General features: G+C 45.1%; 1 protein-coding gene across 1 annotated transcript; it reads left to right on the top strand.

Annotated features, from left to right (window-relative positions):
* Nucleotides 1-119,855: 119,855 nt before the first annotated feature.
* LOC138299367 (glyoxylate reductase/hydroxypyruvate reductase-like) lies at nt 119,856-286,205 on the top strand. The gene is made up of 9 exons (XM_069237591.1): nt 119,856-120,052; nt 166,276-166,406; nt 193,010-193,082; nt 205,108-205,224; nt 225,177-225,265; nt 231,009-231,113; nt 243,813-243,948; nt 262,244-262,374; nt 285,487-286,205. Exons 1-9 carry the CDS (start codon nt 119,871-119,873, stop codon nt 285,606-285,608), a joined length of 1,086 nt encoding a protein of 361 aa, XP_069093692.1. The 5' UTR covers nt 119,856-119,870; the 3' UTR covers nt 285,609-286,205.
* Nucleotides 286,206-288,358: the final 2,153 nt, after the last annotated feature.

The following is a 288,358-nucleotide window of genomic DNA, read 5'->3' as shown; positions in this document are numbered from 1 at the left end:
TGAAGAGTCATTAAGTGGATTTGCATACAGTGTAATAGTGTAGGGTGGAGTGGCGTAAAGTAGAGTTGTGAATGGTGTAATAGCATGGAGTGGCATTGAGCAGAGTGTTGTACAATGGAATGGCGTAGAGTGCAATAGTATATAGTTGAGCGCTCATACAATGAAGTGGCATGTAACGGAGTGGTGAAGCCTTGAGTGGTGTGCAGTGGCATGGGGTAGTGTGTAACAGCATACAGTGGAGAGGAATACATTGGAACAGAGTCCAATCAAATAGCTGAGAATGAAGTAGCATAGTGTGAAGTGCCATACATTGGAGTGGCATAGATTCGAATTGCGCAGAGTGGAGTGGCTTACAGTGGAATGGCGTAGAGTGAAATAGCATACACTGGAGTAGCACATGGAGGAGTGGTATACAGTGGAGTGGTGTACACTAAAGGAGCATACAGTGTAATAGCATACAGTGGAGTGGCATAGAGTGGAGTTGTGTACAATGTAATAGCATAGAGTTAACTGGCATAGAGCAGACTGTTGTACAGTGGAGTGGCTTAAAGTGCAATAGTGTGCAGTGGAGTAGCATATAGTGAAGTGGTGTATACTTGAGTGGTGTAGACTGGGGTGGCATACAGCCGCATAAGGTAGAGTGTAATAGCATACAGTGGAGTGGAGAACATTGGAATGGGGTCCAGTCAAACAGTTTAGAATGGCATGGAGTAGAGTGGAATGCCATACACTGGAGTGGCACAGTATGGAGTAGCATACAGTGAAGTGGCATACAGTAGAACTGCGCATAATGGAGTGTTGTAGAGTGGAGTGGAATAGAGTAGAGTGGCATAAAGTCAAATAGCACTTAGTGGAGTAGCATCAAATGGATTGGCATACAGGTGGAGTGACATTTCATACAGTATAATAGTGTAGAGTGAAGTGGCATATAGTGGAGTGTCATAGAGTACAGAGACGTAGAGTGGCATAGAGTGCAACAGCATGTAGGGGAGTGGTTACAGTGGTGAGGCATACGGATGTATGTAAAAGTTAGCAGCAATGCAGATTATGGTGTGCAGAGTAACGCAAACCAGCAAATTATGCTGCCTTGTGTTTCTCCAGATTTACTAGTCAATGCAGGGTCAGGCACAGTGGCCTTGCGTTCCTTTGTAGATCTGACTTCAGTATTGCATTACCCATGAGACATCGTGAGTGACACAAAGGTACCACAACCCAATAATACAGCTAGGCCTTACTTATATTTTGGGCCATGGTTTACAGTGATAACTTTGCAGTATACCATGGTACATGGCTATGGCAAGCCAGTATACAATTGGAAAATGGCTGTTTTTCGAAATGGAAAAGGCAGCCATATTGTTTTACTACACTTTGGCTGTGTTCAGTGTTAGGGCCTTGGTTATAGGTAAATAGTAGGTCCCTACCTATCACAACTTTATTTAAGTCGTAAGAGGTAAGGAAGTCTTTAATATATTTTTTAATATGTTTACGGCAATGCACTGCTGTAGTTTCAAAAAAGTTTGTGAAATTCTGGGAACGCACCGTGGTCACAGCTATCACTAAGTTTAAATGTCTTATAACTTAAAAATGTCTTTCCCTACTTAACTGCGGTACCCAAAAAGCACTCTCTCCACACCATAATGTATAATCCTGCCAATTTTCATCCAGAACCATTGAGCCATTTTGGCGCTGTGTCAAATACAATAGTCTATGGAAGATACATTGGTGAGAAAAACGCATTTTGGGATCCCCTTTTATCTTTGCAGTCTCTTAAGGATTCACCACAAAAAATTACATCATCTCAAAATGTAGAAAATGCAATGGGTCTGGAAAGCTTTGTGATATGTCAAACGGATGGAAAGTTATTAGGGAGCTAATATCTGAAGAATTCCTATCTTTGGGAATGCCAACAATAACTACGGAGTGGCAGTCAGATTTAATGTGACATCTTTCTTTTTATCTATTGTATTTGTTATGTATTTGTTTATTGTTTTTCATAATCATATGACCATAAATGCGTCTTTTAGTTGTTCATGTAGTAATTCTGAAACTTTACATATGAAGTCTAGTTTATTTTGGGTGTCCTTGCTACTGTAAGATGTTCCCCTTTAATTATGGTAACTCCCTACCTTTTGCTCCCAATGCTGATGTCGATGAGTCAGTGCACTGGAAGCCTACCTTGCTCCCTAAACTATGTTAAAACAACAGATGATGGACAGACTGCAGAGCAAATCAAACATTCACCCCCAGTCACGGATCTGGGTTTAATCCATCAGTTTGTTTGCTTAACATGTCATTCCAGTTTGGCCCTAGTCAGCCGTATGCAAATCAGCCTTGACCCTGTTCCCCATGTGAACAGTCCACCCTGAACTGCCAGATCAGGTCCTTACTGGGCTAGAAACAAGCATCCTGGGACTGGTTTCAGAGTATCACCCTTCATCAGCCAGACTAGCTTTAATTTGGTGGCATAGCAAGCACGGGACCCACATCTGGGCACACCCTTCCCACTTGGGATGACAAATGCAAAACAGATGATGGACAGAATGCCATTCCATTCCAGTTTGGAACCAGACATCTGCAAATCAGCCTTGACCCTGTTCCCTATGGGAACAGTCCAGCCTGAACTACCAAGCCAGGTCCTCACTAGACCTGAAACAAGCATCTTGGGACCAGTTTCATGGTATCAGCCTTCATCAGCCAGGCTAGCTTGAATCTGGTGGCATAGCAAGCATGGGGCCCACGTCTGTGCATACCCTTCCCACTTGGGGTGTCAAATGCAAAAACAACAGATGATGAACAGAATGCAGAGTCAATCAAACATTCACTCCCAGTCACATATCTGGGTTTAACCCAACAGTTTTTTTTCCTTGCCGTGCCATTCCAGTTTGGACCCGGACATATACAAATCAGCCTTGCCTCTGTTCCCCGTGCAAATAGTCCAGCCTGAACTGCCAAGCCAGGTCCTCACTGGACCTGAAACAAGCATCCTGGGACCATTTTCACAGTATAACCCTTCATCAGACAGACCAGCTTGAATCTGGTGGTATAACAAGCACAGGACCCCCATCTAGGCATACCCTTCCAACATGGGACAACAAATGCAAAAACAACAAATGATGGATGGAATGCAGAGCAAATCAAACACTCACCCCCAGTCCCAGATCTGGGTTTAATCTATCAGTTTTTTTGCATGCCATTCCATTCCAGTTCAGACCCAGCCATATGCAGATCAGCCTTGACCCTGTTCACCATGGAACAGTCTAGCTTGCACTGCCAGGCCAGGTTCTCTCTGGACCTGAAACAAGCATTCTAGGACTGGTTTCAGAATATCATCCTTTATCAGCCAGGCTAGCTTGAATCTGGTGGCAAAGAAAGCATGGGACCCATGTCTGGGCATACCCTTCCTACTTGGGGTGACAAATGCAAAAACAACAGATGATGGACGGAATGCAGAGCAAATCAAACATTCACCCCAGTCACAGATTCAGGTTTAATCCATCAGTTTTTTTGCATGCCATTCCAGTTCAGACCCAGCCATGTGCAAATCAGTCGTGACCCTGTTCCCCAGGGGAACAGTCCAGCCCAAACTGCCAGGCCAGGTCCTCCGTGGACCAGAAACAAGCATCCTGGGACCGATTTCAGGGTATCACCCTTCATGAGCTAGGCTAGCTTGAATCCGGAAGCATAGCAAGCACGGGTCCCAAATCTGGACATACGCTTCCCACTTGACTGGGGGTGAATTTTTGATTGGTTCCACATTCCGTCCATCATTTGTCTTTGTTTGCTTTTGTTGCCATAAGTGTGCTGGGTATGCCCAGATGTGGGTCCTGTCCCTTCAGGAACAGGGTCAAGATTGGTTTGTATACGGCTGGGTCCAGATCGGGGTGGCATGGTGAGCAAAAGAACAATGCATTAAACTCAGATCTGTGATTGGGGGAGAGTGTTTGCATTGTTCAGCATTCCGTCCATTATCCTTTTGTATTGCTAAAGTTGCCCTAAGTGGGAAGGGTATGCCCAGATGTGGATCACGTGCTCACTGTGCCACTGGATTCAAGCTAGCCTGGCTGATGAACGGTGATATTGTGAAACTAGTCCCAGGATGCTTGTTTCCAGTCCATGGCGGACTTGGCTTGGCAGTTCGGCATGGACTGTTCCCATGAGGAACAGGGTAAAGACTGATTTGCATATGGCTGGGTTCAAACTGGGGTGGCATGGTGAGCAAATTAATGATGGATTAAACCCAAATCTGTGAGTGGGGGTGAGTTTTTGCATTGTTCAGCACTCCGTCCATCATCCCTTTATGTTGCTAAAGGCTTGTTGGTTGCCAGTCTGGTAACTAACTCCTTCACTCGATGTGGCAGGTGCAGGGCACAGTGTGAAACCTGCATCTGACATCTGTAACCTAGCCCCAGCTGAGATTTTGCATCCCTTTGTCAGCAATGTCGTGCAAGCGGTGAAATCAGCACCTGCAGGCATCCTGTTCAGCACCACGGACAGTCAGGACAACTCTGCACCCAGACTCCATGGACCAGGTAGGAGTGAACTGACTGCTGTGGCCTAACTTCGGGACACGCACAACCATAAACCTGGAACGGTTCCCCGCTGCAGTTGTCATTTGTCACCAGTGGCTTCCTGCCATTGACTTCAACAAGAGTCCTGTTCAGCACCACAAATAGCCAGGTGAACAGTGCACCCAGACCCCAAAGGCCAGGTAAAACATCACTGTTGTGAACTGGTCCTAACCCTGAAAATGTTCCACACAACTTGCTTTCTAAGTGCATTTTTGCAACCAGTGATATTTCTCCCACAGACTTCAAAGCAACGTTTAAATGCCAGTTCTGCTGTGATTTAATATTTCTTCTAAAATACATAACTCTGGTTATACTTATCCATTCGGTTAATTTTGGTGTATAAATATATATAAAAGTAAGCTCTATTTTTATAAAGTGGTACTGGATGGCTTAAAAGTCATGTCAATTACTTATCGTTCATGTTTGTGCTGTAAAATTCTTAACACGTTCCTCTAAGTAAAGCCTGACTGCTCTTTGCCACACTACGAGGACTGAGCTAAGGATTTACTAGTGGAAAGCCAAGTAACATATCTGGGGTATTGTAAGAGTATTCCATGGTGAGGACTAATCCCCACACTACATAATACTCCACTTTCCTACAGCTACTATTAGAAGGATTGTGCTACATATGAAGCCCAACGAGAATGAAAGGTAATCATTGTTATAAAATTTAGATTATTACCTTTTTCCCAATGGCCAATTATCATACCCTCCTTATAGCAGTCTGTATAGCTCTCTGCTAGGTCACTTTTCCATTTTGTTGACCAGGAGTACCTAAGGAAGATGTTTTTTGTTACACTTGTTGGGCACAGTTTTGTTTTGTGAGCCAGAGAGCATGCAAAGAAAACGTATGTAGAGTAAGATGTATTCTATTTGTTATGTATTTGTTTATAGATTTCCATTAGCAATTTTCTTAGGCAAAAACGACCAGTCAGATTTTGCTGAAATTTGGCAGCATTAACATTAGGGTGCACAGATGAATATTTTGGGTACTGCAGTTAAGTAGAGTAAGTATTTCATAAGTTTTAAGGTTTTTCAACTTAGTGATATCTTGTAGCATAATACTACTAAAAGTAGCAAGGAAGTTCAATAAAACAACTAGACTGCATATGTAAAGGAAAAAACACTAATATAAATTTTCATAACATTAGCAATAATTGCTTTTCATTCATTTTGGCCTTCATATGTTGCACAATCCTTCTAAAAGTAGCAAGGAAGCCCCAAAAATAAACTAGACTGCATTAGTAGCCTCACACTTGGCAATAATACAGACAGGTTTCATTAACCTTCATAGATTGTGTTGGCTTTTATTCTAAACAAATTATTACTACATTTAAGCCCATATTTATAATCTGTTTGCAACTGTTTTGTGTCATTGTTTTTTACGCAAATCTGGCGGAAACTTAACTCCATATTTATATTTTGGCGCTAGACATGTCTAGTGCCAAAATATTGGAGTTGTCATTTTTTGCCTGCGGAAAACTACCTTGCATCAATGAGATGCAAGGTAGGCGTTGCTGGGCAAAAAATGCCTCACAGGTCCTAGCGCCTTATTTATCCTCCCATGCAAAAATCAGGCACGGGAGGAAGAGGGCCTTAAATAATGGCGCTAAGCCTGCTTAGCGCCATTATTTAACACATGGGTCAGGACAGGAGTAAGGGGACCTGGAGGCAGATTTCCATGGTCGGAGACCATGGAAATTGCCCACAGGTGCCCTTCTCTATCCCCAGGGACACCCCCACCCACCCCTACCCACATCAGAAGGTCACCCACGAATGGGAGACCCATCCAAAGGTAAGTCCAGGTAGGTTTTTTTTTAATGTCCAACACCACTCGGGGGCCCTGACTTGGGGCCCCCTGCACGGCGCTGGCCCCAGTGGCCATGTCCAGGGAACATTTATCCCCTGGGCATGGCCATTGGGGCGGTGGGCATGTCTCCTGTATTTACTAAGAAAGGAGTCATGGCCATGGGACTTGTGCACCAGAAAATGGCGCTACACTGCTTACAGGCAATTTTTGTTTGCCTCTAAACAGTGTAGCGCCATAATTTGGTGCACAAGCCCCGGTTCCCTCTATGCATCCCAGGCCCTGTTAGCGCCCTTTCAAAGGACGCTAACCGGACCTTAGCGCCGGCTAGTGCTATTCCTTAAATATGGCGCCCAGCCGGCGTCTAGGAATGGCGCTAGTCTGCGCTATACTTTTTGCCACAAACCTACGCTAACGCAGGTTTGTGGCAAAAAGTATAAATCTGCCCCTTAGAGAGTACGGGATAGTGTACTGAATAGACATTCAAGAAACATTGATAAGTGTACACTAGTGGATGACAAATAAAATCCTGGTAACATAAGGTCATCCGTAAAAAAGTATTGATAAAATCTTATTGTAATTATGTTTAACTTTACAACATTTCTAAATGCTACTATATTAAAATTAGGTAACAGTTATGCAACTGAGAAGATGGGTACTTATGCAGACATCGCTATCTCTTGAACTATTTTTAGCCCCCTTACAATAAATTATGCCTCAAAATACTAAAACCATCACATTTTTAACCACTGGTTTCATACTTGCATTAACATCACAGTACTCGTTTATTTCAGCCTGCTTCTAAGGAAAGGTAAAAGCATCTGTTTCAACAAAATGGAGCTCAGAAGTGCCTCACTTTATTCTTGAATACAAGACAAAACAATGACATTACTAGTGCTCTAGTTGTTCAGTACAACTCTGTGGTGATACTTCAGTTGATTGCTGCTGATGTTGGAAGTACATCTCATTCTCCATGTCAGAATGTTTTTCTTAAATGGGTGATGAAGATATTAAGATTAATCTGAGCATTGTTAATATAGGGAAATAAACATTCTAAACTTTTACTAAAGCTGTGGTTATTCATGACTGAAAGGTCATGGTGTGTGATGATTACTGACTCCTTTGATTATTGCTTTTATTGATTACTAATGATTGTTGATTATTGTGTATTGATTATTGGTTATGTACTGGAGCTATGGTAAGAACTTCTTATTGCGAGTCAAAAGATTCATCGACCTATTTGCGTCCCTTTGTAAGTATACTTATTAAGGTCTGATGCACTAACAGCTGCAAACTACGGAGTGGCATGCTTTGAAACGTGACAAAGACTCTTCTACCACTAGATTATATGCCCCTTTCTTTGATTGACAAACATTATGTTGAAGACAATTACTGCAATTTATTTAGTTGTATTAATCTAAATATTAATTACATTCAGAATCTAGAATATGTGTTTATACCTGTAACTATTACAGTTGCTTCTAACCTCTGGTGGTATCATCCCACTCTCTGCCATAGATAATGCACATATATACCAATCATAGACCTCCAGCTTCAAAGTAGATGAATGGCCTGATTACGAGTATGGCGGTCCATAGGACCACTATATCCGGTGTGGTGGTCCGACTGCTGCATCATTCGGCCCAACCATCAGATTACAATCCTGGCGGTCGGATCGCCAGGAGATTGCAGCCACTGACTGGATCAGAGATCCTAATGGGTTGGCAGCTGTAAAAGTCGTGGTCAGCAATGTGTGCTGATCACGACTTTCCTTTCTGCTAGCCTTTTCATGGTGGGGTCTCCTCCATGAAAAGGATGACAGAAAGGCAGATTTGGGGCCAGAGGTGGGCCCCTGCACTGCCCACAACCACGTACAACAGGGCGCATTCCGTGTGTGCTGTGTGCAGCGGCAATGGCCTTGGCTCTCTCTGAGAGCCAAGGCCAATGCTCTCACACTGTTTCCACTGGTCAGCCCGGCAGAAACATTGTAATACAGCGGTGGTGAGGCTGCCGGCTTGACAGCTGCCTCCACACTGCCATATTGGAGTTCGGGTGGTTTCGACCGTCCAACTCAGAATGAGGCCCTAAGTCTGCTAAGTGAGAGAGCTGGGCTTAGTGGGGAGCCCTTAACAGATGTACCTTCACATAAATGCATTTAATGTGAGAGTGGTTGTATAGCCATTCCGCCTAGGAAGGCAGACCAATTTCTTCAATGTTTCTTGGATGGTGGATATAACATGTTTCCAAAACGTTCAATTTTTTCATTTGCAGTCACTGGATAAGTATAGTTCTTCTTAAAGAACATAATTTGTTGTGAAACTCACTAAATGTGTCTAATTTTAATGCCTGTAAATATTTCAGTTATTTCTTGTCCTTAGGGCACTTTCCGTTTACAAAATTAATTCAAAATGATTATGCTACATTCTTCATAGAAGATAATTTGTGTACAGATGAGAGAAAATCCCAGTGGAACAAGAACAGTCCTTTGCATTTAACTAAATGGGCTGTTCTCTTAACAAACAATACAATGAATACAGCACTTTCCAAGAATGGAGCAAAAATGTGTTTTCTTACTTTGTACACCACCCTATTTCTTTTTCCAGGAAGTCATCTTCAAAACACAATACAGCTATTGGTATTTTAATAAAGCCATGCATCAACCATCTAAAACTCTTTTTTTCCGTAAGGAGTGAATGATGAAATGTCATACTCTTTTACACACTTGTGGCTACGGCCAGACTGCCTTGGTTGTGGCGGTCTGACTGCCTCATTATGAGGATGGCAGGCAGACCCACCAACCTACTGCCATCCCCGCCAGGATCCTAAATCCTGATGGGCTGATGGCAGGGCTAGTTGTGATCAACCAGGGCGACGCTGTGCTGATTATAACATTGTTCTCTGCCAGCCTTTCATGGCTAATCCACTGCCATGGAAAGGCTGGTGGGGAACAAGTGCAGGGGGCTTCAGGGGGCCCCTCCATTGCCCATGGCATGTGTAGCGCAGGGTTCCCCCTGCGAGCACCCTCAAAATGCGCACTGTTTTCTGTGCAGACCATGCTCATTTCAAGGGTGCTGGTGCCTCCTGCAGGCAGCAGCATTGCCACCGGCTCTATTATGAGCCGGTGGCAATGCTGCCACACCTTTCCCACTGATCAGTCCAATGTGAAAGTCGTAATGGGGCCGGTGGAGAGGTCACCAGCAGCGTAGCGACCTCCGCCCGTAAGTTTGGCAGATGGATATTTCCTCAAAATCAGTCCCTAAATTTCAGTTTGAATCATGATTACTTCATATTTTTTATGCTCATTAAATTTCCAAGGTTCAAAAAGTATTGCGCTGTTTATGAGGTTCCAAGGCACTATTTGTGATTTAAACTCCTGTAAAGAAGAATGCAAGCACTGCTTTATTATATTCTTGTTCTTGTTCATAGCTTTGTAAAGTGTCCTTTACAGATTTAGAAATTCTATAACTGAATAAATGTTTTTTTCAGATTTCTTACATCACAAATTATCACCCTTAATATACCTTGAATATTCCCATTTTCTATTTATCTATTTTTGTCTTTTTGCTTCCCTTGCAGAATTTGCTTATCTCTGCACAAGGCCCATAAATCTCCAGGATGTCACATCTCGTTTAGATCTACTTTTTTGTTTTGAACCCTCAACAAAAGAATTCAAGTTAATTTCTCTGTGAAACGAGTGTGTTGAGTCATGATGTCAAATGAATGATCATTAGCCCAGCACTGGCATAATTTTCCAATGAAGAAGTGTTAAAATTGACCTTTATATATCCTCAGATACCTGCTGTTAGAAAGTGACCAGTGACCTCATGTGTAAATTCCATATACACATTCCCTTTTATTCAGAGGTTAATTTCCTATATGTAACATTAGCAATCAATGTATGCATTTAATCACTGGTCAATGCTTTTTTCTACCCCTAATTCAAAAAGTGTGATTCATTGTACCTAGGCACTAACAGAATTAAGAGCTCTCTAACACTAGCAAAACCGAAGCATGTGGCTTGTGGTGCAGTGTCATTGTCATTCAGAAAGTAACAAGCAGGAAACAAAGTGTCCAGTTCTTGAATATGCCATCCTTGATTACCCCACGCTGATTGCAATGGTATTGTTTTATTCCAAAGCACAAACGTCTACTCAGTATGTTCATCTAAAATGTAAAAGAATAAATCATTTTGTCTCAAGAAAGAAACACACATCAAGTTTGTGTAATATTGTGTACTGGTGTTTGAGAGGCTAGGACATTAAAGAATTTTCTTCCCAAGAAGGACAATTATAATTTGTGAAGGGCAGTCTTCTTCCACAGAAATTATCATAAGAATCCTTCAGTTGAGTCATTGAGACTGACTGGCTGCTCAAATTCTCCTCAATTTGAGTCTGAAATTTATAATCTAAATCTGTCCCATTATGTTTTTCTGCCTGAATTATGTAATTTGGCTCCTCCGTGGTCAGAAGGGTCTTGAGCTTCAGGTGGGCTATTGTTACTTCCACCACACCATCTAGTTTAGCTGTTGCCCCCTACTTTATATAATTTTTGTAAATGTAGCTGTATATAATATGGTTTTTCATTGCTTTTTTTGTTTTTTTCGTTTCTGAGTTATCAATTCTTATTATGTTATGTTAATCATGTGCAGGTATCGTTTTGGCTAGTTTATGTTTTGATTTGGTAATATATTTGAAGTTTTTTTTTATTTCTTTTGAATGTATTCATTTATTGGCAGAATGTTTCATTTGAACAGAAATAGGATGGGAAAAGTTTTAACAGTATTTTCCAAATTGTTTATAAATAGTTTATTTTTTTATAGCTTGTAATTTGGTATTTTGATGGATAATTATTATTAGTAATAATTATGTAAATTATTTATCTAAAATGATTTAATAGATTGTTTTACAAAATGTAATTCATTGTTTAATTAATAGGTGAAATAGATATTTGGTTTTTCAATGATTTATTTGTTTTTACTAATTTGTATATTAATTAACTGCATTATGTCTTAGGTTTTTATGTGATAATTAAATTTATGATATTAATATCCTTTTCTACTAATGTGCATTGTAGTATTATTTTAATTTGTTTCTGTGTGTGTTTGAATTTTAGAGTAATAGGGTGTGTTGTGTTTTAATCTATTTTTTAATGTTTATAACTGGTACATTTCTCAAATATTTGTATCATTTTAATTGTTAATTTAATAATTTTAGTTTATTAGCTATTTATATAGATGATATAATGTGAAACATGTATAGAAATGTACATATATACTTGTAGAAATATATTTTATGTTTATTTTATCTATAGTTCTTTTTTTTATTTAGTAGTGGGAATAGTAATGTTAAACTCTCCAAAGTCCAACACTTTAACTACTGTTCCTTAGGGTGGAGTGCAAATAGTAAATCTGGGCTCTTCAAAATCCAATACTTCCTCTACTGTTGTTCAGGTTGGAATGACAATAGTAAATCTGACCCCTCCAAAATCCAACACTTTCCGTACAGTTGCTTACATTGGAGAGGAAATAGTAAGTCTGACCTCTACAAAGTCTACCACTTTCCAAATGAATGCTTAGATTGGAGTGCAAGTAGTAAATATGACTCCTCCAAGTTTCAATTGTTATGTGAATTAAAACAAAAATTTGTAACGTATATTCTTTTAGTTTAATTTGAAATGTTTTTTTTACTCAAATTATTTTTATAATATTTTTAGGAGTGATATTTTTATTGAATTACTTTTTAATTTGATCAATGCTGTAAATTATGCTTCTAGTTTTCATGTCTAGTGTTTTCAAATATAATAAAGTATTAATATTTTCATTGTATTATTTATACTATTGAATAATTGTATTTAACAATTACATTGTTTTCATTTATTTTAAAGTAGATAATCTTATTTTATGTTTGTAAATTTTTTTTTTTTAAATGATATTTTTATATGATATGATTACAAAATGTTAATAACATGTTTAATATTTAAAATTCAATATATTTACCAATTTTATGATGATATTTTGGTCTTCTATATTTTTAGAGTGGATATATTATGCCTTACTTACAAAGTATGTAAAGTCAGTATTTTTTGTTGCTATTTTGCATCACATTATTTTTGTCAGCAGTATTCTGTCATACAAATGGTCACAGTACCACAAGCAGTGGCATGCTATTACTGTGCACTCATGGAGGGCATTCAGCACTCAAAGAAGCCGTAGTCTGCTCTCCGTGATGTCTTCATCACTGACTGTACACCATATTGACTTGTCTTGGTCATGATTTAAGTGTGTGAACTAATGCAGAGTGGGACAGTGCACCTTATCCATATAACACCCACAGGTCTTGTTCTAATGCGAGTAATAATCTGATCCTCTTATAAAGGAGGTAGTGTTGTAGATAAACCTTTTTCCCAAGATCGGAGATGGCAGCTTGTAGTTCAGGTACAGGCTCAAAACGGACCACCACCTTCCAGAACACAGTGATGCATGCAGCTTACTGGTTACACCAGAGCTTGAAATTCCAGACCAAGCAGCATACATTACTATTACCGCATGTAAAATAACTCAATTTATTAACCTCAGGATTGAAGGCTGAGTCAGACTTGCTGCAATTCAAACATGTGTTCTTCAGATCGCAACAGAAGATTATTGAGTAATTTTTCTGGAATAAGGTAGGTAGCTAAAGAGAACTCCTAAATGTGGATAGAGATTAAAGGGCACCACTTCCCTTAGGAAAGAGGTAACTTGATCCCAGCTAATTGACCTGCAAAGGAAGGGACAGCAGCTGTGGGCTTATTACAAATGAAGGTTAAACCACAGGCTGCAGTGATGAGTGCTTGCTTTATGAGTAGGCTGAATGCTATAAATGAGATCTAGATCATTGCGTGCCTTCCTTAAATTAGTATTCTGGACTGTGCCAGATGTATCAATTACAGTCCAGTGAAAATGTTTCTGCATGTAATTCAAGATACATCCGTGCATGTGTGTCACTATCTCACCCAGCCTTAGATTCAAGTGAGATATCTCAGAGGACTGGTGGAAACAAAATAAACTGGACAGAATCTTTAGGTCTTTGGTACCTGGCGACATGGCATGGATATGCTGTGGTTGGTGTAGGGGGACGTTGAAAGGCCAGGGAGATCAGTCTCAGCAAGACTAATGCTAGTTACAACACAACGTTTAGGAAGCCACTGGTTCTGGTAGGTGCTTAACATCCAACATGGGCTTCCAAAGCCTACTAAAGTTTTCGGGACTCACATCTCTGTAACAGCTTGACTCAATTAACATTTCTTGGTGGTGCAAACACACAAGGGATTAAAGGCACCTAGTAGACCTCACACCTGGTACTGGTCAAGTTTGGGGGTGTCTTTTCTTGTGTTCCTTTGTGTTGCCTTTTGTGTGAGGGAAAAGTGATACCAGGTCCACAGAGTTGGACATGTCAAGTGATACTGCAGGGTCACATAAAAATAGAATCCTTTGATAACATTGGTTATCCTTGACCACCAGGTACTGGAAGGGCTGTTCTGTGCTGGCATAGCCAGAAAGATTGCAGATCCTTACTGGGGAGTTTGGTAAGCCTTTCTTCCTTGAGCTGTCTTCCATGCAGGTCTCAGTAAGTCAAGCTGTGTCCCTCTCAGGCAGGTCAGGGCATCCCTCTATTTCTCGGCCACTCCACCAACTCATCTTGCAGTCAGAGCCCAGCAGCATGGCTTGACTAGGCATGGTCCCAGTCTCAAGAGGGACAATAGTACGTGATTTAGCACCACCTTCTTTTTCTGCTGAGCTTGTTTTAAAGTCCAGACACATCCAACCTATTCATTACCAAAAGCCACCATTTATCTCAATGGCTAACAAGATATATACTGTATAGAGACGGAGTAAAAATCCTCAGCAGGGAATCTCTTTTTTATTCAAATCTAAGTACAATGCAATAGAGGGAGAGTACAGAGAGCCGTGGGAATGTGAGTTTCCGTGTACATAGATCAGACACTCTGATGATGGATAAGCTGCTACTGGGCAGATATGGCAACCAGGCAAGCCAAACAGCCAAATTAGTTCTAATAAATCACCTGTTTCCATGTCGGAATAGACTCATAGGCTGCAACATTTCATAGCACTAATATATTTTAAAAGCAGGGGGACTCCATTGTGTACTGCAACCTTGCTACCATTCAGACTGAACACAGTCAAAGCATAAACACACACACTACAGACATACTACGCACCGTCTGGAGGACCAGAATAAAAACATGGATCACCATTAGTGCACTCAAAGATGATGCATTCACTGGGTGGAAAGATACAGTGCAGGCAGCAGCGGCTGCTGCAAATCTCAACGGGAGGTGTGGGGGGGTGGGGCAGGTAGGAAATAAACAATAATTTTCTAAAAGTGTTTACTGCCCTTGTCACCTCCTGCCACCTCAGTCCTTTTTTGGTGTCCCAGCATTCCCTGGGACACCAGCACAGGCTCCCCAGCAATCCTGGTGCTGCTTTCATGCTAAACCTAGCATAAAAGCAGCATCAGGATTGGTCTGAGCAGCTTGGATTGCTTCTCAGACACAACCCTGGGGTCTGTGCAGTTTCTCCAGCCTGGCTGTTAAATACAGCCAGGCTGGAGAAACCTAAGTGCGCACGTGTGTTTTGACGTCCTAAGACGGCCGGCCAAACACACATGCACACTTAGGTGCACTCTGTCCTCATCCCTCCTCCCACCTCCCGTGGCCCAGCCCGCCCCTCCCTGAACATGCTGCTGGCTAAACCAACAGCTGAAAGATAAAACGATAATCAAATATAGTTTTATCTTTCAGTTCCCGGCTTAGCCAGGAGGGGCAACGCTCTTTCGTCATTGCAAAGGAGACCCCCTGAGTACAGGCCAGAGAAAATCAAACACAAGCTGGAGGTCCTACGAAGCTATTTGATATTTTTGGGTATTCTAATTCCAATATATCAACATACTTTCGAGGAGACAACAAAATAAATTGATCAGATTCTGGCCTCCGAATTAAATTGGAGAAACCGAAATAAGTCATCCGTGACTGAATAGAGATGCACAAATTGCATTCTTATATTTTTAATATTTCTTTATTCAGATTTTCAAAGGTTTACAGGCATCATTCGCCAACTTCACAGGACATTAGAAATAATGCGACGGAAATTGTGTGCGAGAAAAGCATCAGTACAAACAGGCAAGAAAGAATACCAAATAAAATAGTAAATGATACAGCAGATACAGCAGCAAAAAGAGAGAAAAATCCCCAACCCATGCAGGGCTCCGTGTGCCATGGTTCTGCTAAGAATGAACCCCAACCAGCCAGCACTGACACACCTGCATGCCAGCCCATCAGTGCCCTACCCGTGTGACCGAACCCCCAACACAGCCCTCATGAATTGCTTTCGAGAACTGAAATGCAATCATTTATAGAGATATAGACATAAGTATAACATCATTGGAGAAGCAGATCCTCAATCCTTTAGTGAAAGCCCAGCGGAAAGAAAAGGCTCCAGTCAAACTCTACCCCTAACATTGTCATAGAAAATGGATCTTATTGAAATGATTTTCAGTTTTATGGTTTTTCAGAACTATTCTAATTATCTGAATTATGCAGATTCTGCTAAAATGGAAGGTCTGTTACTTAGAGGTACTCAAAAGTTTCCTTTACACATTTTGTAACTGTCAACACCTGTTTCGTGGAGAACCTTGGTTCAATGTGAAAAGCGCGTTGACAATTATTAAATGCGCCTTTTTAAAAGAAAACTGTTTAGTACATCCTATTACCTTATCGACGTTGTAAACTAAACAACATCAGGAGGGTAACTGCTGTGGGGAAGCTGTAGCGCCAGGCTGAAGTCTGTCATACCCAAACATTTTGGTTTTTGAAACTGTTGCACGGTTTTGATTTTAAAAGAATCACACGTTACCACCCTTCAAATCCCACCCTTTAGATACCACCCTTTAAACGGTATTAAAGATCATACAATTACTGGAAGAGAAAGACTGATTAGCTCTAGGTGCGACTGGATCAGTAGCTGACTTACATTTATTCCATTTTAAATGTCTTCACCGGGTAGAGAGGAGAAAGCAACTCCAAGGTAGAAAATGCAAAAGGTGTTCCATTGAAAGGCAGGATCGTAACTGATAGGTACTTAACTCTTACCTTTATGGGAAATGGGGAGGCTTGATGAGCTAAGGGCAGTAAGTAGTGAATGCTCATTGGGGGTAAAGGAATATAGGAATATTGGCCCTCATTACAACATTGGCGGTAAATCCCGCTTACCGCCGTGCAGAAGACTGCCAACACACCGGCGCGGCCGCAGAATTCCGCCACAGCTATTAAGACCCACAGCTCGGAATCTGCCAAAATCTAGACAGCCACACAAGTCCGCCACACCAAATGTCAGTAATAAACTGGCGATAACAAAACCTCCACCATCACGCCAACAGAAATACACCCACACTATCACGACACACGAATCCACGTGGCGGTCTTTCAACCGTGGTATTCCATTGGCGGTACACACCGCCGCGCTCAAAATACTCATACATTTACAAAACACAACCACATTGGACAAATTGAAATACACACACCTGATACACATACACACACCACTCCCACACACCCAATACAATATAAAACACACACCCACATTACCCACAAACCCTTACAATGAAAAATTTGGAAGACGCAGAGAGACAGAAAAGCAAAGACCACACCAGCATACAGAGGCACACAACACCATCACTCATACACATCCACGCATAAAACAACACACACCCCTAAACATCACCCCACACATCACAACACACACCATCTCACACATCACCCACACCACCCCATGGCACCGCAAAGACACCCCAGGTTTTCTGAGGAGGAGCTCAGGGTCAAGGTGGAGGAAATCATCCGGGTAGAGCCACAGCTATTCGTATCACAGGTGCAGCACACCTCCATAGCTAGGAAGATGGGGCTATGGCGCAGAATCGTGGACAGGGTCAACGCAGTGGGACAACACCAAAGAACACAGGATGACATCAGGAAGAGGTGGAACGACCTACGGGGGAAGGTGCGTTCCGTGGTCTCAAGACACCACATTGCGGTTCAGAGGACTGACAGCGGACCCCCACCTCCTCCCCAACAACTAACAACATGGGAGGAGCAGGTCTTGGCTATACTGCATCCTGAGGGCCTCGCAGGAGTAGCTGAAGGAATGGACACTGGTAAGTCAAATCTTTAACTACCATACACCCCACCCTACCTGCATGCTATCACATACCCCCACCCTCACCCTCACCCCATCACTCCAACTCCTCACATATGTCCCACTATCCCAAACCACACATCCCAACACCAAGCCCTGCATGTAACAACAGATCATGGACACCCATCACCAATGCATGTCCACTACAGATACCCACACAGACCCCAAAACAATTATCACACAAGGTCCGACACAAGAATGTAAGCACTGGGGTACAGGGTCACCCACCCATTGCACACCATGGCACACACAGTTGCAATAATCATGCCTTTACACCCCTGAAGGACCCCTACCCAACGTCACTAGACAGGAGGTTCCAGACATGTCCACTCCCCCCACAGAAGAGGCCCACAGTGATGACAGCAGCTCTATCCAACTGGATCTAGATGACCAGCCGGGCCCATGTGGGCCCTCAGGACAGTCGGTTCCCCTGACACAGTCACAGGCCACCACAGAGCCTCCCCCCTCAGGAAACACCACCACAGCACCCACCCAGTGGGCCCATACTTCTGTCCCCAGGACACGTCAGGCAGCAGTGTGTACACCACTACAGGGACCCCAGGCAAACCCACCACCCCAAGAACAGCAGGGACCTGGGGGCAGTGGCAGTGGGCCCATGTTTCAGGGGACAGAGGCTCAGGAAAACCGGGAAACTGGGAGGTCTGCTGTGCGACAGGGGGCAGACAGGCCCAGGGAACCTACTCTCCACGATGCCCTCTCCAACATCATGGGAGCGTACCATCATTCCCAGGAGACAATGGCAAAGTTACTGGCCAAGTTTTAGGAGACCCAGCAGCTGCAGGAGGAACAGTATTTGGGGTTCAGGGAGGAACTCAAGTCCATCAACACCACCCTGGACACCATTGTAGGTGTGCTGAAGGACCTTGTGAACACCAGGAGGGACACTGTGGCACAACAAGGAGCCCCTAACACTAGCCTGGACGATGAACTGCCCACCACCTCCGCCGGCACTAGTTGACAGGAGGCACCGCCACAGGACCACAACACCAGCACCCCACCTCCTGCAGATGGAGAACCACCCCGCAAGTGGTCCCTGAGATCCAGGACAAAGACAGGGAACAATGCCAAGACCACCGCCAAGAAATGAGACCACCCTTAATGTCATCCTCTGTCCCACTTTGTCACCCTGTCCATCCTTAAACTGCCCTAGCTCCACTTCCTATGCCCCTTTGGACAATGTACCTGTGAGACAAATAGACTGGACTCTGCCATGGACATTCCTCCACCATCACCCCTGCCCATTTTACAACCCCCTCCACTATTTCGCACTTAAATAAACACCCTTGAATCACAAAACAATCTGGAGTCAGTCTGTGCTTTCACAATTGTGTATTTGCAATAACTGAGGAAAAACCCAATGTCCATTCTAATGTCTACATAGTTATGTCACACAGCTCTAGTCCATGAGGTAACAAAGCAGAGGTCACACAGTGGGACCCACATCTGTGAAATTGAAAGGCAAAGTAACAAATCAGGGTCCATACACTGGGTGAAAGTGACAGACAGATGATAGGTCTAACAATTTTATCAGATGTAGGAGGCAGTGATGTCTTCTTACCTGTGTCTCACTAGAAGTATTGCTGGATCACGGTGTTTCTGTTGTATATGTCCTCTTCTTCTGCCTCCTCTTCTTCACTGTCCACAGGCTCCACAGCTGCCACAAGACCTCCTTCTGGACCATCCTCCTGCAGAAAAGGCACCTGTTGTCGCAAAGCCAAGTTGTGCAGCATACAGCAGGCCACGATGATCTGGCACACCTTCTTTGGTGAGTAGTATAGGGAACCACCTGTCATATGGAGGCACCTGAACCTGGCCTTCAGGAGGCCGAAGGTTCTTTCAATAATCCTCCTAGTTCGCCCATGTGCCTCATTGTAGCGTTCCTCTGCCCTTGTCCTGGGATTTCTCACTGGGGTCAGTAGCCAGGACAGGTTGGGGTACCCAGAGTCACCTGCAAGTGCCGAGGGACAACTGTTAGACACACACTAACCCTTAGGGACAACCCCAGACCCAGACAACTATTCACACGGTATAGGGTCCTTGTCCTCACCTAATAGCCACACACAGTGCCTCTCGAGTTGCCCCATCACATAAGGGATGCTGCTATTCCACAGAATGTAAGCGTCATGCACTGAGCCTGGAAACTTGGCGTTCACATGGGAGATGGAGTGGTCAGCCAAACACACCATCTGCACATTCATAGAATGGTAGCTCTTCTGGTTTCTGTACACCTGTTCACTCCTGCGGGGGGTACCAAGGCCACATGTGTACCATCAATGGCACCTATGATGTTGGGGATATGTCCAAGGGCATAGAAGTCACCTTTCACTGTAGGCAAATCCTCCACCTGAGGGAACACGAGGTAGCTGCGCATGTGTTTCAGCAGGGCAGACAACACTCTGGACAACACATTGAAGAACATAGGCTGGGGCATCCCTGATGCAATGGCCACTGTTGTTTGAAAAGACCCACTTGTCAGGAAATGGAGTACTGACAGGACCTGCACTAGAGGGGGGATTCCTGTGGTGGGATGGTGGATAGCTGACATCAGGTCTGGCTCCAACTGGGCACACAGTTCCTGGATTGTGGCACGATCTAGTCTGTAGGTGACTATTACATGTCACTCTTTCATTGTCGACAGGTCCACCAGCGGTCTGTACACCGGAGGATGCCACCATCTCCTCACCTGCCCCAGCGGACGTGCCCTATGGATGGGAACAGCGAGCACAGAGTCAGCCAACACTGAGGTAGGAAAAAAACAATGGTATTGCACACATTTGTCAATACGCTATGTGCCTGTCTCTGTGTATATGCAAGGCCTATATATGTGTGACACATAAAAAAATAATGCCATGTTGCCACCTGAAATGTCAGCTGTCTGACCTGTAATGTGGGACAAGGGGATATGAGGTAACTGCGCTGGCATTCTACACCGTCGCGGTAGGCGGTCGAAGACCGCGGTGCAATCCTGCATTGGTTAACATTGGGCCCTATGGGTCGCAGGAGCCAATGACGATGTACGCCGGCGGTGACAGTACGCACCTCCGCGGACGTGACCGCCATTTTCTCTCTGTTCACTCACTTGATACCTGATCTTCGACAGGAGAGGACCTACACTGCAAGTGCTGCTGTGACCTCAGTCTGTAAGCAACAATGGCTCAGGTGTCTGGGTAAAGGGCCCCTGCCTTCACATCGGAGGAGTTGGATAAACTAGTGGATGGGGTCCTCCCCCAGTACACACTACTCTATGGTCCTCCAGACAAACAGGTCAGTACACTGTGAGCATGCTGTATGGGCAATGCCTATTTGGAGTGGTGTGGATGGCAGATACGGGGGGAGATGAGGCCTGCATGATCGGACGGTGAGTGTATGTGCGTCAGGGCAAGGGTGGGAAAGTGGGACAATGACTGTGACGGTCCGGACGGTAAAAGTGTTACATTTTCCCCTGTACTATTCCTCAAGGTCAGCGCCCACCAGAAGAAGGATATTTGGCGTGCCATCACCAAGGACATCCGGACCCTGGGGGTCCACCACAGACGGAGCACCCACTGCCGTAAAAGATGGGAGGACCTTCGCCGCTGGAGCAAGAAGACAGTGGAGGCCCAGCTGGGGATGGCCTCCCAACGTGGGAGGGGTGCCCGTCGCACCATGACCCCCCTGATGTTCCGGATCCTGGCGGTGGCGTATATGGAGTTGGATGGGCGCTTGAGGGCATCACAGCTGCCACAAGGGGGTGAGTACACTCACATTCAGCTGACTCAGCGCGCTTTGGAAGTGTCTGGGTGGGGGAGGAGGGCAGTGGGTTCCACTAGGCTAGTACTTAGGAGATACACATAGTCATATAAGGTCCTGATGAAGCATCACTGGATCCGTTTGGACCACCAGGATGCGAAACATGTTGACCCATGAGAGGGTAGATTTTGGAAAATTCCCAGACCCCTCCTTTTGATACATTTTTTCACTATAAGAGTGATTGATCTTAATTTCTCTATTCACTCTTCTGACTATATATTTTTAACCTTGGCCCTGACCGTCCATCTGGTCTAATAAAATCCATTGTCTCAGTGGCGGTTTTGGTAGTCAATTTTAAATCACATTCTTTTTTGATCTCCGTTGACACTTCAATTACCTTTGGGGTCACGGCACCACCACATAAAAAGATCTCCGGCAAAGAGCCCCCCCTCACGGGGTGGTGCCCGTCAGACATTGCAGCGCCGGTCTGACGAGGAGCAGTGCCTATGATGAAGCATGACACCCTATGGGTGTGTGAGGCCTCTTGCTCCTAGAATTTAGGACCCCGGTCACTACTTTCTGTTTTACATGGTTGGAACAGTGTATTACTTATTTTTGATGTTTCCACTAGGCTAGGGCCAGCTTTGTAGGCAAGGACCTTTTGTGAGGCAGGCTAAGTGGCACAAGATCCCCACCAGTGGTAAGAGCCATCTACACTTAGTCAGGCACCTGTGACTTCCATGTGTGCAGCAATCGGGCATAGGCCATGTACCCCATGTCCCTGTGATTAATTAGGGAACTCCAAGTGCATGGCGTAGTGCAGAGGGCTGCTGTTTGTGTAGTGTCCGCCAACGGTAACGGTATTGTATGCACTGTACATGTCTTTCTTCTTTCTTCTCCCCACCTTTTTGTGGTCTCCCTGTTCTTGTGTTCATTAGCATCATCAGGCGGGGGAGCTGTGCCACCGGAGCAGGAGGATGCTGCATCACACATGGCCCTGGAGGGCCAGACAACGGAGTCTGAATTCACCAGTGGGACGGAGGGCAACTGGAGCGGGGGGAGCGGGGACAGGAGCTGAGACCAGCGACACCGACTCTTCCTCTGGTGGGAGCTCCCTTGCGGTGGCAGGACCCTCTGTGCCCACCGCATCTTCAGGTACAGCCGCCACCCTCCTACCAGCACCGCCCTCCCAGCAGCCCCTCAGCGTGTGTTCCGTGGCCGCTCACCCACGAGGGTGGGCATCTCCTTCGTCCCAGGCACCTCAGGCCCTGCCCCAGTCAGCCCTGCTGCCCTCAGGGAGGAGGCTATTGACCTTCTGACATCCCTCACTGTTGGGCAGTCTACCATTCTGAATGCCATCCAGGGTGTAGAGAGGCAGTTGCAACAGACAAATGCATACCTGGAGGGCATTCATTCTGGCCAGGCAGCCCAACAGTGAGCATGTCAGGCTCTGGCCTCTGCACTGATGGCAGCCAATGTCCCTGTGTCCAGCACACCATCAAACCAGCATGCACTTACCTCAACACATAAGGGTGGCTCTGGCAAACATAAGCACCACACATCCCACAAGTACTCACACAAGCATCATACCCATGCACACATACCAACATCCACTGCCTCCATTGTGTCCCCCCTCCTCCACGTCTCCCTCCTCCCACCCTGTCACGTCTCGCACTACATCTTCATCCACTACCTCTATCACCAGCATGCCCATCACCACACACCACTCACGTGCACTCACCACCCCCACTACCATTCACACATCCCCAGTGTCCTCTGCCAGTGTGTCTGTGAGCCCTCCTCCCAACCTACACAAACGCAGTCAATCACCCAACAGCCATCCACCTCACGACAGCCTCCAGCCCATGCACCTTCACCCAAAGTCAGCAAACGAACACCTCCTACAACCACTACCTCTTCCTCCACTCCCAAACCCCCTCCATCTACCCGTCCTAGTGTGTCAAAAAAACGTTTCCTCTTAAATGTTGACCTCTTCCCTACACCTCCCCCCGTCCGTCCCCAAGGGCCAGCCTGTCCAGGTCCCAACCCAGCACCTCAGCCACCACATCACCGGGCACAGTGGTGCCAGCAATACCCGGTTTTTGGAGTGCGCCAAGCAACAGGGCTGCCAGTGTCCCAAGGAGCGAGGCCAAGGACATGCCCCCACATCCAAAACAGAAAAAGTTGCCCACATTCAATAGGGAGAAGGCCAAAACACCTGTCACCAAGGGCTCAGCCAAGACAAGTGTGGGGAGTGGGAAGACAGCTGCGCCAGCATCCAAGGTGGGGAAGGGCCTAATGGAGAAAGGCAAGTCAACATCGCCGCCAACCTGCAGGGTGGACAAGACCGCCACCGGCACTGCCACATGCACCGCCGCCAAGGACACCGCCACCAGCAGCCCAGATACAGAGCCCTTCATCAGCACCGCAGTCAGTGAGCCCGCCACCAGAACCGCCGCTACTGACACCACCGCCAGCACCGCGGTCAATGAGCCAGCCACCAGCACCGCCATTACTGACACCGCCACCAGCACCGAGGTCAGTAAGCCCGCCACCAGCACAGCCGTTACTGACTCCGCTGCCAGCACCGCAGTCAGTGAGGCAGCCACCAGCACGGCAGTCAGTGAGCCAGCCACCAGCACCGCAGTCAGTGAGGCCGCCACCAGCACCTCCGCCACAATGACCGCCACAAGCACCGCCGCCAGAATGACCGCCGCAAGCACTGCCGTTAATGACACCGCTGCCAGCCCCCCCAGCGGGCCCGCGACAACCTGCGCCAGTGGCACCACCGCAGACATGGCAGCCATCACAAGTGGTCATCCGTACGTGGCTGGTGGTCAGTTCCAGGGGCCTGGGCAGCTTCCATGTTGCCCCACCGTCAGTGGAGTATCACATCCACTACCTCAGTGCTTGGCAGGATGAAGCACTCTGGGCACAAAGCCCCCTCCAGAACCAGTGGAGAAAGGCATCCACTACCTCAGTCCTTGTCAGGATGAAGAACTCTGGGCACAAAGCCCCCTCCAGAACCAGTGGAGACTGTTATCCACTTGAGAGACTGTGGCTTTGCACTCCCCAGGATAAAGCAGTGGGCAAACCACCCACTGGAGAGACTTGAGAGACTGTGGCTTTGCACTCCCCAGGATAAAGCAGTGGGCAAACCACCCACTGGAGAGACTTGAGAGACTGTGGCTTTGCACTCCCCAGGATAAAGCAGTGGGCAAACCACCCACTGGAGAGACTTGAGAGACTGTGGCTTTGCACTCCCCAGGATACATCAATGGGCATGGAGCGCCCTTGTGGAGCTGGCGTCGTGCACTCATCCAGCTGAGGTGCTCCCCCTTCCCTTCCCCCTGAGGTGCCTGTTTTATTTAGATCTGATGCCCCTGCAGTGTTCTCTCTGTTTCGATCGGGTATCTTGTGTGGGCCTCGCCCATGTATTTTGGGCCCTCTGGTCCACAGACTATATATGTGCAGCACCTGGACTTGAATTTTTGGTGTACATATTTGTTTATAGTGGCCCGTCATAATAGTGTGGGAGGTACATTGTGTTCTGCCTGACTGTTGGCGGTGACAGCCATGCTGTTTGTTTGTACCACTGTGGCGGTCGGAGTGTTAAAGTGGCTGTCTATGTTGGCGGTTTCCGCCATGGTCATAATTTTTTTAAAAATTACCGCCGCTTTACCACCGACTGCCAGGGTTGTAATGAGGGCCATTGTCTGTTCCAGACTGGAAACATCAAGGGCCAGATGTAAGAAACAGTTTGCACGTCGCAAACAGCGAATTTTGCTGTTTGCGACGTGCAAACTGCACTTTGCAATGCAGAAAACCTGTTTTGGAATTCGGCAACCTGGTTACCGAATCGCAAAACGGGTTTATGAGTCACAATTAGGAAGGGGAGTCCCCTTCCTAATTGTGAGTCGCAGTGCAATGCCAGAATGCTTTGTGACCGCGAACACGGTCGCAAAGCAATCGCAGTTGGCACCCATTTGAAATGGGACCCCTTCCCCTTTGTGAATGGAACTACAGACATTTTTTCAGAGCAGGCAGTGGTCCTAGGGACCACTGCCTGCTCTGAAAAAATGAAACGAAAAGTTTCATTTTTCGTTTTTGAAATGCATCTCGTTTTCCTTTAAGGAAAACGGGCTGCATTACACAAAAAAACTGCTTTATTAAAAAGCAGTCACAGAGATGGTGGTCTGCTGTCTGCAGCAGACCACCATCCCTGTGAATGCTGCCACTCACAAGGGGGTCGCAAATTGCGACCAACCTCATTAATATTAATGAGGTGGGCCTTTGCGACCCCCTTGCGAGGCGCAGATGGTGTCAGGGACACAATCCTACATTCCAATTTGTGACTCGCAAATTGCGAGCCGCTCTGACTCGCAATTTGCAAGTCGCAAATTAGAATCTACCTACATCTGGCCCCAAATGTTTTGAGGCATATCTGGAGAAATATTCTGTTTATCAACACATTTATACATATAGTTAATTGAATCTTTATGCATAAAGGTTCATATTTATGAAATGTTGCCACAGTTTAGCGCAGCAAGTCACCTTGCTGCGCGGCCTTGCATCAGAGGGACCACTGCTTGCCCTTAAAGAATGAAACTTCAAGGCTTCATTTTTTTCTTTTAAACACTTTCCGCTTTCCTTTAACCCCTTCGCTGCCAGGCCTTTTCCCCCTCCTGTGCCGAGCCTTTTTTTGGCTATTTGGAGCAGTTCGCGCTTAGGCCCTCATAACTTTTTGTTCACATAAGCTACCCATGCCAAATTTGCGTCCTTTTTTTCCAACATCCTAGGGATTCTAGAGGTACCCAGACTTTGTGGGTTCCCCAGAAGGAGGCCAAGAAATTAGCCAAAAAACAGTGAAAATTTCATTTTTTTAAAAAAATTTGGAAAAATGGGCTGCAGAAGAAGGCTTGTGGTTTTTTCCCTGAAAAGGGCATCAACAAAGGGTTTGCGGTGATAAAATCACCAGCTTTCCAGCTTTCAGGAACAGGCAGACTTGAATCAGAAAACCCAATTTTTCAACCCAATTTTGGCATTTTACTGGGACATACCCCATTTTTACGATTTTTTGTGCTTTCAGCCTCCTTCCAGTCAGTGACAGAAATGGGCATGAAACCAATGCTGGATCCCATAAACCGCAACATTTCTGAAAAGTAGACAAAATTCTGAATTCAGCAAGGGGTAATTTGTGTAGATCCTACAAGGGTTTCCTACAGAAAATAGCAACTGAAAAAGAAAAATATTGAAATTGAGGTGAAAAAAACATCAATTTTTCTCTAAGTTTTACTCTGTAACTTTTTCCTGCAATGTCAGATTTTCGAAAGCAATATACCGTTACGTCTGCTGGACTCTTCTGGTTGCGGGGATATATAGGGCTTGTAGGTTCATCAAGAACTCTAGGTACCCAGAGCCAATAAATGACCTGCACCCTGCAGTGGGTTTTCATTCTATGCCGGGTATACAGCAATTCATTTGCTGAAATATAAAGAGTAAAAAATAGCTATCAAGAAAACCTTTGTATTTCCAAAATGGGCACAAGATAAGGTGTTGAGAAGCAGTGGTTATTTGCACATCTCTGAATTCCGGGCTGCCCATACTAGCATGTGAATTACCGGGCATTTCTCAAATAGACGTCTTTTTTACACACTGTCTTACATTTGGAGGGGAAAAATGTAGAGAAAGACAAGGGGCAATAACACTTGTTTTGCTATTCTATGTTCCCCCAAGTCTCCCGATAAAAATGATACCTCACTTGTGTGGGTAGGCCTAGCGCCCGCGACAGGAAACGCACCAAAGCGCAACGTGGACACATCACAGAAAACAGACCTGTTTTTAGCAAAGTGCCTACCTGTAGATTTTGGCCTCTAGCTCAGCCGCCACCTAGGGAAACCTACCAAACCTGTGCATTTCTGAAAACTAGAGACCTAGGGGAATCCAAGATGGGGTGATTTGTGTGGCTCGGACCAGGTTCTGTTACCCAGAATCCTTTGCAAACCTCAAAATTTGGCTAAAAAAACACATGTTCCTCACATTTCTGTGGCAGAAAGTTCTGGAATCTGAGAGGAGCCACAAATTTCCTTCCACCCAGCGTTCCCCCACGTCTCCCGATAAAAATGATACCTCACTTATGTGGGTAGGCCTAGCGCCCGCGACAGGAAACACCCCAAAGCGCAATGTGGACACATCACAGAAAACAGACCTGTTTTTAGCAAAGTGCCTACCTGTAGATTTTGGCCTCTAGCTCAGCCGCCACCTAGGGAAACCTACCAAACCTGTGCATTTCTGAAAACTAGAGACCTAGGGGAATCCAAGATGGGGTGATTTGTGTGGCTCGGACCAGGTTCTGTTACCCAGAATCCTTTGCAAAGCTCAAAAATTGGCTAAAAAAACACATGTTCCTCACATTTCTGTGGCAGAAAGTGCTGGAATCTGAGAGGAGCCACAAATGTCCTTCCACCCAGCGTTCCCCCACGTCTCCCGATAAAAATGATACCTCACATGTGTGGGTAGGCCTAGCGCCCGCGACAGGAAACGCCCCAAAGCGCAACGTGGACACATCACAGAAAACAGACCTGTTTTTAGCAAAGTGCCTACCAGTAGATTTTGGCCTCTAGCTCAGCCGCCACCTAGGGAAACCTACCAAACCTGTGCATTTCTGAAAACTAGAGACCTAGGGGAATCCAAGATGGGGTGATTTGTGTGGCTCGGACCAGGTTCTGTTACCCAGAATCCTTTGCAAAGCTCAAAAATTGGCTAAAAAAACACATGTTCCTCACATTTCTGTGGCAGAAAGTTCTGGAATCTGAGAGGAGCCACAAATTTCCTTCCACCCAGCGTTCCCCCACGTCTCCCGATAAAAATGATACCTCACTTGTGTGGGTAGGCCTAGCGCCCGCGACAGGAAACGCCCCAAAGCGCAACGTGGACACATCACAGAAAACAGACCTGTTTTTAGCAAAGTGCCTACCTGTAGATTTTGGCCTCTAGCTCAGCCGCCACCTAGGGAAACCTACCAAACCTGTGCATTTCTGAAAACTAGAGACCTAGGGGAATCCAAGGAGGGGTGACTGGCGGGGCTCGGACCAGGTTCTGTTACCCAGAATCCTTTGCAAACCTCATATTTTGGCTAAAAAAACGCATTTTCCTCACATTTGAGTGTCAGAAAGTTCTGGAATCTGAGAGGAGCCACAAATTTCCTTCCACCCAGCGTTCCCCCAAGTCTCCCGATAAAAATGATACCTCACTTGCGTGGGTAGGCCTAGCGCCCGCGACAGGAAACGCCCCAAAGCGCAACGTGGACACCACCAAAATTTTGGAAGAAAACAGAGGTGTTTTTTGCGAAGTGACTACCTGCAGATTTTGGCCTCTAGCTCAGCCGGCACCTAGGGAAACCTACCAAACCTGTACATTTCTGAAAACTAGAGACCTAGGGGAATCCAAGGAGGGGTGACTGGCGGGGCTCGGACCAGGTTCTGTTACCCAGAATCCTTAGCAAAGCTCAAAAATTGGCTAAAAAAACACATGTTCCTCACATTTCTGTGGCAGAAAGTTCTGGAATCTGAGAGGAGCCACAAATTTCCTTCCACCCAGCGTTCCCCCACGTCTCCCGATAAAAATGATACCTCACTTGTGTGGGTAGGCCTAGCGCCCGCGACAGGAAACGCCCCAAAGCGCAACGTGGACACATCACAGAAAACAGACCTGTTTTTAGCAAAGTGCCTACCTGTAGATTTTGGCCTCTAGCTCAGCCGCCACCTAGGGAAACCTACCAAACCTGTGCATTTCTGAAAACTAGAGACCTAGGGGAATCCAAGGAGGGGTGACTGGCGGGGCTCGGACCAGGTTCTGTTACCCAGAATCCTTTGCAAAGCTCAAAAATTGGCTAAAAAAACACATGTTCCTCACATTTCTGTGGCAGAAAGTTCTGGAATCTGGGAGGAGCTACAAATTTCCTTCCACCCAGCGTTCCTCCAAGTCTCCCGATAAAAATGATACCTCACTTGCGTGGGTAGGCCTAGCGCCCGCGACAGGAAACGCCCCAAAGCGCAACGTGGACACCACCAAAACTTTGGAAGAAAACAGACCTGTTTTTAGCGAAGTGCCTACCTGTAGATTTTGGCCTGTAGCTCAGCCGCCACCTAGGGAAACCTACCAAACCTGTGCATTTCTGAAAACTAGAGACCTAGGGGAATCCAAGGAGGGGTGACTGGCGGGGCTCGGACCAGGTTCTGTTACCCAGAATCCTTTGCAAAGCTCAAAAATTGGCTAAAAAAACACATGTTCCTCACATTTCTGTGGCAGAAAGTTCTGGAATCTGAGAGGAGCCACAAATTTCCTTCCACCCAGCGTTCCCCCACGTCTCCCGATAAAAATGATACCTCACTTGTGTGGGTAGGCCTAGCGCCCGCGACAGGAAACGCCCCAAAGCGCAACGTGGACACATCACAGAAAACAGACCTGTTTTTAGCAAAGTGCCTACCTGTAGATTTTGGCCTGTAGCTCAGCCGCCACCTAGGGAAACCTACCAAACCTGTGCATTTCTGAAAACTAGAGACCTAGGGGAATCCAAGGAGGGGTGACTGGCGGGGCTCGGACCAGGTTCTGTTACCCAGAATCCTTTGCAAACCTCATATTTTGGCTAAAAAAACGCATTTTCCTCACATTTGAGTGTCAGAAAGTTCTGGAATCTGAGAGGAGCCACAAATTTCCTTCCACCCAGCGTTCCCCCAAGTCTCCCGATAAAAATGATACCTCACTTGCGTGGGTAGGCCTAGCGCCCGCGACAGGAAACGCCCCAAAGCGCAACGTGGACACCACCAAAATTTTGGAAGAAAACAGAGGTGTTTTTTGCGAAGTGACTACCTGCAGATTTTGGCCTCTAGCTCAGCCGGCACCTAGGGAAACCTACCAAACCTGTACATTTCTGAAAACTAGAGACCTAGGGGAATCCAAGGAGGGGTGACTGGCGGGGCTCGGACCAGGTTCTGTTACCCAGAATCCTTAGCAAAGCTCAAAAATTGGCTAAAAAAACACATGTTCCTCACATTTCTGTGGCAGAAAGTTCTGGAATCTGAGAGGAGCCACAAATTTCCTTCCACCCAGCGTTCCCCCACGTCTCCCGATAAAAATGATACCTCACTTGTGTGGGTAGGCCTAGCGCCCGCGACAGGAAACGCCCCAAAGCGCAACGTGGACACATCACAGAAAACAGACCTGTTTTTAGCAAAGTGCCTACCTGTAGATTTTGGCCTCTAGCTCAGCCGCCACCTAGGGAAACCTACCAAACCTGTGCATTTCTGAAAACTAGAGACCTAGGGGAATCCAAGGAGGGGTGACTGGCGGGGCTCGGACCAGGTTCTGTTACCCAGAATCCTTTGCAAAGCTCAAAAATTGGCTAAAAAAACACATGTTCCTCACATTTCTGTGGCAGAAAGTTCTGGAATCTGGGAGGAGCCACAAATTTCCTTCCACCCAGCGTTCCCCCAAGTCTCCCGATAAAAATGATACCTCACTTGCGTGGGTAGGCCTAGCGCCCGCGACAGGAAACGCCCCAAAGCGCAACGTGGACACCACCAAAACTTTGGAAGAAAACAGACCTGTTTTTAGCGAAGTGCCTACCTGTAGATTTTGGCCTGTAGCTCAGCCGCCACCTAGGGAAACCTACCAAACCTGTGCATTTCTGAAAACTAGAGACCTAGGGGAATCCAAGGAGGGGTGACTGGCGGGGCTCGGACCAGGTTCTGTTACCCAGAATCCTTTGCAAAGCTCAAAAATTGGCTAAAAAAACACATGTTCCTCACATTTCTGTGGCAGAAAGTTCTGGAATCTGAGAGGAGCCACAAATTTCCTTCCACCCAGCGTTCCCCCACGTCTCCCGATTAAAATGATACCTCACTTGTGTGGGTAGGCCTAGCGCCCGCGACAGGAAACGCCCCAAAGCGCAACGTGGACACATCACAGAAAACAGACCTGTTTTTAGCAAAGTGCCTACCTGTAGATTTTGGCCTGTAGCTCAGCCGCCACCTAGGGAAACCTACCAAACCTGTGCATTTCTGAAAACTAGAGACCTAGGGGAATCCAAGGAGGGGTGACTGGCGGGGCTCGGACCAGGTTCTGTTACCCAGAATCCTTTGCAAAGCTAAAAAATTAGCTAAAAAAACACATGTTCCTCACATTTCTGTGGCAGAAAGTTCTGGAATCTGGGAGGAGCCACAAATTTCCTTCCACCCAGCGTTCCCCCAAGTCTCCCGATAAAAATGATACCTCACTTGCGTGGGTAGGCCTAGCGCCCGCGACAGGAAACGCCCCAAAGCGCAACGTGGACACCACCAAAATTTTGGAAGAAAACAGACCTGTTTTTAGCGAAGTGCCTACCTGTAGATTTTGGCCTGTAGCTCAGCCGCCACCTAGGGAAACCTACCAAACCTGTGCATTTCTGAAAACTAGAGACCTAGGGGAATCCAAGGAGGGGTGACTGGCGGGGCTCGGACCAGGTTCTGTTACCCAGAATCCTTTGCAAAGCTCAAAAATTGGCTAAAAAAACACATGTTCCTCACATTTCTGTGGCAGAAAGTTCTGGAATCTGAGAGGAGCCACAAATTTCCTTCCACCCAGCGTTCCCCCACGTCTCCCGATAAAAATGATACCTCACTTGTGTGGGTAGGCCTAGCGCCCGCGACAGGAAACGCCCCAAAGCGCAACGTGGACACATCACAGAAAACAGACCTGTTTTTAGCAAAGTGCCTACCTGTAGATTTTGGCCTGTAGCTCAGCCGCCACCTAGGGAAACCTACCAAACCTGTGCATTTCTGAAAACTAGAGACCTAGGGGAATCCAAGGAGGGGTGACTGGCGGGGCTCGGACCAGGTTCTGTTACCCAGAATCCTTTGCAAAGCTCAAAAATTGGCTAAAAAAACATATGTTCCTCACATTTCTGTGGCAGAAAGTTCTGGAATCTGGGAGGAGCCACAAATTTCCTTCCACCCAGCGTTCCCCCAAGTCTCCCGATAAAAATGATACCTCACTTGCGTGGGTAGGCCTAGCGCCCGCGACAGGAAACGCCCCAAAGCGCAACGTGGACACCACCAAAATTTTGGAAGAAAACAGACCTGTTTTTAGCGAAGTGCCTACCTGTAGATTTTGGCCTGTAGCTCAGCCGCCACCTAGGGAAACCTACCAAACCTGTGCATTTCTGAAAACTAGAGACCTAGGGGAATCCAAGGAGGGGTGACTGGCGGGGCTCGGACCAGGTTCTGTTACCCAGAATCCTTTGCAAAGCTAAAAAATTAGCTAAAAAAACACATGTTCCTCACATTTCTGTGGCAGAAAGTTCTGGAATCTGGGAGGAGCCACAAATTTCCTTCCACCCAGCGTTCCCCCAAGTCTCCCGATAAAAATGATACCTCACTTGCGTGGGTAGGCCTAGCGCCCGCGACAGGAAACGCCCCAAAGCGCAACGTGGACACCACCAAAATTTTGGAAGAAAACAGACCTGTTTTTAGCGAAGTGCCTACCTGTAGATTTTGGCCTGTAGCTCAGCCGCCACCTAGGGAAACCTACCAAACCTGTGCATTTCTGAAAACTAGAGACCTAGGGGAATCCAAGGAGGGGTGACTGGCGGGGCTCGGACCAGGTTCTGTTACCCAGAATCCTTTGCAAAGCTCAAAAATTGGCTAAAAAAACACATGTTCCTCACATTTCTGTGGCAGAAAGTTCTGGAATCTGAGAGGAGCCACAAATTTCCTTCCACCCAGCGTTCCCCCACGTCTCCCGATAAAAATGATACCTCACTTGTGTGGGTAGGCCTAGCGCCCGCGACAGGAAACGCCCCAAAGCGCAACGTGGACACATCACAGAAAACAGACCTGTTTTTAGCAAAGTGCCTACCTGTAGATTTTGGCCTGTAGCTCAGCCGCCACCTAGGGAAACCTACCAAACCTGTGCATTTCTGAAAACTAGAGACCTAGGGGAATCCAAGGAGGGGTGACTGGCGGGGCTCGGACTAGGTTCTGTTACCCAGAATCCTTTGCAAAGCTCAAAAATTGGCTAAAAAAACATATGTTCCTCACATTTCTGTGGCAGAAAGTTCTGGAATCTGGGAGGAGCCACAAATTTCCTTCCACCCAGCGTTCCCCCAAGTCTCCCGATAAAAATGATACCTCACTTGCGTGGGTAGGCCTAGCGCCCGCGACAGGAAACGCCCCAAAGCGCAACGTGGACACCACCAAAATTTTGGAAGAAAACAGACCTGTTTTTAGCGAAGTGCCTACCTGTAGATTTTGGCCTGTAGCTCAGCCGCCACCTAGGGAAACCTACCAAACCTGTGCATTTCTGAAAACTAGAGACCTAGGGGAATCCAAGGAGGGGTGACTGGCGGGGCTCGGACCAGGTTCTGTTACCCAGAATCCTTTGCAAAGCTCAAAAATTGGCTAAAAAAACACATGTTCCTCACATTTCTGTGGCAGAAAGTTCTGGAATCTGAGAGGAGCCACAAATTTCCTTCCACCCAGCGTTCCCCCACGTCTCCCGATAAAAATGATACCTCACTTGTGTGGGTAGGCCTAGCGCCCGCGACAGGAAACGCCCCAAAGCGCAACGTGGACACATCACAGAAAACAGACCTGTTTTTAGCAAAGTGCCTACCTGTAGATTTTGGCCTGTAGCTCAGCCGCCACCTAGGGAAACCTACCAAACCTGTGCATTTCGGAAAACTAGAGACCTAGGGGAATCCAAGGAGGGGTGACTGGCGGGGCTCGGACCAGGTTCTGTTACCCAGAATCCTTTGCAAAGCTCAAAAATTGGCTAAAAAAACACATGTTCCTCACATTTCTGTGGCAGAAAGTTCTGGAATCTGGGAGGAGCCACAAATTTCCTTCCACCCAGCGTTCCCCCAAGTCTCCCGATAAAAATGATACCTCACTTGCGTGGGTAGGCCTAGCGCCCGCGACAGGAAACGCCCCAAAGCGCAACGTGGACACCACCAAAATTTTGGAAGAAAACAGACCTGTTTTTAGCGAAGTGCCTACCTGTAGATTTTGGCCTGTAGCTCAGCCGCCACCTAAGGAAACCTACCAAACCTGTGCATTTCTGAAAACTAGAGACCTAGGGGAATCCAAGGAGGGGTGACTGGCGGGGCTCGGACCAGGTTCTGTTACCCAGAATCCTTTGCAAAGCTCAAAAATTGGCTAAAAAAACACATGTTCCTCACATTTCTGTGGCAGAAAGTTCTGGAATCTGAGAGGAGCCACAAATTTCCTTCCACCCAGCGTTCCCCCACGTCTCCCGATAAAAATGATACCTCACTTGTGTGGGTAGGCCTAGCGCCCGCGACAGGAAACGCCCCAAAGCGCAACGTGGACACATCACAGAAAACAGACCTGTTTTTAGCAAAGTGCCTACCTGTAGATTTTGGCCTGTAGCTCAGCCGCCACCTAGGGAAACCTACCAAACCTGTGCATTTCTGAAAACTAGAGACCTAGGGGAATCCAAGGAGGGGTGACTGGCGGGGCTCGGACCAGGTTCTGTTACCCAGAATCCTTTGCAAAGCTCAAAAATTGGCTAAAAAAACACATGTTCCTCACATTTCTGTGGCAGAAAGTTCTGGAATCTGAGAGGAGCCACAAATTTGATTCCACCCAGCGTTCCCCCACGTCTCCCGATAAAAATGATACCTCACTTGTGTGGGTAGGCCTAGCGCCCGCGACAGGAAACGCCCCAAAGCGCAACGTGGACACATCACAGAAAACAGACCTGTTTTTAGCAAAGTGCCTACCTGTAGATTTTGGCCTGTAGCTCAGCCGCCACCTAGGGAAACCTACCAAACCTGTGCATTTCTGAAAACTAGAGACCTAGGGGAATCCAAGGAGGGGTGACTGGCAGGGCTCGGACCAGGTTCTGTTACCCAGAATCCTTTGCAAAGCTCAAAAATTGGCTAAAAAAACACATGTTCCTCACATTTCTGTGGCAGAAAGTTCTGGAATCTGGGAGGAGCCACAAATTTCCTTCCACCCAGCGTTCCCCCAAGTCTCCCGATAAAAATGATACCTCACTTGCGTGGGTAGGCCTAGCGCCCGCGACAGGAAACGCCCCAAAGCGCAACGTGGACACCACCAAAATTTTGGAAGAAAACAGACCTGTTTTTAGCGAAGTGCCTACCTGTAGATTTTGGCCTGTAGCTCAGCCGCCACCTAGGGAAACCTACCAAACCTGTGCATTTCTGAAAACTAGAGACCTAGGGGAATCCAAGGAGGGGTGACTGGCGGGGCTCGGACCAGGTTCTGTTACCCAGAATCCTTTGCAAAGCTCAAAAATTGGCTAAAAAAACACATGTTCCTCACATTTCTGTGGCAGAAAGTTCTGGAATCTGAGAGGAGCCACAAATTTCCTTCCACCCAGCGTTCCCCCACGTCTCCCGATAAAAATGATACCTCACTTGTGTGGGTAGGCCTAGCGCCCGCGACAGGAAACGCCCCAAAGCGCAACGTGGACACATCACATTTTTTCATTGAAAACAGTGCCTACCTGTAGTTTTTGGCCTGTAGCTCAGCCAGCACCTAGGGAAACCTACCAAACCTGTGCATTTCTGAAAACTAGAGACCTAGGGGAATCCAAGATGGGGTGACTTGAGGGGCTCTGACCAGGTTCTGTTACCCAGAATCCTTTCCAAACCTCAAATATTGGCTAAAAAAACGCATTTTTCACACATTTCGGTGACAGAAAGTTCTGGAATCTGAGTGGAGCCACAAATTTCCTTCCACCCAGCGTTCCCCCAAGTCTCCCGATAAAAATGATACCTCAGTTGTGTGGGTGGGCCAGGTGCCTCCAACAGAATAAGGCCCAAAACTTGTAGAGATACAGGGGATAGTACTGCGAGTTTATAAGGACATATTCTTTTATACATCTTTAGACTGACTCTGCTTTGGGGACCCACATACGTGAGGTGTCATTTTATTTGGGAGACTGAGGGGAACACTGGGGAGTAGGAATTTTGTGCTGGAGTGGTGATCGTACGAAGAAAAGTCAGGAAAATATGCTTTTTTTAAGCACATTTTGAGGTTTACAGAGGAGTCTGGGTAAGAAAATGTTGGGGGATCCACGCAAGCCACTCCTCCCTAGACTCCTTGGGGTGTCTAGTTTTAAAAAATGTCTGGGTTTGGTAGGTTTCCCTAGATGAAGGCCGCACACAGGACCAAAAACATAGGTGCCCTCTCCCCCCCCAAACACAGGTAGTTTTGTAATATATCGTTTTGATGTGCCCACATACGTCCGTGATGTGCCAAACACTAAAATTTTGAAAAGAAACACACTTAGGTTATGTGAAAAAGACCCCTCACCCACCAACCAAGTTGGTGGCATGCTTCATCATCGGGGTCCCACCTGAGGCACCTAGCGTGTCATAGGTGTGCTGCCACGCCTGATTACAGCGGAGCAGGTTTGGTCATTTTTACCACACATACTGGTTGGATTTGGCACGAGGGTGAGTGAAGGTTCAGTGGATCAAATTTTACTAACAAGAGCTTTCACAAAAATGAAAAGCACTGTTAGTAACTGAAAGGCAAAAAACTGAACCAATGACTCACAGCTCGTGAGCTGTAAAGCCGCGACAAGGCACCAACCGCTTTACAGTCCATTCACACAACTTTCATACATGACACACACAAGGCCATTCACACCGCCAGCCACGGGCCCAGCACATTACAACACTCACATCGACAGACAGCGCCACTCAAGGGCCCATCACTTACATACGCCCACATGCCTGATACAACAATCACACCAGCTGATGTTGGCTTGCAGTGTGTTGCAGTAGCCAACATCAAGTCAATATGTACACTCAGCCAAGCCCCACTCCACACACAATGGCATCATATTTTTTTTTTTTTTAACAGAGGAACCCCTAACTAAGTAGAAAGAATTACAAAACAACAAACACAAAAGCTCTAACTAACAACATGACAGAAATGCTAACCATGAAACTAAACACATGAAAATACAAAACAGACATGAGTTTACACTCATGGTTGTTCCCAGAAATTCTTCTGGGTGTGGTAATTCTTAAAACAAGCACCGACACACAGCCCAGGCTTTGAAGGACAATCTGGGCAGTACATTCGAGACTCCCTCCGGATACCTCTTCGAAAACACACTCTACATTTCTTAGCTGGAAAGTCTTTTTTGGGTGTGGGAGGAATGTGCTCAGCAAAGTGGCGATCTTTCAATCTAGCCACATCCTCCACCACTGCTTCTCTAGGAACTCTGGCCTGTTCCACCACAATAAGGCTCTCTATCACTGACTCCTGAAATTTCACAAATGTCATCTTTGAGTCTGGAGACCTATCCCTAAACACAATAAAAGCATTGAAGGTTGCTAAGTGGAAGAGGTGAAGTGCTAACTTCTTATACCAAACATAAGACTTACGAATAGCAGTATAAGGTTCCAACCTCTGGTCAACTCTATCTACACCTCCCATGTGCTTATTATAATCTAAAATGCACACAGGTTTGCGCACTTCAGCAACCTGGCCCCAAACAGTCACAGGGGAAGTACTCTCATCATGGATGGTACTTAGCATGTAGACATCCCTCTTGTCTGAAAATTTCAAAGCTAGCAGCTCCTCGTTCCGCAAGGCACAGCACTGTCCCCTCTCAAGTTTTTTACAGACAAGCTCCCTTGGATAGCCTTTCCGGTTAGAACGGATTGTGCCACAAGCAACTGTGTCCACTCTAAACAATTCCTTGAACAACTGCACACCAGTGTAGAAGTTATCTACATACAAATGGTGACCTTTGTTGAACAGTCGTCTACCAAGATCCCACACTATTTTCTCAGTAACTCCAAAAGTGGGAGGACAACCAGGGGGGTCAATATTGGAATCCCTACCAGTGTACACACGGAAACTATACACATATCCTGTCCTACTTTCAGACAGCATATACAATTTAATTCCATATCGTGCCCTTTTGCTAGGAATGTACTGCCTAAAAACCAAACGACCCTTGAAGAGGACCAAAGACTCGTCCACACTTATCTCTTTGCCTGGAACATAGACCTCCGAAAACCGATCTACAAAATGATCAAGGACAGGCCTAATCTTAAAAAGACGGTCAGAATCTGGGTGATCTCGTGGCAAGGCTAATGCATTGTCAACAAAATGCAGCATCCTAAGAAGAAGCAAATACCGATTACGACTCATGGTAGCTGGAAATATAGCTGTTGCCATCAAGGGACTAGTAGACCAATAAGAAGCCAGTGACGGCTTCCTTATCAACCCCATCAAAAAAGTCAAACCCAAAAACTTTTTTAGCTCCTCCAAATTTGTGGGAATCCACTGGGCAGCTCTAGAGTGTGGCCTAAGTCTAGCAGCGTTGTCCCTCAAATGCTGCTCCGCATACAAATTAGTCTGCTCAACAATCTCTTCCAAAAACACATCATCCATGAATAACTCAAAGAAATTGATAGGCATAAAGTTCTCTGTATTGGCGTTACACCCCGGGAGACCAGTAAAGGCAGGCAACTCTGGCTGCTCCATGTTTGGGGCAACCCAGACATCAGGTCTTCTAACGGGAAACCTTTCAGCCCCAGGTTGCTGCACTATTGGCACATCAATGTCCTCCTCTAAAACAGAACCTTCATCTGCACTGAGTGTGGCTTCATCATCAGAAGATTCCCCTCCAACAGAAACATCACTGCCAGAATCTCTGACTTCCTCCTCTGCCTCAGATGCAGAGTCCGTCTCATAGTCATGATCAGACTGTGACTCAAAAAGCATACCAACCACCTGCTGAGCGGTCATCCTGCGGCTAGCCATGATCTCTCCTGCTAAAATTAACTGGACAAATTCACCACCAACAACCAGCACTGTGTAAGACAAGTAACAAAGTGTAGCTTTGTTAGTAAGAGTTACAAACTCAAAAACTATACCGCTCACTTGCCTGAAAAAGCTTGATTCACCAGCAACTACACAGCAATCACCAATGATATCCCACTAAAAAGAAAGAAAGAAAGGCAAATTAGAAATAAGACACAACAAATATCATTGTGCACAAACCTAAGGACAATTTCACACACAATCCTGCATTTAGTACACCCCCTACAAACATGTCATTCATGCATGGCAACAATACTCCTTTGGAGTAAATTGTTTTTACTTACCTAAAACATGCAACTGTGCAAACTGCAGGTCAACCACCGCCAAAACCGCAAGGAGCCACAGCAAATAAAGCAAAAGCTTTGAACTAGAACAAAAAGGAGGAATTTTTTTTTTATCACAAATGCAAAGACTTCTTCAGTTGACAAACACCCCACCATCAAACATTTTAGAAATTGGTGCCTAAGTGGATTCTGTCATAGGGGCAGATGGGCCTACTAAAAAAATAGGCCTGTCTGCCCCAAGGAAGCCAGAAAATACCTTTAGTACTGTGTCCCCATGGAGAGCGACCCTTGCCAAAGGGGACAGCCCTCAAACAAAAAAAAACAAAAAAAACACACACAACACTATCCCTGGTGCCTAAGTGGCTTCTGCCCCCTTGGGGGCAGGTGGGCCTAAGAAAATAGGCCCATCTGCCCCCAGGGGGTGTAGAAATGGCCAACAGGTCAATGCCCCCCTTGGGGGGGCGCCCCGTGACCAAGGGGACGCCCCCCCACAAAAATAAACACATAAAAAAAAATCCCTGGCGTTCTAGTGGTTTCTGCCCCCCTTGGGGGCAGATCAGCCTAAAAATAATAGGCTGATCTGTCTCCAAGGGGTGCAGAAATGGCCTGGGTACATGTGCCCCCAAAGTGGGGGGCGACCCTTGCCCAAGCCCCCCCCCCATCCACTAACACACACACACACACACACTATCCCTGGTGTCTACGTGGCTTCTGCCCCCCTTGGGGGCAGGTGGGTCTAGAAAAATAGGCCCATCTGCCCCCAGGGGGGGCAGAAATGGCCAACAGGTCAATGCCCCCCTTGGGGGGGCGCCCCGTGCCCGAGGGGACGCCCCCCCACAAAAATAAACACATAAAAAAAAATCCCTGGCGTTCTAGTGGTTTCTGCCCCCCTTGGGGGCAGATCAGCCTAAAAATAATAGGCTGATCTGTCTCCAAGGGGTGCAGAAATGGCCTGGGTACATGTGCCCCCAAAGTGGGGGGCGACCCTTGCCCAAACCCCCCCCCATCCACTAACACACACACACACACACACTATCCCTGGTGTCTACGTGGCTTCTGCCCCCCTTGGGGGCAGGTGGGTCTAGAAAAATAGGCCCATCTGCCCCCAGGGGGGGCAGAAATGGCCAACAGGTCAATGCCCCCCTTGGGGGGGCGCCCCGTGCCCGAGGGGACGCCCCCCCACAAAAATAAACACATAAAAAAAAATCCCTGGCGTTCTAGTGGTTTCTGCCCCCCTTGGGGGCAGATCAGCCTAAAAATAATAGGCTGATCTGTCTCCAAGGGGTGCAGAAATGGCCTGGGTACATGTGCCCCCAAAGTGGGGGGCGACCCTTGCCCAAGCCCCCCCCCATCCACTAACACACACACACACACACACTATCCCTGGTGTCTACGTGGCTTCTGCCCCCCTTGGGGGCAGGTGGGTCTAGAAAAATAGGCCCATCTGCCCCCAGGGGGGGCAGAAATGGCCAACAGGTCAATGCCCCCCTTGGGGGGGCGCCCCGTGCCCAAGGGGACGCCCCCCCACAAAAATAAACACATTAAAAAAAAAACCTGGCGTTCTAGTGGTTTCTGCCCCCCTTGGGGGCAGATCAGCCTAAAAATAATAGGCTGATCTGTCTCCAAGGGGTGCAGAAATGGCCTGGGTACATGTGCCCCCAAAGTGGGGGGCGACCCTTGCCCAAGCCCCCCCCCCATCCACTAACACACACACACACACACACTATCCCTGGTGTCTACGTGGCTTCTGCCCCCCTTGGGGGCAGGTGGGTCTAGAAAAATAGGCCCATCTGCCCCCAGGGGGGGCAGAAATGGCCAACAGGTCAATGCCCCCCTTGGGGGGGCGCCCCGTGCCCAAGGGGACACCCCCCCACAAAAATAAACACATTAAAAAAAATCCCTGGCGTTCTAGTGGTTTCTGCCCCCCTTGGGGGCAGATCAGCCTAAAAATAATAGGCTGATCTGTCTCCAAGGGGTGCAGAAATGGCCTGGGTACATGTGCCCCCAAAGTGGGGGGCGACCCTTGCCCAAGCCCCCCCCCATCCACTAACACACACACACACACACACTATCCCTGGTGTCTACGTGGCTTCTGCCCCCCTTGGGGGCAGGTGGGTCTAGAAAAATAGGCCCATCTGCCCCCAGGGGGGGCAGAAATGGCCAACAGGTCAATGCCCCCCTTGGGGGGGCGCCCCGTGCCCATGGGGACGCCCCCCCACAAAAATAAACACATAAAAAAACATCCCTGGCGTTCTAGTGGTTTCTGCCCCCCTTGGGGCAGATCAACCTAAAAATAATAGGCTGATCTGCCCTCAAGGGGGGCAGAAATGGCCCTAAAAGACATGCCCCCCAAAGGGGAGCGACCCTTGCCCAAGGGGGCGCCCCCCCATCCACTACACACACAATCCCTGGTGCCTAAGTGGCTTCTGCCCCCCTTGGGGGCAGATGGACCTAAAAAAAATAGGCCGATCTGCCCCCAAGGGGGGCAGAAATGGCCAACAGTTCTCTGCCCCCTTGGGGGGGGCGCCCCTTGCCCAAGGGGGCACCCCCTCCCAACATACCTGCACAGAAAATATAATTCCCTGGTGATCCAGTGGTTTCTGCCCCCCTTGGGGGCAGATCCGCCTAAAAAGTAGGCCAATCTGCCCCCAAGGGGGGCAGAAATGGCCGTAACTAATTGCCCCCACAAGGGGAGCGACCCTTGCCCAAGGGGCCGCTCCCCGCCAGCAAGAAACACGAGCAAACAACAAAAAAAAAAATCCCTGGTGTCTAGTGGGCATTCCTGCTGCCCGATCGCAATGCGATCGGGCAGCAGGAATGCTCAAAGAGACACCGGGGGAAAGGAAAAGCCTTTCCTTTCCCCCGGTGCCTCTTTAGCCCAAACCCCCCACCCACCGGGAAGAGGAACTCACCTCTTCTCTCAACGCCGCACAGGAAGCAAATGGCTTCCTGTGCGGCGAAATCCCCATAATGAAGTCAGCGCGCGATCGCGCGCTGACGTCATTATGGGGGGGTGGGGGGGTCGGGGGTGGAAGGGGAAGGGCTTCCCCTTCCATCCCTGACTTTGGGGGGGTGGGGGGAAGCCCACAGAGGGAGCGAGAGCGCTCCCTCTGGGCTGTGTGCCGAGGACGTAGTGGTTACGTCCTCGGCACAGCAGCACTGTGCCGCGGGACGTAACCACTACGTCCGCGGCACAGAAGGGGTTAAGGAATACAGGCAGCATAAAAAAATATATATTGCTTTATCAGAAAGCAAGTTGACATGGTGGTCAGCTGACCTCAGCAGGCCGCCATCCCTGTGATAGCATGCGATTCCTAATGGGTCGCAAATTGCGACCTACCTCATTAATATGCATGAGGTAGGTTTATTTGTGACCCAGTAGGAATCGCTAATGAAACTCAAAAGAGTTTCGTACATTGGGAATACCTATTTCCTAATTGCGATTTGGAACGTTTGTACATCTGGCCCTTAGTGATTGGGAAACACCTTTTGGGAAAAAGGGTTGAAAAAATGGAAAGCGGGTCTTAGCATTCACAATGTCTCTGCTTTACCGATTCTGGGGCTTTGTGAATGCTAAACCCTTTATATTTGCGGCCCTTAGTGCAGTAATTTGCATTTCAGGTTTTTAGTAAGTACAACCATTTTAACGATGTAGCTTGGTTCAGAGGTGTTTTCTGTGTTTGGTGACAAGCTTTCGAAATTAGGAAATTCTACCAAGAATGGAATGCTGTAATTAAAACTGTCAAAATATGCTTGCTCTAAAATCTACAAAAGGAGGATGAGGATGGGATTTTGGCACTAACTGCTGTGAATGAGAAAGCAGCTCTCAAGAGTCGTATATACTGTTATATATGAGCGCCACTATTGTAGATGCGTGACTCGTATATGGATTGGTTCGTGGCCAGTATACAAGACTACAAATAGTGTGAATTAGGTCGACAGTAACATAAACATGGTCTGGTTTGTAGTTAGACGCACATGTTCAACATACTGTTCCACCGTCTGTGGCATGGGAGCTTTTTAAATGAAACATAAATGGCCTTTAAGAAAATCAGCTCCTGGATAAATAATGTAGTGTGGAACCAAAAAAAAAACACGCAAAGACAAAAGAACCTTGTTCTTCTTAAGAAGGAAAGTGAAGTTAAATCATTTGGAGGCTTTGAGCTACCTTGAGGGTTTCGTTGTAAAATACAGGAGAAGATTATAGAGGATTTACAAAACTGTTTTATACCCAATTTAGGCGCTTTCCATAAATTAATTATGGAAGCAACTCTAAGCAACCAAAGAATGCATAAGGAAATGCTCGAAGTGAGGTTGATTTCAGTGTTGTAATATGAATGCCATCTGCCTCATTTGCTTGCTATCTTCAACATTGATTTTGACAGAATATGTGTTCATGTCCGTTTTTGCTTGTGTGTTTGTGGTCTGGAGCTGTCTCTAATTGGTGCTTGTGGTTGCAGCAGAAATGGAGGCAGAGAGTCACAAGGGGCAGATCGTTGATAAGGCTTTCGTCACCCTTATTGCAGTCGTTTTTTATAACTGTGACAAACATGTCAGGCAAGTTGCATTATAAACATTTTGTCCCAATTCACGGAAATACACGCAAACGTGGGTGAAGATTCACTCCTCCCCCTGAACATACTTTTACGTGTATTCCTTATTCACAATATTTGAAGTTGCAGGTTTCCAGGGGTACGTCTGAGAAAGTTAGGGAAAATGCCCTACAGGGTCCTATTCCCACTGCTTATGGCCCTCCATTGTGGAGAAGCCCATACCGAGAAAATAAAACCCCTGTGAATTTTTTTTTCTCTTAATGGGGAACATTTGGCACCGTGAGAAAGCCCTTTCCCTAAACCTACACCAAATATGGGGGGGGGGGGTATCCATTTACATTCCAATACTGGAAGAACAGCTACTACAGTCCTTAGGTGGTGTAAACTTCCAACTATTTCCAGGGTGGAAAGGTTCAGATCAAAGTTTGTGAATGCTCACTAATGTCCATGCTTGTGGGAGTTCCCAAACTTCCAGTGCACATAATGCCTTTGAACGCCCATTCCCCAACCCGTGAATGTAATATGCTACTTTGTATTTTTCCATACTTGTGGCAAAGAAATCCGCTGTAGTAAATGTGTTTATGTGTCCCATGAATGATTTTCTGAATATCTGGCAGCATAGAAAAGGCAACCTTAGCTGTAAACTTAGGAGTATTACCAAGTTCACCTTTGTGAGATGGGCCTTTGATGGTTGTTGCTGTTTGGAGCATGGAAAGTGGTAAATAACCTCTTTATTGAGGGCCTGCAGGGAGAGATGGCAGCTTTGCCCACCCTGGGAATTTGGGCATGTAGTGCAGTGTACAGACTTATAGGTGTGGGCTAACAGTTGGAGCAGTCGAAGAGATATCAATGGAGACTCAGGGGGATACTTATCAATGTTTTGCATCGCTCGTGCGCCACGCAAGGGGAATGCAAATCTTAAATGAGATTTACCAACCCCCGCAAGGTCACCTTGCGTGGCCCCGAGTGGCTTGATAAATCGGGAGTAATGCAAGGCAGTGGAAATCGCTGCCTTGCGTTACTGTGCATCAGGGAGGTGTTCCATGGGTGGAGCATGGATTCTGACATATGCTCAGATTTACCATGCATTCTGCAGCACAATTAGAAAGAGGAAAAACATCTGAGAATTGTTTTTGCGCAGGAAGTTGTCCCTTCCTGCACAAAAACAATCCTGATTACAATGCAGGCACCCATACAACATGACGCAAAGGTGTCTGCATTGGCACAAGGCAGCCCAAATTGCACCAACTGAATCATTCATCCCACTCCCTTCTATATTGTTTCATTATTTTGGAATGTCTATGCCTATTGCCAGTGAGAGAGTGTAGTTTAAATATTATATACTTTAGATGTGAAATGCTTATACTTAACAATGCTGCATTAATAATCATAAAATATTATTCATTTGAAATATATTCTAAACGTACTTATAATAGAAGAGAATTATTGTACACATATACTAATGTTGACTATAAGATGTTAACACCTACAAAGATTGCATTTGTTAGAATCCATAAGTCTTAACTTAGCATGAGCCGAAAACTTAGCTGTGTAGCTCGCATATTAAAGCTTATTTTTCTGTTTCTCCAGTGTGCTGACTCGCAAAAGGCCATGACCCAGCATGTGTTCTTTTCTTTGTTTTATGTTGCAAGTGAGAATTTTTCTCACTCGCATGCTAGCTGTTTTAGTATACGTTTTATACGTTTTTGCAACATCTTCTGAAACATCCAAGGACATTTGACCATGCAAAAGAGAACTTTTGACCTGAAGAACGTGCCAAAGAATGAAGTAACCCCGGATGTGCCACCTACGAAAAACGTCAATTATGAAGACCAATCAAAGTGTTATAAATTATCATAGGGTGACAAGTGCATTACTTAATGTATAATTTGATAGGTTAAAGATAGTGGGGTGAAGCGACTATCCAATAGAATTTTGGGGGAAGGTATTGCAAAAAAGGGATAAAAACCCATGACACAGAAGACTCGGTAGAACTAGGTAGGGAATGATATCGATTGCATCCAGAAACTCTGTCACTCTGGTGATTTGAGACTTGAAATAAATTATCCATAGACTGCCCCTATACACTTCTCCTCCTTATGAGGGAAGTGTCCCCTGTTCCTTAGATGAGATAGACTGACGGCGATCTAACTGATGTCCTGAAGACGAAGACTGATCCTGAATGCTGACTCATTCCGAGGAGGGTAATTATGACAATTGCTATTGTGATTTGTCTGAATGCTTTTCCTTTCTAGGTACCAACTGCTGTATTTTTGGATAGAGACCCTAGTCAGATGTTTTCTAAATTAGTGTGCTAAATTGTTTTTGCATGAAGTCCAACATGCTGATGCTAATTTGTGGCTAGATTAGGTATCCACCTTGACTGACGCAACGGACATGACTGATATTGTGCTATGCTGAACTGAGACGTATATGATGTTCTATGCATTCTGATTTGTGTATCTCTTACATAAGTGTTTCCATGTTTGTGATTTTTGCATTGTCAAAATCTTATCACAGTTGCCATATCGTGACTATGCTCTTTTGCTTCATGTTTCTGAGATTAATACTCTTGCTATTAGATTGTAATTAATAGGGAATAAAATTCACAAAACTCCAATAAAGGTGTGGTTATTCGTGACTGAAAGGTTATGGTTGCGCCGACCGTTTTACCAATGTCTAAAGTGAAGTATATTGTGGTGATATATGTTGATAATATCATTGATATATTGCTTGACATATTGATCAGTTATCTCGTTCTACGGTGTCTCACCACTGGGTCAAAAGATTCATCGGCCTAAAACGAGTCCTAATGTGTATTAATTGACATAGAAGGATGCATTTTTGGTAGCAGAGCGACGGTTTGGCCCTTGGGGGCCCTAGGACGGAGATTCATTGTTTAATTTGTTTTTCTGTGATAATGCAATTCGGAAGTATGATGGGTTTCTAAGTTCACCATGGCTTTCCCTGCCTGCCTAAATGAGTTGGGAATGTTCTCGGCGCCATAGAGTGTGTGATTAGGGTCTTTGCGCTTGCCTAAGCTTATGCAATTTGCAGGTGGTTGTGAAAAATTTGTGTGAATTAGGCCAAATTAAGTGTTGTTTGGCAGGAGTAGGCGTACTCCACAGTATGAGAGTAGGGAAGTCGGCGTACTTCATGTGAATGTAGCGCTTGTTGCTCAAAATTATCCACGTGGTTGGTTATTGTGTACAGACCTGTCGAGGTCTAAGACTCCGGAGTATGAAGACAAATGTGGTTTATGTTGTAATCTGTACGGTTTAATAGGTCAATCGGGCGTGGTTGACAAGTCAAGTTTGAGCTATAATGTGCGTATGAAACCTTTGATGGAGATTTGACAAATTCTAAAGTGCACTAGAAGGAGTCATTGACAAGTCGAGAGTAGAATTTGCGGGTCGAATTCTGCTTGCGTATGTGGGAACTGATAAGGAGAGAGTAGCGGCTGAGGCTTCAAGTGAAATCTCTGTAAAGTTCTGAAGCGAATGTGTTACCCTTTCCCGTAGTAAACCGACAGATTTGTATTGTCATTTTAAGGTGCTCGCAATAATTTGCATTAGTTTGTGTAAGTTTTAAGGGTTCAGTGAGGAGCGGACAAGCCGCAAGACTTTGTCAGCTGCAGTGTGTGTGTGAGTGTGACGTCAGTGGTACCGCGCTGAGATATGTCAGATGTCGAGAGGGGTCACGCACGGATTGGCTCCCGTCCGTGAGAGGCAATAGGTTGAGAACGGCAGGTGAAGAGTGTCCTGGGAACTAAGCCATTTTGATTAAACACAAAATAAGAGAATCGCAAAAATGAATTTTGTCAAAGCATTTAAGAGCGCTCTCAAGGGAGATGTATATATTGTTGCAACCGATGGGGAACCCACACCACCTGAGGGTACTCCAGTTTATGCGGTTATGGAAGAGAAAGGTGTCGCACCTTGTTTATGGATGAAACAGTGGCGCAAATTAACAGAAAAAGAAGGGTGTTTAGCGTTTCCAGAGCATGGGACGTTTAATCCAAAGGTACTAGAAAATTTGAGGTGGATGTTAAGTACACAGAAACCACCTCCGAGACCGGCGCAAAATGAGGCTTTGGCGATTTGGGACTTGATGGCCCTTAAACATAGACAAGAAAGGTTTCAGAGAAGGCTGAGAAGGGCAGAAAAATCATATGCAGAAGCTAGGTGGGACAACGAGAGCAAAATGTGGAGAAGGGGAATTGTAGACGGATTGAAGTTATTCCCAGCAATAACTCAGGGAGAAGAAACACAGGGAAAGAAAGCCTCCTGTAAAACCGATAAAGACTCAGGCAAATCTAAAGAAAATAAAAGATCTTGGGAAGAGGACGATGATTCAGACAATGAGGAATTTATGGATAGATTGTTACATGATCGTCCGCCACCATATGCGGTGAGCGACAGTGCTCCAAGTACTAGCTTAGATCCTGGGAACCAGACGCAGGAAAAGGGAGTTACTGATACGGTACAGACTAGCGATACAGCTTTGATACAAAATGGTGTCAGTGTACCCACTGCACCCGACATACCAATACAGTTGCAACCTCCACCACAGATAAAGAGAATCTATCCTGATGTCCCAGTGCTTGAAACTACTACGAATTTGATAGTGCCACTGGATCCGATATACACAAAGCCAAAGCTAATACAGATTGAATCGACTCCGAAATTAATGTCCCAACCACCACAGTTGATACCAGGGTATAATCCTGTAGCGGGACCGCCATTAGTACCTGTTCCAGGTACATTGGAACAGACCTATGGTGCTGAGGCCCCAAGAGGTCTGGGTCCAGGTCAGACACCTGCCGCTATATTGTTACCCATTACTGTTGGTCCCCCAGTACCATTGTACGCACAAGGTAAAACAGGGGTGTGTGATCAGGGAGTGATGACTCAGGAAGCGATAAGAGGAGGGCCTATGGGAACTCCGCAGATAATGGCCCCTGAAGAGCAAGTAAATGAGCCACCAAGACCCTTAATGGATCTTAGTCCAGTAGGGGCACCTCTCGAAGCAATGCGTCAAGCAGGATTAGGAGTTTTAACTCCCCAAACCATGAGTACAAATACCTCACATTCTCCAATGGTACATGCAGGGAACATTTCATTACAGGGTTTTACAGTACAACAGTTAAATGAATGGTTAGCGAAAACTTATACTTCACAAAAGACTACAGTGACCACAGTTGAACCTGAGAAAGAAAAACAAGATGAATACCTGTAACTTTGTACGACTAGGGGCTGAAGCTGCCGAGTTAGTGGAAGGGACAATGGGAGTAAACAGATTGGAATCATACACAGAAGCAGAACTAAGATATTTGTGTCCCAAGATTACCAAGGAAGTGGGCAAGGTACACCAAAGATTAGCGAACTTAGCAGATAAATACAATATTGATATCGGAAACACTAAACATTTAAAAAGGAGCTATAGATTAGACTTTCATTCAAAGGATTTTGAACACATGAGATCTGCAGGCATGAAGGCACATTTGAGAGAACTGCTGCAAAGTGCACAGATTTGGGGTGCATTGGAGAAATGGGAAGGCCGATGGGCAAAGAAAAGGGATAAGGGAAAGAGTGATAGCCCAGGGTCTAATCAAGTTAGGACGTCACCTGATCTGGAATCGGTAAAAATATTGCCTATGAGAGAGACAGCTGGCGGTGTTTTGGTACATGTGCCATGGACTAGAGGAGACATTTTATCTTTTACCAATGATTATCCCAGACTGAGAGAGAAGCCGATCGAGTGGTATCAACAAACGGACAGGTTTGTGAAACTTGCAAAGTGTCTCTGGGAAGACTTGAATACCTTGTTTGAAATCATTGTTCCGCCTGATTTATGGCTCGAGTGCAAGAGAGGGGTAGATTGGCCGACAAAGGAGCCGGCGAGAGATAAGGTGACCGGAGCACCTTCAGAAGAGGTGATGAAATATTATCATAAAGTAATTGAGTTTTTGAAACAAAAGGTGTCGCCGAAGGTGACTGATTGGCAGAAAATCGACCGGACCTCTCAAGAGGTTAAAGAGTCAATACATGCTTATTACAAGAGATTGTTGAAAGCATTCAAGCATTACAGTGGTACTGAGACAATTGAACCAAAAGACATGAATCACCTTGTGTTTAGATTTGTTGAAGGATTGAGACCGGAGGTCAGTCAAATGATTAAGAATCATTTGATTTGTTGGCAAGCTAAACCTATTGATGAGGTATTGCAGTATGAAAAGTACTGTAGTGATGAGATCGAGTTGAAGCAGAAAAAGTTAAAGGAAAAGGTGATGGTGATGCAGATATGGGCTGCACAGGCTGGAATACAGGGAAATGGTGTTCAGCAGATGATACAACAACAGCTGCAAATGAATGGCGTGTTTCAGGCACAGCCAAGAGGCCGAGGTCGAGGGTTTGTGAACCGCGGTTTGGACATGAATAATGTTGTTATTCAAAATGATGTTTAAAGAGCGAAAAAGATGTCACCATGTCATGCGTGCAGGAGCGTGGGGCACTGGAAACAGGAGTGTCCGAATATGGTGCAGAATGGTACAGTTCAGCAGAGCACTAATGTTGGTACATTACAAAATTCACGAGGTCCAAAAGTGAGACATCAAAACCCGAACTTTCAGAATAATTTGGTACAAATGCAAGGGGTACAGCCCATGCAACAGATGCAAATGCCGCGTTTACAGTCAATAGAAATGCAACCAGTGCAGCAGCAGATTCCTATGGTGCCTAGACAGCAAATGCAATTACCAATGGCTCCGATGGGACAGCAACAGGTGATGCTTCCTCAGCAGGTCACAGGCCAGGTAACAAATCAAAACAATACTGTGCAACAATTCCCATTACGAGGTGAAAATGGCATGAATGAGGATTGGTCAGATCATAGTTCAGACAGTGAGGAGTGCAGGCTTGCAGCATCCTTAGAGGTGGATCAGAGAGGCCCATATGTAGAAGGGAAGGTGATGGGCTATAAGGTTTCATTCTTGGTTGACACAGGAGCTACACGCTCTACAGTTCGAAGTGTAGAAGTCCCAAGATTACCTCTCTCAGGGCGTACCATACGAGTGGTTGGAGTAGCAAATCAGTACCTGACTAACCCGATTACAGATCCAGTACAAGTTGAAATTGGCAACTTCCAAGGACTACATAGATTTGTAGTATGTGATTCAAGTCCAGTATCCCTATTGGGAAGGGACTTACTCTGTAAGACAAAATGTTCAATTACCTGTTCCAACGATGGAATCGAAGTACAGACAAATAGTGACGATGAGGGAGATGAAAGTCAATTTATAGAGGAAGAAGTAGGGACAAATGAAGATTACCCGTTGATTACTCTATACCCGTTGCATACTTTGATTGACCTACCTGTCGAATTGCAAGGAACAGTGACAGAGAAAGTGTGGGATTTGACCGGGAAAGAAGTAGGATTGATAAAAGGAGTAGAGCCAGTCAAAGTTCAGATAAAGCCAAATGCAGTGTTCCCACAGGTGCCACAATATCACATGACCCAAGACGTCCTAATTGAAGTGTCACAAATAATTGCAGACTTCCTCAGACAGGGAGTTCTGAAAGAGGTCTTGAGCAGTCCATGTAACTCTCCCATAATGGGTTTAAAGAAGCCCTGTGGAAAAGTTCGAATTGTGCAGGATTTGCGAAAAATAAATGAAATTGTGATAAAATGCTGCCCTGTGGTACCTAACCCAGCAGTAATAATGTTTCAGGTTCCCTGTGATGCTGAATGGTTTACCGTAGTAGACCTATCACAAGCCTTCTTTTCGATACCTCTTAATGAGTACAGCCAATTTTTGTTCAGTTTCAAATTCCTGGATAAGGTGTACAGTTGGTGCAGAATTCCTCAAGGGTTCTCAGAGTCACCATCCATCTTCAATCAGATATTGAAAAAGGATTTGGAACCTCTTGTGCTGCCTTTTAATTCAACTCTTGTGCAGTACATCGATGATTTGCTAATTGCGTCCAAAACCAGAGACAGTTGTAAATACGATACCATTGCATTACTAAATCATCGGGGAAAGAATGGACACAAGGTGTCACCCAGAAAGTTACAATATTGTCAAAAAGAAGTAAAATACTTGGGACATCTGATTGAGAAAGGGTCCAGAAGAATATCAAAAGAAAGGATAACAGCAGTTTTGCAAATGAGTCCCCCGACAACGAAAAGAGAGGTCAGGATGTTTTTGGGAATGGTGGGCTACTGTCGTCAGTGGATACCCAACTTCTCAATCATCTCAAAGCCATTAATAAAACTAACAGGAAAAGAAGTCAAGGATGAGCCATATACTTTAACTTTGTCAAAAGAGGAGCTTGAATCATTCGTAGAATTAAAAGAATGCATGTGCAGGGCACCAGCATTGGGAATGCCATACTACGAGAAACCTTTTCTGTTGTTTTGTCATGAACGTGATGCTTGTTCTTTGTCTGTCTTAACACAGGTACACGGAGATGCAAATCGCCCTGTAGCATATTTTTCAGCTACTTTGGACCCTGTCGCAGCAGCCTTACCGGGTTGTTTGCGGGCAGTTACAGCAGTTGGTCAGAGCCTTTTACAATGTGAAGGCATAGTCATGGGATACCCTCTGACAGTAATGGTTCCACATTCAGTTGAAATTCTGTTGACACGAACTAAGACTCAACACATGACAAATGCATGACTCACTAGGTATGAGACGATCATTCTGGGGTCGCCGAATGTCACTCTTAAAAGATGCACTGTGCTGAACCCGGCAACTTTACTTCCTAATGAAAGTACTGAAATCAAAGATGGGGAAGAATTTGAACATGACTGTCTTGAAGTGACTGAACTGTGTACCAAACCTCGCCCAGACATACAGGATACCCAGTTAAAAGAAAATGATTGCATTATGTTTGTCGATGGGTCCTGTCTAAGAGATTCTGCAGGAACATTGAGAGCCGGTTACGCGGTATGTACCATAACTGCCATCGTCGAAGCCTCCTGGCTTGAGAGAGTGTTTTCTGCACAAGTGGCAGAATTAATTGCCCTTACTAAAGCATGCCACGCAGCTGTAAATTTGAAAGTCACTATCTATACTGACAGCAGATATGGATTCGGAATTGTGCATGATTTTGGCCAACTCTGGTCACAGAGGGGTTTTATGGCCTCCTCTGGTTCCCCTGTGAAAAACGGTGAACAAATAAGAGATTTGTTACACGCGATTCAGTTACCTCTCGAAATTGCCGTGGTGAAGTGCAGTGCTCACATCAGATCACAAGATTTTGTGTCTATGGGAAACGGCTATGCAGATCAAGACGCAAGATTTTGTGCATTGAACTGTATATCGTTTAAGGAGCAGTGGGAATTGTTACCACAATCTGAAAACGACATGTGTTTAAATCTAGCATTACGGGTGGTTGATACCTTAGACGAACTGAAGACATTACAAGGTTGTGCTAGTAAAGAAGAAAAACGCTCCTGGCAAAGAATGCAATGTGTACAAAGAGCTGATGATCTATGGGTTTTAGAGGAGGGAAAGTTGGTCTTGCCAAATAGCCTTTTGTCTCAGTTTGCCCGGCCATATCATGGGCAGGCACATCTGGGAAGAGATGCCATGATCAGGTCCTTTAAGATTGATTGGTTCAATCCAAAATTCAGACATGCTGCAGAAATCACTTGTCACAGGTGCGTCATCTGTCAACAGATGAATGCCGGAAAAGGAACTGTGGTAACTTTGAGCCCCATTGGGAGAGCTGGAGGTCCATTCAACAAAATGCAAATGGATTTTATCGAAATGCCTGTTTGTGGAGGATTGAAGTACGTGTTGGTGATTGTTTGTGTTTTCAGTCATTGGATTGAGGCATATCCCACACGTAGGAATGACAGTCTTACAGTTGCAAAACTACTACTTAGGGAACTGATACCAAGATTCGGGTTTCCGGTTTCTATAGAATCAGATAGGGGTAGACACTTCGACAATGAGGTGATTAAACTTTTGTGTGCCGCACTCAACATTGAACAAAAGCTGCATTGTAGCTATCGCCCTGAAGCATCAGGATTAGTTGAACAGATGAATGATACTTTGAAATCAAGGATGGCAAAAATGTGTGCAGCAACAAATATGAAGTGGCCAGATGCCTTACCTCTAGTGCTGATGTCTATGAGAAATACCCCAGACAAGAAAACGGGACTGTCCCCCCATGAAATCCTCATTGGCAGAGCTTTGAGATTACCAGCAGTCCCTGCAAATACACTAGTGAATATTACAGATGATATGGTGTTGGATTACTGCAAAGGTTTGGCTGACGTAATTCGCTCTTTTTCTCACCAGGTGGAAGCTAACACGTTGCCACCGATTGGCGATCCAGGTCACTCTCTGCAAGCCGGTAATTGGGTGGTAGTCAAGAAGCACGTGAGAAAATCGTGTCTACAGCCGCGTTGGAAAGGGCTGTATCAAGTAATATTGACAACTACTACTGCTGTGAAGTGTGCTGGAGTTCCCAACTGGATACATGCCAGTCATACGAAAAAGGTAACGTGTCCTGTTGAAGAGGAACTTGAAGTTTCTGGCACAGTGACTTCAGGAAGAGAAGTCTCAGGGTCAGAGAACAGTCAAGAAGAAACTGAGACTATCGGAGAGCCCACTGGGAACAGCCTCGTCCCTCAAACTATCAATGAGTTCGAGAGAGGTGACAGAGTGCCTATCTCAGTAGAGGCAGCAGGAGAACTAAGCCAAGGAGAGGTTCTTCCAGAAGTAGACGAATACGGGTTAGAATCTGAACCCAACATAGAACCAGAGGAAGAAAGAGAAGGAGAAACCATAGATACAAATAAAAACGTGTCAGAGTTTCCCGAACCAGTTGCAGGTCCGTCAAGAGAAAACACCATATCACAAGAAGAGGGTGCTGTCCAACGTTCTGAAGGAAAACATTGAGTAAAGACGCATAGAGGCGACAATTGGCCAGACAAGTCGCATCCTAAAATAAAGGGGGTATCAAATGACACCATAATAGAAGAGAATGATACCTCACAAGCAGACGATTTGAGTGAAGGAGAACAACAAGGTGAACGAAGATTAAAAAGAAAAAGAATCGCGAACAGAAGATATACAGGTCCTGAATGGGCGTATGCTACAACATCTGAATGGCAACAAGAATTCCTGGCATTCTGTTTTGATCGAGAAGTACCAGGCCAATACTACGGTACCTGAAAAGGAATTCAAAGAAAACCTGACTAAGATTGAAATTCTGAAAAACTGAAAAGAAAGAGACTCTAGAAAACTACCGGAAGTGACACTAAAAACCGGACTTGACTTTTAAAGAAACCTGATTACGACAAGCTGCTAACCTGAATTGACGAAAAGGGTCCTGGAGTGAGTGAAGACGCTGTGATATTCGCAGAGAAAAAAAAAAAAGAAAAAAAAAAAGAGTTTATCCTCAAGTTGATTGTTGATCTGCTATACTGATTCTATACAAACATGGCTTACAATAGAAATAGTAGCAAAGGGAGTAAGGTGTGTGGTTGGTTAGGTCTTATAATAGGTGTTGTGTGTGCAGTAATGGTTGTAGGAGTGATTGTGGGAATGCCATGGAGAGAGAAAGAAACTATTAACGCAACTTCAAAACCTGAAACTACTACATTAACACCGTGGGAGAGATTTGAGCAGGATACAAGACATATGCATGAAGGGACTAATGCAAAGGGAGAACTATCTCCTAATGTCTTCTATTGTTTACTAAATGAGTATGTGGAAACAATGGATGCGAAAGATTGTTATGTATGTACTAAAATTCCTTCGTCTGTGCAGGAGGGAGTTACCTATCATAGTCTCCCTCTTACTTATGGAATTAGTTGCAGCTTGCTATTAACAAGATTCTATAATCAAGAGCATGTGCAATACTTTTATTCGAACTTGGATGTTGTGTTTTCCTTTGTGCCTGTGATTGAATTCTTAAATAAATTAGCTAAAGAGCACGATATAAAAATAGTTAGAGGATTCTTTGAGCCAACACTTACATTTGGAATTGCTTATGCATATCGCAACAATTTGACTTGCTTACTGTCGCCTGTAGAAAAGAGCTTTTTAGATCACACAGATGATAGACGCAAAGTGCTGAAAGAAAGGTTAGAAAAAGGATTAGAGAAAGGTACCTATGCAAATGATTATGCTTATACTGCAATCAAGACGCAAGGCAAATTAGCTATAGATGCATTACACGTAGGTAGGCTCTGTTTTTTGTATGCCAAAATCTGATCAAGACAATTTGTTTGTGGGAATGAGTGAGTGTAGACATGTGTTTTTGTTTCAGAGTAAATGGACCTTTATGTTAAATGGACAAGATCCGGCGATTCCTGGAATCTATTATATCTGTGGGCTAAATGCTTATTACCGTCTCCCTAAGGGATGGTATGGGACATGTTATTTGGGGATAGTATTCCCAAAGATATACCAGATTGATGACTTAAAGCAAATACCTAAAACGTCTGAATTACAACATCCTAGACAAAAACGAGAATCAGTGGCGGCTGTCATTGGTGATATATTTGGAGCCATAATCCCATCAGTAGGGGTTATCTTGAATTCCATGAAAATTCAAAAGTTGTCTACTATAGTGGATAACATGTTGACAAATTTTACAGGAGCCATACTCCTGATGGATACTGAACTTACTGCAGAAAGAGCTATGACTCTTCAAACTCGGCTTGCTTTAGACATTCTTTTACTGTAGCAAAGAGTGGAGGGGTCTGCAAAATGCTTAATGAGCGTCATTGTTGCTCATTTATACCTGATAACAGTAAGAAAATTAGAAGCATGCTTACTAACATTACTAGAGATAGTACAGATTTGAAGGATCTGAAAGAACTTGGGGTTTGGGAGAAATTTGGAAAGGGAATTGCCCGAGTTGGAAGCTGGTTTACCAACATTTGGAATGGGATACTTGCAAAAATTCTGATGGGTCTATTAATTGTTTTGGTTTGTCTATTAGGATTATGGGGGGCATGTAAAATCAATGACAAAGTAAAAAGAAATTGGACCAAAAGAGCCAGAAGAAATGAAGAAAGTGAAAGAGAGAAAATGTTCAATGAGATATGGGAAAGCTCTCATAAAGGACAAGATGTTGAAATGCGAATCATGCGCAAGGTGAAACATTTAAATAAAAAGATCAAAAGAAAGATTTGTGTGATGACGAGTGTCATCAGAGGAGGGACTGAGAGAGTGTAGTTTAAATATTATATACTTTAGATGTGAAATGCTTATACTTAACAATGCTGCATTAAAAATCATAAAATATTATTCGTTTGAAATATATTCTAAACGTACTTATAATAGAAGAGAATTATTGTACACATATACTAATGTTGACTATAAGATGTTAACACCTACGAAGATTGCATTTGTTAGAATCCATAAGTCTTAACTTAGCATGAGCCGAAAACTTAGCTGTGTAGCTCGCATATTAAAGCTTATTTTTCTGTTTCTCCAGTGTGCTGACTCGCAAAAGGCCATGACCCAGCATGTGTTCTTTTCTTTGTTTTATGTTGCAAGTGAGAATTTTTCTCACTCGCATGCTAGCTGTTTTAGTATACGTTTTATACGTTTTTGCAACATCTTCTGAAACATCCAAGGACATTCGACCATGCAAAAGAGAACTTTTGACCTGAAGAACGTGCCAAAGAATGAAGTAACCCCGGATGTGCCACCTACGAAAAACGTCAATTATGAAGACCAATCAAAGTGTTCTAAATTATCATAGGGTGACAAGTGCATTACTTAATGTATAATTTGATAGGTTAAAGATAGTGGGGTGAAGCGACTATTCAATAGAATTTTGGGGGAAGGTATTGCAAAAAAGGGATAAAAACCCATGACACAGAAGACTCGGTAGAACTAGGTAGGGAATGATATCGATTGCATCCAGAAACTCTGTCACTCTGTTTGGTGATTTGAGACTTGAAATAAATTATCCATAGACTGCCCCTAAACACTTCTCCTCCTTATGAGGGAAGTGTCCCCTGTTCCTTAGATGAGATAGACTGACGGCGATCTAACTGATGTCCTGAAGACGAAGACTGATCCTGAATGCTGACTCATTCCGAGGAGGGTAATTATGACAATTGCTATTGTGATTTGTCTGAATGCTTTTCCTTTCTAGGTACAACTGCTGTATTTTTGGATAGAGACCCTAGTCAGATGTTTTCTAAATTAGTGTGCTAAATTGTTTTTGCATGAAGTCCAACATGCTGATGCTAATTTGTGGCTAGATTAGGTATCCACCTTGTCTGACGCAACGGACATGACTGATATTGTGCTATGCTGAACTGAGACGTATATGATGTTCTATGCATTCTGATTTGTGTATCTCTTACATAAGTATTTCCATATTTGTGATTTTTGCATTGTCAAAATCTTATCACAGTTGCCATATTGTGACTATGCTCTTTTGCTTCATGGTTCTGAGATTAATACTCTTGCTATTAGATTGTAATTAATAGGGAATAAAATTCACAAAACTCCAATAAAGGTGTGGTTATTCGTGACTGAAAGGTCATGGTTGCGCCGACCGTTTAACCAATGTCTAAAGTGAAGTATATTGTGGTGATATATGTTGATAATATCATTGATATATTGCTTGACATATTGATCAGTTATCTCGTTCTACGGTGTCTCACTGTAGGAGGCTGGACTGGCTTGTAGTGAGTACCAAGGGGTACTTGCACCTTGCACCAGGCCCAGTTATCCCTTATTAGTGTATAGGGTGTCTAGCAGCTTAGGCTGATAGATAATGGTAGCTTAGCAAAGCAGCTCAGGCTGAACTAGGAGACGTGTGAAGCTACTACAGTACCACTTAGTGTCATATGCACAATATCATAAGAAAACACAATACACAGTTATACTAAAAATAAAGGTACTTTATTTTTATGACAATATGCCAAAGTATCTTAGAGTGTACCCTCAGTGAGAGGATAGGAAATATACACAAGATATATATACACAATAGCAAAAATATGCAGTATAGTCTTAGAAAACAGTGCAAACAATGTATAGTTACAATAGGATGCAATGGGGAAACATAGGGATAGGGGCAACACAAACCATATACTCCAAAAGTGGAATGCGAACCACGAATGGACCCCAAACCTATGTGACCTTGTAGAGGGTCGCTGGGACTATTAGAAAATAGTGAGAGTTAGAAAAATAACCCTCCCCAAGACCCTGAAAAGTGAGTGCAAAGTGCACCAAAGTTCCCCTAAGGACAAAATAGTCGTGTTAGAGGGAGAATGCAAGGAAAACACAAATCAGCAATGCAACAACGATGGATTCCTGTCTGAAGGTACCTGTGGAACAAGGGGACCAAGTCCAAAAGTCACAAGCAGCTCGGAGATGGGCAGATGCCCAAGAAATGCCAGCGGTTGGTGCAAAGAAGCTCTTACTAGGCTGAAGAACTGTGAATACTGCAGGAACGACAAGGGCTAGAGACTTCCCCTTTGGAGGATGAATCCCCCACGCCTTGGAGAGTCGTGCAGAAGTGTTTTCCCGCCGGATGGACGCCAACAAGCCTTGCTACACGCAAATCGTGCGTTTGGCGTTTTTGGACGCTGCTGGGGCCCAGGAGGGACCAGAAGGTCGCAAATTGGACCTGCAGAGAGAGGGGACGTCGAGCAAGGCAAAGAGCCCTCACTGAAGCAGGTAGCACCCGGAGAAGTGCCAGAAACAGGCACTACGAGGATGCGTGAAACGGTGCTCGCCGAAGTTGCACAAAGGAGTCCCACGTCGCCGGAGACCAACTTAGAAAGTCGTGCAATGCAGGTTAGAGTGCCGTGGACCCAGGCTTGGCTGTGCACGAAGGATTTCCGCCGGAAGTGCACAGGGGCCGGAGTAGCTTGCAAAGTCGCGGTTCCCAGCAATGCAGCCCAGCGAGGTGAGGCAAGGACTTACCTCCACCAAACTTGGGCTGAAGAGTCACTGGACTGTGGGGGTCACTTGGACGGTGTCGCTGGATTCGAGGGACCTCGCTCGTCGTGCTGAGAGGAGACCCAAGGGACCGGAGATGCAGCTTTTTGGTGCCTGCGGTTGCAGGGGGAAGATTCCGTCGACCCACGGGAGATTTCTTCGGAGCTTCTGGTGCAGAGAGGAGGCAGACTACCCCCACAGCATGCACAAGCAGGAAAACAGTCGAGAAGGCGGCAGGATCAGCGTTACAGAGTTGCAGTAGTCGTCTTTGCTACTATGTTGCAGGTTTGCAGGCTTCCAGCGCGGTCAGCGGTCGATTCCTTATCAGAAGGTGAAGAGGGAGATGCAGAGGAACTCGGCTGAGCTCATGCATTCGTTATCTAAAGTTTCCCCAGAGACAGAGACCCTAAATAGCCAGAAAAGAGGGTTTGGCTACCTAGGAGAGAGGAAAGGCTACTAACACCTGAAGGAGCCTATCACAAGGAGTCTCTGACGTCACCTGGTGGCACTGGCCACTCAGAGCAGTCCAGTGTGCCAGCAGCACCTCTGTTTCCAAGATGGCAGAGGTCTGGAGCACACTGGAGGAGCTCTGGACACCTCCCAGGGGAGGTGCAGGTCAGGGGAGTGGTCACTCCCCTTTCCTTTGTCCAGTTTCGCGCCAGAGCAGGGGCTAAGGGGTCCCTGAACCGGTGTAGACTGGCTTATGCAGAATTGGGCACCTCTGTGCCCAACAAAGCATTTCCAGAGGCTGGGGGAGGCTACTCCTCCCCTGCCTTCACACCATTTTCCAAAGGGAGAGGGTGTCACACCCTCTCTCAGAGGAAGTTCTTTGTTCTGCCATCCTGGGCCAGGCCTGGCTGGACCCCAGGAGGGCAGATGCCTGTCTGAGGGGTTGGCAGCAGCAGCAGCTGCAGAGAAACCCCAGGAAAGGCAGTCTGGCAGTACTAGGGTCTGTGCTACAGACCACTGGGATCATGGAATTGTACCAACAATGCCAGGATGGCATAGAGGGGGCAATTCCATGATCATAGACATGTTACATGGCCATATTCGGAGTTACCATGGTGAAGCTACATATAGGTAGTGACCTATATGTAGTGCACGCGTGTAATGGTGTCCCCGCACTCACAAAGTTCAGTGAATTGGCTCTGAACAATGTGGGGGCACCTTGGCTAGTGCCAGGGTGCCCTCACACTAAGTAACTTTGCACCTAACCTTTACCAGGTAAAGGTTAGACATATAGGTGACTTATAAGTTACTTAAGTGCAGTGTAAAATGGCTGTGAAATAACGTGGACGTTATTTCACTCAGGCTGCAGTGGCAGGCCTGTGTAAGAATTGTCAGAGCTCCCTATGGGTGGCAAAAGAAATGCTGCAGCCCATAGGGATCTCCTGGAACCCCAATACCCTGGGTACCTCAGTACCATATACTAGGGGATTATAAGGGTGTTCCAGTAAGCCAATGTAAATTGGTAAAAATGGTCACTAGCCTGTCAGTGACAATTTGGAAAGAAATGAGAGAGCATAACCACTGAGGTTCTGATTAGCAGAGCCTCAGTGAGACAGTTAGTCACTACACGGGTAACACATACAGGCACACTTATGAGCACTGGGGCCCTGGGTTACCAGGGTCCCAGTGACACATACAACTAAAACAACATATATACAGTGAAAAAATGGGGGTAACATGCCAGGCAAGATGGTACTTTCCTACACAACCCCCCCCCAAACGAAGGACAATAAGACTAGCCATTACCTGATGAGTCTTCATTGTCTAAGTGGAAATATCTGGAGAGTCCATCTGCATTGGAGTGGCTACTCCCAGGTCTATGTTCCACTGTATAGTCCATTCCCTGTAGGGATATGGACCACCTCAACAATTTAGGATTTTCACCTTTCATTTGTTTTAGCCAAAGTAGAGGTTTGTGGTCTGTCTGAACAATGAAGTGAGTGCCAAACAGGTATGGCCTCAACTTCTTCAGAGCCCAGACCACAGCAAAGGCCTCCCTCTCAATGGCAGACCAACGCTTTTCTCTAGGGGTCAACCTTCTACTAATAAAAGCAACAGGTTGATCCTGGCCCTCAGAATTAAGTTGTGATAGGACTGCCCCTACTCCTAATTCAGATGCATCAGTTTGGACATAGAATTTTTTAGAGTAACAAGGGCTTTTCAGGACAGGTGCAGAGCACATGGCCTGCTTCAGCTCCTCAAAAGCTTTCTGACAGTTTGCTGTCCATAATACCTTTTTAGGCATTTTCTTGGATGTGAGGTCATTAAGAGGGGCTGCAATGGAGCCATAGTTCTTAATGAACCTCCTGTAATACCCAGTGAGGCCTAGGAAGGCTCTCACCTGAGTCTGAGTGGTAGGGGGAATCCAATCAATAATAGTTTGGATTTTCCCCTGAAGTGGTGCAATCTGTTCCCCACCAACAAGGTGTCCCAGATAAACCACCTTACCCTGCCCTATCTGGCACTTTGAAGCCTTGATAGTGAGGCCTGCCTTTTGCAGGGCCTCCAAAACTTTCCAAAGGTGGACCAGGTGATCATCCCAGCTGGAGCTAAAGACAGCTATATCATCCAAATATGCTGCACTGAAAGCTTCCAGCCCTTGCAGGACTGTGTTCACCAACCTCTGAAAAGTGGCAGGTGCATTTTTCAAACCAAAAGGCATTACCGTAAACTGGTAATGTCCTCCAATGGTAGAAAATGCAGTCTTAGGTTTAGCATCTTCTGACATTTTGATCTGCCAATACCCTGCAGTCAAATCAAAAGTGCTTAGATACTTGGCAGATGCCAGTGTATCTATTAGCTCATCTGCCCTGGGTATAGGGTGAGCATCTGTTTTGGTTACCAAGTTGAGACCTCTATAGTCTACACAAAACCTCATTTCCTTCTTTCCATCTTTAGAATTGGGTTTTGGTACCAGTACCACAGGAGAAGCCCATGGACTGTCAGAGTGCTCAACCACTCCTAGTTCCAACATCTTCTGAACTTCTTGCTTTATGCAGTCCCTGACATGGTCAGGCTGCCTATAGATCTTACTTTTGACAGGTAAACTGTCTCCAGTATCTATAGTGTGCTCACACCAAGAAGTGGTGCCTGGCACAATGGAGAAGAGTTCTGTAAATTGTCCTAGGAGATTTATGCAATTATCTTTCTGCTCAGCAGTAAGACAATCAGCCAAAACTACCCCTTCCACAAGAGCATCTTGTTCTGTGGAAGAGAAGAGATCAGGTAGAGGATCACTGTCTTCTTCCTGTCCCTCATCTGTTGCCATGAGCAGGGTGAGATCAGCCCTGTCATAGTAGGGTTTCAGGCGGTTGACATGGAGCACCCTAAGGGGACTCCTGGCAGTGCCTAAGTCAACCAAGTAGGTGACTTCACCCTTCTTTTCAACAATTGTGTGTGGACCACTCCATTTATCTTGGAGTGCTCTTGGGGCCACAGGCTCCAAGACCCACACTTTCTGCCCTGGTTGGTACTGAACCAAAACAGCCTTCTGATCATGCCATTGCTTCTGGAGCTCTTGGCTGGCCTGAAGGTTTTTACTGGCCTTTTTCATGTACTCAGCCATCCTTGATCTGAGGCCAAGTACATAATCCACAATATCCTGCTTAGGAGCTTTTAAAGGTTGTTCCCAACCCTCCTTCACAAGTGTGAGTGGACCCCTAACAGGGTGTCCAAAAAGAAGTTCAAAGGGGCTGAAGCCCACTCCTTTCTGGGGTACCTCCCTGTAGGCAAAAAGGAGGCATGGTAGAAGGATATCCCATCTCCTGCGGAGTTTTTCAGGGAGTCCCATAATCATGCCTTTGAGAGTTTTATTAAATCTCTCCACCAGTCCATTTGTTTGTGGATGATAGGGTGTTGTGAACTTGTAAGTTACACCACACTCCTTCCACATGGCCTTTAAGTATGCAGACATGAAATTGCTTCCTCTGTCTGATACTACTTCCTTTGGGAAGCCCACCCTGGAAAATATTCCCAGGAGGGCCTTTGCCACTGCAGGAGCTGTAGTGGTCCTTAAAGGAATAGCTTCAGGATATCTTGTGGCATGGTCCACTACCACCAAGATAAACCTATTGCCTGAAGCAGTAGGAGGGTCAAGGGGGCCAACTATGTCAACCCCTACCCTTTCAAAGGGAACCCCAACCACAGGCAGTGGGATAAGGGGTGCCTTTGGAGTGCCACCTGTCTTGCCACTGGCTTGACAGGTTTCACAGGACTTACAAAAATCTTTTGTGTCCTCAGACATCCTAGGCCAATGAAACAGTGGTACCAATCTGTCCCAAGTTTTCATTTGACCCAGGTGCCCAGCTAAGGGAATGTCATGTGCCAGTGTTAGGAGGAACTTTCTGTACTCCTGAGGAATCACTAATCTCCTGGCAGCTCCAGGTTTAGGATCCCTTTGCTCAGTGTACAAGAGGTTGTCCTCCCAATAAACTCTGTGTGAGTCACTGACATCCCCATTAGCCTGTTTGACAGCTTGCTGTCTGAGACCCTCTAATGTGGGACAGGTTTGCTGTGCCACACTCAGCTCCTCTCTGGCAGGCCCCCCTTCACCCAAAAGCTCAGCAGTGTCTGCTTCCAGCTCCTCTGGTGTAGGTTCTGCACAGGGAGGGAATTCTTCTTCCTCAGAAGTAGAATCCACTGTAGAGGGAGGGATAGTAGGAAGTGGTTTGCTTCTACTAGCCCTAGCTTTAGGGAGCACTTGGTCCATTGTTCCAGGATCCAAGCTTCCCTGTCCTTTTTGCTTTTTGGCCTGAGCCCTTGTCAAAGCAAAAATATGCCCTGGGATGCCCAGCATTGCTGCATGGGCCTCCAACTCCACATCTGACCAAGCTGATGTCTCCAAATCGTTCCCTAATAGACAGTCTACAGGTAAATCTGAAGCTACCACAACTTTCTTTGGACCAGATACCCCCCCCCAGTTGAGATTTACAACAGCCATGGGGTGGCTTTGTGTTATGTTGTGAGCATCGGTCACTTGGTACTGGTGTCCAAGTATGTGTTGTTCAGGGTGCACCAGCTTCTCAATCACCATTGTGACACTGGCACCTGTGTCCCTGTAGGCCTGGACCTCAACACCATTTATTAGGGTTAGTTGCTTGTACTTCTCCAAGTTATGGGGGCAAGCAACCAAAGTGGCTAAGTCAATAGCCCCTTCAGAGACTAAAGTAGCCTCTGTGGTCTCCCTAATCAGACCAACCCCAACTAAATTACCAAAAGTGAGCCCAGCTACTCCCTTGGATTGGCTATTAGTAGGTTTGCTCCCACCACCACTGCTATTAGTAGGGACACTAGGTGTAGCAGTAGGGGTTGTAGTGGTGGGAGCTGTGGTGCCTTTCTTTGGACAACTGGGATCTGTTGTCCAATGGCCTTTTATCTTACATAAATAGCACCATGGTTTCTTTTCCTTGTTCTGATTAGAGGAGGGTTTGGGCCCACCACCCCCACCAGAGTGTTTTTGTGGGCCTGATGAAGACTCATTTTTAGATTTGTCCCCACCCTTGTCAGAAGACTTACCATCCTTCTTTTTGTTGCCATCTTTGTCACCCCCTGTATGAACTTTTCTGTTCACTCTTGTTCTGACCCATTTGTCTGCCTTCTTTCCCAATTCTTGGGGAGAGGTCAGATCAGAGTCCACCAAGTACTGGTGCAACAAATCAGACACACAATTATTAAGAATATGCTCTCTCAGGATTAAGTTATACAGGCTGTCATAATCAGTAACTTTACTGCCATGTAACCACCCCTCCAAGGCCTTCACTGCCTGGTCAATGAAATCAACCCAGTCTTGTGAAGACTCCTTTTTGGTATCTCTGAACTTGATCCTGTACTGTTCAGTGGTTAAGCCATAACCATCCAGGAGTGCATTCTTAAGAACTTGGAAATTGTTAGCATCATTTTCTTTTACAGTAAGGAGCCTATCCCTACCTTTTCCAGTAAATGATAGCCATAGGATAGCAGCCCACTGCCTTTGAGGGACATCCTGTACAGCACAGGCCCTCTCAAGTGCAGCAAACCACTTGTTAATGTCATCCCCCTCCTTGTAAGGGGGAACTATCTTATGCAGATTCCTGGAATCATGCTCTTTTGCAGGATGACTATGGGGAATACTGCTGCTGCCACCATGGGTATCTAAACCCATTTTCTGTCTTTCCCTCTCTATTTCTAAAGACTGTCTATCCAAATCCAGCTGTTGCTTCTTGAGCTTCAGTCTGGTTTGCTCCACTCTCAATCTATTGAGCTCCCTTTCCAACAATCTGTCATCAGGGTGGGTGGGAGGGACATTTCTAGATACAGAGGTATGATGGGAATGAACAGAAGGAGACCTGTCCCTTACAGAGGGCACCCTAACAGCTTGGCTACCAGTATAATGTGAGAGCACATCATCAGTATGATGTGATTCAACCTCTGTACCAACTATGCTAGACTGTCTAGTAATGGGCAGGCTGAGAAGTTTCTTTCCAGAACCTTTTCCTGGGGGAGTCCCTGGATCAGATTGAGAACCATTAGCTACTTTTTCTACAGATTGGGCACTTATGGCCTTATCCTGTACTCTAAGCATATTAATTAACAGTTCTAAAGAAGGATTCTTCCCTACACTCAAACCTCTCTCTATGCAGAGACTCCTTGCTCCTTTCCAGCTAAGGTGATCATATGCAAGTTTGGACAGTTCAACTTTTTGGCCTGTGCCAGACATTTTTTAGAGAGAGTTAAAGTGATAGCAAAAGAGAAAAAAGTTTTCAGAACTTTTTGGAAAGACAGAAAAAACTTTTTAAACTTTTAAGAACTTTTTGAAAGTTTAGAAGTACTTTTCAGCACTTAGAAAAGAGTGAAAAGAGGAAATGCAAAACTTTTTGGCTATGTGTATATGCACTGACCTTGTTTTGTATATTTTTCTCTTATGAAAAGTACAATGACAAGAGTGGTAAGTAGTCTCAAAGCACTTATCCCACCGCTGCCACCAATGTAAGAGGCTGGACTGGCTTGTAGTGAGTACCAAGGGGTACTTGCACCTTGCACCAGGCCCAGTTATCCCTTATTAGTGTATAGGGTGTCTAGCAGCTTAGGCTGATAGATAATGGTAGCTTAGCAAAGCAGCTCAGGCTGAACTAGGAGACGTGTGAAGCTACTACAGTACCACTTAGTGTCATATGCACAATATCATAAGAAAACACAATACACAGTTATACTAAAAATAAAGGTACTTTATTTTTATGACAATATGCCAAAGTATCTTAGAGTGTACCCTCAGTGAGAGGATAGGAAATATACACAAGATATATATACACAATAGCAAAAATATGCAGTATAGTCTTAGAAAACAGTGCAAACAATGTATAGTTACAATAGGATGCAATGGGGAAACATAGGGATAGGGGCAACACAAACCATATACTCCAAAAGTGGAATGCGAACCACGAATGGACCCCAAACCTATGTGACCTTGTAGAGGGTCGCTGGGACTATTAGAAAATAGTGAGAGTTAGAAAAATAACCCTCCCCAAGACCCTGAAAAGTGAGTGCAAAGTGCACCAAAGTTCCCCTAAGGACAAAATAGTCGTGTTAGAGGGAGAATGCAAGGAAAACACAAATCAGCAATGCAACAACGATGGATTCCTGTCTGAAGGTACCTGTGGAACAAGGGGACCAAGTCCAAAAGTCACAAGCAGCTCGGAGATGGGCAGATGCCCAAGAAATGCCAGCGGTTGGTGCAAAGAAGCTCTTACTAGGCTGAAGAACTGTGAATACTGCAGGAACGACAAGGGCTAGAGACTTCCCCTTTGGAGGATGAATCCCCCACGCCTTGGAGAGTCGTGCAGAAGTGTTTTCCCGCCGGATGGACGCCAACAAGCCTTGCTACACGCAAATCGTGCGTTTGGCGTTTTTGGACGCTGCTGGGGCCCAGGAGGGACCAGAAGGTCGCAAATTGGACCTGCAGAGAGAGGGGACGTCGAGCAAGGCAAAGAGCCCTCACTGAAGCAGGTAGCACCCGGAGAAGTGCCAGAAACAGGCACTACGAGGATGCGTGAAACGGTGCTCGCCGAAGTTGCACAAAGGAGTCCCACGTCGCCGGAGACCAACTTAGAAAGTCGTGCAATGCAGGTTAGAGTGCCGTGGACCCAGGCTTGGCTGTGCACGAAGGATTTCCGCCGGAAGTGCACAGGGGCCGGAGTAGCTTGCAAAGTCGCGGTTCCCAGCAATGCAGCCCAGCGAGGTGAGGCAAGGACTTACCTCCACCAAACTTGGGCTGAAGAGTCACTGGACTGTGGGGGTCACTTGGACGGTGTCGCTGGATTCGAGGGACCTCGCTCGTCGTGCTGAGAGGAGACCCAAGGGACCGGAGATGCAGCTTTTTGGTGCCTGCGGTTGCAGGGGGAAGATTCCGTCGACCCACGGGAGATTTCTTCGGAGCTTCTGGTGCAGAGAGGAGGCAGACTACCCCCACAGCATGCACAAGCAGGAAAACAGTCGAGAAGGCGGCAGGATCAGCGTTACAGAGTTGCAGTAGTCGTCTTTGCTACTATGTTGCAGGTTTGCAGGCTTCCAGCGCGGTCAGCGGTCGATTCCTTATCAGAAGGTGAAGAGGGAGATGCAGAGGAACTCGGCTGAGCTCATGCATTCGTTATCTAAAGTTTCCCCAGAGACAGAGACCCTAAATAGCCAGAAAAGAGGGTTTGGCTACCTAGGAGAGAGGAAAGGCTACTAACACCTGAAGGAGCCTATCACAAGGAGTCTCTGACGTCACCTGGTGGCACTGGCCACTCAGAGCAGTCCAGTGTGCCAGCAGCACCTCTGTTTCCAAGATGGCAGAGGTCTGGAGCACACTGGAGGAGCTCTGGACACCTCCCAGGGGAGGTGCAGGTCAGGGGAGTGGTCACTCCCCTTTCCTTTGTCCAGTTTCGCGCCAGAGCAGGGGCTAAGGGGTCCCTGAACCGGTGTAGACTGGCTTATGCAGAATTGGGCACCTCTGTGCCCAACAAAGCATTTCCAGAGGCTGGGGGAGGCTACTCCTCCCCTGCCTTCACACCATTTTCCAAAGGGAGAGGGTGTCACACCCTCTCTCAGAGGAAGTTCTTTGTTCTGCCATCCTGGGCCAGGCCTGGCTGGACCCCAGGAGGGCAGATGCCTGTCTGAGGGGTTGGCAGCAGCAGCAGCTGCAGAGAAACCCCAGGAAAGGCAGTCTGGCAGTACTAGGGTCTGTGCTACAGACCACTGGGATCATGGAATTGTACCAACAATGCCAGGATGGCATAGAGGGGGCAATTCCATGATCATAGACATGTTACATGGCCATATTCGGAGTTACCATGGTGAAGCTACATATAGGTAGTGACCTATATGTAGTGCACGCGTGTAATGGTGTCCCCGCACTCACAAAGTTCAGTGAATTGGCTCTGAACAATGTGGGGGCACCTTGGCTAGTGCCAGGGTGCCCTCACACTAAGTAACTTTGCACCTAACCTTTACCAGGTAAAGGTTAGACATATAGGTGACTTATAAGTTACTTAAGTGCAGTGTAAAATGGCTGTGAAATAACGTGGACGTTATTTCACTCAGGCTGCAGTGGCAGGCCTGTGTAAGAATTGTCAGAGCTCCCTATGGGTGGCAAAAGAAATGCTGCAGCCCATAGGGATCTCCTGGAACCCCAATACCCTGGGTACCTCAGTACCATATACTAGGGGATTATAAGGGTGTTCCAGTAAGCCAATGTAAATTGGTAAAAATGGTCACTAGCCTGTCAGTGACAATTTGGAAAGAAATGAGAGAGCATAACCACTGAGGTTCTGATTAGCAGAGCCTCAGTGAGACAGTTAGTCACTACACGGGTAACACATACAGGCACACTTATGAGCACTGGGGCCCTGGGTTACCAGGGTCCCAGTGACACATACAACTAAAACAACATATATACAGTGAAAAAATGGGGGTAACATGCCAGGCAAGATGGTACTTTCCTACACTCACCACTGGGTCAAAAGATTCATCGGCCTAAAACGAGTCCTAATGTGTATAAATTGACATAGAAGGACGCGTTATCACCAGTATATTTAAAGGTTTTTCGTATGTTAGTTTAATACTTGGATAGCAATATTGTGAACAGCTTAGGCTGATGAAGTGTTTGGTTTCATCTTCATTTTTTCATCACTTCACTTTGCTTTAGAATTAGTGATCACGGGCGTAAGCAGGTCGAGATGCACCGATTTGTTATTGAGGCAATTTCCTTGTGATTGGCCTGATGTTGGTGTTAGGGTGGTCTAGCCATTTGTTGAATATTTTTAGAAAATGCCAAGGTCCTTTGAAGGTCTTTTGACCCGTAGGAATGCAGCGCAAGCCATTCCAGTGTTAATGTTTGTATATCCGGTCTTCCATACTCATTATAATGTCATTTATAAGCTCCCTGCTGCTAGTGGTGTGGCATTGATGCGCTATTGCCTCACCCCAGGAGGCATGTATGTACGCATGAATGAAAAGGCATGGCCTTTATGTAGAACTGTGGGTGTTATTTAGAGGAATCAGAAGAGATCCAGTCATGTCACACCAGGCTTGAATGAGCTCAACAGACTGGAAGGTTCAAATGGAAGTCCAGATGGTATAGAGAGGAGTGCTTAGGTCGGAGTTATGGACAAGGAGGCATCAGGAAACGTATGTGCTCATCAGACTGACACTGTGGAGGAAAAGAAGATTCTAGAATGTAGATTGTGGCTAGAAGAATGGATGGTAAAAGCACCCCTGTGCAAGACCGGCAAAGCACCCGGACCTACATGCTATTTGAGGGTCCATCTGCTTGGGTTTATTTTTCTGGGCCCCATTATTGATTTGGAGATAAAGTGAGGTTCTTGTTTGTATGTTCAACACTGAACCATCAATGGTATTCCTAGATAAGCTAGAGAGATAGAGTAAGGAAGTTTGGACAGGAAGGAAAAAATAGGTGATCTGTTGTTAGCTTAGTGGAAGGAGGAGTCATATGGTCTAAGTGTATGCAGAACTTATAATTATTTAGAGATGGAAAAAGTGATGGGTGGAAGGCTTGAACTAATTTCCTAAACTAACAATGCCACTCCAAACAACCATTTACAAATCATGCTTAGTCTTGGTTAATTAGTAATAAGCCACTTCTCTGAAAGGGAAAACCAGCAACGAGTAGGCCAAACCCAGCCTGGGTTTGCTTGCGTTATCATCTAGAATGGAACTGGCCCGGCAGTTCAGGCTAGATTATTCCTCCTGGGGAAGGACCAAGTTTGATTTGAATATGGCTGTCCCCTTCTGCAGTGCCAGACTGAGCAAAAAAAAATAAAGGCCTGGTGAGAGATCAATCGGAGCATTACACCAATCATGGTTTCATTTTTATCATTAGTAGGGGCTGGAGCTCAAGTAGGGTTGGTAAAAGGTTAACTTGTGTTTGTGTAAACGCAAGCCTTCCCATTAATTGAAGGCCTCTTTGAGGTTTTTGAGTCAGATGTATGAAAAAAACCCTTTGCGAATCGCAAATAGCGATATTTAAGAAATCACTATTTCTGAGTCGCAAAATGCAATGTAACAAAATTGCGATTTGGAAATAGCGATTTCTTAAAAATCGCTAATGTAATTTGCGAAGCCCAAATACCGAATCGCAAAAGAATTTGCGATTTGGTATTTGAAAATCACAAATTGTGAAAACGCACACCTGGCACAGCCTGATGACATCACAAGCAGGAAGTGAGTCAGTCCAGGCTGTTTCCAGGTGCCACACCCAAAGGAGCAGTGAGAGAGACACAGCCCAGCCCCAGGGAGCAAGTCTGTGTGCAAGCCAGGACTTTACATCACCATGGCCAATGCCACTAATGGGAAGGAGAAGGGAGAGAGGAAGAGAAAACTGAAGTTCAGTGAGCAGGAACTGGAGGTGCTCCCTGAGGTGGTGGTGAGGAGCTGTGACCGGCTTTTTGGGAAGAGCTCACTCCAGGTCCCAGAGAGTGAGAAGCGCAAACTCTGGGCGGACATACAGACCAAAATCTGCGCAGTGGGGGTTGCGCAGCGCTCAGTGGAGGAGATTAGAAAGAGGTGGTGCGACCTGCGTTCCCGTGCCAAGGAGAGGGTGGCCAGCAGACTACAGGAGGCAAGGAGCACAGGAGGTGGACTATCCACCCAGACACCCTCCACCCCCATGGAAGACCTGGTGGAGTCGACACTGCTCCCAGAAGCTGTCAGTGGGGTCACTGACATAGACACGTCCGGCACACCAAGCAAAGGTAAGTGCAATAATGAAATATAACCCCATATGTGTATGTGTATGTACAAATGCCCCTTAGGAATTCGCAATTAGTGCAAAGCATTGTGATAAGTAGTCCATTCCACATCTTAGAAGTGGCACAACAATGCCTCATGGGAGTGGTAGTCCACAACCCAGAGCGGAAAGTAGCACATAGAATGTAATTAAGTAGAGCGACACCCAGAAGATGTAACGCCACGCTCAGACGCAGCGTCTCTTTCTGTCCTCGCGGATGGAACGCGCTACCGATACTCGGAGCACCGTTCCCCGCGTTTTTTGACTACACATTCTGGGAAGCATATATTTCGCTCCCGGTCGCGCTACACTTACCTGTAGCCTTTTTTTCTTCTTTTTGTTGTTGGTGGGTTTGTCTGGTCTTTTTACCTGTCTCTGTCCATGTTGTGTCCATCCTGTCTTCTTCGTATTTTTATCCCAGCATGCTCTGTTTTTCTTTTATACTACTTTCTTTTTCCTATACTGAGATTTTTGCCTGTTCTTTGTTCCTGCTTTTTGCCTTGGGAGATTTTTGCCTGTTCTTTGTTCCTGCTTTTTACCTTGGGCGATTTTTGCCTATTTTTGTTTCCTGTTGTTTAGTCCTGTTTTTTCTTGTTTTTCTTCAGGAGTTCCTGTTTGAGGTTTTTTCCCCAGTGTTGTTTTTTTTTCCCTCTTGGGCTCCTTCTGGAGGGTACGGTCTGCTTTGGCGTAGCCTGTCAAGCGGCACCGTGGCTACTAGAAGGGGTCGCCCATATCTGGGAGTATCCAGAACCTGTAGAAGACTTGGTATATTCGCCAACCCGGTATCCAGAAGTGAGAAGTCCAGCGCAGTACGTAACAGATTGCAACGCCAAAAGACTCCGCGTTGCGAGATCACCATGGAAGATCCACAGGGAGAGGCGTCAGAAAATGCTCAAGCCATGTTGCAGACTGTCCAACAACAAGCCCAAGAGTTACAACAGTTACGGGCAGAGAACACTGCGCTACGACAGGTCTTGTCTTCCCGATCAATGGACATACCACCCGTATCTGCCACTACTCCTCGATATTCTGGAGATCCTCTAAAGATGAAGGAATTTTTGGACGCCCTGACGGTTTTCTTCCCCTTTCGTTCAGCATGCCCATTCTGTGCTCAGACTAAGACACCCCGAACTAAGGTGGCAGGTTTATTAAGACATTTACCAGTTCCTTCCGCTCCTTGGTGTACTCTATCCACAGATTTCATATGCTCTCTACCTACCTCCTCTGGTAACCAAGTAATCATGGTGACCGTAGATTAATTCACCAAGATGGCCCATTTCTCAGCCTTGAAGAAACTACCGACGGCCCCAGAAATGAGTCGCACTTTTCTGCGGGATATTTTTCGCCTCCATGGTCTTCCGCAAGAGGTCATTTCAGACAGAGAGCCTCAATATGTATCACGTTTCTGGAGGGCCTTTTGTGCCTTATTTAACATTGAGATTTCTTTATCCTCTGGTTTCCATCCACAAACTAATGGGCAAACTGAAAGAGTGAATCAAGAACTTCAGCAGTATCTGAGATGTCACTGCAATGCCACACAAAGCAATTGGTCGGAGTATCTTGCTCTTGCCGAATTCTCCTATAACAACACAATACATAGTGCGACCAAGACCACACCCTTTTATTGTACCTATGGATTTCATCAGAGGACTTTCACTACTGTTTCCCGAACATCCCCTTCTGTGCCTGCTGTCACTTCTTTTTCACGACAGATCCGTCGAATCCAGGGCCTGCTTCATACAACTCTCCTAGCTTCAAAACAAGCAATGAAACGAAAGGCGGATCGTTATCGACAAGCCGCACCTTTGTATCAAGTGGGCCACAAGGTGTGGCTTTCTTCCAGATTCCTACCATCCCGGTTTTCCACCAATAAGTTCAAGCCACATTTTTATGGACCTTTTCGGATTTCGCAAGTCCTGAATCCTGTAGTTGTGCGTCTCCGCTTACCTCATACCTGGAGGGTTCATCCTGTTTTCCATGTGTCCCAGTTAAAACTCTTTGTTCCTGATCCATACCTTCGCCACTTCCAGCGTCCGCCTCCTCTTTCTATTAACGGACAGCCTGAGTATGAAGTCCAGGAAATCTGTGACTCCAGAATTTTTTGACGCAAACTACAGTTTTTGGTCCATTGAAAAGGACACCCTCTCAGTGACTGTTCTTGGGAGGATGCTTCCACCGTCCATGGTCCGCCTGTTTTTTGACAGTCATCCTGACAAACCTGGTGCCTCGGAGAGGGGACCTACTGTAACGCCGCGCTCAGACGCGGCGTCTCTTTCTGTCCTCGCGGATGGAACGCGCTACCGATACTCGGAGCGCCGCTCCCTGCGTTTTTTGACTACACATTCTGGGAAGCATATATTTCGCTCCCGGTCGCGCTACACTTACCTGTAGCCTTTTTTTCTTCTTTTTGTTGTTGGTGGGTTTGTCTGGTCTTTTTACCTGTCTCTGTCCATGTTGTGCCCATCCTGTTTTCTTCGTGTTTTTGTCCCAGCATGCTTTGTTTTTCTTTTATACTACTTTCTTTTTCCTATACTGGTCTATGGGCTTTTCCCAATTCAAAATGGTGTTCTTTCCTTTTTCTATGATGTCACTTCCCTTTTCTCAGTATATAAGTCAGTCAGTCTTGTTCCACCTTGCATTGCAAACACTTCCTTCTGGTTGTGCTGTTTGCTCCTGTTCTTTGTTCCTGCTTTTTGCCTTGGGAGATTTTTGCCTGTTCTTTGTTCCTGCTTTTTGCCTTGGGAGATTTTTGCCTGTTCTTTGTTCCTGCTTTTTACCTTGGGAGATTTTTGCCTATTTTTGTTTCCTGTTGTTTAGTCCTGTTTTTTCTTGTTTTTCTTCAGGAGTTCCTGTTTGAGGTTTTTTCCCCAGTGTTGGGGTTTTTTCCCTCTGGGACTCCTTCTGGAGGGCACGGTCTGCTTTGGCGTAGCCTGTCAAGCGGCACCGTGGCTACTAGAAGGGGTCGCTCTTATCTGGGAGTATCCAGAACCTGTAGAAGACTTGGTATATTCGCCAACCCGGTATTCAGAGGTGAGAATACCAGCGCAGTACGTAACAGAAGAACACAACACCCAGTTCATAGTGATACGATGTAACTGTACATTCATTACCATTGTGCAACATTTGGTGATACACACATAAATGACATGCTGCACATTGTCGTTGCAGATGGCCCAGTAGCATCAGCATGTGCCATTGTGGTGGATGCTGAAACACAGCCTCCATCAGACTCAAACACCAGCGAGTGAGTGAGTATTGCACCAATCAGACGGAGGGCAAGGGTTGTACCTCTCCCAGATTTGAGCCAGGACTCAGATGACATGCGGGATGAAGGCCACACTCCATCCCCAGAAGCCAGATCCACCGTAAGGCAGCAGTCCCTGCCCCAGCATCACTCAACACCCCGCAGGAGGCCTCACGATGCAGGCACACAGCACGTGGAAGTAGGTGAGGGCCCATCATTCTTCAGTGGCCTGGAATCATCTATGCTTAAAGTGCAGCGCCTGCAAAACAAGAATATGAGGGCAATGCACAGGCAGATGCAGGCACACAATGCAAACATGGGGGAGCTGCATAAGCAGCTGGAGTTCCTTAATACAAACATTTGTAAGCTGCATGAGGGACAGATTACAGCTGCGGAGAACACCAGGGAACTGACCAATGCAGTGAAGGAACTCTGTACAGAGATCATGCATGAGAGAGTCAGCCACCGCAGGCATGAAAGGCGATTCATGAGGATGTTTAGTGGATTTTGTAGATCTGTCAACCGCCTTGCGACATCTACTGCCCTCAAATCACGGTGTGCTGTGGCTGCATAGGTGGAGGCAGCACACAGCAGTCGGGATGTAGCCCAGGGACTGGTCCAGCTTGCAAACGTTCTGGATATTATGCTGGCTAATCGCAGTGCTACACCCAGTGAACTTGGACTAGGGGATACTGAGGAGTCATCTAGCTTCAGCAGCCTTGCAGTGCCCGCGACAGACCCTAGGCGTTGCAGTGCCAGGCACAGCACTGCCACTAGGGCAGATACAAGAGGTGCCGGAGAGGCCACTGCGCACTCGAGTGAAATGTGTGGCCGTAAAAAGTTACTTTGATGGACACAGGGGACTGACTGCAAATGTTGATTTACAGTGAACTATGAAGACAATAGTGAGACACTGTAAATGGTTCTTTTATGACACATGTGTTTATTTTTTTCCTAGTGACACTTATGTTACCTGAAGTTAAGGTAATAAAGGTGCTAACTACCAGAACACATGTCAGTGAGGTTGTGTTGTTATTACTTACACCTGAAATGGTTGTGCGTGATGTCAGCACGCCTTTGCCTGCCCTCTGCTGCACTGGTCCTGTCTTCTGGCTGAAGGGGTGGTATGGGATCCTCATCCTCATCTGGATCTGATATTTCCACAGGTATGCCCCTGGTGGTAGCTATATTGTGCAAGATCGCACATGTGGCCACTATTCTACAGGTCGTGTCCGGGCTGTACTGTAGTGCCCATCCACTTTTGTGGATGCACCGGAACCGATTCTTCAGCAGGCCAAAGGTGCGCTCCACCACATTGCTTGTTTCCCTGTGTGCTGAATTGTATCTCCGTTCTGCTGGTGTTGTAGGATTTAGGTAGGGGGTAGGTGCGCACTGCGTAGGCACTGTCTCCTGGAAGGAACAGAGGGTATAATGAGTAGCTGAGCCACCTGACGTCACACTGCCATCAATGCACCTGTGTACAGAGGGCAAATACCTAGTAAATATCCTTCACCAAACTCCCCAGCTAGCAGTCTTGTGTGAGTCCCACTGTGGCAAAAGATATACGAATCATGTGCGCTCCCTGGGTACCTGGCCACGATATCAGTTATGATGTAGGAGGCATTGCATATCACCTGTATATTCATGGAATGTTGGTATTTACGGTTGTGGTACACATACTCTGTGGCCGATGGTGCTACATGTGTCCCATCAATGGCACCTAGGACATGGGGGAACTGTGCTATCTGGTAGAAATCTATTTTTGTCTGCTGTATTTCCTGTGGGGTGTGGGGGAAGCTGATGTACTGGTGTATCCTACTCAGCATGGCGTTAAGAAATGCATTGAAAAATCTAGAGGGCACTCTGTGATACTCCTCCAGCTGCTGCTATGACCCCTTGATAGCTCCCTGAGGCAAGTAGGTGCAGGGAGCATATTACCTGCATAAGGGTGGGTATGCTATTGGTCCTATGTGTTGTGCGCTGCAGTATGGGTTGTAGCTCAGCTATCAGGTTAAGTATCATGGCTGAGTTCAACCTGTACTTCTCATATATTTCCTCCTCAGTCTGGTCAAAAAGGGTAATGCTCACTCTGAAAATACGCTCCTGTCTCCTCCTCCCTCTCCTCAAACCTGCCAGGATTCTCATTGTCCTCGCCATGACGTAGAGTGCAGCCATTGTGGACAAGAGTCTGAGGCATTCTGGGCCTCTTTATATAGGTTGCACCTGGTTACCACCTGGTTTCACTCCATGGTAATTTGCATGTGCAAAAGCCCATTCTGCATCAAATTGTGACATGGTTTTGCGTGTCGCATTTTGCGTCTCGCAATTCCTGACGTGAAATACCGAACCTGTATTTGTGAAATGCTATTCGACTCGCAATTTGGGAAATTCTAATAGCGATTCGGTATTTCATGTCGCAAATTGCGAGACGCAAAATGCACCATGCAAAACCATGTTGCTTCACAAAAAATCTCAAATTTAGCGATTCCTTATTTTTGGCCTGTGAATGCCTTTCATGCATCGCAGGCCACGTTTTTGCATTTGCAAACGGCCAAATTCTGCAATTCGCACCGTTTGTGAATAAAAAATCCTTTGATACATCTGGCCCTTTGTTTCCGTCAATAAATGCCACCTTTCAACCGCAGGTCATGCAAGTGATTCAACTCGGGGGAATAAAAAAGGGTCAATCCCGCCCTACAATTCAATGAAGGGGAAAGGAAAAGGACATTTCATGCAACTGTCCTTGTTGCCTAAGGTGCATTTCAAGGAGGACCTGTTTTGGCAATTCGGGCTGGAATGTTCCCATTAGAGCAGGGTTAAGACAGATTGCATATAGCTGGGTCAAAACTGAGTGGCACGATGTGCAAAATAACAGTGGACTGGGATATGGCCCGAGTGATTATCAGTGGCTAAGATTAATTCAAGCATTCCATCCATAACTTCTTGTATACTTCCAGGTGCATTTCTGGCACAGGTAGCATGCCATATCTAAAGCAAAGAAAGATGTTTGACAATAAGTCCTGCATGATGAACCCAGTAAAATTCTAATTTATGGACAGCCAATTGAAATGCAATAGGAGTTGCTAAAAGAAACGAGGATGAACTGCACTGCTCATGAGTTCTGTCTGCTACAGCTGTTTCTCATGAGCTATTTGTATGTGTTCCAAGGGCACCAGGCCATAGACAGACATGGAGGATGGCATCCTGGGATACTAGACTCCTCCAAGTGCAAATCGGGTCTGCGTGTATTAACATGGAACGTAAATCTCACTGTTCCAAAGGATAATGAAAGATCCAACTGGGGACCCACATTGGCACTGATTAGCTGCAGCTTGGCACCTCTGCACAGAAATGATGCAGATGAAAAGAGAAAAAGGCAAAAGGGAAGGCTTTATTTTACAGAGCATTCAAGCAAGGGAGCCGGGAAATGTATTTTAGGAGTACAATTTCGTGCTAAACCAAATGTCAGTTTCTTCTTTAATTGATTCTAGGGAATTTTATAGTCTAAGCACTTTTCGCACAAAGTGTGTGCATGGAGATGATGTACGAACTTGCATATTACATAGCTGGCTTTTATTTGAACTGATTCGTAATACAAATATGAACACATTCTTAGGTTTGTATTAGCAGCCAGGTAATATATGGCTGATTCAAATGAAGAGGTATGAAAGTGGTATTTGAATAGCTTAACCATAGGCATAAAGGCAGAAGAACGCTAAACAGGGTCAGAGGTAAAGATACAATCAGTGAGAGTTTGGAAGGGTAGCTGGGTTCCTAGAGTGGAGGTAGGCCATTATTTTGTTGTGGTTAAGTGTTTTTAAAAAGATCTGTGTTCAGTTCTTTCCGAAATTGGAGCAAGGTTGGCTGAGTCCTGATTATATATACAGAGATCTCGTTCCAGATCCTTTGGCGCCCAAATGAACAAGGCTTCTTGCATTGTTTTTTTTCTTTCTTTTTTGCACTTCTTTGTCTCCTGCCTTATGTCATCCTGACTGGGTGTACAGACAGCCAGCAGAAGGGGTGAACTTGTGTGCCAGATAGGCAGGGGCACCGGTTGTGATGGTTTTGTAAATGATGCAACTGATTTTGAAGATGATGGGGAACCACAGGAGTTCCATCGAGAAGAAGATGTTCTGGCCCCTGATCAGGAGCACTGCGTGGAGTGTGAGAGGACATGGAGCATGGTGTAGCCACCATCCAGGTGCACGAGGTGCACGAGTCCGAGAAGAGGAACGACAGTTCCTTTCTGGGAGGAATGCTTTTACTTTCTCCATTAGAGAGCCTTCCCGCCATCTAACTGTTGTTCGTAATATGTTCCTTAAGGGTGAGATTGGTGTCCAGTGAGGTAGATTTTTAAAATGTTTTTGCAAGTAATACATTTGTCAGTGCAAATGTACCGATACCTGATGGTTTAATTTATATACTTATAATGTGGAAAATGCTTCTTTTAAGCTTTCCCAGATTGCTCTGGTGAAACAGAGAAAAAAAACAAGAAGGGACAGGCATACATTTGGGCATGGGACCGAGAAGGGTCGGCAATGCTTATCATGGTTCAGAATATTCCAGCCTTCTAAAGTCCCTTGTACAGAATGTATAAAAGATTATAATGGGAATGAGAATTAGAAGGGTGAGAGTGGTTCATTTGGTCCATTTGGTCCATGCATTTGTCAGGCATTTTGGGCGTGCGATAGTATAAGTTTTATATGGCTCATCAGCCACTGGAGAGTTTGTCAAGTGCAGTTGACGCAGGATTAGTTTAATACATGCGGACTTTGGGCCCCTTCTATCCTGCTTGTGGTTTGGAGGAGCCAGGCCTCTTTAACATGCGGATCATCAGGAAATCTGTTTGGGTCTTAGGAGCTGTGCCAGGAACCTCCAGAGGGCTGGGCCTTGCACATATAGTGATCTCCCTCTGAGCTCTGGTATCTGATCTTTCAGATGGAGAGGAGACCAGCTTGCAGCCGGATGTCAGTTTGTAAGCTTAAGATAGCACCGAGGGATAAGCTGTTATATAGACATCCTTGAACTTGTGCACAACATATAGGGGGTCATTCTGACCCCAGTGGTCATGGACCGCCGGGGCCAGGGTTGGCGGGAGCACCGCCAACAGGCTGGCGGTGCCCCGCTGGGCATTCTGACCGCGGCGGTTTGGCTGCGGTCAGATGTGGAAAACCGCCGGTTTTCCGCTGCCCAAATGAATCCTCCATGGCGGCGCAGCTCGCTGCGCCGCCATGGAGGATTCTGACACCCCATACCGCCATCCTGTTCCTGGCGGTTCGCCCGCCAGGAACAGGATGGCGGTATGGGGTGTTGTGGGGCCCCTGGGGGCCCCTGCAGTGCCCATGCCAATGGCATGGGCACTGCAGGGGCCCCCTTAAGAGGGCCCCACTTTGTATTTCAGTGTCTGCTTTGCAGACACTGAAATACGCGACGGGTGCCACTGCACCCGTCGCACCTTCCCACTCCGCCGGCTCCATTCAGAGCCGGCGTCCTCGTGGGAAGGTTGTTTTCCACTGGGCTGGCGGGCGGCCTTTTGGCGGTCGCCCGCCAGCCCAGTGGAAAACCCAGAATCACCGCAGCGGTCTGACGACCGCGGTGCGGTGTTCTGGCGGGGGTACTTTGGCGGGCGGCCTCCGTGCCTTGTGCTGTGGTTTTCCTTTGATCAACAGACAGTGTAAGGATTTCTACACCAGTGGGATGTGATCCTTTTATCGTGGGCTGAATATCAGCCTGACTCTTATAGATGGCATTACAGTTATTAAGACAACCAGAGAAATTTTATGAGTGAGGTGAAGTAAATAAAAGGCATGGGTGTCAATAAACACTGCCCTTTGCATGGTCCTTGTTACCCCAAGTGTCAGGTATCATGAAGTTATCAGTAGGAAGGACAGAACGTAAACTGGGCTCAGAGAGCCCTATTTGTTTTCTGTTGTTTGCACTGTGTCCTCTCCACTTACCCAGCCACTCCCAGCAGTGTCCAGTCAGTTGTTGAAGGGCTAAGCGATGAACAAGATGTTAACCCTGTGATGCAGTTGAAGTTGCAAAAGAATGTGGGATGTCACTCCTGCTATCCCTGCCATTTTGGTGAGCTGAATTCCATTTCAGAAGGGTCTCCCCTAACAGACATAGATGATGGGGTGTATTTTTCTTCACTGTGTTTATTGTAGGTACAAAAGATATGTTGTTGTTAAATATGAGAGCTATTTGTAAAGGAAGGCCTCCCACAAATCTCAGTGAAAGGGGAACACGTAGTTTCAAAAGAAATGAAGGAATTTCTGCTCGAAAGAGAGTTTAAACGCATTAGGACCTCTCCCTGCTAACCCCACATTAAGGGATTTGTCAAAAAGTGGAATTGAGTCGTGAAAGAGAGTGAACAGTTGGCTCATTGTGAAGAGGGTGGTTGGAAATTTCCAACAAAAGACTAGTGAGGGCTTACTGAAACACCACAGTGAAGGTTGTAGGTAGAAGTTCTTTGAACATGATGAGAGGGAGAAAGCGAAGACCATTATTGTGGGCGAGATGGATGAATAACAATAGTGAACCTGCACACGAGTTTCCAAGTAGAAGATTGAGTAGGAGCGAGGAAATGAAGGTGTGTTGGAAAAGGGTGGTCACGTTTTTTTCAGAACCATTCAGTCAAGAGATTGGACAGGTACACCTTACTACTGAGTGATGGGAATGTGTGGTGTATAAAAAAGAATAAACTACCTGAAGGTCTGGTTCACATCAAGGATTCCGAGAAGCTCCCAGAACTATGAGTAAGAGTAGGAAAGAAGTTGGAGTGAGAGTACCCAGCTCAATGGTGCCTAAGAGACCAGTGTGGGTGAAGGGTCATGTTCTGCAGTAACTTAACAGCAGTTGCTGTGTGTTTTATGTATTGAGACGGAGTTTTGAATAATAGGTGCATGGTCATATATATTATTTATAATCTTGTACTGTATCTCCTTGTTTTTAGTTCTTGGGGTTTTGCTCATACTATCATATGTTTTCCTTTTGTTTTTGTTCATTGAAGGAGGAGAAGTGCTGCATCCTGCTCTCTTGTACCGCATGCTCCTTTCAAGGCAGTTGGCTGGCTGTTCCCTCCATTTTAGGATTCATCTAATAAAGCTCTTTTCAGAGAAAAGATTGATTATGTAGATTATGAAGCTCCTAAATTGGTATGAGAGGATGCCCTCACCTATCCGGCAAGATCAGTTTACATGCGCGAATGACTTTGTGAGTTAGGCCCAGAGTACCATAAAGCAATAACCCAGGCAAAAACAAAGATCCTGTCTTGGAATCTGATTGTCATGTCAAGAGCAGACAAGGAAGATGCTCAGGAGAATAATCCCAGAACTTTACTTCTTCTATGACAACATGCTGCCATAGAAAAAAACTAAAAGTAGTCCTTCCATGAGTGTGTATAAAATATACACAATTTTCCAGTTTAAATTAATGAGAAGTAGTTCTAAAGGAATGTTTGTGCTGGTTAACTTGTAGTTATTACACGCTCCTTACTGCAATTGGGGCGTAGTCAAACTGTATTTTATAGTAAGTTTAGTACTACTGCAGTAGTACTACTCATGCACTACAAAATGCTAATCACAAACCTATGTACAGAGGTCTTTGCTTCCACCTGTCTTATCTTTTATGTGCAGAGATATCCGCCCCAACTATAGAGTCTCTATGGAGTCGAGTCTCTGCACACTTATTTGTATGTTTTGTAGAAAAATGTGGGAGGGATACAGAGGAGTGGCTGGAAAATAGGTAATACTAGTAACTAAATGAGTAGGCCAAAAAGGACCCAAAACTGTTGTAAATGTACATCCAGCACCATACATGGTCAACCACTGCCATTGCAACACTCTCTCATAGAAAATAATGAAGGTAGGGACTTATAATAAAAGCAGAGTGGAACTAATGTTAATTTATTTCTACTTTTTAAAAATGTGTACAAAACATATAGTACTTTTTAATACATATTAAACAAAAACAGACATTTTAGTTTAGGTGAGATTGTGTTTAACAAACACTTTCTGAAGAAAATTAGGTTAATTCAAAATATTTGGATTAACTAAATATTTCTTTCAAAATTAAGTTACTAGTGCTGTAGTTTTTTTAAATTGTGTTCTACTTTTAGAATAAATATTTAAGTTAATATTTAACCCAAAATTATGTTTGCTAATTTTCTTTAAAGTTTAATAAACGTTTTAACTTTTCCCTATACTGTACCATAGAAAGAAATCCACCCCGGTGGCAGAGTTCTCCGCCTACATGGGAAAAGTTACTAGCAGTAACTTTACACTCCTAATTTTAGCTCCACCTCCTGGTGTCAGGGATTGGTGATATCTATGCGTAGGTTTTGCAGCATACTTACACTCTTAAATGGTGACTAGCCACACATAATACAATTACTACAAAGGGTAAGACTAAGGGCCTGGTTTAGAGTTTGGCAGTGGGGTTACTCCGTCATAAACGCGATGGATATTCTGTTTGACGTATTGCGATCGCATTATAGCCTATGGTGATCATAATACGGCAGACGGATATCCGTCACATATGTGACTGAGTAACCTCCTCCATCAAACTCTAAATCAGGCCCTGAATGTACATTCACATGAAAATCTTACCTTTGTGATTAACCTCTGTTATATGTGTCTGTGCAGGCTGCATTGTTTTAACAAATGAATTGTTGTGAGTTACATCTGCATTGCTTTGACCTTGCTCCTTATTTGTGATGTTTGTTTCCACCTGTATCACTGTTAATTGAAATATGTTAGGAAGTAACTGGAAATTGTTAGGCGGATTTGGTTATAGTATTTATTTGCAGGGGTGCCTACCTCCCAAGAAATCGAGAAGGGAGGGAGAAAAGAGGACTAGCAGGGCGAAGGATTCTGGAATGGGAAATAAGCAATGCAAGGAAGAGTTTGGTGATAACCCCCTGGACAGCAAATTTAAAAGACTGAAACATCGCCCACTAACACGACACAGAAAAAAAGAGAGTGAAGGGGAAACAGATCTGTAAAAACCTTACAGCAAAACAAACAGAGAGAAAGCATTTTCAAAAGTAATGGCTTTTACACAATAAAAAACGTGTAATTGGCAGTTTAAGAAACATATCATATGAACTAGTGTCTACTGAAGACTCTTGATATGTTTGGGTGACCCTTTTAGTTTATTTATCTTGTTACTCCTCTGTGGTTGTCTTGTCTTTTTGTTTGGAAATGGTTATCCAGCCAGCAACTCTGATGATGGTGTGTTGAAAGTGGTATTCAGTTGTAATTAGCATGGCAGATTTAAATTAAAATGCTAAATGGCAATATTTTCCTTTTTGGCTACAAAAAGAGGAAGAAGGTAAATGGAAGTGCTTTAGTTATATGTATGGCCACTGGAATTATGTGGTAGGAAAAGACAAAATTATGGGACAGGGTTGATCAATGTATGTGGCAGGAAAAGACCAGTTATGAATATACAACCCCAGTAGCTCTAACTGAAGCAAAAATGCGTGACCTATTGCATTGCATATGCTTGTTGTGAATTGGTGTGTCTCATTTACTGATTGTGTGTCTTTGGTAGATAACTGTCTAGCACTCCCCTCTGATAACTGCTCGACCACACTATCCCCTAAAGTAGCCCTGTGGGATTGCTGGAGCCAAACCCCTGTTGACTAGCAAGAGAACCCCGAACTCAATGCACTGCATACCTCATTTTAATATACCATTTAAAGTGCCAGCTTCCTACATTCCTGACCTGCATGCCAAGACTAACATGGCTGCAAATAGCATACTTTTTTTTGTTTTTTTTTGTTTTTTTAGTGCAGCACTTTAAAATAAATAATATTGCTGCCAAAGACTGTTAGTGAAGACTACATCTAGGATGTTTTGTTCTCATTGAACGCTAATGAAAAAAACACAATGTGATCCCCTTATATGTTATTGCCTGTGCGTTCTGTCTGTGTTCTTAGCTGTTTTTCCAGTCTTCCGGCTAAATTTTTGGGAAGTGCAGCCAATGTTCCCTCTAATTTTTTACTTCGATTTGCCACTGCAGCCAATCCTGTGTGCACTGAAGACATGCAGCAACTCACTCTGCAAGTGAGTGCAGCAGGCAAACTACCAAAATCATTGTTTGTCTCTCCAAAAAAGGCCAGTAAGAAATAGTCACTGGCAGTGCAACCAGTTACATCAAATATTTTTTAAATGTAAATAAAAAACAAGTAGGATGTTTCGAATAATATTTCAGCTGGTAACTTAGGTGGCAGGTTTCACTGCACTGGTATGCCCCAGACCCTTCCCAGAGCTTATGGGAAGGGTCCCTCCCAGATACTCCTGTGCCATCTACTTTGCAGGAAATGCTAGAAGACTGACCTGTACATACAGTCCTTACATTATGTGCATTTATAGATTTCCAAAGCTGTGCGATGACTCACATTTTTAAGTGTGAAATTCTGTGTCTTTGCTTTTAAAATTTTTAATGGGAGTGTAGTTGAGAATATCATGTGTAACTGAACAAATTTGATGCAGTTAGTTCATGAAAATAAGATAATATGCTTTGCAAGTAATGAATTTCATGCACAAAAACAGAAGAAATGACTAAGCAGCTGATATTCCAGACGAAGTATAAGGGATACTCTACACCTCTGGGAGAAAGAAAGATTTCACAGCACCCAAAGAACATGGCAAGCTTGGGTTAAGTTAGAGGATCCTGTGCCCTGTTGAGAGCTGTTCTAAGTAAGGCATGGCTAGTTTGGAGCTCTGTTTTAACCTGTTCCACTGTTGAAAGAAAAATACAACTTCAGTTATGTTAAGGGTTGAGAACATGTTTTTAGAGTCTGCCAGGAGTCTCCCTTAGCTGCTGGGCCTTTTCCTCCCCAATGCTGAACCTTTTTTTTTTTTTGTGGCTATTTGTGGTAGTTTGCGCTTGGGACTCCATAACTTTTTTCCACATATGGTATCCATGCCAGATTTGCATCTTTTTTCAACATCCTGGGAATTGCAAAGGTTCCGAGGGTTTTTGGATTCTCCTGGAGGGGACCAAGAAAATAGGCAAAAAATTGTTTTGGGAGAAAAATAGGGAAAAAGTGCTCCAGATAAGTGTCTGTTTTTTTCCCCTATAATTGGCATTCAAAAAACATGTGCTATAATTCCCGTCTTTCAGGAAAATGCAGAGCCGAATCAAAAAACTAATTTTGTATCAGTTTTGTCATTTTTCTAAGAGGTAGCCCATTTTCCCTTTTTTTGTGTGCTCTCAACCTACTTCCAGTTTGTGGTGGACGCCAGTGTGAGACCCTTGGGTGGTCCAGAAAAGCTATAGATTTCTGAAAAGTGGACAGAAATTCTGAATTCAGCAAGGGACCATATGTATAGATCCCTCAAGGTTTTCCCAAGGAAAATAACTGTTGAAGTAAAGGAATATTGAAAATTAGTATGAAAAATTGGCCATTTGCCTTTTTTCTGTAACTTTGTCATGATGGCCGATTGATAAAAGCAATATTTTAATACATCCGCTGGACCCTTCTGGTTGCGGGGATATATAGGGTTTGTAGGTCCTCCAAGAACCCAAGGTACCAGAGCCGCCACTGTGCAGTGCTTTTATATTGAGTACCTAGTATAGACCAATTCTTATAGCAAAATAGTCAGAGTGAAAAATGGGTATCAAGGAAACTTATGTATTTCTGAAACAGAGTTTAGGAGCGGTGGGTATTTCTACATCTCTGAATTTGTGAGTACCTATATAAGCGAATGACTCGGAGGATATTTTTCAAAATGTTGTCTTTCTTATACACTAGCTTACATTTGAAAGGTAAAATGTAGTGAAATCTGTTTTGGTAATAACAGATGTTCTACTATTCTATGTTCCCACAAGTCTCCCGATAAAAAATGGTACCTCACTTGTGTGGGTAGGAGTAGTGACAGGAAACAGCCCAAAACGCAACATAGACTCATCACATTTTTCCACTGAAAACTGCGACCCCCCCTCTTTCCAATGTAGGTAGTTCTAAATTTCGGACTTTCGCTGCCGGCACCTAGGGAGATCTAGCTAACCTTTAGATCTTTAAAAACCAGACACCTAGGGGAATCCAGAATGGGCTGACTCGCATGGCTCTCGCCACATTTTGTTACCCAGAATCCCTGGCAAGCCTCAAACTTAGACAAAACACAAATGTTCCTCACATTTCTATGATGGAAAGTTCAGGAATCTGCGGGGAGCTGCAAACTTCCTTCCTCCAAGTCTCCTGATAAAAACGGTACCCACTTGTGTGGGTAGTCCTAGTGCCCGCAACAGGAATCTGGCACAAATGCAACACGGAAGCATCTCATTTTTCCACTGAAAACAGACCCTCTTTTCCCAGGGTGGGTAGCTCTAGATTTCAGACCCTAGCTCAGCTGGCACTTAAGGAATCCTAGCCAACCTGTACATTTTCTTTTAAACTAGACACCTAGGGGAAACCAGGATGGTGTGCCTTGTTTAGATGCTTTTTTTTTTATATATATATATATATATATATATATATATATATATATATACACATATATATACTGTATATACCTACAGTGCCCTGCAAACCTCTAACATTTTCCTTACATTTCTGTGATGGAAGCTTCTGGAATCCACAGAATTCCTACCACCCAGCATTGCACCACCTGTGCCGATGGAGATGCTGCCCCACTTGTGTGGCTGGGCCTAGTGTCGCGGCAGGAACTGATCAAACCAAAGACAATGGGAGCCCTTGTGTGGAGACATCTAGTGACCTCAGTTGGAACTGTGCCTGTCGCTGGCACTGGCCCTGCCACACAGGTGGGGCAGAGTTTTTGTTGACGCAGGTGGGGCAATGCTGGTTGGGAGTTTCTATTCCAATTAGTGTTAAATGTTGCATGTTAAAGCTAGGGTGGCCACGACACAAATTATATACATGAACCGTGAAAACAGGAGTACATTTTTCTGACAAATTCTGGCATGTACCAGGTGTTTGGAAATGGTGGCTGGATAATAGCTCTAAGTGCAACTTGGAGATTGCTGCATTGCCAGGGTGCAAGTTGGGGTAACCTAGTACACCCTAAAACATTTCTGTTAGTGATTTTAAGTGTAACACAATGATTTCACAGTCAATCAAAAGGTTCACAAATGATCACTATGCGATAGTGTGTAAGCCAGACAGTGATGAAGAAACATGCAGTCATGCATGCTGTTGAAATAAAAAATATGTACTGTAGAAACCTGCTTTCGAAACGTTTCTAAGTTCACTCTCCCCAGCTGTAGGAAGTTGGCACCATATAGACTATTTCAAAGAAAGAAATAGTGTGCACAGAGTCCAAGAGTTCCCCTTAGAGGTAAGATAGTGGCAAAAGTAGATAATTGCTCTGTTTTGTGGTGGTGTGGTTGAGCAGTCGGCTTGTCGGAGAGTAGTATTAAGCATTTGTTGTACACACACAGGCAATAAATGAGGAACACACACTCACTTACTCCAGGCCAATAGGTTTTTATATTGAAAAATATCTTTTCTTAGTTTATTTTAAGAACCACAGGTTCAAGATTTACAGTTAATACTTTAAATGTAAGGTACTTCACTTAGCTACTTTAGGAACTTTGAATGAATACTATATCATGTACAGTCTTTGTAAAAATGGCAATAAGCTATTTCAAAAGTGGACACAGTGCAAAAATCAACAGTCCTGGGGGAGGTAAGTAAAGGTTAGTTGTGAAGGTAAGAAAAACACTTACAAGTCTCAAATTTGGGGCATAGGTAGCCCACCTTTGGGGGTTCCAGGCAACCCCAAACGTACCACACCAGCAGCTCAGGGCCGGTCAGGTGCAGAGGTCAAAGAGGTGCCAAAAACACATAGGCTTCTATGGAGAACAGGGGTGCCCCGGTTCTAGTCTGCCAGCAGGTAAGTACCTGCGTCCTCGGGCTGCAGACCAGGGGGGTTTTGTAGGGCACCTGGGGGGCCACAAGAAGGCACAGAAAGTACACCCTCAGTGGCACAGGGGCGGCCGGGTGCAGAGTGCAAACAGGCATCGGGTTTTGTATAGAAAGTAATGGAGAGACCCGGGGGTCACTTCAACGATGCAGGCAGGCACAGGGGGGGGGCTCCTTGGGGCAGCCACCACCTGGGCTAGGCATAGGGTCGCCTGGGGGTCGCTCTTGCACTGGAGTTCGGTTCCTTCAGGTCCTGGTGGCTGTGGGTGCAGTGTTGGTTCCAGGCGTCGGGTCCCTTGTTACAGGTAGTCGCGGTCAGGGGGAGCCTCTGGATTCTCTCTGCAGGTGTCGCTGTGGGAGATCAGGGGGGGTCGTCTCTGGCTACTCACGGGTTCGCAGTCGCCAGGGAGTCCTCCCTGAGGTGTTGGTTTTCTGCAGGTTGAGCCGGGGGCGTCTGGTGCAGAGGGTGAAGTCTCACGCTTCCGGCGGGAAACATGAAGTCTTTGGAAGTTGCTTCTTTGTTGCCAAGAAGTAGCTGGTTTTGAACTGAGTCGCTGTTCACTGGAGTTTCTTGGTCCTTGGGTGCAGGGCAGTCCTCTGAGGCTTCAGAGGTCGCTGGTCCCTGTTGGATGTGTCGCTGTTGCAGTTTTCTTCGAAGTTGGGAGACAGGCCGGTAGGGCTGGGGCCAAGGCAGTTGTTGTCTCCGTCTTCTCTGCAGGGCTTCAGGTCAGCAGTCCTTCTTCTTTGTTAAGGTTGCAGGAATCTAGTTTCCTAGGTTCTGATGTGCCCCTAAATACTAGATTTAGGGGTGTGTTTAGGTCTGGGAGAGCAGTAGCCAATGGCTACTGTCCTGGACAGTGGCTATACCCTCTTTGTGCCTCCTCCCTGTGGGAGGGGGGCACATCCCTAATCCTATTGGGGGAATCCTCCACTCTCAAGATGGAGGATTTCTAAAAGCAGTAGTCACCTCAGCTCAGGACACCTTAGGGGCTGTCCTGACTGGTGGGTGGCTCCTCCTTGTTTTTCTAATTATCTCCTCCAGCCTTGCCGCCAAAAGTGGGGGCAGTGGCCGGAGGGGCGGGCATCTCCAGTAGCTGGGATGCCCTGTGGTGCTGTAACAAAAGGGGTGAGCCTTTGAGGCTCACCGCCAGGTGTTACAGTTCCTGCAGGGGGAGGTAAGAAGCACCTCCACCCAGTACAGGCTTTGTTCCTGGCCACAGAGTGACAAAGGCACTCTCCCAAGGTGGCCAGCAACATGTCTGGTGTGTGGCAGGCTGGCAGAAACTAGTCAGCCTACACTGGAAGTCGGGTTGGTATTCAGGGAGTACCTCTAAGGTGCCCTCTGGGTGTGGGTTACAATAAATTGCACACTGGCATCAGTGTGCATTTATTGTGCGGAGAAGTTTGATACCAAACGTCCCAGTTTTCAGTGTAGCCATTATGGAACTGTGGAGTTTGTGTTTGACCAACTCCCAGACCATATACTCTTATGGCTACCCTGCACTTACAATGTCTAAGGTTTTGCTTAGACACTGTAGGGGCATAGTGCTCATGCACATATGCCCTCACCTGTGGTATAGTGCACCCTGCCTTAGGGCTGTAAGGCCTGCTAGAGGGGTGACTTACCTATGCCACAGGCAGTGTGAGGTTGGCATGGCACTCTGAGGGGAGTGCCATGTCGACTTAGTCATTTTCTCCCCACCAGCACACACAAGCTGTGAGGCAGTGTGCATGTGCTGAGTGAGGGGTCCCCAGGGTGGCATAAGACATGCTGCAGCCCTTAGAGACCTTCCCTGGCATCAGGGCCCTTGGTACCAGAGGTACCAGTTACAAGGGACTTACCTGAGTGCCAGGGTTGTGCCAGTTGTGGAGACAAAGGTACAGTTTAGGGGAAGAACACTGGTGCTGGGGCCTGGTTAGCAGGGTCCCAGCACACTTTCAAATCATAATTTTGCATCAGCAAAGGCAAAAAGTCCGGGGGTAACCATGCCAAGGAGGCATTTCCTTACAGTAACCATCAGTTTGCTTCTTCTACACCAGCCCATGTCAATTCTTCCTCTAAATGTTCTGCAGATTACCTTTTCCTTGTTTAGGGTACTTTTCTGACAGGCTGTCTTTTTTCTATTCAAGTTGGACTACAAATGCGCACCACTGAGCAACTCACTTCTCTAATACTCGTGTGTTTTAGCAGGGTAGACTGATTTGGGGAAGCAGAAAAATATAAAGAATAAAGTGACATGCTTAACACCCACCTTTCATGGTTGTCTTAACCAGGCCTGATTTTTCATCTAACAGTCTTAAGTATGATACAATTTTTAATTTGAATTTTCCAATTATAATATTTACCTACAAGTTGTAGGATGCTTGGTGCTGGTGGCTTAAAAAGCAAGAATGGCTGAAAATCACCTTCATAATGTGGTCCAGGTTGACATGAAAATTTTACACAAACTTCCTGCTTTTGTAGAGGAATAATGGATGTGCACACGTTTGTGTAAAATTGAGTTTTCTGACATTCAGATTATGTCCTTCACTTTCCATTGTAGTTGAAGGTTTCTATAATTACTGTAACCCCGGCCAGTGACAGGACCCAGGTAACGAGGAATAACCATTTCAAACAATGTTTTTTTTCCTGGGGACTATGTACTTTGGATGGCAGGTCCTGTTAGCTGTATGTTAAGAGAAAAAAGTAAACACAAAGTGAGCGACTGACTGTCTCCGTGTGGAGATCCATTTGTGATAGTTAAATGTCAGAGAATTGTTACCATCTGGAAAAAAAAAACGAGAAAAGGGTATTTTACTGTCATCCAGCTTTTCTTTGTAGTCTGAGGTTAGGGTGCAGTTCAAGGCACTCAGTACCAAGGAATAGCCAGAAAACTAAAATAGACTCCATTTAGAACCAAAGATCTGATGGCACCAAGCAAGGGAGCCCATTTGCCCCGAGCAGGAAAGAGCTCATTTGTTATTTCCACCCAAGCATCTATCCATTTATCCTTTAACTCTTCCCTCCACTCACTGATATCCACATATCACCTTTACATTGTCATCTCTTTATTCTTAAAACCCCCGTTCAGTCTTGCAGCATTCCTTCCATCTATCTATCAGCTTATATAGCCACCAGTGAACCTTACATTGGGGCTCATTCTGAGCCCGGCGGGCGGCGGGAGCCGCCCGCCTGGAGGGAGCAGCCAAATGACCGCACCGCGGTCAGAAGACCGCGGCGACCATTCAGACATTTCCTCTGGGCCGGCGGGCGCTCTCCAAAAGAGCGCCTGCCGGCCCAGAGGAAATGCCCCTGCAACGAGGACGCCGGCTCAGAATTGAGCCGGCGTAGTTGCAGGGGTGCGACGGGTGCAGTTGCACCCGTCGCGTATTTCAGTGTCTGCAAGGCAGACACTGAAATACTTTGCGGGGCCCTCTAACCTGGGCCCCTGCAGTGCCCATGCCATTGGCATGGGCACTGCAGGGGCCCCCAGGGGCCCCGCGGCACCCCCTACCGCCATCCTGTTCATGGCGGGTTTCCCGCCATGAACAGGATGGCGGTAGGGGGTGTCAGAATCCCCATGGCTGCGGAGCGCGCTCCGCAGCCATGGAGGATTCCCCCGAGCAGCGGGAAGTCGGCGGGAGACCGCCGACTTTCCGCTTCTGACCGCGGCTGAACCGCCGCGGTCAGAATGCTAGTGGGAGCACCGCCAGCCTGTTGGCGGTGCTCCCGTGGTCGGTGGCCCTGGCGGCCACCGGCCGCCAGGGTCAGAATGACCCCCATTGTCTTCCATTCATTCTTTGAATCCTTATTTAGTCTTTCACCATTCCATCAATTCATTGGCAATTTGATCCATCCACTCACACATCCATCTGTGCATTTATCCATCCTTATATTACGTACCCAGTCTTTGACTTACCCTTCCAATAATAAAGCCTTCCACCCTTCAGTTGACCCTTTTGTTCATTCATCCAGATTTCCATTTACTTTGCTATCCATTCACCTGCCCATTCACTTAGCCATTCATCCCGCCATGCATCCACCCACATCTATCTATCTATCTATCTTCTCCTCAATCTTTACTTCCTATCACCCCGCCTTATTTTCTTTTGGTTTTCTATCAATCCTCCATTCCTCCTGACCTTAATTATGAGCTTTTCTCTGTCCCTCCCCACTGTAGCTGCTGAAGCAGAGGGGGGAGGGAGGGTTCACTATGCCCACGCACAGTACCACTTTAGTAATGGAAGTCTTTAAAGATACAATAGCTGCAGTGCGTGAGCCTATTTATGCCGTGCAGAGGATGTCATCAGAAGCCCTGGCCTGGATCCATGTGCCCTGCTGGCCTCATCACCTACCATTATGATAGAAAATAAAGGTGACAGTCACCCCTTGTTGATATTCTGGCCTGCAAAGTGTCCAACAATTAATTTCTCTTTTCCTTGAAGCAGCTGGAGTCGCTAGCTGATCATCATGGCTCATGCCTGTTCCCAGCTGCAAAATAACACAGTTTTCCCTACAAATAAACTGCAGAGCAGGCAACATTGACATGCGCTGGCTGTTCCAGTCCTTGCACACTTTCCTGATTAGCCCCACACGTCTGAGGCCAAGGGCCTGATTTAGGACTATGCAGACTGGTTGCTCCGTCCTAGGAGTGACGGGTGTCCCGTCTGCTGAAATCTAGGTCCCATAGGTCATAATGGGATTTGGATGTCAGTGGACGAGATGTGCGTCACCCATGTGACGGAGTGGCCCGCCTACCGAGTCCCGAATAAGGTCCCAAGTGTGGTGCAGAGGGTGCTTGGAAGAAGCCCCTGCTCCAGCCCTCGCAATTCTCCTTGAGTGGATCTGATCACAAGCCTGTCTCCTTTCCTCGCTGAGTTCAGTGCTTTTCTGAGCAGTACGGCTCACCAAAAGGAACACTAGCTTTAATGGTAAAGTTTCTTCTCTGGTGCCTATATCAGCCTGTGCGTTTCCCAAATTATTTTGGGCGCTAGGGGAAAGGATGGTGTGCATGTGTGTGCAACCTACAGGGAACACAGATTGACGGTTAGTCACTGGTAAGAGAGGATACTTGATTTCTTGGTAATGATTTTAAAAAATCTTCCACTCTCTGCAGTCATAGGTTGCCCTGTAGTAGTTTCTCTTATAACTATGCTCACTCACCTTCCGGCTGCTCACATTAAAAGCAAATTTGACATTTTGGACTTATGATAGAGGTACAGTGGGAGGCCTTTTGGATGATGGAAGTTTTTGTATCTGCCACATGATACTGATAACCACCATATTCAAACAACTATGAACTGCATATGCCTATATTGATAAATATTTTTTTCAGATTATGTGTATATTTCTAATTATGTATAGTTTCTTTAGAAATTATGTATCGCTACTATGTCATAACAATAAAATACATATTTTACCAATGGTTCTAATTATGTATTGTATGTGCATATGTGTGTGTATTCATGTGTGTGTATGTATCTATATGTATGTATGTATGTATATATGTTGTTTCTGTGCTTGGCATGTTCGTGGTTGAGTAAATTAAGGATATACTCCCAATTAACACTTCTGGATTTCTTTCCTCCTCCACCCCTCCATTACTCCAGTCAATCTAACTAACAAACTCTCATATCCACGGCTCATATTAACTCATAATAATACTAAAACTGTACTCATTATTCCCCGATACTAATCCATCACTAATTCTTGTTGGGTTCCAGAGTAGCGTGCTACTCACCGAAAAGCACTTCGACGCCTCGTCAGGGGTAGTAAGCGCTATATAAATACGATTACAATACAATACAATACAATACTAAATGGTAAATGGCATTCATCGTGAGAATTTAGTCTAAACAGTTTAAGTGAATTGGTTTTCCAGTGCTGATTTATGGATTTGTTGACAGTGACATTGCACATACCTAGGCAAGAAAAAATCACTTCTGGGAAGGTCTGTGTTATATAAAGAGTCTCTGCCTAGATTTGTACACATACTGCAAAAACATTCTTTGTTGGATTTCACAAACTTTCTGTCTTCAAGGAGACAAAATGCATCTTACAATAGTTTGGGATGAAAAGGTCCTACAAATATCACAGTCACAACTATGTAAGTTTGTATATTATGGTGGGCTAGCCCTCCCTGAACACATACATATCTCTGAGCTTCCCAACTGCTGCTACTGAAAGACTGGTGATTCTAACCTCAGGATGAACCTGTTATACAAATTGATCAATACGTCCTGGGAAACTGAAGATACTCTGTAGTGATGCATAGTGGCAGCCTCTACTCAAATGCCAGAACCTACACAAATGTTGAGCCTGGTGATCGGCCACACCTATGGTGTGTTGGCAGGGTTAATAATGAGAAAGATCCCTCTGTGGACAACTTTGTTCTGAAGGAGCTTGGGACTTTACAGGGAATTTTGAGATGGAATACAAAAGGAACGTTCAAGGTGGGTGATGTGTAATGCACATTACAGAAGAAGACCTTTGAACAATTTAGCAAGAAATTTGTCCTAGATTAATGCTCAGTCATTAAATATACACAACTGAAAGAGCTTGGGACTTTACAGGGAATTTTGAGATGGAATACAAAAGGAACTTTCAAGGTGTGTGATGTTAGGTGCACATTACAGAAGAAGACCTTTGAACAACTTAGCAAGAAAATTGCCCTAGATAAATGCTCAGTCATTAAATGTACCCAACTGAAAGATGCCTTAAAACCGTACTGCAAAATGTCCAGGAATATTAATAGATCCCTTCAGAAGAAAGACAAGAGAGGGCAAATAGGATCCTAGAGAAGTGGCCATTAGAACAGGCTTCCAGTTAGCACAGCTGTGCTTATTGCTTTACAGATAATGTACTCAGACACAGCTTAAGATCTTTTGGTCTTGTACAATCTGAGCAATACCTGAGGGGTTGTGGCATGACAGAAAACATATTGGGATTGTTAAATGGAAAATGAGATCTGACACCAAATAAGAGACCACCTTTTGGTGGTATTGGCAATACAGTTTGAGTTAGATGCTGGGCATCTGTGGTAACCACCCACCATTGAAATATAAAGAGTTCCTTTGGAAAACTGGTGAGGAGGTGGCCGTTTGTGACCTCACCCTGATTATAGGGAAGTAAGTTGCCCTCCAATTTGCAAGATTGGTGCAACAATATGGACTGGTGAATGGTGGCTGAAAGGGAGATTTTTCAGAGCATAGGGCATCTACGTACATTTTCTTAAATATGGGATTAGTGGTGCAAGTGGCTCTTATATGAAAGAGTGAAAGAGCAGTGCTTAATTTGTGCTTGTTGTTTCCAGTGCAGAGCACCGGCATTTATTTTTGAGGGCTGGCACTTATGTTTCTCCCTCAAACATTTACTGGGAGCAAAACCTCATATGGGAAAGAAGAAGGAAGAGAAAAACGAAAAGGCGTCACAAAGGGAGAAATCTGAAAGCTGCAAGAGGGAGCTGAAGGGGCAGGAAGTGGCTGCAAATGGATTAAAGAGGCCTGAGATGCTTCAGGATAACGCTGCCTCAGTATTCAGTGCTCGCACATTTAATTCCAGCAGCCGCATGTTTAAGAGGGCTTTGGGCACCGGCAAGTTTTTCTTCACAAATTAAGCACTGTGAAAGAGCCTTGTGGTTCATGAATTAATATATACTTGAGTATGTAAGTTACTGGTTGTATACCTCATCAGGGAACAAAGAAGTACATTTTTATGCTTTTTCGAACCCTAAGGTCGAGAGTTTGCATTGCAACTGTGACATATGAAAATGCATGGGAACTAGTATACTGTTCTGACATACATACTGTTTATAAGACAGTTTACTCAGCATCTGATTTTTGTAGTGATGATGCCCATTCACCTCTCATACTTTGCCAACTGGAAAACTAATAAAAAAAATAAGAGTTGTTTGTTATGGAACAGAAACACTATACACTATACAAGTACCAGATAATGATAATACTTATTGTATTATAGCATTGCATCATTGGTACAGCATTTGCAACTCTTATGTAGGGTTATGGAGCACTTACACACATGGTTAGTAAACTACACTGTGTAAACTGTGTGGTTGGAAGGGTGTTGTTTTTGTTTTGTGCCTATGTGGCAACTGTTTTCATATCATGCATGATGACGACTGAGGTGCAGTTATGGTGTTAAGAAGCACCTCGCTTGGGCGTCCAATGGGAGAGGGTACATGAGAGAGAAACATGCGATTTGTGATTGCAACAAGGACTGAAACATATTGGCAGCTGTGCTGCACAGCCTATATGTAGGGGCAGTGTGTTAAAAAATGTTGTTCGTGTATATTTTGTGCATCATTAACAACATACAGAAAGTAGTTCTACACCTGATTACTCGTGTCAACACAGATATAGTACTGTTGTCTTTGAAACACTCCATGATGTTTAGAAGTGAAATTTTGTAACCATTGTTAACAAGGACTCAGTCAGGGCCTAATTGTCATCTTTTTCAAAATGGATGTCACCCTTGTCACTCTTGTTTTCTCCCGTATGTCTCACTGCCTGTCGTTTCTGCAGCACGTAGTTAAGAAAAATATTATTGGTTTATTTCTATTGTCACTGCTCATGCTGTTTTGATTAATTTTCCTCAGTCACAAAAATGCAACTGTTTCTTGGAGGTCTTTCTGCTAGATCACTATGCCCTATTCATTCATACTTGTTTTTGCAACTGGTTTGTTCAAGAAACCTCAGATGGCATTGGCATAGAGGGACAGATTAATTATTCATGTAGTGGGGTAGTTCTTAGGTGCAAAGGCAATATATTTGATAAGACTGTGTTCTGATTTGCTGATGAAATGACGCATTTGCTCGCACCCCAGTGATTCTGCAGTTTTGTAAATTTCATATATGAATATAATGTAGATAAACTCTCGATTTGGGGGTAAGTCAGGGACTTTCCTACTAGGAATGCTGCCCATATTTCGTCTGATTTTGCAGCCCACTAGAGACTTAAATTAATTATTAGATTTTGCATTTCATTGTATTGCCTTTTTCTTTCAGAGTTTTCATGGCATTGACGGTATCGCCTTCCTTCTGAATTTTGTATTACAATCCCTTAAATATTCTGCTGATCTTGAACTCAGTTTTTAAGTGGGCTTTTTAGTTAATAGATTATATTTTCTGATATTTTTATGTGTTGGGGGGAGGTCCCTTAACTTGAGACATATTGGTTCATGAAATTAAGATTTAACATTATCTCCAATCAATCCAATTGTGGGCATTCTGATTAAGGTAAATGTTTGGGGTGTCAACATTGAGAGGTCCCCTGCACCAATGAATGGGGTGCTGTGTACGTCCCCTCCAAAAAAGTAAATTAATTAGAGAAGACCGAGTAACCCATATGGTGACACCTGCCAGGCAGAAATGCTGCTGAATGAGGAAATGGATTTCAAAAGGACAAGAATGGGAAATTGTGACACGAACAGTTGCTATGCATCTTTTATTTTAGGACAAGGATACTACCTGCTGCTGAGTAAATATACCAAATGGAGCAGAAAAGAATTAGAGGAGCAATGAAGGCTGGCAATCTCAGCAGAAATAAAACAATCTTTAAAAGACTTAAGGGCATATTTATGAGCCCCTTGCGCTGGTGTTGTGTCACTTTTTGTGACGCAGTGGCGGCACAAACCTTGATTTCATATCTGTGAGCCCATGCCAAGCCACTTTGTTTGGCTTTGAATGGCCTCATAGAAATGGAGTAAGGCAAGGCAGCGCAAATCGCTGTATTGCCTTACTCTGTGCAAGAAAGGAATCCACTGGATATTGCGGTTGGTGTTCCCATGCAACATCCATTGATTTTAACGCATCTACAGATTTGCAAGAGCTTGTAAACCTGTGGATGCGCCAAGCGCAACAGGGATTTTTATTGCTCCTAGTTTTTTCTTCTTTCTCTGTGCGCTCCATTCTGCAGCACACATAGAAAGAGGAAAAAGCCTCTCAGCATTGTGTTTGTGCAGGAAGGCGCCCCTTCCTTCACAAAAACAATCCTGCATGCAATGCAGACACCCTTGCACCATGGTACAAGGGGGCCTGCGTAAGCGCTAGGCAGCCCATTGTGTGCCAGCACAAGGGGAAAGGACAGGTATACTCTGTTTGCTATAGATATGACGCATCCCTGCCCTTTCACTTTGATGCAGGGCAGTGCAGGAAGGTGACTTTCTGTGCTGCCCTGCGCCAAATCCCCATAAATATGCCCCTCAGATTCTACCTACTCTTGCTTGGACAAAGGAAGCCAAAATTGTGAGCAGGGTTTATGTTTCAGGCTCCAAAAAAGATGGATGGCCAAAGTCAGGTGAGCCCAAGTCGGTTGTGGCTAAGACCCTAGCCAAATTGGCACCCTAATCATGCAAGGGTGAAAGATAAAGCACTTGGAATATTACTGCCCTGACAGCACAATAGTGAATTGGCCTGCCCTGTGTTACCCTTCTATTCTGACCACTCCATGTGAGCCCAAGATTTTCTTTGACCCCAGACACCCCTGCTCTTTCTTGTTTGATAAGGATTAACTATGTTGACCCTCTAGAATTTACTGCCAGACAACTTCCACTTTCATTACTGGTAGGGAATGACATTTCAGGGTAAATAGAGGCAATGGGGTGAAAGTAGACTTACCCTACTTCCACTGTTTCAGCTAGAGCACCAGGATGGCACAGGTGTGGTAGTTTTCTTTGTGCTCAGTCTTAGACCACACATTCTCTGACCTGCAAGCCTTGTGAAAACACTTTTCATGTATACGTCCACAAGTTAATTTTCCTTATGATCTCCTATGTCTGGTCCCTTCCCACTCTCCTCATCTCCTCACCACTCTCATTAACTCTGCTGTCATCTCTAAAAGGAGGCCTTTTATCTGAAACAATAGTAGCCAACCATTGTAATTCCCATCCTACACAGCTCCTTATTTAGCCTTATTCAGTCAATAGTGTGTTGACTGAGTCTCCTGGGTCTACATTTTACGTCTGCCTTTGGAAAGCAAAGCCTTTGACTGCCTTGTCTATCAATCAGTTCTGACCCTGGGCCTGGTGGGCACATAATACTATAAGGTAGGCCACAGTGTCTCAGGTTAGCCTTGCTGATTCCTGGGCAATTGCCCCTCTCTCCCTTTCTATTGCAAATATATGGCCACAATCTGCCTTTATTAGGGTTTGAAGATGAATGTACAGTGAGCCCTACCAGCAAGGAGAAATCAAACTACCCCCACCACTTTTAAGGCTGCTTGGATCCTTCTGACCCTCCCTATTGCCACGATGTGAGCCACAATCTGCCTTTATTGGCATAGAAGGTGAAAGTATGTCAGGCAGTCCTAGCCAGTAAAAATCAGACTACATCCTACCACTTTAATGCTGTTCGCAAGGGCTAACTTTGCATATTTCTTGCAACTTGGCCCCATCTTACTGATCCTTTCTATTGCCAGGATATGACACACAATATGCTTTTATTGGCATTAAAAGATGCTTCTATTGGCATTGGAAGATTAAAGTACTCCAGGCAAGGCCAACCAGGAAACATCAAACTGCCTCCCACCGCTTTAAGGTTGGTTGCAATGTCTTAGGATAGCTCTGTCGATTCTTGGGCACAGGGCTCCATTTGCCTGACCCTTCCCACTGCAAAGATATGATTCACAATCTGCTTTTAGCTGTATTCGAAGATGAAAGTGTGCCTAGCCTAGCCAGCCAGGAAAACTCAAACTACCACCTACCACTTTAAGGCCGGTTGCAAAGTCTTGGGTTAGCCTTGATGATTCATAGGCACTTAGCCCCGTCCTGCACCCCATTCCCATTGCTAAGGTATGACCCACAATCTACCTTTATCAGAAATTAGAATATGAAAGTATGCTCGGATCTGCCAGCCAGGAAAAATCAATTACCTCCTGCCTCCTTAAGGCTGATCGAAATGTCCTACAGTGCTTGTTGATTTCTGGGAACTTGATCAGATGCTGCTGACTTTTCTGATTGCCTGGATATGATCTGTAATATGCCTTTATCTACATTACAAGATAAAAGTACACTTAGCCACACCAGCCAGAAAAATTCAGACTACCCACTACCACATAAAGGCTCGGGTTAGCCTTGCTGATTAATGGACACTTAACCGGGAGCGGCTTGCGGGGCTTTGTCAGGGCGGAGCGGGGGGCGCGGGGACGAGGAAGAAAATTAAGAAAACATTATTTTTTAAGAATCATGTCTTATTTCCTTAACAAACCATGGCTACAAAATGGATTTCATGAGCCACTACTTCAAAGACTGTGGGCTGTTACCTGTTGAAAGCAAGAAGATAAGTGCCATTTTTAGGTCTGGCTTGACAGACAGCTGTTTGCAAGATATGTTGTTAGCAAGTCTTTAAATGCACCTAGTCTGGATTTTGGCTCCGCTCAAAGGATTTTTAGTCTTTCATCTCATGCTCGTGGTTGTTAGTTGTGTCATACCTCCTTCCAGGAAGTACTGCCTTTCGAATGTACATGGGACTATTTCAGATACGACAAGACACTCAATCACCACACTGTTTGTCACATTCATTTCTTTATCTTCTGTGTACAGTCTACACAAAAAACAATCCTTTTAGCTATTTTAATTCCTAGTAATGGGGAGGCAAACAGGGCAGGCTTTGCTGTTATAAAAAAAGCAGTTGTACATGCAGCACATGTAAACAGCATTAATGAATGCCTTTGTTACCACGCAGTAGCAGATCACAGACAGGCCTATGGGTTTTGCCAGTGCTTGCCTTATGTGCACTTTTAAATCAATAACCTAACTCTTGTCCTTCAGAACACAGTAATTTTCAGCAATGTACACACCATTCAGTTTTGATTATGTTTCAACTTGTTTATTGTGTTTTTGTTTCAAATGAGCCCCAGAAGGAATACTCTCAGCACCTGTTGTACTGGATTGGATTGGAATGGATTGGATTTGATTGGATTGGATTGGAGACTGATGGAGATGGCTGCAGACTAACCAGGCTGTAATGTTATCTCTTTTTGAGTTGGTGGGAAGAGAGTGAGATATTTTGCAGTGCTTCATCACAAAGTAAATTGTTGTTCTAGGTCAATGCGTTCCAATAAATGTTTTTAGCCTACGTTTTCTGCGAATAAAAAAATAATACCAATAACCAGCAAAGGACTAAATGTTGCCCTATTTTAAAATGGTAATATTAAAGTGTTAATATAGTATATAAACAATATATGTAGAATTTACATATTATTCATTTGGAAACCGAAATTAGAGATTTTAAATTTGCAACATGTTGGCATTACATTTCTCTATTAAAAGCCCTTATTAAGACATGTTGTCAAGATTTGACTCACTAGTTAGTCCTATTACTGAAAATTATCATTTTAAATTGTGAATAACAGGCAGAAAAAGGGGTTACAAATGGTTTTCCATATCTGCTGGTGCATCATGCTGGTGTAACTGCATTGGAGTAGTGTATGGCCATATCAATTTAAATAGCGAAAATGTATTGCATTCTGCTTACCACACATTCAACGTGTTCTGAGCACATTAAAATGAGGGTTGCTGCATTCCTTGTACTAGATTACAGAGGAAAGTAACAAAGCATATTGCTTCTCGGGTCTTTTAGACCCATGCTGTGTTAATGGGTATAAACATTTTCCTGAATACCAGAGCAAATGTAATTAGCACTAGGATGCAAGTGTGTTTTTGCAATCTGTAAACACCTGTGTACTAATAAATGGAAAATATCATGCATGTTGGGACAAAACTCCTATCTATGGCTTTGGGAAGATGTGCCACCTTGCACTTGTATGTTTCTGGACACCCCCTGTAATATGTTCCCGTAGCAAGCACAAAAGGTTTGTGTGACCAATGATATGACTTTTGTTTTACGATTGTGGAACCCTTTGATGTTGAGGGGGTACTCACAATCCAGCGGGGTCATTGGAGGTATACTACTCTGAACGCTGAATTTTTACGAATAAATATTCATGAATTCTGAATGTTGAATCTGCATAGAAAATTAATTAATATAGAAAATAATGCATGACTTGGAAAATGTGCCTACTTGAGTGGCCATCAGTAAACACAAAGTGTCCTTATTAATTGCTTATTAATGTGATTTGATGTGCTCATGTTTAAATTAATGAAGTAGTACGTTATATTAATGATTACCTATTCTGTATGTGCTTTACAAACTGTAGGCCTTAAGTTAGCGTGGTCTTGGGCCTAGTTGCACAGCCTCATGTTACGTTGTACTGTTTAAATGAGTCACATAAAATGGCTGTTTGCAAATTGAATACTTGTATTGTTTCACTGCATTGACCAAACACTAGTAAATGCTTTCTTTCCCATAAGAACTGCTTGCTAGAATATGCTGCATTAGCCATCATTACATTGTAGAGTTTAGTGTGTGTGAAAGCGGTCTTCCCAGGAGCTAACAATGGAGGCAATGACTGAAGGACAGGGAGACACAAAGTTGTTATCTGACGAGTCCGATGATGGGAACAGGAGAAGAGGAGGCAATCATCGACATGTGAAAGACAGTTTAGTTATATCTTGAATTTGAGGTTTTACTTTCATTGTACTAAATGTTAACGTACGATTGTTTACCAGCAGCAACGTGGGAAGAGTTCTAGAGAATTTTAACTTAGCCCGACTGCACAGAGAGGGGAGAGCTCATTTTTTCTTAAACCTTTGCTGAGAAGCGTCATTCCGATCATTCTCACCTTACATGCTCATTATTCTTTACTTAGAAAATTCTATCTTGAACTTTACTGCTTAGACTTTTGATGCTTAATGCTGATCCTTAGACTATGCTTTACAAATGGTTTAGATAGCTTAGAGTCCCCTGTTCTGAACCATTTCCTTTTGAGGTCCAATGCTGATGCCGACCGAACAGATGTCCAATTGACGAAGACAGTTGCAGCTTGCTGATCCATACCGAGGAGAGGTATTAACCAAATGTTATTGTTTGATGTAATTTGTCTTCTGTTTCTAGGCACCAACTGCTCATTTTAATAGAGCCATAGCTAGATGTTTTTCCAAATTTGTGTTGACTAAATTGTTTTGCATGAAGCCCAAACATGCTATTCTATTCAGAAGGTTAGCAAGGAGGCTCACAGAAGATGTTTGCTAATTAGTAACAACAGTTGATGAAGTTTCTTTGATGAATCTGAATGCTATTTCTATTGCTGTTATTCTTGCTATTGATTTGTACTGTAACTCTAGAATGTGTAGTGATCCATGCATTGATTAAATTGAGATTCTTTAGAAGATTTGGTCAACCAGCGTTGTTTCTGTATGTGTATCATCTGATTTTGAGACTTTTATGTGACATTAGCATTGTTAATATAGGGAAATAAACATTTTTACTTTTACTTAAAGGTGTGGTTATTTATGGCCAAAGGGGCATGGTGTGTGAGGTTACTGACTCCAAATCATTATTGATACTATTGATTGATATTGTTATTGATTGGTATTGACTTTGAGTCTTATGGTGGGATTCACTCTAAGAGCAGTCAAAAGGTTAATTGAACCTCTAACGCGTCCCTTTATAAATTAAAGATAAAAAGCCAAATAAGGCCAGATGCACTAACAGAGATGTAGCAGAGGATGGTTAGTCTCCTTAAGAGCCCATCATCACAAGGCCAAAAGCATTTGCCCTCTAGAGAAGGTAAGATAATAGTATGGTTACGCCTCCTTAAGAGGCCACCACAGAAGTGTCCCCTTGGAAAATAACTGTTACCCCGAGATGGTAGTGGGGTAATGGTTAATCCCCTAAAGAGAGAAAATAATTTGCACATTGGGTAAGAGAAATTGGTGAAAGTTTAGATTTGATGATACAAAGTAGAGAGAAAATGTGTCCCTGAGAACTTAGGATGATTTTCCCAGAACCTTGGAGCTTGCCAATGATTGTTTGAAGATGTTCTCGGTGTTCTAGTGACAGTGTGAATGGAATAGATTTTGCACTTGCACGGGTAATGCAAATTGCAGGTGAATTGTGCTGTTTGTGAGGGTTTAGGGAGTCTGCATACTCCGGATGATGTTGAAGGAGTTTGCATACTCCGAAGTGTGAGAGTAGGGAAGTCGTCGAACTTCACATGTATGTGGCGCTTTGTGCTCAAATATTGTTCATGTGGTTGTTGGTATACAGGCCCTGCGAGTTCTAAGACTCCGGAGTATATTGAAAGTGTATGAGACACTTGGTTTTTGTTGTAATTTGTCTGGTTTAATAGGTCAATCGAGTGTGGTTGACAAACTCAAGAGTGCATGTTAAAGTGAGTGAAAGGCTTTTTGACTGAGATCTGGTAAGTCCTGTATGCACCAGGACAGACCCACTGATCAGTTGAGAGTAAAATTTGTGGGTGGAATTTTGCTTGTGAATCAGGGAAACTGAGTAAGAAAGAGTAGCTGTCAGAGCAAAAGGTTGTCAGTGAAAAATCCATAAGGTTCCTGCAGCGATTGTGTTACAATACCTGTAGTAAACTGACTAATTGGGTTTTGATTTTGTTTAGTGCTCTGAATAATTTTGCATTCATTTTGCGTGAGTCCAAGTTTGGGAGGACAAGCCGAAAGACTTTGTCAACCGTTGTGCATGTGAGTGTGGCGTCATTAGAATCGCACTGGGATAGGTCGGTTAGTGAGAAGAGTCACGCACGGATTGGCAGACAACTGTGAAGCGTCATTGGTTGAGAAGGTAGGCGAAAAGGATTTGGGATTGAAAGTCACTTCCTGATTTGATGGAAAGTAGCGTAAATTAACCAAAGATTAAAATTTTCAAAGTTTTAAAGAATGCCCTAAGGGGAGATACGTATATTTCCACGAGTAAAGGAGAAATTACACTGCCAGAAGGTACACCCGCCTATATTGTATTCGAAGAGATGAGTGCTGCGCCATGTCTTTGGCTGAAACAATGGTGCCAAGTGACAGAGAAAGATGGGAGCTTGGCATTTCCTGCCCATGGAACATTTAATTTGAGGAGCCTAGAGAATTTGAGGAGGGTATTATATGATTTGAAACCTCCTCCGAGACCAGCACAGTTCGAGGCATTAGCCATTTGGAAACTAGTAGCTAGACAGCAACATCAATTTAAATTTGAGAGGAGAATGAGAAAGGCTGAGAGGACACTAGCAGAGGCTAGATGGGACAATGATCAGAGATTTTGGAGAACCCAGACTTTACAGGGAACTAAGTTGTTTCCTGCAATTTCACAGGAGAATGAGAATGAAGCTAAAAAGAACACTAGAAAGAGGGATTTGTATCCTTCCAATGGCACAGAGCAGAAATCCACAGGATCTAGGAAGTCTTTGACACATGATGAAGAGTCAGATGATGAATTTATTTTACAGTTATTGAGAAATCATCCCCTGCCATATGCAGTGCATGAGAGAAGCTCAAACATCAGTGTACATCCTACAGCTCTGATATCAGTTGAATCATCTCAGAGCCAGATACAGGTTAGCCATCATTCTCCAGTTACTTTGGCAGTTAAAAGGCCTATGCAGCAAATGGATATTCCAAGAATCTACCCAGATGTACCCATTGTAGATACTGCAACAAACTTGTTAGTGCCGACAGGACAAGTTTACCAGAAGCCAATATTGGTCCAGATTGAGTCCCCCCTTAATTTGATGTCTCCGATACAGTCACAGACAGTTCCACGATACACCGCCATAACAGGATCACAGACAGAAATGTTTACCTTGACGAATCAGATACAGGAATAGTGCACCCACGAGAGCCAAATGTCAGACCCAGCCCAGATGCAGTGTCAGTACCAGTTACCATAGATCCGGTCATACAGTTGTTTGCCCAGGGAAATAATGAGAACGGTGAGCAGAAATCTCTGAATCCGAGTGTAGAAAGGAAGAGATACAACGCAAATGTAAGAATGGCCACTCACATGAACCAACGGTTGATGGAACAGGTCCGTTGATTGATTTGAGTCCTTTCAGTACTCCTCCAAACAATGAGGTGAGATCATACATAGGTACAAATCCAAGCATGGTGACACCAGAAACCTCGAATCTGACATTACAGCAAGTGCCAGGTGTGAGTCACAACAACGTTATGTTACAAGGGTTGACAGTTCAGCAATTAACTGAATGCTTCGAGAGGTTGAGTAGTACACAAGGAAATCCTAATGGAGGAAGTGCCCTGAGTTTGACCAGACTTAGACTATAGGCAGATGACCTTATTGAGAGAACCATGGGGTTAGACAAGATTGATACATTCAAGGAAGACTAGTTGCGATGCAAGCTGATTACTAACAAAGCAGGAATGGTACATCACAAATTAGCACACTTAGCAGAGAAATAAGACATAGCGGTTGAGAAAACAAAGCACTTGGAGAGGAGTTACAGATTAGATTTTAACTCAAAGGATTTTGAGAACATGAGAATACCAGAAATGAAAATTCACCTTAGAGAATTAATACAAAGCATCCAAACATGGGGAGCATTAGACAAATGGGAAGGCAGATGGGTGAAGAAAAGAGACAAGAAGAAAAGGGATTCTGCAACCCTTACTGCAAATGTGCAGCAGGTTGAAGACTAGGGGCAGCTCCTCCTTAAGGGCAGAGGAGCGTCATCCCCCGATAGCAGCGGCAGCTGCAAATCCTTTAAAAGAAAGGGATAATAAACTTTGTTTATTATCCCTTTCCTTTAAAGGGGGTGGAGCCACAGGCTGTGACATGCACTGAGGGGGAGTGCTCAGAGCGCATGTATGTTTGCCCGGCTGTCTCGGGCCGGCCAAACATACATTCGCAGTGTGCTCTCTGCAGCCCAGCAACACAGTTGCCGGGCTGCAGAGAGCCTGCACAGGCTGCCAGTCTGCCTGGGAGCACCCTGGCTGTGCGCTCCCAGCCAATCCTGAAGCTGCTTTGAGCAGCGTCAGAATTGGCCGCAGGGCAGGCTGGGAGCCTGTGCAGCCAGCTAGCAGGAAAGAGGAGTTGGTTCCTGCAGTCTTATGGATTGAATGCAAGAGAAGCATAGATTGGACAACGAGAGAAGCTCAGAGAGATCCAGCAACAGGTGCACCGTCCCCTGATGTAATGAAATATTACTAGAAGGTGATTGACGAGAGTTTCGCCCAAGAATATTGACTGACAGAGAATAGACAGGACAGCGCAGGAAGCGAAAAAGTCAATACATGCATATTATGAAAGATTGTTGCAGGCATTCAAGATTATAGTGGTACAGAAACAATTGAGCCAAAAGACATGATTCATTTTGTTTTCAGATTTGTTGAAGGATTGAGACCTGAAATTAGCCAGATGATTAATAGTCATTTGATTTGCTGGCTAGCAAAGCCGATTGATGAGGTACTGCAGTTGCAAAGTACTGTAGTGACGAGATCGATTTGAAGCAGAGAAAGTTGAAAGAGAAGGCAATGGTGATGCAGATCAAAGCAGCACAAACAGGAATGCAGGGAAATTTTCTGCAGCAACAGCAGCAGCGAAATGTGGTGTTTCAGAATCAAGCAAGAGGTAGAGGCCATGGAGGAATTGAAAATGGGAAACATTGGCCCTGATTCTAAGCTTGGCGGGCGGCGGGAGCCGCCCGCCAAGCGGGAACCGCCAGAAGACCGTACCGCGGTCATTCTGGGTTTCCCACTGGGCTGGCGGGCGACCGCCAAAAGGCCGCTCGCCAGCCCAGTGGGAAACACCCTTCCCACGAGGAAGCCGGCTCAGAATGGAGCCGGCGGAGTGGGAAGGTGCGACGGGTGCAGTTGCACCCGTCGCGAATTTCAGTGTCTGCAAAGCAGACACTGAAATTCTTTGTGGGGCCCTCTTACGGGGGCCCCACGACACCCCATACCGCCATCCTGTTCCTGGCGGGTGAACCGCCAGGAACTGGATGGCAGTATGGGGTGCCAGAATCCCCATGGCGGAGCAGCAAGCTGCGCCGCCATGGCGGATTCCCATGGGCAGCGGAAAGTCGGCGGTACACCGCCGGCTTTCCGGTTCTGGCCGCGGCTGTACCGCCGCGGTCAGAATGCCCGGCGGAGCACCGCCAGCCTGTTGGAGGTGCTACCGCCGACCCCGGCCCTGGCGGTATTTACCACCAGGGTCAGAATGACCCCCATAGTCTTGATGTGAGAACTGTAGTGGTTCGGAATAAAGTGCAGAGAATAAAGAGATTGTTGCCATGTCACGCTTGCAGAGGGCTCGGACATTGGAAGGGGGAGTATCCAATGTTAGTACAGGAAGATGTTGTTCAGCAAACAAGCAACATCAACTCTTTCCAAAACATGAGAGGACCGAGAATGAGAGGTCACAATCCGAATTTTCAAAGCAATGTGAATCAGATGCAAGGTTTTCAGCCCGTGCAACAGATGCAATTGCCACGTTTGCAGATGCCCCAGTCACAGCCAATGTAATTGCAAGTTCAAATGGTACCTAGACAGCAAATTCAAATACCTCAAGCCCCAATGGAGCAGCAGCATGTGATGTTTCCTCAGCAGGTCACAGGTCAAAGGTTTAATCAGAATAATAACACAGTGCACCAATTCCCTTTACACAGTGAGAATGGAATAAACGATGATTGGGTGAGTGAGAGTTCGGATGAAGAAGTATGCGTGCTTGAGCTTCCCTAGAAATAGGTCAGAAAGGTCCATATGTAAAGGGAAAGGTAATGGGTCACAAAGTTTCATTCTTGGTTGACACAGGAGCTACACACTCTACAATAAGAACTGCAGAAGTTCCAAACTTGCCCCTTTCAGGGAAAACTGTCCAGATTGTAGGAGTCGCAAATCAGTATTTGACCAACCCAATCACAGAACCAGTGCAGGTTATAATTGGCCACTTTAAAGGATTACACAAATTCATAGTTTGTGACTCGAGTCCAGTATCAATACTGGGAAGGGACTTGTTGTGTAAGAAGAGATGCTCAATTACTTGCTCAAATGATGGAATTGAAATTCAAAAAGACAGTGATGATGAGGATGACCCAGCTCCAGAGACAGATTGTGACATAGTGAATGAGGAGTACCCTTTGATTAGCTTCTTTTCGGTTTTCACAGCAAGTTATCTTCCGTCTGATTTACAGGGAACAGTTAAGATGAAGGTGTGGGATTTTACAGGAAAAGACATTGGTCTAATAAAAGGAGTTGAGCCAGTTAACGTTCCAGTCAAGCCAAATGCGATTTTTCCCCAGATTCCTCAGTATCATGTGACACAGGATACCATTGAAGGGATTGCACCCAAAATTGCAGAATTTGTAAACCAAGGAGTTTTGAAAGAAGTGTTGAGCAGTCCATGTAACTGGCCAATAATGGGATTGCGAAAGCCCTGTGGGGAATTTTGAATCGTTCAGGATTTGAGAAAAGTAAATGACATTGTGATTAAATGGTGCCCCATAGTGCCAAATTCAGCAGTGATTTTGTTTTAGATCCCATGCGATGCCGAATGGTTCACCATAATAGACCTGTCACAAGCATTCTTTTCTGTACCTCTTCATGAGGATTGTCAATTTCTTTTCTGTTTCAAATTTTTGGATCGAGTGTACTGTTGGTGTAGAATTCCTTAAGGGTTTTCAGAATCACCTTCTATTTTCAACCAGATCTTGAAAAAGAACCTGGAGTCATTGGAAATGCTTTTCCAATCGACATTGGTGCAGTACTTTGGTGATTTGGTGACTGCATCCAAAACTAAAGAAGAATGCAAGCATGATACGATTGGCTTACTGAATCATTTAGGGAAGAATGGTCATGAAGTGTCCCCAGCGAAATTACAGTACTGTCAGAAAGTAGTGAAATATTTGGGTCACCTAATTGAGGAAAGAATTAGGAAAATATCCAGAAAAAGAGTCACAGCCATATTGCAGATGAATCCCCCAGCAACACAGAGAGATGTCGGGATGTTTTGGGGAATGGTAAGCTATGGTCGCCAGTGCATTTCCAACTTTTTAGTAATTTCGAAGCCATTGCAGAAGTTGACTCACAAAGAAGCTACTGATCCCTAAGTGTTAGATCAAGCCTGTATGAAAGCATTTTCGGAGTTGAGAGAGAGTCTGTGCAAAGCCCCAGCTTTGGGAATGCCTGATTACATAAAACCCTTCACTTTGTTTTGTCATAAGCATGATGCATGTTCTTTGTCTGTCTTGACTCAAGTCCATGGTGGTGTAAACAGCCCAGTAGCATATTTTTCAGCTACTTTGGACCCAGTTGCAGCAGCTTTACCAGGCTGTCTGCGTTCAGTCGCTGCGGTTGGACTGAGCCTCACTCAGAGTGAGAGGATTGTGATGGGACAGCCCCTGACAGTAATGGTCCCTCACTCCTTTGAAGTTTTACTTACACAAACCAAAACACAGTACCTTACAGCTGCCAGGTTACGAGATGAGCATCCCGGGGTCCACAAATGTGTCATTGAAAAGGTGTACAGTGCTTAACCCAGCAGCCTTACTCCCGAAAGAAAATTTTGAAATTGACAAATTGGAAGATGTTGAACATGATTGTCTCAAAGTAACTGATCTGTGCACAAAACCGAGACCTGAATTAGAGATACCCGATTGGAGGAAAATGACCAAATTATTTTTGTCGATGGTTCCTTTTTAAAAGACAACACAGGAACACTGAGAGCAGGATATGCTGTGTCCACAGTTTATGGTATACTTGAAGCATCCTGGCTTCGAGGAGTATATTCTGCCCATGTGGCAGAACTGGTAGCCCTTACTAGAGGATGCCATGTTTCTGCACAGCTTAAAGTTACCATCTATACGGACAGCCAGTATGGATTCGGAATAGTCCATAATGTTTGCCAGTTGTGGTCACAGAGAGGTTTCCTGACCTCTTCTGGTTCACCAGTCAGAAATGGTGAAAGAATTCATGAATTGTTACAAGCTATTCAAATGCCTGCGAAGATTGCTGTGGTGAAATGCAGTGCACACTTGAAATCACAAGATTTTGAGTTAATTGGAAATGTATATGCGGATCAAGTCACATTGAACTGTATATCGTTCAAGAATAAATGGGAATTGCTGTTTGATGATGACAAGATATGCCCAAGTTATGCATTACATGTTGTAGATAGCTTGGAAGAATTGAAAGCATTGCAGGATAATGCTGAAAGGGAAGAAAAAAAGACATGGGTCAGACTGAAATGTGTAAAGCTGAAAATGAACTATGGGTTTCAAAATAAGGTCAGTTGGTTTTGCCAAATAGTTTGCTGGCTCAAATGGCTACATATTATCATGGTCAAGCACATGTTGGGAGGGATGCTATAATTTGAGTGTTTAAGCAAAATTGGTTCAATCCAAAATTTAGACAGGTTGCCGAAGCAGTTTGCTATCATTGGGTCATTTGTCAACAAATGAAAGGGGCAAAGAGCCAGTGGTCAATTTGAGCCACGTTGGAAGAGCAGGAGGTCTATTCAGCAGAATGCAGATGGATTTTATTGAGATGCCTGTATGTGGAGGATTGAGATATGTGTTGGTGATTGTCTGCATTGTTAGCCATTGGATTGAAGCTTACCCTACTCGAAGAAATGACAGCCGCACAGTAGGGAAGTTACTGCTTAGGGAACTGATACGACGGTTTGGGTTTCCGGTCTCTTTAGAATCAGCTAGAGAAAGTAACTTTAACAATGAAATAATTAAATTACTATGTTCAGCTTTAAACATTGAGCAAAAGTTGCATTGTAGCTACTGCCCTGAAGCATCAGGACTTGTGAAACAGATGAGTGGTACCTTGAAATCAAGAATGGCAAAAACGAGTGTGTCCACAAATCTGAAATGGCCTGATGCACTACTGTTAGTTCTGATGACAATGAGGAACACACCTGACAGAAAGACAGGACTGCCTCTGCATGAGATCCTCATGGGCAGAGCAATGAGGTTGCCAGCGGTTCCTGCAAATGCTCTTGTAAACATAGATGATATGGTGTTGAACTACTGCAAAGGTCTGGCTGATGTGGTTAGCTCTTTCTCTCATCAGGTGGAAGCCACCACACTGCAACCCTCTCAAGACCAAGGACACAACCTGAGAGCAGGTGACTGGGTTGTGATCAGAAATCATGTGAGGAAGACACGTTTGGAGCCTCGGTGGAAGGGTCCTTATCAGGTAGTGCTGATCACTACCACAGCTCTGAAGTGCGCTGGAGTTCCGAATTGGATCCACGCAAGCCATACAAGGAAAGTGGAATGTCCGTTGGACAATGAAGCGGAGTTGATGAGAGTACCAACAATGTCCAGACCAACCCCAGAATTGGAGGGGGAGAAGGAGAAACTGAGACTGAATCTGAGCAAACTGAAAGCGGTTCAGCCACTCCTGTGAGAGACGAAGGAGAAGAGCCGCAAGAAAGTGAAAGTGAACCAACCTCATCTGAGGCAGCAGGAGATTCTAGTCAGAGGAGTCCTCTCCCAGAACCAGACAGTCTTGCAAGTCCAACAGAGCAATCAACAGACCCTGAGGGGAAGGAGTTGAGGCGGATCAAAGCCAATGTGGTCTGACTCCTCCTGACCCAGTTCCAGGTCCGTCAAGAGAAAATTCTGCAGAACAAAGAGAAATTACAAGTCTGACACTGAAAAGAGCCTCGACGAAAGGTCCACTGAAAGGAGATAAGTGGCCAAAGTCTCAAAGAGAAAAGAAGCAATTACAGTGACAACAATTCAGGAGGAAGTAGACACAATGAGAAAAGAAGATTTGAGTGATGGAGAATTAAATGGAGATCGAAGATTGAAAAGAAAGAGAATTGCAAGTCGAAGGTATGCTGGTTCTGAATGGGTGTATGCAACAAGTGAGTGGCAAAGAGAATGTTTGTCTTTTTCTTTTGATCATGACATTCCAGGTCAACATTTTGGCACTTGAAGAGAATAAATGAACTGAACTGTTGAGAACTGTAAACTGAGAAAGGTGCAAAGAAAGAGACTATAAAAAGCAAATGGAAAAGACGTTTTGATAACCTGATTTCGACGAGCTGCTAAACCGATTTTTTGACAAAAGGATCCTGGAAGTAAGACTAAAAGCTGTAAATAATCACTAAAAAGGAGATTGAAGATTTGCTTTTGATTTTTGCTGCATAGTCATAATTTGTTTCTTCTGCTTTCTGATTCTTTACAGATCATAAGTAACCTTAGCCAGCAGGGTAGGAAGAACAGGTGCTGTAAATACACAACTATTGGTTTGTCGATTGTGTGCATGATATTGTGCCTGGTATTGATTGTGGATATGACTATTCTTTGCAAGAGTAAAGCCAACCATACCTTAGCTTTAGAGATAACTACTGCATTCACAGAAATAGAGAAGTTTAGGTCAGATGAGAAATATCTGCTAGTAGATAATACACAAGGAGAACTTTCTTCTAATGTTTTCTGTCGCCTATTAAGTGAGTATGTTGAGACGATGGATGCAAGAGACTGTTATGTTTGCACGAAGATTCCTTCATCAGTCAAAGAAGGAGTTACTTATCATAATTTGCCCCTTACTTATGGGTTAAATGTCTGTTACTAACAAGATTCTATAACCAGGGGTACATTCAGTATTTCTACTCCAATTATGTTGTAGTGTTTTCATTTGTCCCTATAATAAAGTACATGAGGAGAGTAGCTAAGGAGAACACTACAGAATTAGTGAGAGGACTTCTTGAGCATACGTTGACCTTTGGCACTGCATACGCGCACCGCAACAATTTGACATGCTTGCTTACACCCATAGAAAAGAGCTTTGTAGATCCGACAGATGAGAGGAGAAAAGCATTAAAGGAGAAATTAGAAAAGGGCTTAGAGAAAAGTACATTTAGAAATGATTATGCATTTAGTGAGCTAAAGACACACAAAAAAGGGTAGCTTTGGATGTGCAACACATAGGAAAGCTTTGTGTATATAGACCTAAATCTAGAACTGAGACGTTGTTTGTGGAAACGAGTGAATGTAGAAATGTTTTGGTTTCAGAGTAAATGGACGTACATGTTGAATGCACAGGATCCGGCAATTCCTGGAGTTTATTACATCCGTGGATCAAATGCATATTACCGTCTTCCAAGAGGATGGTATGGCACATGTTACTTGGGGATAGTCTTCCCAAAGATATTTCAAATAGAGAACTTGAGTAAATTGCCTAAAATGACTGAATTACATCATACTAGACAAAAGCGAGAATCATATTCTGGCATAGTTGGAGACATATTTGGAACAATCATTCCTTCAGTAGGAGTTGTTCTCAATTCATTGAAAATTCTAAAGTTGTCTACTATTGTGGATAACATGCTGACACATTTTTCAGGAGCCATGATCCTAATGGATACAGAGATGGCTGCGGTAAGATCTATGACTCTTCGGAACCGCCTTGTGTCAGACATTCCTTTAGCAATATCTATTGCTGATAATAGTAAAGAAATTAAACGCTTTGTTAGCAATCTGACTAATGATAGTGCTGATTTGAAAGAGCTAAAAGAACTATAGGTTTGGAAAGGTTAGCAAAGAATTTGCTTCCATGGTAAATTGGCTTGGCAATCTAGGAAAGGGGATAATATTGAACATATTACAAGGGATATTGATTATTGTGATTTGCATAATTGGAGCATGGGGAATATGTAAATTGTATCATGAGATTAAATTGAAGAAAATGAAAAATGATCAGAGGAGGGAAGAAATCAAAATGGAAAAATTGTTCAGGAAATTCGAAAAGGGAACGAAGAAATAAAAGGGATAGGGAAGGCAAATTTTAGCACAGCAAAAATGTGTGTGGAAGATGTAAGTGTGATGACATATTTAGCCATCAGTGGAGAAATAGTGAACGCTGAATTTTTACTAATAAATATTCATGGTTTCTGAATGTTGAATCTGCATAGAAAATGAATTAATATAGAAAATAATGCACAACTTGGAAAATGTGCCTACTTGAGTGCCAGTCAGTAATCACGAAGTGTCCTTATTAATTGCTTATTAATGTGATATGATGTGCTCATGTTTAAATTAATGAAATAGTATGTTATATTAATGATTACCTACTCTGTATGTGCTTTATAAATTGTAGGCCTTTAGTTAGCGAGGTCTTGGGCCAAGTTGCACAGCCTCATGTAAAGTTGTACTGGTTAAATGATTCACATAAAATGGCTGTTTGCAAATTGAATACTTGCATTGTTTCACTGTGTTGACCAAACACTAGTAAATGCTTTCTTTACCATGAGAACTGCTTGCTAGAATATGCTGTATTAGCCATCGATACATTGTAGAGTTTAGTGTGTGTGAAAGCGATGTTCCCAGGAGCTAGCAATGGATGCACTGACTGAAGGACAGAGAGATACAAAATTGTTATGTGGCGAGTCCGATGATGGGAACAGGAGAAGAGAAGCCAATCATCGACATGTGAAAGACAGTTAAGTTACATCTTAGATTTGAGGTTCTATTTTCATTGGACTAAATGTAAACATAATATTCTTTTACCAATGCCCGACTGCACACAGAGAGGACGGCTCATTTTTTCTTAATCCTTTGCTGAGAAGCGCCATTCCGATCGTTCTCACCTTCCATGCTCATTATTCTTTACTTAGAAAATTCTATCTTGAACTTTAATGCTTAGACTTTTGATGCTTAATGCTGATCCTTAGACTATGCTTTACAAATGGTTCAGATAGCTTAGAGTCCCCTGTTCTGAACCATTTCCTTTTGTGGTCCGATGCTGATGCTAACCGAATAGATGTCCAATTGACGAAGACAGTCAGAGCTTGCTGATCCATACCAAGGAGAGGTATTAACTAAATGTTATTGTTTGATTTAATTTGTCTTTTGTTTCTAGGTACCAACTGCTAATTTTGATAGAGTCATAGCTAGATATTTTTCCAAATTTGTGTTGACTAAATTGTTTTGTATGAAGCCCAAACATGCTATTCTAATCAGAAGGTTACCTAGAAGACTCACAGAAGATGTTTGCTTATTATTAACAACAGTTGATGAAGTTTCTTTGCTGAATCTAAATGTATGCTATTTCTATTGCACGGTTATTCTTGCTACTGATTTGTACTGTAACTCTAGAATGTGTAGTGATCCATGCATTGATTAAATTGAGATTTGTTAGAAGATTTGGTCAACCAGTGTTGTTTCTGTATGTGTATCATCTGATTTTGAAACTAAGTTACGTGATATTAGCATTGTTAATATAGGGAAATAAACATTTTAACTTTTACATAAAGGTGTGGTTATTCATGGCCAAGGGGGTCATGGTGTGTGAGGTTACTGACTGCAAATGATTATTGATACTATTTATTGTTATTGTTATTGATTGGTATTGAATTTGAGTCTTATGGTGGGATTCACTCTAAGTGCAGTCAAAAGGTCCATCAAACCTCTAACACGTCCCCTTATAAATTAAAGATAAATAGCCAAATAAGGCCAGACACGGTAACACTACCAAAATACTGAGTTTTAAATATCCTGCTTCCAAAATATCACAACCAGAAAGAATATCAACTAACAAAATATTGTGATGGTAAGTATATAAAGATTTACTATACTTAACTCCACATATAGCTACCTTGACATCTCTAGCATTGGTTCTTAACCTCTGGTCCGCGAAGGGGATATACAACTGTTTAAATAAATTAAATAATATTAGGAGATTAATTATATACACATAAAAAAGCAAACCTTAGAGGCATATTTAAAAGCAACTAGTATCTTCCTGCATCACATTAGTGTCATTTTTTTATGCTAATGTGGTGTTAGGAAGGCTTTGTTGCCGAGCCGTTTTAACAAAGTGGCGCAATGTTAGCATTGCACCACTTTCCACCCCCTTGTGCCACATTATGCCTGTACCAGGCATAATGTATGCAAGGGGGGGTTCCGGCGCTAGGAAGCCTGCAAAAATTGCACAGTGAAATCTACAAGATTTCACTACGCCATTTTTGGTGTCATTTTGAACACCTGCTGAAAGCAGGCGTTAAGATGACACACCCATAGAAACCTATGGGCCTTCTTGCACTTTGCTGCACAAGTGTCAAAAGTTTTGATGCTAGTGCAGCGAAAAGCCACAACAAAAATGTTGTCGCTATTGGCCTAACGACTGCCGTGGTGCACCGTATTTTAAATACGGCACACCCATGGTGTCGTTAGGTGGAGCAGGGGCAACGCAAGAAAACTGGCGCACCTGCACTGACGCACCAGTTTCTTGTAAATATGCCACTTAAAAATTTAAAACGCTCTATAAATGTGAAGGAATTTGAATTTGAAGGCTAAAAATGAAGTAGGTATCTTTAGCTTTATTTGTAGGACCAAAGCACGTACAGCAAACAGTAATATGGAAGATGGATGACCTTAACTGAAGAACTGTTATGTGCCACCAAAACAGAGGGTGCTTTAGGAGCAAAAAAGACAAACTGATATGCTATCTATGCTAAACACTTGCATATCGCTTTATCTTTTAGAAAGAAATCCATATTTTGCAAAGCTCCAACAATCCCAATAATATTTCGATTTTCGTATATGTTTTTGTTTGAAATACCTTATAGGTTGTGCAATAGTTTGATATGTTCTTCTATATACGGTTGTATGCATTTGTTTGAGGTTCAAATCGTTCAACCTGCTTAGGCGGGACTCCCGGCTTTCAATAATGAATAAATGAGGGGTCCATGTAAAGATGTTATGTCAAAGGGTTAAAATCCCAGATCTATAGGTGTCCAAAGTAGGAGGGATGCAATTTGAGTTAGTTCTAAAAATGGATGCCAAGGCGTCTGCCGCCATTTTAGCACAACTCTTTGGTATAAATTGCCTTTCTGAGCATGGTGAGAGCTGCCAATCTGCTCCGTGTTGGTTAGTTGGCAGTGATATTTTGTAAGGTTAAGACAAGTCTCAACTGGACTAGCTTTATCATAGTTGACTTGCTTGTAAACAGACTTTAGTGCTCTGTAATTGCCACATCAAGACGAAACGATGGTACTTCAAAAATAAATCATCTTCGACTGACGCAGCAGCACAGCGCCTGGATACCCGCCCGGGTGACAAGCAGCGCTTTATAAATACAGTCTGATTGATCGATCGATTGATGAAGCACAAGGCACGGTGTCTCTTTTTGGTACTTTAGTCACTTACGAACAAAAAAAATGTACAGTAGGTTGAAAAAAATCAGTACCAAACTGACGCCACTATAAACCCCAGATTACAGTCTCTTAAAGTAGTAGCCTTGAGAAGCGATCGCTAGCTGCTTGCACTGCCAAACACGAATACATTAATCCATAATTAAAACTTAAAGAGAGAAAACTAAACAAAATAATTCAAAAACATTGTATCTCTTCTTATTTCAATGTTGCATTTTCCAGGTTTTGGCATGATGTACAATGCCTATTACAACACCTTGCAGTTATGTCCTGTTTGCTGTGTCCCGTGTCAGTCACATTTTAAAACTTTGAAGTGCAAGCTGCGTCACAAAAGGTCAACTATGTAAAAATAACATGCTGGGTAGGCATTGGATGAAAGGGCCTTATCAGGGATCCTCCCAATGTTTGCATAAACAGCGAGCTCACTGAACTGGCACAGGCTCCCAATCCAAAGTCCTCTGGTCGGTTTGGAATATGTCCTGGTGTGCCATGAGGAACGTCTCTCATTTCAGGGCTCTGAAATTGCTCCTGTTCTCGCAGATTCACACCTGTTGCCGACTGGAAGCAATGAAGGCTGCTGAGAAGCGCCTGCCGAGAGTATATGTGACTAGGCGCATTCCACCGGATGGCATAAAGATTCTTCAACAATCAGGAATGTGAGTGATTATTCATGTTCTGTAAGATACTTCTTGAAAGAAATGGTGAACACTGAGGGCTTGATTCACAAATCATTTTTATGAGTAGATGTGTCTTGCATCTGTCTGTGATGTGTGTTACACATTGATATCAGGCTTGGATCACAAAGTATGTTCAATGAGTGGATGTGTTTCATTCCCGTCTTTGCTGTGAGTTACACCTTATATGCAGGTTTGAATCAGAAAGCATTTTCTTTGACTTAAATGCCCATGTCACAGATAGGCCACACTTCCCTGGTCTGAATCCTATCACAACTAATGCGCTGCCCCCAGCAAAGCCAGAACTTGCACCTGCCTGCATGGGGGACAACTCAATAATCAAAGGCAGATTGGCCGTTTATAGCATCCAGTCCACCTTTCCCTGAGCAGGTCACAACTACTGTGCAATTGAAATGGAAGTAGGGGACAGAGATCCCCTTCAGGTGGTTGAAGTGAGCCACTGTATCTGCCTGTAATGAAATGTCTGGAGAGGCACTAGAACCATCTTTCCGTCCTTTCAAGGGGTGCCATTTAGGAGAGCACACTCAGTGCGCCCCCTTGACAGCTCCTTTGCGCTTGTCTCCACATCTATAATAGGGTGGTGCAGAGGCAAAATGTTGCTCATTTGCATGGGGCCAAAGGATGAAATGGTCCCTGGAGATGGGGAAGGGGTGATCTTTATTACTTAAAGGGCCGCACAGCATCTTAACACCTTCTTTATTATCAAAATGACCTAGTGGTGTAAAAAACATATGCACTCACCCATTTTGTCCCTGAGGCACCTTTGAGAATAAGGTTCTAGTATCTTATTCCAGGCTTAGGTGCAAGATACTCATGCACGTCCGGAAGTAAGAAATGTTTAGCCTAAAAATATAATGAGAATTTTCAAAGATTTTCTTCTTGAGTAAAAATATCTTACTCCTGAAAGGTCATGTTCATGTCACACTTACACATGGAGCACTGACAGTGTTAGCCTGCAGGATCTTGGCTTTTCCCCTGGGAATGTTGAGGTGAAGTTGTGCTGATGTGGCTGCCACCTTGTCAGTCTTCTCTTGCATCCGCAGATACGTAAGGGAGAGTAGGGCCAGGTCGTTTCCAAAATCTAGGTAATCAAGCTGTGTCCAAAATGTTCACTGGATCCCAGTTTTTCTCCTTTCTGTGGATGTCCTCATGACCCAATCTATGGGAAGCAGGAAGAGAAAAGGAAATGTCAAACAACCTTGGCAGTCTCAGGTGCTCACTTGGAAGGATCTCATGTGTTTTTCTACATGGACATCTTGCGGGTCATTCCCTTGGAAGAGTTCCTGATGATTCTTACAAGTTTACCTGGCACACCATAGTAGCAGAGGAGTTTTGCACAAATGCAACTGCAGTAACTCTTGCAGGTGATGCACTGGAAGAGGTTGAGGCCTTCACCTATCTTGACAGTGTCATAAGCCAGCAGGGAAACACAGACACAGACATCAAGGCAAAATCAACAAAGGAAAAGCTACCCTCAATCAGATAAAGAAGATTTTGAGCTCCAAGGACCTTACACTGCAAACCAAGATCAGGCTTTATAATACCAATGTAAAACTGGTCCTTCTATATGGAGCAGAAACTTGAAGGACAATTGTGACCACCACCAACAAAGTCAAGACGTTCAGTAACACCTACCGGAGGAAAATCCTCCAAATACACTGACCAAACACCATCAGCAACAATTACCTATGGCAGCAGACTTTCCAACTTGCTGCTCATGGAAATATTATGTAAACACGCTAGGGCTGGATAGGTCACATCCTGCATAAGACTACATCAAACAAAACCAGGCAAGCCCATAACTGGAACCCTCAAGGGAAAAGGAAAGGAGGAAGGCCAAGAAACACCTGGAGCCTAGTCTTGAGGCTGACTGCCAAGAGATGGGTTACATCTGGAGTCAGACTGAAAGAAAAGCTCAGGACAGAGGTGGCTGGAGAGTCCTGGTTAATGGCCTATTCCCCAGAAGGGGTAGGAGGCATAAGTAAGTAGCTCCAGGTCTGATTTAGATGTGGGCAGATGGGTTACTCCGTCACAACGGTGACAGGTAGCCCGTCCTAATGAAATATAAATCCCATTATATTATCTGGGATTTATATTTTAGTGGACGAGCTGTTCGCCACCCTTGTGACGGAGTAACCCATCCGTCGGCATCTAAATCAGGCCCTAAGTGCACATGGGCTAAGAATGTGAAGATTTGTTAGGTGTATGGTACAGTACATTTGTGATTACCTTGTGGTTATTCAGTTTTATTCACTCTGTGAACAAAAGAGTTGGTTAGCGTTGCCTTTCAATGAGATTTTTTGATGTAGTTCTAGTGTGTTGTAGGTAGGTATTTCTTTACTTTGTGAAGTGATCTGATGCATGTGGTTGTATTGCTGGACTGAAGTCGTTTTTTATGGTTGAGTTGTGTCAACAATTTTTTAGTATGCATCTAATTGAGGCTGTCATCATTGTGTTCGTAAGACTTCCAGACTTTCTCTGGTGTTGTTTCTAAAAGGCACTGTGTGTAGCTCTTGGTCATGTTGGTTTGTGCAGCTGCTGTGACTGGGTGTGGGCCATAATGAAGTGCTGGGCTGCACTTTTGTGTGTGTGTGTGTTGCAGTGACATGTACTTGGGGGGATGTGTCTGTTGGTTGTGGGAGATAGTGAAGGTGTGAGAGTTTGCTGCATATTTTCGTAAGGTGAGGTGGGTATCTGAGGATATTCTGTATGATAACAAGTCTTGTGTTGGAGATTGATCAAGGGATTTTTGAGTTGAGGTGATGTATGGTTAAACGTTTTTTTTATTTTTATTTTTTGTCTTTAATGTGTAAACCTGTGGATGACTGGAAATTCCTTTGTCAAAGGAAACCTGTGGGTGCAGTGCCCTGGGTGTTACATGGCTGGGCATCCATGACTATATGTCATGTGTGCATACATGTTTTGAAGCATTACTGAAAGCATACAGATATGTGGTGATTGGTCCTCATGTCTGAGAGGTCACAAGACTTGCATGTCTTGGGCATTTGTGCAATGGTAGTCACAATATAGTTGTCTTGTTTATTTGATGTGAGCTTTGAGGAGCCTCAATTTCTGTGGCTGCTATTTGTTGTTCCTGTGTGAGTACTGGAGAGTGTAACAAATTGTTGTTGGGTGAATTTGTAAGCTGGACATGTTGAAGATTGAGTGACGATTAATGATTGTCCTTGTACGTTATATGAAAGGGAATGGCTACTGTTTTATTGTTTGTAAGAAAGTGAGGTGTGTGGTATCCTGTGTCCTCATTCTGTGTAAGTCTGAGTTTGTTTATGGAATGCAGAAAGTGAATGATGTAATATAACTTTGGTGTGTGTTCTAGAGTCGAAGCAAGGGGAGATGAGGAGCTGCCAGAAACTGTGGCTTCTGGAATCTTATGGTAGAACCTTCCACCGTCAGTGTTTAAGACACCATAAGCTGATTTCAGACATGGGTGGGCTGCCATGACCAAGCCATGAAGGACACCGTCACCTCACTGTACTGGAATCCAGTATAGTGATCTGCTTAAACCACTGACTCAGAGCAACCTAAATTAACAGGTAGCTTATTCTTCCAGGTCCAAGTAAATGTAACTAGTGCCCTAAAATAACTATAACTCACACCTCTGCCATTCACAGGTTTGTCGTTCATGATCAAGTTTTAGATGTTGCAGTGATGTTATCAATTATGTTATAGGACATGTCATGAGTGATGTAATATGGGCAGTATTTATCAGTGCATGGCAAGGGTACAAGTTATATTTACTGTAGACAGTGAGTTATAGTTACTTGAGATAACTATAATTAATGAATTACTGTGGTTTTGTTTGTTTAAAATTGCATATCATAACTGACATTTTCATCTAGCAATAACATGCCTTTAACATTTGGTTTTGTTTAGTGAATTGTTAATTTTTTTCAATGAATATAAGTTATTACAATTCCCAAATCTAGCATCACGTTGTCCTTTGTTATTTCTGTGAATTTCTATGTTTTTTTTAGTGTAACGTAAGATTTACTTTACGGTATGTGACATAGGGTTGGGTGTAGGGTCTGCGCCCAACCCGTGCATGTGCGCCACCCCCAGCATTCATGCTAGGCTCTCCCCAATTCCACTAAGAGTGCCAACCCCCCTGATACGAACAGTCACTTGCGGCCAGGCAATGCACCCAACCCCCAGCAGAGGCGTACAGCTATGGCATGTAACATTATAAACTGTGTCTGTAAGGAAGACCTACTAGCTTTGTCAAAGAGTCAGAAAGATATAAAAATCAGGGGGGTTATTGGTGTAATCAAGGGATCCGCACATTAACATATATAAAGCAGATTGATTGGATTCATCAAAAAGTCACCAATAACTATAATCAAATGTATATTTGATAAATTCCCAAATTACAATTTTACTAATATTGATTGTCACAACATATTTCAATAATGTGGTTTTAATAAAAACAATAAATATTTTTTTGAGTCTTTGTTTAATATGCACTCCAGCTGAAAAGCATACTGTTCCATCAAAGAGTGCTTTTGAAAAAATTGGTAAGATCTCCTCTGGCATGGATTCAATGACCTAGGAGACTTGCCATGTTTTTGTTAATGTTGCTGGGGGGCTGCTGTGCTTCCTGTACCTCTCAAGAAGATTTAAAAAATGCTTGGTGGTATCCCTGGCCCTTCTAGGGACATCACCACGATCAAACATACGACAAAAAAGCTCTCACAGGGATTATGAGGTGATCATTGCCAGACCCGTGAGCTGCCCGTTTATTGTTCTTGTTTTCCCTGTTTTTCTTGTTTGGGTGTCATGGTCCCACCGGGACACATACACTTGTTTTAAAGTAGGGAACCTGTTGGGGGAGGTAAAAGGCCCCTGTGCCCCCTGCTGGCTCCCCAGCCAGCACCCTTTGGGGAATTTTGTGGGAGCTGGAGATTGTACTTGTATCATTGGCGCTGAACCCCAATGCCCCTGCATCCTCTGCCAGCTCCCCAAACAGTACCAATTGTGCTGCGCTCCCCCCCATTATGATATCGACCTGGGGGATGGGGTCTCCGGGGCCTCAAGAAGTTTAGGGAAAGGTAGCACAAGCCCTCCTCCCCAATTAAAAACACTGTGCCAACACCCCAGGCCATGGCACACCATAGGGGCTTAGATATTAAAAGGGCAGGAGCTTGCATTTTTGTTAACAGGGCCACAGAATCACTGTCCTGCTCCACAAAATGGATCCCTCCCCCACCCCACTAGGCTTAGGTGGCAGGTTATCACTACCCTGGACCCCCATATGTTTATTTAATTCTTTCTAAAGGGCAAGGATTGAGTCCCAGATTCCTAAAATGGCTGCCGCCACATCTTTGTTATTGTGGTAGCAGCCAATCAGATCACATTTTATGATCAGTTGAATCCTCGGATCCTCGGACCTACTGTTGGATGATATATGCATCCATTTTGAAACCTATTTTCTCAAAAACTACTGAATGGATTTACACCAAATTACCAGAAACACACTTTCTGGGTGGAGATCTCGCTTTCTGCCAAAATTGGTGTAATTCCATTTAGTCGGTTTGGCTGTAGCTGTGTCTAATATTCCTATAGAAAATTGCATAGGGAAAATGTGTTTTGGGACCCCCCCTTTTTGTGGGCCCCCTGCTTGACGTATCACCCGGATACTTTCCAAGAAAGAGCTGAGGTGGATGTGACTTTTTGGGGGGAACATTTTGTGATGATTCGTTAAATGCTACCAAAGTTATTAGGAAACCAAAACATCAATTTTCTAAGAATACGTGGTCATAATTACTCAGTGGTGACTGCCACAATGCCGTAACAGAGATTTTAGATATATAATAGAACAAACAGTGCACATTTTGATGACAACCTCTCCTCGGGCGGTGCCTTGTAACAGAATATCCAAATTGGGCCACCTCAGCACTATCTTTCATTGTTCCTTATTATATTTTGAGTATAATACAAACCTCACTGCTGGCTCAAGAGCTCATTTTGGATGCGCGCTAACTAAGAAACAGTAGATTTACCCTACACACAATTAGTTGAGGAATGGGTAGATTAATAGGGATCCTGCTCCTGATGAAAACCACAGGCCCCAGTACGAGGCTCTTGTTTTGTGGCACAAACAGGTTGACCCAAAAACAAGAAAGATAATCAAATCCCTCGTTTTCTGGTGGTGTGTTTAATTTTACTATAGGACACATTAAAAAAATATTTGTCTACCATTAGGTAATCTCAGCAGTTTTTGATCACACTTTAGTCCCGGGCTGCAACAACTGCAGATATAGTGCTAGCACTACATCTTCATGGGAAAATGGCTCCATATAAGAGCTCCTACATAGGAGCCCACCCAAGCATTGTAAAGTTTTCATCTTGGTGAAGAGTAGACCCAAGGATGAAGCATGCCACTGCTATTGGTGAAGGTCTTGTATTTTAAAAAAAGAAATGTCAGAAGGCATAATTCAAATGAAACCTAAGTCTTCTTCTGATTTGCCCTGTTTCCTGGCCTGTCATATTTGCTGTATGTATATAATAATTTTGTTTATCATTTTTACTTTTCCTATATTAAGGCACCAACAAAAGTACAAACTAAACAACAAATAAAATGTTCAAGTCATCCAGACAGTCCCAACTCTGCTGCCACGTACAAGATGTGAGCATATCAGGTGGGGAATTCTGTTGCATACTGCATGTCATGAGTCCACTCGGTCTACCTGTGAAGTACAACATCATTTAGCGTACAATACATTGAATGCGCATAGCAGAACACTTCAAAAGGAATCATGTATAATCCGTCCAGGTTTGGGTGGAGCACTCTGTACCATGTGGACTATCACCGGTGCTGCCATTATCTCCATTTGCTGGAGTAATTGCCTCTCCATCCACCTCCCCATTCTCTTTACCTACTAGGTAATTCTGATAGTGGCCCCAGTAATTTTGGGGATTATTTTGTGTTGGGATACGTTCATTGTATGAGTCGGTCTGAGGGATGCAATATGCCATGTCTGCATGCCGGTCCGGTAGGGATTTCAGGAGGTCCCGATCCCATTGCATAGCCACTCTGTGCTTTGCTAGTAGTAGTCCCATAGCCGTCAAGCGTCTGACCCCACCATTAATGTCCTTGTCGTAGCCCAGTAGAGCTAGCAGAGGCAAGGTGTCCACGTTCACATCAGTTATGAGTTCCAATTCTTTAAATACAGCTACCCAGAATTAGTGTATACCCAGGTAACCCCATGCAATGTGTAAAAAAACATCATCACCCATACCAACCATGGACACTCCGTTGTTTCCCGGAGGCCATAACGAAATAGGCAGTCCGAGGTTTAATATATTGTGTTAAAGTATTTAAAGTATATTAACCTGTGCCTGCCATTTGAGGTAATGGACATTACTACAGAACAGCAGTATGTCCACTGGGCGTCTGTAAGGACAACACCCAGATCTCTGTGCAACTTCTGCCGGACTTTAGTTGGTTTGGGTCTATGGGCTTCCGATGCAAAGGTGTATAGTGTCACCACCAGCTTACAAGGTGTCTTTTCTTTTATCAGTGTGGTGAGTGCCAGCATGTCAGGGCTTCTAAGAGCTCATCTCCTAACAGTACCATAGGACAAGCCTTTTTCTATGGTAGTGATATCTGGTAACTGCAGCAGGCTTTTCCCTGTGTTCTATCACAGACTCCCAGGTTTGCATTTTGCCATCTTGGAAAAAGTCGTCCATGGTGTCAATGCCTAGGCCATGAAAAGCATGCTGTGCACCCTTCTCCTGACTAATAGGGAACCAGGAGCACCAGGCTATCTTTGTGTATGGGGAATTAAGTAAAGAGCTTGCTTGACCAACCATGAGACTGTGCCATGCATGTATCGTGGTATTCAGTGAGTCGATGGTGCCATATCGACACTTGGAGGGAGTGAACAACATGTAAGGTCAAGAATGGAGGTCGGAGGCATCTCACTTCATGTACAAGTGAGGTATGTCTTGTGGCCCATCTATCCAGTAGTGTGGAAACATGCATTGTGCTGCTCTGTAATACGTTTCTAAGTCTGGAGCTTTAAGTCCGCACTTATCATGAGGCAGTGTGAGCACCTCCCAATGGACTCTAGGGGGCATATTTATACTTGTTTTGCACTGATTTGCATCTTTTCTTAAGCACATTTGGTGCAAAACTAACTAAATATTCGTACTTTGGCGCTAGACCCATCTAGCGCCAAAGTTATGGAGTTAAAGTCATTTTTGGGATGTGGAAACCTACCTTGCGTCAATGAGATGCAAGGTAGGCGTTCCGGTGCAAAAAATGACTCTATGGCATTAGCTCCATATTGATCCCCATGCTAAAATCACGCATTGGGGGAGGAGGGGTCAAATAATGGTGCAAAGCTTGCTTTGCACCATTATTTAACACCTGGGTCAAGGCAGGCATTAGGGGACCTCTGGGCCTATTTCCATGGTGGAACACCATAGAATAAGCCCACGGGTGCCCTCCCCGGGGACACCCCAACCCACACCAGAGGGACAGTGGAGGATGGGGGACCCCATCCCAGGTAAGTATAGGTAAGTACTGGTAAGTATTTTTTTAAGTGCCATTGGGGGCCCTGAAATGCCCCCCATACATGGCACTGGGTGCAATGGCCATGCCCAGAGGACCCTGGTTCCCTGTGCTGGCCTTTGGGGTGGTGAGCATAACTCCTGTCTTTTCTAAGACAAGAGTCATGTGGTATGGACGGTTTTGCATGAGAAAATGACGCTAAGCTGGTTAGGGTAATTGTTTTTTACTCTAACCTGCCTAACGTAATTATGGTGCAAAACCTCCTTCTCCCATACCGCCACCCCCACCCGGCTAACGTCATTTTCTTTATGCTAGCCTACCCTTTGTGCCGGCTTGCACCATTCCATAAATATGCCTGGCTGGTGCTCAAGAAGGGTGCAAGCCGGTGCAAAGCTTTTTGATGCAAAACTGCATTAGTGCAGTTTTGCACCAAAAAGTATAACTATACCCCTTGGTTGTTTGCCCGCCCATGCCAACTTGTCTTCGGAAGTAGCAACGGGATATTTTGAAATAGGAATAGGAAGCACAGGAGTACCACTATCTTCATTATGGCAATCCATCCAAGTAAGAAAAGGGGCAGTTTGATCCAGCGGTCTATAGCCTCTGACAATTTCTGTATGGTCCTCCCGTAATTGTCAAGAAGGATTACCGAGGGATCATATATAATAGTTATTTTGGACCCATATATGTCTTAGCAGGAGTTTTCTAACGTAGGGCTCACAATTTAGATTTGATGTCTCCTGACACAACTAATTTGCCCTACAAAAGAAGTCGAAATTGTTGCCAATAGTTCAATGAGGACCGAGTTAAGGACAATACATGAACCATGTAAGTGGTGTTTGTTAAAACCACACCACCTGAATAATCTTTAATCATGAATAACCCATCCTGCATGTCATGTAATTGGTTCTAAATCACAAGTGGAAAGTAGATCCCAACCCCACATTTCTTTTTTCTGGTACAAGAAAAAAAAATACTGTGGGAAGTGTTTTGATTTGAGCATCTGGACTTCTGCTGTGAAAAGATGAGTTTCCTAGTCAGAGCATTACAGCACATGCAGCTCACCAGTGGCAACCATCATGAAATGCTTATTTCATTAGAAAAAACATAAATTGTGATGCACTGTTGGCCATCTCTGTATGATTTTACTTATAAACAAAAAACATACAACCAAAGACACACATGCATGTGCATACGTCGTGGCTTTTTTTCTGCTGATGCTATTCGAAATTAGTATTGGTAAAACCAATAATTCCAGAATCAACCTTTAGAGGCAAGACCTTTTGGCTTTGCCAGTGCTGTTTTGTGGTTTTAAAGTCAGCACATCCTGATGACCCAAATGGGTGGATCCTAGATGGAGGTAGTATTCTGTTGTTTAATAGACTTGTGGATCTTGGGTCAATGCATGTTAGTGGGCACACCCTCTGCACCCTATCTGTTGCGATGTCTAGTGCCTATAAGATAAGTGACAAATAAATTAGAAGTGTGTGCAGAATCATCTGACATCTGACCCATCAGGAGCTTCAAATATGCCCTTCATTTGTCGATGGTCTTCGCATAGGTGATTGATACAGTCATCACACTAATCTAAAACACAGGAGTCTCTGAAAACATTATTCTAATCTGTTGCATGTCTTCTAATAGATGGTTGACCTCCTCTTTATTACTGTGGATTCTCTAAATCAGCGTAACCATCTCATTCATCTGTCCTTTCATCAATCTGTATATCTCTTTTGAAACTGGATCTCAGTGGTGAGCCCTAGTTTGCATCAGATCAGAGCAACTGCAATCAATTTATGACATCTTCCTGGTGAGAGAAGATCAAGCATGGAGATCAGCTCTTGCCAGCTACACCTTCACCATCCATAAGTGTCCTTTTCACTCATATGTAAGCTGTTGCGACCCAATTTGTCTCCTTTAGCATGCAGAAACAGCTTTAGCAATTGGTTATTCCTCAAGGTCATCTGTCCTGGATTATAGAAATGATGTTCACACAATCCCTCAGCACATGCACGCCATCACCCAGCAATGGTGACAACCAGAGAAATATTGTGGGTGCGAGCCATCATCTAACACCAGTCAAAACGTAAGAAGGCAACCACCTGGTGAAGGCTTTCAGTTTATGAGGCTCTTCTATTTATCATCCAGCAGATTACTTGCTGGAAAAGCTGTGGGTCACACATTTTATTCAATACTCTATGATTTGCCACACCTTAGTCTCAGTCTGCAGGGTCATACATTTGCTTCCTTCAAGCTGAAAACCATAGTGGGATCTAAGGTTAGCCTATGGTAAAGAGATTTTGAAGCTAAAAGAAACTGTACATGGCACTAACAAAGAAGTGGGCCTGCAATTTTGCAACATCTGTGAGGTACTGAGTGACTTAAATGACCACACTCACCAACAGAAAACACTTAACAAAGAGGCCTGAAGGAGAAATTAAATGCAATTTTGACTCAAACGATCATCTGTTTCGAATGGGAACAGTAAATCTAACCCCTCCAAAGCCCATCACTTTCCCTACTGTTTCTGAAATGGCAGAGGGAATAATACATCTAACCCTTCCAAAGTCCGACAATTTCCCTGCTGCTGTTTACAATGGAGTGGAACTAGTAAATTTAACCTCTTCAAAGTCCAACACTTTTCCTGCTTTTTTAAAGAAGTCAATTTGACTCCTTTCATTTCAACAATTTTGCTAGTGTTGCTTATTTTTGATTTTTTTTATTGTTATTTTGTAAATATTTTTCTTTAACATTTATATTATTTTATTTTAAATAATCATTTGTTCATTTAGATATTCATTTTATTGTTTCACTTAAGAGTAATATGTTTTAATATGTTTGATAATTCTAATTTTTGAGTTATTGTTCGTCTAATTAGTGTATTTTAAATGGTTTAAATACTTTTTTATATTTTAAATGTGTGCATAAATATGTACAGATATATATGACATTAGATATATGTTGTTTATATATTTAACTTACAGTATTAATTAAAATTATTTTATATCAATTTTAATACTGACACTGAGTTACATACATGTTTGTTAACTTTCGCTTTTATGTTATTAATATAGTTACTTTAATGTTTGTTCAATTGTGAATTGTTTTTATATATTTTAAAATATATAAGCATACATATAAAATATGTATACTTAATTCATTTCATTGAATAAAATTAACTTTTCAATTATAGTTTTTAGCATTTTAAAATTTGAAATGAATTCATTGTAATTGTGTAAATATGACTTCTTAATAAACTTGCCTTTTTTTTGGCAATATCCTATTTCAGGATTTTTTGACTCAATTGCTTGGGAGTTTACAACTTATGTAAACTCAATATTTCTGTAAACAATATTTTGACGCAATATTATGGTATGTCAATATTTTTGTTCTTGGTAATCTGACCTACAACCCTTTACCATGGTGCCTCTCTTTGTAGATCCATGCTTTGAGAATGCCACAGGAGGGTGTCTCAAGCAAGATCCATCAACTGAACCACTAGGTATTTTTTTAAGGGGTAGTGCCAGTGATGCAGAGGCCATACTTCCCGCACCAGCCTAAGCCTGTATAAGTCTTGCTGTCTTGCTGCCCTTCTGGAGGTGCAGTTTGGGGGTTTACTCATATTGGCTCATCCCAGGGGTGCAGAAAGCATACTAGGCCAACAGAGTAAAATATTTTACTAAAAGAATGGGGTTGAGAGCCTGCCCATCCCAGCTTCAGGCCACACCCTGCAACCCCCAAACTCCAAACCATTTTTCTGACCCCTCGGGTAGATTAGAGATTTTACCACAAGACATCTCGCTCCAGTAGGGCAAAATTCCCACTAAACAACAGGGATTCGAGTCCAGAGAAAAGGACTGTGAGGGAAGGCTTGTCTGTCCTGGCATTGAGCTCAACCCCCACTCTGCCGCCCCAGAGGCCATCAAACAGTCTATCAATTCCTCTAATCTTTACACCCAAGTAGGTAAAAAAGCCTACTAGACACCATGTATTGGATTCCAAAGAAGGAATTGGGTCATGGGCTAGTCCGTCCTTGCATGGGACTACAGCCATATCTCCTCCCTTAGGCAATCCTTCTGCTCTCCAGTGAGATAGAATAAGAAAGTTTACCTCCTGTCTGAAAACCCATCTGTATAAATTATACCAAGAGAAATCTCAGTTTCCTCTATGGTCCCATGAAGGATGGTAGACTACCAAGCCCAGGTACTTCTGATAACTAAAGGACCAGGATAGCCCAGGGTGGTGTGGCCTGCATTGATCCATGTGCTTTTTTTTCTTACTCAAAATGCTCTGTAAACATCAAGGGCCTTATTTATACTTTTTGGTGCAAAACTGCACTAAGGCAGTTTTGCCCCAAAAAGTTTTGCACCGGCTTGCACCATTTTTTAGCACCAGCTGGGCACCATATTTATGGAATGGTGCAAGCCGGTGCAAAGGGTAGGCTAGCTTAAAAAAAATGACGTTAGGCAGTTTTGAGTCAAAATAAATGATTCTGACCAGATTAGCATAATTTTTTGACACTAAGGAGCGTATTTATACTCTGTTTGCACTGAATTAGCGTCATTTTTTTAAACTCTAATTCAGTGCAAAACTAACTCCATATTTATACTTTGGTGCTAGACCTGTCTAGCACCAAATTTATGGAGTTAAAGTCATTTTTTGGAAGTGGAAACCTACCTTGCCTTAATGAGATGCAAGGTAGGCGTTCCCGTGCAAAAAAATGACTCTATGGCCTTAACACCATATTTATACTCCCATGTAAAAATGGTGCAAGGGAGGGAGGAAGGGTAAAAAAATGGGGCAAAGCTTGCTTTGCCCCATTTTTTAAGACCTGGGTCAGGGCAGGTGTTAGGGGACCTGTGGCCCTATTTCCATGGTGGAACACCATGGAATAAGCCCAGAGGTGCCCTCCCTAGGCCCTAGGGGCACCCCCACCCACACTAGAGGGACTGCGAGGATGGGGGACCCCATCCCAGGTAAGTACAGGTAAGTGCATTTTATTTTTGAAAGTGCCATAGGGGGCCCTGAAATGGGCCCCCATACATGGCACCGGGTGCAATGGCCATGCCCAGGGGACCCCTGTCCTCTGTGCTGGCCACTGGGGTGGTGGGCATGACTCCTGCCTTTTCTAAGGCAGGAGTCATGTGGCATGGTAGGTTTAGCACCATAAAATGACGCTAATCTGGTTAGAGTCATTGTTTTTTGCTCTAACCTGCCTAAAGCCATTTTTTGGTGCTAAACCCTCTTCTTCTATACTGCCAGCCCCACCCGACTGAAGTCATTTTTTAAAACTCTAGCCTACCCTTTGCACCAGCTTGCACAATTCCATAAATATGGTGCCCGGCTGGTGCACAGAAATGGTGCAAGCCGGTGCTCAACTTTTTGGTGCAAAACTGAGTTAGTGCAGTTTTGCAGCAAAAAGTATAAGTAAGGGCCAATATTTTGTAAGTTTGCGCCACTTTTGTGTCATAAAATGACGTTAATGTGGTGCAAAAAAGGTTTAAATCAGGGCCTTGGTTCTAGATGGGTCTAGCACCAAAGTATAAATATGGAGTTAGTTTTGCACCGAATTAGAGTAAAAAAAAATGACACTAATTCGGTGCAAACAGAGTATAAATATGCCGCAGAGTATAAATATGCCCCTAAATATGGTGTTAAGGCCATAGAGTCATTTTTTGCACGGGAACGCCTACCTTGCATCTCATTAAGGCAAAGTAGGACTCCACTTTCAAAAAATGACTTTAACTCCATAAATTTGGTGCTAGAGGGGTCTAGCACCAAAGTATAAATATGGAGTTAGTTTTGCACCGAATTAGAGTTAAAAAAAATTACACTAATTTGGTGCAAACAGAGTATAAATATGCCCCCAAAGCTATGGCTAAAAACACTAAATTTCCCCTTACTTTCCATGGGGAATGACTGCAGTATTTGGGCTCTCAAACAGCCAGCACCCACTGAACCCAACCATCCTTGGGAATTACCAAAAGCTAGAATGGAATTAAGAGTGATATAACTAGTACGTTTGTTATTATCAACTGAAGTTCTCTATATTTTTCAAACACATTTTTAAAAAAATCACAATCTGACATTATGGATAAATCACAGTCACAGAAATAACCCAAATCAATAAAACTCAGGCTGTTGGGGAAAAAAATGCATAGCTTTCTTTCATAGTCATTTTTGTTTATTACATTTTTCTTGTGACGGAATGCATGGATTAAACACAATAAAAACAGCGGCAAGCTATAAATTCATGGTTCCGGTTATTGCAGCCTTTTGGACAGTGACAAAAACTACATACCTTTGCAACTAGAAGATTCTGACGGACGACCGTTTATTACTATTGAAGTCCAACATTCAGTGCAAAAACATACATTTCTCTTTATGCTACTAATCATCACTATTTTTTATTCCAGCGATTTGTTTCTTTGTGGGCCCTGCCCAGATATGTAATTTTATGTTTATTTACATGGTATATCAGTAAAGTGGATTAGATGTTAAGCCTAGTGGAGTTGAGTTGGAGTTGCCCACTGTTGTAAGGGTCCTGTCAAGTTTTTTTTTATAGCACTTGCTAATAGAATTGTTCGTGTTTATGACTTCCCCTCTAATGTTTTCAATCAAAAGGAAAAAGCAGAAGTAGATTTCTTTAGATCAGTCATACTCAAAGTACGACCTGACCCGGGAGCTGCATGGGGCTCTCCTGACCTTTACAGGTGGCCCACTGCTCAACACCAGCACTGTGCTTCTGTTTACTCAACTGAACACTAGTATTGAAAATAGATTAAATAAACTGGGAAGCATTTAGCTGAAAGGTTAATTGATGTTAAACAAAGGAAGTAACTAGTGTGTCCTAAAACATTCAAATTTAGGAACACCTTCAGTTTTTAAAGACACCTAGCAGAGAAAGTATACAAATATGATAAAGTATCTTCGTAATTCAAAAACACAGAACCACTTCACCTTAATACATTAGATTATGTCAGTGGGTTACATTGAGAAGTATTTTTCAAAAAGTGACAGTTTTCATATATGTATTTAGAAACATTCATGCTTCACCCCATCCTGTAAACAATGCCAATAGTGAACTAACAGGGAAGTCAGTTGTTATGTGCACCTTTTGGGTAGCCAGGGTTGCTATTAGACATGAACAATGTTAGAAATTGGGTTTCTGGTTGGCAAAGGTATGCAACATGTCCAAGCAGGAACCACAATCCTAGTCAGGGTAAATCAGATACACACCATAAACTAACCTGTGCGCACCCTCCAGTAGCTTGGCAAGGAGCAGGTAGACCTAAGAGGCAATGTGTAAAGTATATGTGCAACACATCAAACAGTAACACAGTGAAAACACTACAAAAATACTCTACACTAGGTTAGAAAAACAGAGCTTAATTTAATGAACTAATCCAGACTAAAGCAACAAACATCCAATAAAAAGAACTTGAGTTATGATTTTTTAAAGAATAAACTGAAATGTAGTGCTTAAAAGAATAAAGTGCCAACCGGGGCTAACTGGTCACGCTAGACCGGATCAAATCTGAAAAGTCAGGCTGACCGCGATGGAGCGGGTTTCAGATACAGAGACCAGCCTTGGTCCACTGAAACAATACTTTGGTTGTGTCGACATCGAGGGAGATTTGATGAGCAGGGGAAGTGATGCGTCGTCATCGATCCTTTGGATGTAGGCAATGTACTGGTACAGAATTGCGCACAGTTGAAGATGTGTCGGAACTGGAGGTGATGCGCCGTGCTGCCGGCAATGTGATGTCCTCGATCTTTGCAGCAGCGATGTGTCAATGTCGATGGAGATAAGCTGATTCAGAGCAGCGCAGCACCATCAATGCATGGATTCTGGACTGGAGCAGCACTTTATACCCACTTACAAGGGCCCAGGACTATATTGACACCACTTGGCAGGGAAAGACTCACAGATGGCAGAGTCCAGGTGCTGTAGGGGATGAATTGGAAATCTTCTGTGTCCCTGAGATTTCAGACGACCAGTAGGCAAGCCAGCAAGCACTTGGAGACACTCTGGTTTTGGGTTCAAGTTTGTGGATCCAGTCCTTCTCACCCAGGCAAGGAGGAGGGCAGCAGCAGCAGCCAAGTGCAGCAAGAAAGCAGTTCTTCCAGAGCAGCAGTCTAGCAGAGAAGCAATCCTTGTAGCAACACCAGTCCTTCTTCCTGGCAGAGTATCCACAGGTCCAGAAGTGTCCTGAGTTGATAGGGTCAGAAATCGAATGCTTGTACCCAGTTGTGCCTTTGAAGTGGGGCTATTGGTGGTAACTTCAAAGAAAGGCTTTGAAGTGCTCAGAGGGCCTTCCTTCCTGCCCTGGCTCCAGACTCACAAAGAAGGTTAAGCAGTCCTTTGTGTGTGGCAGGACACTGCCTATCCAGATGTAAGTGTCAGCTCCTCCTTCCCATCCTGCCCAGAATGGCCTATCAAGATGTTTGATGGCCTATCAGTCACACCTAAGTTCCCTTAATGTGTGGCTGTCTGGAAGTAATGCACGAAGTCCAGCTGTCACCCAGCCCACACATGTATTGGAGACAAGTTGCAGGTACACACATGTTTTAGAGACAGGTTGCAGGTACAGAGGTCTAGGTGCAGGAAAATGCCAACTTTCTAAAAGTGGCATTTTCAAAATTGTAACAATAAATCCAACTTTACCATTAAAAAGGGTTTATTATTACAATTTCATAAATACTAAACATGACATATCTATTATACTCCTTCTCAATTAGGAATTACAGCTATTTAAATGTAATATGGAATTCCCAATGTTAACCTATTAGAGGGGTAGGCCTCACAGTAGTGAAAAACGGATTTGGTAGTTTCACTACCAGGCCATGTAAAACTTAAAAGTACACATCCTACTTTTTGAATACACTGCACCCTGCCCTTGGGCTGTCTAGGGCCTACCATAGGGGTGGCGTATCTGTATTAAAAGGAAAGGTGTGGGCCTAGCAAGAGGGTTAACTTGCAGTTTAATTGTGCACACACAGGCTCTGAAACAGCAGGCCTGAGACATGTACGGAAGGACTACGGAATTGGGTGGCACAATCAGTGCTGCAGGCCCACTAGTAGCATTTAATTTACAAGTCCTGGGATGATTTGTAAACTTGTTTCGCCAAAGGTGCTAATAGTGAGCAGTCAAGTATTATTCTAAGAATTGTTAAGGGACTTAGGGCCACATGTAGCAAGCTTTTTGCACGTCGCAAACAGCGAATTTCACTGTTTGAGACATGCAAAAAGCAAATTGCAATGCACAAACTCAATTTTGCGATTCGGTAACCTGGTCGTAAAATGGGTTTGCGAGTCACAATTAGGAAGGGATGTTCCCTTCCTAATTGCGAGTCGCAGTGCAATGTAGGATTGGTTTGTGACTGTGAACACGGTCGCAAACCAATCGCATTTAGCACCCATTTCAAATGGGTGGACCCCTTCCCCATTGTGAATGACACTGCAAACATTTAAAATGAAACGAAAACGTTTCATTTTTTCGTTTTTGTAATGCATCTCGTTTTCCTTTAAGGAAAACAGGCTGCATTACAAAAAAAAAAAAAAAAGATTTATTAAAAAGCAGTTACAGACATGGTGGTCTGCTGTCCGCAGCAGGCCACCATCCCTGTGAGGGCCGCCATTCGCAAGGGGGTCGCAAATTGCGACCCACCTCATGGTTATTCATGAGGTGGGCATTTGCGACTCACAGATGGTGTCAGGGACATTCTGAATTGCAACTCTCAAATTGCGAGTCGCTCTGACTCGCAATTTGCGGGTCGCAATTCAGAATGTTGCTACATGTGGCTCTTAGATCTCAAATACAGTATGATATTGTAATCAACCTCGATAAGGTTAATATGCATTCAAGTGGCACCCTTTACAAAAGATTGTGGAGCTAAACCCCAAAAATGTGCCCTGTGACTCATAATCATCTAGTGCTCCTAAGCAAATGTCTTCTGATGTGGCCCTGCGCACAAAGGAGCATATTTACAAGCTCCGAGCGCCTTCCTGCGTCACATTAGCTTCTTTTTTTACGCTACTGTGGCGTTAGGAATGCTTTCCTGCTGTGCCATATTTACAAAGTGGCGCAATGGTCATATTGCGGCACTTTGCATCCCATTGCAACACATTATGCCTGCGCCAGGCATAATGTATGTAAGAGGGCATTCCGGTGCTAAGAAGCCCGCAAAAATGGCACAGTAAAATCTACAGGATCTCACTGTGACATTTTTAGCATCACTTTTAATGCCTGCTCAAAGCAGGAGTTAAAATCACATAGCCATAGAAACCTATGGGCCTCCTTGCACTTTACTGTACTACCGTCAAAATGTTTGACGCTAGTGCAGCAAAGCGCCAAAATAGTGTCAAAAATTCTGACTCTAATGTCCTAACGACCAGGGGTGGCACCTCCACAAGGGTGGAGGTGCGTTACCCCCCCCCCCCCACCAGCAGCAGCAGCTGCAAACCTTTTACCAAAAAACAATAATAAACTGTGTTTATTACCGTTTTTTGGGAAAAGGGGAAGGCCATGGGGTGACGAGCAAAGAAGGGGAGTGCACAGCACTCCCCCTCAAAGCGCATGTGTGTTTGGCCGGCCGTCTTGGGCCGGCGCCAAACACACATGCGCACAGGGCTCTCTCCAGCCCAGCAACACAGTTGCTGGGTTGGAGACAGCTTGCACAGGCTCCCAGTCAGCCTGGGAACGCCCTGGCTGGGCGCTCCCACCAATCCTAAAGCTGCTCTAAGCAGCGTCAGGATTGGCGCAGGGCAGGCTGGGAGCCTGTGCCCGCCTGCAGCGATGAGACGGAGGAGCGGAACGGCGTGCGGTGGTGAGGTAACTGTTTTTTTTTAAATTTATTTATTATTTTTAATTTAATTACCCCCACCCCTTCTGCTTCTCCTAAGCCACAACTGCTAACGACCGCCATGGTGCGCCGTATGGCACACCCATGGTGTCGTTAGGTGGGACAGGGGCGATGCAAGAAAATTGGCGCAACATCATTGATACACCAGTTTCTTGTAAATATGGCCCAAAGTATTTCTGCCCACGCAAAGTGTTCCTGCACCTGCGTAATGCTCTGTGATATAATAATGGAACGTTGACGCCCTATTGGCAATACAGCAACGAATAGAAACGCAGGGCACCGTTATCTGGCCGAGGCTGATGCAGCTCGACTCTGGAACCTCAGCAGAGTGACGCCATGTTATTGCCATGTGACGGAAGACCCTTTTCTATTAAAGACTTTTGTACCTCGTGCCTAGCAAATTTGTGTAAAACTATATCAATTCGTTAATTAAAAAACCTATTTGATCTATATTTGAAGTCATCTGATTTAAATAAAACACTTTCAAAATCTGCATAGACCAGCTCTCGGAAGAAGTAAATTGATCACAGACATGGCTGCGCCAACCATGCTGGCATAACACACCTGTTCATGACTCCTGTTTTTCAGAACGTTCTTTTCCCCAAAATTTAAATGAATGCTGTCTGAGCACCCATGCCAACACCTGCCCGAATATCTTCTAGCCTGGACAAAATGGTGGCATAAATAAAGCATGATATTCTCGCATTTTTTCTCGCCTGAATCATTACAAAACCCCTGAATTACTCGCTGCATTATTCATTTGCGGTGAAAGCAATCAGACAGCGAGGGCAAGGAAACATTGGAACACTGCTCAGGTCACGCGCCTCAGAGAAAATAGAAACAATTACCGGGCTGGTGGGAAAGGATAAATATTTAACTCGCTTTAACCTTAACCTTTGGCCGTTTAGACTAAAGCATAAAATGTCGCCGGCATGGCACAAACATGTAAAATAATAGATGCAGGTTTTCTGGGCTGGTGGGGAGAAAGCGATGGTGTAGGACTGAGGAGAATTTGAACTCTGTTTTTCTCCCTGTGCGTAACTTATGGAAGATTTATTTTTCCGCCAAACAATTACCGAATCCCAGTTTTGCCTTGAGTAGGATTAAACAAACTGGTATCGCTCTTCCCCAGAGTACAGGGGATATTACCCCTCCCTCTCACCGCTTCTTCTTTCTCACCACGAGGAAAAGCACAACAAATATAATCTTTCCTAAATAGTCTCCTAGCCCAAAAGCATACTTTTTCACTCCAATGAGCACAGACTCCAGTTAATGTTCTCGCAGTTTAAAACAATGGGACCGACTTCTCGCCCCGCTCCCTGCAGAATCTAACGGAGGCAACGCGGATTTGTTATCCATAGCGCAGCAGGTGCCGTGGCACCTGGGCCCGGGGATGTTAGGGGTCCACCACTGCGCCCTAATAATGGCGGTACTATACGATTTAACAAGATGGATGGCGCCCGTTTTACTTGCTTACCAGTGTCCATGGCATCCTTCATTTCCACCCTTATCTGAGGGGACGTATACACATATTATGTGGTTCGCTTAATAAAATACGTACATGCTGATCTTGGTGTTGGTGGGGTCAATTAAAAGGTGGTTAAAGGCACAATAAACAGAATAGGCAAAAAACAAAAGCGAAAGAAACGAAGGCGCGACATCGTGACCAGTGTTGCCAGTGATGTCATTATGTAGACAAGCGGGTGAGAGAGAAACACAGTGGGGCTGGTGAGTGTAGTGTTTGCCTGTACTCAGGCAAACTCAACATACGGTCTCTGTGGAGGGGGGTATGTTGTCACACGCCTCTCAACTGGGGTATAATGGTTGAACCGGGATGACGGGAACGAAAGGGTTAAATAGGCTGGGATGCGGGGAAGGGAGGCGGGAAAAAGAATAAAGAGCTTTCTGCACCATCCATTGCTGGCTCCTTGTCGTCCATAGGCCTCCAATACAGTGAGAAGCACATGAAGGAGAGAACAACACGGAGCGCAGGGTTGGGGTGGGGGAGAAGCACATGAGAGAGAGAGCAACAGACGAGGAAGAAACCAACAGAGCACCAGGGAAGAAACAGCACAACAGGGAGAGTAATATGGACCAGGGATGTGTGGGAGTGTTTGTAGGGTAGAAGCACACAAGAGAGGGCTAGAAGCACATGAGTAATAGCACAATATGAAGGGCTGATATTTGGCGGGGAAGAAGTACAAGCGGCAGAACGGTTGAAAACACATGAACTCTCATATTGTGTTTAAACAAAGATAAATAAGTATTTACTTAAAAGTGAGCTGTGAAAGGATATAAGTGAGCAAATAAAATTATGCTAAACAGGCTATGTTCCAGGGGGTGACAAACGCATGAAGAGGTAGGCAAGCTGTGAGAAATTGGGTCTTTGATTGAGAGGAGTGAAAACCCTTCAGAAGCAACAACCACAATCTTTGTCAAGATGAACCACAAAAGTCACTGAATAAACCTGTGCTTAACTTATTGGTAGCTTGGCACAAAAGCAGTCAGGCTTACCTTAGAGGAACAGTGTTATGTATTTATGCAGCACACACAAGAAAAAAGGTGAAATTACAACACAAGAAAATTTCCACGTCAATTTAGAAAAATAGAGTGAACTATAATAAATACAATGAGACCAAAACAACAAAACTCCAGTCAGTAGAACTGGTGATATGCAATTTTAAAGGCACAAGTAAAAATAGTGCCAAGAAGCAGAAAGTGCTAACTCTGATTATCTGGTCTTGCTAGTGTGGGATGAAGTCACAAGTTCAAGCCGACCATTATGTAGCACAGTCCGGATGCAGAAGCTAGGTTAGTCCCGCTGCAAAAGTTTCTGTCTCAGTGTCCAACACACAGAGTTCAAAACTTCACAATTTCACAGGAGGAGCTCAACTGATGCCAGCCAAGGGTCCAGTACCTTGAGAAGCACATTTTAGGGATCAGGAATTCACTCCAGAAGAGGCCAGCTGGATCAGGTCAATCCAGTTACAGTCCAGGCAGATCCAGGTACAGGTCCAGGCAAGTCCAGTTGAACCAGGTCAGCCTGGACAGTTGCACGGAGCCATTAAGCTTGTTGTGTCCCTTTAGCTCAGAACAGGAGGTCGGCCTGCTGACCCTTGGAGTCACTCTGGTAGTCCTGGGTTCAAGGAAATGGTCTTCTCTCCCTCAAGCAGCAAAGCAGACATCAAACAGCAGGAAAGTCATCTGAAGAACAAGGCAGGCCTCAAGCAGCAGGGCAGTCCTCTGGCAGCAGTAGGGCAGTCCTCTGTGAAACAAATCAGACAGCAAGCAGCAAGGTAGTCCTCTGCAAAGCAAGGCAGGCCTTAAGCAGAAGGAAAGTCCTGTGGAGCACAAGGCAGTCCTTCTGTTGTCTTCAGCAGGCCCAGGAGTGTACTGAAGAGTGGGTCTGAAAGTCCAGTATTATTAGCTGCTGCCTGCATTGAAGTGGAAGAAGCTTCTGGAGTTGTCCCCCAACAGATGTTTCTGGAATTTTCTTCCTCCATGCTCAGGTCCTGTGATGCTTGGGACGACAAAAACTTGGTGTCAACTTCTTTGAAAGTGTGCTGAGGCAGCTCCTCCAAGTATAAGTGGGGCAGGGAACAGCTCTGCCCCTCCCAATCTGGCAGGATGGTCCTTTTCCATCTATACCCAGGACCATATTTATAAAAAAAAATCATGCAATGCAGCACAATGCAGCAAGCCACCTTGATGCTTTCTGCTGCATTCAAGGGAAGAATGCACTGTACTTGCCATTATAAAACACATTCCTGTCTTTTCCTAGAACTGGCACACTTTTGGCTACCTAGTGCTAATGCAGGCACCCTTGCACCATGTTGGAGGCAGGATTGTTTTGGTGCAGAAAGGGGCACCTTCCTGCACCAAAACAATCCTCAGAGGCATTTTTCTCTTTCTAAGTGTGCTGCAGAATGCCCATTGTATGCTCACAATAGGTCTACGGCAAACAATACGTTTCCTCTGTCCTACAGGCAAGACCTAAAACATCCATAAACATCTTATATATACAGTGAATTCCTGACCTCCCAACTCCCAATCCTGCTAAATGTACAACCAAACAGAGCACATGAGCTCTCAATTCAGACCTACTGGTCCATGTTAAATTTAGCCAGTGAAAACACCAACCTACTGGTCTTCAAACCCTCCTTGCCCATTTTCCTTGTTACATTTCTTTTGGTCTTCCATATTTCCTGCATGTACCTACCTTCTGGTCCTCTTCCTGGGTTTCCTGGTTCAACCTTGAATCAGTGGAAAGTAAGTGAGTACTGATACTCACTTACATACTAAACCTTCTGGTTCTACTGCAACGCCATTGCCCTATTGATCCTCGCTATTTCCCCCGAGCATACATGATGTGACAGCCTTCCTGCTCATGGCACTATCAAACCCCACAGCATGCCTGTCAGTTACTTATTAAGCCAGTCCTCTGTTCATTGCTGACCACAAAAATGTTCCCTTTCAGGGAGTGGCTTCACCCACCTGCAGGTAGGTGTCTGGGGGTTGCGGGGGTCCATATGATCTTCTCCCCCCCCCCCTCCTAAGGGCTTCCCTCTGGAGGTGCACCGACAGTGTGCCACCTTTTTGTGAGAGCGCCTCCTGGCGGATTCTTTGCCTTTGTGCCTGAGTACATAATACAGCACAGAGATTCACTCATTTGCCTGGGGCCAGGCCCCCATGTAAATGTGGAATGATCCCTCGCGCCAGTGCAGTCAGTATTACAGAAGGGGCCACACAAGCATCTGCGGCCCCTTCTGTAATACCAAAGTGCCCTGGTGGCGCACAAAGCAGGCGCACACTCCTGTTGCACCCTCAGAGCACTTTGTGTAATACAGCCCAAGGTCTGCTACTCTTCTTTTATATTAAGAAGGCCATGAAGCAAAACATGAAGAAACATTTACCACATGAAGTACACACTTGATAGTCATTTGATGCTTATTTGTTGATGTGTGGCTATTGCACATGTTTGGAGTCATTTGATTAGTGCAATCATTGAAGCCTTGCTTGTAAATTTTGTTCAAATAATGAAAATGCACTTGAGCTGTGCCTTGGCTTTAATCGGTTCTGGGAGGTGAATTCTTGAGGGCATATACCTTAGGTGAGAAATGTCCTTTACTGCTAATATACCATAGATTTGGTTGATGTTGTTCTGCCAGTGGCCTGGTTGAGAAGTCAATGTTTAGTCTCCAAATCACAACAATCCCAAACAATAAATGTCAACATCCAGTTAGTGATATATCTTTTGAAATAAATCTGACTTTAATTATAATCAGAAAATGTAGAGAAGTTATAAGGAAAAGGACAAAAAATTCAAGCACATTAGTCAGCAGAGGAATGACACCGGAACATGTTTCCAGCACACGGGGTAAGTATTCTTGTAGTATTCATTTCAAGGAGCTCACCATAAGTCTAGTGTGACTGTGTCTCTGACCTCCTTGATTCTGATGGGCTGCCCTACTGCATGGGCTTGAAACAATACTGTAGTTTTAATCTCCACAGTTTTAGTTGGTTAATTATTCAGTATTCCTTTGCTGATTGCACTTTCGAATACAAAATCTCATGGCATACTAATATTGTGGACAAAATATCAAGGGGCAAAATACTGGAAGATAAGAAAGGTAATTGCACTAGGTAAGTATAGATATACTATTCTTGCTCTACATCTACTATTCTTGACTACACATCCACATACCTTGATTATATATATGTATAAATATAAAAATTCCTTCTTCTATGGAAACTAGGTCCTAACTATAACTACCGAGTGACGACTGACCTAAGTCCCATAAACAAAGTGATTTTTGTTTTGCCAATAACTTTGGATCCATTTGATGAATCTTCATGGAATTTTCAAAACGTGTACTCTAATTTGTTCAGCTGCTGTCTTGAAAGTTTTGGGTTGATCCATCAAAAGGGAGCACGAAAAAAGGAGGTTCAATACTCTTTTTTCCCATGCAATGCAATTTCCCATGGCGATTTTGAACATGGCTGCAGCCTGAACCGCTAAATGGAACTTCAGCAAATTTGGTAGAAAAGTAGATCTTGGTCCAGGAAGACATCTTTTTTATTTGGTGTAAATCCATTCAGTAGCTTTTGAGATATTTAAAGTGAAAAAATAGATATGGAGGGGCATGGTTCTTCAGCGGATCCAACAGATCTGACGCAGAGATCTAATTGGCTGCTAACCCTTCAACCAGGAAGTGTTGGCAGCCATTTTGGGACTCAGACTCAGCCAAGTACCAAACAAAAAGATAAAAATTAAGAAAAATGGAGAGGGTAGGAATACCCTGACTCCCTAGGCCTGGTGCTGGGGTCCCCAAGGGACCCTCCTGGAACCAAAAATCATTTTTTGCTAGCAGCCAGGCCTTGTGGCCAACAGCCTCGTGCACAGCCGAAGACCGTGCATGAACAAGGGTTGGGTGCCTATGGTGATTGGCTGGACAGCCTGGCCACAGGCATCCCCGCCACTATTGGCCAAAAGCTGTCTGTGACACTGGGTTTGATGCCTACAGCGGTTGGCCACAGGTGCTCTAAGGTAACTATAACTCGCTCCCTCACCATGCACTGTTACTTACCAAACATATTACATCGGTAATGACATCTTCTATGACATCATTTATAATATAACTCCAACATTTACAATAAAACTATTGATGAGACATTTGTGAATGGCGGGAGTGCAAGTTATAGTTACCTTAGATAGAGCACGAGTTATAGTGTCTTGGGACAAGTGTAACTATAACTGTTGAATTTCTATGGTTTTGTGCATGTATAATCTGAACCTAACTATAATGTCCCTCTAACCTTTGTTTTGTTAGTGAATATCTAAGGGTTTCCTTTTAATTCTATTTCCTAACTATAACATCCTTGTAACCTTTGTTTTTTTCAGTGATATCTCTCTCTCTCTCTCTCTCTATATATATATATATATATATATATATATATATATATATATATATATATATATATATAAATATCTATATAAAAGATACACTGAAGATAAGGAAGATTGCAGGGACTGTATGTATAGTTAGGAAATAGTAAATAGCATTAAAGACCTTAGAAATTCACTGAAAAAATTAAAGGTTACAGGGATGAGGTTATAGTTAGGAAATACATTTTACAAAATCTTAGAAATTCACTGGTTACAGGGATGTTATAGTTAGGTTCAGATTTTACACACACAAAACCACAAAATTCAGCAGTTATAGTTATCTCAAGTAACTATAACTCGTGCTCTAAGGTGCCTATAACTTGCACCCTCGCCATGAACTATTAATTACCCCACATGAGCGGTGTGGCCAAGATGGCAACCACATCAGATGCCTAAAACCCAGCTCTCTGTCCAGCCTGTCCAATACCTGCACATTATCCTGGCCATCGAGTGACATTCAACACTGTAGGACTGTCGGAGCTTGCAGTACAACGAATTGACTTCCCTGGTTTCCGTTTCCAAAATGGGAAGCACCAGCACTGGCAGGATCACTGCGGCAAGGAACTGACAGCACGGCAGGCCTGCTCCGCAGCTAGATTGGTGAGGCCTGTTTTTCTGCTGGGAGTCGGCGTGTGCGAGCGCCGAGGGTGAAGACCGGACATTGTGGATGTTCTCTATTGGCTGCAGTGCATACAGAAAGGCCTCCCTGCAACCTGGTGAGTGCCCACTGCTGTGGGCTCACCCCCTGCCCATGCATCAACAGCATGCGGGCTGTAACATCAGCACATACACCTACTCCTCCATCGAGAGTGACGAGGCCTACTACATCACGCTTAGCCCTTCTCCCTCCTGCCTCCTAGACTGCATTGTGCATTAATTAACCCAGCACATGAGCGGAGTGTCAGGGGAACGCACAGGGCCATAACTTGCATGCCGGGTTGCTTCCTGGTCCTTGTTGGCAATGGGGGGTCCACCTTGGTGAATCTCTGTTGAATCAGTGCCCAGCCAGGATAATTGTAGCAGAGAGACTGGGACATCTGCAACGCGTAGCATAAGGCGCGCACCACTGACTTCCTCAGTTCTGCCCTTCAGGAGTCCTTCACTCGGACCCGCAGCCCTCACTTGTAATCTTCACACATCCCTCACTGAAGGAGGGAGAAGCACTGATGCAACGACAGACTGTGGTGCCTGCTCAATTGTTTGAGCCTTCCCCACAATATCTGGTGGACTGGGGGTCCACCATTACTATTGGTCCGCAGACGAGTAGGCCTGTCCTGCTGCAGGGGTGAAACACCACTTGCAAGTTGAAGAATATTACCAGATCTCCTGATTGCTTCAAAAGCAATCCCACAACAGCACAATCACCATTTTTATTTGACAGTAGCACGGGTTCCACTGTGACCTACTATGATGGTGAAACCTAAGACCACTTAGCTGTTATCGTGGGACCTGGATGCATCAACTTCATTCACTGCCTCCGCATCTGCGGACCGCACAACGGAGGCTTTGCACCACCTGGAGTCCACCCTGAATGCGCATTATGCCCAGTTTGAGAAAGTCTTACAAGCCATACTTGAAACTGAGACATCGCTAGAAACTAGAACTGACACTAGCTCTATGGATGTTAATTTTCTCCACGCTGACCATTGCAAACTGGTGGACCGTGTGGATGACATAGAATGGTCAGTGACCAGCCTACGTCCTACAATGCAAGAGCTACAGGCACAGATTAAGTCACTGAGGTGGCCTCACTATACTGTAGAGCGGCGGAAGTGGAGGGCATATCCAGGCACAACAACATCTGCCTGCTGGGCTTTCCCGAGACAGTGGTGGCCCCAATATGGAGATTTTTGTGGAAACCTGGCTTATAGACACAATGCTTGATGGAGAGGTCCCCAAGTTTTTCTTGGTAGAGAGAGGGCACAGGATACCCTGCAGACAACCTGCTCCCAGGGCCCTGCCACGACCCATCAACGCTCGGCTCCTCAACTTGCATGACCGCGACCTGGTGCTTCAACAATTTTGTGCGAAGGACCCATGGAAGTATGAAGATGCCTCAATTACTGCCTATGCTGATTTCACAGCTTGTTATGTTAAAGTGAAGCAAAAACTACAGGAATTGAACTACAAGTATGCTCTTTTGTTCCCAATGAAATTACGTGTGGTAGCTGGCTAAATGACCCATGTTTTTTCCTCCCCCAAGGATGCCTGGACATGTCTCAATGACATGTGACAATTGCACTCCTGAACCGTATGGCTACACACTGGCAGCCTACACCTGGGTCATGACTGCAGACTGCTAAGGTAAGCCAATGTGCCCTGGGATGACTAGATGGGAAGTCCCCTGTATCGGGCTCACGGCATGGACTTACTAGATCAATGCCTTGCATGCGCCACAGAGACTCCAAAGTGAACTTGTTTTGCCTATTAATTTGCTTCCTTTGATATTGATTTGGCATAAGGGATATCTGACCCGGGACTACATTGTCACCTGATCTGTTAGGGTATCTCTGCACACAGCTGTACACTACTGGGACACATGCACACAAGGAGGCACACTATGGTATGTCGTTGCAGATGACACACTCTACATAGCATCTACAAAACCTGACCCCTGGGTTGCAATCTGTCTTGACTTACACCACCACATGACATGGCCACCTCACTAGACAGCCAGTCACAGACAAACAACGTCATTACATGGAATGTGCAAGGAATGGCCATGCCCACTAAGCGATACAGCATACATGCATTCCTTAAATGCTCGTGCAGCCAAATTGCAGTATTGCAGGAGTCCTATCTCACTGCCATGGAACTCCACAAAGTCTGCACAAAATGGTGGGGTCAGGTATATGGCACAACCTCATTGGCATATGCCCGTGGGGTGCTCATATGGATTGCTCCAGGGGTCTCCTATGTAGGTAGGCACATTGCTTACATTGGGGACAGATACGTGATCACAGAAGGACTCTAATTCGCCTGGCTATTGGAGGGGTTAATGTGCTTTTGATGTAGATTTCAACCTCTCTTTGCCCCCATTGTGCAGTGAGACATGTCTCAGGATGACGCAACACTTTAAGTCCTAGCTCACGCATAGTGTCAAGGATGTATGGCGCATGGACCACCCAACCGACCTGGAATATTTTTCCATTGACCAGTTCACAATATTCACACATGACTGGACTTGATACTATGTACTGAAACACTAGGAGCACAAGTTGTCAGGTCGGAATACTTGGCCTGCACGCTGCCGGACCATTGCCTGCTCTAAGTGATGCTAAAATGGGGCAGGCCATGCCCAAATATTCCCACATGGCACCTACAGCCTGAGGCCGTGCTTGATCACCCATTTTGAGAGGACCTCTCACCATTACTTTGAGCACAGCAAGGGTTCCAACCCTACTAGCGCAACAGAATGGGATGCCCACAAGGAGGTCTTGCAGGGTCACTTTATGTCCACCATATGGGGCATCCGCTGCACACTACACACTGAACTGATGACCCTGGGATGGGACCTACGTTCACTGTAGAGGGAGGTGGCTGTTAACGCAGAGGGGATTAAACAACTCTGACGCATGCGCAGGCCATTTAGGGAAGCAACTGCACAACTGAATCAACATGATTACAAATGTCAGCTAACAACACTGCACGCTGAGGGAGACTGCTCGGGAAGATTGCTGACTTGGTTGGTTAGAGAAGACCTGCAACGTACACCCATAGGCTCCATCCATGGAAGTAATTGCCTCATGATTCATACACAAGCTGGCATTAATGAGGAATTACGAGAATACTACCTGCACCTGGCTGTATAGCCGCATTTCTGCAGAAACTACTGCTGCCCCAATAACCCCTTTTCAGCGAGCCAAGCTTGTTGACCTGATCCCACTTTAGGAGATTAAGGGGGTCATTCTGACCCTGGCGGTAGTCTACCGCCAGGGCCAACGACCGCGGGAGCACCGCCAACAGGCTGGCGGTGCTCCCATGGGCATTCTGACCGCGGCGGTACAGCCGCGGTCAGATACGGGAAACCTTCCCGCTGCCCAAGGGAATCCTCCATGGCGGCGCTGCAAGCAGTGCCGCCATGGGGATTCCGACCCCCTTACCGCCAGCCTGGTTCTGGCGGTTTTGACCGCCAGAACCTGGCTGGCGGTAACGGGTGTCGTGGGGGCCCTGGGGGCCCCTGCAGTGCCCATGCCAATGGCATGGGCACTGCAGGGGCCCCCTAACAGGGCCCCACCAAGATTTTCAGTGTCTGCCAAGCAGACACTGAAAATCGCGACGGGTGCAACTGCACCCGTCGCACCCCTTCCACTCCGCCGGCTCCATTCGGAGCCGGCATCCTCATGGAAGGGGGTTTCCCGCTGGGCTGGCGGGCAGGCTTCTGGTGGTCGCCCGCCAGCCCAGCGGGAAACTCAGAATTACCGCGGCGGTCTTTTGACCGCGCAGCGGTATTCTGCCGGCGGAACTTTGGCGGGCGGCCTCTGCCGCCCGTCAAAGTCAGAATGACCCCCTAAGTTAGCTGTGTCACAAATTGCCAGGAAAAAAACTCCAGTCTCCGATGGTTTGCCCGTTGAATACTACACTACTCATTCATCACTACTCTCCCAACATTTGCTGCAGGTTGTCACCAAGGCCCACTCGTCCAACCAATTGCCACCATAAATGCGTGAGGCCTTGATCGTGGTCCTCCCTAAACCTGGACGAAACCCATTAGATGTGCATTCCTATCATCCCTTATCCCTCTTTAACCTTGATTCTAATGCCCTAGGAAAAATCCTTGGTAACAGACTGCTTCCCTTATTTATTAGTACTTTAATACACTCCGACCAACCTGGCTTCATACCTGGACGTAACACCTTTTCATCATCAGACGCCTATTGCAATTGATACATGCTACGTCCCCAGAGGCTCATGGCAGACTGGCAGCATCCTTGGACATCGAAAAGGCATTTGACATCTTAAGCTGGTCCTTTCTGCTATCCACCTTGGAACACATGAACTTTGAACCTGAGTTCCTGGGCTGAGTGCACACATTATATTCCAATCCGAATACCCAGATAAAAATGGGCCAGCTGATATCAGAGTGCTTTCCCATCCAGCGGGGCACTCACCAAAGATGTCACTGTTGCCGCTATTATTTTCTGTCACCATGGAGCCCCTGGCCAGCCACCTGTGCCTACGTGCAAGGTAGTAGGGGATCCCTGAACTAACTGTCTACCACATTGTGTCGCTATATGCTGACAACGTCCTGGTATTCCTACATGAGTTTGGAACGTCCCTCCCAGCATTGATGCAGCTTTTGGATGACTTTAGTTCTATCTCCGGGCTCTGGGTCAACTGAACCAAATCTTATTTGTTCCCACTTGCCCCAATGCCTGAACTTCACAGGGCTACCAGGCCCATGCATCTTCACTGGTGCCAACACATGTTAAAATATCTCAGCATCCACATATACCACTCTGAAGCCGTCTTCAGGGAGGGCAACCTAGGGCACGCAGTAAGGTTGATTCGAGGATCCCACTCATTTTGGCGCTCTTTGCCTCTATCCCCACTGGTATGAGTGGCAATTGCTAAAATGCTAATACTACCCAGATAATAGATTTCCTTGCTGCACTCCTCATAGTACTCCCCAAAGCTTTCTTTCACGAATTGAATGGTTTTCTGCTGGACTTAATATGGGGGATTAGTCATCGCAGGGTATCCTTGGCAGTCACACAGCGACTGCTACCGGAGGAGGGACTGGGCATGGCCCACTTTGATTTGTATTATGCCGCAGCACAATTCCAATGGCCGATGCGTTGGCTTGATGCAGCTTGCGGCCCTGAGGAGGCGGCAGTCCAGAACGTGCTGGGTGACATTGGTGCTTACATCTGCCTTACAGAGCACAAATGTTTTCCAGCAAGGGAGCCACACCTGATGACCATGGCGCCTCAATGCTGGTGGCATTATGTGCCTAGTAAGAGCCCTCATGCCCCTTACTCACCTTCTATCTTGCTAGAGAAACTACTGTGTGTCTACTGGCTGGCCCAGTGAAGTGCTCTGTCACCCCAGTGTGAGGCCCGGATTGTCTAATCGGGTGAACTCTTTCTCACAGGAGTTCTGATGTACTTTCAGGACGTTAGGGAAGAGTGTGATATAGGAACTGGACATTTTCTGTCCCACTACGCCATTAGACAACATGTGCGGGTGACCTGAGGAATGGGTTAAACTAAACTACACTTTCACCTGTTTTGCACACCCTCTATACATGCGTAAGCACACGCCGCTCCATGACCACTTTACACTTCACATTACTGACTGCATTGATGGACACCACGGAAGTGGAGAATGCTAGATGGAGCAATGTATTACCCCGATCGCTTACAGCTGAAACATGGACACAAGTAGTCTGACAGGTTAAAGATTCAGGTACACACATAGTTATCCCCCCATCGCATCAGACACATGTTTCCCACTTCACAGCCAGAATGCTCCGGCTGCACACTACCTGATGCCGGCTTTTATCACAAGGTGTGGGAGTGCCCCCTGCTGCAGGTGGTGTGGCTCGAGATCACAGCTACTATGGCGGAACTAGCTGGGCATACACTCCTGAATCCTGTCTGTTGGGCCTCTGCCCCAAAGTCAAGGGGGGCAAGTAACTACATTGGTTCATAGACCTTGCCTTTAAACTTTTAAAACAACAAAAAGCCATGACTTGGAAAGCGACCTCAGTGACAGACATGCAGCGGTCTTTGTGAGCACTACTACTTTGGGCCTGGGTCGAGGCCAACACACTACACATGATGCAAGCTAGGGGTCAGTTGAGAGCGGGAGTGGGGAACTGGGATAACTATATTCTCAACATATAACCAAGAACCACACCTGTCCGCCTCGGAGACATTTCCAGGATACCCATGTGACACCTGGGGCAACACAGCTCACTTGATGCATGACATATGCACTTGAAATGTAGCTCCCACATTACATAGCGACAATATTCATATCAGTTGATGAGCCATTCGACGCAAGACCCTCTTGCTGTGACACTGAGCCTCTGTATCCCTCTGACAATCTTCCTTCGCCTCTAGGACACTGGGGCAGTGGCATAACCCTCTCCGTTGCTTGTATAGTATTAGAGAAGTTGACCTCAGAGCTCTGGACAATATCCCATGTGAAAAAACATTTTTGACTTGCCTATATCTTTGTCACCATTTGATGAATCTTCACTAAATGTTCCACAAAAAAAGTGTGCCGGTAATTCATGTTGCACGCAGAAAGTTTCAGGGTGATCCATCAAGCAGGGGTTGAGAAAAATGGAGGGTCAATAAACATGTGTTTCCCAACTTAATTCCCATAGGAGTTTTGAACAAGACTACAGCCTGAGCAGCTGGATAGAATTACTTACAATTTGGCAGAAAGGTAGGTTTTGGTACGCAGATTACGTTTTTGCATATTTGGTGTAAATCAGTTCAGTAGTTTTCAAGAAATTACAGGGAAAACACATTTGTATATCTAGGGCCACGGATCAGTAGTGACATTTTCCCGGCAATCACGGCAAATTTGCAACTGGGCACACCAACAGGAATGCCCTGATTGACTGCCCGCAACCTGACCTAAAAGTTGTGGCCGCCATTTTAGGTAACAGACACAGGCCCTTATTATGATATTGGCGGTAAATGCCTCCTACCGCCACGCTGACGGATGCCAACATACTGTTGCGGTGGCGAATATCCGTTCACCATATTATGACACACACACACCAATCTGACAGAATACAGTCACATACACAAATCCGCCAGCCCAAAGGTCAGTGATAAAGTGGCGGTCCCAACACCCATACCGTTACGCCAATAGAACAACGCCCACCACATTATGACCCACGAATCACCAGGGCGGACATTCAACTGTGGTAAACCATTGGCGGTACATACCGACACACTCAGAATGGACACCCACATACAAAACAATACCACATTTGCCAATACGAAAAACCCACACCTGGCACCCATACACACACCACACCACTATTAAACACACTCCCACATTACCCACAACCCTTTACGATTACAAATCATAGCCACCAGACTGACACCAAGATGACTGTGACAACTAAACACACACCACTTACACCCATACATCCCTCACGCACTCCACATTACACACCCCACCACATTACTCAACAAACTCTCACCAGCACACACCACACAACACCCATGGCACCACAAAGTCACCCCCGTTTCACTGAGAAGGAGTTAAGTGTCATGGTGGAGGAAATTGTCAGGGTTGAGCCACAGCAGTCTGGAGCACAGGTACAGCAGATATCCACTGCCAGGAAGATGGAGCTATGGCGGAGAATCGTGGACAGGGTGAATGCCGTGGGACAGCACCCAAGAACAAGGGACGACATCAGGAAGAGGTGGAACGACCTACGGGGGAAGGTACGTTCCATAGCAGCAAGGCACCAGCTCGCCATACAGAGGACTGGCAGTGGACCCACACCTCCTCCCCCACAGCTCAGCACATGAGAGGAGCAAGTCTTGGCAATACTGCATTCTTAGAGACTCGCTGGAATAGCCGGAGGACTGGACATTGGTAAGTCAACATGTTCCACTTCTCACCCCCATACCTGCATGCCATCACACCCCCTCACCCTCACTCCCATCACTCCACTCCATCCCACACACCGCACCTACACATATCACTAATCCCAATGCAAAGCCCTGCATGCAATACCAATGCATGGACAGCCCTCCCAGCCCTGCATGGACACCCATCACCAAAGCATGCGCAGCGTAGGGAAACTAACAATCCCACTATACATCACCATACACAAGCAAAGGTGGCAGGGCAACACCAACGATAGAGGGGAAGCCAGGGATGTACAATATGTCATACACATTAAGCATAATACGTCACTTACATCCCCACAGGTACCCCAGGCAATGTCAGTGGAGAGAAAGTCCCCCAACAGAAGATGCCCCCAGTGATGACAGTAACGCTGGACTTCAGGATCTGGGTGTCCTACCTGGCCCATCAGGGACCACTGGACAGCCGGTCACCCAAGCCCACTCACAGACCGCCAGAGAGCCTCCCCCTTCAGTATCCAACACTACAGCCTCCACCCAGCGTACCCACACCTGGTCCCCAGGACACGTCAACCAGCAGTGTGCCCACCTGTACAGGGACCCCAGGCCACACCTCGTCCCCAAGACAATCTGGGACCTGGGGTCAGTGGGCACACCATTCAGGGGAGAGAGGCACAGGCCAACAGGGACACTGGGAGGACCGCTGTGCGCCAGGGGGAGGACAGGACCAGGGAACCAACTCTCCGGGAGGCACTCACTGAGATCCTGGGAGCATACCAACATTCTCAGGACACTAAGGGCTAGATCCTTGACAACATGCAGGAGAACAGGTGGCTGCAGGAGTGACAGTATCAGGGGATTGGGGAGGACTTGCAGGCCATTAACACAACCTTGATCTCCATAGCAGGGGTGCTGGCAGACATGGCCAACTTCATGAGGGAGGGAACAGCACACCAGCGGGCCCCTACCACTAGCCAGTCCATTGACCAGCCTTCTACCTCTGCTGCCACTAGTGGGCAGGAGGCCCCACCACAGGACCGACAGGCCACCAGCACCCCTCCCCCTGCAGAAGGTGAACCACCATGCAAACGTTCCCTGCGACCCAGACAGAAGCCAGAGACACGTGCCAAGACCCCCACCAGAAAATTAGACTCTCCTGATTGTTCCCCCTTGTGTCCCACCTAGTCACCTTGTCCACCTTGAACTGCCACTGCTACCCTTCCTATGGTCACTTGGACACTGCACCTCTGCTACAAACAGACTGGAACAATACCCTGGGCTTTCTTCCATCATGTCCCCATTCCATTGCACCTTCCCCTAAATTTGTTAGCACTAAAATAAACACCCTTGAACACAACTTGACTACTTGTATGTCATGTGTTGAAGATGTGTATTTATGTAAACAGTTACATCCATTGCAAATAAACTGTACATTGTGAGAGTATAGAAATAATGACCTGTAGCTGGCTGTAGTCAGCACATCAGTACACAGCTGTCATAGCACCAACATCTGTAAAATGACAAACCATAGGTGACAGTAAGTAGAGGTAAAAGGAAGTTAATGCCATCATGCTACAGCCACACAGAATACACCAATAGTCATAGAAATGTGAAGTTGCACTGTTTCACCTGTGTGTCATTGGAAGTACTGAGGGATAACTGATGTTCTGTTGTCCTCAGCCTCTTCATCCTCACTGTCATCAGGGTCTACTGCTGCCACAGGGGTATCGCCTGTCTCCTCCTCCTGCAGAAAGGGTACATGGTGTCTGAGGGCCAGGTTGTGCAACATGCAGCATGCCACTACTATCTGGCACACCTTCTCGGGTGAGTAGTACAGGGATCCACCTGTCATATGAAGGAACCTGAACCTGGCATTCAGGAGGCCGAAGGTCCTCTCGATGATCCGTCTGGTTCACCCATGTACCTCATTATAACGTTCTTCAGCCCTTGTCCTGGAATTCCTCACAGGGATCGGCAGCCACAATAGGTTTGGGTAGCCAGAGTCACTTGTAGGTATTAAGGGACAACATTTAGCCACACACAATCCTCTGGGGTCAACAGCAGAGACATACACTAACATACAGTGTTTGGGGACAAAGGCTCACGTATTAGCCACACCATGTGCCTCTGTAGTTGGGTCATCATATTTGAGATGCTGGTATTCCTCAGGACAAAAGCATCATGCACCAACCCAGGATACTTAGCATTGACGTGGGAGATGTACTGATCCACCAGGCACACCATCTGCACATTCAGTGAGTGGAAACTCTTCTGATTCCTGTACTCCTGTTCATTCTGGGAGGGGGACAAACGCAATATGTTTCCCCACAAACACCTCAGTAATATTGGGGATATGTCCCATTGCATTGAATCCTGCCTTCACAATGGCCAAGTCTTCCACCTGGGGGAAGGCAATGTAGCTGCACATATGCTTTATCAGGGCAGACAACACTCTAGCCAGCACGATTGAGAACGTTGGCTGTGACATTCCTGCTGCCAAGCCCATTGTCACTTGGAAAGAACCTCTCACAAAGAAATGGAGCACTGATAGCACTTGCACAAGAGGGGGCATCCCAGTTGGATGACGGATAGATGAGATCATGTCTGGATCCAAATGGGCACACAGCTCTGTGATTGTGGCCCTGTCCAGTCTATAGGTGAGTATAATGTGCGTGTCCTCCAGTGTAGCTAAATCCACCAGGGGTCTGTACACGGGGGTATGTCTCCACCTCCTGTTCATCTGCAGCAGTAGGTACCTAAGGTACACAAGAGTGAGTAGACTGTCACAATTGGAACAACAAAACCACAACAGCAATCCACATGGTGCACTTATGTATTGGGACAGTGTTAATGGCAAAGTATGTTCCAATCTAACCTGTGACGCAGTAATTGTCAATATGCCTGTTTCCCCCTGAAATGGGGACCGCCTGTCCTGTATGTAGGGTCAGGTGGAAGTGAGGTAACGACATTGGGCGTCGTGGCGGAAGGCGGTCTTGCACCAATGTGCAATTCTTCATTGGATAATATGGGGCTCTATGGGGCTCTATGGAGTTCAGTGGCCAATGGGGTTCTACGCTGGTGGTGACGGCGGTGACTGCAGTGACAGTGTCCACCCCGCAGATGTGACAGCCATTTTCTAACTCAATCCTCACTTGTTTCCTGACCTTCAACAGGAGAACACCTACACTGCGTGTGCTGCATAACCTGTGTCTGGAACCTACCATGGCCCGTGTGACCAGGGAAAGGGCCCCTGCCTTCACTTCGAAGGAGTTGGAGCGACTGGTGGATGGGGTCCTCCCCCAGTACGGACAGCTGTATGGGCCCCCAGACCAACAGGTGAGTACACTTTGGCCACGAAGCATGTGGCAAGGATGCATGGAGATGTGTGTGCAAGCATCGTCTAAGGGAGAGGTGAGGGGAATGTCTTCTGGCGGTGTACATGTTGTGCGCTGGGCTATGTGTGTGCCAATGGTGATGGAAACGGGTATGGTGGGCCATTTGTGTGACAGGCTTGACTGTTTGTTTAATGGTGTTCTCCTGTCTGTATTGCCTCTGCAGGTCAGCACCCATCAAAAGAAGGGAATATGGCATGCCATCGCCAAGTACGTGCAGACCCTGGGGGTCTATGGCAGGCGGAGCACCCACTGTCGGAAACAGTGGGAGGACCTGAGATGCTGGGCACGGAAGACTCTGGAGGCCCAGTTGGGGATGGCCTCACAACGAGGAAGGGGTGCCCGCCGGACCCTGACCCCCCTGATGGCCACATACTGGCGGTGGCCTACCCTGAGCTGGATGGGCTCTTGAGGGCATCACAGCAGCCACAAGGGGGTGAGTACAGTGGGTATCAATACATATTTTGGCTGGTGGGGTGGTATCCGGGTGGTGGATGTGTGTTAGTGGGTGTCCCTAAGGCCAGGTCAGACACTGCAGCGTGGGTCATCTAATTGGTGTTTGGCAAATACAGGTAACCTAGCTTGTTAGCAGTCCATTTCAGCCAGGGCATCGTGGGTCCCAGGAGTGCTGCAGTTGGCAGTGTGTGGTCCTCATCTTGCCTTAGTGACTAGCCATATCACTGGTAGTGCAATGCATAGTGCTTAAGCCTGTTCCCTGTGTGTAATGGTGATGTGTATGCCAATAGTGGTGTTGGTGCAGTCATTGACCCAGTGTATCCTTTGTCTCTCTCTCCCCTTTCTTGTTTTGTCATTCTGTCCTTGTGTGCATTAGTATCATCTGGCGGAGGAGCAGGGGCACCGGCGGCAGAGGGAGCTGCATCCCACAGGACCCCGACACCGAGTGAACTAGTGGGACGGAGGGCGAGAGGAGCATCACTGCAGAGACTGGAGGAGACAACAGACTCAGATACCTCCTCTGATGGGAGCTCCCTGGTGGTGGCGGACACCTCTTTGACACCCCAGCTGCAGGTACAGCCGCCACCCTGTACCAGCAACGCCCTCCCAGCAGCCCCTCTGCTAGTTTCCTGTGCTGCTCACCCAGGAGGGTGGGCATCTCCTTTGCTCCAGGCACCACAGACCCTGCCTCAGTGAGCCCTGCTGCCCTGAGTGAGGAGGCTATTGACCTCCTGAGATCCAGCTCTGTATGGCAGTCAACCATTGTGAATGCCATGCTGGGACTGGCATCCCAGATGCAGTAATGCAATGCATTTCTGGAGGGCATTCATAGTGAATTGGCGGCCCAACAGAGATCGATTCAGGCTCTGGCCTCCTCTCTGACGGCAGCCATTGTCCCAGTTTCTACCATCCCCCCTCCAACTTCCACTTCCCAGTCCCATTCTCCTCAACCCCAACCCATTCCAGGAACACATACAGATGAGCATGCACACAAGACAACACCCAAGAGTGTCACAGGCAAACACAAGCACCACACTTCATCCCACAAGCACTCACGCAAACACCATACAGTTGCATACACGACAACATCCACTGCTTCCACTGTCTTCCCCTCCCCTCCTCCTCCACCTCCCTTTCAGTCACATCCACAATCACACCTGCATGCACTACATCAGCAGACACCAACACAACAGCCATGCATGCGTCCCCTCTGTCCTCTCCCACCCTGTCTGTCCCCCCTCCTAAAGGATACAAACGCAAGCACTCACACACCCAACAGCCATCCACCTCACATCAGCATACAGCCCATGCACCTGCACCGAAATCCAGCAGACATACACCTCCAACAACTACTCCCTCAACCACCTCTGCCATTACTCCTCCATTCTTTCACCCCAACGTCCCTAAAAAGCTTTTTTCTTTCCCAACTTGACCTCGTTCCTCCCCCACCCCCACACCCAATCCTGCCTGTATAAGCAGGGTACCAAGGCCACAGCCCAGCACCTCAGCCAAACAGTCCACTGGGACAGTGGCAGCAATACTTACTCGTGGTGGTATGGATACTACAGCTCCATTGAAGAAGGGGGAGGAGGCTGCACCACCAGGCAAGAAAGGGAAGGAGCCTGCACCTCCATCCAGGAAGGGGAAGAGCCCATCCACCCCTTCCAGGAAGGGTAAGGGATCCACACCCCTTGTACTGGAGGAGCCTACTCCAGCAGAGGCTGTCAGGGTGACACCTCCACCACCACCAGCTGTCACTGGCCCCCCACTAGCTGATGAATTGCAGCCATCAGCAAGTGCAGAGGTTGCCCAGGAGGCTCCTCCATCCACCACCACACTGCAGCCATCAGCAAGTGCAGAGGCTGCCCAGGAGGCACCTCCAACCACCAACACACTGCAGCTGTCACCGCCAGTGGAAGCCATGTAGGCCACCCTCCAGGAGCTGCTGTACGAGTTGCCCCCTCCAGAACCAGTGGGAAAGACACCCACTCCAGAGACTGTGGCCTTGCACTCCCCAGGGCAGAGCAATGGGCATGGAGGCCCCTCCAGAACCAGCAAGCGTGTTCCCGCATCCGGCTGAGGTGCCCCCCGAGGTGCTGTCAATTTGCAAACTGATGCCCCTGCAGGGTACTGTCAGGATGTGGTCAGGATTCGAGTTGGGCCTTAGACTGTGCCATGTGGCCATGTGGGCCCTTTGAACATTGGACTGGGCAGTGTCCCTTTGTGTACATGTGTATGCATCTGTTTCATTGACAAATCAAATTAGTTATTTAGATGTTGATCTGATTACAATCACTTTTGTCCATTCCTGTTGTCCTTGCATTATTCTGCCGTTTTTCGTGGACAAATAGTTTTTTGTGTGGAGCTGGACTTATGTGTGGTATGTGTATGTCTGGTGTGTGTCGTGCGTGTGTGTGTGTCACTCTAGTTTTCCTCCCTCCCTCCCTTGTGTGCTAGGCAGCTGTACTCACCGCTGTTGTCTTCGTCGTTGTTCCAGGTAGAGCATTATGTAGAAGATCATATGAAAGACTTGCAGTTCAGGATCCATGGCGGCGTTCTTCTTCCCTCTGTCTCCGATGGTGAGTCCCTTCTCTTCTGTGATGCGTTTCCGCCAGGCTTTTGATGGCGTCGGTACCACCCCGGAAAAGGTGCCGGAATGCTGTGCCTTAATATGGTGGGCGGTACTTTGTCTTTCGCCTGGCTGTTGTTGGCTACTGCCGTGGTGAGTGTTGTTTCCGCCCTGGCAGTTGGTGTGGTACATTGGCTGTCTATGGTAGTTATCACCACCATGGTCATAATTTGGCGGTACTTACCGCCACTTTATCACTCACCGCCAGGGTCATAATGAGGGCCACAGTCTCCATGGCTGACAAATAAAATGAAAAGTGGAATAAGGTGTCAGGGTGGAGGTACCCTGTCCCCAAGGCTGTGATATAGGGGATCTTTGAGGGTCAAATTATGACCTTAAAAATATTTTTTTCACACCGTGTGATATTTGCAAATACATAACAGCACTCAACTTGGCCCTCCACTCTAGCATCGGGACACATTTGTGAAAATCGGCGACAAAATAATAAAAAAAATAAAACTTCTCAGTTTCATTCATACAGCAAGTCATTCACTCATAGAAGCACTCGGACACTCCACTCAGACACTCACGCACCCACTCACAGACCCACTGAGACCCTCATGCACCCATTGACAGACCCACTCAGACACTTACGCACCCACTCACAGTCCCACTCAGACACTCACATACCCACTCACAGACACTTATGCACCCAGTCACTACGCACCCACTCACAGACCCACTCAGCCTCTCAGTTACCCACACACAGACCCACTCACACACTGATGCTCAGACACTGACAGACCTATGCAGACACTCAGAAACAACACACAAAGACACTTTCACACCCACTCTTACACCCAGACACCCTCTCACACCTACTCTCACCCTTAGACAGACACTCTCACACCCACTGTCACACCCAGAGACATCCTCTCACACCTACTCTCATAGCCAGAGGGGCAGGCCCTGTGGCCAACCTTACCGAAGGCTGTGTATGGCACAGAGTTAGGTTGTTATAGGGGTTGGCAGGAGGACCTGGCCACAGGCCAGGCCCTGTAGCCAACCCCCGATGCGCACGGCCTGCACTGCGAATCACCGCAGATATTACAACACTTAACTAAATTAGTTGAACGATCAGCTGTCAAACTAATGAAGAAAAAACTGTGCATGGTGGGGGCACGAGTTATAGTTACCTTAGAGCGAGAGTTATAGTTACTTGAAATAACTCTAACTATAGCTGCTGAATTTCAGTGGTTCATAGTGCTTTGGCCAAGTGTTGCTGTGGTTGGCCACAGGACCTTGCCTGTGGCCAGGCCCTAAGGCCAACCCCCTAAAAACAACCAACCTTGCACCGTGCATGGCCTTTGCCCATGTGCAGCAGGAGTTGCACTCAAGGCCTGACCTGCAGCCAGTTCCTGCAGTCAACCACCCAACCCTACTCTGCACACGGCCCTTTGGCCGTGCATGGCAGGAGTTGGCGGCAGCTTATCTCTCTGGGTGTGAGAATAGGTGTAAGAGGGTGTATCTGGGGGTGAGAGTAACTGTGAGAGTCTCTGTCTGGGTGTGAGAGTGCATGCATCACTGTCTTAGCTGGTGCGTCAGTGTCTGCACAGGTGTGGGAATGGCTGCATGAGGGTGTCAGTAGGTCTGTGAGTGAGTGTGTGAGAGTATGAGTGGGTGTGTGAGTGTCTGAGTGGGTCTATGAGTGGGTGCATGAGGGTCTGAATGGGGCTGTGAGTGGGTGCACAAGGGTCTGGGTGGGTCCATTAGTGGGTGCATGAGTGTCTGAGTGGGTCTGTGAGTGGCTGCGTAAGGGTGTGAGTGGGTGTGTGAGTGAGATAAAGAGACTGAAAGAGAGGGAAAGAGAAAGAGAGTGAGAGAGAGAGACTGTTTTTAGGCCTTGATGGATGAAATATTTACAATGAGATATTTCTGCACAAATTGAGAAGAAAAATGTATTTGTCAATTAAAAAGAGTAAGATCACTTTAAAGTATGAGCCTTAAAAATGTGAATAAAAAAACAGAGGAAAACGACCAGCTACACACCAGGATTCTAACCCTCAACACACAGTGTGAAGGTCTGCAACCTTCACACTGAGCAATTACATTTTTTTTTCGTCATTTTTTTAGTCCTTTCTGGGTTATCTGGGACCACAGGGGAAGCCTGAAGGCCTCCCTCGCATTCCCTACATTAAAAAAAAATGTATTTTATACTAAGCCTTTACGGGCTATCTGGGACCGCTGGTGGAACCTTAAGGCCTCCCCGCGGTCCTATTGCTTCAGCAAGTAAGGAGTTGCTTTTAGCCGCAGCTCCCTGTGTGCTGAAGCAAAGCTTCATCTCTGTTCTGTGAACGCATATCTGCATGCAGGGAACAGAGATGAAAACTCTGCTTTCTGACAGCGGGACCTGTTTGAAAGGTCCCGCTGTCAAAGAGCAGAGTGTTTGCTGTGGCTTGGCTGCATATGTCAAAGCTGCAGCCAAGCCAAGCCACAACAAACAGCTATTTCCCGGGGGTGGGCACCAGGAGCCGGCCATAGGGGGTGACGTTCCCCAGGCCATCAGTGGCTCCTCAAGGGGGCTGCGTGACCCCCTCCAACATGTATAGCCCCAGGGAGGTGATGGTCCCCAGGGCTAATGGGGGACCAAAACTGACCCCTGTTACATAATCTGCTATTTGCTTCGAAAGGTGGTGGTCTCTGGGACTGCGGGGGTGCTGTGGGGCCCTCTGCACTTTTTTGGTTAACTGCCCTGGGGAGGAGATGGTCCCTGGGGCTGCATGGAGGCCAACGCGCCCCCCCACACCAATTCCTCCAATGCCCTGGATGGTGGTGGTTTCCAGAGCTGTGGCAGAGCTCACACCCCCCCCCGCAGCCCAATTCCTCTAATGCCCTGGGGAGTGGGGAACCCCGGGGCACCGAGGAGCCGTGCACACCCTGCATATATTTTAATATATCACCCCAGGGAGGTGGGGGTCCCTGGGGCTGTGGGGGAGGCCATTGGGCCTCCCCCACATTATAAAAGTATTTTGCCCTGTGGAGGTGGTGGTCCCTGGGGTGCAGCGGGCCGCGTGGACCCCGCACATATTTCATTAATCACCCTGGGGAGTTGGTAGTCCCCGGGGCTGTGGGGGGGGGCAGAAGGCCCCCTGTTAAACTGAAAACAGTGCCCCCGTAACCTGGCCCACCCAAAGAAGCGCAGAAGGCCACGCCTGTTTTTAAAAATATATTTTTACACTGGATTTGCGACTCCGTCTTGATTTTACAGTAACAAAAAAATTAAAATGCTTTTTAGCCCTGGGGGTAGCTTTAGGACCCCAGCATCAGAGCTAAGGGATCAATGTGTTCATTCCCTGGCCCTGTTTGTATTTTGTATTCTTTTTTTCTGGGACTTGGCTTCAGCTGAGTCCCAAGATGGCCAACAACAGTTCCTTGTTGAAGTGTTTACCAGACAATCAGATCTCAGCACGAGATCAGGAGGGGTTGAGAATCCTTTGCATTCCTAGAAAGACAAAGTTAGATTTCCTTAAATTTCTCAACAACTACTGAACCGATTAACACCAACTAACATAAAGGGCTCTTTCTGGACTAAGAGCTACTTGTCTGCCAAATTTGGTGTAATTCCATCCAGTGGTTTTTACGCTATTGCTGTTTATTTTTTCCTATGGGAATTAACATTGGAAACACTCTAAATTTCACTCCCCTTTTATCTCAGTCCCACTTGATGGATCCTCCCAAAACTTTCCAGACAGCAGCTCACGTGGCTGTCTAATTTGTTTGGAACGTTTTGTGAAAATTCATCTAGCGGCGCCAAAGATAAAGGCAAGCAAAAAACTGCTTTTGTTTATAGGAACTAGGTCCTAACTCCAACTACCTAGTGGCGACTGGCACTAGGATATATATGCTCACTCTGATGGGCCTGGTAAGCCCAATACTTCTCAAAACAAGCGGTGTCCAAACAAAGTACACCATAGCACAAGCCATCCAGCGGTAATTACATTGTGAAGCTTATTGTGGCAGTTGCATAACACCCAATGTATTTTGAGGGACAGCTCCGATTATACGGCACATTGAACGGGATCACATCATTCCAGTCTGTCATTTGTGTTTATGGCACCTTCACTTATTTATCACTGTTGTTGGTGTCTGTGGAAACTTGACCCGGGAGCAAAGGGAGTACTCCCCGAAACGCATTGGGTGTTATGCAGCTGCCACAGTGAACTTCACGATATATATGTGTACTTATAAATCAATATATAATCTATATATGTACTTGAAAAACCAAAGATTACAGGGACATTTTAGTTAGGATCTGAATTTACTCACACAAAACCAGAGAAATTCAGCAGTTATAGTTTTGGTTAGCTCAAGTAACTATAATTCGTGCCCTAAGGTAACTGTAACTTGCATCCCCGCCATGCACAGATTTCTTATAAATAATTTTACTGCAACTGTTACATTGATATTATCAATGATGATATCAAAGATATCATGAGTGATGTAATATGTGAGGTAATTAGCAGTGCATGGTGAGGGCGTGAGTTCTAGTTACATTAGGGCAGAGAGGCCAGACTTAAGTCACTAATAGTTTACATTACAGAATGCAGTACTCACTAAATACACACAGAGATGCAGCCTCAGCACGTTCTCTGCCTTAGAAATTTTAGCTGTAGGCTGTATCATTAACAATGATAACTGTGAGTGGGGCCGGATAGTACCAACGTGTGATTCATATATCACATATAAAGCAGGATTATTATTGTATTTTTTAATTTTTTGAAATGTTTAAACCATAGTGTTTGTTATAATAAAAAGAAGTGATGTTGTTACAAAATGTAGGTGTCTGCTTGCATTGCAGATGTGAAATCGAACAGTGGGACTCTGATGATCCTGTGCCACGTGAGGAGCTGCTCAAAAAAGTTGCTGGGGCAAAGGGACTATACTGTCTCTTAACAGAGAAGATTGATGAAGAGGTTTTGAGAGCAGCAGGTACGTATCAAAAAATAGACAAATATTTTCAAAATGTATTATTCCTGTTTGTTCAGTTATATGGGCTTTGTACTAAAATATTGTTGCCCAAATGTTGTCTTAAAAAATATTGCGTCATAAATATTGTTTCGGTCCATTGTATGTATTAAAGAAAATATAAACACCATGTAGCAATATTTTGTAAAACAATATTTAGTCCTCAATATTTATGTAAGATGAGGTTTTTGTAACAATGCCCATTGGTACCCGGAGCTTCATTTTCAAGGCCTGCGGCGCACTGCAGTCTGCACACATAGAAAGAGGAAAAATGGGGAAATAAATATATTTCTTCCTGTTGCGTCATTCTTACATCACCCCTGAGATGGTGTAGCAATCTGACACATTCCCAGACTTGAAAATCTGGGAACGCATCAGATTCCTTAGGGTTCTATGAGTGTTGCCTGGGAACACTCTAAGCAACGCTCATGGAACGCCCTTTCACACAGCATTACCAATGAAAGGGGTCCATATTTACAAGGCCATGAAAAGGTGGTTTTCTGTGGCCTTGTAAATATGGGCTGGCACACTGCGCCCCCGGAGCGTAAAAAGAAATGACGCTCCTGTGGCGCAGCGTGCTGCTAGGACCTTGTAAGTGAGGCCCCTGGTGTCTCAGCTCACAACCTTTGCCTTGTGGATCTTCTAATAGAATGCTGCCCTAGTCTCCTGACACAACTCTGGGGCAAACGTTCTCTTTAGAAATCAATAATATTACCTAACGCCAAAAAGAAGTGGCGCTCTTTAGAAAACATAAATTCGTACTAAAAAGGATAGACGGAAGCCCTATAAAGGTTCCAGGTGAAAACTAGATATGCCAGGGCAATGATAGACAGTGGAATTTCTCACATAGCCTAAGTTCCATTTGCAAAATGTAATACCACTTGAAAAGAATCGTTTATTCAAAAATAACTAACTCGATTGAGGGATTAATTAAAATATCATTATTTATCCATGGGTAAACCTCACTTTACAAAAGTGCTATTATCTACAAATGTAAGAAGATTTAAAACTGTGCACAAATGCTTTCGTTCTCAAAATGGCCAATGGTGTGGGTGGCATGAGGATTATGTAACGCATCCGAAAAGATTGATATGCTTCCCTTAGACTCTCCCAAAACTTCACCATGCGACCTGTGCCCCAAAAGCATCAGAAAAACTTAAAGAGAAATATCCTGAACACAGACATAAGGCCCCATAACTAGTTGGATGGTTTTCTGAATGATTCACCATCTACCACCCAAATTACACTCCGTTAACAGTTTGTTATAAGCCCATTGCTTCTAGGAGAAATAAGGAGGAAGAGAGAAATATTGGATAACAGTCACAAAGGGAAAAACAGTGGTATAAAAGATCCTGCAGTGAAATAAAGAGACAGAAAGCGTGGGGTTGTGAAAGAAAGAGGCGTAAGGTGGAATCAAGACTGGGCCGTATTGGCATTCTGCAGCTCCAGCATTTGGTTGCGAAGAGCTCCTACATAATATTTTGGCCGCACTGCACATATTGTTTAACACTGCAAAATCAGTGCACTCTGATAAATAACATTATGTCCATATCCATTGATTTAAATCTTTTTGCTTTAAAACTCCATATTCTTATAAAGAGGACTCTTAATTGTATTCTCTTTTGTTTGAATTGATGCTGCTATGTAATGCAACCACTCCTGCTTGCTGTGAACTCCAGTTCAGTATTCCATTTCCAGACAAGGTTGTAGTCAGAATCTTCTAGTTTTGTGAGTATCTATAGATGGACACAGAGGCCTTGTCTCAAAGTGCCCCTAAGGGTATCTCCTCTAAGGACAGTGTTTACAACCTTAGGTAGCAGTTGTGCACCAAGTTCTTGAGTCAAGCGTGGAAGTTGGTAATGCGCAGCAGAAGGTAAGCAAAGGCCAAGCCCTCATATCAACATAACCTACTGAACAGTATCCTTGAGTTTGTGCAGCAGAGAGTGAGAATGGGGCCTGTCTTCAATAGACAACTAACCCTCTTCCTCGAGGAGAACTGCTCCCTGGACCCTTCGGATTCCGCAGCAACCACAGCACCGAAACTGCCCTCATTGCCACAACCAACAACATCAGAACCATACTGGACAATGGCGAAACCATGGTCCTCATCCTCCTGGACCTCTCGGCTGCGTTTGACACCGTCTGCCACCACACCTTACGCTCACACCTCAGCAATGCAGGAATCCGCGACAGAGCCCTGGACTGGGTCACCTCCTATCTCACCGGCAGAACCCAGGGAGTCTGCCTCCTCCCATTCCACTCAAAGGACACCAAAATCATCTGCGCCATACCCCAGGGTTTATCCCTCAGCTCGACCCTCTTCAATGTCTACTTGGCCCTGCTCGCTAACATCGCCTGATCCCACCACCTCAACATCATCTCATACGCTGACAACATCCAGCTGATCCTCTCCCTCCACGAAGGAATGAAGGCCATTGCCGAATGGATGAAGATCAGCTGCCTCAAACTGAATTCCGACAAGACGGAAGTCCGCATCTTCTGCTCCACCCCCTCTGCATGGGATGACTCCTGGTGGCCTGCCACTCTCGGAGCCGCTCCGGCTCCCACCGACCTCGCATGCAACCTAGGATTTATCTTGGACTCCTCATTATCCATGACCCAGTAAATCCTTGCCATCTCCTCCTCCTGCTTCAACACCCTCTGCATGCTCTGAAAGATCTACAAATGGATACCCACAAAAACCAGAAGAACAGTTACTCAAGCCCTCGTAAGCAGCAAACTGGACTACGGCAATGCCCTCTACGCAGGAACCACAGCCAAACTCCAGAAGAGGCTGCAACGTATCCAGAACGCCTCCACATGCCTCATCCTGGACATCCCCCACCACTGCCAAATCACAGACCACCTGAGAAACCTGCACTGGCTCCCAGTCAACAACAGAATCACATTCAAACTCCTCACCCACGCTCATAAAGCACTGCACAACACCGGACCAGAATACCTCAACAGACGGCTCCCCTTCTACACCCCGACCCGACATCTCCGCTCCGCCGACCTCACCCTCGCAACCGTCTCACACGTCCGCAGAACTACAACTGGCGGTAGATCTTTCTCGCACCTCGCCGCCAAAACGTGGAACACTCTTCCCACCTGCCTGCGCCAGACCAAAGGCCTTCCTACCTTCAGGAAACTTCTCAAGACCTGGCTGTTCGAGCAGTAGCAGCACCTCTCCCTGCCTCCTTCCCCCCACCTCAGTGTCTTGAGACCCTCACGGGTGAGTAGGGCACTTTACAAATTCCTGATTGATTGATTGGTTGAATGTCTTCAGCCAAACCCTGGACCTAGTCCCTGTGCTAACAAAATATACTGCTCAGGACTTTGACTGTGCAGCAGGAGTCAGCAGGAGTTGGTCACAGATCCTGGTTTTCATCCAGGTCCAAGCCCCATATGTCCATAGCTAACTGTGCCCAGCATTCAGCTCTTTTCAGAGGGAGAGCTGGTTGCAGGGAATAGATTCAAACAGGTCTTGCACCTTGTATCCATGTGGACACAGCCGAACTTACAAAGCCTTTTAGTGTCCATAGCTGGGAGTCCACAGGGCCTAACCTTTGGCAAGAACCTATGCCCACACCCCATGTGAGCATTGTCCACTGCAAATGTCCTTCATCCATATGCACAAGGGGCATCCAGTGTGGATACAGCCTACTCTTTACAGCCTTTGACACTGCATAGGAGAGGTCATAGCACCTATGAAGTGAAAGCCCACTTTGCATTTTGTTGAGCCATGCTCAGTGAGAGCTGGCATTTGACCAGGATTTATGCATAGTCCTCATGTCTATGCAGGTCACTGCACAGAGACATAGGCTGTGCACAGCAGGTTTTGGCTGCAGGGCTTTCCCTGCAGCCAGGCCCAGGGCCCAGCCCCACTAATGTGGATCAGCAGACAGCACAGGGCCAAATGCTGTGCGCAGCAGGGTCCATAAGGGTTGCCTGAAAGATCTGGGTTTTAACGTTTAATCCCCTTATGGTTGGACGTGCACTGCAGGGGTTGGATGTAGAGCCTGCAGCTACCACTCATGTGGTCATGGACAATTTAGGTTGTCAACAGGCTTGGCCTGTAGCCAGAGCAGGGCCCAGCTTTAGGTGAACATTACCAAGTTGCACATTTCTGAAAGGTGTAAACAGTGTGGGTGGGCTGCACAATCTGGCCTTTAGCCGTACTCTGTTCCAAACCTTGTGTGAGGATTACCCACTGTGCAGTGGAGATTGACTGCAAGGCCTGGTTCTTGGCAACTTCCTGTATCCAGCACTGTAACGTTATAACCCACTGTGCACTACCATGAACATTGTGCTGTGGGAATTGGCCACACAGCTTGGCCTGTAGCCATTCCGTGTGCTCTGCCTCAGGTTGGACACAGTCAGCCATGCACAACGTTCAGCCATGTGCAGTCAAGTATGATCATAGCTAGGCCTTTAGCCCTGCACATAGCTCCTCTGTGACAACATCTCACAGAAAACAGCCTTTGGTCATGAACAGTTGTACTATGGGGATTCAGATCTAGATCCGCAGATCCAAAAGGGTGCTAAGGATTCTCGGATATGTCTCACTCCTTATGATACATAAATCCAGTGTGAATCTGCTGACCCCATTTACCCCCAACATTGATTTTTGCAGTCCACGATCTTCATGATTCCTGTATCCATCAGTGAAGCCACAGTAAATATTTTCAGTTGAGGCAGCCAACCCGGTTGGAAGGGGCCCATGCATCCTTCAGGATATGCAGATCTCATATTGCCCCTAGAGAGAAAATGTTCTCTCGTCCAAGTAGAAATTTGTTAAGTTTTCAAATTTTATTGATAGATTTTGCAAATCCAAGATGGCAGCATAACGTTCAAGATAGCTATACGTTTTTAGCTCACTTGCCCTCTAGGTTTTTTTGGCTTCTATGCAGAAACTCCTAAAACGATTTTCATGAAACCAAAAATAGATCAGAATCACATCGCCACTTCCCTGTCATCACTTCACCAAGCTTGATGAAAATCCAAACTGCAGATTTAGCTCTAGTTGCACCTGTTTTCCATGGAAATATCACAGGGGTTTATCGTGTAGTTATGTAGCTATCATGACAGAGTTACTGTAGCTGTAACGAGGGGACCCTCCTCGCTGGTGTAGGCCTCAGACTCGCCCTTGTTGCGACCCTCCCTCGAGCCACATGCACATACTGATTACACTCGAGCGACCTCCCACTCCTTTATTAATGCTTTCGGGCTGAAGCCAGCCCTCAGGGTGAAAAGCTGGTCTCAGGTGGAAGGGCACCCACCGGTGCCAGACAGCAGTTGATTTGACCGAGGAGTCAACATGGATTTGGAACTTCTTCCCTTTTAGCTTGTCCAGTTCTGTGAACAGTTGTGGGAACTCTCATTGCACGGCATCAGTGTGGAAATCATGGACTTGTCATGCAAAAAAGACAAGCTCCAAATCTTCAGAAGTGGCACCCGAGAAGGGTTCCCTTGCCTTCTTCAATGACATGGCATTTCGCCTTTGTTGAACGGTCGTCACACTCCACTGGTACTTCAATCATGCCTCGGAGGTGCAGTGGCTCTGTTCAACCATATGTTAGATCCTTGTTTTGCTTGGCAGGAGGAGAGTTGAAATGGTGTTAGTTGATCGTATTGTTCCATATCCATGTTGTTTACTGAGTTGTCAGTGTCTAGGAGCACTGTCACCTGAATGCCGTTGATGTCTATTGTGCACATAAGAGGTAGTCTTTTCTTCTGTGCTAGCCTCCCAGCGAATGATATGATGAAGGTGTCTTCCTCCTCCTCATCTTCGAACTGGGCTCCTCCTTTCATGCATCTTGAGCGGGTCTTTCCCCTGACCAGGCAGACCCCTAGCATCTTGTGTTCGAGCCCACAGTTCCCGCAGCTCCGGTTGACAAGTTTTTGGATTTTTGTCGGAGTCACATGCTCTTCTTTCACTGCCGCTATCTTTAAGGCTCCGGCGGCCACAGTGGGTTTGCTCAGAGCCACTGCCATGTCTTCTGCACTGCTATTGGGCAGCTCATGCAACTTGGTTAAGATCAAGATCTCATCCAGGGAAATAACCGGTTGTCGGAGGATCAACTTGCGCAGCAGTTTCGAGAGACAGCCTTAAATGATTTGGGCCTGAATCTCCTTGTGTTGGTTGAGGCCTACACAGGTGCTCGCAAGCTTTCTCCACCTTGTGCAGAACATATTCACAGATTCAGAGTCAGTCTGTTTGGCTTGGCACAATTTAAAGCATTCATAGTCTGGGTTAAGTTGCGGGTCGAAGTATCTATTAAGCGCCACCACCGCCACATCAAAGTCATCATTGTCTCCTGTATTAGGCAGCATTTTGAACAGTTCCTACAGCTCATCACCCCAAAAATGCATCATTAGTGACCTTCTGACAGCTCCATCTTTCTCCCTCGTGGAACGGAAGTAGTGCCGCAGTCTCCTCAGCCGGTGACGCCAACATGGCGCTGCGTGGCGGGGTCTGACAACTGGCTGAAAGGCAGTAGAGGCATTACTGAGGCATGGGACCCTGTAGGGTGCACCAGGTGCATCTGGGCATGCTGCGGTGATGATATCATTTTCTCGCATTGCAATGGTTGGTACTACCTTGATGGAGTATGCTCCCTGTGTGACACACACCTCTGTGGGGTGCTGTCCGCTGCAGTATCTTGACCGGATTCAAGGTGTGATGCTGCTGTTGTGTCATGCACCGCTGAATGGGGCTCTTGTTGGTGTATGCACCAGTGTCAGGGGAACCTTCCTTCTTGGTAGTGTTGTACAAGTTCACATTCTTCCCAAATGAATGTATATGTGATCTGCAACCCTTTGGGCACACTTTGCCAGTCTCTCCTGAGACGTGAATGCCTCTGCAGCCCCTTTCTTGATGTGAAAACCCATGAGTCGAGCAAGCGCAGAGAGGAGTTGGGGTGGGCTGGGTTTGGTGCGACTGTACTGGGGCTGCACGTGCTAATGGCAGCCAGATATCTGCATGGCTGTGTGTGTTGTTGCTATAGGTCGTGCGGGTCTACATGCCAAGGTGGTGAGTTGCAGCCAACTGTTTAACGGTTGGATCTCCGTTGATGAGTGGAGCCTCCTGGGGCAAGGGAGTCATGATGCCAACAATGGCAGTAGGCTCCTTTGCCGCATTCCTCAGGGCTCGCCAGGCGGACGCACAACGAGGCACCGTGAAGAGCAGTGGGCCCTGGTTTTGGCACTGACGGGTGGCCGGATGTAGGTATGGTGCAGCAGGGTGCTCTGTCCTCATCGCCAGTGTAGCAAGGGGACCCTCCTTACTTGTGTAGGCCTCCGACTCACCATCGTTGCAACCCTCCCACCTCGGACGATAAACAAGCCACACTCATACACTGATTACACTTGAGCGAAGGTCCCAAGTAACCTCACGCTCCTTTATTTATGCCTTCAGGCCGAGCCCAGCCCTCAGGGTGAAAAACTGGATACTTTGTATAGGAGAGCCTCGTGGCTCTCTACAGTTGCCGACTCTGTAATATCCATGATATAGGAGAATATACGGCTGCACGTTATACCCTCTTAGGGCACTGAAGGGGTTAAAATCAATGGGACCAACTAATGACATATGAGTCAATGGAAATGAACACAACACTATCAAAAATTGCGAAAATATCAAAACAGCTTCTAAAAGTTAGTATGCCTTCTTTTGCTTTTTACGAAGCGAAATTGCATGTTGTCTTGCAAGTGCATATAGATAAGATTTTTCCCAGTGGAAAAGGTGCCTTAAATTCTGAAGAATGTTCTGAGAATAATATCCTTCAGTGGGCATTTTGTTAAGGGTATATTCAGTGACAGTTCTTCGCAGTTGAATAAGCTAAGTTTGATTTGGCAGTGAACTGACTCAATGCAAAAGAGCGATCTTTGTTTGGGACCAAGCAGGGTCAGCAGCCACAGGACACAATGCTGTCTATGTGCTGGATGACGTCTGGTGGGTGGTACTCTGTATAAGAGAATTTGATTTTAGTTAACAGGAAATTGCCACGGACGGAACATATATCCAGCGCCTTAAATTGAGCTAAGGGCCCTTGCCATAAAAAGTTATTATAGGGATGGAAAAGCACTAAGAATTTCAAGATGATTGTGGTGGGTAATGAAATCTGAAGCTCCATCCTGGTGAAGTTCATTAGAGCTGGATATATCGTGTCGGAATTGTAAGGGCCTCCTGCCCCCCCCCCCCCTGAAGGGCCTAGCACGCTGCAAGGATGAGCCAAAGACATAATTACTTTTGGGGCTGGTCAAGACTATTCCAGTGCAGAGTTGAGGCCCGACCCAAGCCCAAAGCTGTCCAAGTTCAAGCCCAAATTCAGCCCAACGCAGACCAGTATCAGCCCGAAAGCCAGCCCAAAGCGTGCAAAAAGAGCCTTCAGGAGACATTCTGACCATAATTCTAATTTCTTTTCAATATGCGTATAGAGGGATGAGTTTGAATGGACACTTATGCACTTCTGCAATCATGTTCAAATTCTGTTAATGATCACTGATTTTGCAGGTTGGCCCCCTCTAAGCCCTTCTAACTGGCACTTTAGACGCCACAAATCTAAACCTGGCACTGATGAACAAACTTTGCAGGAGCAGACTATAACCCATTTTAATTAACCCGAGCCTGGAAATGTTGAAATTCTTTAAGTAATGTGGCTCCTAATACAGTATATTTAATGGATCTCGCAGGAGTAACATCACACAATGATAGACATAAAAACATCCTGGGGTTAAAGCAATTCCAGCATGACTGATTTGGCAAGCTGGAAGGGTCACAAAAGTACAACAAGAGGCCCACTCCTTCTAGTTAAAATATAGAACGCCAGAAAGAAGATAGTCACTTACTCCGATGAGTCCCCTACCCTCCACTCCAAAGGCCTTCACCATGAAAACTTACTCTGGCACTAAATGTTATACATGATCTAACTATTGTGTGGCAGCAGAGGCTAGACTAAAGTACCCAGTGTTGGATGGATTAGCACTGTGTCATTCACTTTTGCCGCTGACCCTGCAGTCTCATTAGGCTGAGTAACTCTTTTACACCTATCAGCCATTCTTTAAGTGCAGCAGGTCCTACAGCTAACTTTGAAACAGGTCTCTAAATGGACCTAAGTTCATAAAATGTTATGGTATATATTTTAAGGTATAAGCATGGATTAATTTCTCAGTAGTGCATGTAAAAAATCATAAGGTAATCCATGTCAGCAAAGCAGTGTCTATTTCCATAATAATACCTTCATTTTCATTAAATCCTTCATTTCCTGGAAGTGTTTCCTTTTTTTAAGTTGTGCATCTCTAGGTGCATTTTCATGCAACATATGACTCTTGTGTAGTGCACATTGTTAATGTAGTCACCTCTAGGTGAGTTCAGATTGCAGGTGGGTGTTTATGCAAGGTCACGACCGAGTCCTGCGGCTGTAAGCAATATGAGTTTTCCATAGTGTCTGCCAGTGTGCCATTAAAGGGCTTAAACTACATGCACATTCAATCCTTGTTGTCTCTGCAAAGCATGCAGAATGGTGGTCACACCCGTGCAGCTGAAAGTTGGGAAACATGAGTTCCATATGCCCATCTTTCTGGGCATCGTGAGGCTATGGCTATGTGGCCTGTTGTATCTACACCTTTCTGAAATCCTCCATTTGCATATCTTACATCTTCGCTTTCCTCTTCAGGACCAGCTTTTCACTCTGTCCTTTACATATACCCTTTCACTAGCGCAGGATATGATTTGTGCTCTGCCAGTTCCGGTAGCAAATATGGACCAAGTACTGGGCCAGCATCAGTTGTCCAATTTGTCCCAGTGTAATTTGGTGACACTAGAGCTCGTTCAGCAGCACCCACACTGTGTATACTTTCCTTTCAGAGCAGCAACCTATAGCATATTGGGGGGGGGGGGGGGTCTTTTTTTCCACTTCCAGCTGGGACCAACATGAGGTCACTTAGAAGGCCGTCAGCATTCCTTTTGCAGGCATCTCACCCTGGGTGGGAGCTATCTGGATCCTAAAAACTAGCTGATAATGCAATGAAGTGAATAAAGCACTTATCTTATTATTACTTCGTAAGAGCTTAACAGAAACTATGATTTGGATGCAAGTTTTTCACTTTTTTCAACTCCTGTATGTAGGAGATATGAATGTACTGTAAGAATGTCAGATGCATCTCTTTGTTTGAGTAATAACACAAGGAATAATTCAAATAGTACTTTTTATTTAATTTATTTTGTAGTGCTACTCATCCTAGGGTGAAGGAAGGCTATCAGGGTGCTATATATCACACACACATATGATACACTAAACCATGGAAGTGTGTAAAAAGAGGGTTACAAGGTGTAGGAGTCACAAATCATCCATACTGGTACTCATTATACGTTTATGGTGCTTGGTCTAGAGGAATATAAAAGTCAGAATTGAACACCTAAGCAGTAGTTGGGCTTGTCTATAGAAAAAAATATATTATTACTACCCAAAGGAGGTCTTTTTAGTAGTTTAATCAGGGCCAGTACAATTGTGCAAATGTGAGGATGCAGTTTTTTTTGCACAATTATAGTTTTGCCACATTCGCCACATAATCCATCATCTGCTGCATAACCTGCAGATGTTAACAAAAAAAAGTTTCTAGCCTACTTGGTTCAAAAGATACAGCAAACGGCCGTTATTATAAGCACGTTTGTGCGCTGAACTAAAATGACGGCCCTGCAACCATTCACCACTGGGGGTGTGGTGTCAGTAATCATAAAAGTAGTTATATTAATGTGCATGTGTCTTCGCGCCTTAATGTAACAACTTGTATCATTATTTTATGAGCTTGTGACAGGCTGATGCCTCAGAGCTGGCTGTAAGAACTGGCATGGGGGGATGGGGGGGTGGGGGGGGGGGGGCTGGGGTAAAGTGCAGGGAGAGAGAATGAGGAGAGCAGGCAGCTGGGGTCAGGAGCCTGGAATTTCTTTTTTGTGTCACGGATATCAGGTAATGTGTGCCAGAATCTCCGTCACTCTCAGCAAGAGCTAGGCTGCTGGCCTTGTTTGGGGAGAAAGGCACAGAAACACGTACCCCGTGGCTGTGTGTGTAAAAGGCCGCTTTATTGGAATAGGTGCACTTACACATTAATTCCCCTCGGCCTTCGCCTTACAAAACTAAAAACCTCACTAGACATCAAGTTCACCTAACACCATCCTCCCCCCTCCCCTACCCTCCACCTCCCCCCTCTCTTTCAAGCACCTTGGCACCCCTCTCGAGTCATGTGTATCTACTTCTCGATCCTGTCCGTTCGTTGTCATCCTCCTCCTGTAAATCTCCCTACCCGCCCGTCGCGACCTGCTGCTGTCCCCCCCCCCCCGTACTATCCCAAATTGCCGATCCATCCTGCCCCTCCGCACGTGTTTAGTTGGCTGCAAACTCTAATCACCGCCAATCGCACCTGTTCCCAGCGACACCACCATACATAACCCCGCATGCACACCTGCTCCAATAACCACGTCCCTCACAGAACAAAAATATATACATATACAACCGACGAGAAAAGACCCCCCCCCCCCCTCAGCCAATGACAGTAGGAAAACAAAAACCCGTATGCAATGGGGTGGGCGGGAGGGAAAAAATTGCTTTTGCCCTGACAAAAAACTGAACCGGCCACCGTGTCACCTAAGACAAAATGGTGGCCGGTCATAAAATGGAGGCTATATATTCCCCCGCCTAGGTAGCCCAAAATAGCCCAAATGCAGCCACGCCGCCCGGGCTGTACCACCCTCCCCAAAAGCCCCGGGGGGGAGACCTCATTCTTCGGCTGGTCCCCCCCGGGACCCCATTGGGGAGAAAGGCACAGAAACACGTACCCCGTGGCTGTGTGTGTAAAAGGCCGCTTTATTGGAACAGGTGCACTTACACATTAATTCCCCTCGGCCTTCGCCTTACAAAACTAAAAACCTCACTAGACATCAAGTTCACCTAACACCATCCTCCCCCCTCCCCTACCCTCCACCTCCCCCCTCTCTTTCAAGCACCTTGGCACCCCTCTCGAGTCATGTGTATCTACTTCTCGATCCTGTCCGTTCGTTGTCATCCTCCTCCTGTAAATCTCCCTACCCGCCCGTCGCGACCTGCTGCTGTCCCCCCCCGTACTATCCCAAATTGCCGATCCATCCTGCCCCTCCGCATGTGTTTAGTTGGCTGCAAACTCTAATCACCGCCACCAGACAAACCCCCTAGAGTTTGTCTGCCCCCCCCCCTTCCTGACCGGGGAGCCACCCAACCTAAATTATTATGTCACCCGAAGCAACGCCCGTAAAAATTCCTTCAAATTAAATAAATACAGTTCCATGCCGACGAATGACAAGTGGACCCCGTCGTCCCTAAAAAACTCTACATCTTCGAACCGAATGTCTCTGTGCTCCATAAACGAAATACCCTTGTCCACACAGAACAGCCGCAGCTCCTTATTCACCTTCCGTCTGGCCCTCTCCACTGCCCCTGGTTTCCTCGCCCCCCTCCAAAACCGACGCGGAACAAAACCTGTAACCACAATGTGACAGCCACTCCACTGGGTACTAATAGTCAACAAATCCCTCTTCATTGTCTTTAATAAATCCAGGCCTGTCCTACGCACCATGTCATTTTCCCCAAGATGCAAACACAAAACATCTGGGCATGGACCTGCCCCCCGTATCCCTGTCAAACGCGCGAGTAATTCATTCCAAAGCATGCCACCTTTCCCAAACCATCTAATGTGATAATGTCGTAAGTCTAAACCCAGATTCTCCCCCAAAAAATTGCGCTGCGCTTGGCGATGAGCCCATTTTACGAAGGAATGCCCAACTATCCATATCCGGACGAATTCATCCTCTGGGCCCGCCACCACACCTAGAAGAGAAAATTAACAATTAGCGCTCGCTCCACTGCGTCCTAACATACCTCCTAAAACAATCCGATCTCCAGCGGCCCAAAGACATAAGTGCCTCCTTCGACCAACCCTGCATCCCCGCCTCCGTCGCTATCCCTATGCGGAAGGAGTGGGTGCCAAAACGGTATGGGTCCTCGCCCACCATAACTAGCCCCTTTCGGAGAACTGCTAGTAGCTGTCCCGCTGTAACCCTCCCGCCTTCTGCGTGCTGGAAGACCACGCCGGAGCCCCATGCCTCCCGCCCGCGCCAAAGCCGCGCCGATACCAAAGGGCAAATGTCAGACACGGGGTACCTGCGCAACCACACTACCACCCCTTCCGCCCTCTGATCCGTCTTCGAACTGCTTATTCTGACCGCCACTCCTTTCCTAGACAACTGTACGTTACTCCAAGACAAGGCCGGCCTGTGCGGGGATCCCAAGAGCTCCGACACTCGGAATGCCCCGAAGAACATCCACGACATAAGTGTCCGAAAGAGCAATGCCTCCCCGGCGGAGTAACATACATCCGGTAAAATTCGCACCACCGCCTTTAGCAGAGGCAGCGATAAAGGACACCTGGGTCTACTTACCGCCCCCTGTTCTCTCGCCCAACCTTCCAATATGCGCTGCCCTAACTCCCCCGCTGTTGGATGATAACCCCACAAACACTTACCCATGAACCCCAGCGCTGCCAGCTTGCCCGCTGTAGTGACGCGCGACTGACCTTTTTCAATCAATAACAGTATGAATTGCACCACGTCCTCAACAACCTCGACCATGCTGGACCTCCGGCGTGCCCCCGACTGCGTAAACTCCTCCCATGCCTTGATATAAGCCCGTCGCGTGGAGGGGGCGAGGGACTGTATTACCAGCTGAAGCATCCTCGCGTGCCTACGGTCCAGAGAGAGCCGGGCATCACCGTCCTGGACAACTCCATGCCCGTGGCCAGCCCATGGAATCTGTCCCACTGTGAACGAGACAAAGCATCAGCGATGTCATTGTCCACACCAGGAATGTGCCTTGCCCGAAACGAAATATCATTCTTTAGACATTGCAAGACAAAAACCCGAAGCAAGCAAAGCACCTGGGCATCCCGTGCCGATTGCCTGTTAACCAGATGCACCACTGCTAGATTATCGACTCGGAACAGAACCTTCTTGTGAGCCAGCAAACCTCCCCACAGACACACTGCAACGACTAGCGGAAAAAACTCCAAAAAGGCAATGCTCTTTCCTCCCCTTTTCCATGCCTCCGGCCACTCCTCCGCACACCACCGTCCCTGCCAGAAAATTCCAAAACCCGACGCACCGGCCGCATCCGAAAACAACTGAACGTCCCATTCCCATTCCTGCCATACCTTTAACGGAATGCCGTTAAAGTCCTCCAGAAATATTAACCACATCCTAAGGTCCTCCCGCACGCCAACCTTAAGCCGTACATGATGATGTGGCAATTGTGTACCCACCAGCGCCAGAGCCAAACGCCGACAGAAAGTCCTCCCCGCCCGAACCACCCTGCATGCGAAATTGAGATGTCCCAACAGAACCTGTATCTCCTGAACCGTGACCTTTTCCTTCCCCAACATGTGTGCCGTCCTGTGCAACATATCCACCTTCTTGTCCTGTGGAAGCCGCGCCAGGCCCGCCACCGTATCCAGCTCAATACCAAGAAACGACAGCGCCGTACCTGGCCCCACTGTCTTCTCAGGGGCCAAGGGCACACCAAGGTCCCCCATAAGTTGCTGAAAAGTGTGTAACACCTCCGCGCACCGCGGAGAGTTATGTTCCGCCGCAAAAAAGAAGTCGTCCAGATAATGCGTCACCATCGCATGACCAGACACCTCCGTAAAAATCCATTGCAAAAAGGAACTAAAGCACTCAAACAAAGCGCAGGAACTCGCACAGCCCATGGGCAGGGCCTTATCCACAAACCAGCACCCGTCAAATTGTATACCCAACAGCTCAAAATCTTCTGGGTGCACCGGCAGCAAGCGAAACGCCGACTTTATGTCCGTTTTTGCCATCATTGCCCCTGGCCCCAACCTTTCGACCATGTCAATCGCCACATCCACGGACGCATATGACACCCGCGATCGCTCCTCCGGAATGAAATCATTGACCGACGAGCCTTCCGGCCAGGACAAATGCTGAATCAGGCGGAACTGCCCTTTTTCCTTCTTAGGCACGACCCCTATCGGGGAAACAATAAGATTGGGCAATGGCCACTGTTGAAAAGGGCCAGCCATGCGTCCTTCGGCCACCTCCTTCATCAGCTTCTCCCTTACCAAGCTTTCTTTTCCTTTCACCGAGCGTAGATTTTCTGCCCACCGACGCAAGCGCGGCCCCTCGTACCCCAAACGAAAACCGTGCACAAAACCCTGCCGTAGTAAGTCCGCATCCTGCCTGCAGGGATAACGAGTAAGCCAGGCCACCAACCTTTGAACATTAACCGGCGTACGAGCCCTTTCCCGCAGATCCAGTCCGGAAACGCAGCTCTCGCCCCCCGGGACCCGACTGCTCCCGCCCCCACGCGCCTGGGGTGGTACCCGACGCAGACCCCGCTGCTGCCTGTCCTGAACAGCTAGTGACTGGGTGTCTTCCTGCACATTTCGAGCACTCATGCCGAAACTTACAATATTCCCGCGAACAAAGTCCTTTATTGTAGTCCCAGCACGCCCCCGACGCTCCACCTGCGGTGGTTGAAGCACCGTACTGGGAGCCCCTGGTATTCCCCACCCCGTGGGTGGGGCGCTCTCGAAAGGGCCGATATGTAATCGGAAGGCCGCTCGCCGTAAACACCATCTTGCCAAATTTGGCAGGACCCATAGTGTGCTGCCAAAGATCGGCATCAATTTCCCCCCATTGAACCTCGGAATCCGCCGCCAACCGCGACCGAAATTCCTCGTCGTAAATACGCCACGCATATCCCCCAAAATTGAGGTGAGCCTTGCGTATAATATCAATATATTTAAACAACGCTACTGCCCGCTCCGGGAAGCGTTCGCAATAAACGCTTGCAAATATTAGAAAAGCCGCCGTCCAGTTCTCGATTGTCACCGGCACCCTAGGGCGCTTAGAGAGCTCCAGCTCCTCCTCTTTGGAACCCTCCTTCGCCCGCACTTCTCTATGTAACAGTTTAAAAACCTCCACATACTCTCCCTTCCAAATTTTCTCTTTGGTGGACTGCATAAGGTGCGCCCCCAAAGGTTTTGCGGTGCCCATATATGGCAAACGTGTCCGCTTCGTTGCCGTGTGTTCCGCCTTGTCACCTACTCCTTGCTCCCCTTGCTTGTTATCAGCCTCCTTCTCCCCTTTGACTGACTCCTGTGCTGAGTTCCCCTTCGTTGCGCCCTGCGCCGCAGTGCCCTCCGTGCCAACCCCCGCGTCCGCAACATAGACCCCCTTTGACAAGCGCGCAGCTCCCGCCCCTTTCGCCTCTATCGCCTCCACGGCTACCGATACCATAGCGACGCTGGCGTCCTCACCTGCCGACAGTGACGGTGGCCGCTCCTGTGCCTTCCGCCGCCTCTTCTGACCGTCTTCCCGCTGCTGAACCCGCGCCCGCGGGTGGTCCTGCCGCTCCTGTAATGACTTAGACAACGCATTAGCGGGCCCCATCCCGCCCTGCCCCCACCATTCTTCCTCTTCACCATCATCGACCAGCTCCCCCTCCTCAATGCTGGCCTCTTCATAATCCAACATATCGTCCTCACTCTCGAAAGCATTACCGGAATCTTGCTCCTCCTGAGCCCACCTTAAAGACGCACCTGCAGTCATTCGGACCGCGCTTCTCATAGGCGCCCCTACTGTAACCTCCAATGGGCCCGAACGCCTCTCCCGGGAAGCGGGGGCGCCGGCGGGTGCAAAACCCCTGCCTCCACACCGCTCCCCAAGATTGTCCGCAGCCACCCGTCTCGCTGTCCGGCCTCCTGTTGATGCGCTTCGGCCAGCCGCACGAGGCTCCGCCTGTCCTTCGTACCAGGGTGCACGAGCCGCTCCACGCTCGCCTGGCTCCAGTTGCCCCCCACGCTCCCCCTGGCAAAAAAGGTCCGGTGTGCCGGCCTCCTCAGAATCTCCCGACGGGGGAAAACCAGACATGCCTCGTCCCCCCGAAACCACCCGCTGTCCAGCCTGTGTCCCAAACCCCTCTGGCTCCGCCCCCCCTGCCCCTTTTGGCTCCTTCTGCACAACGGCCCCGTAGGCCCTTTGCGGGGGGCCACGTCGCGTAAGTAAGTAAGGGGAAACTCCTCCGAGCTCATCCCCTTCGGCCCCCCCTTTCTCCCCGTCGCTGCCCGAGTCGCTCCACTCCAACATGGTGGGCCACCTCGCTGACACCGGGATCAATGGGTCATCTTCCAGTAATCCGCCCGCGGCCCCCGCCTCTCCTTCAATTTTGGATGTCTCCCCCATCTGCCTGGAGTCCAGATCAATATCCTGGCCCTTTTGCACCACCACCTCACCAGCTGCCTGACAGTGTTCCCGCTCCCCGACGCGTTTTGCCACATCCCGCCGTAAACGCGACACCTGCACCTTGCCTTGTGCCCCCAAACCACCCGCCTTAGACGGGGCTGCCCCCCCCTTTCCTTTTTTTGTTGGCATGCCAATTAGTTTGCCGAGGCCCGCCGGCCTTGCGGCAACGCGTCCTCGTTTCCCCGGGGAGGACCACCCCCCTCCCCGCCCCCCTCTCCTCACCTGTAGCGGCCTCGCTCCCGCCCGCGGCGGTGAACAGGCCATAACCGCCGCCGCAACACCTTGTGCGGCCTTCCTCGCCGGGCGCGGTGCGGGCAGGGCCTCCTGCCGCACCAAATCCATGCGCCCGGCCTTCTCTAAAAGCGCCAGTGCCTCGTGCACGTAGTCGCGCTCCATCTCCGTCTCCTTGGACTCACCACCGCCGGCCAGCGAAAAGCCCCAACCAGGAATGCTATGCGCCCAATCGTCGCCTGACACCTCAGGTAAAACGGAGCTAGGAATTCCCTTTTTTTTTTTTTTTTTTTTTAAAAAAAACCTCCTCGACTCGATCTGCACCCTGTGAGAAACCGCCGTGCCCGAGACGAAAAAAGGGGATATACAATCGCAGAATTTCGAAATTGAACAAAAAAAAAATAATTGCTTTTGCCCTGACAAAAAACTGAACCGGCCACCGTGTCACCTAAGACAAAATGGTGGCCGGTCATAAAATGGAGGCTATATATTCCCCCGCCTAGGTAGCCCAAAATAGCCCAAATGCAGCCACGCCGCCCGGGCTGTACCACCCTCCCCAAAAGCCCCGGGGGGGAGACCTCATTCTTCGGCTGGTCCCCCCCGGGACCCCAGTCTGCACCACTAAAATGAACCACGTGGAGGGCCCGGAGTGCTGACAATGCTGAGGCACAGCCCAAGCTTTGAAAAAAGGAACATAACGGGCTAATATATGCCCAAAAGGTAGGGACCCACCATTTGTTTTTTTTTATCACACAAATGGGAATAATATTGTTCATTTTGTGGGAAATAGCTCAATCTGGCAACACTGTGACAGTCTCACCCATGCGCTCTTTTATTGTACACGCCAGAGTAATGCTGGACCAAACCACTCTCGCACATGAATAAACATTGTTAGACCACCCTGCCTGATGTGGCGAGGTGGTATAGTACACTGTAATCCCGCGCCTAGCCTACTACAGATGTCTGATCCACAAACCACATTCAGCAAAATTGATTGTTTGTCCTACTTAAGAAAACGTTAGACCGGTAACCATGTAATCAAGTGTTTCAAAAACTCTTTGTCCATGCTTGCAAGCATGCATCAAGGTTCCTGTCCCTCGCAGCACACCCTATCAAACGTATACGCATGATGCAAGATATGCATGTTGCAGATGAACAACTTATAGAAAAATGCCTTGCTGTTGCAAGAGGGCGGCAGAAGAAGAATTATTTTCCAAGCATCTGCCTTTTCAGTGCCTCCTACTAATGCTCCAAAATGTATTTATAGGTTTTGAAGCAGGCCTATTACATTTATTAATGATGAGGCAACTAATAAAGTTAATACAGTTAGAAGCTTCCAGATCCCCAGAGCTTCTGTGTTTTCTCTTTCACTAGGTCATTTTTAGTCCCACCTCAGAGATGTATGCACTGTCTCTTGCAAGACTTTTTGTTACCTTACATGGTTCTCAGAGGTCACCCTTTGCTTAACATTGGTTGGCTTCATTGTCACTCTCATTTACTTACTTCTTATTTATCAGCTTCTGTAGGCTTCCTTCCTCTTTGTATGTGTGTCCCTCCCCTGGAACATGGACAGGTTGTGGTGTCCTTCCACTGTTCACTTTTTTAGGCTTTGCACTTGGCTTTTTGTTTAAGCACTCTATAAGATTGTGTTTTTCAGCTGTCTCTCTTGTGAATTTCTCCCCCTCCCTGTTCCTCTCCCAGTCCCTTCCACCTACCCTCTGTTGTCTCTGTGCTTGCCCCAATCCACCTATTGTTATCTATATGCTTCCCACAGCCTCTCCTGCCAACACTATGTTGTCTGTTTGCTGACTCCAGCCCCTCCAGCCCACCCTCTGTTTCTCTTGTGCGTGTGCATGCCCCTACCTCCCACTATCTCTTTTCCATGTGCTTACTTGCCCCAACATCTTCACACCCACCCTCAGTTGTTCATGTGAATGTCCCCAGTCCTCCCACCCATTCTCCAGTGTCTGTGTACCTGCTCCCAGCACATCCTACCCATACTCTGTTGTTCTTGTGCATGTCTCGAGCTCACCTCATTGGTCAGTGTGCTCCACCTAGCCCCTCCAGTTTACCCGTGTTTTCCCTATTCTTGCCAGCAACCTCTCCTGCCCATCCTCCATTGTTTGTGTGCTTGCCACCAGACCATCCTTACACACACACCGTTGTCTGTGTGCTTTCTCCTAACCGCAGACACCCTCACTACTTTGTCCTCGTGCTTGCCTCAAACTTTGCCGCCCACCCTCTGTTGTCCAAGTGCTCCAAATCCTCTCTCACCTTTCTTTTCCTCCCATCCACATCTTTCTCTCTGTTCGAAGGAAAGGACAGGCAAGAGAGGATGGAAACACATTTAAAAATAAAAAAACACTATGCCCGATCTTCCCAGCCACCCTCTGTTTTCTGTGTGCTTGCTCCTGACAGTCACACCTACCCCCTATTTCCATGTGCATGCTTATACCCAGCACCTCCCACCTACCCTATATTATCCATATAGTTTCCTTTGCCCCTCCCACCCGTTCTGCATTGTCCGAGTACTTGCCTTCAGCATCTCTTGCCCACACTCTGTTGTCCGTGCGCTTGTCCCCAAGTCACCAGTATTGCTCATGTAAAAGCTAGAAAACTTCGGCATGGATGGCACTATGCTAATTCTATGTATTAAAAACTCAGCTAGAAAAAAAAACAAGTAGGGTGTGCAATTTTAGAGCGTCAGTGGTGTAGAGTGCTCTATATAAAGCAGCTGTATGCCACCTAAAACCTATATATATAAATATATAGGGTCTTGCAAAAGGTTTTTCTGCTGCTGGCATGGAGGCGTGTGTATAGGTTTGAGCACCCATATATGTGCTACCACAAAGTTTCTCTCTATTTCCGGGAAAAAGGACATACACACACTTTAATGGTTGGTGAATGCCATAGAACCAACCACAAGAAGTCCTGCATTCAAGCTGAAGAGCATACAGCTCAGAGTGCATTAAAATATTGGTAAGCTCTCATAGGGCCATACAGTTAATGACCCAGGAGACTTACAGTTTAAAAAAAAAATCTTCCTAGAAAGGATACACGAGAGTGTCCGGGGGTTGGGGTGCCCGGCAAAGGCCCAGAGACCCCTTCCAGTTCCCCAGCCATCACCCATACTGGGTGCCAGCTGGAACCAGCTCTTTTGATTTTCTTACACCCAGTTGGATCATCTTTTGTTTCAGCTCCCGCCGAGCGAGAGAAAAGCTATATGATGCCTGCCAGTGTGGACAGGGAATTAGATTAGTTTCCCCCCTCCGTACTCTCACAGAAAGGGTACAAGATAGTGTCCCGGGGGTTGGGGTGCCTGGGACACTGTTCCTCATTGGGCCTCATGGAATGGGGTCCCCAGGGCTATTCTATGCCTCGGGATAGGGGCTGCACACCCCACCCCCATAAAAAGTACATCGACACCAGGAGACAGTGATGTAACAAAGGCTACTGCAGCCCCCGCGGTGCGTGGGGGGCCCCCTCAGCACAGTACCCTTGCCAGCGAGGTCCTGAGTGAGCCTGGAGGGGGCCCTCCTTGTACTATGCAGGACATGGTTCCCAGGGCATTGTAATGGTTCAGGAAGGCTGGCCGGATACGTCTCTCCCCCAGACAATGCAATACGTTAACCCCAGGCCCTCGCCCACCCCAAGTGGGGGGTGAGTATGTAAAAAGGGTGTTAGCCTGCCCTTATTAAAAAAATTACAGTAGATCTGCAGTAACATTAAAAAAACAAAAATTAAGTTTTCACCCCAAGGGTCCCTCCTACGTAGTCAGTGTATCTATACCCTACACACCATATGTTTTTAGTGTATTTTCAGGAAAAGTGACTCAGTCCCTGAATCCTGAAATGGCAGGCAGAATTAGACCTGTTGGTTCCGGGGTACTGCTGTGTCTCTACACATATATGCATTTTGACCCTTAATTTCTCAAAAACTATTGCGCAGATTTACCACAAACCATAAAAGGCATGCTTTCTGAGTAAAGATCTGGTTTTCTGCAAAATGTGGTGCAATTCCATTAAGATATTTTTTCAGTTTTGCTGCTACATTTTCCTATAGAAAAGTGCATGGCAAAAACGTGTTTTAGGACCCTCTTTTTCTATCAGTGATAAATAATTTTATTTTTGCATTGTTTCTTGTAATAGAATTGCATATGGCTCTCAATCAAAATACTTGGTAAGTAAGCATCCTGTAGTCATCCTTAGATTGTCATAAATTGTATTAGACAACCTCATATTTTTAATAAAACCTAACAACCTTATTGGTTTACTGAGGACTGGTTTAAATTGTTTCCCCCAATGTGGGATAAGACTCCTCACTTCCTTTTTAACTCTGTATTCCGAAACTTTGTGTGAAGTCGCTGACATAACATACACTAATATCTCTTTCTCTCACACGCGCCTGCTCTTGTCAAATGGACATGCCTAAGCAGCAGCACTTTCACTATTTAAAGGAACGCCATCAGGCATACTCCTAGCAAACCTTCTGCACCCATTGGAGCTATGACACAGGTATCTTGGAGATATTTCACATTACTCCCTTCAGAAATGCAGTGCTCCCTCCCAAGCAATCCAAAATGATACCGTCCCAGAGCATATCATCGATCTCTGGATTCATCTCTAGGAGATTCCTGGATAGCTTCAGTTATGGGATGCTGCCTATTGAGAAACCTATCAACATACCTTCCTGTAGCACCGTCCCTAAGATACTTATATTACTCTCCTCACATTTATTCAACCAGTCTGTTCTTGACACCTCACATGGTGACTCATACATATTTTTTGAAATTTCTATAACATTGTTTCCATTGGTTAGACACACATTGCAGTTATTAAGGTCTACTTGCCGCTAACACTAAACAATCTGACACATGCTGGCAGGCCTCAACCACACCAAATTACCTCCATTAATCACAGTGTCACACACAGGGCTTTCAGCTTTCTACATGCTCGCCTCAGCAGACTGTGTACTTCTTAGTGATCACTGATTTTCATTTAGGTTCCACAGACATCTGACACCCCTATCAGTTACCTCTGACAACAAATCAGGCATTGAGGATAGCAAACAACAATATCATGCTTAGACCCAATCCAATGAAAATTAAGTCCAACACTCCATGGTGTAGCCAAGCGGTATCAGATAGAAAATAGAGCTTTAACCAGCAAGAGAAGGCTACAGCAGAATGAAACCCTGATGACACTACGGATTATCTGCACCACTCACTGAATTCACCAACAGCATACATACCTAAGCTTCTCCACAGACAGAAATCTCAGTTTCAACATTTACCTTGTTCACACCTGGCACCAACTATCTATATTGCACAAAGTGAAACCTTTCTACCATATCCAGATATGAAACTTTCAATAGAAGCTTTTGTCCTCTGTAATCCAGATGAGGGCAATCCATTAATCCCCAGCATGCCTGAAACACATATGCACCCACTTAAGCATGCCCTTCATGCTGTATCCAGCATGGTGAACGGTCTCCAGAAGTACAACTGAATCACCACTTTCTTCAGAAAACTCCACTAGTTTCCCCTGACCAATTGCATCACATTCAAGACATGCTGGATCATTGAAAAGACAGTTACCCTTGCATGCCTGACAGCCAAAAATAAGATTTCCTGAGGACCTCACAACACCTGCAACAGCAGCATTAAAAAGGCTTGAAACCAGACAGACTGAGAAGGAGAAGAAAATCTGCTGGGTTGCCAGGTCTTCTGCTTTTTTAATGATGGCCAGGAATGCCACCGGGTCAAAGATTAGAAGCTGACATCCTGTCTTCCGAAACACACCTTGAGCTGTGACAGCCCAATCATGAAACAACCTCTGAAGGGTAGCCCCTCTTCTGCTCTCCCTAATGTACACTACTGCAGCATGCCCAATCCCCCCCGTATTGTGTTGCCTAGATCATTATTATTATTACACATCTCACCAAACCTTGTAGCTCTACCTACTGGTTACTTTCCAGACTCCCATCTAAACCCTAATGCCATAATTACATGCTCTAGTACAGTTTTTGAATGTTGTGTAGCTAGGCTTGAGTTTTATATGTCATGTACAAACATACATAAAACATACCTTGAGCCATTATACATAGCTTTGGTTTGATTGTCTCCTTGTCACAACTTCATCCTGAGAGTTTTCTGGGGCCACTCCCATAGACTTTTTTCTGAGATCCTCATAAGAAAAGTAGGAATTTGCCAGGCCTGTCACTCCCAGGATCTGTAGGACTTTGATACATTTCTGAGTCGACATCATTGAGGGTGAAATGGATCAAGAAAAATGAGGAATCTGTTCAAATCATTGACAGGAACATTCAATGCATAGAATCACATTGTCCCATGCCACAATCCCTTTACATCATGTTCTTTTGTGTAGCATTGCAGGTTTTTTGTTGAATAGAGGATCTGAACAGTGTGTTTTAAGAGGCATCCTAGTTAGGGTATGTGTAGCAGAGATAGGATTTGTTGCCATATCTATTTTCATAAGAGTCCTGTAGGGTGGGAAAATTTCACCAATATGTCCCAGAGCTGCACTTCTGAGCACCTGGAAGAAGTTGATAGTGTAGGTGGAGATAACTTGAAAGGGATCCTCTGGCATGGAGACCAAATTATGACAACAAGTAAAATTGTGTACTTTCATTAAAAATTGATAATGATAAATTTGTATTATGAATAATTCCATTTAATATGTAAACTGTATATTTGCTTACAAATGATTAAGCACTAGAGTTAGGATTATGGTCAGTGATAGGATTACGGTTAGTGTAGTTTTAAGTTTGAGGAATTGGCCAAAGATAGTGGCTAGTGTTAGGATTATATTTAAATAATGGTTTAGGATTATACATAGGGTTAGAGCATTGATTATGGTTTTGGTATGGGTCAGTGCATGGCAGGGTTGTTGTCAGGGATTTTTATTATTATGGTAGGTTTTACACAAGCTTCTTATTAAATTAAATATTTATTGTGCTTTACTTTAGGTACCTAATAATCACTTCATATATAAATTTAATCAATGTTTTATTCATTACTATGACATGTTTTACATATATACACTGTGACAGAAATAGGATAACTGACAATGTTTTTATCAGAGGCCAGAAGCTCTTATTGGCCCTAGGCTCAGATTGTACATATAACTGAAACACGCTATTTCTGCCACTTCTTTCCCCTCCCCTCTCCTGAGGATCTCTTATCACTTGTATACGGACATTATAGCACTGATGAAAGCTTTTCTGAAAGGGAAGATTTTTTTTTCTTAGGAAACCTGATCCTAGTGGGATTGTAGTTGAGAAGTAGGCTGGTGTGTTCCAATTGGTGCTGTAACTTAATTGTAGAGCTTCAATTAATTTTACCGTTCTGTTTGTTTGGCCTACATAGCTGCATTTTTGCTTTGGACTAGATTCACCTAGATAGATTGCAGATTTACCATTGCTTCACCTTGAAAAGGGCATAGTTTACAGACAACTTTTAGTTATTTAGTTACATATTTTTTTAATATTATTAAATGCATATTGGCTTTGGACTAGATTTACTAGATAGATTGTGGATTTACCCTTGTGTCACCTAGAAAAGGGCATAGTTTACAAACAGCTTTCAGTTATTTACTTGCATATTTTTTTAATGTTATTAAATGCATAGTTAAGGCTAAAAACAAACCGCTTAAGATATTAAACAGCTGAACTCTTCACAGTTAATATTGCTGTGTATTTTATTGTGAAACAATTCCCCAAAAATATGAATGGTCTCTTACTTAGCATATAGGTTCAAGTAAGCTTGTGATCGCCAACTCTCACAATGAAGAGGTATTTTGCTGTGCAAAAGATTCAGTTTAAACAGATCTGTAGAAAGATCTGGTGATTGAGATGGAAAAGGTGGCACATTTGGAGGTTGGTACTTTAGCCAGTCTTGAATGGCTGGTTTTACAGTTAGGATAAAATAAGACACAACAATATTAGAAAAAATAGGATAAGGTAGGATAAGGTAAGATAAGATAAAATAAGATAGGATAAGATGATCTAAAATATGTTACGACATGACAGGAGAGTGGTGAACAGTACAGATCAGATCAAGACAAGCTAAAACAAGACAAGATTAGAAAAGATATGGACAAAGTATTAAAATTGTATTGGTGTAGAAGTCTGGGTGTTGCATGTCCACTGACAAAGGTCTTTGTTCACTTAGAAGAGGTGGTGTGCCCTCAAGAACCCATATGAACATGTTGGTTCACAGATGAGTTCAAAGTGGACAGTATAAAGTATCTTCTAATAGCAGAAAGATGTGACATTACAATACACGTTGACCCAACCCTTGAGGAGATGACCATCAAGGAAGCTGGGCTCAAGGCTAAATGGATGCTATTTCACAAGCTTGAATGAAGCATTTGCCTAGCTATGGTAGATCTTTAACCTCTTTAGTTGAATCGTATCATTTCTGATTAGGTAACAAGTTGATGAGATGGTGGAAAATACAGAAACTTGCAGTCCTTTTGTGCTTAGACTTTCTTAAAAGAACTAGTGTTAAAGTAATAGAAGATATATTTGCTTGCCCTAGGTTTACAATCACATAGCAATACCTGTAGTGACGCTGTATACTTTAGAAAGGGCGTATATAGAAGAACATATGTCAGCAAATTGGTATCACTGCTGTGGTGTCTTTGATATCACACATGCTAGGCCCCCACGGTCCACAGTCCTGGGTGGACTCTAGAAAGGAATTACATAATTGGATGGAATGTGTTAAGGTGTGATTATAAAAGTTATGATGCAATGCATGCAGAGCGCGATAGTATGCTAAAGAGTAAAGACGTCTGTTACAGAGCTCTGTGTGTGGCTTATTCATTACATGCTCCTGATCTGGGGAGGATGCTCCAACTGCCAAAACTGTGTTCCTAGAATCTTACTTGCAGTAGAAATTGGTTTTAGGGTCAGAGCTGTGCATCCTGTGTGAGTAATCACGTGTTTTCTGTGTCAATTATAGGACCCAGTCTCAAAGTGGTTAGCACCATGTCTGTGGGATATGATCATCTGTCTCTTGACGATTTGAAGAAACGGTAAGTGGTAGGTTCCAAACATAGTACTTGGCTGTAGACCATTACACAGCTCTCTGCTTTGGAAATGTCCTCCAGTGACAATGGGACTGATAGATCTGTTGGAAGTATGTATACTCTGTTGCAATGGTGATGGAGTATACTCACTGCCAACATAATGATCCGCATGCCCCATTTAACTGTGCGCGAACCATACAGTAGGCTACGGTGGCGACTACTTTGTCACTGCCATAGCCAAACTTCATGCTATTGGAGAAATGGCTGTATGTCCTCCCGGCCATTCAGGATGGCCAGACATGTAGTTATTTTTTTACTGTCTATCATCGCCAGGCCTTTGCACTGAGGGACAGTAAAAAACAAATAATGCCTATCTGCTTGGCGGTCATTTATAAATTTGATAGGCAGTCCCTCCGCCATGGGTACATAGTAATTTACTCCATTCCCATGGTGGAATGGCAGGCCATCTGTCAAAAATTAAATCAGGCCTTATGTTCACTTACATCTGTAAGAATGAGCATAACAATTATTATTCTAATAAAAGGTACATCATTCTCTACATCAAAAAATCATAGCGTTTTTGTATTGCTGGTTTATCCATAAAACTCAATCTACCAAAATTGAATTCTGCTTTATTCGCCTTCCCTTAAACCTTCAGAATGATACACCTGAACAGGGCCAAAGCAGGTACCATAGTGTGCTTGCCTTTCTTCATACTTCAGTTACAAATGCTGTGTATTGTCTCTGACAATAACATAGAGCCACAAAATCAAAAGCACAGTCGTAATTTGAAGAATTGTGTTGACTAGCTGCTGTTTGCAGCAATTTATGACCAACCAAATATAATTTGCATATCCATATATTACGGCAAGTCTTAATTGTTTGAGGGAGGAGGGTAAAGATCTTTATTGGGCACACCATGTACACATAACACAGTTCATATAAAGTTTGTACATAATGTTAAAGAAATAGAATCAAATTACATAAAACACCTTAATGAATGCCCTGTTTCAACATAGTTTGGGAAGTCTGCAAATGTATTTGTGTACTGACTCCATTGATGTTTGTATATAATAATATTAAGAATAACACCACCGAAACGTTTGAATAAAGCTTGAACAATTCCACCAGGACTAAATGTGTCCTCCTCTCATCATGCCTCCCAACAAGACTTATCAAGAAAACAACATCCAAGAAAAAGTAGTCACAAAACAAATCTAAATTGCGAGATAAATCAAATTATCCATCGAAGCACAGTGAAAGGGGATCATAGAGTGAAGAGCATAGACACGACAATGAACCTAATGCACCTCATTATGCTTCAGCCTATCAAGAGTAGATGTCATGTGTCTGCAGATGTGACTAAGGACTTTATTTGAAGTTTCGCAAGTACAGAACATCTGCCAAAAATGGTTTATATCTGTCTATTCTATTTAGAGTGTATAGGGCATCTATACATTCCCAATAGCATGGAGGGGACACCTGCAATCTTATTGCATTTTCCTGAGGTCCTGAATCCACCAAACTCAAAATGAAGCACAATGTTAATAGTGGAAATGGCCATGGATTATATAGAAATAATGAAATTGGTCTAACACTAATAATAAAATAATGTTTGAGGTACCAAATTAGGGTTATCTCAGAGATTCCAGAGCTTTTTTACAATTTCAGTTTAACTATTTTTGTGGAAGCCTACAATTGCACCTACCCACATTTCGGATAGTATTTTCTACCAATTGAGATTAATAGTGCCCCCACATTCGTTTCACAACCGTACCATTGTTTTATTATCAAAGAGTACTGTGGTAGTCAGACATTGTGTTTTTTTTCAGAGAATTATGCCTACAGAATAAGCAGACCATCACCAAATTGCAATTTTAAGTGGGCAATTGATTCAATGAATACTACATTTGGCATCTCCATGGCCTGTTACTTGAAGGTTTATGCAAATATGCAAGGCAGTAGGAAATGATGATGTGATCTGACAGGGGTCAGACTCGCCAGTAGTCAATGCTCAACAAAAACAATATCTTTTGAATATAACTTGTGTCTTTTATACATCATTTTAAATTGAAGCTTCCTATTTCTGGTTTCAAAGGTGACCTCATTGAGCAAATCTCAGAAGGTTAGAAAAGCAGATGTCTAATTCGTTATAACAAATCACTGGCTCAGCTGGTTCTAAGTGTTTGGTTACATTCCTGATTTTCATGGATTTTAAGACAATAAAAATATTTAATCTTGATGTCTCGATCATTTAGAATGGTAATCTATTCTTCACATGGTGAATGGGGCCTGAGCATTTCACTGTGATGACCGAGCATGCAGATGAGACAAGCACATTGAGCAAAATAAACCCATCCCCATTCCTACTCCCATTGGAACAATGAGGCTCTGCAAAGAGTAAGAGGTGTGATGGATTGAGATATCCTGAATGGAGAATCCCACCACTGCATGGTTATCTGGAGTTTGGGCCAGAGGACACTGTGTTGCAAATCAAAGTATGTCCATGTTGAGAGGCCTAGGTGCAGGGATGTCCAACATAGTTCCAGGTTGGTCGGATCCAAGAAAAGATTTTCAGGATGAGCAACTACCATACAAAAGAGTTTCATTAAATTACTTGTATTTACATTTATGTTATGTGGATATCCTGTATGTTAGAAATGGGGTCTTTGGTTGACAGTCAGGTTACCCCCTCTTCAAGCAAGGACCCTCACTCTAGTCAGGGTAAAAAGAGAATCACCCTCAGCTAACCCCTGCTTACCCCCTTGGTAGCTTGGCAGAGCAGTAGGCTTAACTTCAGAGTGCTAGGTGTAAAGTATTTGTACCAACACACACAGTAACTTAATGAAAACACTATAAAATGATGCAACACCAGTTTAGAAAAATAGGAAATATTTATCTAAACAAAACAAGACCAAAACGACAAAAAATCCGACATACACAAGTCAAGTTATGAATTTTTAAAGATTAAACTCAAAAATAGCGCTTAGAAACACAAAATGCTTCAATGAGGTGTTAACACAGCATCATGACGGAGTCGTTCCCAGCAAGCGGACACGGAGTCGCGTAGACCCCCAAGTACAGTACCTTTGGTGAAGAGTGAAAACAAGTTGATGCGCGAAGTCGGGGATCGTGGCGTCTGTGCGAAACTTGAATCTGCGCACTTCAAGCGGCATCGGTGACGACGTGGTGCAGTGACTTCCACGGAGTCGCGAACTTCAGCAGGGCTGCAGCGGCATCAGGCCTGCGAAGGTCGTCACGTTCCAGAGAAGATCACGGAGTCGGTTGCAGGCGGCGTCACCAGATTCAGCAGCAGCGTCGGTCCGAAGTTGTCCGAAGTCGATTTCCTTGGATTTCCACCAGCTTTCCTTTCAAAGGCTCAGAGACTGGATAGGGCACCACTTGTCAGAGCAGGTGCTGGCAGAAAGAAGTCTTTGCTGTCCCTGAGACTTCAAACAATAGGAGGCAAGCTCTAAATCAAGCCCTTGGAGATTTCTTCACTAGATGGAAGGCACACAAAGTACTCTTACTCTGGCAGAAGCAGCAACTGCAGGATAGCTCCACAAAGCACAGTCACAGGCAGGGCAGCACTTCTCCTCAGCTCTTCAGCTCTTCTCCAGGCAAATGTTCCTCTTGATGTCCAGAAGTGATCTAAAGACTGTACTTTTGGGTGCCTTTCTTATACCCAATTTCCCCTTTGAAGTAGGCCTACTTCAAAGTAAAGTCTCTTTTAAATGTGAAATCCTGCCTTGCCCAGGCCAGGCCACAGACACTCACCAGGGGGTCAGAGACTGCATTGTGTGAGGACAGGCACAGTCCTTTCAGGTGTAAGTGACCACTCCTCCCCTCCCTCCTAGCACAGATGGCTCATCAGAAAATGCAGACTACACCCCAGCTCCTTTTGTGTTACTGTCTAGTGTGAGGTGCAACCAGCCCAACTGTGAAACTGACCCAGACAGGGAATCCACAAACAGGCAGAGTCACAGAAATGGTATAAGCAAGAAAATGCTCACTTTCTAAAAGTGGCATTTTCAAACACACAATCTTAAAATCAACTTTACTAAAAGATGTATTTTTAAATTGTGAGCTCAGAGACCCCAAACTCCACATGTCCATCCGCTCCCAAAGGAATCTACACTTTAATCAGATTTAAAGGTAGCCCCCATGTTAACCTATGAGAGGGACAGGCCTTGTAACAGTAAAAAACTAATTTAGCAATATTTCACTGTCAGGACATATAAAACACATTATTATATGTCCTACCTTAACCATACACTGCACCCTGCCCTTGGGGCTACCTAGGGCCTACCTTAGGGGTGCCGTACATGTAAGAAAAGGGAAGGTTTGGGCCTGGCAAGTGGGTACACTTGCTAAGTCGAATTTACAGTTAAAACCGCACACACAGACACTGCAGTGGCATGTCTGAGACATGATTACAGAGCTACTTATGTGGGTGGCACAACCAGTGTTGCAGGCCCACTAGTAGCATTTGATTTACAGGCCCTGGCACCTCTGGTGCACCTTACTAGGGACTTACTAGTAAATCAAATATGCCAATCATGAATAAACCAGTCAACATTACAATTTACACAGAGAGCATATGCACTTTAGCACTGGTTAGCAGTGGTAAAGTGCTCAGAGTTCAAAAGCCAACAGCAACAGGTCAGAAAAAATAGGAGGCAGGAGGCAACATTGGGGATGACCCTGCATAAGCACAAAAGTCCAACACTGTAAATATGACAAGGACTCAGCCATCTCGGTCTAATGTTGAACACCTTTTCTTTTGTGTGTCCTCTTTAATCACCATCCAGACATGGCTATCCTCCATTGTATTCATAAATACCATTTTTGGGGTAGGACAGTGGATAGTTCCATAGAGCTGGGAATGCTAAACCTGTCATGATTTGGACAGCCACCTGTACTAAAAACCCCAGAGAGGAGGGTCTGATGGACCACCCGAAATATTTATTGAATGTTATCTTTTTTTGTTCATTTAACTGATTTTGCCTGTTATGCCCAAAGGGAGGATTTCCCACTGTCGCAAGCCAACTCTAAATGTCCCAATTGCAGGCTTATATACATTTAGACAATATTCTAAGATTGTTAAGCACATTAATCCCATACACCTATTCTGACAGTTGTTAACTGTGAATGGATAGTTCCTTTCTGAGGCTGCTATTTCATTTTCCTTTAAGAGCATAATCACAAATTTACTTAAATTGACTTTATATCCGAAAAGGGAACCAAACTTCAATATCAGTTGCAGAAGATTAGACATCATGGAGCTAGTGTCCGCAATACACATGTGCATGTGATCAGCATAATGTGTATTGCAGTTGACATATATCTCTTACATAACAACCCAACACCAGTTTATTTCTGCCAATTGTTCAACAAGGAGAGCATAGAGAACATGGAGTAAATGAAAATGGGACCAGCTCTGTCGGTTTCTGGACCAAACTGGAAAGTGAGGAGCCGGAGTTCTGTTGGTGAAGACACCAATGGAAGGGTCAGCATAGGTGGCATTTATGATCTCCAGGTATTCGCGTTGAAAGCCTAGTGCAATTAGGATGGGGAAAAGGTAATTTCAGTGGACTCTTTCAAATGCATTCTTGGTGTCTATTCAGAGAACACTGCCATAATCCTCAAAGGAAAGACAATAATGTTGTGAAGATGCCCACCATTCTCCACAAAATCCCTTTCCTTTGTGCAACTCATGCGCCATTCCTCTGAAGTCTGGAGATAAGCAGTTTGAGGCACAAAGCAATGTATTTATTGTAGATTTTGGTATCTGTGTCTTCCTGAAATTAGGTTTGCAAGACTCATAATAGATGATGTAATGCCCTTACATTGGGAAGAGCACAAAGGTGACTTCTAATGTTGAGGTAGGAACCGTCACAGAATTGCATTCTTTGGAAGACTTGGGTTAGCTCTTAAGTATGGCTCTTACTGATAAACATCTGGTAGGTGTCAACAAGAAATCCATTAGCACCAGCTGCATTAAAATTAGGGAGGATCATATTAGCCACCTATTCTACTTTCTGCTGCCAAGGGGCTAAGAGTTCTTCCAGGTCTTCAGCCAAAATCTGGGATATATGCAGATCTGTCAGGGAGACCAGATCCTCGGGGTCTGCGCACGTTCCCAGCATGTCCACCACTAGACAGCTCCAAAACTCTGAGAGAGTCCAAGCGGGGGAAAAGGGGATTAGGATGGGAAAAGCTGGGAAGGAGACCTGTAGGAAGCAAAAGGTTAAACAACACAATATCAAGATATTATCACATTGATTTTCACTAGACTATGATTCTAAGCATTGTCATACTGTAACCATGGATAACTTAAGAAAGGACTATAACTAGGCCTCAAGACGTCTGGGTACCTGGGAAGGAATCAAGAATGGTTAATACAACTTTTCATATGAACTTTTCATGAAATGTCACATATTGTCTAGGAATATGAGAACCTTCTAGAATTATGTTTTCAGAACAAACATTGCCTTTTTACATGAGGACAAAAAGTAATCTGAACATTCTCTGGAAAAACAATAGGAATTGTACTAAGGACTTAATGTAACATCTTGAATTTAACACCTTTGCAGAAAATTCAAAAGCCCTGGATAGTTGTGTGCACTTCAGGAAACACTACACATCAAAGTTTTAATTGCCATGAAATGATTGCCCACACTGTAAGCGATCTGAACACCTAGGTTTAAATGCGGGAAATGAATCGCGCACACTGCCGATTCGAACAAGTATATGCAAATGCCATAAAATGATTGTGCACTCTGTCAGCGATCTGAACATCAAGATTTGAATGCGGGAATGAATCGCTCGTCTTGCCGATTCCAACAAGAATATGTAAATGCCATGAAATGATCGCGCAGTCTGTAAGCGATCTGAACATCAAGGTTTAAATGCGGGAAATGAATCGCACACACTGCCGATTCCAACAGGTATATGCAAATGCCATGAGATGATCGCGCACTCTGTAAGAGATCTGAACATCAAGATTTAAATGCGGGAATGAATCGCGCGTCTTACCGATTCGAATGCCACCATGCAAATGCCAAGAAATGGTCGCGCACAATGAATATCAAGAGTTAAATGCAAGGAATGAATCGCGCGTCTTGCCGATTCGAATGCCACCATGCAAATGCCAAAAAATGGTAGCGCACACTGAATAACAAGAGTTTAATGCCAGGAATGAATCGCGCGTCTTGCCGATTCGAATGCCACCATGCAAATGCCAAGAAATGGTAGCGCATACTGCATAACAAGAGTTTAATGCCAGGAATGAATCGCACGTCTTGCCGATTCAAAAGCCAATATGCAAATGTCAAGAAATGGTCGCGCACACTGTTGCCGACCCGAATCTCAAAAGTCAAATGCCAAGAATGAATTGCGCGTCTTGCCGTTTCTAATACCAACATGTAAATGCCAGAAACCACGAGCACATTCACACGCACAAGGAAAATCTTTCAACATGAAAACTAGGCCCAAAAACTCGAATGCCTTTGAAAACGGGGTCGGGGCCCAGCCCGACCTCCGTCTTACCGCCCTGATCAAGGATCACCAATACAATGAAGGGCAAAGGCCTGGAAGGTCAAGGTAGGCCTCCGGAACAGGAACTCAGGAAGTTGCTGCTGCTCTGCACCGGGACCTCTGAATAGTGAGCACGTGGAGCTGGGCTGGCTCCCTTATATAGAGTCTGGCCCAGCCCACAAACCACACCCAGTCATGCTGCAGGGAAAGCTTCTAGAAGGTCCTAGAAAGGGACCACACCCTAATACACTCAGTAAGCCTGCAGCAATTCATTGCAAATGAACAGTTATTGCAAACATCATTAATAGTGTTTTTCAAGGTTAAAGTCTGCAATGCAAAAGGTTAACATACTGCATATAAATACAATGCATGAATTAGGTCCTTGCATAAAGGCTGGGTTTTTTAATTTTTGTCGCCCGTAGAGCGCACACTGTCCTGATGTTGACAAGATCCTAGTCAAAACATAGTTAGTATATTGAGCACATCTGAGTAAATAGGAAGGAGTTCTGTGTTAAGATCACTGTATAATTCCCAAAATCTAGAATCCCTGGCAAGGAGAATCACCGTTATAGAGTCATCTTTCTGAAGGATGCCACCAATAAAATTGGATTGATGCTTACATTACAGGAAATATGGTAGAGGCCAAGAACGCTGACGTCTTTCCTCATGTTTGGATGCACCTAGCAAACACTTTTTGGTTTTCGGCAGGTAATATCTTTGAGGAGTTCTAACTCTTTGTTCAGATCATTGAGGATCTTCTTCATAACTCTAGTATTGTGGGACGTTTTGACGTCTGGTACAGATTAAAGCAGTGCCTTTTCATTTTCTTTAAAATTCTTGAGATTTGTAGATAAGAATGTAAAGTTCCACTGTCTTGCAGTCGCTTTTAGGCTATCCAGGAAAGTGGATGTCGACTCTTTGTTAGGAATCATCAACCCATTTTTGGATTATAGCACCTGAAAATCAAGGCACAATCCATGAGTGATGCAAGATAGATTCAACAGTGTAATATGATCCATAGGCCGCCTTTGGAAGGAATAAGACATTGTCTTAGTCCAGTTTCAAAGTTTTCTAATGCAAGCCTGGAGTAGGTCTTTCAGGGAGATGAACAAAATGTAAATGTGTCTTTTGATGGTGTACAGAGCCTCAAATCCCTTGAATTTGGAATCACAGGACATCCTCATAGAGCACCATTTCCCATGCAGAGTCGCTGTGTCTTTTCTGCGTTACAGAGTTAGATATTACATACTTTGGACATGTGTGAAAAAGTGTATTGAAAAGCTAGGAACATCTTCTCCCATAAGGGGAAACTAAATGTCTACAATGGAACCCCTTGCTCCACCAAACTACCATCCTTAGTAGACATATAGTTCAAATTCATGCAGAGTAAATGTTTCCAATTCAAAACAGACACCTCTCTTCTTAGATGGATAAGAAGTGCTGTATGCTTGTTGCACTGTCTATGTTTGGTAGGTTATGAGGGCATGAGGTAGGTCAATGGGATTGTGACACCCACCTTCAAACGTGACAAGTAAATCAGCAGTATTTGCTGCTTAATGTGGCTTCCATGGCATTTTTTGTTGAGAGTAACACCATTTAGCTAACCATTTTATTCCTGCACATATGGGCAAAGAGACAAAAAGCCAGCTTAACTGTGCATCATTTAACAGAAAGGGGAGCTCAAATTGATGCCATCTGTCTTATCCATTCTGAGGTCTATCAGGTATGTAGACACAGGAAGCCTCTTATGAAAATATTGTAGATGTATAGTCAAGCAGACATCAGGCAAGGGACTAAACCTTCCCTGAGGATCTTCTTTCAGCCGCCAAGGATCATAAATTTGCACCATAAGTTGCAGATATTATTAACCAAATCAATAAATATACAAATGATGAACAAATAAATGGAAGATCTTCACCAAAGACATAGTAAGATCCATCAGCCTTTGTATACAGAACTCCCTAACCTTTCTAGACACCCCATCTCCATGTACATGCAAGAGTGGATCAATTGTGTTTGTCCCATATGGGGGTAAATTAAAAATGCAAAAACAAGATACAAAAGCCAATGTCAAACTCTGCCTTCTTTGCAGCAGCAGCTTAACAATAGTGCAAAGGATAATAGTTAGAACAGTAGATTGAGAGGCTATATATAGAATGATCGATGTGATCCATCCACATCAGAGCTCTTATCGTCAGTGGTTTGGAGACCAGCACTGAGAATGTAAGACAAAATATCTCGATCATGTCTGACATTCTAGTTGGTAACCCGAGAAAGCTGCAGCAAAAAGGCCCTGTGAATATTTTGCAGCCCTCTTACATTTGAACTCATCCACCATCACACCATCTATTGGTATGCATACATGCCAACATTTTCGAAGAAGAAAGTGGAAGATATTAACAAAAATAATTGGGAGAATACATTTCCCCCATTGACTTCTATTGAAGCAGAGGGAGTTTCATGATGGAGACGCACAAAATAAAACCATTTTGGATTTCAAAACTGGAGTCTCCCTTCTGAATCTAGTGCAATGGCATGTATGGGCCTGTCACATTTTCATTCCAATGTCTATTGCCCATTTTAATATCCTTAGTTTCACATTCATTTTTGTCATCTGGCTTCACAGTGAATGCAAGGCTTGCTCTTTGGTACCTCTGATGCTGGCCTAGCCACTTTGCACGCCAATGTTTGGAAGCAAGTAAGAGGGAGAATGATGGGAATTCATTGATTTAAGCAGGAGACAGTTGATATACCATTATTATGAGTTTTCTGCCTAAATCAGGAGTTCTGCTAGCCTTCTTGTTAGGGTTCATGAAGGCAACAGCTAAAACAAAAGTAACCTGGGCTCTAGGAGCACGTCTTCACTTTCTGTAGCTTGCATTCCTCGCACTTTGCTCGCCCTTCAGCAGGCTGAGGGGCAAGAGGCGAGTCTGTGATGTCATTAAAGGCTGAATGATGTGTGTCATCACTTCCGCTATCTCTCGCATTTTAGTAACTCTGAGTCGATGAGAATAAAGTGGGAGGGAGATAAGTTATAACACAAAAACAGAAATGAGGTTCAGAAAAAGGTACCATTGTCCAGCAGAGAAACAGTTGTTGAAAATGTCCTTGAAGAGATGATTCTTCAATGCCTTCCTGAATTTTTTGCGGGCATATTTACAAGCTCCTTGTGTCGCCAGTGTGTCACTTTTATTGACGTACTGGCAGTGCAGAATGCTGACCCATGTCTACGAGACCACGCAAAGCTACTTTGTGTGGCTTTCCATGGCCTTGTGGATATGGTGAAAGGCAACGCAGCGCAAGTTGCTGCGTTGCCTTACACAGCGTTTGGGGGACATTCCATGGGCATTGCAGTGGTTTTCCCACACAACACCCATGGGTTTTGACGCAGTCCCAGATTTCCAAGGGTGTGTAACCCTGGGAATACATCAAAACCAAGAGACTCCCCAGGGGTGGCATTAGGAGGAGAAATATCTTTATTTCTTCTCCTTTTTGTCCTCTTTCTATGTGTGTTGCATTCTGCAGCACACAGAGAAAGAGGAAAAAGCCTTCATGGATTGTTTTTGTGCAGGAAGGTGCCCTTTCGTGCACAAAAAAAATCCAGCCAACTACGTAGACACCCTTGCACCATGGTGTAAGTGTACCTGTATTGGCGCTAGGCATTACTGCCCTTTCGAATTGGCTTAGGGCAGCACGACAAAAAGACTTGCGGTGCTGCCCTGTGCACTTCTTTTTAAAAATGCCCCTTGACCTTCAAATATGTCAGTTGAAATAAGACAAAAAAGGTTGCATAATAGTATGCCATTTTGCGCGGGTCGTCTCCCGACATATCTCTGTTTCTTTAATGGTTTGCAAAACACTCACGATTTTGCCTCTTGCAAACATTGCACAAAACCATGAAATATCAGCATTCTCTCAGCATTCTTCTCATTTTGTGCTCTTTCTATGTGTGTTGCATTCTGCAGCACACAGAGAAAGATGAAAAAGTCTCCATGGATTGTTTTTGTGCAGGAAGGTGCCCTTACGTGCACAAAAACAATCCTGCCAACAATGCAGACACCATGATGTAAAGGTGCCTGTATTGGAGCTAGGCCCCAAATTGTGCACCAGCACTGGCTAAAAGGACAGGAATGCACTGTATCTCGTAAATATGGTGCATTACTGCCCTTTCGAATTGGCTTAGGGCAGCACGGCAAAAAAGACTTGCTATGCTGCCCTACGCCACTTCTTTTTAAATATGCCCCTTGACCTTCAAATATGTCCGTTGAAATAAGACAAAAAAGATTGCATAATAGTATGCCATTTTGCGGGGGTAATCTCACGACATATCTCTGTTTCTTTAATGGTTTGCAAAACGCTCACGATTTTGCCTCTTGCAAACATTGCACAAAACCATGAAATATCAGCAGTTTCTCAGCTTGAACAGCTTCACTGTAGAAATGTGCATGCATTTGCATTTCAATTTGCTTCCTTTTTTCCATTTTCCACACAGAGGAATCCGGGTGGGATACACTCCAGATGTGTTGACTGAGGCAGTAGCTGAGCTCACTGTTGCACTTCTTCTGGCAACATCCCGTCGACTTATCGAGGCAGCTGATGAAGCAAAGAAGTATTTAATGCATTCATATATCTATTGATTGAATTTTCAAGAAGAATATTTACCATGTGTTTATTTTTGATTAACTGTTTCCTGTAATATTTCTGAAAAAGTGCAGAGTGTAATGATCGAGAACAAACTGTTTTTACAATGGCATTGCTGCTGTCCATTTTTTTTGTATGGTGTTTGATTTCATCAGGGCCAGCTTAATAGCTTAATCAGTGATATTTCAAGGGCTATAAATCTCAGATTTCCCCAGGGGGAGCTCCTCCATGAGGGTGGAAGAGCGTCACCCCCCCCCCCTCACACACACACCCCTCCCACACCCACCGCCAGCAGCGGCAGCTGCAAAACCTTTACAAGGAAACAATAACAAACAGTGTTTGTTATTGTTTCCTTGTAAAGGGGCAGGGCCACTGGGGTGACGAGCAACACTGCTGTTGGCCTGGAGAGAGCATGCATAGGCTCCCAGTCTGCCTGGGAGTGCCCTGACTAGGCGCTCCCAGCCAATCCTGGCACTGCTTTGAGCAGCGTCATGACTGGCAGCAGGGCAGGCTGGGAGCCTGTGCCTGAAGTCAGCAGAGGAGCGGGCGTGGCATGGCAGTGCGTACAGGAAAGTTTTTTAAAAATATTTTCTCCCTCCCCTCTCAACCCCACTACTCCCCCCGCGCACATCACCCCGCCTCGCCCCCTTTTACACCTGTGAGCAGCGACTGGATTTCCCAACTAAAAACCAGTGGGCTGCAGGGCAGAGGGGTGAGAGGACTAAGGTTTGGGATGGACTGTTCCCATGAGGGACATAATCAGTACTGATTTGCATTAGGTAGACCTATGCCCAGACTGGCACAGTGGGTAGAAAACAATGGGTTGAAGTGCTAAATGTATGACTGCAATGAGTTAGACTATTTGCAAGCATTAATCCCATCATCCTTTGGGTGTTTGACTGGCAGTAGCATGTCTAGTTTGTGAATTCCAAAAAGTAGTAAATTTGCCCCCAGTCAAGAAGTACACATATGGGTGCAGATTTACTACTTTTTTGGTAAACCAGTCACTATATATAATTTAATTTTCTGCTCCAAAAATGGGCAGGTTAAAAGCACTCAGTGAAATGAGAACAACAAAAAAACTGACACAGGGATAGTAGACCCAACTCAGGGATCCCAGACCCAACTACAATGCCAAGAATGCATTTAAGGGGTGTCACACCCCAAAGTCCCCCCTGAAGTTATGCCCCTGTCCATCCTCTTGGTCCAGGTAGTTCTCCCTAGGGACTGTGGTCATGTACAACACAAGAGCCTCACGTCCCTGCCCTGAGAGCACTTATTTCCAATATATTTTCCCTGAATTCTCCGCTCTTTGTCTCAGCTAAGAGAAGCCTTTATGATTGAGATATCAAATCAGTGCCTGTAGACAGAGCTTCATGTTTCCAGACCTCACCATTTACAAATCCTTTCATCAAGTGACTGACGGCCACATGTATTAAACCTGAGTCACATATAGAAGTGACTGTGCCAATACAATAACAGGGCAAGCAGAGCCAGAGAAGAGCCTGTGCACCTGCCAAGCCATGAGAACACTTGGCATGTACATCAAGCAAAAAACATAATATAAAATATGATACAGTCTCTTCATCTTAATTTCATTTTAGTACATCAGTTTCATTTTAGTACATCAAATTATATCACTGCATAAACAGACATTTATTATAAGTGATAGTTTTTAAACATAAATTAGAAACATTTATGGCTCCTCCCCCCCCAACACCAATGCAATTAGTGAATTAAAGGCAAGTCACTAGTCATGTAAACCCTCAATATCGATTGAGCAATATAATAGTTTATTAAATCAAACATGAGAGGTGATTGTGCAGCGCATATCCTGAACTCAATTAATTGAAACTGCTCTCACATGTAAGAAATAAAAAAGGCAGCTCTGTGAGATAGAATGGTTACCTAGGACTACATAATTTGGGCAAACAGAGATGCCGGTATTGATTCCAGGTGTTTTGGGTTCACATTTTAAAATTCATCTACTCAATGGTAATCTTGTGATAACTCTCTCTCTCCTGTTTTACGTTAAAGGTTACTGCTTTGAAGGGTCAACCTGGCCGGGGCTGATGGGCTAGTCTGGGAGGTCACTGTGTGGGCCATATTTCAGCTGTTTGGTGGTATATTTATGGTCTGCTAGGCCAGTTTTGTTTACTGTTGATTTCCCTGATGTTAAAACAAACATTGCCTGCAGCAAGCTCAAATCTGTGCAGCACTCATAAATTGCAAAAACACATATACAGCTTGTCATTACAGTTCAAAACTGCCTTAATGTGCAAACAAAGGCTACTGTTTAACTTATCTAATAAAAAAATGGGGCCACTTTTATTTTGATGCCTGGACCTATTTTCTGTCCAAGTCTGATCCTGCTGTTTTCTATTCTATTCTTGGGCCACAACGAGACATAGACATTGTCTACCAATGCAAAAATTGGCCCAACTACCAAGGCAAAAATGTATTTATTTAAACATCCTCTTCAATGATAAAGTCAGATTTTAGGTTTTAAAAATGCAACTTTTAGAAAGTTAGAAAAAGATCAATAGCCAACAAGAGAATCATTTATAGAAAATACTTGGGGATGATTTACTTGAATCATCTGTTCAACCAGTGACAGTAGGAACGAAGTCAAAACAGAACTGTAAATATAGTTGATTGAGGAATTAATCCTCCAGAACAGGTGCACGCAAAAGTTAGATTGACAGCAACCCCTTGTATTCAGTATATTTAATTCAGGGGTACAAATCACATAATTCCACACAAACATTAACCTTGTAAATCAGATCAAATTCTATGTCTAAATGGTAACCTAAAAGATAAATTCTGATCAGAGCTCCAATGAATAAATCAACAGCACAGGGGTAGTCTCACCAGTGGTGGCTGGTGGAATTTTAAAATGGAGGGGCATCTCTTGTAAACTTCTAACATGCGGGAGTATTTCACTTTAGAACAACCGTTCATATCACTATATTGAGAGGCATTTATTAACAGTTTTAATTCAAGCCTCTCAATATAGTAATATTGTAGTCAAAACTGATGTACTGAAGAGAAATGCTTCCGCATGTTAACAGCATACAAGAGGCTGAAAAATATGTGAGTTCAGGATGCACACATCCGGTACTGGCATATTTAAAAGTGCCTTAAATGTGTGCTTTTAACATGTAGGAGTGTTTCGCTTTAGGACATCAGTTAATATCACTATACTGAGAGGCATTTATTAAAACTGGTATTAAATTCCTCAAAGTATATGTGATATGTATGGATGTACTAAAGTGAAACACCTCTGCAAATTAAACACACACGAAGGGATCACTTTAAACATACTCTAAACAGATACTCTCTGTGTGCTAAAGCTTGTGCCATGCATCTCTTTACAGCATACATGTGGCTCGAGGTCACAGCCTCATGACTCTCTTACCTCCAGTCATGTCCTCAGTCCTTCACAGACTGCAAGCAACACCCCTTTCTCAACACATCATGGGTGACAAGTTTTGGAAGGGTGTTGCCTGCAGCCTGTGAAATGATTGACAGCCAGTCCCAGAAATACAAGGCTTGTGCCCTAGGCACCAGGAGTGCTTGCAAATATGACACTGCTGCTGTCATGAATGGGAGGTCCATTTAGGCCCCCGAAAATTGCAGGGAAGTGCTGGCTTTAGGTCAGCCATTAGCCTGCTTAGGGATTGTATTAAAAAAACCTGTGTTCCACATGCACACTAGGGCATGTGTCCCTCACTGTAGTGTATGGCTGCCTGACTCTTGTCTCAGCACGGATCAGAGACAGCCAGACACTGGGGGCACCACATGACACAGGTTCAAAACCCTGTTTTGTTCAATTAAAAAAACAACTTGAATGGTAATTGCTCTTGACAATTACCATCCACATAACTAGGAAAACGATGTGGGTGGCACGCTCTAGTGACAGCCGCTGCTGAGTCTCACGGGTATAGTCACTGCTCAGACTTTGTCCCCCTACTTAATTTATGGTAGTTCTTCAACTTTGCAATTGATTATTTTGGGCACTACCCAGCACAGACCATTTTATTTAATGTGAGGGCTACCATTACTACTTTATACATTCATGAGGGGTCATCTTTGTATGTCCAATTTATTGTGGTGGTCCTGAGGATGGTCCCACGGACTAAGAAGAATAGAGACCGAAACATCAACGCTCAATCCAACTCTTTCTACTTGAATCTACTGGATCTTCACTAGTTAATGGCTCAGGCTTCATGGTGTAAAGACATTGATATCAATCAGAGTGTGCTCCACATACATTATTCTTTGATCTCTTAGATTATTCTTACCTTTTAGACATAGAATTTGATCTAATTCACAAGGTTAATGTTTGTGTGGAATTATGCTGCTTCTACCCCTGAATAATATATATTGAATACAAGGAGTTGTCTTCGAACTAAATTATGTGTGCGCGTGTTCTGTAGGATTCATTCCTATGTCAACTATATTTACAGTTCTGTTTGGATTTAGTTCCTACTGTCAATGTTTGGGCAGATAATTCAAGTAAATCATCCCTAAATATTTTTCTATAAATGATTCCTTTATTGGCCATTAACCTTTTTCTTAGTTGATACCCAAGCTCACAAGGGATTATTGGGTTGCACTTTTTTTGACTTTTAGAAAATTGAGAATTTTCATGCCCTAGCTTTATGGTGCCTGCATCCTGTCCTATGTGACATGATTGGATGTAGTTGGTCGTTGGACTGTGTTTATGCCTCCCAGTCAGCCACACAATAGAAGGATTAGGTGTGCCTGGATGGGCCATCAACTGGCAAGATGGGGGGGCAGAGCTGGGTACAGCCCTGTTGCAAACGGATAGGCTGTAGTTTGCCTTCACACAAAAGACTTGCCACCCCTGCATTGCTCGTGCAGCCAACGTGGAGCCAGGACAGGGGAGTCAGGTAACTTCAGACACTTTAGAGGGAATTCTGAAGAAACTTTTCCTACTTCAAAGGAGGCACTGGGTAGAAAATCAGGATCCTCAGACCCACTCTTCAGTTCACTTTCTGGACTTACAGAAGGACTCCTGGAGGGCTGCCTGCTGCTGTGGCATGCTGTGTATTCCAGAAGACTGCTTTGCTGCACCCAGATGGACTGCTTTGCTGCTTGGACACTGCCTTGAACCTTCAGAGTCCTGGCCTGCTGATTGAGCCTTGTTTCATCCCTTTCATCAGAGTAATTCCAAGGGCTATTTGGCTGGCCTCCTAAACACAGCCTCAGGCACAGAAAATGCTCCAACCATCTTGAACCTGCACCAGGACCGACCCTTAGTGAATCTTAATCCCCCAGGTTAACCCTCCAGCACTGGACCCTTGATGGTGGTGCTAAAGGAGCCCAGAGAGCAAAAATCCAAAACCTGGGAGAGTGCCTGCAGAGTGCAGTCATGAGCAACCTGATACACACACAGTGGTTCCCTTGTCAGGGTATAGAAACCTCCCAGTTTCCAGATTTTTCCTAGGTGGTTTTGGTAAGTCCCTGATGATCCCACTAGCCCACCTAATGTCACTACCCAGTGTGGGACAGGCAACAGTACTATTTTCACTTTTCTTGCTAAGTCACTTCTTTCTGCATAGACGTTAGTGGGGCCTCTGTGAAACCAGTGGCTTAATTAGTGCTGTAATCTGCCCAAGGAGTGGCCCTGCCAGCAGACGTGCTCTGAATACCTTAAGATGCATAAATGCAATCTAAATTGCATGACCCACATACATATGAAGTCACCTCCACTCTCTTACAGATGACTTTTGTCACATTTTCTTTAACGCATGTTATTGGGTGATTGGAAGGTGGGGGTTTGGTATGGAGATTGTGGTTGGGGTTTATAGTTAACATCAACAAATATGTTCCTCATCGACAGATGGTTGTAGGCAATTGTATGTATATTTAGAAACCTAACTAAAATTGATTAAACCATAAATTGCATGACACGCATTCTAGTACCAAGCCTTAGATTTCCACTTGTCCTCCTTTTTGCTGTTAAATTCAGAAATCTGGCTCTGTGGACCCACTCTAAGGACTGGTGTTTGACCTAAGGATCACAGATTAAAATCACACTGGGACCACTCAGCCTTTTGTTCTTCTAACATCAATAAAAAGAGCACCATTGAGTTGGGTAACAATAAACATCTTTTATTTCAGCACCAGTACACCCAAAACTTGACTGAATGTGTGCTTTACAAATACACGTCATATTAAGTCTTGCCATATAAAGTCTTGTGTGTGTAACTCCACTTTGACCAACGCCTGGTGCAGAAAGTCTAATGCAGGAAATAAACATGAGTTGATCCCATAAAAACCTATCTATTTCCCTGGGAATTCCCCTTTACATCACAGGTGTCAGTTAATTTTGCTGATGCAAGGACAACATTTGCCCTAAAGGACCAGTGTAAAAATTGCATTTTGCACCTTTCGGTCAATGCTAAAGTAAGTTTTACAAGAGTCAGAGAGAAACTGGCTGACACTGAGGCCTTCCTGAGATGCCAGTTCTACATGTTGTACAAGATTACAGATAGGACAAACCATTAAAATATCAGGGAAGAGAAGGGTACAGCGAGGGACAGGGTTGTGTTCCCTGTGTGAAGGTCTGCAGAGTTTATCTGCCCAAACTGCAGTTTCTTCAGCCACAGTCTTTGTCAGAGGAAGCATGTCGAAGTGTTAGCCTAGAGAATTGTCCATAGTTGATTGTGGTCAATCTTTTGCTCTACCAGGACCTAGGACTTTAGGATGGGTGTTGCATGTTCCTGTTTTCTGAAATTAAGACTTAGTCTTGTTGCCTTTTGCCATTTCATCGGAGGCTTTGAAATCTTCATCTTGGAAAGCCCTGCATAGATGTTTTTTCAATAGTCCAAATGTAGGAGAATCAGTCCCCCAGATTAATCAAAGTGGTAGTTTCAATGGAATACCAGGTTGACCTTCCTTTGCAAGTTTAGCTTGTTGTTCATTCTCTTCACCATCGGGTTAACATACAGGGAAAGACAGCACATCATCTAAAATGATTCTCAGTTTCTTGTCTGTTTGAGACACCAGATAGCAATTACCAAGACAATGGGTTCAATTGAATAAATGCATCGCATTTGGCCTACCTCCCGCCAGGAGGGTCTTTAGCCAAAAACATGTTTAGACGTAGATACTCTCATGCATTCTCAAAACGTGGCTCCAGTCACAACATTATGTTACATCGATTCACTAGTCCTCTCACTAGCCATATGTTGATTCTGTGCTTAGAGCCCCACGTACACATTTTACATAAAAAAACACTAGTGCTGATTTATTGTAGGTCTTATTATGAACATTCACCACCTGTGAGTGCCCCAATATTTGCATTAATTTTAGGATCTCTTGCTATACATGGACTATATATCTTGCCATTACAGTAGCCTGTTTTTTTTACATGGCCTGAGAGCTTTAGCTGTCTGCAAGACCTATTATTTCCAATGCAAAGAGAATGGCCTTGGATCAGGCACAATTAGCAACTGAATGTTGGTGCATTAGTTCATCTTAAAGGGAATACATACATTACAATGCATGAAGTTCATTTTTTACGTATGTGACCGTGACTACTTGGTGAATACGGAAACCAACATTAAAAAAGTCTCCCTCCTCTCAAACAATATTTTTTAAATGTTTACTGAAAGTATGATCTAGAAAATAAGTATGTCAGTGCTCTACATTACATGTTGTGCTATTTTTTTAATAAAGAGAATAATTTTGGTGTGGAGAAAATACAGCATGAAAAAATGAATTATTTCTTTAAATTAACACCTTACAAATAAAGAGTTAAACTAAAAAGTGTTCATTATAGTCCTGCTTTTATTTCTTTGTGAAATGAAGATTTAATTGCAGGACAGTCTTGGTATTAGTCCTCCTTTTGCATCAACGTAAAGTAAAGCTCTCTTAGCAGGGTGGGCTTCTCTATTGTCTTCCTTGTGCTTATATCACTAGGAACGAAAGAGTGATGACAAAGAAGGCTCCATGCTCACAGACCCTGGTTTCAAAAGAAAGCAAGGTTGAACATAGCAACCCTTTCATCTGCTAATCACACACAGGTTTGAAATGTCCAATGTGAGAGATCCCATATTCTACCCCACAGAACAAAGTAATTCATGAAAAAGTCTCTGAACACTTGAGGGCCTACAGCAGACGAGATTGTGCACAGTGCTTAATGTTACCCACTTGACCTGCAGGTGGGAGAGTGGGCACTTTCCCGGCAGAGCTTACTACTGCCTGCTAGACACAGTGATGATCAAAGTATTGAGCAGCTCAACTTCAATGTTCTCGCCTCGCAATGTTTATGAAGGGTGTATTTAAATTAGGCCTGGGCAAAATGTTAATCATGCAAGAGTAATCAGAGTAATTTATGTAATTTTGAAACACTCTTTTGATGGAAAATTTCCGAAAATTACACGATAACGTCTGCATGATTATGAGTAACTTGTCACAAAGACCATACCACATGAGCAAAGGAACAATGGATTTATGGCCAGATGTACAAAGATTAGGAATAGCGATTTCAAACAGAGATTTTATCCGAATTGCTATTTGGAAATCACTATTCCTTATGTATGAAACTTTTTGTTTCATACTTGTGAATCCTAGTGGATTGCAAATCGACCTACCTCATAAATATTAATGCGATAGGTCACAGTTTGCTACCCATTACAAATGCCTGTCCTCACAGCGATGGTGGCCTGCTGAGGTCAGCAGACCACCATGTCTGTGATTGCCTTTGAATAAAGGTTTTTTGTTATTGTTCAAATGCAACCAGTTTTCCTTAAAAAAGGGATGCATTTCAACAATGAAAAATGTTTTTCCAAAATTCACAAAGAGGAAGGTGTCCTAGGGGGACCCTATCACCTTGCAAATGCATTACCACCTACTTTGAGTTGGTGTGAAAATGTCAATGTTTTGCGACCGCATTTGAGTCGCAAAAGCTTGATACATAACACTGGAAATCACCCTGAACATGCCCCTTTCAAATTAGAGATTTCTACACCTAAACTGCGATTCTGGAGAACCGCAGTTTGGATGTTTGTATATTTGGATGTTTTTTTTACATTTGAAAAGGCATTTTTGCTGTCGCAAACAACCTGATTTTGCGATTCAGGCCGTTTGCAACCGCAAAAATGCTTTGTACATGTTGCCCTTATTGAACACAAGTGGTTGCTTGTTGCTGCTGTTCGTGTTCTATTGCATTTAGTTCTACTTTCTTAGTGCAAAATGCATCCACTGGTCCATTTTGGACCAAAGGGTGCGTCCATTTTGGACCAAAGGTTGCATTTTGCACTAAGAAAATATTGGTAAATTCTGGGTTATGCCCCCCATGTAATTCTTCATAATCTTGCATAATTTTGCTGTAATTTTACATAATTAAGGTACAGCAAATTATGGCCCTCATTACAACCCTGGCGGTCGGTGATAAAGCGGCGGTAATACCGCTAACAGGCTGGCAGTAACAAAAATGGAATTATGACCACTGCGGAATCCGCTCAGACAGACAGCCACTTTAACACACCGACCGCCACAGTGGTATCAACAAGCACCATGGCGGTAACCGCCAACAGCCAGACGGAAGACAATGTACTGCCCACTATATTACGACAGGCCTATCCGCCACCTTTTTTGAGACAGTACCAACAACATCAAAAGCACGGCGGAAACAGAAGACAGAAGTCAAAGGACTCACCTCTGGAAACTCAGGGAACAACCACAACGCCATGGAGCCTGAGTTGCACATATTTCCGATGCTCGTCTACCTTTTCCTGCATTATGAGCAGCAACGCCGACGAAGACGACCACGGTGAGTACTGCCGCCTAGCACACAAGGGAGGGGGGAGGAAAAAGAGAGTGACACACACGCAACACCCCCACCCCAACACCATACACACAATCAGATGCACAAACATTACATATCCACCCCGTACCCCTCAGGAATAATGCAAGGACAAAATGATTGGAAGAAAGTGAGTGTAATACGATAAAATAACACAAATAAGTGCATCAAAATACAAACGTATATACATATTTACAAATGGAGGAACACTGCCCAGTCCTCAATGTCCGTGGGCCACAGGGCCACATCACATAGGCCAAGGCCCCACCTCACTACTGCAACAACACAGAGAGAACACTGCAGGGGCATCAGGTCGAAAATACACAGGCACCTCAGGGGGACAGGGAATGAGGGGGCTCCTCAGCCGGAAGATGGTACAACGCCACTGGTCCTGGATGGGGCTACATGCCCATTGCTTGGTCCTGGGGAGTGCAAGGCCACAGTCTCTCAAGTGGGTGGTTTGCCCACTGCTTAGTTCTGGGGAGTGCAAGGCCACAGTCTCTCTAGTGGATGGATTCTCCACTGGTTCTGGAGGGGGCATTGTGCCCAGTGTGCTTCATCCTTCCCAGGATGGGGTGAGTGGATGGCTTCTTCCACTGGTTCTGGAGGGGGCATTGCGCCCAGTGTGCTTCATCCTGGGAAGGATGGGGTGAGTAGATGGCTTCTCCACTGGTTCTGGAGGGGGCATTGTGCCCAGTGTGCTTCATCTTAGGAGGGATGGGGTGAGCGATGCTTTCTCCACTGGTTCTGGAGGGGGCATTGTGCCCTGTGATGCAGATCTTGGGGAGTGCAAGATCACAGTCTCTCACCTTGGTGTCAGACCCACAGGATTTGCAGGGGCCAGGCCGCACAACAGCCCATGGACGCAGTAATACACACTGTCCGCCGGCGGTGACGTCTGCTCAGCAGTGGCAGTGGCAGTGGCAGTGGCAGTGCTGGTGGCGGGGCTGGCAGTGGTGGGGGGAGACTCCAGCCCATCCCCTGCAGCCTCGGACGGCTGCCCACTGAGGCTGCTGCTGCTGGCAGTGGTGCTGGTGGCGGTGCTGGCAGTGGTGCTGGTGGCGGTTCTGGCAGCGGTGGGGGATGCTTCAGCCCTTCCCCTGCAGCCTCGGATGGCTGCCCACTGGGGCTGCTGCTGCTGGCAGTGGTGCTGGTGGCGGTGCTAATGGTGGTGCTGGCAGTGGTGGTGGGGGGCTCCAGCCCCTCCCCTGCAGCTTCAGACGGCTGCCCAATTGGGCTGCTGCTGCTGGCAGTGGTGCTGGTGGCGGTGCTGGCAGTGGTGGGGGGAGCCTCCAGCCCATCCCCCGCATCCTCAGACGGCTGCCCACTGGGGCTGCTGCTGCTGGCACTGGTGCTGTTGGCGGTGCTGGCAGTGGTGGGGGGAGGCTCCTGCCCTTCCCCTTTAGCCTCGAATGGCTGACCACTGGGGCTGCAGGCAGTGGTGCTGGTGGCGGTGCTGGCAGTGGTGGGGGGAGGCTCCAGCCCATCCCCTGCAGCCTCAGACGGATGCCCAGTGGGGCAGCTGCTGCTGGTAGTGGTGCTGGTGGCAGTGCTGGCATTGGTGGGGGGAGGCTCCAGCCCTTCCCCTGCAGCCTCAGATGGCTGAACCACTATGGTTGGTGGTGGGGGCTCCGAATGAGTCCCAGCACCAGGCCTCCTGTCTTTCCTGCCTGCTGGTTCAGGCCCTTGCCCTTCCCTCCTGCAGCTGGTGGGGCCTCCTTGCCCTTCCTAGATGCTGCTGGTGGTTCCTCCTTGCCCTTCCCTGTCGCAGTTGGTGGTGCCTCCTTGCTCTTCCTTGATGCACCTGGTGCAGGCACCCTGTCAGTGTTGCTGCCTGGTGCCCGGGATGCTCTCCCACCTGAAGTAGCTGTCAGCACTACTGTGGCCGTGGAGTAGGTGGTTGAGGTGCTCGCCAGGGTTCTGACCAACCTGGCCCGACGTGAAGGATGGGGGGAGTGGTAGGGAAGAGGTCAAGGGTGGAGAGGAAAATCTTCTTAGGGACATTGGAGTGGGAAGAGGGTGAAGGTTTGGGAGTGGAGGAAGAGGAAGTAGTTGTAGGAGGTGTCTGTCTTCTGTGTTTGGGTGCAGGTGCATGAGCTGGATGCTGTTGTGAGGTGGATGGCTGTTGGGTTTCTGAGTGCTTGCGTTTGTGTACTTTGGGAGGAGGGGGGACAGACACAGTGGGAGAGGACACAGGGGACATGTGCATGGATGTGGGGGTGGTGACTGCCATTGAGGGGCGTGTAGTGATAGGCATGATGGTGGTAGTGGATGAGGATGTAGTGTATGCAGGTGTGAGTGTAGACGCTACTGGGAGGGAGGTGGATGAGGAGGAGGAGGGGGACACAGTGGAGGCAGTGGATGTTGGTATGTCTGCATCTGGATGGTGTTTGAGTGAGTGCCTGTGGGATGATGTGTGCTGCTTGTGTTTGCCTGTGCCACTCTTGTGTGTTGTCCTGGGTGCATGCTGGTCTGCCTGTGTGCTTAGGATAGGATGGGGTTCAGAGGAATGGGACTGGGCAGAGGAAGTTGGAGGGGGTAGGCTAGAAACAGGGACAATGGCTGCCAACAGGGAGGAGGCCTGAGCCTGAATTGATCTCTGTTGGGCCGCCATGCCAGAGTGAATGCCCTCCAGGAATGCATTTGTTTGTTGCAGATGGGCTGCCAGCCCCTTGATGGCAATCACAATGGTTGACTGCCCAACGGAGATGGATCGCAGGAGGTCAATAGCCTCCTCACTCAGGGCAGCAGGGCTAACTGGGGCAGGGCCTGAAGTGCCTGGGCCGCTGGGTGAGCGGGCACAGGAAACACGCTGAGGGGCTGCTGGGAGGGCGGTGCTGGTATGGGGGTGGCGGCTGTACCTGTAGATGGGGTGGGCACAGAGGTGTCCACCACCACCAGGGAGCTTCCATCGAGGAGGTATCACTGTCAGAACTGTGCCCTCCAGTCTCCGCCGTGGTGCTCCCCCTTGCCCTCTGTCCCACTGGTGCCCTCACCGTCTGTGGATTCGGCCTCCTGGGCCCTGTGGGATGCAGCTCTCCCTGTCGCCGGTGCCTCTGCTCCTCCGCCAGATGATGCTAATGCACATAAGGACAGGGTGACAAAACAAAAAGGGGGGGAGACAAAGGATACCCTTGGTCAATGGCGGCAACAACATCACTGTTGGCGTCCACAACACACACACAGGGAACAGCCCTACGCACTAGGCAATGCACTAACAGTCACAATGCTAGTCACCAGCCCGTGGACAGGGATCCCTAACCCCAATTGCAGCATACCTGAGACCCACAGACACCTGCCCAGTAGTGGACGCCTACTAGCTTGATTGGACGAGGTGTACATCAGACCCTGCCCAACATGGGCCCTACCCTGCAAAGTGCGGCCTAGCCTAGGGGCACCCACAGGTCCACATCCCCCACCCGGATGCCACCACACCACGCGCAAGTAGTATATTGGGGCACTGTACTCACCCCCTTGTGGCTGCTGTGATGTCCCCAAGCACCCATCCAGCTCCAGATAGGCCACCGCCAGTATGCGGGCCATCAGGGGGGTCAGGGTTCGACGGGCACCCCTTCCTCGTTGGGAGGCAATCCCCAGCTGGGCCTCTGCAATCTTCCGTGCCCAGCGTCTCAGGCACGCCCACCGTTTGCGACAGTGGGTCCTCCACCTGCCGTAGACCCCCAGGGTCCGCACGTCCTTGGAAATGGCACGCCATATACCCTTTTTTTGATGGGCGCTGACCTGCAGAAAAATACTCATAGGAAAAGGAATCCGTCAGACCGTCCTGCCTGTTACACCCATTGCCCACCATAGCCCTCACATCCCCTTACACACAGACATTGCCCCCCATACATGCAGCACGCTGCCCAGGGCCCTTCCACCAACACCTCCCCCACACGAGGCCCTCACACACAGCACTACATGCATTCATGCCCCATGCATCGTGCTCACAGTGTACTCACCTGTTGGTCTGGAGGCCCATACAGCATTCGGTACTGGGGTAGGACCCCATCCACCAGTCTCTCCAACTCCTCAGCGGTGAAGGCAGGGGCCCTTTCCCCAGTGACATGAGCCATGGTGGGTTCCAGACACAGGTCACAGCAGCACTTGCAGTGTAGGTCCTCTTCTGTTGAAGGTCAGGTAGCACGTGAGTGAACTGATAGAAAATGGTGGTCACATCTGCGGCGGTGCATACCATCACCGCCGACGTACATCACCATTGGCCACTGTAACCCATAGGGCCCAATGGTATCCAATGAGGAGTTGCACGGCGGTTCTCGACCGCCTCCCGCAACGGCACACAACGTCAGCAGAATTACCTCATTTCCACATGTCCCTCCATACAGGACAGGTGGACGCCATTTCGGGGGGGGCAGACCTTGGCACCTAACTGCATCATAGTATACATAGGCACCATTTGGGCCTATCCAACAACATACTGTTACAGTCACAACATGCAATGCAGTGTAGTGTTTGGAAATATGGAATACTGACCAGCTGCTAACTGTTTGCCCCCTAGATTGCAACCGCTGCAGATAGGAAATGGGGCATCCCCCGTGTACAGGCCCCTGGTGGACTTGGCAACAATGGAGGACAGGCACATTATCCTCACGTATAGACTGGACAGGGCCACAATCACAGAGCTGTGTGCCCAATTGGAGCCTGACCTGATATCTGCTATCTGTCACACCACCGGGATCCCCCCTCTTGTGCAAGTACTATCAGTGCTCCATTTCCTGGCGACTGGCTCCTTCCAAGTGACAGTGGGCTTGGCAGCAGGAATGTCTCAACCAATGTTCTCAATAGTGCTGATCAGAGTGTTGTCTGCCCTGATTAAACACATGCGCAGCTACATCGTTTTCCCCCAGGTGGAGGATTTGGCCACAGTGAAAGCTGACTTCTATGCAATGGGACATATCCCCAACATAATTGGGGCAATAGATGGTACACATATAGCATTTGTCCCCCCCTTGAGAAATGAACAGGTGTTCAGAAATCAAAAGAGCTTTCACGCTATGAATATGCAGATAGTGTGCCTGGGGGACCAGTACATCTCCCATGTCAATGCAAAGTATCCTGGGTCTGTGCATGATGCCTTTATCCTGAGGAATAGCAGCACACCATATGTGATGGCTCAATAGGTGAGCCCTGGTTCCCACCCAGTAGGTGTTGGTGTATGGGTATGGTGTGGGCCCTAAGGGTTAGTGTGTGTCTAAAAGTTGTCCCTCGATATTTGCAGGTGACTCTGGTTACCCCAACCCCTCATGGCTACTGACCCCTGTGAGGAATCCCAGGACAAGGGCAGAGGAACGTTACAAGGCACATGGGCGAACAAGAAGAATAATTGAAAGGACATTCGACCTCCTGAAGGCCAGGTCTTGTTGCCTCCATCTAAAAGGTTGATCCCTGTACTACTCACCCAAGAAGGTATGCCAGATCATCGTGGCTTGCTGTATGTTGCATAACCTTGCCTTACGTCGCCAGGTGCCTTTTCTGCAGGAGGATGAGGCTGAAGATGGGTATGTGGCAGCAGTGGACCCTGTGGACAGTGAAGATGAGGAGGCAGAGGTTGAGGATGAGGACACCAGAAGTGCTATAATATGACAATACTTCCAATGACACACAGGTAAGACACTGTAATTTCACTTTACATTAACAGTTTTGTGTTTGACATTGTCACTGGCAGGCTGATTTTCCCACTTCTATGGCCACTTACTGTACCCTTTAGCATCTCTATTTGCAGATATTTGTGCCCCACTATCGCTCCTGGTTTATTGACTGCAGCCCACTACAGGTCATTCCTATGAATACATTACTGTAACGTTGTATTGCAGTGTTTAAAGCTTGTTAAACAAATACATATTTCAATCATTTGACAGACTCCATACTTGTATTTATTCAAATGGTGTTTATTTAAGTGCTAATAAGTAAAGCGGGATGTGCAATGGGCTGGGGTGATGGTGGAGGAATGTCCAGGATAGAGTGCAGTCTATTGTTATCACAGGTGCATTGTCCAAGGGGGCATAGGAAGGGTAGCAATGGCAGTTCAAGGTGGATAGAGTGACAGAGTGGGACACAAGGGTGACAATCAGGAGAGTTTTATTTTCTGGCGGGGGTCTTGGCAATAGTCTCTGGCTTCTGCCTGGATCGCAGGGACGGTTTGCCGGGTGGTTCCCCTTCTGCGGGGGGTGGGGTGCTGGTGGACTGTTGTTCCTGTGGCGGGACTCCTGTCCACTAGCAGCAGCGGAGGTGGAAGGCTGCGCATTGGTTTGGCTAGTGTCAGGGGCCAGGTGGTGTGCCACTGCCTCCCTCATGGTGTTGGCCATGTCTGCCAGCACCCCTGGCATAGTGACCAGGGTGGTGTTGATGTCCTTCAAGTCCTCCCTGATCCCCAGGTACTGTCCCTCCTGCAGCCGCTGGGTCTCCTGCAACTTGTCCAGTATCTGGCCTATCATCGGAATGGTGGTATGCTCCCAGGATGTTGGTGAGTGCCTCCTGGAGAGTTGGTTCCCTGGGCCTGTCCTCCCCCTGTCACACAGCAGTCCACCCAGCTTCCCTGTTGTCCTGTGCCTCTGTCCCCTGAACCGTGTGCCCACTGCCACTGACCCGGGTCCTTGATCGTCCTGTGTTTGTGGGGTGGCCTGGGGTCCCTGTAGTGGTGGACACACTGCTGACTGAAGTGTCCTGGGGACAGAGGTATAGGCCTGCTGGGTGGGTACTGTGCTGGTGTTTCCTGAGGGAGGAGGCTCTGTGGTGGTATGGGACTGTGCCTGGGATACCGACTGTCCGGAGAGCCCTGATGGGCCAGGTTGGTCATCCAGATCCAGGCGTCCAGAGCTGCTGTCATCACTGTGGGCCTCTTCTGGGGGGAGACTGGATGTTGCTGGCACCTCCCCTCCGGTAACGTTGGGTGGGGGACCTGTGGGGATGTAAATGCAGTGTTATTGTTTCAGTGTTTCTTGTGCATGTGTGTGTTGCCCTCTATGGTTGTTATTGCCCTGTCAGCTTTGCCTTGTTTGTGTAGTTATTTTGTGGGCTAGGTGATTCTCTCTAGTGTGCATGCTTTAGCGATAGGTGTCCATGCAGGTCTGTGGTGGGGGTCCGTGCATTGGTGTTACATGCAGGGCTTGGTATTGGGAGAGGTGGGTTCTGATGGTGGGGTGTGAGTGTGGTGGAGTGATGGGAGTGAGGGTAGGGGTTTGTGATGGCATGCAGGTAGGGGGGGTGATAGTAATAGAGAGTTGACTTACCAGAGTCCAGTCCTCCTCCTGCTCGTGCCAGGCCCTCAGGATGCATGATTGCCAAGACTTGCTCCTCCCATGTTGTTAGTTGTGGGGGAGGAGGTGGGGGTCCACCGCCAGTCCTCTGTACAGCTATTTGGTGTCTTGCTGCTGTGGAACGCACCTTCCCCCGTAGGTCGTTCCACCTCTTCCTGATGTCATCCCTTGTTCTGGGGTGTTGTCCCAAGGCGTGAACCCTGTCTACGATTTACCGCCATAGCTCCATCTTCCTTGCAATGGATGTCTGCTGCACCTGTGAACCGAATAGCTGTGGCTCTACCCGGATGATTTCCTCCACCATGACCCTTAGCTCCTCCTCTGAGAACCTGCTGTGTCGTTGTGGTGCCACGGGTGTAGTGTGAGTGGTGTGGGTGAGGGTGTGTGGTGTGATGTGTTGGGGTGTGTGATGTAAGGTGGGGGATGGTGTATGGGTGATGGCGGTGTGTGACTGTGGTCTTGTCTGTGGTCTTGCTATCTCCCTGGTGGCAATTGTTTTTAGTCATAAAGGGTTGTGAGTAATGTGGGTGGGTGTTTTATAGTGGTGTGGGAGTGTGGGTATGGCGTGTGTATGGGTGTCAGGTGTGTGTTATTCAAATTGTCCAATGTAGTGTTGATTTGTATATGTGTGTGTGTATTTTGAGCGCAGCGGTATGTAGCGCCAATAGTTTACCACCAGTGAATGTCCGCCATGGTGATTTATGGGTCATAATGCTGTGGGCATAGTTCTGTTGGCGTAACTGTATGGGCTTTGCTACTGCCAGTTTATTACTGACCTTTGGGCTGGCAAACTTGTGTGTGTGGCTATATAGTGACGGATTGCTATGTGTGGGTCATAATATGAGTGGCGGTAATCCGCTTCGGCGGCGGTATGTTGGCGGCAGTCAGCATGGCGGTAAGCGGTACTTACCGCCAATGTCATAATGAGGGCCTATGTGTTTTACACCCACCTCTTATTTAAATGAAGACATTCTGGCCCTGATTACATGCTGCCATATTGAGCTCTGCATATTGAATCCCTATAGAATTTATGTAATTCAATAAGATATTTTGCATTCACATAAATGATATTCCATATTTACTTTGGAATTACATTTTGTATTTTCTTCATTCAAGGCTCCTTTTGTAGCACAAACATTTATTGTGGTTCATCTCGCTTTGTTTCAAGGGTTCCAAGCCAATGCCTTCACATATGGCTTTAATTTCGGACTTGCATTATGATCATTAACTTTGGAAAGCAAAGCAAAAGCTTGAACTCTCCCTTTTTCTGCAAAATATAAGAACCGGTTCTTGTAAATACAACCTTCTTGTTTAATGTCCTTTCCTACCTCTTGATGTTATTCCATTATACAGCATTCCTACGCAGTGGACACCCAACTCACAAGCGTTGCTTACAGGATGAAGGACAACTGCCTGCAGTTGAAGACAGACAAGATGGAAGTACTGATCTTTGGCAATAGCAGCAACATGTGGAACAACTCCTGGTGGCCATCAGACCTTGGACCTACACCCACTCCCTCCGACCACACTAGAAACCTTGGAATTATCATTAACAAAAACATCACCATGAAATCACAGATCAATGCTGTCTCTGTCTGAATCCTCACTTTGTGCATGTTACGTAAAATCTTCATGTGGCTACCCCTAAGCACGAAATGTACCATGACACAGGCCCTCATCAGCAGCCGAAAGGACTACAGCAATGCCCTCTACATTGAAATCGCAGCACACCTCCTACAGAGACCTCAGACCATACAGAAGGCTGCAGCCTGACTCATCCTTGGCCTTCCCTGACAAACCCACATCACACCCCACCTCAGACAACTCCACTGGCTCCCCATACAGAAGAGATGTCAGTACAATCTACTGACCTATGCACACAAGCCTGTACACAACCAAGGACCTCCGTAAATTAACTACCATCTGAACTTCCACCAACCATTGAGAAGACTCTGCTCTGCCTCCCTTTCACATTCCCATACTCCCTGCATCTACTGAAGCAGAAGTGGAGGACGCTCATTCTCTCACATTGCAGCAAAAACCTGGAAGAGATTCCCCACCCACCTCCAGACCATCACCTCACTTCTGGAATTCCTAATGGCCCTCAAAACCTGGCTATTTGAATAAGCCTCCGGGACCTGCAAGCGTCTGGATACCCTATTGGTTGATTAGCTGCGCTTTACAAATCTTGATTGATTGATTGAAGACTGGTATATTGAGGAGTACACAGTTACCGACCACTCATAAGTCCTTTTACTTCCTCTGACTATACCGTATGCCAGCGTAAGATTCCACAGGAGTAAATCCAAGGCAATGGTTGGGGACTGGGCATTACAAAGAGTAGCACACTTTGAGCATTTGTGAGTACACAAGAGCACATGAGTTTGTGTGCATTCAGAAACTTCCCTCCGACCCGTTCTCACCTTGAAATATATTTTCATCTTTGAGAAAAAAAATTGTTATTACACAAAGGCTTGGGGCAGTGTTCAATTGTACCCTATGTGCAATTCCATATTGTTCTAATAACAAGTTTCCCAGGAGCACACCTGGAAACATTCGACTGGAACAGCTTTCCACACTTAGACTTGGAAAGTTTTGTGAAATACCAAAAAGTGTTATAAAAAAACAGAGAGGACATATCCAAACAATTTCTACACCGTTTTGTACCAGCCCAAATAAATGTATATTTTTTGTTTATATTGGCATCTTTTCATTGAGGGTGTGTCAATTGTAGTGTAAATAAAATACCTGTACATTGTAGTAGTGTGGTAAATTATTTTTGTAATTGTGTTTTTCTCCTAGTGGAGGATGGGGAACTTGGAAACCACTTTGGATGTGTGGAAATGGCCTGACACAAAGCACAGTAGGAATTATAGGTCTTGGAAGGATTGGTAAGTTGTTATAAATTGATTCGTTTTGGAATCAGAAAGCGGCAGTAAGGACCTTTTTAATCTTAATTAAGGGATGCAGTGTTGCACATTTTGGCCAATGCGCAAAGCAGATCCTTCAAAACTTGCTGGTTTTCCAAACTTCTAGGGGATTCTTTAAAGCAGTGGCTCTCAACCTGTGGTCCAGAAACCCCTGAGGGTCCCCAAACGCTCCTCAGGGGATCTGCAACTGCCTGGAAAATTCAGTAATAATAACAGATCAGGTCCCCAGTTTCAAATGTTTACTCAGTGGGGGGTCCCCAGGTTCAAATGGTGATTCAGTGGGGGTCCCGTGGTTTCAGTAATGATAAAGTGGGGATCCACAGAAGTCAAAAGGTTGGGACAGTATGATGGATACAACACATCTGTCAAAAAGTGGATTATGCCCCTTCCACAATCTTGGTCTTCACCTGCCCCATTCAGAGGTGGCAAGGCAACAAGGGGAATATTTACAAGCCTCTAGCGCCACTGGTGCATCAATTTTTGTGATGCTCTGGTGGTGCTGTGCACTGCGCCGTATTTACAAGGCGGAATTAAGCCACTTTTCGTGGTTTACCGTCACCTTGTAAATACAGCCCCTTCACATGCAGCACTTTGCTTGGAAGAGGCTTGCAATGGGTGTTGCTGTGGGTGTTCCACAGCAACACCCATTGCATTTTGACGCAGCCCCAGATTTACGAGATTTCGTAAACCTGAGGCTGCGCCAAAATCTAACGCCACTGCAGGGGAGGCATTAGCATGGCACAATGAGGAGAAATGCTTTCATTTCTCTTCGTTTTTTCCTCTTCTGCAGCACACATAGAAAGAGCAAACACCATTAAAGATTTTTATTGTGCAGGAAGGTATCCCTTCCTGCACAAAAACAATCTCCCCCGCAACGCAGCAATCCTTGCACAATGGTTCAAGGGTTTCTGCATTGGCGCTCGGCAGCTAAGTTAGCACCGGTGCAGGGAGAAACACAGGGATGCGCCGTATTCTAGTAAATACGGTGCATCTCTGCATTTTATAAGCGACACAACACTGCAAATTTTGGTGCAGCAGCCGTGCCGCGCCACCTCTTGTACATATGTCCCCAGGTTTCTACCTTCAAAGCCTCTGCTGACTTCACCATCGGAAATCTTTGAACAATGGCTCGTCCCATACACAGCCTTCAAAGAATGTACATCACAATGGCTGTCTTTGTAAGGTGGGTGAACCAGTGTATGCTTTTACTGTTTGGGGCTGCCATGGAAAGCATGGGAATCCTGAACAGGAAATAACAGAAATCACCCCCCTCCCACGTTTCCAGTGCATTAGGGCCTTTTTAGGTCGAGCGCGCAAGTGCTCTGGCCTGTTGTGATCTATTTGTGGGTTTTTAATCAAGCCCACCAAAAGCCCATCACTATCACAAGTTCATGGGCTTGCCTTTCAAAAATCCTTTGTTATCATTGGTATCTACTTTACCCTTGTCCTTCCTGGGGACAGTTTTGTTACCGCCTTGGCCATCGACCCTGTTGCATGGATAATTGCATGTTTGCCAATATGTTTGACTGCGAGCAAACTTCTTTTTCCTTCTGTGTCTCTCCTTCACACTCATGGAGGCCATGACGCTTTGAATGGGCTCACTTATGTCAACTGTTTTACTTTTCAATTTCAATTTATGTTGCAAGAAAAGTCCAGTTAGGAATTTACAACGCTAATAGTGCTAACTCGAGCAAACATGAGACCCATTGCATTGTAAATGCTTGTTTTATTTATTTCTCAGTAACAAAAAGCAAATATCATTGAAATGTTTGTGAATTAATGCCGCGGCTTCCCAGATACAGTTACCATCAAAACTGAAGCAATTGTGCGTGCATCTGTACTGACTTGCGCTACAAAGCAGGCCATCTAAATAAAAGACAAATTGCATGAACTGTCAATGACCTCTTCACCAGTGTAAATAGCTCGAATGTGTTTTTAAAGCTTGATTTCAACTCTGGCTACCAGCAGCTCATACTGTCACCACATACAATACATATCATTTGAAAAATACATATGCCTAGGAAGGGATAAGAAACTTAAGTTTGGTATACACTGCATTCACAAAGTCCTATCTACACCTCAAGGTGTCTTGTTACAATGAGCACTCACAATATACTGGTAAATAACTTAGGGCCTGATTTAGGCCTTGGCAGAGGGGAATACTCTGTCACAAACATCACAGATATCCTGTACGCTGGATTAGGATCCCATTATATCCTGTGGAGAAAGTAATATAGCAGATGTAATATCCTTCACTTTTATATTCCATCCACCAAGATCTAAATCATGCCCCCAGTAACAATGAGACTGCATAAAATAACATATAATGACATCAGTTATTAGCCAAAAAAAGTTATTGATTCCAGGTACTGTCTGTGGGTCTGCAGCACCTTTTATAACTTCAACTTTTTAGAATCTGGGGATACTCCTGGAACAGTCACGTGGTAGCCAAACATGAAATGTCAAATCGTAGGAGTTGCCATTTTTGTCCATACAGGGTCCTTTCTATTGTTTTCAATATCCCCAAGGCAGCATGGCGTCTGTCATTGTCCATGGTGGTGGAGGTAGCATGCACCAAGATGTCCTTATTTATGATTATGGCTCCCACTTAGTTTCATAAACAAGATGTCTGTCAGAATTTTTTTGGGCTACCACTTGTCTGTTGCAGGAGTAGCCCCAGATCCTTACAAATATGAAGCTGTTAAAGCTGCTTTGAAATATCAGCTGAATAATGTACAATGTTTTTGTTCTTGGTGGCACTTGAATTCCTCAAAATAATGGCTTGATCACTTAATGAAAGATATGTTAAGATATTAGAATTTCTCAGCATAAAAACTCGTTTCACTATTGCCAGTATTATTCTATACTTCACATTTCGCACAAGAAGCTCAATTCCCTTTACCAGCTTCTGCCATCGAAAAATTCAAATACCTTGGACACGAGATTCTCTATGTGATTGGAACAACAATGCTGACAAATTCAAATAGTGCCACCACAAAATTGTTAATGTGATCCACCCTGTTGCATTTACCACAGAAAACTGAAAACATACGCAGTACAGTTCTTTTCCTTAATATGAATTTTTATAAAGGTATTTAAGTGATTCGGTCATTGTCACGTACTCATTTTTTCTTAGGATCTAAATATTTTGACGCAGAAGTAAATTTTTATTGTGGAAACCAATACAGCCTGCATTATGTAGGTGGATCCAAAATACACTGCTAAATGAAACAATTTGAATAAATACGATTCAGTTGTAAAACATGTTTAAAAAGACATATTTATCCATTGAAAGAAGGGGAAATTCGATGTGTTCCCTTAAAGGGAGAAAATTAACATGCTATTCGCACTACTGTAATACATATTCAAGCATCATAGCTTGATCAGCTACATATAGGCTTAAGTCTGGAATGTCCAACATATCTAATGAGTCTAAATAGAGCTAATTTACACATCAAGTGGTTATCCTGACATAGATCACACCCTCCTGTACCTGTACTCCAGTGCTTAATTTGAGCCAGTGGTTGCCGGTGGGGGACACTGGCACTTATTTTTGAGGGTCTGCACTTATCTTTCTGCATCAGGCAATTACTGCGAGCAAAAGACACATATGGGAAAGACGGAGCAAAGAAAGATGGAAAAGTGTCACAATTGGAGAAAGCAGAAAGCTGCAAGAGTGATCTGAAGGGGCAGAGAGTGGCTGTAAGTTGATTAAAGAGGCCCGAGATAGCTTTAGGATTACACTGCTTCAGCATCCAATGCTCCCATATTTAAATGCAGCCGATGCGAGTTTCAGAGGAGAGCTTTGGGCACCAGCACATTTTTATTTACGAATTCGCCACTGCTGGACTCCAACTATTTAAATGAAACCATTCAGCTAGCAGCTAATGAAAGACTTTGAGCTGCATAAAGTTGACAGGAGTAGTCCAATTGAGAGCAAGAATAACCTGTGTTCTTTAAAATGGTACACCGGCAGGGTTGGATTGGCCTTTAGGGCATTCAGGCAGCGCCTGATAGTCTTTTCTGACAGGTCAGGGTGTTGGCTGTTTTTTGCCTGTTTGTGGGCCTGTTTTATGGTCTGATGGGCCGATTTGTTTTACTGTTGATTTCCCTGATATTAAAACAAGCATTGCCTAAGGAAGCTCAAATCCATGCAGCCTTGCATACCTTAAAAACACCTATGCCGAGTGTCCTTACAAGTTCAGAACTGCCCCAATTTGCAAATGTGGGCTACTTTTTTTCCTATATAGTTAACCAATGGGGGCCACTTTTATTTGGGGTCAGGGCCTATAATTAGCCCCAGTCTGACCCTGTACAATGGCACTTACCAAGTAGCTGATAAAAATAAAACTTGGACTGCTTGCTTCTAGCCATTGGGTTCTAGTAATTATGTATGCATGAGAATCCTTCAAGCCTCTCTAAAATACAACAATCAGGTAACTCAAATTGTAGTAGAAAACTTAAATCAAGTAAGTCCTTGAGGACAAACCACCCTTGCTACAGTTGTATGACAGTTCGGTGAGATGTAGAGAAGTGCAATCCCAAGGTACACAATTACTAATGTAATCTACTGTTTTTTTATATGCTAGAGAGATGACACACATATACCACCGCCATAGAAGCACAGGCAGTGCAAGATGAGCAGCCAAGCCCTTCCATGGTGCTGGCCCTAACAAAGTTTCCAAATCTTGAATCAGTAGGCAAAGGGTCATTAGTTAGGTCTCTTTTTGTTCCTGGTGTAGCTTTGTAGATTTAAGGTTTCTGTGAGTATGGAATGAATCAACTATTTTGACCATTGCTAAGGTTATGTGGCTTGTATAGAAATTAGGAACCTATTTGAGCAAAGACTGTGCTCTTGATTTCACTAAACCGCTATTGTGTGTATGTATTTTGCAACTCACAAACATTCCCCGACGTTCACCAAAAAAGCTGCAACAGGTGCAGGTCCCCAAGCTTTATGCTGGGAAAGTCGTATGACATTTTTCCACTTTATATTTCCCCTTTGCCTTAAAGTGCACAGTGTACAATTATCCACTGTTGAAAGGAAGCCCCGTGTGCACATGGACATTTTTTCGGATTTCCTCCGCTCCAAGAACACCAACTCTGGCGGTGATCCGTTTCCTTTCACATCCTGGATGATTATCTTGCTGGAGTAAACTTTTAACAATATGCAGGGGGGGAGGGTAGGACAGGCTTTTGTGAATGGCCACAACTCACACGTATGTGCGCATTCACAAACTTTCAAAGCAAACCACGCCCTCACTCTCCACCCTTTGTGCACTGCGGACGTTACTAAGGTGAAGTTGTATGCACCGGTGGTAGAGAATGGCATAGTAGTAATACCATTCACACCTGGTAGGTTTATTTTTATATGAATAGCTGTAAGGCATAAACCTAGCCGTTTGCAGCTGTAAACAAACCTTCTTTACCTCTGTAATCAGCTTTGTGAATTCCTACAGCATGGGTGAAAATGGTTTGTCTACTCAATTTTACTTTCAGTTTGTGAAAGTAAAGAGTTGGAGAACCCATTGTGAAGGCACCCGCCTTGTACAATAATACAGTTGATATTGCAGTTGTCATATTTTGTGTGATTGTCACACAGCACTGAAGAGCCAGAGGCATTGTTGTAAATCATTTTAAAGATGGTGGACACCTGCTAATTCTCTGATCTGGGCACAACTCATGGCTATTCTTGCTTTTACAGGTGAAGCCATTGCCAAACGTCTAAAGCCATTTGGAGTGAAGCAATTTTTGTATACTGACATTGGGCCCAGACCCGAAGTGGCTGCCAGGATCTCAGCCGAGTTTGGTGAGAACAAGTCATTTCGTATGTGAAAATAGCTGAAAAAAGAGCACATTTCAGTCCATATCACTAAGCTTTTTGAATGGCGTGGTGATGTCATACATAGTTTGATATATCACTAAACTCAAACTCTGTCCATGGCATATTTTAGGTTATATCACATTATAATATTTATTCGATGCTACTGTTATGATTAATGCACTGCTTTGGGGCACCCTTTTTAACTTCATTCTTAATTGGTTTAGCAATCCGAATGTTGTCACGCCTTCCTGCAAACTGGTAACTAACTGCGACCTCACTGCTGGGACCTATGTGTAATCTGCTTATTTCAATCTCAGTAAATTTGACTCCGCTTTGATCCTACCATTTTCGATTGAGCAGTAATATTTGCATGTAAAAATGTTGTATGTAATATGCTTTGGATAAAAGCGCCACATAGCTAACAGATTATTGTTTTCCCACTTGTATGCATCATCTGAGAACATAACAAAAAGCCCAATGAAGAGAGCTGTACTCCATGTGACGATATTATGCAGATGCATTCATTTCCCCTATTGGCACAACAGATAGCAATTGTGCACTGGCAAAAGTTATTAATGTAGCCTAATAGGTGTGTCCCAGAAGTAAGAGCTCAGCATAAGAGACTCACGCCAATTTATGTGTTAGTTTTGGGAAGTAGCACTGGGTCTGGAAGCAATTACAAGACCGTCTATACATGGTATTGCAAGCCAGCCACGCAGTTTGCGTCCTCTGTGTCCCAATATTACTAATCCCTTAACATTAGCAATGCGCATGTGATTGGTATCTGGTTAAAATGGCAGGAATACGTTCTCTCTCTATGACCTTCAAAGTTGTCACCTTTGTATTGTGACAAACGGTGATGAGCGGATGCGTGCAAAAGTCTCATCCACCGGCAGTCACTCTAGTCACATTTCAGTTAATTGTTCTTTTTCCCACTGCACCATTCCAGGTGGAGAGCAACACCAGGCAAATCAGCCCTGGTCCTACTCCAATACGAACAATTCAGAGTGAAGTTTCCATGCCATGTTATCTCTGAACCTGAACACAAGCAAGCCCAGACTGGTGTCATCGTTGCTGGGTCTCAACAGTGAAGTGCAACCTGGATCCTTGTCAAGGACTGGAAGCTAAGAAGGTCTTTTGAGTCTCTTTCAAGGATGGGCAAGGAAAAGTGACTCCTGGAGGCCATGGTGCTAACCTGCACAGAATAGCCCATGTGGAATTGTGTCAGGTTTTTTCTTATGAGGGTTGACAATAGGAGAAAAAAGTGAAAAACTCACCTTGGCTGTCCTGTAGCTCTTGATTGAAGATGGAGAACAATACTGAAAATAACAGCAGGCACCGAACTCTCCTTCACATAAGGAAAGGAAGAGAGATAGGCAACAATTACAGGCGTTGAATCCAAATGAAGATCAAACCGTTAGAAGCTAAAATATGTGACAAGAGTACTAGCAAAGGGGCAAAGAAATCAACAAAATATGAGGCAACAAATGTATTGAAACTCATTTTCCTCTTATGATTGTCTCTCCTATATACAGGGAGTGCAGAATTATTAGGCAAGTTGTATTTTTGAGGATTAATTTTATTATTGAACAACAACCATGTTCTCAATGAACCCAAAAAACTCATTAATATCAAAGCTGAATATTTTTGGAAGTAGTTTTTAGTTTGTTTTTAGTTTTAGCAATGTTAGGGGGATATCTGTGTGTGCAGGTGACTATTACTGTGCATAATTATTAGGCAACTTAACAAAAAAAATATATATACCCATTTCAATTATTTATTATTACCAGTGAAACCAATATAACATCTCAACATTCACAAATATACATTTCTGACATTCAAAAACAAAACAAAAACAAATCAGTGACCAATATAGCCACCTTTCTTTGCAAGGACACTCAAAAGCCTGCCATCCATGGATTCTGTCAGTGTTTTGATCTGTTCACCATCAACATTGCGTGCAGCAGCAACCACAGCCTCCCAGACACTGTCCAGAGAGGTGTACTGTTTTCCCTCCTTGTAAATCTCACATTTGATGATGGACCACAGGTTCTCAATGGGGTTCAGATCAGGTGAACAAGGAGGCCATGTCATTAGATTTCCTTCTTTTATACCCTTTCTTGCCAGCCACGCTGTGGAGTACTTGGACGCGTGTGATGGAGCATTGTCCTGCATGAAAATCATGTTTTTATTGAAGGATGCAGACTTCTTCCTGTACCACTGCTTGAAGAAGGTGTCTTCCAGGAACTGGCAGTAGGACTGGGAGTTGAGCTTGACTCCATCCTCAACCCGAAAAGGCCCCACAAGCTCATCTTTGATGATACCAGCCCAAACCAGTACTCCACCTCCACCTTGCTGGCGTCTGAGTCGGACTGGAGCTCTCTGCCCTTTACCAATCCAGCCACGGGCCCATCCATCTGGCCCATCAAGACTCACTCTCATTTCATCAGTCCATAAAACCTTAGAAAAATCAGTCTTGAGATATTTATTGGCCCAGTCTTGACGTTTCAGCTTGTGTGTCTTGTTCAGTGGTGGTCGTCTTTCAGCCTTTCTTACCTTGGCCATGTCTCTGAGTATTGCACACCTTGTGCTTTTGGGCACTCCAGTGATGTTGCAGCTCTGAAATATGGCCAAACTGGTGGCAAGTGGCATCGTGGCAGCTGCACGCTTGACTTTTCTCAGTTCAAGGGCAGTTATTTTGCGCCTTGGCTTTTCCACACGCTTCTTGCGACCCTGTTGACTATTTTGAATGAAACGCTTGATTGTTCGATGATCACGCTTCAGAAGCTTTGCAATTTTAAGAGTGCTGCATCCCTCTGCAAGATATCTCACTATTTTTGACTTTTCGGAGCCTGTCAAGTCCTTCTTTTGACCCATTTTGCCAAAGGAAAGGAAGTTGCCTAATAATTATGCACACCTGATATAGGGTGTGGACGTCATTAGACCACACCCCTTCTCATTACAGAGATGCACATCACCTAATATGCTTAATTGGTAGTAGGCTTTCGAGCCTATACAGCTTGGAGTAAGACAACATGCATAAAGAGGATGATGTGGTCAAAATACTCATTTGCCTAATAATTCTGCACTCCCTGTATGATTCAAATAGGAACTAACACCACGGGAAAAGACTACTTCATGTTTGGAACTCTCAAATAACATCCTAGCCACTGATTATAATTGTAATTGCATTTATATAGCAGTTAGTACCCCGATGAGTGAGGTGTTGAAGTGCTTTGTGCCAGGTAGCATGCGGCTCCGTAACCCAAGGTTAGTGTTAGTCCAATCGTATTGGTTATTGTTAGTCTTGGGCACTGAAGCAAACTATTCGATGCTTTCGCTCCAGTTTCTTTGTGATAGATTTAATTAATAAGAGTTAGCTGTGATCACTGGGGGCTGGGGAGAGGGTGACCTTATGTAGATGGTTGGTGGGGCTAGTAAATGAGCTTGAGGATATTAGATATTTCTTGGTTGCAAGGGTATGGCTTTCACAGAAGGAGCAATTGTGACCTTCAATATGAGTTGTGTGCAGCTGGGCGAAATACAATTATAAAGGTTAAGGCAAACATGCTTGTGATTTTGAGAAGGTTGTGCTCAGAAAGAGGAGCTACAGAGCATGGAAAGGAATGACAGGGCCATTTAAGAAAAAAATCTGAGTTTTCAAGTAAATGTCAGATTTTCAAGTCTGAATTGGAAATATGGAGGTTGCTTTTTGAGATAGAATGCAAATTGAAGGTGCAAGACTGTAGAAAGAAACAGCATGATTTGTATGGGAACATAGTGATATAGCGGGTAATTTTATAGGCACTAGCATCAGGCAAGCAGTCTGTCCACTGCTAGTCTACCACTGGGCTACTGCTCCAGCTAGGTCTGCTGATGAGCTCAATGTTTGGAAGCATAAACGTATGTTTGGATATACTGAGAAATATCAAGCGCTACACGCTGTGCTCGAAGGAAGTGGTACCCTCACAATCATAGCTAACCAAGAAGGTATATGGGTAAATAATGCCAACATTGAGAGGCAGATTCTGCAAATGCTGGAGTTGATGTCTTGTGATGTTCATTATCAAGTCTGTCTCACAGTATGAATTATAAAAAGCAAATTGGGATCCCTTTGGAAGCCCATGGTTGTAGCACAGCATAATATGGGTGGCGGGGACTGCTTCTCAGACAGTGGAAGTATATTGCCTTCATTCCTGTGGCTGGAGAGTGGGGATCCAGACACTGAGATGAGAAGGAATATGGCTGGGCTCTGTTTAGTATTTAAATGAAGACTGTTAGGAAGAGGCTGGTGATTAGATTTCCTGGAGCACTGCTCTTTGGTGAATTGTAGGGGGTGGGTTGGGACTGCAGTCTGTTTGTGCAAGGTGAAGGAAAACCTTTAGGTGAGGCCTGGCCTTTTGTCTTTCTTGATTACAGGCAAATGCAGAGACCTCACATCTCTTTGTGTATGCTCCAAGCAGGAGATTGCCCTGCAGTGAGGGTTAATACTACACAAAGGCTGTGCCTGGAGAACAGCCAAGAAATGGCATTTATATTTTGGTACCAACAACTACTATGTTCTGTAAGGTTTTCAGTCCCATTGAAACCTCATTAAGCTCTTCTTTAACAATATCTGAAATGCTAATTTCAAAGAGCCATATGAAGTCCCCTCGTATTTAATTTCCAACTTATTTCAAGTAAAATGTGAAAAAAGCTGCCAATAGATGTGTGTTCCATCAAAAACATTACTATGCAAAATGTAAAGCAGGAAAATGTACAAACATGCATTTATTAACAGTTTTTGTTGGATTTAGTGAGTTTACAAGTAACAGCTCTGTGCTTCTCTAAAACACAGCGGCTTCTTCACGTGAAGTATTTAGCGGAGTGTGCACACAGCCAAGGGTGAGCTTTAGCTGAAAGGTAAATACGCCAGAGTGAAAGCTGAAATGTAACCACACCAGAGTGCCTGGTGTTTGCCACACCTTTTGTGGACCTCATGGGACTCAGACTAATGAGCAGCTTTCTCTAGAGCATAGAGGTTAGACATCTGCTAATAATTAGTAGCCAAGTAGATGTAGTTTGCAACTCTTTGTACCAGCTCTTTGTACTCAGGTGCATGTGCCAAATAGCATTACCTTTTTTTTATTTTTTATTATTAACCTTTAAATGTGTTTCCTGTAGAAGAAGTACCTGCACCTGTGCAGATTCTAGCCAACTTATCACAGCACAGAATTTCGCACTATTATTAGCCCCATTGAGATTACAGGAGGCTATTCTTAATTTAACTCCCATCCTCTCACAAGATGCTGATCTTTGTTACCTTGCCCCAATGTCCTGATGCTATGGTTTTAACTAAGTTTTTGCCTTGTGTTTTCTCTTCAAAATAAATAGTTGATCTGGTTAAGTGTCACCTACTTTTTGATTACAATCTCCTTCTTAGTCCCCCCGCCCTCCCTAAGTGATCCCCCCTTGCCCCTCCCTTCCCCCCGTGCACCCTCCCCTCTTGCCCCTCTCCCTTGTACTCGGGCAAGTCCTTCCCCGTCTTGGCCTCTCCCACCCTCCTGCTCCCCCCATAGTGCCCCCCCCCAGTGCCCCAACTATCGCACCCCCGACAACCATGAATTGAGTGCACTGGCTTAGCACTCTGGGAGCCTGACCCCCAAGGATACGCATTACTGCGAGCGGTAGCGATTGTGAAACAAAAAAAAAGGGGGAGCATAAACCACTATATAATCGCTACTTTCCCCACATAGTCTATTTCTTGCCTTTATGGGTATATGTCATTAGAAATGTCATTTCAAGGAAATTAAAAAGTCTTTCTCGTTGAAAAATATGCATTTTGCCATTACTCAGAACTTTCAACTGAGCTACTTGAACGATTCCGGCTTGTGTCCCTCTAGTTTCATATGTAGCTCCTCTAGTTCTGTCTGAATCCGTGGTATAACCAACTCAGATTGGTGTCCCGAATCCTCCAGGTCGGATACCCGCTGCTCCACCAAAGATAGCCTTGCGGATAGATGGGTCAAATTGGTATTTAACTGACTAAGCTGTTCCCTGGTCTCCTTGTGAGCTACCTCCTAAAATAGCTTAATTGCCCGCAGCTCTTCTAAAATTTGTCTCATCCAGTCCTCCAATGGATTTCTATGAGGTGGATTAAATGTAATTGTGCTGCTGGAGCTAGAAGTGGCGAGATTAGGATCTTTAGCTGCCCTTTCTTTAAAGATGTAGGATCGGATACCACACCATAATTGTTTATCAGAGCACAGTCAGAAATAGCAGCAGTAGAGGTGGGCAACATGTCCCTTTCGTCTCCTGAAGGAATCAAGACTTGCCCGGGGCCCTTATCATTGTCCTTTGTAGTTAACATAGGATGAGCATGATTGCTGGTTACAAATAGAGGATATATGGTCTTTTCTTTATTCTGGCGGGTATCCTTCAGGACTATGTGAGAAATGGTATCGGAATTAATAAAGCTGCCAGGAGAGATGCTGCTATCCGTTATGTGGGGATCTGTTGCCCTTTCCCTTTCCATTTATGACACTGTATAAACCAGGGAGGGATACAAACTTTTCCCGAAGTAGTCCGCTGAAATTCAGTAAAAGTTAATTGAAGGGAGGAAGTATATTGAAAAATGTCCTGTTCTGAGATACCATCTCTCTGCATCTCTCCTGAAGACGTATGACCAGAGCCTGGGGTTAGTCTATTTAGAACGGATGACGAAGTCTTTGACTTGGACCCCTTCATATTTTTTCCAATCATTCTTGTCCTCCCTGTTCCATCACGGGTCATACGCTTCATTATGTGGACAGACTTTTGTCTTGTTGTGGTAAGAAAAGAAAAATATATATTACTTAAGTACAGTTCCCCCTTTTCTCTTCTTTTTTCCTTTCTCTCCTGCCACCTCTTGTGTGTTACTTGACAGTTTTCCTTCTTATCTCTTCTTCTCCCCTCTCCCCCTTATTCTTCCTGCTTGCTTTATTAGCTTCCCTTTTTGCTTGATTCCTTTTGCTTCCTCTGCTTGTATTCTTCCCCCTGTCTCCCTTGCTTTTCCTTTGCTTAGTTAGAGGTGGAAGAGGGATACTCTACAATGCTTGGCTTCCACCGTACATCAGTGTCTTCTGCTGTCCATTGTGACTACTTTATACTTTTCTTTTATCCTTCTTCTTCCCTCTTCTATCTTTTTTCCTTTTTCCCCCCTCTCCTCTTCCTTCCCTTCCTTCCTTGGCTGGCTTTGCACTGAAGAGCCGTCGCTGCCTTCGGTTTCCTTCGTCTCTGATTTCACCTAATCGTAAATATAGAGACAAGGTGTCACCGGTCTTTTTAAATCTGATATACACTTCACCAAGTGCAGCACGGGGGAGCAAATAAACCATGACTTTCCTCTCCCTTCACCTTTTCTTCAGTCATGGTGCCTGGTTCCTGGCCCCCCGCCGCGATCGAGGCTGTTAGCGAGGGAGGTTGAAGAGGGTGTGCCTCTCTCCCAAGACAAGGAGAGGCGTGCACGAAACACAAACGCCGTCTCACCTCGTTATCTCCACAGCGGTGCTATCAGCTCTCCAACCTCGCAGCTGCTCTTCATCACATAGGTACCACATAAGACCTCAGCATCCCGTCCTTTACTACTCGCCGTCTCTTCCTCCCTGCCAGCCAAAATAAAAAGGGGAAAATTCCGCTGTTGACTTCAAACTAGGGACCACAGAGGTCCCTCGGCCACTCCGCTACCGCCACCGCCGCAGTCATGCGAGTTCCTCCAGGCTCCTAGCCACGGAGCATAATGGGAGCGCAGGTGACTGTCAAGATTTCCTGCCAAATAGCATTACCATTGGTTCTGTTGGGATGCAGGATAATCCGTACTTAGCTTGGTATCATACAAAAGATACAGAGCACTCACTGAATTGTGTACATAGACCCTGTTCTTACCGGGCTGGGCAAACATGTGCAGACCCGTGGCAGATCTAATGCTTAGTAACTTTACTTTTATTCTAGTGCTGTAAACCTGTCTTTTTAACTTCTGATCCTCTGACACAACCTATCTCCTTTATCCCCCAGACACGGACTCTGTGAGCCATACTAGCTCTCCAGCTTACATGATAGACAAAAAACATCCTGGCCTCTCTGCAGATCTACTGAGGGTCTTTCCCCGCCAAGAGGCTCTCAGGCCACCTGTGCCCCTTGTACCTGCTCAGAACCTCTATCTCAAACAGGATGTTCTTCAACCGGTTGCCCCCAAGGCTAAGGAAGGACAGCTGCTGCAGGTGGGGCAAAGATCCTTGGGATGCAAGTAAAGTGGTTGCCCCTCAGGTTGAGCACTTTTAGGTGCTGCTGGTGACCCAGCTCCCTAGACAGCACAGCTTAGTGCAGTCCGTTGTTCTTGACCAGCATGGTGCAGAGCTGCAGCAGCCCCAGCAGCTCGAGGCCCAGCACCTCTACATACCTACCTTGACTCCAAGGTGATGCCAGTGGGCCCCTAGGTGAAGTTACTATAGCCAAATTGCACCTGTGGAACAGCACAACAGCCCAGTCGCTGGATCTCCACCTTAGGTAGGGCTGATGAGATGCCATGTCCACAGCCCCTTTCTAGAAAGATACTTCGTCATTTGGAAGTTAAAATTAAAGCCCACCATTGGGATCCTTCATTCTATTAGTGCGTCAGACCCTATTAAGTAAACATACAAGGGAGACGCAAATAGGCCGATGGACCTTTTGACTGCACTTAGAGTTTTTCACATCATACATCCCGTACCAATACAGATCAATAACATCAACAATCAATGACATCAATAATCAATAGGAGTCAATAATTTCCACACACCATGACCTTGCAGTCATGAATAACCACACCTTTATGTAAAAGTTAGAATGTTTATTTCCCTATTTTAACAATGCTAATGTCACATAACCTAGGGGGTCATTATGACCCCGGCGATGAGTGATAATGTGGTTAGTACTTCCAACAAGCTACTTCTCTACTCATACCGCCATGGCGGTATTAGCCACCGGGCAGGAGATGTCAATCTCCAGCCTGGCGGCCGGCATAGTACCGCCGGCGGCATTTTGAGCCTGCCCACCACCATGGTTTTCGTGGCTTTAGCAACGTCATGAAAACCATGGGGGTAGGCCCTACCGGTGACAGGGAATAATTACCATGTCACTGGTAAGCGGCTCCCCCACCCCCTCAACACACATCTGACACCCTCTCCATCCAAACTTCCCCCATCCCCTCCGATCCTCTCACTTCCCCCACCCCCTCCGATCCTCATACTCTCCCCCACCCCATACACGCACACACCCGCAGACACCCACCACGCATACACCCAATCACTCACGCTGGCATACACTCATTCATACACGCATACGTTCAGACATGCTCACACACATTCTTACACAATCACTCACACGCATACAACCACGCAAACAACCCAACACACACAGAAACATTCACACACACACTCACACATTCATGCACACAACCAGACACACACACACAACACCACCACCCCCTCTCCTGTCGGAAACCCGACTTACCTTGTTCTAGGTGGTCTTCCGACAGGGAACGGGAAGGGGCACTGCTACCGCCAGCAGTGCCCACCAGCAGAACTCCGCCAGGCCATATCACAGGTCATGATACGGCTGGCGGTGTTCAACTGGCGTGGAGGTGCTGGTGGTAGCAGCGCCAGCTTACCACCGTCTGCTAGTATGATCACTGACAGATTTCCGCCCTTCTTGTGGCGAAAGTCCAGCAGTGATCATAATATGTCGGATAGATGGTAGCCGCGATGACAGTATTTTGGCGGCCGTCACCGCAGTGGTAAGCGGTTTTTACTGCCAATGACAAAATGAGGGCCTTATTCTCAAACTCAAATGATAAACATACAAAAACAACACTGGCTGACCAAAGAGGCGAAAGAATTGCAAATTAATAGCAAGAATAGCTGCACAAACAATATGACATACACTTAGATTCAGCAAAGAAAAGACACCAACTGTGATTACATGTAGCGAACTTCATCAGTGAGAACCCTAACTAACACCAGATTAGAAAAGCATGTTTGGGCTTCATGCAAAACAATCTAGTCAGAGAGTTTGGAAAAAACATCTAACTATAGCCCTATCAAAATTTGCGGTTGGTACCTAGAAACAAAAGCAAATAGACATAACAATCAGTATCATCATTTTATACCTGTCCTCAATATGGTTCAGCAAGCAATGACAGTGTTCGTCAACAGTACATCAGTTCGGTCAGCAAACTATCAGCATTCAGCATCAAAGTTCAGAAAAAGCAATGTCTCTTCAAGCAACTCGGAAAAGAATAGAGCTAAACTCTCAAGACAGTTAAAAAGAAAAATAGCTAATGGCCTCTCTCCCCTTGATGCAGTCTGGCTAAGTTAGATTTCCTAAAAATACTTCCCACATCCTAATTGGTAGAGGAATCGCATGTTTACTTTCTGTCCAAAGAAACTAAACCCTCAAATCTACAATTTTACTACTACATGGTTCACATGTCAATGATTGGCTCCACTTCTCCCGCTCTAATAATTCGACTCGTCAGGTATCAATATTGTTGCAGCTTACACTCCAGTCAGTGCATCCATTGTCTTCTCCGGGGAAGGTCAGTCTTGCCCATACTATATTAATATACATTGTTTCACTAGCAAGTACAGCATCTTCTAGCAAGCAGTTTCTCATGAGAACTAACTTAAGCTGTGAGCACATGGTCAGAACAGTGGAAAATACTATTTAATTCGCTAAGCAGATATTTTATAAGACGATTAAGAAATGCAGCTTGATATGAGGCCGTGCAACTAGGCCAAGTCCTCGCTAGGTTAAAGCCTACAATTATGCATAACCTTTAATAAGACAGATTACTACATTAATCAAACAGAAGCTCAACATTTCTTATTAATAGGCCATTAATAAGTATTCTTTGTGAACATTAGCGGCCACTCTGTTGGGCGCACCTTCATGTGCGTGCCTTATTTTTCTCTAAGTTAATACATTTTCTACTCAAATTCAACACTCCAAATACACAAAATACATGAATATTCATGAATACATTTCAGAGTTAACAATTATGCACTGGATTCCAGAGTCCAACGGCAGCTAGCTCTCATAATGCCTTTCCCGATGACACCAGAATGGTCTAGGTTGCGTGTCCGTTCAGTCGTTCACTGACCTTGATGTTCAGGAACATGGAGGCCAGCAGCTCAGTAGCGTGGGAAGTGCTTCACTATTCCTGAACGCACACAGCCCAAAGTAAGTTCTTGACAATGCTTTCAGCACGGATGTGGCAATCATTTCACATGGTAAGCACAAGACATGCAACTGGTCACACCCATCACACTTACAGTGCCAAACTAAAACAACAAACCATGAGGGGTGACATGTTTGCAAAACTCTCAGCCACTGGCATTCGGTCTGGCCACATTCCAGTCCATCATTTGCTCACTGCACCACTTCAGCGGGAGAACAACCACATGCTAACCAGTCTTGATCCTGCTCGGATGGGATCAGTCCAGCCAAACTGCTAGCACACCTGCCTTCTCAATGGGTCTTAGGCAGCGCGAGACTGGTGTCAGCCTCGTTGGGCCTCCTTAGTGAAGGCTGTGTATAGTATTAAGCACTGGGAAACACAGAGATACTTTGCTGCACAACCTTGTTAAGGATCTTGCCTCTTCCTACAGTCTCAAGGCCACAAAGAGGCAGATAGATTATAGTTGAAACACAGTTATGTCGTTGACGTTTACTGCAATGTGAGAGCTAAAATCAGATTTCTGAAGATCAGTTTTTGGTACCATGCGGTTACTTCACTTGGAATGAATTGTGATATAATTTTGCAAAAATCATTATGCTTATCGAAATTCCAGCTTACCAAGAAATCGCACTGCATTATATTTAATTCACACTGTAATATCCATATCTCTAAAAAATTACATGTAATTCTTCAGGCAACGGGTCGAGGCCAAATATTCACAGTTAATGGATTTGTGTCTATAAACTTGCACATTTAGGAACGTATCCCCGGGCGGCTCTGTTGTGACTGATCTATTCAGAATACATTCACGTGCCAGAAAATATGCTGCAACTAGCAAATAGCTACAACCAGTCAACTTCTGCTTTTCCAAGCCCGCCAATAAATAAATCATATAATTCAGAACGTTAATGCTAAGAGGAACGGAAGTGATATAGGGGAGCCATGTTTCAATGTGATATTTGTTTCAGAAAAGAAGCCAACATGCAGTGTTTACTTTTTTTTAAATAAGTAAATAAATACGTTGTGGTACCCAGGGTTTATCTTGAGAGCCTGCCAAGGGTGCTGTTAATGCCAGGATCGCTGAATGCTAAAACTGCCTTGTCCTGATTAGACCTCATGCCTCTTTCTTCTCAACTACACATCCTGTCTCTTTATCTCATTCTTGCAGGTTCTATTTCATACTTGCTTTCTCCTTTTGTCACTGTTTCCTATATTTCTATTCTTCTTCTTCTCTCCCATTTTCTGGCTTTAGCTCTATTGCTATGGATCAAATTGGTGATAAAGTACCAGTCCCTAAATATTAGTGCTGGTGCTCACCACAAGCAAACCCCAGCACAAATTAAGCAATTTCTGTATGCCAGCTCATGTAAACTGCATATATGCTGCCCACTGTAGCTGCATTTTTGTTATTGCCTCAAGGCGTGCATCATGCTCCCTTGCTTGTCTTTCAGTATCAATGGAAGAGCTTGCCAAGCAGTCAGATTTCATCACAGTGTGCTGTGCACTGACACCTGAAACACAAGGCATCTGCAACAAGAAGTTGTTCTCGAAAATGAAAAATACAGCAGTATTCATAAACACCAGCAGGTATGCAAAACAAGATGGGAGGAATACAAATTGTTATGTGCATTTGTAAATCACACTATCACCTGCGAGGGTATCCTGGCGCTGTGCAGGTGTTTGTGTCTTGCCCTGACTATGGTAGATTGCTTAATTGAAAAGCCAGGCCATCAGTTTCTTGTAGAATTCAAGGAGAGAGGAGGAGGCATTTATGTGGAGTGGGAGGACATCCCAGCAATGTATGAAAATGCCCGTCCTCCTCATCTGGTTCTGTGTATGCGTCAAGTGTGTATGAGCAGGAGTCCTGCGAAGTGGTGGTGTCTTGGTGGTTGGTGGAAGGAGATGTGATTGTTCAGGTGGGTGGGGCCTAAATTGCATAGTGACTTGAATGGGTGTGTGAGGAGTTTGAAATGAAGAAGTTTGAGTATCGGGAGCCAGTGTAGCTCCCTGAGGTGTGGTGTGATGTGAATTCTGTGTAAGTCTTTGAGGATGAGTTTGGCTGCCGAGTTCCAGATGGTTTGTTGTCTTACAGTGAGTTGCTTGGTGATCCTGGTGTATAGGGTGTTCCGGTAGCCCAACTTGCAGGTAACTAGGGCGTGTGTGACGTTTTTTTCTAGTGTTGCTTATGAGCCATTTGAAGATCTTTCCCTGCATCTTCAGGGAGTGGAAGCAGAATGCAGTGACGGCATTAACTTGTGAGGTCATGTCCAGTTTGCTGTCATTTATTATTCTGAGCTTTCTCAGCGTAGATGCTCAGGGCCATATTTATACTTTTTGACGCACAATTGCACTAACGCAGTTTTGCGTCAAAAAAAATTGCGCCGTCTAACGCCATTTGGATGCGCCATGCGGGCGTCAAATTTATACTTTGACGTACAGCGGCGCAACCAACAGGTGGGAGTCATTATTTTGTGACGCAGACAGCGTTGGTCTGTCGTAAAGGAAACCAACGTAAATGCGACGCACATCACTGTGGGTCGATTTACGACAGCGCAATCGTGAAAACGCCGTTTTTTTTCACGCTATTGCGTCACATTTTTGCGCGAAAACTGCCCTTTCAGGAGAGGAGACCCAAAATGGATCCTAGATGCCCCAACAGACCCCAGGAGGATGAGAGCAGACCAGGAACCAGCCAGGAAGAAGCATACAGGAACCAGGAATTTTTTTTAAAAAAAAGAAAGTGTCGCTTCAGTGCAGAGGAGCTGGAAATCCTGGTGAAAGAGGTGACGGAACACCAGCACCAACTTTTCATCACCTCTAAATTGCCACTCAGTAGGAGAGAGGCCATCTGGAAACAAATTGTGGACAAGATTAACAGTGTGGCTGAAGAACGCCAGACAGTCACCGAGTGTAAGAAACGCTGGCATGACTGCAAACGTAGGACCAAAGAGAAAATGGCCAGGAACAGGAAGGCAGCAATGCAGACTGGAGGGGGGAGTCCAGCACAACAGGAGGCCCTGGACCACATGGAGGAGATGGTCGCAGCCGTCATCCCGGAGGAGATCGTCACAGGGATTCAAGGACTGGACAGCGCAGACTACCACGACACTACGCACATGCAGGGTAAGTCGCATGGGGAATCATAATACAATAATGGGGACTGTAAGCAGGGGGGGGATACCTACTACACAATGCATGTAAGTCAGCACATATATGAAGTGGCATGGGGAAAGGGGCATGGCAGGGGGGCATGCCCAGTACTGACCGAAGCTGGGGCACGACAAAATACAGCAACAAAAACAGTCCCACGGGGACATCCTGTAATTACAACAAGAGAGCCAAGGGAAAGCAGTGACAGGTGGGAAGGACACTACCTCAAATCCACATACAGGCACTTGTATTGCAACATCTATTCCCCATCAACTAGGTCCCTACCTGTAATGCAGTAGCAAATACAACAACTGTAACTTAACTGCAACCACAGTTGACAATAACACCTCTCATCTCTGTGCAGCTATAGTACCAAATGGCAGGAACCCCACCCTGGAACATACATACCTAAATTAGGGGGTGAGGATGACATCTGCAATTGCTCCTAGAAATAAGACAAAGGTACCAGTACACTCAAATGCCGAATGTCCATAACTGACACATACATAAGCCTAAGTAAACAGCAATAGGAGCCACACAGCACCAACGATACACACATGCTGCATACGTCAGGGTCCCTCACGTGCCTGGCTAACAAGGCAACATCACTAATGTCATACTGCTCAGACAACAACATTGAGGAGGGGACACAGGCAACTGGTCACTGAAACACACCTGCAAAGTCGGACAAACAAATAGGACATTCATACGATAAACAGGCCAATCCAATTAAATACACATCACCCAACATCATCTCAAAACATCAAGAATGTTTACATCCATACCACATCCTAACATTGACATGCATAGGTAATGCCACGTGACATGTACAGATCATGCAATGTGAATAAAAAGTGTATGGGGCAGGGCCTGAGAGGCAAGTGTGCTGCCAGGGCAGTCACAACACCCACAGTCAGTCAAAGTGTAGTGTTGTAAGTGTAACGTATACTTTGCGCATTAGCTTCAGGCTTTAGGCCTTTGTGCATCTTACCCTGATTGTACTCATACTCATTTGCTCACATCTAAGTGCCTCAGAGCAATTTGCACTAAATGATTCTCATTGCCCTTCCTATCAGTTAATGTAGCAAATAGTCAGTCCTAGGGTGTTTTTAATTAGTCAAATCACACTGTTTTGCCTACTTCTGCACTGGAGTTTGCCAGAACATATTCACTCTGTGCCCCAGTCAAGGATACCGTCTGGTACGTTGCTGATAGATGTGGTAGGGGTTAAGGTTTGGCATTCCTGCGTAGGGAAACTTTGTCATCACCATGACATATGTCTTTTACATTCACTTCCTTGTCCCAAGACACGCATGGGGGAGTTTCCAAACAGAAAATCACAACTAGATGCTGCCTGCCTTGCTGCTGATGCACAACCAGATCCCAGCCCATTCCTCTGATATGAGGGATGATGTCTCCCCTGTGATTCTGACAGGCAACCTCCAAACTTAACATGCTGTGCTATACATAGAACATGCAGAGGGAGAGTAGAAACTGTTGGGCACCATGAAAGCTGTGTACTAATGTATTACTCTCCTGCGGACTATTTCAATTCTAACAGTGTGTATTGTTTTTGTAATTGGGGCTCACACCTAAATTCCTACAAGTCAGTTGTACAATGAAACTTCATATCAAACTAATACTGTCTTTGTCATTTGTGTATGGGAACATACCGGAAAAGATAGAAATGTGTAGGACCTGAGTGACCACCACTTCCCTGAGAAGTTCCAAAGATGTCATGCGCTCGGATGTGTAAACATTCCTTTGATGTGGGAGACCAGAGGCACTGCTAGTTAGTCTTAGCTAAATTGAATATCTGGGTGACAGAGTTATTTACAAGTGGGTCAAACTTAGTCCCCCACACCATTAGCTATCCTGCTGCCTAGAAAGCCAAGAATCACATGTTGGATAATGAGAGCCCACCCTACAAAATGTCCCTCCATAACAATAGTGAAACACCGAGTGAGGAGTAGGAGAAAAAAACGCCTTTTCCTAAATAATTACAAAGCAACAGCTAGAGGCGATCAGGCAGACATGTCTGATAGCTCCATATCAAACATGTGACACACAGGTGGGCCATAGGCCTACAACAATGGCCTATGACGGACAGCAGATACCTAGACAAACACAGAGTACAATGTTAAGGCATCCAAAGGCTTGTATCTTACTGCAAAATTGTCACAACACAGACACACTAATTGTACCCTGTTTCATTGTAGAGGAACACGGATCTCCTGCTGATCTGCCTGTCCATGAGTTCCCTGATGACATGGATGACGAGACCATCAACCTCCCACAAGAGACCATTGACATGGTCCTTGAAAGCCTCCAAACCCCACCTTCAGTCACAAGGAGGAGCACAGAAGAAGCAGCCACCACAGTAGAACCACCCGCCACCCCAATTGTAAGACCTGCCAGCTCCAACACAGCTGCGGACTCTGACGACACTGGCACCAGCTTCGAAAGAACTGTCATTGGGGTCCAGCGGGAGCTGGCAAAGGAGGTGCGGGTGGGGATGCAAAATATGGCAGCCAGCCTTGAGGGGGTGCGTTCGTGCATGTTGTCAACTGCTGATCAGGCAGCTGCAATGCAAGCCAGAACTTTGCTCTTGGAGGACATTTCAAAAACACTGAAGGAAATTGGCACAGCTGTCATCCAGTTGACACAACAACTCCAACTGCAAGCCACTCAACGTGTGCACGAATGCAACATAGAACCCCTCAGGGCCGACCTGGCTGCCTACCATCGGGATGTGGCTGCCATTCTGAAAAACCAGCAGGCCCTCCTTGCTGCAGTACTGCCCTTCCTTACTCAACAGGGATCAGCCCCCGGGATGTCTGCCTCCATGTCTTCTAACACTGAGGTGTGTGTTGCCCCTTCACAACCAACAACAACAAGGACACACCAGGCAACACACACATCAGAAGAAGAAGACATGGAACAGATAACATTCACACGCAAGAGTACCCGGAAGCCCTAGTCCCTGCACCATGCCCTACTCTGACCAAGGTCCTACGTTTTGACACATGCCAGTCTCACTACAACTAACCTCAATGACTGTTCGGCAATCCACTGTATGACTTGTCCACCTTGCCAGTGAATGTTTCTCTCCTACCATTTGGCATTTCATGTTCCTCTGCACTGTCTGTGACATCACCCCAGCATGTCAGGAGCATCATCCACACCCCTTCTGTAGGATCACCATGTAATAATGCACCAGAAAGGAGTCAGCAAACATGGTGAATGGACATTTTGCACTACACCACCTATAAATAAATATCACTTGCACACCTATTGTGTCTCTGTGTCATTTCAAAATTCAACTGTGCAGTAGATAACTCCAAAGTGGCTGTGTGGCAACCATGTCGATTCTCTATACTACTGTCCTGATTTCATGTATACTGAAACATCTGTGCAGTGGCCAGGATTGCATCATAGCTTTACTATACTGAGGAAAATAACTGATGAAGGGACTAAGCACACACAATCATGCTGTGTTGGACAGAATGATGCACCATCTATAGCCATTCTACACAACTAATGGTGGCTGAGAAATGTAGGCACCATGCAATACTAAAATTTGAAATTATGCTGTAGAATGAAAGGAATGATAAACAAATTACACAGCATCAATCACCCTTACGGCGTATACTTCCATGAAGGAAATTAATGCTGAATCAGTACACACATGATGTAGGTCAGCAATGACAGCAACAAGACAAGAGTGTGAACAAATCATCATCTATAAAGCTCTCCCTGAACTTCACAATGCTGTCCGACCTATCTATTTATCTACAATAACAAGTCTGGAAGCACTCTTTGTGAAGTAGGATACATACCAACCCCAAACCTTGATGATCAATGCACACTACCAATGGTGGCTCTCCAACATGGTGGATACTTACCAAGTTAGCACACGGGTAGCTGGCATGTTAAACCTCATAAGCCTGGGGATAGCGAGCATGGAACACAAATGTCATACTTAAACTTTCTGCTACACTGATGTCAAGGCCATGAAAAGGTAGCACCTAACGCATCAGGTAAAGGGTTAACAAAATGTTTATTTAAAAGTAGTAATAAAAGAGGCAACTAAGGGAAAGGTAAACCTACACTAATCTAACCTGACTACTACTAACCCACAACTGTCCCTAACTAACCTAAGCTAAACTTACTCTACACATGTAACGAAACGATCTAAACATCAACCCCCCACCCACCATTAAGAGACAAGACACATGCAGGACAACACTTACTAACCTACACACATACTATACTATCCTAAACAAACATATATATATATATATATATTTTTTTTTATTAAACAGGAATCCCAACATTGCCCCCCACCCACCCACCCAGACAAAAATATTAGATAGAAAGAATAAGGACCCCCCACCCTCTTACCTAACACTAACTAAGCAAATTTCCTATACTTATCCTATAACTAACCCCGCAAACCCAACTAACAGTATGAAAAAGGAAAGAGGTGAGAGGGGAGGGGTAAAAGTTCAGGAGGGCAAAATGACTAAAGATTTGCCCTCCGAAGTGTGCGCCGGATGGAGCGCACCTTCTTCTTCACCTCAGCCATGTCCTCCGTCAGGTTGTCCACCTTGCGAATTAACCTGTCCAATTTTCTAGACAATGCCTGGAAGGCTGCAGGGTCAATAGGAGGGTCAGTGCTGGTCTGCGTGCCGGTGGAGGTGGATGTTGGTGCTGGAGTGGAGTGGCCACGGGACAGCCCTGCTCCCAACACACGGCTGGGTCCAGGTCTTGATGAAGATGCCTGGTCCGTCACTGGGTCCCCTTGGGCAGACCTGGTGGTTGTAGTGGCGGTGGTTGTAGGTGGCACCGTTGGGGGAGCCTGTGGTGTGGCATACCACGCCCCGGAGGCCCGATCCGAATTATATCTGCGGGCCATCCTCCGATACCCACACTGCACCTGCAGGATGTGCCTGTACCTCATTGCACGGCGCTCAAAATTGTTGCGCTCTGCGGCACTCAGGTTTGCAGCTGTGAAGAGAAAAGGGAAATATTGAGCATTGAATTTACAGTGGGTTGAATACCACAATGGGTCATTTGTCCATTACTAGAAATGTATTGTTTGCAGCAATTGTTACAACATAGTTCACGGAAAGGCTCAGAGGAAGTACATGTGAATCATGCATACCTAAGGTCATATCACACATAGCATATCCATGTCTCTACATGATGGATGACATCACCCTAAACTACTCATCCAAATCATACCTAAGGCATTTGACATTATGGCACCAGCTCTTCCGCATACTGACTTCAGTACATATGTCATTCTATGTGATAACACTCACACTCCTCACTCAATGGCATTTGGAATTAGTTGTGTGCTAAGATTGACCCCCTGGCCCAGAATCATATGTCCACACTAGGGGTCAGATGTAGGAATTTAGAAAAATCAACTAGCAATTTGCAAAGCAGAACGGTGTCTCTGACACCGTCTGCGAGTCGCTATGGGGTCCCTAAAACCCACCTCATGAACATCAATGATGTGGGTTCCAAGTTGCCCCACCTTAGCAACATGGGCACTCACGGGGATGGAGGCCTGCTGGGACCAGCAGAACTCCATAGACGTGACTGCTTTTAAATTAAGCAAGTTATTTTTCCCCAAGTGTATGGCCGTTTACCGGAAAGGAAAATGAGCTGCAATTAGTTTTAAATCACAACAATTCAACTTGGAAATTTTCACGGTAATTATTGGTCCCTTAGACCACTGGCTGTTTTGCGCAGGATTATTTTAGTCCACTCACAAAGGTGAAGCTTTACAATGAGGACCCCTTCCAGTCAGCAAGTTGGTTACCATCCACTTCAAGTGGATGATAACAGCTACTCACTTTGCAACCACGTACTCGGTTGCAAATGGGATTGCCTACCACTGTGATTTGCAAGTAGGTCTGGTAAAACCCTTTAATATTTCAATTTTGAAAAGCATTTTGCTAATATGTACATGACCACCAAATACATTTTGGAATAGGAAACAGACGTTTGCAAATCCCACACATATATTTATGCCATTTGCAATGTGTAGACATTTTTCTCACTCTGGCCCAAGGTACTAACTCAAGTCACAAAAGGTGTTAAGGACGTGTAACATACTGGTTGCTACAGTCCTAGGTACCCTGTTTCACAGTAAGATCCCAGTCTTTGTGGGTGGTGTGGGAAGAACAACCAACAATCCCATGTTCAATGCACACCCAGGAGTGTACAGAAAGTTCAACAAGTATGTGCCGTCACACACAACACCTATGAAGGGCTAGCAACACGTTGTAGTCAGCCCAACCTTGTCACATCCCAGGTCCACACATGTCAAAATGGTATGACTTAGCCCAACATAACATACTATTAGTGAAGCATGTTTAACAACACACACAGAGGAGGTAGTACACCCATTCACATGATTCAACTGAACACCTAGGGCATTGCACTCAAGTCACACACACTTCGAGTTCACCTTGTGGAAGTACATGCCCCCGTAAGATCCAACCTACAGTGTACACAGTCCATCCTCAACTAGGAAGAAGCATTTGTCATCAAAGCCATGTGCCTAAGCTATCTGGGAGACTGTCAGTCTGATATGCAGACTCAGTTGATGGCAAGTCCCTGACCAAGTCTAACATTGACCAGTGTATTAAAAATGAGTCATACCATTCCCAATTGCCGGCCTAATTGAATGGGCTACAGCCCCTCAATCTGAGAGATGACTACGTATTGCTTTGCAGAAACATAATTCAAATTTGATATCACACTAAAAGAACAAAGCCAATGGACGGCCAGCACATCAAATCATGAATTCTCTTTAACACACAGTAATCCATCATGCGTCATTACCAAACAATGTAAATAGCACTCAGGCGACACTCACTGTAGGTATCGGGGTCGTCAAAATGGGCCACCTCTCCCACGGTGTACGGGGCTGGTCCACCTGTAAAGCATGAAACAAAGATTATACTCAGACTGGGTGAACGGACAAATGATTTCTGTTACAATGACACTGTGTGAATATGACATGGTAATGATAGACTTTCACACATGCTCATCCTGCATGGATAACTTTGTATTCAACATTATCATTGGATGAGTCTCCTGCTCCAGTGTCACACCCTACTACACTCATGCAGTGGCCAGGACAGTCATGTGTCGTCCAAGTTAATCCTCCATTAGTATGCCCCAACAATAATGTTAACCATACATGTCAGCATGTGCATCCCAGAGACATTCCAAAACTGGTTCCATGAGGACTGCATGACCACTCACAATCAAACAGGCTATGTGGACAGGTTCAACACACAGCAACCAGACACACATGTGACATATGTGTGAACAACATGACTAACTTCATGTGACGTGAAGGCAACACACATGTATAGCATCATCATGTGTTTCCAATTTTCTGTCTAGCTATGGCGTCTGCATATGTAGGTATGTTGTTTCTACATGACGTACTCACTGGCCATTATGACCAGTGGAGTACAAATAGAGCAGTTCACGTGTTGCTTTCCTGACCCAAATGCAACACTACATTACATGCAGCTACAGGCATCTGGTATGTGTTGCAAAAATGAGCCATCGGACTGGTAGCATAGGTCTTCATACACATTCTGCAACAAATACACATTAGGACACATATGTATACCTTGGTAGCGCAGCATTTGCAACATTTTGTGACGCAGAGAGGGGGCGACTTAGCAAAATACAAATAGATGTTGGATTTTAATGCTGTTATTGCGTGTACATGTGTTGCAAAATATGGGGATTTATGTGTATAACCATGGGCCTAGGTTTCCCTAGCATTACACACAGTCAGCTACTTATTTTGCAGATTGGCTAACAATCATCACATGTTCACACACAGATTTCTATCATTCCCATTTAATAGATTTTTACTCACCAACATGGCCACCAATCCGGAGTCCCAGGTGGTCCAGCAGGTCCTGTTCCCTGGTGACCAGATCTGCCCAGCGGTGCTTGAGTTGGTGTACATTTCTCAGACTCCCGTAGACCCGGACCAGGTGATGGCGCACCTTCTCCCACCGGATTTTCCTCGCCTCCGTGTGATACCCCTGTATCACACGGCCCCCAGCTTCCAGCATTAGTGGCAGGAAATGGCTTACTAGCCATAGGAACCCCCCCCAATTCGTCTTCACCCATCCTGGACAGGCGAGGCCTACCTGACATATTGAGAGGACTAATGCTGGACAAAATAAATATGAAAGTAAAAGTGGGAAATGGGGAAAGGTAGAGGTGTGAAAGAAAAAGAAGAAGGAGAAAAATAGCCCAAATAACCCCCCAAACTATGCTACCCACAACAGACTCCCACTGACAATACAAACTATCACAGGTATAGACAAAATAACACGAAACAGACTGAGACAATGTTATACAACAATAATAGATTGACACTAAGACAAAATACAAGGCACACAGGACACAAAAGCAGTAAAACACAGGACAACACCTTTCACACAACCACACAGTCTAGATAAATCTGAGACTGCAAAGTGAAAGTGAAAGTTAACTCCCAGTACAGATTTTGTAAACAGGATATCCTATTACATCACTTCCTGCAGAAAATGGCCGCCGTTTTTATTTTCCCGTTTTGCGTCATATTTTCACGCATACACAGTTGTGCGTCATTTTTTTTGACGCATTACAGTGCACATGATGCGGAGTGAAAAAATATGATATGAATATTAATATTTTATAATGTACATGAGATGACCAACATATTGTCCATGTAGCGTCAATTTTACCACGCAAACAGCATGGGCGTCATTTTTTTTACACGTACAGTAGTGCACATGATGCGGAGTGAAAAAATATGATATGAATATTAATATTTTATAATGTACGAGATGACCAACATATTGTCCATGTAGCGTCAATTTTACCACGCATACAGCATGGGCGTCATTTTTTTTACACGTACAGTAGTGCACATGATGCTGAGTGAAAAAATATGATATGAATATTAATATTTTATAATGTACATGAGATGACCAACATATTGTCCATGTAGCGTACATTTTATCACGCATACAGCATGGCCGTCATTTTTTTTACACGTACAGTAGTGCACATGATGCAGAGTCAAAAATATGATATGAATATTAATATTTTATAATGTACATGAGATGACCAACATATTGTCCATGTAGTGTCAATTTTACCACGCATACAGCATGGGCGTCATTTTCTTTACACGTACAGTAGTGCACATGATGCAGAGTCAAAAATATGATATGAATATTAATATTTTATAATGTACATGAGATGACCAACATATTGTCCATGTAGCGTACATTTTACCACGCATACAGCATGGCCGTCATTTTTTTTACACGTACAGTAGTGCACATGATGCAGAGTCAAAAATATGATATGAATATTAATATTTTATAATGTACATGAGATGACCAACATATTGTCCATGTAGCGTCAATTTTACCACGCATACAGCATGGGTGTCATTTTTTTGACACGTACAGTAGTGCACATGATGCAGAGTCAAAAATATGATATGAATATTAATATTTTATAATGTACATGAGATGACCAACATATTGTCCATGTAGCGTACATTTTACCACGCATACAGCATGGCCGTCATTTTTTTTACACGTACAGTAGTGCACATGATGCAGAGTCAAAAATATGATATGAATATTAATATTTTATAATGTACATGAGATGACCAACATATTGTCCATGTAGCGTCAATTTTACCACGCATACAGCATGGGTGTCATTTTTTTTACACGTACAGTAGTGCACATGATGCAGAGTCAAAAATATGATATGAATATTAATATTTTATAATGTACATGAGATGACCAACATATTGTCCATGTAGCGTACATTTTACCACGCATACAGCATGGCCGTCATTTTTTTTACACGTACAGTAGTGCACATGATGCAGAGTCAAAAATATGATATGAATATTAATATTTTATAATGTACATGAGATGACCAACATATTGTCCATGTAGCGTCAATTTTACCACGCATACAGCATGGGCGTCATTTTTTTTACACGTACAGTAGTGCACATGATGCAGAGTCAAAAATATGATATGAATATTAATATTTTATAATGTACATGAGATGACCAACATATTGTCCATGTAGCGTAAATTTTACCACGCATACAGCATGGGCGTCATTTTTTTTACACGTACAGTAGTGCACATGATGCAGAGTCAAAAATATGATATGAATATTAATATTTTATAATGTACATGAGATGACCAACATATTGTCCATGTAGCGTACATTTTACCACGCATACAGCATGGGCGTCATTTTTTTTACACGTACAGTAGTGCACATGATGCAGAGTCAAAAATATTGTGGATGTAAATTATACTTTGAAGGCAAAATATTAAGACACTTTTGGATACATTTGTATTTGACTCTGCATTGTGTGCACACATGTACGTGAACAAATTATGACGGCCATGCTGTATGCGTCGAATATGGAGCAAATTTTTCCTTATGTCTTCATGTTTTTAGCTTTGGAAAGGGGATTTGTCATGGTCAAACGGTGCGATGTGATACACATATGTGTTTGTATATGACACATGTCCGTTGTTTTATGTATAGAAGGCATTCACACTGTAATGTTTGGGATACGTTAACTAATGTATTGACCATATTTGACGACATATTTGGTGTAATTGCTGATGGCTATTTTGAAATGATGGATGGGATACCATTATGTATTCCGTCTCCAAAATGTGTCCACATTTATGATGGTGATGCTTGTATCTGTAGTCCTAACAGGGAGTGGGAGAGTCACTTTCAGTTTTTATGGGGCTGAGCATGTCCCATTATGATTTTGTGTTTCAGATTTGTGTTGGACTTGTGACATGGAGGCCACACATGTGCCTTATGCATGTGTGTGGTTCACAAGTACATGATTCTTGTATGTTTTGGGGGCGGTAGAGGTGGACTTAGGCCACCAGCACCCTAGGATTTGACCATCCAGAATAGCTACTGTATCCATGGAGTATATTTATTATATCATGGCAAACCTGCAGCAGCGGGCTAAAGTAAGGCCATATGGTATGAATGACTGTTGACCATTCATTCATCTCATTAGCCCATTTGACGTTTGCAGTAATGATGAATTGGAGCAAACTTGCATACCATTTTACTATGACTATGTTTGCAAGACTCTCAGCGTTCCCGATGTGATAATGAGAAGAATATTTTGGTTGTCTGTGTCCCTTTCTGCATAAACTGGTTTAGTGTCATGTTACAATCTTCCTGCTAGGTTCAGACTGGGACACAACTGTGATGGTCTACTTTCAAATATTAGATTGATTGTATGACATATGTGTACATGTGTGTTGGAATGTGGATCCACTATCACCTGTCTGGGTGTATGTTGTCACTGTAACTTCAAGGTCTCCTCCTGAGTTAGTGGCAGCTGATGTTGTAGCTATTGTGTATTGCTCATATCACACACTTGAGAGTAGCCATTGATGACATGGTCACGTACACATGGATGGTCCCACCCAGTCTCTGAACACGTGTAATGTGACTTTCAAATGATCTCCAATTTTGGGCTGGATGAGAGACTGTTTCAGTTGTTTGGATCCGGCATGTGTAATTGTCACATTTGTACTCTTGTTGGGCTCTGTGTATGGTAATGTATCATGTCACATCCTACCCTCTGTGCATACAGTTGTGATGTTTATTTTTGGTGTGATGAATTTTAATGGCATTCTTGATCAATGAGACGACATTCATCTTCAGCTATTTCAAACTAAAGGTGGTCAGAAATTAATAGGCCAAAGCATGATGTGGTGTTTGTTATCTGTGTTTATTTACAAGTGTGGAATACAAGTGATTATAATAACTTAAGTAAAAAAATTGTTCACAAGCTGTTGGCGCCTACGCACTCCTGCTGCCGTGTTAGGCTGTTCCCCCTCCTGTTGCAGGCCAGCATCCTCCTCATCATCATCCTCAGGCATATCTGGGTCCGGTTCAAGGAGGGGAATGTTCCTTTTTACACAAATATTGTGTAATATGGCACAAGTGAGTATGATCTTGCAGACCATCTCTGGGGAGTATAGTAGGCTTCCGCCAGTGATGTCAAGGCAGCGGAACCTTGACTTTAGGATCCCAAAGGTCCGCTCCACAATGCTGCGTGTCCTCTTGTGGGCGTCATTGTATGCCCGCTCAGCAGCAGTATTTGGGTTCCCATATGGTGTCATTAGCCAAGGCTGGATGCCATACCCCTGATCAGCTGAAAGAGAAACACAGAATGGTATCAATTAGATGTAGGAGGCACTGTTGTACGTATCTTTGATGGAAGTAGTTGTGTTGTGTTGTCTGTGACTATTTTGTGTACTAATGTGACAACCTATGGTTGTTGGTGGAAACTTTGGCATTGTTTTTTTTCCTTGGCTGAGCAAGTGTTTGTTGGCTAACTGTTTGTCAGCAGGATGTATCGGTTTCTCAAGTACAGTGTGCCCTCCCTTGCATTGTGACTTGTGACACAGGTGTCCGTGTGTCCTCACTGGGGGTGTGATGATAGTTCCATGCAGAGTTGAAACATGAAAGGGTATTAGAAACGTTCAATTGAACATACCCAGGCCATCCCATCCCTTAAAAGTTATGCATTGTATTAGTGTACAGGTTATTGTGAGACTTCCAATTTGCAAGGTGACATTTAGGCAACCACAGTCATGAATGTCTTCACACTAAGCTGTGGAGTAAATTCCAATGTGTGAGAGGTTCAATGGTGACTTGTGAAACATGGCTAGTGATGTGAGTACCTCAGTGTGTTCCTGTCTAGGTGTTGCTATTGTGGTGTATGGGTTGTTTATCCTAGAGGGTTTCTGTGCAGTAAGTAAGTAGATTTTTGTCCTTACCAACAAGTAGTCCATTGCCATACCGTCCATCCTGGAAGTGTTGGTTGATGGTGCAGTGACGGAAGATGAATGCGTCATGTACACTCCCAGGATATTTTGCCACAATGTTGCTGATCAGTCCTTGGTGATCGACTATGGCCTGCACGTTGATGGAATGTGTGTGCTTCCTGTTGCGGTAGAGGTGTTCACTCGCAGCAGGTGGCACAAGGCGTACGTGTGTGCAGTCGATTGCACCAAGGACGTGCGGAAAGCCACTGATGGCGTAGAACCCCTGTTTAGTTTCCTGCTGCTTCTGCACTGTGTTAGGGAAGCAGATGTGGCGGGGTGTCAGTCCAATGATGGCATCCAGTACTTTAGGCAGGAATGCGGAGAAAGATGGTTGTGAGATTCCACCAACCAGGGCACCAGTTGTCTGAAAGGAGCCACTTGCCAGCATATGAAGTACGGCAAGCAGCTTTGTTTCTGTTGGGATAGTGCGTGGAGTCACTAAAGTGGGGGCCAATTGCTGTTCAATATTTGTCAGCAGCTGCTGAATGGCCTGCCAGTTCAACCGGTACCTCTGGATGATGTCTCGTTCCCTGAGGCCATGCAGGGTTGTTCTTGGGCGGAATATCCTCTCCTGCCTTCTGCGCTGTCTTTGGGGTCCCTGCTGTTGTTGTTGTGGCTGCTGTTGTTGCTGCAGGGCTCTGCGTCTACGTGCACGTTGAAGAAAAATCACCTCCATGTCTCCCTGTTGCTGCTCTGCTGCTCTGCTGCTCTGTTGTTTGTTCTGTGTGTTCTGATTAAGTACAGGTGTGTTTGCCCCATTTTAACGCCTGCCCTGACCCAGGTGTTAAAATTTCACGATATTCGGGCTTTGCGCCATTTTTTTGCGCCGCCTGCCGCGCGGGAGTGATTTTTGCCCTGAAGCATAAATACCACGCACCGCTATGTGCGTCTGTTTTTGGATGGGAACACCTACCCCGCATGTCATTAACGCAGGGCGGGGTGCCGCTTCCAAAAACTGGCGCACATAGCGCCATTTTCCTGGTGCGCCGGATCGGGCGTCAGGGTTTAAATATGGGGCAACGTTTGCGCTGAAAGTGCGTCAAAATTTTTGACGCACATTCGGCGCAAACGGAGTATAAATATGCCCCTCAGTGTAGGTGCTCGTCTAATTGCATCTGGCCACCAATTGGAGACCAATGGTGAGGTGTTCCTGCTGAGGATCACTACATCTCTTGTCGGTGTTGAGCTTGAGAAATTTGGCTTTTATCCAGGAAGGGACTTCGGTCATACAGACAGTGAACATGTTTTTTGTGTTGGGGGTCTTGTCCGAAAAGGGAGAGTATGAGTTGTGTGTTTTGGTGTAGTAGGGGATCTTGATGTTCTATGTGCGGATGACATTGGCCAGAGGGATCTTGTGTGCATTGAAGAGGATGGGGCTGAGTGGCGAGTCTTGATGTACTCTGCATATGAATATACCAGCTTCTGACGAGTAAGGTACCAGGCTCACAGCTTGTGTTGTATCCATTAAGAAGGAGCAGTTCCATGGGAGAACGGGTCCTCGGATGCCAATCTCATGCAGATGCCTGATGAGGATGAGGTGTCAGACTACGTCAAATGCTGCACAGAGGGCTAGGAGAAAGATGACTGCTGTGTCTCCTCTGTCAAGGGTCATGCAGATGTCATATGTGGCTGGGGATGAGTGCTGTTTCTTTACTGTGGTTGGCCACAATCGGAACTGCATGTCATTGAGGAGCTGGTGGTTGACAGGTGGTCAGTGAGGTGTCGGTTAATTAGTTTCTCTAAGACTTTTACCTGGTATGGTAGCAGGGAGATGAGTCTGAAGTTACAACGTATGGCTTGATTAGCGGATTAGTTATTGACCAGAGATGGGGTGGTGGCATGTTTCCAGGTGCCCAGGAATGTGACTGAGGCAATGGGGGCATTGAGGGTGGCGTTGTTAGTGCTTCGCTGATCAGTAGGAGTTTATTGATGAAGGCGTGGTGGTGGCAAGGGTCCGATGAGGCCCTCGAGTGACTGGTCATCATGGTAGCAGCGATTTCGATGGTGGTGACAGCGGGCCACAAGTTCAGGGTTCTTTGGTCATGATGGAAAGTTGAGCTGCATTGGTGACGGGGTCGGGTTGTAGGTCAAAGTTGCAGTAGAAGGCGGTGATTTTGTAAATGAAGAGTTCTGAGAGCTTGTTACAAAGGTCTTGTGAGGGGGTGATGTTGCTGGAGGCAGCAGGAGGTGCATTGAAATCTTTGATGATGGCTAAGATTTCCTTGCTGCTGTTAGTGGCGGTGTCCATGTGATCTGAAAGAGCTATTAGCATCCAGGTGATCTGAAAGAGCTGTTAGTTTGGTGTTCCATTTCTGTTGGTGGTAACATCTTATGCTGATTGGAAGATGTCTTTATCTGCGGTGTCTTGACTTGTTCTCCATTTGCGCTCCAGTTGCTTGAGTGACATTTTGTCAGCCTTAGTTCCTCAGTGTACCAACTGGCCTGTGGTCAGGCTCTTGCTGTTGGGTTGTGCTTGAGGGAGTCAGTGTTTTGGCCAGCTGATCCAGCTATTGAGGTTCTTGATGGCATTCAGCAAGTTACTAGTGTGATCGGGCCAATGTGCGTCTGGTGAATTGCACTCAATTACGTCAACCGGGCCGTGAGTGATGGAAGTAAAGAAAAGCACTGATGGACATCAGGATGGTGATGAATACAAGTACCACCATGCTGATGTCCTTGTTCCACCTAGCACAGCTTAAGGAGGAAATCTCCATTTGAATAGTTAAGGATGCTCTGCAGGTCACGAGTACCAGCAGACTGCCATAGAGGCAAGTGATGGAAAAGATGTCTTGGACCTAACAGAACTGTATCACATTCCATCACCGGCAGTCATCATTTGATCCTGTCCTAAGTAGGATGTAAAGGACCAAGAGAGGTGCATTGGAGTGGGATTAGTTTTAAGTGGAGTTTGCATCGTATGATCATCACATTAGTGTGAATTTAGACTGATCAGCAAAAGTAACAAGAATTATGTAGTGCTCAGGGATGTTTTGAGCTGGGGCAAGGGAAAATTGCAAAAAGTGAAAAGGGATGTGGTTGGTAAATAGAAAACAGAGAGATGAAGGAAAAGGGGTTGGGTGACTAGCATATGAGGAGGTGTGTTGAGTTAGGAGGACAAAGAAAAGAGGGGATGTGACAAGTATATGATTGGGTGTGTTGAGAGAATATGAAGGGGGCTACGACTAGCATATGATGCAGTACATTAAAGGGAGAAGGTGAATGGGGAATGAGGCTAGAATGTGATGCAGCGTGTATAGGGGAGAAGTTGAAGGGGTGAATGTGACTAGCATATGATGCCGTCTGTTAAGAGGAGGCGATGGAGAGAAGGGGATGTGACTAGCATAAGAAAGGGTGTATTAAGGCTCAGAAGGTAAAGGGCAATGCACTAGCATATGATGCGATGAGTTAACGGGGGAAGATGGAGGGGGATGAGACTAGTATATGATACAGTGTGCTAAGAGAAGGAGAAGAGGGGTGACAGGGTGTGTTGTGTTAAAGGGAGGAGGTGAAGTGGGAGGATGTAACTATCATATGATGGGTTGTGTTTAGTTAAGGACAAGTCTTCTGAGATAAGGTTTGTTTCTGTGAAATGTGAAGGTTTCGTCATGGATGAAACTGTGCATTACCTTGTGAAGTAACATACATTTCCATAGGGTTTTCACTGTCCTTTTGTAGCCTCGTTGATTTAGTTTTGAAGACGGGGATGTGCTGTAAAGGAACAGATGCTTCATGCTCTGATACATGACAATGTTTTTTTTCTTCTTCAACAGAGGAGCTGTTGTGAACCAGGAAGATCTCTACCAGGCTCTTTCAAATGGTCAAATTTCCGCTGCCGGTCTTGATGTCACGGTCCCGGAGCCTCTCCCATTGGATCATCCTCTTTTTAAATTGAAAAACTGTGGTACGTAAAAAATATAAAAATATAAAAAAATCACCAGAGTAACACACTGCAGCACTCACTAGTATTGATAGCAGGAACTCAGCTAAGAAGCCGCATGGAGTTGTATACGTGGTTTTATTTGTAATATCTGCCGCAAGGAACATTAGGAGCGTGTGAAATGTTCATTTAAGGCATACTTACTTGTTAATCAAGACCCACCCTAGTCTCGAATGTTATCTTAAAGTTGTTGAAGATAATTTTTCAAGAACCCTCATAACGTGTTTATTATTCACTCTGCTGGCCCTTTGAAATATTTGGGCCCGCTGGGCGAGTACCACTTCAAGGAACTGTTTCTACCTTTTGGATAAATATTCTAAGGAAACAGGTATATTTTTTGTTTCTCTGTGGTCCTTCATTTGACTTCACAGTTCTGTGAACGGGTAAGGGTAACTCCATTGCTCCTACATTAGGGGCCTTTCCGGTGACATGGATGCACTGCAGGCCTCTTGGTAGGCTACGCTGTTATCATAGCCGAGGCCACACTCTGAGCTGGGGCAGGGAGCTTTCCTCTTGTGGGCAAAGTGGTGCTGAGAAGAGCTGAGGCACCTGACAACCATGTTGGCGATGGATCCATTTTTATTTTTGGATTTAATAGAGCATCAATTAATTTCTCAAAAAGAGGCATTCCAGCCCTGTAACACTTTAATCCATTTGAAAAGAGAAGAAGGCATGTCAGAAAAGAATGTCTATTTCTTAATCTACATATTGAAATGAAACAGGTATGTTTTCAGTTGTTTGTTAAACCTGAAAAATACAGAGTGTGATCTCAAATAGAGTGGCATTTTGTCCAAGGCTGTGTCATGATCAGCTAAAGCATACACCCTCCGGTTCTTGTTTTCTTAAATTTGAGAATGATAAGCAGATGTTGGGAGGAGAATCATAGGCACATATTTACTAGAAAATGATGCAGCATGGTGCTGCAAGCCAGCTTTCAGCACTGGGCTGCGCCATTAGGAAAGTGCAGGGGTGCGTCATATTTACAGCTATAAGATGCATCCCTATACCTTCCTCTGCGCTGTCGTACAGTTGGCAGTCTTGTGCCAACGCAGGCACCCTTGCACAATGCTGCGAGTGTGCCTGTGTTGCAGAGATGATTGTTTATGTGCAGGAAGGAACTCCTTCCTGCAAATATACAATCATTAAATGCATTTTCCTCCTCCTATGTGTGCTGCAGAACGCAGCACACATAAAAGAAGCTAAAAACTAGGAGAAATAAAGGTATTTCTCCCAGTTATGCCGTTTTTACTCCACTACCTGGGGTGGCGTAGGAATCCAACGCATTTCAAGGTCTACAAATCCTTGTAAATCTGGGAATGCATTAAATTCCAAGGGTGTTGCGTGGGAACACCCACAGCAACACCCATGGAATGCCCCTTTCACGCAGAGTTATGCGTGAAAGGAGGCCATGTTTACAAGGCCATGAAAAGCCACGCAAGGTGGCTTAACGTGGCCTTATAATTATAGGCAGACACACTGCACTGCTGGAGCTTCACAAAAGTGACTTCTTGGACAGTCCATTTCTTTAGCCACCCTCACCCCCTCACTATAGCGGTACAACTTCCATTGGTGTAGCAGGTGCAGTGACAGAGGCCAGAGGGCCCCTTTGAACCATGCTAGTTGTATTTTATAATTCAAACAGCACAATTCTTTCCTTGTGCTAGGGCCCATGACACACTGGCTATGCTACTGCTTCAGTAATGGGAACCCAGAAATCAAAAGTGACGCTCCGGTGGCATTATTGTGCCGCAAGGCTTGGTAAATATGCCCCTCAGTCAGTAGCATGACAAAGGCCCTCACAGCCCCCGGGGTGCAGGGGGCCCGAGCTCCAGGAGGCCTCTTCAGCACCGCACCCTGGCCACAGGGCACCTGAGTAAGACCAAAGAAGGCCCTTCCATGTACTTAGCAGGGGGGCCCTCTTAAGTTTTTTTTACACCACTGCCGTCAGTGTTCTGAAGGGTATATATCGGATGAACAGTGATTCCGTATATTCATCCTCCTTTTGACTACGAATCGATGTATGGCTTAGGCAAGAGCCTTATATAGATTCCTGTTTCCAATTGGAAGCCACTGAAGTTTGCTTAAGTGACTAGAGACTGAGATTCTTTGACTCAAACCAACAGCTAATCCAGCCTCGTTTTTTTTTGACTATTTGGAGTTTCTGAAGGGTAGAGTTCTGGAAACCTAAAAATAAAGAGTTACAGTCCAACCGTGAAAGTATTAATGCACGAATAATTGTTATTTTAGATTCAGCTGAAAGCACATGTAAAAATGTTTGGATAATCATTAGGAAACAAATACAAATGGTCACCTATACATTTATGTGTGGCTAGAAAGGCAGATTAGAGGGAAACAAGACACCCTCATGTTTGTTACAGTGCTGGAGTTGGAAGACACCCCTTTCAGGCTGATCATCATTCTTAGGACTGATTAACAAAAATTATCACGTCCATGCACACCAGTACTGTTCCAGTCCCGGTCCACAGAGACTAAAGCCACCCACACTGACTTCATTTTAATTCTTTGGAAAGGAAGAAGGGCTGTGTGTGCCGTCAGACCCAAATGGAGCATAAATTCTGTCTTTCTCTGAGAAGTGCTGTGGACGGACAGTTTCCTCTCTCTTCTCTGATGATTAAGCTCCTCCTGTTCTGTCTTCAAGGTATGGCTAATCTTCACCATGTGCAGCAGCCCAAATTGCCTAAAGACCTCTTGGACAGTCCGTTTCTCCAGTCACCTTCACCCCTTCACTAAAGAGGTGCAACTTCCATTGGTGAAGCAGGTGCAGTGACAAAGGCCAGAGGGCCCCATTAAACCCTGATAATTGCTGTACATTATAATTCGAACAGCAGATAGGGGGCACAATTCTTTCCTTGCACTAGGGCTCATGACACACTGGCTATGCTACTGCTTCAGTAATGGGAACCCAAAAATCACCAGTTCTTCAACGCATCTTCCACTATTCTCACTCACAGTCCCTGCACCACCTCAAAAAGTCCTGCTGTTGCAATGTGCTGCACACACAAGACTGCTCTGTTTTTTCACCTGTTATGTTATGTTATGTAGATTTATATAGTGCATGGCTACCAGAAGGACTCTCAGCGCTGTGAGCTTGGACACTTGTAGTCAGTAACTGGAGACAAGGGGATTATGCTTTGAACAGCCAGGTTTTCAGGGCCTTCCGGAAAATTGATTTGTGGCTGTTCATACGTAGGCTCAGAGGTAAGGAATTCCACAACTTAGCCCCCTGATAGGCCAGGGATCTTCCACCCCATCTGGCCTTCTTCACTGTAGGAGTCACCGCTAAAAATGCTGTGGAGGACCTAAGCGACCTGCTCGGTGAGTAGAAGGAGGCCAGAGTCCTCAATAATGCCAGACCTCTATTGTGTAGAGCTCTATGTATATGTCACAGCGTCTTAAATTCTATCCGTTTGGTCACTGGAAGCCAGTGGAGAAAGGAAATTCCTGCTTTTACTGATTCATGTCTAGGTATATTTAGAAGCAGGCAGGCTGACACATTCTGAATTACCTGCAACCGTGTGATCAGATATCCCTGTGCTCCAATATACAAAGCATTTCCATAGTCAAGATGTGAACCAATCAAGGTCTGTATGATAATCCTTTTGGCTGTAAAAGGTAGGATTGCCAACTAGGGCCCAGGACCATGTTCTCTTAGTTTATGCAACATCTGAGTCCCTCAGGGATCCTCCCTGAGCCCAGCGCTCTTCAACATCTACATGGCCCCACTTGCAGCCATCAGAGGCCACAGAATGAACATCGTGTCAAAAGCAGATGACACATAACTCATCATATCTCTCACCGAAGACCCCGACAAAGCTAAGAGGAACTTTCACACTGGAATGGAAGCCATCGCCGCTTGGATGAGGGAGAGCTGCCTCACGCTCAACTCAGACAAGAGCAAGCTCATCATCTTCAGAAACTCCACTTCAGCCTGGGATGACTCCTGGTGGCCCATATCGCTAAGCGCCCCGCCTAATCCGACTGACCACACCCGCAACCTAGGAATCATCCTCGACTTTTCTCTCTCGATGACCTGACAGGTAAACACAGTCACCTCTTCTTGCTGGCACACCCTCCGCCAACTCTGCAAAATCTTTAAATGGGTCCCTGATGACTGCCGCAAGATAGTCACTGATGCCTTAGTCACAAGCAAGCTCAACTACAGCAACGCACACTTCGCCAGCACCACAGCAAAGAATACCAAAAAACGACAACTCATCCAAAACGCCACTGCCAGACTCGTCCTGAACATCCGAGTGACAAACCCACACCAGCGCCCTGAAACCCTCACGGGTGAGTAGTTGCGCTTTATAAAAACTGATTGATTGATTGATTGATTGAATGTGGCAGGAATCTACTTATTCATTTGGCCCAGCTGGAGCATGATTATGTGAAAATATTTCCCCTCAGTAGGAAAATGCACTCGTCTCACACGTCCAATGCCAGGGTAAGGAACCTTGCATAAACACACCTGTCATTACTCTTTATACCTTTCTCAACAATTCAGGATGCCGACTGGCCCCCTGCAGACAGTCATCAATGCCAAACTGGGGAGCTCAGGCTCCTAATACACCATGCTCCATACGTGCATCTACTTGAAGGCACTAGAGGCCCCAGGATTAAGAACAGCATCTGATGAAGATCCTAGAGAGCTCCTCTCAAGGTTTCTTCATCTACAAGCCTACCTGCAGACAGTAGCTCAAAACCTGCTCTCAAAGTCTTGGACATGTTTGCCCTCTACAGGATGGGAGAAAATCCGTCCCATATCAGGGATTTGCCTGCCCAAGACTGCACAAGGAGATTTTAGGGGTAAACAAAGAAATGACCACACTCGTACTAGTATGTCTTTTTGAAGGAAAGAGGGAGATGGCTAAATGCTTTTTAGAAGAAACTCACCCATGTTCAATACACTTCTTTAACTGTATCTGCAACTTTGAAGTGTACCTTACATGCCAGTAAGGTTATCTTAAGAGGGACCAAGGCAAAGAAACTGCAGAACCAAGCCCAGTGGGCAAAGTCACTCACCTCTGAGGACAAGCTATACACATTGCTAGAGGGGAGTGTCAGATGGGCAAGAGAGCTGCCTCTTTTAATACTGGGTATCTTAAAAGGGATGGTGATAAATTCCTCTTTTTGTGACTGAATTGAGTTGTAGCACTTCCAGCATCATCCATGGTGTCAGCAATGAAATGTATGGTATGCATAGTGACAAGGACTAAGATGTCTCTAGCACCAGAGGGTGCCCCCAGAATGTCTTGCAGAGGGTGATGGTGTGGGTCCTGCAGTAAGTCACTTGGTACAGCCACAACACTGACCCACCATTTTTGGAGCACCTGGTTGAAGGGAAATCAGCATCGCCTCTGACAACAACCTACAGGTGATGTGGTATAAAGGCCATGAATCACACCAGAACCTTGTGGTGTAAGAGCAGGACTTTGCGCTTGGGCTAGAAGTAAACGGTGAACTTTGGTGTCAACTTCATAGAACACTCTGTCACCCTGCCATGAGCAACCAGACTGGCAAAGATCTACCAGATAGAAACATAAGAGAAACCACTGTTTGCACACAGGAGGAGTGGACATTTAAAGTTAATCCCAGTTTCTGTGTCAAAACAATCTGTGGTACAAATTGACCCACACTACTAATCTCCTCATGTCATCTTGATCTATGAGTTATATTTATGATTTGCCTAAGGAGTCAAGCACATGATCTACCTGAAAGATGATGCCCCTTTCAGAGACACATCAAGGTGGCTTGCACTCACAGGTATTAAAGATGCCCAGAGCCACTTCTAGGATCTCAAGACAGGCAGTGTCATCCATGAGTCCTAAAGCCCTTATATCTCCCCAATCTTAGTAGCCAATGAGAAGAACAAGGAAGTAATCAGCAACTACATTAGGACAAACCAACCCAAAACATCTGAAGTCGTGATGCTCTGACCAGTTTTTGTGTGTAACTCATATTCTATACTGGATCTCTAAAGTAGATACCCAAGACTCCAAATGACAAAATCAACCAAGAGAGAACAATGTTTGCCAGTCTGCTGGGCATTTACAAATTAAAAAATATGACCTCAGCCCCCCGCAGAGAGGTCGCTATCTCCTTCTAATGAAACATGAAGCACACAATGGGGAACATGACCTCTGTGTTGTAGTCTTCTTCAATAATGTCAATGTCTTTAAAATACATTATAGGTGCACAGGAGAAGAGCTGTGAAACTCAACATGAGAACTAGGCATGAGGTTGTCTCTTGAAAAACAGCAATTCGACCTCTCCGGGATGAAGAGTGGGAGACATATTGTGTCGAAAAAGGCATAGAAGTGTATATAAGTCAACCGAAGGCCTTCAGGATCTGTCTTTATCCTAGCATCCAGAAAGACTTACAGAGCTTCACAGGTTGCTCCAGCTACTAAAGATACTTTTCATTAGGTTTGCCAAAATCAGCCTTACTTCGACCACAAAGATATGGGAATGCTGCCCTGCTAAAAGCAGTAAAGGGAAACAGAACACTTGTCCCTAAAAGCAGTATTATAACAAAGTCCTAGAGGTTTTTTGATCCTGACTGTGACTTGCATTCAAACATTCTAATTCAGAAAGAACAATCCGCTCCAGTACAAGCCAGGGAAGGCTAACATCAGTACAGATGCCATTAACAGATGACTACTACTACAGTACCTGGACCAGATTGGATGATAATGTCAACTGCAGAACTGAAGGGCCCTCTATAGGGCAATGGACATGTATCTTGTCCATTCAATGGACAACCAACTGACAGCAGTGGAGCTCAAGGGGGCATTCCAGAATATATGCCAGTGACCTACTGTAATGTGTCTTACTTGCATTTGATGTATCGGTCCCAGTAGCAAAGACAAGATATTTGTGGAGCCCAGCTGAACATCCCAGAATCCCAACCAATCTCATTGTGTAGAAGATGGAAAAATGAATGTCATTCATTAACTGCATGCATCCTGAGCCAGGGATGTACTTTACAGTGAAATGCCTCCAAAAAAAAGGGAAAAAAGGGAAGAGAGAGAGAAGAACTGGCAATCTTGTTGTTGCAAGGCACTAGTTTCAAAGTCTGGATTGAACTAGAGGCAGCTGTTGGATGGACTCAACTATTTGCTTTGGGATGTAGGCAGTAGTGATCTGGAGGAGTGTGAGAAACAGGTGGAGAGCAGTACACAGTTCTATGGAAGCAATGTAATAACGGACCACACCTAAGCCCTGCCAGCTAACAAGCTTAGACGAATCCTGAGCTGGTACAAATGTGGTGTGAACAGATGACCTAGATACTGGCAAGGTTCCCCTGGATGGCCAGGCATCCAAGACCACAATAAAAAGCAGATAGTGCCATGGCTTTATAGCCACCGTAGCTGCCTATACTGGGCATTTAAAGGCCTACTGCAGCGTTAAAGGCCCAAGCTGAAGGCAAGGTCCTTTAACAAAGAAGTGGGCCTTTAATGGTTGGTATAGCCCTGCTACAGCAGGCTACAGAGCTATTACAACATTCCACCTCATGAGGGCAGAATGCACTTATTAAGAAACTAATGGCATCGGAGACCATGGAGGTTGCAATCCTTCACAGCTCTGAAGCTGTTGTTTCACAGCTCTTGCTGTGAACGTTCACATGTTAACAGACAGGCGCAGGGCCACAGCTGTTAACTGTTGATCGTTCACAGCAAGAACTGTGAAAGCAGACTGTCAGAAATCAGCCTCTGGTTCTCCATGGCTTGGCGAAACTGCTTTTCATAGTTCAACAAAGCTAGGTAGCCCCAGGAGCTGAGCAGCACCCCCTCCTCCTGAAGCCCCAGTGACACTGAACTACAGGAGGAGAGAAGGGCGAAGGATCTGTGTCTGCTGCTGTACATCCTCTGCCTTTCACTTCCCTCTGCTGAATCCATACATTGTGGAGAGGCAGGGAAAGAGAAGAGCAGAGGACATTAAGATATTGAATGTTGTTACAGCAGCGGACCTGCTCCAGCTCATATAGGCTGCTGTTGCTCCATTGTCTTCAGTGAAGCTCTGAGCATTCCAATACTCTAAAATCTCTCACACAGAAAATAATGGTAAAGACAAAACCACAAAGGGTGGCAGAAAGAGGAACACGGGGAGGGTTGAAAAATAGAAAAACAACAAAAGTGATACCAAACAGATGATCCAACTAATGAAGTGGGAAGCCAATGAAACTACGAGGTGTTGCCAGACAAATGGAGGTTACGGAGTACAGCTGTTAAATACCCCTTTGCCCATAGTGACCTGGAAGTGTACTGTAACCCGGATGTCCCACCCTCTCATTGGTTAACAGTCCAGTTTCCCGATTTTCCATTAACCACTCTTCTACACCCTCCATTCCATCCCCTGTTGGTTTTAGTTATTCTAAATATGTTACAAAGCATCTTATTTACTGATTCCTGGACAGAATGCAAAACAGTACTACAGTACTGCAGGAAGTACATTTCTTTGTAATAATGTGGAGAACACTAACTTTCACCCCACCTTCCACACAGCATAGATGTTTGCTTACATTTACAGTTAGCACTAGCAATTGACAGTTATGACCATCAAGTAAAAAGGGTTTCAAAGATGTTCAGTAAATGCCATGCTCTGAAAGCAAGAACTCTGACAACTAAATAACTAGATCATAAGATCACATTTACTGGAAAAAAACATCCAATGCCGCCTGTGAATGAAAGGAAATTATTCAAAGCACTCTGTCATGTCCACAAGGCATTAACCAACCACATCCTGAATTAGATTACCAGACTTTGTGCTCTTTAGCAACTAACCCAGAATATCAGGGTAGCGGAACACTTTGAAATTCATAAAAGCATGGAGAGTTATTCGCCCTCTTGGGGATGTGACCAGAAATGCAGTAAACTGAAATTTGGCTAGTCTAGATTGATCTATCCTAGATACCCTTGCCATAGGTCTATCTTCCAGGGACAAGCAACAGGGCTGGATATTGTTGTTCATAGTCGCCAGAATTCGTATAATATAGGCACAAATTGTTCTTCCCGCACCTTTCATTTTCATTAACACTAACCATTTTCTTGACACTTTCCACTTGCATCAGCTCTTAAATTCCTATCTTCTCCTTCACCTGTTCTGAGTGAGAATACCCAAATCCAACTTGGAAACCATCTCTTTTCCTTCGTTCCTCTGTTTTGCTGTGCATGAATCTGAAGTGTTAAATCTTTGAAAGCCGCTGTGGCATTTTGTTGGTTTACCACTAATGAGAGAGCTTCCTTGAACTTCTCTCACAGAAGTTGGTAAAAGGTAGCAAGCACAGCCTCTTTTGTCTACGTTGCTTCGGCAACAAGTTGTTGAAAGTGACTAATCTTGACTGTCCTGTCTTAAATTGGGGCTCTTCATGTCAGTGTGTTTGAAGTGTCTCTCATTTTTCAAAAATCGACTTGTGTCATAAATTGACCACAGCTCATAAGCCTTGGACTTTTATCGGTTATCAAATGTGTAGCCCATGCCATAGCTTCCTTGGTAAAATAGGATGAAATGAAGACCACCTCAGCCTTGTGCCCTGTGAAACACTGGGGTTTGTGTAAAAAATGCAACTGACAATGTGCAACATAAGGATTGGAAATTCGAAGAGTTGCTCGAATAGTTAGGAATACTTATGAGCTCACTACATAACCACCTGAGACTTGAAAATGACTACTTTATATTCAGTAAATTCCTCAAGACTCATCTTTCCACTGTGGCATACAAGTAATCACACTGTCACAGACACCACATATCACAGCGTTACCGCAGTCAGCCCACCAGACACCAAAGATCAGAGTGCTATCAACATGTGGGCTTTGGAAATTTACATTCCCAAAGCCTTGACATCATTGTAAACTCTTTAGTGGGACTATGATATGACTTTGCAGCAGAAGGCCCTAATGCAGTGTTTAATTTGAGCTGGTGGCTGTAGATGGAGCTCTCTTTCTGGTGACGGGCACTTATCTTTCCTCAACAGACTTTGTTCCAGAGAAAGAGAATGAGAAACACAAAGGGGGAGAGAAGGAAGAAGAAAAAGATGGAGCAATTGTTTGAAAGGGAGAAAGCAGGGATGAAAAGAACCTGCAAGAGTGAGAGTATCTGCTGGTAGTTTAAAGAGACATAAGATGGAATCAAGACTATGCAGCTTTGGTGTGTGCTCCAACCATCAATAGCATTGCCCGCCAGCTTCTGAGAAATGTATTGGGTCCTGCACCTATTCTTCTACTAATTAAGCACAGTCGAAATGAGACTAACAACTGTATCAGGCTTGCTGCCTGCTCGCATTCTTTGAGTGCTTTAAGGCCTCCAACTGTGGTTTGTCGCCCTCGACAAAAGCCCTAAATAAATAAATGAGGCACCTGAGATCTGCTAACAAATCTGTACAGATCAATAAAAATCGAGATAGCATACTTTGCTACAGCCCAGAACCTATCCTTCAATCAAGCCAGGCTGGCGTCCGCAACACCATTACATGAACAAATCCAAACATTTTTACAGAATTCAAGACACTCATCCCTGGTGGGCACATTGTTCTCTTTATCCCCGTGACCCCTCTTTACACACTGCAAAGGCGGGCCATGGAGGGGCAGCTGGAGAAATGTGGGAGCAAATACTAGGAGTTGGGAAAAGAAGCCTTTGGTGGCCACCCCCATTCAAGTTGGCTTTGTGCTGGTGGCAAGACTAAACAAGCAGAAGCATGCTCTTTAAAGAACCAAACTTACAAACTACTGTGGCCATACAGTCAATGCATTCCGTTTGGAAAGCAGATCAAAGAAATGTAACTACAAAAGGGCACTGGACCGCACAAGAAACACTTTTGCACATAAATGTCTTACGGCAAAAGCACTTTCAAAGATAGAAAGAAGGTGGACAGGCACCTCACAGACAACACTATCCTTTGTACATTTAACATTATTTGATGATCATGAAGAGCACTTTATAAAGCACGCCAGAAGGAGGAAAATGCCTGATTATAGCCTTATATGTATTCCTTGCCATAACATTAACCTCACCCCAAGTACTAGCTATAAACACAGCTCTATCCCTAATCATCATACTAAGAAAGCCCTTGCTCTAATGGAAACTTAAATCCAACTCTAACCTTAAACATAATTTGAGCACAACCCTAATCGTAACTCTAAATTTCAAAACTAAAACACAGCCTAACGTTTTCCCTAATGCTAAATCTAGCCTCTAACCGTTACCCAAGCAGTAAAGCTATTATCCTAAATAAAAACGTTTAGAAATGGGGTCTATAGTTGGCAGTCAGTTCACACATTGTCCAAGTGGGGACCCTCACTCTAGTTAGGATAAGGGAGATACCCGCTCAGATAACCCCTGCTCACTCCCTTGGTAGCTTGGCACAAGCAGTCAGGCTTATCTCAGAGGCAATGTGTAAAGTATTTACACAAATACATAGAGTAACACAGTGAAAACATCACAAAAGAACTCCACACCAGTTTAGAAAAATAACCAATATTTATCTAAATCAAACAAGGCCAAAACAACAAAAATCCAACATGCACAAGGAAAGATATGATTTTTTAAAGTAAAAAAACAAATAGTCTTAATCCATAGAAATCAATAGATGCGTTGTTTTAGCACAAAAGACCTGGCATGCGTCAAAAATAGAGCCACATGGGCGAGCATGCATTGGAAAAGCAAGTGATGGGTCGATTACTTACCCGCAAGTGAGGCTGTGCGTCGATTCTTTCTCCGCTGGGTAAGCGATATGTCAGTTTCCAGACAAGCAGCTTCAGGTCTGTGCGATGATGTTCAGGATTTTGACGCCCAGGGACAATCCGGACGCATGGCAGCGATGAATCCACGCTGGGCTGGTGATGCATTGATTTAATTGGTGCTGTGTCAATTTTTCAGCAACAATGCAGGCGCTGCATAAATGTTTCTGCCACTTGGCTGGTGCGTAGATTTTCCCTCTGGTTCTGCCATCTTCTCTTTCCAGGGGCCAAGGGACTGAATATGGCACCCTTGGCAACTCAGGGGGTCTCAGCAAGAGAGCCCAGGTGCTGGAAGATGATGTCCCTGAGACTTCTTAACAGGAGGCAAGCTCAGTCCAAGTTTTTGGAGAATCTTCACAAGCAGAATAAACAGCAAAGTCCAGTCTTTGTCCTCTCTAAAGCAGAAGCAGCAACTGCAAGCCAACCCAGCAAAGCACACACAGCAAAGGAGCAATACTCCTCCTCACAGCTCTTCAGCTCTTCTCCTTGGCAGAAGTTCCTCTTGATCCAGAGGTGCTCTAAAATTGTGGGGTCAGCAGTCCAATACTTACACTCATTTTTGCCTTTGAAGCGGGCAAACTTCACAGGAAAGTCTCTGTAGTGCACTAGACTCTGCCTCTTCCTTGCCCTGCTCCAGATACACTCTAGGGGGTTGAAGCCTGCATTGTGGGAGGGCAGGCACAGCCCTTTCAAGTGCAGGCGTCAGCTCCTCCCTCCTACTCTAGCCCAGTAAGACTCATCTGGATATGCAGGACACACCTCAGCTCCCTTTGTGTCACTGTCTACAGTAGAGTGAATTCATAAACAGCCCAACTGTCAGTCTGACCCACACGTGTATTCAGGAGCAAGGCAGAAGTACAGAATGGTTAAGCAAGAAAATGGCCACTTTCTAAAAGTGGCATTTTCAAACAGACAATCTAAAAATAACTTTACCGAAAGATGTATTTTTAAATTGTGAGTTCAGAGACCCTCAAACTCCACATCTCCATCTGCTCCCAATGGGAAAGTACACTTAAAAGATATTTAAAGGCAATCCCCATGTTAATCTATGGGAGAGATAGGCCTTGCAGTAGTGAAAAAGTGGATTTGGCAGAATTTCGCTATCAGGACATGTAAAACACATCACTACATGTCCTACTTTTTAAATACACTGCACCATGCCCATGGGGCTACCTAGGGCCACTCTAAGGGGTGACTTACATGTAGTAAAAGGGAAGGCTTGGGTCTGGCAAGTGGGTACACTTGCCAGGTCGAATTGGCAGTGCAAAACTGCACACACAGACACTGCAGTGGCAGGCCTGAGACACGTTTACAGGGCTACTCATGTGAGTGGCACAATCAGTGCTGCAGGCCCACTAGTAGCATTTGATTTACAGGCTCCGGGCACCTCTTGTGCATTTTACTCGGGACTTACCAGTAAATCAAATATGCCAATCAGGGATAACCAATCATAATCACAATTTACACAGGGAGCACTTGCACTTTAGCACTGGTCAGCACTGGGAAAGTGCCCTGAATACCACAAACCGGCAAAAATGAAATCCAGCACACAGTCAAAAATACAGGAAGCAGAGACAAAAAGACAGGGGAAACCAGCCAAGGATGCCAGGTCTAACAAAAACACTAACCAGAAGTTTTAGCATATCACTTACACCTCCTTCTAAAAATCCCAACCCTAAATCGAAGTTAATGGTGTTTAGCAGTCACAGGGGGATATATAAAGTTGAATACTTCAATTCTGCAATCATTACTAGTGAAAATATGTATTCCATGGTTAATGTTTTTATTATTGCTCAATAATTATTTTATTTCAATTCTCTTTGTTCAATTCTTGTTTTATCAGTTGCCTTAGCATGCTTTGCTAATTTTCATATAATGCATCTGTAATTTTCCATTAGGTGAAGTTTCTTCAAAACACTGGACAATCTCAGCCAATGGTGTACTCCCTACCATTACTTCCCCATCAGTTGCTGTCATAATTTACACTTTTCCAAATTAGAACGTAAATACTTATTTCTGGGATTAAAGCTACTAGTAATTTTTAGATACAGAAGATTTGCTGGTAAACCATCTATATTCTCTAAAAGGTGTTATTCTTGGCCTTGTCCCAACTCTTAAATACCCCCAACTCTTAAATAATCCCAAATTTGTAATATTGCCAATTTTGTGAGAAAATTAGGACCGCTCTAAACCCTAATTGTTGAGGAAATGATGGCAACCTAGAAAAATCACATGTATTCTTGTTATATCAGACAAGCAATTGCATCAAATGTATTCTTTGTTTGTTGTAAAGAATAGAGTTATACAGTCCCTTCCTAGTTGGATATGAAACAAAACTAATTTTACCTACATTTATTCAAGAACTTCTGCTCCATCAGAAAGATGTCTGCACACACTGAATGTGAACAGAGCCATTTTTTGCATGCAAAAGTCTTGGATAGAATTAGGAACCCTAAAACAGCCTATCTTGTGTGAGCTATGTATTACCAGGTCTCCAATGACCAAGGCAGTGCCTCACAAGGCATAGCTTGACGGATTTATCTGGGCTTTGCATTTTCTATTATGAAGCTTTCAAATGACTCTACGGAAGACTAAATTCAGATTTTGCCTTGCATGTAGGAGTTCCCCTATTAGATATTTGCATAATAGCATGTGTGACAGGTGCCACATCCCTTCATCAGTTACCACTACCTCAGGAACATTGATTCACTAAAACGCTAGGGGAAGCGGAAGTAACCTCAAAACTCAATGACATCACAGGAAGTGACGGAATTGTATATATGCTCGTGGTCAAATAGTAGGAAAAAATCATACAACACATTTGAAACAATGAAACCATAAATCAATCATTGTTATCATATTTAATTTCTCAAATTAATTATGTCAATTTATTCATCAACAAAAAGGTCTGGCCAAAAATTATACAAATTTATGAACATACACATACTTCAATAAACATATATCAATACCCTAATCAACATATAAAAACATTGATCAAAGTATATAAGGTGCTTCACAACTCTCCCTTATGCAAAATAATGTGGTTCTGTACTAATTGTCACATTAATGCACATTCCAGAGATGGTTGCCTAATTTATCGCATCTCTGATATTTTTATTTACAAACATTCCTTTAACAGAGATGTTGTCCAAACTCCTCAATTGTTTAGTCAATTTTATTGGCAACCTCTCAAAAGGACAAGTCAACAGGAAGTGATATCATATGACCTTTCACCATGAATCCTAAGAAATAATACCACAAGACCTTAATCTCGTTAACATCATAATAATTGACATCACCGAAGCCTGGGGTACTCTTCTAAGGGAGGAAGTGTTGCTAACTCACAGGGAGATGCGGTGGCCAGGTCCACTAGTACTAAATGGTAACTGACGGTTCTAATCAAAGTGATTTTTTTTTAAGTTTCCAGAGCAATGAACCAGGGCAGCAATTTTAAAATGTGCAATTTGTTTTAAATTCGTTAATTTCTTTTGTAATGTCAATAGAGCACATTCCAGTTGTGAATTTATATTTTCCCAGTTTAAAAATAATCTCCCAGTGGGATCAGCAGAAGGTAAACAGTGTTAATCAGAAAACTGCTTGCCTTCTGTGCTTGTTACTGCTTTTGCCACCTGGGCGGCCAGGGGTCGAAAAAGCAGTGCTAGGGGTCGCAAGAGACAAGCCTGGAGGATCACAGCTGTGACCCCTGGCGACTCCTAAATGACAGCTGTACCCTACCTAGACATCCAGTCCAGGAGAACAAGATTATAGCTGACGGGGCTGCTGAGAATCCTTTGTTAATTTTTTTTTAATACATATTAGTTTTTCATGGAAAACATTTAAAACATAACACAACATAACCAAAATATCGAGAAGGAAGATAAACATAGATTTACTATTCTTAACTCCACATCTACGTACCTTGAATATACATCCAGTCAAGGTACACATATATGTGGAGTTATGTAGTAAAACTTTGCTGTTCACCTAATTGTAGGGTACTTTAACACCGTTTTGCTTAATGTATCAGTAGTGAATGATTCCAAATGATGACAGAAAATGTTAACAATAGTGGCAGGTAAGTAACTTTCTTTACATGAGGCATATTTCATAAGAAGCAGAGCTATCAGTAGACGTAAAGAAAATATTAGATAATAAAAAAAGAACCACTTACAAACGTGTTGGAGGTTAAACATTTTGTGTGGGTTGTCAACTACTGCAATGTAATGACCATCTGCCAATCAAAGTTAAATAGGCTGAAACATGGGGCAGATCACTGGGAGTACGCTGCGTGCATCTATGGAAACTGCTGCTTCCTGCCATGAGGGCAGAACTGAATTACAAATTCTTCAGGAAAACAAGCAGTTCCGGCAAACGCTTTGTAACTTAGTGTCAACCATTGGGTTACCGCCCCTCCCCCCAAGAAAATCCCATATCTTATTAAATTCTTACCTGACACATAGCCACCCTACTTTACCTCCTCCATGTTATTCGTGTGTGCATGGCATTTCGAAGTGGCTAAAAGTCAACATGCTGGTGCGGAACCAAACATCAAAATAAAATAACATGGACGGTTTATATCTAACCATCCCCACCAGAGCATTAATGTAGGTTATCAAGGCTCGATCCTATCACCGTGGAATTAAGTCCATTAAATGCAGAGCAGGTCAAAATGGCGCACCTCTTCTCATTGACACACTATCATCAAATAAAAACATTAATTGTTAGAGGACAACCAGCCTGAGTGCAGTGCTGGTGTCAGCAGATGATCGAACCCCGCACCCACAGCATATGTCGTTGGGTGTTTAGCTGTAATGGAATAAACATAATCAGAGATAGAAAGAGGTAGCGTTAGTCTGCGGTGTGGTTGTAGCCACCTCTTTGCTAACTCTATGGGCACGCATTGATAATAGTAGTAACTGATCACAAACTCCTACTCCCTGTGTCCCAGTGCTCTGCAGTGTAGCCTCCTACTATGAATTACAAACCCAGATTACTAGTACAGTCGTATGCTTTTTCCCAATCCCTGTGGGTGATGCACAGAGTTTTGACAGGGCTTTAATCAAGTAACTGAGAATCAATCACACGTAACTAAGTCGATACCAGCATCTATGATGACATCACAAAGTACCAGAGATGAAATTGTGCCACACCTCGAAGACTCACAGGTAAGTACCACACAGGTAAATATTTATATCTTTCCTATGCATGCCTTTACCATGAAGGTATTGTTTTAAATAGCAGAATTATTATGGGGTTTTTTTCAAACAAAGGGTTTAGGTGCAGGTAGCGGTAAAGGGAGATAAGGGCAATTTTAGGGTTTGTAGTGGGTAATGGTGAAGGGAAGTAAGGGCAATTTTACGGTTTAGTGGTGGGAAGTGGTAAAGAAAGGTAAGTGTAATTTTAGGGGTTAGGGGTGGGTAGTGGTAAAGGGAAGTAAGAGTAATTTTAGAGTTCAGGGGCAAACAGTGGTAAATGGAGGTAAAGGTAATTTTAAGGTTATGGGGTGGGTAGTGGTAAAGGGAACTAGGGGTAATTTTAGGGCTGAATGGGGTAGTGGTAAAGGGAGGTAAGGTTAGTTTTAGGGCTGAAGGGGGTAGTGGTAAAGGGAGATAAGGGTAGTTTTAGGGTTTGGGGTGAGTAGTGGTAAAGGGAGGTGGGGTAATGTTAGGGTATAGGTGTGGGGAGTGGTAAACGAGGGTTAGGACTAAATTAAAAAATCAGACTTTTTGGGGGTCTCCTCAAAAAGGAAACAAATTAAATAGCAATTAAAAAAGAATATACACACACACATACACATGTATGGATATGTATATGGGTTTGGGGGACTCACCCCGCCTCAAAATATAAATTAAGTTATACTTACGTTACATATGCTTACCATGATCGGTGAAGGCACCTGAAAGGTAAAGGCTGCATGGAAAAGTCATGTGTTGTAAAGACATATATTCCACACAGAGTGTAGCTAACTGTGCATCTTTGCAGATGCCCCCCACTTTTTGACCCCCTTTGAAATGCTAGATGCTGTTGTTTTTGACCTGTTAGTGCACTGTGGCCTGCTAGCCAGGCCCCAAAACCAATGCGCTTTCCCTTAAAGTAAATGTTGAATTGCATATGCCAATTGGCAAGCACCTTACCACCTCCGTAAGTCCCCAATAAATGGTACCCAGGGTACCCAGGGCAAGGGTGGTAAAGGGGGTACGAGAGCTGCAGCACTAATTGTGCGACCCTGAGTGCCCCAAGTAAAAGAGAGACTGTGGAGCTGCCATGTCAGCCTGCACAAGCAGCCTTCTGCTCGAGTGAGACTCTGCCCACAACAGGTGGTGGCATAGTCCCTGTTACTGCTAATGGACAGGTCAGTAACCCCTAAGGCAGGCCTCCTCTAGCCCAGGGGGCAGGGTGCACTGTTGCATGAGTGAGGGCATATGTGCAGGAGCACATATGCCCCCGTGCAGGCATTTAAACTGCAATGTTAGCCCGAGTAAGCGGCGGTCCATTGGATAACATAGGCTGGCATCTGACCACTGCTCAGATGTCCAGCTCTGCAATGGCCCAGCCGAATCCTGTCATGTTTGGCATCAAACACTGTGCTTTTTAACCCTGAACATGATGCCCATGTTTAGGACTAAAAAGCAGAAGCCCAGGTGGACCCTTATAGGGTTCCCACCAAGTTACCCAGTCCTGTACTGTTTTGAAAGGCTCTCCTGAGCCCCTATCACCACAGACAGAAGTCTGACCTCCTGCTGTGGTGCTTGCACCATGGTAGTATGTAAGACAAAGGACCTTGACAGGAAGAAGGTCACACCTCCTCCTTCCCAGGCTGTCTAGTGAGAAAGGCATCAAGGCGGTGAGCCTCAAAGGCTTCACCCACCTTTGATGTGCAAGTAGTTGTCCTCCCAGTGGAGGACAAAGCCTTAATGCCCTTCCCAGCCAGGTGGGCAGGACATTAGCTATGCTGGAGACATGCACCTCCCTCAAACTAGCCACACCTCTGAGGGTGGGCTAGGAGGTCTGCACAGCCGAGGAAGGGCTCTGCCATCTTGGCAGACCCCTAGAATAGTGGGTTCTGGGTAGAAGTGACATACTCCCCACAGAAATTCTTCATTGCCTGGGCAGACTAGCCGCAGGGACAGTAGCCCATTGGCCACTGTCCCTCACACCCTTAAACACCCCATAAACCAGGATTTAAGGGGCTCCCCTGGCACCAGAACTTAGATATCACCTGGATAAGAAGAAAGAAGCACAAAGAGACGCCTGCACCAACAACAGGACCTGGACTCCAGCCCCAGTGCGAAAAAGAGGACACATAATGACTTGTGGAGACCAGTACTGGAACCGCATGCCCGGCATGTGCTAGTCATGAAAACTTGTTGGTTCCAACCAGGGGGACCCCCATGGACACCGAAACCCCAAGGAAGACTCCCCTGACTGGTGGCTCTAGTCCCTTGCAAATTGCAGGAGTAAAGAAGTGCTGAGGACGAAGATTGCAACCCAGTGGGCTCTGAGTGCCTCAGCCCAAATAAACTCAGTGTCCAGTATCCAAGGAGTGGAAGGGAGGCCCGTGCCAAGTTTCAAGTCTCTACTCCCTACCAAATGACCTCCAGCCGCCAGAGAGCTCGTGGCCCACCCATGCAGCTACCAAGTCTTGTTTGTTACAAGCACTAAAACTGACGACCACATGACGTTCACCAACTCCAGAGATGCCCCCCCAGCATGGGGACTGACATCGCTAACAACCCCCCTCCTGTGGGTTTGCAGCCTGAAGCAAGTGACTTCGACCGGACCAGCAAAGCAGCTTTGGCACAACCAGCCGACGATTGACAGCTAGGAGCTACCTCTGCACCTGGAGCCACCGGACAAGGTGGTGAAGATCCATGTGTCAATTCCTGGTCCTGCCCCTGCAAAGACCTCTACATCCAAAAGGTGGAGTGTGAGTCCACCCCCAAGTCCAGTTTTGCTCAGAGTGCAAAACGCACCAGCCACTGCGGACTGTTCAGCACCAAGGACAGCCAAGTCACTTCTGTAACTGGACTCCCTGGGCAAGGTAACAAACGTTTGACTGTTGTCTCTTGGTCTAGGTCCACAGCACCTTAAATTCCAGTGGGTTCTCCAGACCTCACCCTAGAAGTCCCTGAGTGCACACTGCTATTTTACCATTGACTTCAATAGAAGCACTTTAAATCGGCAAAGTAGTGTATTTTCCAAAGACTTAAAAATTCACAACTCCGGTTGTACAAAAACTGCAAAGTTCGTTTTGGTGCCTAAATTAAGGTTAACATCTAATCTATTATTCTAAATTGGTGTCAAATTCTGTTGAGTCATGTCATTTACTTATCGCCCATGTTGTTAATGGGAAATGCTTTACACGTGTTCCTCTACGTAGCCTGACTGCTCTTTGCCACACTACCAGGACTGAGCAAGGGTTTACCAAGAGTGAATCAGAGGTCCACTACTGGGTATTGTGTTGGTATTCCATGGTAGGATTGGGGGTGTAGGATTGTTAATTGTTTGGCTATGAATGGCTAATAGGTTTTTGAGTTATCATTGTCCATTTATGTCGATCTGAACCCATTTGGTAGGTTGAAATTACCTTCCCAAGATCTGTTGCTCTGTAGGGATTGGTGATATGATATAATTGAGTCAGAATAACCGGAATGGATGTTCTGATGAGGAAGTAAGGTATACTTTTGGGGCATGGTGCAGTAAGAATAAAGCTTGATCTGGCTCTGCCATTGAAGATGCAAACACATACTTGTTTGCATGTTGGTGCTATGAGCTGTGTCGAATCACACTATACCAGTGCACAAATGTTTCTTGATATGGATGTGTGACAGAGGGGCATTGTAAACACCCAGCCAACCACATGGCTTGGAGTCATGTAATCCGCATGTCTGAGCCAGGGCTTGTTTCCAAAGGGTGCTATTGGTGTGCTGTAGGTGCTCATGCCCCTTATCGTCTGCTGGATAATGGTCAGTCTTGTGGAAGAGAAGCATGCACAGAGGCACTGACGGCAACAGTAACAGAATTTGACAGTGCAGCACCTGCCTTGGGTCAACATTGCTGAATGAAATCAATAGAGACTGACTAAGTAAATACCTGGACTTAGCCTCTCTCACCCAGCCATGGTGGTGCCTTCAAGGAAAGGATAGCAGCATGCTGGACCATCAGACTAGAGAGGAGTATCCCAGACCCTTACCTTTTAGATGTGCCGCATCTCTGCAGCCCGTTGTCTCCGATGCAGCAACAGTTAACATGACTGGCAGTATGAAAGCACAAACGACAAGTACAAAAGGTGCATGTGTGATGCTGGAATTTCAGTCCAGGATCCTTCCAGAGCCTAACAAAGCTTGCCATTGGTAGGCAGAAGGTGTGAAATGTTGTCAACACTATTGGTACTCCAGGGCAAAGAAGGCATAATACACCTGCCAGTAGGGATGGTGTTGGGTATAAATCATCTGAAGGGCTAGGTCGGTCTTGGACAGCCTTAGTGACAGTGGGGAATGGTACAGAAAATGAGAAAGGAGGAAGAGAAATAAGCAGATAGTAGCGGGGAAGAGGGTAGGGCTTTGAGAGGAGGAAGTGAAGAGAGTTAAATGGAGGGAAATTGTAAAGAATGAGCAGAAGGACGTGATAGCTGGGGTGATGGAGGAACAGTAGGGTGGAGTGAGGAAGCCGTGTGGGATAAATGTAGTACATGTGAATCTATGATGACCTAGTAGGAGTAAATAAACATCTACAGCTATATTTTGATAAATAAAAATATCATCGAAGTTACCTGATTCATTACAATGCATGTGTGTGTCACAAACACTGTATTAAGTAATCTTTTTCCTAGTTTTCTAATGTATATTTGCTGAATTATTAGATTTTACTGAACACAAGGATATGTGCGTAGCAGTTTGCCACAGAACCAGTACGTATTGAGCTTTAGAAATGTACGATTTACACTGTCATCTGAAGGCCTAAGCTCAGTGACCCGCTTATACAATACCGAATCGTTTTAAATTTAGAGACTAGGCCTGTGGCGCACTCGTCGCTTTAAATAGGAGACCATAAGGGTATTCCCGGTGTGGAGGGGACAGAAACGAACACGCGCCGTTAGTAGACAGAAACAAATCCCACCGAGCCACAGAGGCTGACCACCTCAATTAGGTTGAAGCTTTGCAGTTTTTCATAGGTGGAAAGACATCCTCTGTCCTCTGTGAACCCACAACATTGAATATGAAAGGTGCTTCCTTGTAGACGCGCGGCTGAGCAGAGGCCAGAAAGCCACAGCTTGGAAATGCCACTAAAGCAAGTTCCAGATTGAACCTGGCCTGGCAGGCAGAGCTCCACTTCCTAAAAGGTTGTACTGATTTTGTTGATCAGCTGATAATCATTGAAATCTCCGCAACACAAGGAAGGAGTGTCTTTTCCTAAGTAAATTGAGAGTGTTTCCTATGGACATTTTCTACAAGAGCATAAAGAAAATAATATTCTGAAGACAAAAGCAGAATGAAAAGCTCCACTGGGATCAGTTTATTTCATGAAAGGAAAGTTTACAGTTGAATGAACGCAACAAAGACAATTTTACATACATGCCTGGAAAAACCTACATTGAAATTAAGTTGTAATACATAAAGATTTTACGACTGCATGTTATCTGAATCACATTTTATGTGGTTATTAATGTTTATTAATTATGTGAACATTTAGGAAGCCACAAGATATCTAATGTGGTTTTGTTTTATGTTGTGCTTCTCCAGAACCATAGTGTTTTATATATTTAGATTTATTAAATGCTTCCTTACGTGAGTAGATGTTCATGCATAATTGATAATCATGAGTATTACAAAATTATTTATGGAGTTATTACTTAATAGATTGTTGATAATTAATGTTTATGTAAGTAATTCTGTACTTACATAGGAATGATATGTAACACATGGGGAAAAGGAGGCACTCAATTACATTATTTCATTGTAGTTAGTAATAAATAGACTATATGCTCATGTCACAATGGGTAACTGATGCTGGAAGCGCCTGGATTTTACACGTTTAAAGTGTTCAGGTGGGCTTAGCCCTGGGAGACTAAGAGTGAAGGTCCCCACTCCTGTTTATTTATACAAACTGCAATAACACAGACTAAAGGGGAGTGCTTACAGTAGAGTAAGTTGTTCAGCTACAAAGGGTCAATCTCTCTTCATTTATTTAGAATATTTATACGTGAAACTGAGGTTATTGCATTCATCTCAGGAAGATGTAAGGTGATAATCAGTGTGTAAAGTGGACTGAACACTGGCCAGGACTTGAGCAGTCTCATCCTTTTTTGTTTGTTTTCCAGTGATTCTTCCCCACATTGCCAGTGCCACGGTAGAGACTAGGAACGCCATGGCGGCTCTGGCTGCAAACAACCTGCTGGCAGGACTCCAGGGAGAAGCAATGCCCAAAGAGGTGCCACTGTGAAACTTTCAGTGAATAACCATACTCTTTGTGCCCTGTGCTGGAGAGGCACACCCCCATCTACATTACTCTAAGTGTTACTAAATCACAGGTAACTTACGAGAGGTTTAAAAACACGCACTTTCCGCGCGAGCGAGAGGAAGACGCTGCTCAGCCCACAGTGAAATTAATACTGGGAAAAACTATCCACTCAAACAACTGATATTTTGCTGCTTTATTTTTAAAAGTCCTGTGTTGAGATTTGTAAGAGCAAGCAATAGGCTGGACTGCCACTAGAGATTACCGAAACAGCACCAAAACTAGGAAATGTCCTGTCATCAGAAAATGTCATCAAAAACAATCAGAGCTCCAAATACATGAGTTATTAAGCCATGATGCCTAGGGATACCATGAAATGATAAGATTTAAGAGCAAGCAAATGCAGCCATAGCAACCACATAGGAAAGAAATATGAGGGGTGGCTGCATGAAGAGAGACATTTGAAAGACACACAATGAGGCTTCGACAACATCATGGAAATGGGAGCATCATGGTGTCCCTGCCAGTTTTTCAAAACAGTACCTAATTTATCCTTCTCCATAAATAAATATTTGTGCAAGAGATGGCTGTTTGGTATTTCTTTCTTCAGGCACTTTACTAAACATTTTAAATGACTGTAGTTGCAAATGCTGCATGTAGTGCTGTAGTCATCGGTGTACTAATGCCCCCATTTGTTTTGATGTTATCAGTGGAAGAGAGTGAGTATTCCCTGACTACCTGCACAAGGGTAGCCAGACAGACAAAGTTTGCCTTGTTAGAAGAAAAATCAATCTCTATGGTAAATCTCTAAGAATTCGAATTCCTAAATGTGGTCAGACAAGCTCCACTTTGTTGGCCATTGTTTGGCCTAACGTAGACCCTCTTCTGATTCTCTCATTCAGATCCTGAGCCCTGGTTCCTCCAGCACAACTTCTGCCCCTGGTGGCTGAATCTGGCCCAAATGATTGCTTCTGTTTGGTTCCCGCTGTTGGGGAATCTTGTCTCGTGTGTGAGTTTCCACCATAATGCGTGAAGGCCCATGCTTATCCCTCTGGTCCCTCTCACTACTTCCTCTGACTATACCAAGCTGGTGCTTCTGGTCCAAGTCTCATAATGTGGGTCCAGCATCTATTAACCACCTGTATCTGTTCCCATCACATGAGATATCTCATACATGATCCTGATGAACGGGGTATGGCATCTCATATCTAAAACGATATCCACAAATATATGCCCCCTTCCCCTTTGATTATCCTTGTCCCTAAGAGGCACCCCAATCTGTCACTGTTTAAAGCAAGGGAAGTAGAGGCCTATACCAGTTTGTGCTTCCATCTGGCCCAATGGGTCTTACAGTTTTGGAGCGGCAAATACTTATAGCTCGCGTCTCAAAAAGTTACGATGGTTTACTCCTGGATTCTAGCTTTTCTCTGAAGGAAATCCTGGGGCATTCGCCTCAATCTGGGACAGTTGCAAAGGCACTAGAGTTCTGGAATGCATAGATGATTGTGCATGTGTAAATGTGAAAAAAGTAAAAATGTTCACCTTTTGCTAAGCTTCTCCGCAACGGGAATATCGTCGTAATGTAAAAACGCTTCCTTTACACCCAGATGAATTTCTGGGAACGTTCTCTCATCATTCTTACGTTGAAAAGCATGTATTGCCCTTGAGAGAGGTAAATTTGCAAGCAGGAGTTAGTTACCAGTAAGTGTACTGTTTATTAATTAAAACCATACAATAAAACAGCTAGCGTCACAGTTTGATAAAAACACAGCGCAAACAGTATGCAAAGAAATCCCCCCAGCAAGGAATCTAAAACTCTGTTAGACAAGAACATAATTTAGCTATTAACGTAGCAAACACTTTCATAATAATATATAGATTAAAATGGAATGCCTTTCGCCCCCTGTGGCGTTCCTCTAATAATGAGGGACCGGCACATATACTGTGGGACGATGGCCCTAACGAGAACCACATGAACACCACGTTTATCACAGCCTTTATCCGATGGCCATGTGGATCTAAATTCCATTAATGGGGGTGATAAAAACCGGATGGGAATAAACTGAACAATTGTCACCTTAGCTAGCGGGATTTATAAATAATTTACTAATCTGTTCTCACCTTAACTTGTATGAGGGCAACGTGACCACTTTTTCCTTCTAAAGCTTCTGTGTCAATAATGAACGGCAGTGGCCTGCCCTGTTGCTTGTTAGCAATTTTAAATTAACCAAGGATATCAGGGACTCCCAGAAAGATTCTAGCTATTGCCTTTTCATGTAGGCTGACCATTGTGACAGTGCACTGTTGTTTTTCGACATTTGTTGCCAAGTCATTGATTCAACGTATTTTCTCAGGCCTGGCACATGAAAAAACAGCAAATCAAAAAATGTGTCTAGAGCAGATAGGGTGGTTCAGTTTTTACTTACTGTTTTCACCAACAGAAAACAGACTAATTGTCCTGGTCGTCTGTTTGTATCCATACTTACTTGTTTCTTTGAGCATATGTGTGTGTGCTGTGCAAAAAGAATGTCGTCAGTAGGACCCCAACAGGTGGAGCAGGTAATACCGGCTCTTCTTTATTCCGGTATGCCCAGAGTTCCACGTTATCAATAATACCATGAGGAAATATTCCCTTCAGTTCAGTTTTATTGAAAGCTTTCCCCATTTAGTAGTTTAGCAACGCGCTAGTCAAATAGTAAATACTGTGACATTTTGAACATTAAACAAGGTAGTCA

This window comes from Pleurodeles waltl, chromosome 1_2, assembly GCF_031143425.1.
Source record: "Pleurodeles waltl isolate 20211129_DDA chromosome 1_2, aPleWal1.hap1.20221129, whole genome shotgun sequence".
In the NCBI taxonomy this organism is placed as follows: domain Eukaryota; kingdom Metazoa; phylum Chordata; class Amphibia; order Caudata; family Salamandridae; genus Pleurodeles; species Pleurodeles waltl.
Note: the sequence above shows the minus strand (reverse complement) of the source record. Positions and strands in the feature narration are given on the sequence as shown.

Bases quoted from the DNA above. Each gene is read 5' to 3' on its own strand.
- LOC138299367 (XM_069237591.1), top strand. From the start codon at position 119,871: ATGTCCTGGTGTGCCATGAGGAACGTCTCTCATTTCAGGGCTCTGAAA. The intron at 166,407-193,009 runs GTACGTATCAAA...TGTCAATTATAG, and splicing joins AGAGGTTTTGAGAGCAGCAG to GACCCAGTCTCAAAGTGGTT. The intron at 262,375-285,486 runs GTACGTAAAAAA...TTTGTTTTCCAG, and splicing joins TTTTAAATTGAAAAACTGTG to TGATTCTTCCCCACATTGCC.